This window comes from Carettochelys insculpta, chromosome 3, assembly GCF_033958435.1.
Source record: "Carettochelys insculpta isolate YL-2023 chromosome 3, ASM3395843v1, whole genome shotgun sequence".
Taxonomy (NCBI): domain Eukaryota; kingdom Metazoa; phylum Chordata; order Testudines; family Carettochelyidae; genus Carettochelys; species Carettochelys insculpta.
This window is the reverse complement of record NC_134139.1, coordinates 97,480,101-97,722,197: the sequence shown is the minus strand read 5'-3', so window position 1 is coordinate 97,722,197 and position 242,097 is coordinate 97,480,101. Positions and strand designations below refer to the sequence as shown.

The 242,097-nt window shown below is 42.9% G+C and overlaps 1 protein-coding gene across 1 annotated transcript; it reads left to right on the top strand.

Moving 5' to 3' along the window:
* The first annotated feature begins 12,148 nt into the window (after positions 1 to 12,148).
* On the top strand, positions 12,149 to 236,512 carry ADGB (androglobin). The gene is given in 36 exon segments (XM_074988710.1): positions 12,149 to 12,225; positions 37,913 to 38,072; positions 40,262 to 40,354; positions 45,432 to 45,503; positions 49,530 to 49,739; positions 63,600 to 63,739; positions 69,557 to 69,643; positions 71,990 to 72,183; positions 76,707 to 76,835; positions 82,452 to 82,546; positions 89,768 to 89,942; positions 94,682 to 94,772; positions 107,501 to 107,645; positions 121,709 to 121,754; positions 139,542 to 139,710; positions 141,980 to 142,043; positions 144,282 to 144,384; positions 145,474 to 145,615; positions 149,099 to 149,213; positions 150,611 to 150,778; positions 151,481 to 151,619; positions 158,407 to 158,541; positions 160,411 to 160,417; positions 162,248 to 162,394; positions 165,943 to 166,077; positions 167,381 to 167,534; positions 178,746 to 178,933; positions 184,287 to 184,471; positions 190,627 to 190,811; positions 197,989 to 198,100; positions 218,864 to 219,051; positions 222,184 to 222,339; positions 225,297 to 225,405; positions 232,664 to 232,772; positions 234,272 to 234,455; positions 236,088 to 236,512. Coding segments are annotated over 36 exon segments (4,797 nt in total). The 3' UTR covers positions 236,277 to 236,512.
* The last annotated feature ends 5,585 nt before the right edge of the window (positions 236,513 to 242,097 follow it).

Here is a 242,097-nt window from a genome sequence, read left to right as displayed (position 1 = left end):
TGTTCCCTCGCAGCGCCTATTTCGATGTGGTGCTGCGCAACGTCGATGTTGAACGTCGACGTTGCCAGCCCTGGAGGACATGTAGACGTCATTCATCGAAATAGCCTACTTCGATGTTGGCTTCACATGTAGACGTAGCCTCAGAGAGCTGGCTTGGTTTAACCAGGCATTCTTAAATTATCTAAAAATCAAAAAGGATTGTATAAAAAGTGGAAATTAGGTCAAAGTTGAGCGGAGGAATGTCCACAAATAACAGGAATGTAGAGGCAAAATTAGAAAGGCGAAAGCACAAAATGAGCTCACTCTAGCTAGAGATATAAAGGGAAACAAGTAAACTTTCAAGTACATCAGATGCAAGAGGAAGACCAAGGACAGGGGAGGCCCATTGCTCAATGAAGAGGGAGGAACAATAAAGGAAAACACAGAAATGGCAGAGGTACTTCATGAGTTCTTTGTTTCAGATTTCACCAAAGTTGATGGAGACTGGATGCCTAACGTAGTGAGTGCTAATGGAAATTGGGTAGGTGAAGAAATTAATATAGGGAAACAAGTGAAAAACTACTTGGAAAAGTTAGACGCCTTCAGATCACTAGGGCCTGGTGAAATGCATCCTAGAATACTCAAAGAGCTGAAAAAGGAGGTACCTGAGTCACTAACTATCATCTTTGAAAACTCATGGAAGTCTGGAGAGATTCCAGAAGACTGGAAAAGGGCAAATATAGTGCCCATTTATAAAAAAAGAGCAACAAGGACAACACAGGAAATGAGACCAGTCAGCGTAACTTCAGTGCCAGGAAAGATAATGTAGCAAATAAGAAATCCGTCTGGAAGATAAGGTGATCAGTGTCAGCATGGGTTTGTCGGGAACTAATTATGTCAAACCAACCTGATAGCTTTTTGATAGGATAACAAGCCTTGTGGACAAAGGAGAAGCGGTGGCAGTGGTATACCTAGACTTCAGTAGAGCATTTGATATAGTTCCAGATGACCTTAACAGTAAACTAGAGAAATGCAACCTAGGAGGGGCTACTATTGGGTGGGTGTGTTATTGGTTGGATAACTGTTCAGAGTTGTTGTTCAGAGTTCACAGTCAGGCTGGAAGTGAATAACAAGTGGGGTTCCACAGAGGTCAGTTTGGGGGCCAGTTTTGTTCAATATCTTCATAAATGATTTAGATAATAGCATATGCTTATCAAGTTTGCAGATGATACCAAGGTGGGCAGGGTTGCAAGTGATTTGGAGGATAGGGTCAGAATTAAAAAAATCTGGGCAAACTGGGGGAATGATTTGAGGCAAATAGGATGAAGTTCAATGAGGACAAATGCAAAGTACTGCACTTAAGGAGGAACTATCCATTTCATACATATACAAAATGGGAAGGAACTCCCTAGGACATAGTACTGCAGAAAGGGATCTAGGTGTCATACTGGACCACAAACTGAACATAAGTCAACAGTGTGAAGCTGTTCAATTAAAAATAAAAGATGCTTCTGGGATACCTTAAGAAGAGTGTTGAGCAATTTTTATTTCTCTTCACTGTTTAGGCCTCAACTGGAATAGTGTGTCCACTTCTGGGCCCTGCATTTTAGGAAAGATGTGGAGAAAGTGGAAAGAGTCCAGAGAAGAGTTAACAGTGTGCCCTTGTAGCCAAGAAAGCCAATGGCACATAGGGATGTTTTAGAAAGAGAGCATTTCCAGCAGATCTAGAGAAGTTGTTATTCCCCTCTATTGGACACTGGTCAGGCCACATCTGGGGTATTGCATCCAGTTCTGGGCCTCCTCGTACAGAAAGGATGTGGATGTATTGGAGCAGGCTCAATGGAGGGCAACAAAAATGATTAGGAGGCTGAAGCACATGACCTACAAGGAGAGGCTGAGGGATTTGGGCTTATCTAGTTGCAGAAGAGGGCCAATTTTTTTGCAGCCTTCCCTTTCCTGAAAGAGGGATCCAAAGGAGATGGGGAGAGAGACTGTCCTGCCATCTGTCACCACTGAAAACAAGGAGCAATGGTCTGAAGTTAAAGGAGGAGGTATAGGTTGGATATTAAGAAAAACTATTTCACGAGGACAGTGGTAAAGCACTGGAATGTGTTACCTAGAGAGGTGGTGGAATCTCCATCCTTCGAGATTTTAAAGTCCTGGCTGGGACGATTTAGTCAGGGTTGGTCTTGCTTTAGGAAGGGGGCTGGATTCGATGGCCTCCTGACATTCCTTTTAGCCCTAGGATTCTATGATTCTAAGAGCAACTAAAACAATTAAAGGTCTAGAAAATATGACCTATGAGAAAAGATTAAAAAAACTGGGTTTGCTTAGTTTGGAAAAGAGAAGGCTAAGAAGGGGACAAGATACTACTTTTCAACTACCTAAAAGGGTATTACAAGTAGGAGGGAGAAAACTATTCTCAATGGCCTCTGAAAATAGGACAAGAAGCAATGGGCTTAAATTGCAGCAAGGGAGGTTTAGATTGGACACTAGGAAAAATTTCCTGTCAGGGAGGTTAAAGCCTGGAATAAATTGACTTGCGTGGTTATAGAATCTCCCGCACTAGAGCTATTTAAGAACAGGTTAGATAAATATCTAACAGGGATGCAATAGATGGTACTTGTTCCTGCCATGAAGGCGGGGATCTGGACTTGATGACCTCTTGAGATCCCTTCTAGTTCAAGTTATCTATGATTCTAATACTCTGGGTGTTTCACTTGTTTCATTTGTTCTGGGGCAGCATCAGGGCTGAGATGCTTTTACACCGGCTGACCAGGAGAAACTTAAGTGCCAATGAGGATAGGCTGGAGCTGAATAGGAATTTTGAGAATATCACAGCTCCTAAATCCTGGGTCAGGCAGAGAGGTTGGGAACCATGGCCCCCACTATCCCTCCCTGAGGCAGTCCCTGGTAACCACCACACACACCTCCCAGACCCATGCCCTGAGCCCTCTGTCCCCTAACCCCACCATGAGCTCCATCACATACCCAACCCTGTACCCTCCACCCCACCTTCTGCCCCACACCTCCTGCTCTTAGTCCTGCATTCTACACCCCCCAAAACCCCTCAACTCTCCCAACCTCTGCCTTCACTTCTGCAGTCCCCACACACACCAACTCCCTTATAACCAATCTCCTGCACCCGATTCCCTGTCCATACCCCACCTACCCACGGCCCAGACTCCTGCACCTTCCACTCCTTGCTCTGAGCTGCCCCCACCCTGCCTCCTCCACTCCTCACTCCCTTGCCTGAGCTCTTCTATTTAAAAAAGCATGAGGCCACTGGTTAAGTAAGCATGCACATTTTCCTTTTAATTTCTTAAAATTTTATTTAAGGACCTGAACAAGGTTGGGTACATCTGCTAGTTTTTTAAATAAATGGTAGATGACTCGTAAAGGATGACAATGCTTGGCAATTTTTGGGCTGTTTCTGAAGCTCTTTGATTATTTTATTTGTTTAATAACCATTTTTATTAGTAGCTGAAACACAAAAGACAATGAAAGGATGTTTTGATAGCTCTAGTCATAAACATTTACAGCTACTCCTATAATATTTTAACCACGTAACTAGACTTTGAAACAGATGTGAAATAAACAAACTAAATTTTGTTGTATTAATAATCCACATTAACTGAAGTTGTTTTTCACTATCAGTTTTTTATAAATCACCTTTTATATAGCTTAATTTAATAATTTTTACTTGCAGCACATATATACACACACACACACCACCCAGTATAGAAGGACTTGAGTGATAGGGTTCTTAGGAGATTTGTTTTTGCTGCTGTTAGATTATCTCTGTGGTGTACCATCTACACTGGAAAGAAGTATTTATTGGTCAAATTTAGAAATCAGCAGAGGGATGTTACCTTTCTAAGGTGTCGTCTATCACTTTTTTGTTTATCATTAAGGAACTCAACTATAAGATGGCAGTCATGTGGAACTTCACACACACACACCCCCAACATCTCAGAAATGGTGCATTTTTCAAATTTTATGCAGAAAAGACAATGGAACTGCTCAAATCTAACATCTGTTTTCCACTGCTGTCCAGCCCAGTTCAGTGCTCCGGTCCATTCCTCACATAGTGTCTGCTCGTCATCCCGTTGAAGCCCTTGTCTATATAGGAAGCAGGGTCAGGCCCACAGGCTCCAAATCAGCAAACTATTTTATGCCTAACTCTAATCACACAAGTAAACACATTGAAGGTAATGGGAAAATTGTGTTTAATTGCTGGTTATTTTGCTGAATCAGGGCTGTAACCTCATGAATATTTGTGGGTGAGAAGCATAGTTATTTAATGGGATTGGCATCAAAACTGGTTCTAGCAAGGGCTGAATGCATAGGCTAGGGAAGTCAGAAGTGCTGAAACACCCCCAGGTTTTCAACCCAGCTTCCCTGTGCCCTCTGTTCCTGTTATGGGAAGATCATTTATAGGTCTTTTCTATGCATGTCTTAACGAGTTTGTTCTTTTAGCTTAGCACTAGTAGCTAAAGTAGCTGAAGCCTTAGGCCCAAGGTCAAGCTGGCCTGAGAAAAATGCTGAAAACAGCAGCTGCAGAACCAGTGAAAACTGGCTGGTATTGTACTAATTGGGAGTTTGCAAAGTAAAGATAAAAGAAGAACATAGGGAGTCGAGATAACCGCCTCCTAAAGAAGATCAAACACCCAGCAACAGACTGTCCTCTTAGCAACAGAATCATCCAATGAGGAGTAGTAAAGACCCCTACTCACATTAGGGGATTGGACTTTGGACTGGGGTATGGGCGGTGTTATGAACTGTAAAGAGTATAATTGTCAGTGAATTTTGGGAGGCGGGGTCCCTCTCCGGAGGCACCCAGCTCGAGCTGTAATTCTGTACCTTAATAAAGGTTACTTGTGGATTGGATTTTGAACTTGGAACTCTGTGGGATCCTAGAGTCAAACCTGACACCTGCAAGGGTGAGGGGGAGAGCTACATCTTTTCCTTAACAGTTCCAGCCTGTAAGTGGCCTCTTCTGGGTCCCTCTGTCCACATGTCCTGCCTCTGGGTGATCCCTCTGGGGCCCCACTGACCCTAGCACTCCATGCAATCCTGCCACCCGCTGTCATCCACGGTGTCCGGGTCACTGGCCCTGGAGACTGTGCTGCCAAGCTGGGTCCATTATATTTTTTTCCTCTTTCTTGACCCTATCCTGAAATGTCCTGACCACATAACCAGCTTCAGGGCAGATCATCCTCTTGCACATTCTCCTGCAGTTGCCCCATCTATGTCACCCTCATACACTCAAGTAGGTTCCACTGCTACTTAAGCTAGAATTCAACTGCCTTCACATTTGGATTTTATAAGCCTTTCAGTGGATAAAGAAGGCAGAAATGTGGTATTGTGTAACAGCCAGGTTTATAACAAATTTCATGTTCACGCACACTTGCTTATCATGGCACATGTGCATCACCAGCATGGTTGATTTGCACTTGCTTTCAATCACACTCATTCTTACTGCATCATGCAGTAGGTGGTAGTGGACCAACATTGGACTATTCCCTGATATTGCAGCTGGACCTTTCCCATTAATTCCCTCAAAATAGTCCCACTACAGTTGTACTTGGGACATCTGTAGGGACTTCTGTTAAATGTGCAGCATTTTCTGTTATATTTTCTGTCTAAAAAGATGCAATGACCATTAGGTGAGGATTATTTTAGTTTTAAAAACAATATTTTAATGAAAGGTAACAAAAATAAAGGAGTTGCTACAGTTCTTCCTAAAACAAAAATAAACTGCAATAAAGCAATGGTGATTGCTTAAGCTCATCGTAAAAATTGTTAAACATAACTTTAAAGTTTTTCATTGCCTCTTTAGAGAGCTTGTTACAGGAAAAATCAATTTGCTGGAATGAAAAAATTAGCACTATCAATTAGTACTTCATTTTTATATTTATTGCTGCAGAATTTTAAAACCTTATCAGGCCTGCTACTTTTATGTTGCAAATATTTGATGGCATAATCCTCTAGAAGAGACCAGCTGCTCAGTTCATAAAAAAATGTTTGCAGAGCTCTTAAATGAGACCTGTCCCAAGGTACATTATTTAAACACAATGACATCAGACCTGATATATGAAGAAAATGCCAAGATGCTGAAGAATTTTCCACTTTGAACCCTTGCAATATTTCCCTAGCCTTCTGTCATCTTGATATAAACCAAGATCTGATATATGTAAAACAAAGCCTCCAGATTTTGCAGCTTCTGGGTAAGAATGAATATTCTTCCTTCATCTGATGATCTACATGTGTATTTTAAGACATGTCAAAATAATTTCCATTGATTTCCAAGTTTTCAAAGGATATAATGTGAATGAGACAGTCATCTAACATTAAGTGAATATGTATGTTTATTTCATCAGAGCTTCTGCAGTAAGTACTGAAAATTTGGAAAATCACATAGGCTAAGTAATTCAGAATACAGGACATGGTGGCAAAAATGACTGACAGAAGTAATGTCAAATATTCATATTTTTTCATGGTCACTGAAATCAGAAGTACCTAATTTACCTGACCTTGGGGCCACTCTGTTCACTTAACTAAGTACTGATTTCACTGGAGTTATATCTGGGAAATGATTGGACAAATTAATTCCTATGAGAAAAGACAAGTATGCAAAAATTACATATGTTGACTTTCACCATTCCTTGAAAACCAAGTAACTGATTCTCTATTCTTTTCTGCCTTAATAATTTGCTCTAGTGCAAAGTGGATATTAAATACAGCACTACAATTTTAACGTAGTGATATTTTACATTCACTTTATACAGTTACAAATGGATACAGAATGTGAAAGATAGTAAAGAATCTAGCCATCTGACAGGTCTGATAGAAACTGCCTGTTACAGTTATACACTTTTTTTTCCATTTGCTCTCTTGCTTTGTGGAAATTGGCATTTTACAAAGACATTTGAATTTGGTGAAATTCAGAAAATGTTTTTCACCATATTTAATATTAGAAATATCAGATTATTCTTGAGCCAATGACAACAGACATTCTGCTAGAATTGTTTACCTGATTCCACACTGACTTAATGCAGTAAACCCTATCAGATCCTTTTAAGGTATTTTCCTGAATGAAAATAGAAAAATTAGTGCAATAAGGTTGCATAACAAAACGCTGACGTTTTAAAATGAGACTGTTTTTTGAATAACTTTTCCTCCCATAGTTAGGAGACTGAGGTAACATCCTGGCCCCATTGAGGTCAGTGGTTAAATTGCCACTTATTTTGATAAGGGCAGGATCTAAATTCTTTCTTTCCCACTTAGAAAATATCTTTCAAAGCTAGGCCCTGATTCTACAATGAGTGCCACACAGATAAGCCTTTTGTTCCTATGCAGAGCTCAGTGGGCCCATGTCTACACCGGCAAAGTCTTTTGGAAAATCAGGCCCTTTTTCTAAAGAAAACATGGAGCGTCCACACAAAATGTGCTCTTTCAATCTGAAATCAAAAGAACACAGCTCTACTTCAGGAAGCCCTCTTTTGCTCCCAGCTCAGGAAGAGCACCTCCTTTCCAAAAAAGAAAAAAAAAAAGCATGTATAGATGCTCTTTGAGCCCTTTTTTCTGAGAGAGTGGTCCTCATGGTGCTTTTCCCAATTCCTGGCCTGCTCTTTCAAAAGACGGGGGGGCTGTGTGGACGCACTCTATCAAAAGAGTGGATTGATCTTTCAATCAGTTTTTTTGTATGTGGAAGCACTCTTTCAAAAGATGATCTTCCAGAACATCTTGCAGAAGATCACTGTAGTGTAGACATGACCTAGAAGTGAATATAGAGTTCCTCCTCTTTAAAACCTTAGGCCATAGTTTGTATGGGTTGTGTTTTTTTTTTTTTGGCAACTCTCTCATGAAGCATTTGTAATAATATCAAAATGTCAGCTATTAACATTAATATATATGTAAAATAAGCACATTTCTGGTACGGTACTTATTAAAGAAACACCATCAACTGAAAAATCCTATGTTGTAAACATTTCTTTTTTTGATGTTACTAATAGCATCTCAGATTAAAAGTAATTTAAATTGTAGTTTAAAAATATTTGGTCACTTATATCTTGTTGAGCTTTTTTTTTTTTTCAAGTGCTCCTGAAGTCAATTTCACTTTTGTTTATAGTAAACTGCACTACCACATTTCAGAGAGGTAGGCTGTGTTTACACTACAAAAAACTTCAAAGTTGCTTACTTCGAAGTTGAGCGTCTACACACAGCCTACTTTGAAGTTAACTTCAAAGTAGGGCACTACTTCATTCCCAGGAATGGAGTAAGGATTTTGAAGTTGGACTCTCTCTCGAAATTAACGTCGAAGTAAGAGAAAAATGTGTGTAGACTCTCTTTTGGCTACTTCGATGTAGTGCCTAACTTCAAAGTTAGTTCCTAGTATAGATGCACCCATACTGTATGAGTTATAGACTATGCAGTGAAACCTTTTTTTACTCGTTGATAAATACAAAAAAAAAAAAAACATGGAAGTTCAATAGTTTCCTTTGGAGGCCTTAGTTTTTGTCATAAATGGTATACAACTTTTAAATGTAAATATTGACACAGCTTTGAAAAGACAATATCATTCTAACTGGTCATCTTAATGGAGAGAACAAGGATCAAACATGTAACTAAATGAGTTATTGCTATGTTAGAGTCCAGGTTAGTGTTCAGGTGTGTGGGCAGGGCAGTATGAAGAAGCTTGAAAAACATACACTTCTATTTCTGTACTAGAGTGAAGGAAGACTGTAAGGGCAGAAGACATAGCTTTTTATTTCCTGGCCCCTGTTAAATGGCATGGATTGAGAGTACAAAACATTATATCCTGGTCATGTGGAAAGGTTCTGGACATACAGTAACATCGTGTACCTCAGATTACACCCTGTATCCCATGTTCACAATTTTTATATGGTTATATTTGATATAAAGTATGCCTGTGTATTATCATGTGAAAAAAGAAAAACTACTGAACATTATGCTGTTGAAATATGCATAGCAACACTTCATGGAGTTGTAAGATTCTGCTGTGTCACTGCTACTGAAATACTTCCTAGTTCTGGGGGGAAACATAGATCAGCTTTTAGGTGTTCACAAAGGACTGCTCTGAGGTGTTAGAAGGCAATTAGCTGCTGAAGCAACCATAAACCTTGGGAAGGGGGAGGGGAAGCAAAAAGATTTGCATGTGATGACGAAAGAGTTCTCACACTTCACATACTCAGAATATATGAACAAGAAATTTACACTTCAACTTTAAAGGTTCTTTGAATGTCACGAACATAGGGGGGAGATTTTTCTTCATGCCAGCTGAGTGGTAATGGTGGTCCTCAAATAGAAGACAAGGGTATGAAAGTAAGAGACAGAAACCTCCATATTGCTGCTCCTTACCCACTTCTACTCAGGGCAGCAAGATCATTTAAAAGAGAAAGCACCATCATTCAATTGTGTGGAGTGGTCCTAACTGAGAGACCTTCCAGTTACGATGGACCACTACTGAAAGTTTTGGGTAAGAGAAATCCTTTTTCTTTCAAATCTTATTTGGCTTGATAATGTAAGAAATAGTGTGCATGTTTACCTTCTATAATCAAATCTGATTTTTTTTTGCCTTTTCTGTTTATAAGCACTTAAAATCTAGCATTGTCTAATTACTAAACATGGTTTTTATATAATAGTATGTTTTGATTGAAGCATTTGGGGAAGCTGAGTGAACAAAGGCTAGTGTGAAACCATGCTACATACTGGGCTAGAGCCTGAAAGGGAAACAGCAAGGCAACAGTCCAGGTTGTACCCTGGGGAATGTTGCCTGTACTGACTTCAACAAGTACTGTTACATAAATGGCTTGACTTTCAAATGTTGCCAGTGCAAGACCTTTCCCCAATACTAAATGTACTATTTTAAAAAACTGCAAATAAGTAGTATTGTGTCTTCAGCTGGACTTTTTTTTTTTGGTTAAAACAAAACCAAAAATCCTAACTGCATCAGGAAAACCAATGATTGACAAGTATAAATGAATACTCAAAAAAGCTTTATAAAATGTTGACTCTTCAGTAGAAGTGCTAGGGAAACTACTATTCCACAATTTCACATTGCATATTTTATTTCTTGTGGGCAAAACTTGTAATCAGGGGCTGTGATAGCATATATCTGCAAATGGACAATTTTGCTTATTGTGTACGTGAGTTGTTTAAATATGCAGCTCTCCATGCTTTAGGATTCTATCCTCTTCACTGCTGCTAAAATCAAAAGGCCTTTTAAAAACAAATATAGAATAATGTGGCAAACCAAAAAGCACACACTATAAAATAATATTAAGAAAAGACAAGTAGCTGTCATTATAGGAGTATTTCTTAAAGGTCACTCTTTGCTTCCTGTTACTTTTAATTGGCCGGAGAGAGTGAGCCCACATTTATCCTTCTCAACACGCACTAGCAACTTAAGCATGGCAGTTATTTTCTCTGCCATGCACCCTAACCCTTACTCAACACAGCCTGGGTCATGTATGTAAGCTGGATAGCTAAACACTTGTGTATGCTGTGTACAGCCATACTTGAACTTATACAACCCTCTTGCATTGAACTCACCAGTTCTATGCCCTTTCCCCCCAACATGATGTACAGTCGCACATCATGCTTCTCCTCCTATCCACTACACCTATCCATAGTTTGCACACACCTCGCATGTGAGCCCTTACCCTGAGCAGCACACATGCCCATTCCTTCCTGTCAATGCCTAACCATACCTTCCCAGCTATACCCTCCTCGAGGAGTCTTAGGTCTGCTTCTACAGATTTCAGGCTTGTGAATGAGGCCATACGAACCACAGCCACTGTTCTATGGTTTTATACACTATGACACCTTGATTTACACAAAGGCCAAGTGTGCAAGCTCTCTTGCATAACTTGAGGTTCGCGTAAACCAGCAGCTGTATTGCTGGGGAAGCAGCAGGAGCACCTGGTGCTCCTTTGGAAAGGTAAGTACTGGAGTTGGGGGGAGCAGGGGAGCAGGGGAGTGGCACTTGGGGAGGGTTAACACTGGCAGTGGGTTGGAGCCCTGGGAGGAGGTTAAACCTGGGCTACAGGGGGAGTGAAAGGTGGAGTTCAGCCAGGGCCACACATGGTGGTGGGGTGGGCTTGAGCCAGGAGCCATGCCTGGGGGGGGGTGAGTGGGTTGAAGTGGGGTGGGGCAGGGCTTGAGCCAGAGTTGTGTGTGATGGTGTGGGGAGGGTGAGCTGGCAGTGCATGGGGAGGGCTGAACTAGGGCCAGGAGGGTTGAAGAGGGGTGGGATTTTGAGCTGCACTTGACTCATGTTAATGCAAGTTAAGAACCTCAACAATCAGGCATTTGGAGGGTTTGCTCTACTGCAAGGATGAAAGGGACCATGGTCCCTGGCCAAAACATCTGTAGACGCCATTACTCTTGAGTTCTACAACCTCTTCCACCCCTTCCTCCCCCATGACCACCCAACTGGCTCAATAACCCACATATATTACCGAATGATTCTGACAAGCTGTTAGGTTCCAGTCCCACAAAGGCTGAACTCCTCCTATCAGTGGGACTACAGCCACTGTGCAAACCTAGGTACAGCTCCCTTTGCTGGGTTGAGGTCTTACACGGGAGGACCAAGAGAGTCATCTTGGTTGTCCTAATTCTACTTGTTTCTCAGTTGTAGAAGTCGTCGGGGTGGGGTGGGTGGCGGGGCACAGAGCAGCTGAGAGCGGACTTTGTACGGGGAGGCAGCAGTTGAGTAAAGGGAGCGAAGACCTGACCTGTACTTCATTATTGAACCATAACAAGTAAAAGGTGAGACTCCCCCCCCCCATTACCCCCCGCCCCTTTGTGGGTCACCTGTAACGATCCGGGGCAACGGTGGGGAACGGGGTGCGAGCAAACCTGTGCGTTGCAAAGCTCGCTGCCCGCTCCCCCTGCTGTGACGCCTAAGAACGCCGGGGCTGGGCTCTCCCTGGGGAGGGGGCTGCCGGGAGAAGGCTGCTTTGCGCACACACCACTCGCTCCCCCCGGGCGCACAGCAGGGGGAGCTGCTTTGCTCAAACTCTCCCCGTCCCCCCGCGTCCCAGTGGTTTGGCCCCCGCGTCTCGCACTCGCCCCGTTGGTGCCCAGCCCCGCTCTTCGGCGCCACGTCGCTTAGCAACGCCGGGCGGACGCGGACGGCGCCATGGCCTCCAAGCAGGGCAAAAAGAAGGAGCTGCCCCCCCGCAACAACACCGCGTACGCCAGCGCCCCCGCCAAAGAGTAAGAGCGGCCGCGCGCATGTCTGCCCCCCCTTCCCCGGCGCGCCGAGTGTGGGGCAGCGTGGCGCTGCTGTGGGCCAGGTCTTGCGGGGGGCTGGGGGGGGGGTCACTTAGGAGGCAAAGCAGCTCCGGGATGGCTCTAGGGGAGCTGCCCCCTCGCAAGGCGCAAGCGGTGTCTGCGGGACTGGGGACGCGCCTGCCCCTACCCAGGGGAGATCTCCGCTCCCCTGGCCCATCTGTTGGGCTCCAGCCCACCCACGTCACCACTTACCGCAGAAATCGCCCCAGTTCCCCGCCAGAGGTCTGTACCCTGTCCCCAGCTTCTCTCCGCTGTGGCGAGGCAGTAAGGGGAACTGCTGGGGGTGTATTGCAGCGGCGCTCAGGCTGTAGGATGGGACCCCCGCTCTATAGCGGGTGGCAGCGCGAGTTCCCTCTTAGTGGAACCCACACTCCTTAGCAGAGAGCCAGCTGGCTTTTAGCTCAAGCCTTAGAGCAGGGGTCAGCAACCTTTCCAAGGTGGGGTGCTGAAATTTGACCTTTTGACTTCTATGTGCAATCCAAGAGCCCTTGATACTTTTGAAGTCCTTAAGAGTCCTACTTAAAACAGCTTCATTAATAAATAAATGAAGATGCTGAGCTTTACCATTTAGGTGGTGGTTGCATTCCCTTTTGCTAAACCACAGGCAGCATGACTTTGAAGGAGCTCCCAGCTGCATGGGGGAGGTGGGTGGAGCTAAACTCCCCCCTGGCCTGCCATTGAAAATCAGTTTGCATGCCACTTGTAGCACACATGCTGGGGTTGCTGACCCTTGCTGTAGAAGCTCATGCGCTAAGCTCTAGAGGTCCCAGGTTGAAGTTCACCTATCTGCATTTACCTAAGTACTCAGGAGATATTCAAATGACACCAGGCTGATTAGTAGAGTGCCCAAAACCAGGTATTTTGTTTCTGCTGGTGGTGCACATTCTTGAAGTAATGCAGGGCTCTGACCAACCCCACTGGCTGGGGCTGGACCAGGGCACCTCACTTCCTGCTGCTATGGTGAAGAGGAGAGCAGCAAGCTGTGAGCTAATGGCAGGGTGGGCAAGAGCAGAGCAGGCTGCTGGGTCAATCCGGCTCCCACTGTTGCAGTGAGTGCAGCGTAAGGGATGTTAATGGTTAACTGATTAACCAGTAAGCTTCACCCTAAATGGATGAGGCTTACCAGTTACAGTTAACGATTGGGGGCCTGAAGTAACACCACTGCTCACTTTTGGCAGTGGGCTGCTCTAGCCTGGCCAAACAGCCCCTCTCTGTAGAGGGCCACGGATACACCACAGGCTGGATGATTTTGTCCCACCTGAGCTGGAACTGCCCTTCCCTTCCCCTTTAACCATTTAACTGATTAAAGGGAATGTTACACCCCTAGTGCAGGGGTATTGAAGTCTGCTGATGCTCTGCACCAGGCTGCCCTGGTAATCTCACAGTAGCTTGGAGGGAAGGGACAGGAGGGGCAGAACTAGGGTGTGAAGAGGCAGGGTGTGTGGTGGAGCAGAATGAGCACAGGCCTGGGGTGGCGGGGTTGCCCTATGCCCTGCACCTGGAGCAGGAGGGGGCTTGCCCTGGGTCCTATGTTCCCCACCAGGGACCATCTCTGCCCCATCTTGGAGTTATGTAGTACCTTTGTTTTCAGGATGGTGTCATGTTTCAGTGAAGTTTGAGAATTCCTGATATATTGGAAACAGGAATTGGAAGCTTCCTTCTGCACTTCACTGAGTGCTCTTTGATTGTTCCTGTGGATCATTCTAGCTGCAGGCTATTTTGCACTTGGGCTTCATTTGTGAATATTGTTCTCCTCATAGCTGTTAGAACTGGTTTGAAAAAACAAAGCTCAAAATGTAAACAACATTTGAAAGTGTTGATTTTGTTCAATTTTTTCTGTGATAGTTTGAGTTCTCTTAGTTTGATTGGTATTTTTGTTTGTTTTCAAAATTTAGAAATTTTGAAAATGAATATATCTCACTAAGCTGTCCAACTAAAATTAGTATTATTAAAAAATTGAAAACCAAACCCCACTGAAAATTTTGCACAGACAGCTGGGAATATATTTAATTTCAAGTTTTTTATTGTAGAGTGTCCAAAATAGAAACAAATTTAAGTTTTTGGCAATAAAAAACTTTTTTTTTTTAAAATAGCTTGATTCAAACATTGTCTTAACTATGATTATGTCATCTAGAAACTATCAAAACAAAAAAGCAGTCAAGTAGCACTTTAAAGACTAATAAAATAATTTATTAGGTGAGTTTTAGTGGGATAGACCCACTTCTTCAGACCATAGCCATACCAGAAAAGATTCAATATTTAAGGCATAGAGAACCAAAAATAGTAATCAAGGTTGACAAATCAGAAAAAAAAGGATCAAGGTGAGCAAATCAGAGAGCCGGGGGGAGGGGGGGAGTCACAAATTAGATTAAGCCAAGTATGCAAAAGAGCCCCTATAGTGTCCCAGAAAAATTGCATCCCGGATCAAACCACGTGTTAATGTGTCGAATTTGAATATAAAAGAGAGTTCAGCAGTCTCTCTTTCCAAAGCAGAGTGAAAATTCTTCATAATCTAATTCTTGACACCCCCACCCCACCCCGCTTCTACCCCTCTACTCTCTGATTTGCTCACATTGATCATTTTTTTTCCTGATTTGTTCTCCTTGATTACTGTTTTTGGTTTTCTGTGCCTTAAATATTGAGTCTGTTCTGGTATGGCTATGGTGTGAAGAAGTGGGTCTGTCCCACGAAAGCTCACCTAATAAATTATTTTGTTAATCTTTAAAGTGCTACTTGACTGCTTTTTCGTCTTATTGAAGAAGAATTTTCACACTGCTTTGGAAAGAGAGACTGCTGAACTCTCTTTCATATTCAAATTTGACACATTAACACATGGTTTGAACCGGGATGCAAGCTTTCTGGGACACTATAGGGGCTGTTTTGCATACTTGGCTTAATCTAATTCTTGACGCTCCCCCCCCCGCCCCCCCCCCCGCTCTCTGATTTGCTCACCTTGATCATTTTTTTTTCTGATTTGTCAACCTTGATTACTGTTTTTGGTTATCTATGCCTTAAATATTGAGCCTGTTCTGGGAAGGCTATGGTCTAAAGAAGTGGATCTGTCCCACGAAAGCTCACCTAATAAATTATTTTGTTAGTCTTTAAAGTGCTACTTGACTGCTTTTTTGTCTTGATAGTAAATAGACTAGCACAGCTCCCTTGCTGTTACTAGTCATCTAGAAACTGTCTGGTCTTCTCTCTCTCACCTACGCGCATATGGCTCCCATCACAATAGTACCTGGGTACCTCCCAAGTATTTAAAAATGCAAACCTGTCTTACCTTCTCTTTTCAACCCTATGCTTCAAAGAAATATGTATGTTTGTAGGGGTTAGCTTTGTTAGCTTTTGTTAATTGACTACATGAATACTGAACGTAATTGGAAAAAGTGTGTTCCAAAATATATTCTTTTTCTCTTGCATGATTGAGTTCTATATTTTAGGTCAGCTAGTATGAAAGTTCTGCTTCTTCCATCAGGATCATCCTCTTCTGGTTGACATTTTATTTGTAGCTGTTGAGGAAGGTCATGATGATTACAGAGGAAGACAGGATCTCTCCATTAGCTCCATGGGGAGCTTTGAATATCAGCTTTGAACTGTATTCAGAGACAGAAGGCAGAGCACTGGGACGATATGTTCATGATGCCCTGTGTTGCTACATTGACAGATGGCTTCAGTTGGAGCTTTTTTCAAGATCTGTGTCTTGATTCCTAGATATGAGTATCAATATGTTCCAAATATGTGGATTATTATGGCCAGTTCTTTTTCTAATGGTACAGTACACAGACTTTTGGCCAGTTGCGAACAGAAAAGGGATTTGCTGCCATAGTTGTTGCACCTAGGTGGAGAATTGGGAACTGAGTTTCAAGGCTTCTCCTACACCAGATTAACTGTTGTGGGGGCCCCGGGTGGGACCAAAAATAGAGGGCTGAGGATTCAGTGTGTGGGAGGGGGCTGCTGGGGAGCAGTTGTGGGGTTTGGGCAAAAGGACGGGTGCAGGAATGGGCAGTGGAAAGAGGAGCTTGGCTGGAGTGGTCTGAATGGGGTGCGTGCGCTTACTTGGCTCGTCTCGGCTCCACCACCACTCTGAGACACTGCTCTCCTGCTGTTCTGATTGGTTGCAGTTCTGGTTAGTCAGAGTTTGGAGGGAAAACTCTTGCCAGGTAACTTTGCACTGCAGTTTCCCCAACTGGGGGAGAGGAAGGGAAGTGGCAGTGGCACATGGGGCTGCCTCCTGCCCCTGACAAGCAGAGCCCGGGGCCAGATCTGGCTCCAGGTGTCCTGACTCCAGCCTGCGGGACTCAGGGCTCCATTTCCTTCACCCCACCCAGGCCAGATGGTGGGGTGGGAAGCCTGAAGACTTGAGGACCAAATTCAGGCATGCTGTGGGTGAACGCCTCTGCTCTCTGATTTGCTCACCTTGATAATATTTTTCTGATTTGTCAACCTTGATTACTATTTTTGGTTCTCTGTGCCTTAAATATTCAGTTCTTTCTGGTATGGCTATGATCTGAAGAAGTGGGTCTGTCCCATGAAAGCTCATCACCTAATGAATTATTTTGTTAGTCTTTAAAGTCCTACTGGACTGCTTTACTGTTAGAAGGTTATCCTAGTTAAATTTTCTGGTCTAAGGTGTGAGGAAGTTTAGGTGTAGCTTCTGTTGAATCATAGATAGTGGATTTAAATCAAGGGAAAGCAATTGCAGCTTGTTCTAATCTATTAAAAATAATATTTTTATTTTGAAACAAACATTCTACTAGGAAACCTATTTTCCTCCTTAGAAAACAGAATGCAGTTTCTTGTTACTCCTTCAGTGGCTTGTGTTTCTGACTCTGCACATGTGATGCTGATTACTATTAATGAGTTATAGATGTATATCATCACAGTAGAACATATCTAGTTTCTGCAATAATAATGCTAGAAGCAAGGCTATATAATGGTGCTGAAAGTTTTAAGAGAACACAAGGATATGTAGGGTGACCACCCAACTCGTTTTTGCCAGGACAATCAGGTGTCATAATGGAAGACGTCCTGACTTACTTTAACAAAAGGATTAATTGTCCCATATTCACATTCCCCCCAGGTCAGTGCTGCTGCAGGTACAAGGTGCTGGCCAGAGAGCACATGCAGCATGCGCTGACTGTTCAGATGTGTAGGCAGCATCAAGAGAGGGAGCTTGGGGCCCAGCCATACGGTAAGGCAGAGTATGTTGGGGGGTGATAGTATGTGTATCCCCCACTTGCTTCTTGTTTAAGATTTTAAGGGGATTTGGTGCACCTCTTTGGGGCAGCTGCCACTCCAGCCAGGGAGAGAGCCCTGTGGAGAGGTGGCCCCATCCTCGCTGCTCTACAGGGCAGCTGCTTTCTGCTGCCAGGGAGCCCCCCCCCTTGCAGGGCAGGGTGGCAGCCCCATTCCCTGTACCCCATGGCATGGGGTGGCCAGGAGATGCACCGCAGGGCTGCAGCCCCATTCCCCGCACCCTACGGCTTGTAGCAGCTGGGATCCCCACCCATGGGGCTGCAGTCCCGTTCCTGGCCCCCCCACAATGTACATGGTTACAGTTGGTAAATGTTGACTTTGTAATGTTATAAACACTTCATTGCAAGACTAGAAGAAAGCTTTTGTGTTAGAAACCATGAACATGCAGCATTCTCCATTATATACTTCTGGCTAACTTTAGTTCAGTTAAAATACGTAGTTTAAATTTTTTTACCTATTAGTTATAAAACTGTAGTATGTCCTTTTTAATGAGTGCTCAATAAACAACGGTATTTTGAATGTTTGCACTGCATAGTTCTGATTGATTTCCATTGAACTTGCTGGCTTCTGAACAATTTATTGTATTTACGAGCAAATGTCCTGTGTTTGGCATAGGAAATATGGTCACCCCACGGATATATTATCTTACTAGTTTTAAAAATAACCACATCAGTTTACTCTTTAGGAAATTTTTTTTTGTTTAGAAAATAGGTAATTTATAACATTTAGTAATATGGGTTTATTGTTGAATACTGTTGATAAAATAGCAATTAAATCAAGTGTTTTCAGCATTCTATTTTATATTGAGTAATTCTTTGTTAGAATTGATAAAGACTAAATTAGAAAACTGAAAAGGAAAAGTGAATTTGGCATTTACTAAACGGAGAAATCATAGAGAGGTTAATGTCATTTTTCATGGACAATATAAGTAAACTATTGACGATGTGCCGACCTACTCCGGGTCCCGTGGGTGCACGTGGGGTGTGATACAGCGGGGGGAGTCGGGTGGCCCAGGACCAACCACCCCACCTTTATAGCAGCCTGATATAGTGTAGCAGCAATATGTGATTCAGTGTATTCACTTTAAAACCTAGGTTTCCACAGTATTATGAGTACCAGGAACAATAACACTTCGATTGTGAACACCACAATGCCCTGTGGTTGTTCTAAGTCCCAATAATTCTCTATACAGACCCAGCTAGACCAGCTAGTGGTATTTACCAATAGTGATTTATTCATTTATTCGTAACTACAATTACTTAACACTTGTTATATATATATATAGATAGATATTTATTTGGCATAGGCTAAATACTAGGTTACATATAACTATATATAATTACATGTGACTTACCAATAACATCCAATGCTCCCACATCTCACCAATAACTACGTTACAGCGGCCCTTCAAGTCAGAGATACGGCTTGGTTGGGACCTTTCGTGGTGGTGACGTCCGGGTGATCAGGCCGGGGTCTGCTGTCTGGACTGGAAGTCGCTAGCCTCCGCCTTGTGTCCAGGAGCCCACCCCTTTATTCCTGCTAAATCACCTTCTATACTGTTTCTTACTTGGGGGTTCGATACCTGGCCAATTAAAGTGTTTGTTACCTAATTTGGGCTTTCTGTTCTCCCGGCCTGTTAGAACATGTTACAAGATTTCCTCTGTCCTTGGTCTTTTTCTGAACCTCCCCTGGGACCCTCTGATGTTGTACAACCAAGATGTTCTCTTTGGGGGGCTTCCAGCTACTAGCCCCAGCTGTTCTCTTTGGGGGCTTACTATCTGCTTGTCAGGATGTTCTCTTTGGGGACTCTCCAACTACTTGTCAACTTTCTGATTTCTTTCTCCTGGCCTGACTTCAGACCTTCCCGCCGTTGTATGATAGCGTTCCAAGATGGAGTGTATGGTCATTCTGCCTTGCGAGTGAGGCCCGGCCACCAGGTGCTCGTGCTCCCACAACTATAATAGTAGTGGTCTTTCTAGGCTGATTACCACATCCAGTAGACCTCAACAGGGTCTTCACTGTATTGAGCACACGTTATGTCTTCTGTCATTAAAGACCTGGAATGGAATCTTGATGGTTTTTGAAGTTGGTTGGAGTTTCACCATTGATTTCAAAGAGACCAGCACTTGACTTCTGAGGTGATAAGTGCCTTCCGTGAGATGCTGAGTGGACTTAACTTCCCTTGGAGTGAGAGCTGGTAGCACTGCACACCATATTTAGATGGGTCCTAAATTCCACTCCCCACCCCAGATATCCAAGATGTTCCAATGTTGGATACTAGAAGATATCAATCTATAAGCTTAGTGGTTTTCAGTAATTGCAAGACAGGTTATTTCTGATAGCATCATTTTTCTAATGAGTATCTTTGTGGCTACAGTAAAAAAATTTATTTTATATTTGTTTTCCTACAGTTAAGTAGTATTTGTTGCTATATAATACATATGTGAAAGTTTGTGACTTATCAGAGGAATACTAATAGTATAAAAAGGAACAATGGCTAATAGACTTTAAAGTTATTTATAGAAAGGAAGAAACCCTGAAAATTGTGAATTACTTCTACAAATATATAATATGAATGACCTGGCAATTTAAAGTTTTAGAAGGGTAATGCATAGAAAGCCATTAAATTTAATTTGGTCCCCCTAAAATTACTTGCTAGATTGTCTGAGAGGTTGGACTTTTCTATCTGTCACAACATATTTGAGTCCAGATAAGGCTATATATGGTACCTTTATAGCAGACATTGGAGATGTTTGTACTGATGCTGTTAGTTGAGGTTACCACCTAATGATTATCTCCCATTTGTTAAAACAGGTGGCCAAACAAATATGGATGAAGAGCCACAGATAGAGTGCAAAGATCCATGTATTATGTATTTATTTTTATTTATCTGTGTATCTAGATACACATAATATATAGCTATAGACAGATAGATAAAAATAAATATATAATACTCAATCCCCTTCCCCAGAGATGGGAACTGCCAGCCCCCCACTGTAACCTAATTCCCCTACCCTACTCCAGAATGAGGCACCCCCAACTCCCAGCTATAAACCAATGCTCTCACTCTCTCTCCCCAGAGTCAGGCACCTCCAACCCCACCTCCTGGTCTTACTTGATGCTGGTGACTCACCACAGCCGCTGCCACCAGCTTGTGTAGAGAGTGGTGGACAGCACTCCCAATGCGTGGCTCTGAGGAGGAGCCACATTTAATGGCTCAAAGAGCTGCATGCAGCGCGAGAGCTGCGGGTTGGCCACCCCATGTTAAAAGATTGAAGCTATATATTGCTGTGTGATAAAGAAAAGAGGTGGAGCAGCAGGATGATCTGAGAAAGACCACCAGTTTGTAAACTACATATTCTTTATAGAAGTTGACAACTTCAGGTTCTTTCTTTGTAGTTAAGTAAAGATTTATTAACTAAAAAAAATTAGTTATTTACAAAGTTCAATCAGGTAAACAGACAAATGAGTTAAAATCTTTCGTTCAAAAGGTGGCAATGGAATTTATAGTATGAGTAGACCACTGGAGGCATCTGTCATCACTGCTGTAATTCCTACTCTCTGAGGGTGAGAAGTCTTTCAGGCAGTGAGTTCCGTCTTGTCTTGTACTAGGAACACAACGAAGATGGTATCTTTCATTAGAGATTTAAAAAGAAGTATTTTCAAACTTGTTGCACTTCTGTTGCTGCTGAAGTTTGCCCTTTGCTTGCAATGATCAGTAGAGATTTTTAAGGATTATGTTTTCAAAGACAGGAAAGAATATCACATGTCTTAGAGTGCCACTTGGTTGTAAACAAAGTATGTTGCAGATGGTGGGAATGCCGTTTATAGCTATATCGCTGTGTGAAGCTGACTGAATTTCCTTGGTGCAAGATGGAAACTTTACTCATATACATTTAGGCTAAAGCTACACTGAGCTTTCCATTTTGGGATACATTTCGAACATAGCTATTCTGAGCACAATATTTCATTCTTGCTACCCCTTATGAGAGGGATAGTGGGAAGTTTGAAATAGGCACTTATTTTGAACTTTAGTGTAGCCAACAGTGAGTTCAAAATAAGTTACCTCGGAATAACTTATTCAAATTGCGTAAATTATTTTGAGATTGGAGCTACACTGTAGCCCCACTCTTAAAGTCTTTTCATTTTAGAAATGTTATTTTACAGAGATGAATATAGTGAACGTTTCACTACTAAATATTAATCTCTTACTTTCAATCTCTTATTTTTCTACAGTAGTTAATGCACGTGTGGCATTTTATATTTCTTCTATAGCACAGAGACAGAATCCAATTCTTCAAGGTAGCATTCAGTAATGAGGTTACCCTTTCCTCTCTAAAGGGAAGAGGTATTGCCTTACATATGAAAGACTGAGCTTAAAATGGGGATACAAGACAGACTTATTGAAAGTCTCTGGGTAAGAATAAAAGGGGTAGAAAGCCAAGGGTGATGTCATGGTAGGGATCCATTAGAGACCAGCTAACCAGGAAAAAGAGGTGGATGAGCCTCTTTTTTTCAAACAACTAACAAAGTCATCCAAACCGTAGGACTGTGTTTCTCAGACTGTGGATCCTGATGCCCAGTGGGGTCATGAGCAAATTACTGGGGGGTCACAGCTGGATTTGGTTTTTCTCTTGCAAAAATTTGTCTCCAGCATCTCAACTGACAATCCATTGACGCTGATCACGTGATTACTGATAGTTGGACTCGGCTTCCCTCTCAAATATCCTCATGTCTCTGATGTCTCCACTGACAGTCTAAACGCCGATCCCCTGATCTCAGACGATTGGGTTCGACTTCTTTCGCAAATATTTGTGTGTCTCTTGTGTCTCTGCCGACACAGTATAGTGTTTACTAATGCAGTGTCTTTAGTAGTCCCTGATGTGTATATGAAGTTCCATTCTTTTATCAATTATTATACATTTAGAAAAACTTTTTTCTTTTATTTTAAGTTTTTAGCCTTACAACATGGAAAGGTTTTTGTTGGGTGGTAAACGGAAAGCTGATGACAGATCTACCGATTATTGCTGATAAAAATAGGCCTAAATCAAGAAAGTATGATGAAAGTTGCATATCTTTTGGTTTCACGAGTGTTTTTGTTACTGGAATAGAACAGCCTCAATGTGTTATTTGTCAGAAAATGCTATCCATTGAAAGTATGATGCCAAGCAAACTAAAACAACATCTGGAAACAAGTCACGCAGACTTAATTAACAAACCTCAAGATTTTTTTCACTTGGAAAAAGATTAAATGAAACAACAAAATGTGAGTCTGGTTAAATATATAAGCAACCCTTTAAAATCACTTTTAGCTTCTTATCAAGTTGCATACAGAATTGCTCAGTGCAAAAAGCCCCATACGATTGGAAAAAATTTAATACTTCCATCAGCTCTTGATATGGTTACGACTGTGTTGGAGGAATCTAGTGTTAACCAGCTTTTAAGCATCCCTTTGTCTAATGCCACTGTTTGCCACTGAATTGCAGATATGGCAGAAGATCTTAATGAGCAACTAATCGAAAAAATAAGAAGCAAATCATTTGCCATTCGGATAGATGAGGCAATGGATAACGCAAAGGATGCTCATTTAATATGTATGTGACATATGTTAGCTTCATTGATGATGGTAAAATAAATGAAGATTTACTCTTCTGTAAAGAAATTACAGGGATGAGTAAAGCTGAGGATCTTTTCAATATAATTGATAGCTTTATGAAGTCAAATCTTACAGTGGTCAAACTGCATGGGCATATGCACTGACAGACCATGCTTTGTGTCAGGCTGTCACACAAGACTTCAAGCATTAATACACCAACAATCTCTTGGTGCTGTTTGGACACGCTGTATGATTCATAGGCAAGCTCTCGCTTTGAAAGATTTGAGCCCAGCATAGGCGAATGTTCTACAAGCAACCGTAAATGTTGTAAACTCTATAAAAAAAGAGGCCTGTAAAGGCAAGGATGTTTGCAAGGTGTTGTGGCGAGATGGGCGCTGAACACAATTCCTGGTTGTTTTACTGTGAGTCAAGATGGCTGTCTCGGGAACACATTTTGTTGTGTTTTTGAAATAAGGAATGAAGGCCACCAGTATTTAATTGAAGAAAGGCATAGTAGTGCATGTTTGTCAACTGTGATTTCAATATGCAGTTAGCATATGTAAGTGACATATTCAATAAGCTGAATGCTTTTAATACCTCAGTGCAAGGTGGTAATAGTTATATTCTTGAACTCTATGATATATTGAAAGCGTTTATTAGGAAAGTTGAACTGTGGCAGTGCAAAGTGGAAAATTCAAATTTAGACATGTTTCCTACTTTAAAGCAATTTGTTGAAAGCAATAGCACACATATTAGTGAAGATGTGAAATTTTGTATTTTAAATCACTTCCTTTAAAATTTCACTTTAAGAACTATTTCTCAGATATGGATACTGAAAATTTGACTGGATAAGAAACACATTCAACGCTAAACTAAGAGCTGGTACACTCATTACTACCAAGAAGGAGCAAATCATTGATATCTCTTCTGACACTGCTTTAAAAAGAAAATTCTCAACAATGTCTATCTCTAAATTTTGAATCAGTTTGCAAAATCCGTACAAAGAATGAAACAAGAAGGCTATGAGCATACTGATCCCATTTGCAACATCTTCTTTGTGCGAGCCAGGGTTTCTGCAGTTGCTGCTGTAAAAAGCAAATACTGATCAGAAGAAAACGTGGAAGGAGAAATGAGAGTGGCTATCTCGACAATGAAACCCAGATTTCAAAAATTATGCAACAATAAACAAGTTCATCCTTCGCATGAAACAATGTGATTCCAAATTAGATATGTTTGTCTATTTCCAATAAAAATTTAGTTATCAAAAATTATTGGCATATTTATTTCTTGTCCAATCTTAATCCCAATAAAATACTTAGCTTTACTCATGGACCAGTGAGGGTGAGGTCACCTGAATTCATTCAGTATTTTAGGGTGTTGCGGTGTCACAAAGTTTGAGACCCCCTGCCATAGGACATGGTGAGGGGGGAGGACTTCACCTACTCTCAAACATATAAAATAATATAGCAAGGCATAAATTATCCAACAAGATTTTGGATTGTATTGGACACAGTATTTTATTTCAGAAGGTGGAGAGGCTGTTCTAGATTTGATTTTGACAGATATGGAGGAAATGATTGAGAATTTGAAAGTGGGAGGCTGCTTGGGTGAAAGTGATCATGAAATGATGAGCTCATGATTCTAATGAATGGTAGGTGGGAAAACAGCAAAATAGAGGTAATGGATTTCAAGAAGGCAGATTTTACCAGCAAAATATCATTGGGGGAAAAAACCCACACACACGCAGAGTATAGACGTTACCTGAGACTTGCTGATGAGTGCCATGAAAGGCTTTGGAGAAGTAAGTGCTTTTGTAGCTACAGACTATTTGCTAGTTATCCTCAAGCTTGATACCTTCTGCTAATTGCCCCCACCAAGTCCCTGTCCCAGTTCTGCTTTTTCTCCTGTCCCTGGCTTCTTCCCCTAGTCTCCATTCCTCAGGTTTCTCATTCCAGTCTCTGTGTCCTTCCCCAACCAGTCACAGCTACCTTCTTGCTTTTCGTCACAAGATCTGTCTCTCCCACTCACCTCTGTCTCACCAAGTTCCTACTCCCAATCTCCTTCTCTTCTCCCTGCGCTCCAATCAGCTCTTATGCCTCCTGTATTTGACTCGGGTGGATTTGCCATCTTCAGTTTTTGGGTGCCATCTGGGAATTCATTGAGAGCCCAGGCTATATGAAATCCCTGCTCTCATTTCTGGTGTCTGGCTCTGACGCTTCCCTGAAGCACTCAGGGCTGTGAGGTGCCAAGCTAATGCCTGGTCTTACTGTGAGAAAGCTTGTCTGTGAGAAGCCTTGCTTAGGTTTAGTTCCCCAAATCCCCTGTCCACAGCAACACAAGCTCTCCCTTCTTGGCCTGCGTAGGCCCTGCTGTTACTCCACAGGTTAGTAATAGTCCTACTCCATACTCCCTCCAAGACATTCCCTGGACAATCTCAATATTCACAGATGTGTTGTTTCCAAAGGAGCAGTACAACCCAGTTTATAAATTCCAGCTCAAATCATCACTGCACTAAACACACAGCATTGAGATCTCTTTATAGTAAAATCAAGTATAAGTTCATTTTGAAAAACAGAGAGTCAAGTAATCTTAAGTAAATGCAGTGCTTTTTTGTGCTGGTACTTGCTAGTACTGAATACCTGCACCTCGGCATCCCCAGGCATATGATTGGCTGAGGGGAGGGGGTGGGGAGCCAGATGAGTACCAGCACCTCTTTACAAAAAAGGGCACTGAGTAGATGTATTGGAAACATGGCTATATATAGAACAAAATTATAACGTGCATTCTGTAATATTGACTTAATTAACTAAATACTCTTCTGTCTTGCAAAGTAATTCTCACCTAAAATCCTTGCAATGTTTTACAGCCGGATATGGCTTTGATTCACCTCTCATGAGGCACAGTGGTAACTTATCTCATAGGTGAAGGAATCTGTATGTTTGTATGCCTCCCATGTTTTGTCTTGATTCATAAGCAGAAGGTGATCAGGAGAAGGGAATGCTGTGTATAGCTGGTTATTTTCACTGTAACTGACCAGTTGAGCTTTCCCATCTGCTCTCCTTCGTGCTGCGAAGCAGCAACAGACAGTCTTTTTCCAATCAGCAGGTGCTTTCTCCTGTTTTTATTTCTACTTTTTTGAAGGTATTGCTCATGATGGCCTACTAAAAAATGAAGGGGATTAGACAGGCACCCCAAACTCCAAAACAGTGCATACACACTGTTTGAATACCTGGACTAGACTTCTACTTACAAGCATCTTTGTATAAAAACTGTGGTTTCAATTCACTGATTACATGGTAGGGAGTGCGAATCTAAATCTTATGTGTATATGCAACTGTGGAATCACTGAGACCACTACACTCTGACTGTCCCACATCAGTGGTCTCAGTGCCTCTGGGGTTACATACTTCCGTCAGCTGAGGAAGCATGTCCCGAGCTTCTGAGACCTTCCAGAAGTTCATCCCAGATGAGCCCCACTTGTAAGGCCTGGGTCTGTCAGCCTTACATATGTGCTACTTTTAAATTCAACTGACTTTTGAAAATGATCATCTTAGACTTATGTATAAATTTGGATAAGGTAATGGTTGGAATTTTGTTGAAAAAGAAGAGAGCATATCTGGTAATTTTACATGATTTGACTACTTGATATTAAAAAACATGTTTTCCCCAAAGTGTTTCATAGCTCTAGTGAAATGAATCTGTGTTGACAGCTGGAGATGGATGACACAAAGTGATTCTATGACTTCTGTAAAACAGCTAGTGAATGAACAAATAAAATGCATTTTTGCTTCAGACTTTTTTAAAGTTGAGCAGTAAAAAATATTTCCTCTCATTATCCTTCTGCTCTGTTATTTTATTCTTTATAAATTGGACCTTTGTTATAATGCAAAATGTGTTATTTTCTTCACTCTTCAAGATCTGGAAACACAGAGTTCTTAATGACCGTCACTTTGTTTCTAGGCCATTACATTTCTACCCTTGTTCTCACTGCAGTCATGTCTAGTTCTTTAGGTTTAGGGAGTGAGGAGTGCTGAGGATCAGGGCTTCAGCTCACAAAGGATATTGGTGAATTGAACAGGGTTCAAAAAAGAACCACAGGAATGCTCGAAGATTGCAAAACATGCCTGATAATGACAAATTCAAGAAAGTCAAACTCTTTCATTTAAGACAGTGAAGATTAAGGGGTGATTTAATCAGTCTTTTAAGTACTTGCATGAGGAACAGAAATTTGCTTATTGGACCTTCAGTCTTAGAGCTGGCCTACACTACAGGGGAAGGTTGAATTAAGGTATTCAACTTCAGCTACATTAATTACGTTTAAAATTAAAATTGCCAATGACAGAGGATGCACCAGAACCCTTGGTAATTTGTTGCAATGGCTCACGTGTCTCATGTTAAGTTTTGTCTCTTTTCCCTTGTGAATCTGTCTAGCTTCAGCACCCAGCAGCTGGATCTTGTTATATCTAAGTGTGCATCTAAACTACATAGCAGATCGACTCTGCTGTAGTCCATCTTCCAGAGTTTGATTTAGCGCGCCTAGTGGAAACATGTTAAATCAAATTTACATGGTGCCCCCTGTCAACCATGGGGGCAGGGGGGACACTGTGTAAATTTGATTTAACATGTCTCCACTAGGTGCGCTAAATCAAACTCTGAAAGATGGACTGCAGCAGGGTCAATCCTCTATGTAGTTTAGATGTACACTTAGGTATATCAAGATCCAACTGCTGGGTGTTGAAGCTAGACAGATTCACAATGGAAAAGAGACAAAACTTAACACGAGACACATGAGCTATTGCAACAAATTACCAAGGGCTGTAGTGCATCCTCTATCACTGGCAATTTTAAAATATGGTGTATTTCAAACAAGAAATAATTCACAGGAGTTCTGTGGCCTGTTCTATGCAGGAAGAAGATATTTTCATGATCCCATCCGGACTTCTGATTTATGAAGGAGGTTAGCTGGTGAGGGTGTCTCATATCTGTGCCTGGTACTTGAACCTGTTTCTGTCAGTGAAATCCTCTGCATTAGCACTCTTTATTATTATGGGAACAGCTGTACTATGTCAGACCAGTTATCCATCTAACCCAACATTCTGTTGTCTGACAGTGCCTAAAGCCAGGTACTTCTGAGGGAATAAATAGAACCACCTATCACTGAGTGATGATGTCATCATTCACACCCAGCTTCTTACAGTTACAGGCTAGGAACACTCAGGGATCCCTGGTTATCTTGGCTACGTCTACACGAGAAGCCTCTGTTGACAGAAGTGACTGTCAGAGAGGATTTCCCAGCAAAACTTCTGTTGCCTGACAGATTACGTCTACACACAAAAGTTGCTTGAAAAAGCAAGCCACTCTGTTGACAGAGAGCAGCCAGACTGCCCTGCCCTCTCTCAACAGAACTGCTGACCAGAAGTTCTGCAAACAGGGATGCCCGGTGGACTAGAAGCCCTGTGAGTCAACAAAAGGGCCCCGATTGTCTAAATGGCTGTTTTGTCGACAGGAGACTGTCGAGAAGGGCATTATACCTAAATGTGGAGAGGTATTACACTGCCAGCAGATGTGCTGAGTTTTGTTGACAGACTATCAACAAAGCACATTTTGCGTGTAGACATGCTGTGGGTTTTTTCAACAAAAGCCCAGTTTTGCCAGGAAAAGCCTCTTGTATAAATATAGCCCTTGACTAATAGGTATTGGTGGACCTGTCCTCCATGAGCTTACCTAGTTCTTTTTTTGAATCCCATTATAATTTTGGACTTCATAACATCCCCTGGCAATGAGTTCACAGGTTGATTATGGTGTGGGAGTGGTAGATCTGTTAAGAGTAAGGTTGCAGTTTAAGACAACTATTCTAAATGTTCTGAAATCAATATGCTTATTTGGATTCTCTTCAGAGTTGCAATGCCTCATGATTGGGCAGGATCAATTTAGTAAGGGATTTTTGAGATATAGCCACCTAGAAATAGTGTGTACAAAATCCTGTTTCTTATATACAGTAAACTCTTTCATATCTAGCAGCCCTGGGACCGGGAGGTTGGTGGATAATAGAAAGCTATACCTAGCAATGCATAACACTAAAGAAAAACAAGATTAGATATTAAGTTACAAACACAAAAATGTATTGTGTCAGGGCCAGGGTATAGGGTCCCCTCAGAGGGTGCCCAAACAAGCAGAAGGGCCTGCAGAGCACCAGGAGGGCAATCTCAGGCAACTGGGCCGGAGGTGGAGTCAGCTGGCCCCAATTAGGCTGAGCCAAGTCTTGTCTAGTAGGAGGCTTGTGAAAGCCTTTCACAGTTGGAAGCATGGGGAGAGAGTGTGAGAGGCGAGTGGAGAGAGGTGGTGAGATGAGAGGAGTGAGAGAAAGCAGGTTTGAGAGGAGCAGAAGAAAGGAACAGGAACACCAGAAACCACAGAGGGAGAGTGAGGAGTTGCAGCAGATTGAGAGGGGGACTCCTTACAGCTGCAGCCTCAAGAAGGTACCAGGGGGAATTTTCTGGGGAAGTGGCCCAGGGAGAAGAGCTGCTGCACCAAGGCCTCAGGGAGTTAGCCCTTCCCACTAATAGTCACATAGGGTCCCTGGGCTGGAACGTGGCACAAGTGGGCAGGGGCTGGGTCCCCCCCAGACCATCCCTCACCCCAACGAGGGTAAGTGGGCCTATAAGTGGGACCAGTGGACTGAATAGAGGCCAGAAGCCCAGGAACAGGACTGACTTTGTCATAGTATGCAGAGTACTTTATTTACCAACAACAGTAGTATTGTACACTGTAAACTTACACTATATTTGCTGTATGTATTTGTGTTTAGTCTCACAGTACTGTATTTATAGAAAAGATAACTGAAATGTACTTATGGTTAAAATGCCAGTTATTTGAGTATAGATAATAGAATGATGGATATGAAAAAGTTTAGTGTACTTTTTTTGCTCACACGTGGGCACCACTCTCACTCTGATCTTGCTCAGACTAAAGTCCCCTACTTGGCATTAATCTCAGCTACTGCATGGCAAACTGTGCCTTTGGGTAAGCAATACTGAAATAATTGATTAAGGGTGAAGCTTCTGACTCTGACATGGGCTACACTAAGCTGATGAATCAAAAAGGAATGAAATTGCTAGGCTAGAGATCCGTTGCAGGCCAGAGATTTTGTAGGCAGCATGTTGTCACAGTAATTGAATGTCTCACAGTGATTTCCTCTGGCTGTTAAACCAAAGTGACATGTGGGTAATGTGAGTCTGAGCTCTACACTTGACAGGTTCAGAAGCATGTGCGTTTGGGATGTTTTGCACTCCATGGAGGCCTTTTTTTTTAAAAAAAGTTTTATCCCAAAGGCAATATGCACAGTTCAAATGCTCCAAAATCCTTTCAGTGGCTGATTTTACTTTAGGCGTGTTTTCAAGGAGATTGGCATTAATTAAATAGAGGGAAGGTGAGAAAAAGACACTAATAATCATTACTTACACTCCGATCTCCTTTTATGAGCGTGGGGATTGAGTATGATTTTAAAAGAAGCAAGTAATTAAGTCAAGAGGTTAAATGATATATGGCCTTTCTAATAATTTTTCATATACTTCTGAGTTTCTTAACTTTTTGAGGGGCAAAGCTAAGGACGGAGGTGAGAGTGCTGGAGCGATGCAGGAGGTAGGGTTGAGAAGGTGCACAACAGAGGCTCTTGCCCCTTTACCCATGGGTTGTGTTCTGCCACAGCTACTGAAGGGGCAGCATGACCTAATCAGTGACCTTTATCAACGTAAAGGATCATTCAGGCACTAAGCATTTGAACACTAAGTTTAGTGACTAGAGCTTGGATGAAGAACTGGGTTTCTGAACAGGTAGATTCTCTGGGATCACTTCAGGAATAAAGGATCACCATCAAAGGGACCTTTGTTGCCCAGGAGATCAGAAGCACTGGCAGAGCATAAACAAAGGGGATGGAGGTTGGGCAAGTTCACTTGAAATGACATGCTTTGAGGGGAAGGGAAATGGAGCACCCACTTCCCCTGCCGACATCCACCACCCCACAGCAATATCTCCCCTAGTTGCTCAAATAGAAGGGAGTTCAAGGCACTTTTCCCCCTTCGTTGCTTCCCTGAACAAAGGAAAGAACCCAGAGCTCCTGTCTCCACCAGTGAGGAAGAAGCTTGCCCTTCCCCTCAATTCTGTTGCTTCTAGAGGGGATAGGATAAGTTAGACCAATGCAGAAAAGTGTGGGGAGAAGAAGAAATCACCAGAGCAATGTAGTCAGAGGAGGATACAACTGTTCTCCCCATACTCTTTCAGATCCGTGCTTCTCATTTCTGTCTCCCATCAAAACACTCCCTCACTGATTCCACATCAGTCCTTTTACTGTTTCTGCATTAAGTCCTCTGCTCCTTTTACTGCAGATGCCTAACTGGTGACAACCCTTCTGTGGGGAAGAGTACTGGCCTTTGCTAGACAGTTACATAGACAGGAGATGAGCCAGGGTCAATAAAAGGTCTAACGTGCAGCCAATGCAGTCTGTTGCCAGTTAATCATTTTCAGGGAGCCAGAGGCAATATAGATAGGGGGAAGGTTCTTGGGGGTGCTGAGAAGTTACTTTGTAAAAAAAAATGCACAAAAATCAAGGAAATTAGCTGAACCCAATTTTATTGTGTGCAGAGAAAAGGTCTAAGGGTGGCCAGTTATCTTCCACTTCAAGGAGTTGAGCTACATTCAAATAACTGAAATAAGGAAATACAGGGTTTGGCTGTGTCTACACGTGCTGCTTATTCTGGAAGCGGCATGGTAATGAGTTGTGCAGAAGATGCTAATGAGATGTGGATGTAAATTTTCCATGCCTCATTAGCATCTGGGCATGTGATCTGGAGTCCGGAAGAAGCTCTTCCGGACTCCAAAATACACATGCAGACACATGGCCCAGATGCACTTCCTCTTTTGAGGAAGAAAGGACTTCCATAAGGAGGGTTTCCGTCTGAAAGAGCCCCATGGGCCGCGCATCTGCACATGTATTATGGAGTCTGGAAGAGCTTCTTCTGGACTTCAAATCACATGCCCACATGCTAATGAGGCATGGAAAATTTACATCTGTGCCTCATTAGCATCTTCCGGACGGCTCATTACCATGCTGCTTCTGGAAGAAGCAGCACATGTAGACACAGCCTTAGTCTTTGCGTTCCCTGCAAGCTGCACAAGTATGTGCAGCTACTCAGGAGAGATTCAAATATTACCCTGCTTATTAGCTGAATGCCCCCAGCTAGGCTTTTTGTTTCTACTGGTGGTGCACATTCACACATTCCTCCGTGTACATAAAAGAATTTATTCTGTGCATGGATGGAAGAGATAAAAGGAAACATTGGTTAGGGTAGACATCAATCCCACAATGCAACCTTAACTCTGCCATCTTTGAGCTGTGTGCCAACACACTAGTAACAGACCTAGTAGCGCTTTACCCTTACAGACCCATTTCTTCAGATGGTCTGAAGAAGTGGCTTTATCTATCTGAAGAAATGGGTCTGTTCAAAGAAAGCTCATCACCTAATAAATTATATTGTTAGTCTTTAAAGTGCTACTGGACTGCTTTTTTGTTTTAAACAAAAAGATGTTTGACCTACTGTGCTTGTGTGCTCTGTTTTGATAATATGTAGACTTAGACTAGATAATATTTTGTTTTGAAAATATATAGACTAGCATGGCTATCTCTCTGTTACCTTTTTGTTTGTTTGTTTGTTTGCCAATGTAAAACTTGGGTTTAGGTGAGGCATAGTTAGCAAGAACGACCTACACCTGGCTTACACTCAAACACTGAGCCTGCTCCATACAAATCACCACAGACTTGATAGATTATATCATTCCTTCACCATTGCCTTGAGGATTCTGTCCAGGATGTTGCCTTCACTTGCCTCTTGCTGTACTCCAGAAACCATTGTCATACATGACACCAGCCTGCTGGCAATCCTTATGGCAAGAAGCCCTATGAATTGCTGTTGATGCAACCTACAGCATTTAGCCCTGAAATGAGGCATAATTGATCTCCAACATATGCGTGTACTTTTTCTAACATCAGAATGGCAGCTGTCCCAACCTGCCCAAATTAATCATTTTACCATTCAGAAGAGCTAACACCTAACAGCAGAAGTGTAACAAATAAAATCTGTACAAATAGCACATTCTCTTACTCAATCTTTGTGTCTACTTGATGCACTGCCTCTCACTGAATGGTTCTCAGTGGCTCATGACAGCTCTAGGGAAACATTTAAAACTGCATAATGGCTGTGGTCTGTACCTTAACAATGTATTTACTTGTTTTCAGAGGTTCAATTGTAGCTGAACCTGATCTTCTGGATGATCACAAGGCACCACCTGGCAATTTTAACCCTTTTGTTAACAAAGTTTAGGAGAATTAAATTAGGAGAATGCTCAGACTGGAAATACTCCCAGAAAACAAATGGGAGAAGCTGCTAATATACCTTATATTTTAGCTTTCTTTGGGATTGAGCAGTTGAAGAGTATGTGTGTGTGTGTTTTCTCACATTTGTCATATAAAACAGATAAAGGATTTAAACAAATGCACAAAAGGTGTATGTTGGTGGAGCCAGGTGTCAGCAATGGCAGTTACTTATGTCTACACTATGCTGGGGATCAACCTGGCAGGTTTTGATCCACAGTATATCAGTTTATCACATCACTGAAGATGCAATAAATCAGTCTCTTGAGCTCGGTCCGATTGATGCCGGTACTCCAACAAAATGGGAAGAGTAGCTGGTGTTGACAGGAAAGCGGCCCCTATCAACGTTAACACATAGAAGACACAATTTATGTCGACTTCAGCCATGCAATTTGTGTAGGTGAAGTAGACCAGTAAAGTGAAGTATACACCAGGCTTAAGTGGGTGAAGAAGGTAAGCAAAGGCTGATGCATCATGTCACATGGGAGCATGAAGTGAACTCCAGACTCTTGTTTCTGTAATAGTAATAAAGATACCCAAGTCAAGTCAAGATGATTGGCTTATTTAAACTTCAGGGATCTGGTCCCAGAGGTTGGGCTTTGCACTGCTCAACTCTATTAGGCTCCTTTCCGTTGTTTTACATGGATGAGATCATGGTATCATAAGGCAAGCATGAAATCACTCGTACCATTTAGTTACCATAGATGATCTAAAGAAAGTCTTGAATTTAGAAACTAAAGCCAGAAAATGATTGGTTACGTAACAGGTTAAAATGATGCAGCATTAAGCAGAGAAGCTGGAAAACTAAACAGTTAAGACACTTTGCAACCTGTGTGTTAAGGAATGACAGGGAATTGGGGAAGAGAGTAAACAGGGTGGGAAGATATTTGTAGAAACTGACCTATCTTGAGAAACAATATAGAAGAAGAAATGGATCTATTGGAATTTATGGGATTCCCTGGGAAGATTTTGTTTCAAGTGTGGATGAGGAAGAGGCTCTTGTATACACTGAAATCTCTAACAGGATCCCTGTGTGAAGCACAAAGACAGTTAGGGAGATATTGTAAGCCTCACTAATGTATTATTAACTTGTTTGTCCTTTTTGTTATGTTAGAAGTAGCCAAGAATAAAGACGACCTGTTTTACAGCGGGGAAAAAGCTGTGTGTCCTTTTTCAGATTTAGCTCCCTAAACAAAAAGCTCAAGAAAGCAAATGGACCAAATAAAAATGTTTGAAAGGGAGGGAATTAACCCAGACCTCACTCCCACCAAAACAGAAGGGGCAAGGGTCTACACCCGTCTTTAATTTTATGGCTTATAAGACTACATACTAAACCATGGTATGGATGAAAAATGACTTAGAAATGACAAAGTAAAAATGAAGGGGACATAATTACATTTTTAAAAAGAAGAGAAGGTGGGGAAAGAGAGCCAAGGCTCCAGCTGTCTCCTTTATCCCTGCCTCCTGGCTGTGTTGGACTCTTTCGCATGAGCCCCACCGATGTGGGGCTGATAGAGCTCTTAAAATAGCACACAGCTTGCACCTCCCTTGAGAAACTTCTGTGCGTCCCTTAGGAGTCCTAACTTGTAGTTTGAGAACAGCAGATATATAGTTAATTCACCTCGCTGAGAGATGGCAACTAGGTCAACAGAAAAATTCTTCAGTCAACTATGTCTGATTAGGGGTGTTAGATAGAGTTACCTATAGAACACAGAGTTGGCTATCTTTCATAGGCCTCAGCATCCTAACTAGGTCATTGTCATTTTTAGGTGTAAAACTAACCTAGATCAATTTTGAAAGGAGCAAAAATAATGAACGTTATGAATACTGAAGCCTTCAATAGAGCTGGCATACTGATGTTCTTCACTTTTGTGCATATATGCATGTCCAGCAGTGAAAAAACTGAAAGTTGTGTATCTATCTGAAAATCCACTAAACTTCTGCAAAATATCTGTCCGTTGATGCTTGCACTCTAAGTATTATAAAATATAGAATGGAATATCTTTTGACATTCTGTAACAAGATGTGCTAGGGAAAATGATCCTGTTAATGAAAGATCAAATATCCTAGAGGAGATGCCTAAGGCTTTTTATGCTTGACAGACATAGACGAGAAAAGTTCAGTTTCACTCTGGAGAATACATCTGCCTTCCAGTTTGTGAAGGTGGCTTGAGCAGTACCTTATATACAGAATGGAATACACTGGCAGATGGTACTGAATTTTTATAACTTAACTCCCAGAAAGAGTTTCTAGCAGTGTGTATAGTATAAGATTAAACAGGGAAGAATTATTAGTTTTAACCATCACTTTGTTCTTGTTGCTAATAAGAAGGTGAAAGCTAAGAGTTTAAAAGTAAAGGGATGTCACTTGCTAATACTCCATTGTGCAGTCAATATGTGGTTCGAGTTGGGACATAATTAATTTGATATTCACTATACTGAAAATTCAGGCAATAATATTTGTCATAGAATTAAAACAATTGAACAAAACTAAATTATGAGGATATGATCAGATTATCTAAAATGCCACATCTGGTGAATGATCATAGAGATACAATGCATCACAGAGCAAATCTTAAGCGGTTTGCAAGTCCTCAGAACCCAGGAAGAAATTATTTTTCTGAAAAACAGAGTTTATAGACTACAAGTTAAACCTCTCTAGCCTGGCACTCTCTTGTCCAGCAACATCTGTGATCCATCGTGATTTTAGTTAGCCAAACAACCATTTATAATGGGTGTGGCCATGTTTCCTGTGGTTGCCTAAGTTTGTTAGCTGTAATTTACCCCAAGTGTCTTCAGGGGCCTCAGTAAGGAGTGGAAGTGTTGGTAATGTTGCTAGACAATAATAGTCTCCCGTGGTCCAGCAAATTCTCTCCTTCAGCACCACGCAGGTGCAAGGTTGCCAGACTAGAGAGGTTCAACCTGTATTATTAATTACTTGCACATCGGTATAAACTCACACACGCTATATAACGTATGAGACCCATGGCAGGATTTTAAAAGTCCACTCACCCATAGCAACTGGAAAGCTTTTTCTTGAAAATGTGTGAGTCTCTGGAATTTTTAATTTCTGTTGAATTTAAGCTTTCATCTTTAAAAAAAAATTATAAAACCTAGTCACAATGATGGATATGACGATAGATTTTGAAGAGCAAACAAATGCTGTTTTAAGGTCTTAAGTCTGGAGAGCTACAACTCTAGGTCTTCTGCTGCTGCTCATAGGAGATAGCAGAATGCGTTGTTGGGAAAGGGCACAGTCAATTTTTTTTAAACACACATGATGAGAATTAAAAAACTGTGGAGGAATTTTGTATTAAAAACTCTTTTTTGAATTAAAAATACTATTTAAAGAAGATATGTTTTATCTGAAAGCTTCTTGAATCATAAAATCCTTCCCTGAGATCTTGATTCTGCTACTGGGCAGTTAGTTCTTAGGGCTCTGCTGAGCAAATAGAGCCCTGTCTTGAGCACTTGACATGTCACATGATCTAAAGCATGCCTATGTGCAGGAGAGGAACCCCCATAGAGATGCAGTGAACTCATCACAGGGAAGTATACGGCTCTCCAATGCAAGGAGGAGAAGCCATCTCAGATCATCTTGCTGGCTAAAACAGGCTGCAAGGTGCCTCTTTTTCAGCAAAGTTCTATGTTTTGGACCATTGTGCTCAATGTTTAAGCCAGGGTACTTGTGGTTCAGTTGCTGGTTTCTTCAGGTCATTGCCTCGTCCCAGTCTGCACTGACAACTTCAGTGCTTGCAACCAGTCAGCTTAAAGGAATTTGTGGCGGTCCTCTTTCCCATGCACCCTTTCACTTCTGGATCACACATCCATAGGAGAGGAAATGCCATGCCCTGATTTCAGCCATTGTCATGTCCTTTTTATTCTCTTTGTACTCCTGTGGAGCTACATGCCTATGAATTAGTTCTGCTACCTGGCAACCAGATTCATGTACCTGTCTATATCAGGCAAGACTAGGAATCCACACAGCAGGGCCTCTGCACTGTGTTCAGCCCAGTTATGAATCCCATTTATCTTATACCGCAATATATTGTGCCACTGGCAGGTTTCACTTCATATTCTATTTAGTAATGGCACTACTAATGTGCTTAAATCTGGCATGTGCTTAAATACTTCATTGGATTACAATCTACATTGTACCTAGTAATTGTAAAGGCCTTTTAATGTTACTTTTTCTGATTTCAGAATGGAAAGGTATTATAATTAGTAGCACTAAACTTTTTAGTGTAAATAAGTGAAACTAAAAGAATCAGATACGAAAATGTATTACCCTGTGAAAATCTATTGTAAAATTAGCTGTTGATTGTTTTGCAGGCCAGCAGCTGTGTTACCCAATGTGAGTGCTGCCAGTGAATCAAAAAAAGGGAAATTTCCCATTTGGCCAGAATGGAATGAAGCAGATATCAATGCAGAAAAGTGGGATGCAGGAAAAGTTGGAAAAGAGAAAGATAAGTCTGGAAAAAGTCCTGTTTTAGTAAGTTAAATGTGACACTTTTTTGTTTCAACTTAATTTGTCTAAATCAGCGATTCTTAAACTTTAGCAACCTGAGGACTGCTGTTTTGATTTAAAATTTTTCATGGGCTCCCAAACCCTGCTGGATCAGCCCCAGGCTCTTCCCTGACTCAACCACTTCCCCCAAGGCCACAATCTGCCTCACTTCTTACCACCCCTACTCCACCCTTGCCCCAGGAAGCATTTGAAGGGAGGGGAAGAAGTTGATCAGTGCAATGGGGCTGGCAGATCCCCTGAGGTACCCCTCATAGACTTTTTAGGTTCTGCAGAAAAGCACTGAGAAATGCTGGTCTACATCTACTTCATAAAATATGCATTGCTCTAACTTCAGAATAATTTGTTTCTGATAAACATGTTAATTTCTCCAGCACATCTTTCAAATTTTTGCCCAAGTTTAAGTGGCTTCCCACTAGACCAAGCCCTGTCTTAAGCTAAACATTTTGCCTCTCTCATTCAGTCATCCAAAGGAAGACATTAATTTTGCTATGTAGTTTGTGCAACAGTTGTCAAAGTCAATAAAGCATAAATGCTTCAGACCATAATTGAAATTGACACCTCTTATGGGAGAAAACACTCTGCATTTACATTTTCAGACAATCTGTATGGCCTTTGGTAATAGTATAAATAATACTGGGAAAATACTTATTAACTATGCTTGTGTAAAACAGAAAAATTTGCTTTCCTGGGGGCTCATGATTCCCTGAGTTTACCGTGAATCTTATAGTCTTAAATATTTATTAATTGTTGTACTTATGTTAACAATTACTTGTTGTCTCCACTCCCCTTACCTATGAACACTGTTGCATAAATTATTAGATTTAATATTTCTCTTTGGCTGCCCAGCACTGTCCCTTATATGGATTGTGGGATGGGGAAGAAGGAGTTTCCCTTCATATACTATGCCTTTGTCTCGACTAGACAGAAGTCAACCACCGATACACAATTTTAGCTACACCAATTACATGGCTAAACTTGACTTATTGCCAGTCGACTTCCATGTTTGTCTGCACAGAGGAAGGTTGATGGGAACATTCTCCTATCGACTTTCTTATTCCTAACCTCTTGTGAGGAGTTCTGGGATTGACTTTGACCCTGGAAAGCATCATTTTGCAGGTGTGCAAAATGAAACCTTAGAAGATCGACCCTGAGCAAGTTGATCTTTTGCAGTAGTGTGGCTATACTGTTTGGATCTCTACTTTCTCTTCTCTGGGCCAATTACAACTTGCCCTACATCTGAATTAGTGCTGTGGGGAGAAAGGGTCAGGATGTGCAAAGTGGAACTAATAGAACTAGTAGAACATAGATCTAATTTGCAAGAACTATGCATCTGTCACAGCATAGTTTCTGAGATTCCAGCTCTAAACTGGTCTTGACTGAGCTCTGGTGGATATGCCTGCTGTGGAGCCACATTAACATGTTATGAGAAGTTTGACTGGTTTTATTCTTGGGTGGTGATTGTTCATTAGATAACTACAGAAATGTAAAACTTTTGGCCTTGAACCCCTGCATCTTTATCCAGGCACCTGATTTGGCAGCCTACAGCTGAGCTGCTGAGCATTCATAGGCCCCATTGACTGCAGTGAGAGTTGTAGATGCCAGTCCCCAGTGTAATTTTCTGCCTAAATATGGATTTAGAAAACTTTGGGTTCAATGCTTTTGGAGTAGTTTTTAATCTTAGTGTGGACAGTCAGATAAGTCAAATTCAGATATGTCTATTCTAATTAGGCAGTTGCTGGAGCTAGAATTGTGTATCTGAAATTGGCTTACTAGCCTAGTGTAGATCATGCCTCAGTGTCTGTGATCTTTATTCCTGGAGTAAGTAGCCTGAGTGAAGTCCTTCAGACAGCTTTCCTGGAAGACTGAAAAGCCTAGGAAATCAAAATAATATGGCTGAAGAGGAAGCAATAAAAGACCCAAAAGTCTTTGGCTCCGGGAAGAAAAAGGAGTTGTATGCATGTTTTACTCTGGCAGTAAAAACAACACTAGTTGAGCACCCTGTTGAGTTGACTGTTCTTTCACTTCACTGTACCATAATGTATGATTTTCTTCTAAGGGAATAATGATTGAAAATGAAGCAGTTTAAATTTTAAAGATCTAGTGGTATAGTAAATACAAAGTATTCAATTTTTGTACATGTATATTTTACATAGCATGTCTTTGAGGACCCTGAAGGGAAGATTGAATTACCTCCTTCCTTAAAAGTAAATTCCTGGAAACGTCCACATGAATTTTTAACTAATAAGGTAAGAAGCGTCTGTGTGAATCTTAAAGAAGAGTAGATACAAGATCTTACAGCAATATAGAGTTTAGGTTCAAAAATGGTTTCCTGTTTTTTTTGGCTGGCAAAGCACATTTCGTGTGGCAAAAACTCCACAAGTTTAATTGATTATTGCAATTGCAGTGTTTGTAGCAGCTACAATTGTTATAACTGCAGAGTGGTAGAATTCAAACTTGCCATAAATTGGCTAATAGATCTCAAGTCCTTGGAATGTTCTTGCAATAGAAGAGACACTACTACTAAAAGACATATGCTACCTTCCCCTAATTAAATGAGCAAGAAATTTACAGTGAAGGAACTGCAAGCTACCTCCTTCTAGAAATGATTTTTCTTCTAGAGTTGTCAGCTGCAAACATTCCAGAGACACTTACAGGTTGAACCTCTTAAATCTGATGATCTCTCATCCAGCAGCATCCATTTTCTGTTGGGAAGTGGCCAGCAGCCTGGGTTGAGCCAGAGCTGGAGCTCCTGCTGGCCCTGCTGCAGCATGGGCGATGGGAGACAGAACCCCCACTAGAACACAGGACTGGACCCAGAGTCCCCGCTGCAGCTTGAGCCTGGGGCCAGAGCCCCCTCCTACCAGAGCCTCGTGGCAGCTCTGGGAAGCCTGAAATCTCCAGGAAGCAGGAGGCTGGGGCTGCCTGGGGCAGAAGTCCTGGACTTCCCCTGGTCTGGCAAATTGTGTCGATGCCGGACCATGAAGATGCAACCTATACCTCAAAGTGTGCCTCCTCCAAACAAAAGAGAGAGAGCATGCCTTATGAGACAGATGAAACAAGTTAGAACATCTGGTATTTCATGTTCCCACCTCTATGTTTACAAACTACCTGATAACAGGACAGTGATGCTTCGTTATTTAACAAGTCAGAGGATCCCAAGACAGAACATTGCACCCATGTGACCCTAGACCAGTGTTTCCCAATTTTATTTGGCCACAGAACCCTTTTAAACTTGAAAGAATTTTGCAGAACCCCATTCTCAGGCTCTATGCCCCTTGGTCCCAAACCCGCCCCCATCTTCAGGCTTCACCCCACTCAGCCTTCAGCCCCCAAATCTGGCCTCCTATCCTCAAACTTTACCCTCCATCCCACAAACCTGCCTTGACATTCCCAGGCTTAACCTCTCCCAGCCCCAAACCTACCTGCCTATCCACATGATTAACCCATTTCAGCCAATGAGTTCCTATAGCTGTATGCAGGGTGGCTCCTCGCCCTTCTTGTGAAAGGTCTCATACAGCTTGAACTTCAGATTCTCGTTGTACCGGTGTGTGTGCTTGCACTCAGCCAGCAAGAAGCAGTACTGCTTGGTCAGCTCTGCATGCTGCTGCTGCTTCTCCATGGCCACCATCTTCTCCCTGCCCCCTCTTTGTCTTCTTCCTTCTCAGCAGGGCCGTGTGGCTGCAGCAGGGGCATACTCAGCTGCCCCTCCCCCCATCTCTCCTGCAAGCTTAGCACTCTCCCCCCCACCCCCCGTGGTCTCAGCCTCACCCTCCATGTATCTGGCAATGGCTCCCATCTCTGCTTTGGGGCTTGTTCTCTCAGCAGCTGGAAAAGGAGGCTCCACCTCTCTCACCATGGCCTCCTCCACTGCCAGCTTCTCACAGGATTGTTCCCAGCCTCCTACAGCTTCTCCTCTCCAGTCGCCTGCTCCTCTGCAAAGGACCCCAAACCCTCTTCCTCCACAAGGAACTCCCTGGGGGTGCTCAGGGGCCTCGACCTCCTCCCCCTCCCCCAACTCCTCCATCCCACAGCTGGCTCATCTCCATGTCAACAAGGAAGACAGTAAACAATGAAGCAAGCAGGACTGAGAGTGAGGTGAGTGATGGGCTCTCTGTGGCTCCATGACCTGCCACTACTGAAATAATGGAATTAAATGCAGTTGGTTTAACAGCCGGATCTCTCCTTCAGGATGTTAAACCAATCAAATTTAGTTCTACTACTTCAAATCTGGCACATTTCAGTAGCGTCACAGCAAGGAGCCACAAAGGAGTCAGTGACAGCAGCCTCTGGAGCTGCAAATGACTCCTTAAAGAGCAACATACGGCTCTGAAGCCTCAATGGAATTTTCTCACTGAACCCTTATTTTCATTTCGTGGAACCCTGCGGTTTCACAGAACACCATATGGGAAACACTGCTCTAGACAAGAGGAAATGCAGTGTGTGAGTCTGGCAAATTTTCAGGACAAAGAATTGTTTTGCAGGGGCAAAGTCAGAAAGAGAGGAACCTCCCTGTTTCAGTTACTGTTTATCCAGATGTGTCACTGGTGAGCAGAAAAGATTAAATGCATAAGTGGAACTACTTGCCTGCTCTTGTAAATTCATAAAACCACTTTTTTTCCCTAGGTACCCATTTGTGAAATTTGCTGAGAGATATGCCTTTTTAATTCTCTTGAGAGGTCATAATTTCTGTACTGTTCTCTCCCTTTTAAAAATACCAAAAAATATTGGGGTCAGAAGGTCTGATCCTGATCCTCCCACATAAACCGCACAGACTATGGTTTTACTTGAGCCGAACACTGAAATATAAATATTTGTGTTCCCGCTTCTGTGAATGGCCTATATAATTTGTCTGTATCTTTGATAGTATTTGTCTGGCAAATATCTAGTATTTTATTTATTTGTGCACAATTTCTTTATTTACTTTTCAATCAGCTGCTTTAAAATTGAAACCACAGCCAGAAATGAGTAATCTGCTTCCCAGATTACAGGTGAAGCACTCCTCAAGTCTGAAAACCTGTTGCTCCTGTTTAAATGTAACTGTCCTCTTCCCTTGTTGTTCCATTTGAAATCTGAAGGTTCTTAAAGCACTTTGCCTGCTCCTCTAGCATTTCAGTCTTGTCAGTTTTACTTCTGTCAGCTAGTCAGTTTCATCTTTTATTGAATATTCAGTATGTGTGTTTCAAGTTTAAATTTTTAATGGGTGGCTGGGGCTGAAGAGAAATTCACAAGAGCAAAAGATTTCATGATAAACACTGCCAAAATACAAAAAGTGAGTTGTGATGACTAAAGAACTGAAAAATTTGACAGCCAGAAACAAATATATAAAAATATAAACCCCTTCAAATTAACCATAACTTCTAACTTTACTGCTCAATGAATAGAACATTTTATTTGTTTAGTATTTTATAAAATCTTTTTTATTTTGGTTTTAATCACCTGAATTTAGTGTCAAGTTGCTAAAATTATTATAAACACTATAAACTATTATATCGTAAACACCAAGTGATGAAAAATAGTTAAAATAATGTAGTAAGTGTTACATGTGTCAGAAACAGAAAAGAGTATGGTGAACAAGTTTTTTATCAGAATTTTCCAGATCTGAAGAAGCGGGTCTGTCCCATGAGAGCTCATCACCTAATAAATTATTTTGTGAGTCTTTAAAGTACTACAGAACTGCCCTTTTTGTTATGGTGAAGAAGTACAGGTAAAGTAGTAAGCAAAGGTTCAAGCAACTAAAAAAGAAGTAAAAAGTTTTGTTTATTTCCATTGCAGTCCTCCTATCTGCTATTGCCAAATTGCCATAAAATAAGCAAACAAAGGGTGATAGCTAAACAAACAAACAAAAAAGGCATCTTCCCTTGTAGTATCCAGGTGAAATCTTCATTCATATCAGGTGGGTTTTTTTAAAGGCTAGATTGCATGTGTTTCATTAAAGATTGAGGTCAGAATGAGTTACTGATTATTTTTTTAAATAATATATTTTGTTTTGGCTTGAGCTCTTGTGAAGACATCTGACACACACTGTTTAAATAAAGCTCACTAGTGAACAGACGCTCTTTGGAAAAAAATAGTAACCAACTTAGTGATGCTTGGATACGCTTAGATATGTAGTCTCCCTCTTGCCCATGAATCTACAAGAAACGAAACTATTTTTCCCTTAAAATTTCTCAGAGGAGACACTGCTTCTTGGTTAATTCTTATTAAAATTGTATTCACCACATATTGGGCAGAGGCTGTACAAAACTGGTATTTTTCATTAATTGCAGTGTTAAGTTTTGAGCTATTCCATCAGTATCTGAAGTCAATTAGATGTTGAGTCATCTTGTGGATGTTAGTATTGTTACAGAAAACAAAAAATGTAATCATTTGTAAATCATCTTGCTCAGAGAGGATATTTTGACAATGCATAAATTATAAAATGAATAGAGATCAAAATGATAGTCTGTTTGCTAAGCAGATCATCAGCGTGTATTATACTTTAATGGTGACTCAGATCCAGATGTCTGTATCTTTGTGAACAACTGTGTTACATTTATACAAATAAATGTCCATTGAATACTGTGGCAAAACTCAGTGACTTTATTGGAAAAAGGAGTGGTCCTGAAGATTTGATGGGGTAGAGGGTTAAACAAAATTACAGAAAAACAAATACCTTACAGCCAAATGATTCAAAATGATTTTTAGTATGTTGAATGGAAAATAACTGTTTTACCATTTTTAAATAGAATATCTTGAAGGACTCTAATAATCATAAAAATAAGAAACATGCTGGAGCCAAGTGTGATCTAAACAGTCTTCCTCTTGGAGGCCTGCCAGTGCATCTCATGCCTATTTTTCAGCATCTGTAGGGTATTATATTATACTGTATTTAATTTTCACATGTGCTGAATGAAGCAATTTATTTCATGACATGGCTATGTCATGAAAGAGCTAAAAACCATTATGCCCTAAACTGATCACCTAAAATTAATTTTTCAGTTGTCCTTTAAGTCATATGTGAATGTTGGACAGTGAAAGGAGCAAATCAATTAATGTTTGTCCATTTGACACACATATTTTGCCATTATAATTTGTTAATTAAATTCCCAATGCAACTTAACAATGAGTAATTTGAATTCTGAGTAACTTTTGTGTTTTGAAGATACTTTTTTCTGTGAAGAAATATTGAAGCAGTCAAGGAATTTGCAAGTCTGCCTGCCTCTTAGCTGATAACTGACATTGCTAGTATTTACACAATATTGCCCTTTCATACTCTTTGTGGACCTTTTATTCTTTTCAATGAGTATAGCCATAGGCTTTCAACTAAAACTTCTTTTCTTTCAGATTCCTGTAATAGTGAAAAATGAAAACTGGTTTGACCTTTTTTCAGCAAATGAACACTTACTTGGTAGTGAGGTATGTAGTAAATAAGATAACTCATGTCATATTAAACACTTATCCCGCAGCATTAATAGCATAAATAGATCATAGCAGGAGAAATTAAGCATAGTAAATCCTGAGAGATAGAGAGAGAGAGAGGGAGAAAGTGTGTAGAGGGTGACAGACGCTCTCATTTCAGAATCAAACAGCTATAATAATGAAGTATTACTATTCATAGAAATGAAATAAATATGGAGTGAGTGAAAGGCTGACCAATGCAAATGGGGGCTCTTTTAAAGTAAGCGTGCAGGTTATGAGTAAGATTTGTTAATACTTGTATGAAAATTAATATATTTTAATGCTAAAAAGAAACTAGTATGTACAGAAGGAAGTAAAGATGCTTAACTTTAGGGTAAGTACACTCACCAAAAGAAGTATGGAAATCAAAAGTGATGAAAAATATTTGATCATTTTAGTTTAAAACAGTCATTGTATAGAAAGAAGGCCAAGCGTGGAAATGCAGTTAGGTACCAGCTAATATGAACCTTCCAAATCTGTGTGTCAGAAAGGCTAGATACAAATGTAAGTAAAATACATGCTCTTTAAAGACCAGAGTATGGCAACATGATTATTTTGGAAAATATTTAGATGTTTAACATAAGTAAGTTATTTTTCACATTGTAGTAAAGAGAAGCAATATTCATTTTAATATTATTTTTCATATCTTATAACTAACATTTTGAGCAGGAGGTAAGGAGAATGGGAATAAAACTCTTATAATTTATTTTGAAATAATACTTTAATGTAATTAATTTTTTCTTTAGTGAAACAGGTAAAAATACAATGTTTAGGCTTGCAAACAGAAGAAGCTCTGCGGCTTAATGACTGTTATGTCAGGGCCTGTTTGAAGCACAATTTGAAATAAGTATATGAAATGAATTGGTGATTTCAGCTTCTAGCAAGCAGTTACTCATGTAACGAAATTGCCATGTATTATCTGGAATGCTTCAATTCCTTAAAAAGAGCAAATGTGAATCAGCAGGGAAAACTGCCAAATCATCTTTTCTAGTATAAAGGGGTGATAGCATTATAATTCTATTTTCAGAGAAGAGCTGAGAAGTTTGGATTTTGATTGCAGATGGGCCTGAGCTGTAGCCTGAGATCCACACACTCCTGAACTTGCAGCTTTGAAATTTGGGTCCAAATGTTAACTTTTTCAGAGTTAGAGTGGTTGATTTTTATAAGATAACTCTTGAGCTGTAAAGTTGGATGTGGAACTAGAGCATGGAATTTTGTTTGAGTCTATCTCTAATTGGGATTAGGCAAGTAGAACATCAAACCTAAAGCTACTACTGTAACTTTAAATTTGGCTAACACGGGAATTGAAATATTAATAAAATGGAAATTTATACATTAAATAATGTTACATATTTCATGTATCGTTATGCACATTGATGAACATCTTTCTAGGGCAAGGAAGATGTCTTATAAAAGAGCCAACTTTAATATATTTATTTTGAACTGTTTATTTTGTATTTAAATAACATAAATGAAAAAGAGAGTGTAGCTTGGTAAATCAGTTAATCTTTAAATACATAACAAGAGACTTGTCTTTCATAATAAGGAAGACTTTCCTTACCATTAAAGGTGAAGTGTAGACTTATGATCCTTAGTGAACTCTAATCCATTACCTGCTCATCGGTCAGCATACAGATGTCCAAAAAAAGTTTGAAGTCTTACTTCTCCTGTGATTAGTATCAGTTCTTGTATCTCTCATTATATTCTCTCATGACTGGTTAGTGAAGTGGCTATTTCATATCTTGAGAAAATATCTGATTATAGGAATGTTCTTTTCTTAAAAAACAAACAAACTGCAGCAACCCCTCCACCCTCCGGAATGCACCATAATTAGTGCACCATAATTAATGTATCCTACTATGTACAAAGTAAGGCTAGTTTCTTGTTTGCAGTCTTATCATAATATCATGCTGGTTTCATTTTGCAGGTTCCCACCCATGCCATTATTGAAACAACACAATCACGGCTTGAGATATGCTGTTGATTGCATGCCTTAATTAATATGATGTCTACTGGCAGTTCCCTTTTTCATAAAGCTTTGTGGATCCGTGTATATATACATATGAGCTTTCGTGAGCAAAGACTCACTTCATCAGATGCTGGTCATGGATATGTGCAGGGCCAGGTATAAATAAGCCAGAGCAAGGCTGGGGATAACAAGGATAGGTCAGTCAGGAAGGATGAGGCTTACTACCAGCAGTTGATCTGGAGGTGTGAACACCAAGGGAGGGGAAGCTGCTTTTGTATTCAGCCAGCCATTCACAGTCTTTGTTTAATCATGAGCTGAGGGTGTCGAATTTGCAGATGAATTGTAGCTCAGCAATTTCTCTTTGGAGTCTGGTCTTGAAATTTTTTTGCTGTAGGATAGCTACTTTTAAGTCTGCTACTGTGTGGCCTGGGAGAGTGAGGTGCTCTCCTACAGGTTTTTGTATATTGCCATTTCTGATATCTGATTTGTGTGCGTTTATTCTTTTACATAGAGACTGTCCAGTTTGTCCGATGTATATAGCAGATGGGGCATTGCTGGCACATGATGGCATAAATTATATTGGTAGATGTGCAGCTGAATGAACCCACGATGGCGTGGCTGATCTGGTTAGGTCCTGTAATGGTGTTGCTGGTGTAGATATGTGGGCAGAGCTAGCAACGAGGTTTGTTGCATGGATGGGTCCCTGAGTTAGAGTGACTGTGGTCCGGTGTATAGTTGCTGGTTAGGATTTGCTTCAGGTTGACAGGTTGTCTGTGGGCAAGGACTGGTCTGCCTCCCAAGGCCTGTGAAAGTGGGGGATCATTGTCCAGGATGGGTTGTAAATCCCTGATGATGCACTGTAGAGGTTTTAGCTGAGGACTGTAGGTGATGGCTAGTGGCGTTCTGTTGGCACAGCTATGGGTACCCGCATGGCCCCTCAATATGCCAATATTTTCATGGCTGACCTGGAACAGCGCTTCCTTAGCTCTCATCCACTAACACCCTGTCTCTGTTTACGCTACATTGATGACATCTTCATCATCTGGACCCATGGGAAGGAGACTCTGGAGGAATTTCACCAGGACTTCAACAACTTTCACCCCAACATCAACCTCAGCCTGGAACCGTCTACACAGGAGATCCACTTCCTGGACACCATGGTGCTAATACGCAATGGTCACATCAATACCGCCCTGTACCGTAAACCCACTGACTGCTACGCCTACCTTCATGCCTCCAGCTTCCATCCCAGACACACCACACGGTCCATTGTCTACAGCATGGGTGTCCAACCTTTTGGCTTGCCTGGGCCGCATTGAGTGAAGAGGAATTGTCTTGGGCCACATATAAAATATATAATATAGTTAATGTATATAAATCACATAATAATGTTAAAAGTTTATGATCTTGTGGGGCCGCATTACTAGCTGTCCAGGGCCGCGGGTTGGACATGCCTGGTCAACAGCCAAGCACTAAGATATATAACTGCATTTGCTCCAACCCCTCCGACAGAGACAAACACCTACAGGATCTCTACCAAGCATTCTTGAAACTGCAATACCCACCTGAGGAAGTGAAAAAACAGATCAACAGAGCCAGACGTGTGCCACAAAGCCTCTTACTACAGGACAAGCCCAAGAGAGAAACCAAATACAGAAGCAGCTTCCCCTCCCTTGGTGTTCACACCTCCAGATCAACAGCCGGTAGTAAGCCTCATCCTTCCTGACTGAGCTAACCTTGTTATCCCCAGCCTTGCTCTGGCTTATTTATACCTGGCCCTGCAGATTTCCATGACCAGCATCTGATGAAGTGAGTCTTTGCTCACAAAAGCTCATGCTCAAAACTTTTCTATTAGTCTATAAGGTGCCACAGGACTCTTCGTTGCCATTTCTTGAGATGTGCTTTTCAGTTAACACTTGAAATTGGTTTGCATTGTCTAATATAATTTAACTTCATTTGATTTTTTTCTTAAAATGTTCAATATAAAAAGATAACTCAAAAATATGTGTTTTCAGATGATGAGATGGATAATAAGTGAAATTTGTGCAGTCTGGAGGATATATAATGTGAATGTTTCAACAAACGAGGGTAAAACCAACACAAATGAAATACCTGTACTCTCATGGAAGCCATGGGAGCACATATATGCCTTATGCAAGGCTATTAAAGGACACATGCCACTGTACAATAGCTATGGAAAATATGTGGTGAAGCTTTACTGGATGGTAAGTGACTGCTTTCAGTTACATAAAATATATATAAAATGTTATTTCTTTGTATATTTATGCCATTTATCTTTAATTGTCAGGATGAATATTTCACTTGGTTGGCAGATATTTAGTAGTTGTAAAATTTGTAAACTATCAATAAGATGAAAAATTAAAATTTATTTTTTCATATATTTTTACAATTTAAGAGTTATGGAATTATAGGTCATTACCAGTAATCCATTAGAAACTCACTCTGTGGAATATATTATTACTTATCTAGATACTACTGAAAAGTGAATATTATCTGCTGGTTGTGTATACAATGGAGAAGAAGTGTGTAGCTACTGTTGTATCTGCTTAAAAGGCTTTTCATGTCCTTTTTGCTTTCAGACTGAAACTTTCATTTTTACTCAAACTTCAGGAGGAATTTGAGGAAAAGTGATTGTCATTCACTGCTACAAGAAGAGTGATTAAAATGGTGTGGGGTGTTTTAATAAAGTAAAAAAAAAAGAGAGAGATCCATTTTGAACATTGCTATACCTCAACAGTTTAGAGTAGAAACATGAAATTGAAAAAGGCTACTTCAAAAACGTTTTAATTTCTGTGGTGCAGCTGTGCCATTTGATGGTGTGGGTGAAATGTTATTTTAATTTTGCCGAGTTAATGGAGTTTCTTTTTCAAAATTGATGTAACACACTACACTTTTTTATCTGAGCACAGTTCAGAGATCCAGTGTTAATTAAAAAAAAAAACACCCCACCCCCACCCTAACATCTTACCATCACACATGGGCAGCTGAGTGGAAATTTTCATTCAGCACAAAAAGTAAGCTGGAATTTTAAAGGAAGTAATTAAATCTATGAGACACCATGCTAATATTTTCTGCTCTTATGGTTTGAATGGTTTTATATTGAAATTCAATGCAAATTTGCAATAAATTTAGACTAAACTAGACCAAACTTCCTGTGTATTATGATTAAGTGCAAGGATTTTGTCTAAGTTCACTTTATTATTTTTAAACAGCTGTTTGGACTCATTTACATTTAAAAAAGTAATAACTACTTCAGACTTTACTAGGGCTGAATGAAGGTTAAAATCCCAACTTTACATGTTAGATTTCAATAGATATTTCACTAAAATTGAAGATACAGCGAAACTGTGTTGTCTGGAATTTGAATAAATAGTACATTCAATTAATCAGCATCTGCTCCCATCCAGCCAGGGCCAGCAGAGTTGGACTGGTTGCCACAGAGCCAGGGCAGCTGGCTGTCTTGGCTGGAGCCATGGGAGCAGGGCTGGTGGCCATGTGGCTGCAAAGCCCCCAGTACCTTAACCACTGATGGAGACTTCCTCTCGGTGGCAGCAAAGCCCCCAGTATCTCAACTGCTGGGGGAGACTTCCCCACACCAGCAGCAAAGCCCCTTTCCCTTGCGGCTGGCAGCATTGTCAGCACCGAACGGCAGGCACATCCTTTTATTGGATTGGACTGGGGGCTACCCACGTGATGTGGCTGAGCGCAGGAAAGACCCAGACTGTGTGGTGCCTGTGGGAAAGGAAAGGGGGCTCACACACAAATGTAAACCACTGAGAATAAGTTTCTCGGCATGTTGTGCAAGCACTACCCCCAGTACAGCCTTGTTGACATATGGCACTGTGGGGCATGGTCTGGCGCCAGGCAGTGCAGAAAAAAATAGCAAGTGTACAGACAGAGCTGCAAACTCCCTGCAGGGATTATTTGAATGGGTAGATGCACGCATACCACTAACAGTGTAGAAAGAAAGAAGCCATTTCTCAGACTCTCATATTAACATGAGAAAACAGCTAATGGCTCGCTGCTCCTGCTTGGAAATTCAGGCTCTGCCTGTTACTGGAGAGCAGCGGTCAGAGTGGAGCACCAAGGGGGACGTTATGAATTACATACAGGACACCTCTGGAGGCTAATAAATTCGCTTTTAAGACATGGCACTTCCACACTTGCCTTTAATTGAACTTCTGAATTTAAGCTTAATGGTTACCCATCAGGTAACTGCGATTTTGTAATCTCAAGATTAGTGCGCCCAAAATCAAGCTAATGATCTTTACAGTGAAGACAGTTCTGTGGTAAATTCGAGCTAACTGAATTAAATTCAATTCTGTCTCGTAGGCTACGTCTACATGTGAAGCCTACTTCGAAGTAGCTTATTTCGATGTAGCGACATCGAAATAGCCTATTTCGATGAATACCGTCTACACGTCCTCCAGGGCTGGCAACATCGATGCTCAACTTCGACGTTGCGCAGCACCACATCGAAATAGGCGCAGCAACGGAACGTCTACACGCCAAAGTAGCACACATCGAAATAAGGGTGCCAGGCACAGCTGCAGACAGGGTCACAGGGTGGACTCAACAGCGAGCCACTCCCTTAAAGGGCCCCTCCCAGACACAGTTGCACTAAACAACACAAGATCCACAGAGCCGACAACTGGTTGCAGACCCTGTGCATGCAGCATGGATCCCCAGCTGCGGCAGCAGCAGCCAGAAGCCCTGGGCTAAGGGCTGCTGCACACGATGACCATAGAGCCCCACAGGGGCTGGAGAGAGAGCGTCTCTCAACCCCTCAGCTGATGGCCGCCATGGCGGACCCCGCAATTTCGATGTTGCGGGACGTGCAATGACTACACGGTCCCTACTTAGACGTTGAACGTCGAAGTAGGGCGCTATTCCTATCCCCTCATGGGGTTAGCGGCTTTGATGTCTCGCCGCCTAACGTCGATGTTAACTTCGAAATAGCGCCCGACACGTGTAGCTGTGACGGGCGCTATTTCGAAGTTAGTGCCGCTACTTCGAAGTAGCGTGCACGTGTAGACATGGCTGTAGTGTAGGTGCAGCCTTAGATTTGGCAAGGAACAGAATACTAGTAACTCTTGCAAGAAGAGTTTTACTATAGTATATAGGGCTGAGAAAGATCAAGGTGGGAGCTGAAAGAAGTAAAGGCCCAGGGAATAGACCACTCAATAAGCTTAAAGGTAAAAGGGAGGATGGAAGCGAGATAGTGTGATGTAGTGAGGGATGTGTGAGAGTGACAGGCTGAGCAGCTCACACAGGCTGGGGATGGCCCCCTGCTGTCTGTAATGTAAGCTAGCAAGTAGTACCTCTGTCCCTGAACAACAGCCGTTTCTACACATGTCACCGTCTCCAAAAGTAGCATGCTAATAAACAGCCCAAAATATGCTAATGAGGTGTGGATGTAAACTCCTGGTGCCTCATTAGCATAAGGTCACATGATTTAGAGTCCGGAAGACGCTCTTCCGGACTCCAAAACAGCGTGTAGAAATGTGGCCCTGGGGGAATCTTCCAGAAGGAAGTCCTCCTTCCGGAGGCCTCTTCTTCCTGAAAATTTTCTACCTGCTAAGTGAGAATCACTTCTGGCTGAGGATGGGGTGCAGTGTTTGGGGATGCCTGAATCCCATTATAGAGAGGGACAGGGGAAACAGCGAGAAATATGCCCAAGTGAATGTTCCTTTCAGATGCATGAAATAACAGTACTGAAGCAGTGAATACAGAGAATAGAGGTAAAGGGAGTAGAGCAATTAATAAATAGAGAGGGAAAGAGGGGAGGACAAAGCAGGTTAGGATCCAAGAGAGGATGGGATTGGATTGGCTTCATGCCAAACAAAAATGGTTCTTTTGTTTGTTATGATTATAAATGCTTCTCTGCTGGAGGACAGAAATAAACCTCCATCTAAATAACAGTTGCTTGTTAGGCCCTTCCATATACAGTCATTTCTTTATGTTGTTAATAGCTCTGGATTGGGAAATGTTTTGCTGTTAAAGTTTCAACTTGGAAAAGAACCCTGTTTTAATAATATAAGCTCCCAACTTCCAAGTTAGTTTACTCTTTAATGCCTCTTCTGCCTTCCCTCACTGGCCCCATTACAGTAGCTCTCCAACCTGCAGAGATTTGCACACTACTGCTCATAACGTTTCTCATTTTGGCCATGTCTACACTTACAAAAAACTTTGAAATGGCCATGCTAATGGCCAAATCAAAGAATACTAATGAGGTGCTGAAATGAATATTCAGTGCCTCATTAGCATGCTGCTGGCCACAGCACTTCGAAAGTGCTGCAGTTCACTTGCCCACAGCTTGTCTACTTGGGGGTCCTTTTTGAAAGGCCTCTGCCAACATCGAAATCCCCTTATTCTTATCAGCTAACGTTGGCAGGGGCCTTTCAAAAAGGACTTTTGTGTAGGCGAACCGCGGGCGAGTAAACCGCAGCACTTTTGAAGTGCCACAGCCAGCGGCATGCTAATAAGGCTCTGAATATTCATTTCAGTGCCTCATTAATATTCTTCAGTTTGACCATTAGCATGGCCGTTTTGAAGTTTTTCGTAAGTGTAGACTTTATTGGATAAAGTATCTGACTATTTGAGCTTGGGACATCATTCAGCTAGCATGTTATGCTACAAGGCTTCTATTGCTTTTTGCAAATTCTTTAACGTATTAGGCCACTGTTTTTTTTTCTGTACCCCAGCAGACCCACCAGTACTACATAATCAGAGTTCGCACCATCTTCTTCCCAGTGAGAGAGGAGGGGAACTGAGGTGGACTAAATAGAAGATTTGTGTGGGCTACACTATACAACTTGTGGGTGCACATTTTTAACAGTATGCACTTAAACATGCACATTTATCTGTTATCCTCAAAAAGGTGATAAAAATATATATAGGCATTGATTTTAAACTTCATCTATGGTAGGTCACTGGTGCAACATTTATTAACAGAAAATCAATGGGAAAAAACCATAAGCCAAAAAATAAACGAATAATAATATTAACAATAAAAACGCAAATTTCTGGGAAAATACTGGTTAAATAATACTAATAGCTAATTTCTTTAAATCAGAGAATGTACTGCATTATATTTCAGAATAAGCCACTTATAAATTCAAAGGGAATGAAACAACACTATTCTACTACTTCTAAAAAAGAGGGTGTGTGGTGAGTTCTCCTGTTCTGGGGGAGTCCAACATATCAGGCAGGGAGGAAGATCCAGCCCTGCAGCCAGTGTTTGCATGCGGCCAGCTTTGCGGGGCATGAGGAAGATGGATTTGCATTAGGTTGTGAGTTCTAACTGTAATTTGGTAAAATTACTACAAAAAGTAGCAAGATGGCAGCAAACCCTACAGAACAAGGTTTTCAGAATAAAAATAAGGTTGCAGTCTTGGCAGAACAAGACAAGGAGAAGAGAAAGCTACTTATGCAAAACCAGTCTTCCACAAATCACCCCAAAGCCAGCATGGCACTTGGAAGATTTTCCTGTCGCAAGGATTTCCATGATCATGCTGAGCCTCAGCACAACAGCATGCACATGTGCATTCTTAAGGATATTTCATAACCCAAGACTCTGCATTTGGAAATCATATTCTTCTGTCCTTCCTTGGCTGGAGTTGGAATGAAGGCTGTTGCTTCTCACAGTGAAGGAGAGGAATATTTTGTCCATAGTTGAAGCTACCATCTTCCAGAAATACTTTGATTCTGGGAACAGATGAGGCTGTGAACAATTTAAAAACTGAGTGGTTGGTTTTTGGTTAATATTTGTCAGTGTTATTTTAAAAGGCTGTTTCATATGCTTGTCTTCCATGGTCGAGTCTGGCTTCACCTGAAAAAAGTGCAGTAAGTTGTTATCAAACTGGCCATATTCTTAATTTCTTCTTGTCAGCTCAGAGTCAGACTAGGACTCTAGATGCCTGACCTATCAGTCTTAGACTTTATTTTTCTGACTGCCCTTCTTTTCTTCAGTTGGAAGGAAGGATGTCCCACCCAGAATTTGAGATGCTTGTTCTAATCAGCATTTCTCCAGTATTTCTCATTGGCTACATCTACAGTAGCCCAAATCTTTGAAATGGCCATGCAAATACATATTCAGCACCTCATTAGCCAAAATTGGCCAAAATTTCAAAAGGGCCATGCTAATGGCCAAATTGGAGAATACTAATGTCAGCTGATAGGAATAAGGGAATTTTGACATTTGCAGGGTCCTTTCAAAAAGGGCCTCGTGTAGACGAGCCGTGCGCGATCTGAACATGGAACTTTTGAAGTGCTGTGGCTGGCAGCATACTAGTGCGGCACTGGATATTCATTTCAGCACCTCATTAGTATGCTCTGATTTGGCCATTAGCATGGCCCTTTCGAAATTTTTGCCAGGTGTAGACACAGCCAAAGAGATATGTTAATGCATGTGTTTCAGAGTCTGAAAGACTTGCCAGTGATGAGAACTTCAAACCAAAGAAACTGGGATTCTGTGGCTACCAAATCAGACATCTGGATGAGGATAGCAGCTGGTATGCACCTTAGCAAGAGAGAATTGACTGGGATTTATGGCTGAACATAAATGGTTGAACAAACCTTGCAATGTACATTATTTGTTACTTAGCAACTACATGACCCAGGGTTCTTTCAAAAATCTGTAGAAATAGAAACAATTAAAATTACACAAATATATTCCATAACCCTTGCAAAATCACTCATCAGAGCTCAATGTTATACTCTTGCCTTAATTGTCGTGTTGTCTAAATTTCCAGTACAGAAAAGTAAAAAAGAAAGTTTGTATTCTCTTTTCTTTCATCCTATCAAAATGTTTATAGTCCCTTCTGATTCTTGAAATGAAGATGAATACAAACAAAGATGAAGGGAGCTTTTTACTGCAGCATTGTGATTTGGTGCACTTTTTTTTTTAAGCAATGGAAAACAAAACCTTATGCCTGTTCATTTTATTTTAAAGTATCCCCAACTTTGTTAGTTTAATATTTGGAAATTCTAGTTAGGAAAAGCACACATTTTTCCATTCAGTAGAAGCCCCTGGTGAACTTTTAAATTGGAGTTCTGTTCAAGTTGGATTAACTCAGAAATAAGTTTGTAGATTTTTAGGAATCTTTCTAAAGAGATTTGCTTGAAGGATCAGTCTGAACATAAGATTACCTTTTGTGAGGCTATTTCAAAAGAAATGTATGGGAAACTAAAATAAGGCTAAACAATGAAAGTGTCAGTTCATTCACAATCGTAGTTGCTATGCTGACAAAATATAATATAGTGCTGAATAGTATCTTCATGATATTTTCGTTGTGTCAGAGATGGTGGACAGCTGAACATCCCAAGATGTAGCTGTGGGAACAAATTGTAACTTTTGTTTTTTCTGAGAGTCACGTTTTATGCCCTAGTTGTCTCCTTGCTCCATTGGGATAGTAGTCTGCCACTGATAGTGCCATTTACCAGGTTGTTTGGGGCTGTGAGCGGGGAAAGAGGTGATCCAAGTCTCATCTCCATCCACTTGCCTGGGAGGTGAATTAGCAGGTTTGTGCAGGCAGCCCCTTTCCCATTCACTGACTTGTAAAGCTAATAACCCATGCAAGGGAGCCAGGAGTTGCTTTCTACCTCTTATGTTAGTTGCAGGAGACCAGGGAGCATGATTTTACTTGTATAATCTGGAAGTGAGAGTGCTGTCTGTTGTGGATAAATGATGCGAGGCCTCTGTGGGGAAAAGTAGTGTGTAGTAAATGACTGTATTGTAACACTTCTGCACAGTTAAAGTTGCATAGGCTACTTTAACTGTCATTTCCTGAGTTGTGTGTGTTTTAATCACTTACTTATATTCTGTCACTGAAGTTCCCTTTTCCTTGCATCCTCTTCTGTCTTTGCAGAGTCTTCCACTACTTCAGGAAAAGTGGGGACCTCTCGGGAGGGAGATTGAAGAGGACATGCAGAGGGGAAATGTGGGAGAGAGCAGTCGGGAAGATTGGAGTGGGGAAAGTAGAAAGAGATGTGAGGAGAAAGAGGGGCTGGCATTTACTGTAGGCTATTTCAGTGAGACATCATATTGTCTCTAGGGCTGTGTCTACACTTGCATTCCTTTTTTGAAAGAGGCATGCAAGTGAGCAAAATAAAAATTCAAATGAGGTGCAGATTTACATATCTGGCACCTCATTTGCATATTCTTTCAAAAGAAGAGGAGCAGTGTAGACGTGGCCCTTTTGAAAGTAAATCCCATCTTTGAAAGAACATTTTGTCCCTTTATGCAAATGAGGCATCAGATATGCAAATCTGCACCTAATTTGCATTTTCAATTTCCCTCATTTGCATTCCTCTTTCGAAAGCGGAATGCAAGTGTAGACACAGCCTAGGAGATTGGCATCTCTCTTTGTTCTACTTAGTATATCACAACTAAGTCTATTCAGCAATAACTATAATAACCAATAAACAAACAGTTCTGCAGCATCTCAAAGAGTAACAAATGTATTTATTAAATAATAATAACAAATAAATAAATAAATAAATTTGTTAGTCTTTAAGGTGCTGTAGGACCACTTGTTTTTTGTGAAGCTGCAGACTAACATGACTACTCCTCTGAGACTGTAATAATCAATCAAATTCTGACACCTCCATGCCTGGACCCAGGGCAGTACTGCTTATGGGCCTCCACACATGTGCAAGTTGTGCCCATGTGGATGTGGCCCACCTGACGTTTGGGCACTGCTGCATCTGCACTGGCTGGTACCCAGGGAGCTGCTGGCTGCACTGCTGGCTGTGCTTGTGTGGCATGGGCAGGGCTGATGTGTGCCTGCCCAGTAGGGTTGCAAACTGTTAAATTGCACAAACCAAAAGACCCTTGAACTACCCCTTCCCCAAGGCCATACCCCTGTGCCACCCTTTTCCAAGGCCCCCCTCCCTATGTTGTTTGCTATCCACCATCCTCACTCACTTTCATCGGGATAGGGCAGGGGATTATGGTATGGGAGAGGGTGCTGGGGTCAGCATTTACCTCAGGTGGCTCCCAAAAGTAACCAGCACATCCCTCTGGCAGCAGCTCCTGGGTGATGGGTCCAAGGGGTCTTCACGTGCCATTGCTCACTACTGGCTGCAGTTTGTAACTAATGGGAGTTGTGGATTTGGTGCTCATGGCAATGGCAGTACACCGAGACCCACTCCTAGGGGTCCCAGGGACATGCTGCTCACCACTTCCAGTAGCAGCACAGAGCAAGGGTAGTCAGGAAACCTGCCTTTAGTCCTGCTGCATTGCTGGGGGCCCCTGGAACCTTTTAAATCTCCCAGGCCCCTGGGCAATTGCCCTTCCCCCTCATCCACTGTCCCATTGGCAAGCCTGCTTCACCCTGTGTTGTTGCAGTAGAACTCCTGTCCCTGTTTTGTGGTTCTGGATCCAGTTCTCTGCAATCAGAAGTTGTACTCGTCAGGGAAAGTTTAGGTAGGAATTCTGTGGCAGGAGGAGTGTGTCTCTCATACTGAGAAGCAACCAGTGTGAAGATTGCAGGGATAGCACTGGCCAAGTGCCCCTGCTCCAGCCATGCTCCACCCCTACCCTGCCTATACCCCTCCACCCACACCCCACTCTCTCTCTCCGCCCCTGCTTACCTCTTCCTGTGGAAGCACCACACTGGTTCCAGTGAGTGTGGGCCAGTCTCCCCTCCCTTGCAGCAGCATGGCCTGGGAATAGCGCTTTTGGGTTGTGCCACTGTAAGGGAGAGGCAGGACTGCCCCTGTACTCATTGGAAGAGGCACAGTGCTCACAGTGAGTGTGAGGGAGTGACACTAGGGGTGCCTGTGGTGCCCTCTGCACCCCCACGCAGCACCTATGCTCATATTCATTTCTCACAGGGCATCCTCTTAAATTTTAAGAGCTGATATAGAATGTACTCATTCAACATAACTGCAAAATAGTAGCACCATTGAGCTTATTTCTGACAATAATGTCCTTCTCCCTTCTCTAGCAAATAAAATTCTGACCCCAAGAAGACTGTTGTGTTACCCTGAACTGAACTTGCTGGTTCATTTCCGTTCTCTGTCTCATAAGGATTTCTGTTTCTGAATTTGAATTCATACTCCTTTGGAGTTACTTGCCCTTTGTCTCCAGTTCCCCACTCCTCCCACAATGTACATTTTTAAATAATATACAACTAGGCTTAAAAAAGGCTGTTGTCAATGCAGAATAATTACAATATGGATTTGGAGGTTTACTAACTATATGAAAGCAAAAATCAGTCAAGGGGGAAAAAATCAAATGACATCTGAAAGGAAAAGAAAAATCAAACTGCAGTTACGTTGTTTTAACTATTAAAGGTATGCTTGGTGAGTGTTTTGGTCTGAAGAATTACTTACAGAGGTACTGCGTCCTTAAACTGTGGAGAAGAATAAGTAGACAAACATGCCTTTTTATTTGCTCATTAGCTTGTACTGCTTGCTTTATGAAATATTTGGCTTAACTGCTTCTTGAGAAAGGAAACTAATTTACATCTTATTGTTTGAACAAGTAACGATCTGCCATTCAGTAAGTTCTTTGGTTTTCAGAAATGAACTTGAGAAACTTAAAAATCAGTTATGGCCATCATCAGATATTCTTTGTGTATTATAGCTGCTTGATTTACATATCATTTGTTTAAACTCTTTTCTTAGAGCCTGTCTTCTAAAATCTTAAGAAATGGTGGGAGCCCCAGTTATATAGCAAAGGGCACCATCATACTGAATTCACATTTAACAAATCTATCAAACTAAACTAAAGCATATAAATTATATCCAATCTAAAAAAAATACAAAAAACATTGTTAATTCATTTAACAGTGCCACCTCTTAATAATGTAGTCTTGCTACAAGTGATTTTTAACTAAAAATTAGTTTAACTAAGAACACACTTGTCTTGTCTTGATGTGGTGAATTTGTTTCCATCATTATAAAGGGCAGAGCTTTCTGCAGCTTCTGCCCAGTGGGTTCAAAGATCTTGAGAATGAATTCACATTCGAAGTGATTTTGAGCCTCTGCTTTTGGGGCAGGCTCATTTCTTCCATGGAAACATTGTAAGAAGCTCTTACCCTGAGGAGACACATTGGTGCCCATCAGTGGCTGTCTTCTGCACCTTCTCTCCAGCCAGTTATACAGGTGTATAGAGGCTCTTCTTTGTGGAAATAAGCCAGCAAGAGCTCTGCAAACATCAGTGATCTGTGAACTTTAGTATGGGAATCACTGCAGTTTTATCATATGGGTCCTTGAAATCTTATTCTTTCACATAAACATTTTCTGGGCTCTGTCTATAATCTCCCATTTTCTCAGGCTATGTCTAGATTTGAGAGACCTGTCAGGAAAAGATACACAAATTGTACAAAGCATTTGCATACATTTCCTGATGATGGTTCTGTTGGGAGAGGTTTTCCCAACATTTGACCCATTCATACAGGGACAAATGTTGGGAAAACCTGCTCTGCCAACACCTCCCTCACATATTTTATAAAATGGTAGTGGTAGAATTTTGCATGCCCCATGTGCAGTTTTGCTACATTATGGCTACATCTACACGTGCCCCAAACTTCGAAATGGTCACGCAAATGGCCATTTTGAAGTTTACTAATGAAGTGCTCAAATGCATATTCAGCACTTCATTAGAATGCGGGCGGCTGCGGCGCTTCGAAATTGACGCGGCTTGCAGCCGCGCGTCTCGTCCAGACAGGGCTCCTTTTCGAAAGGACCCCACCTACTTCGAAGTCCCCTTATTCCCATGAGCTCATAGGAATAAGGGGACTTCGAAGTAGCCAGAGTCCTTTCGAAAAGGAGCCCCGTCTGGACGAGGCGCGCGGTGGCGAGCCGCGTCAATTTCGAAGCGCCGCGGCCACCCGTATGCTAATGAAGCGCTGAATATGCATTTCAGCGCTTCATTAGTAAACTTCGAAATGGCCATTTGCGTGGCCATTTCGAAGTTTGGGGCACGTGTAGACACGGCCTCTGCTGATTTTGGGAGAGGGAAGTGTTACATGCTCTTGTATATGTTTTTGCAATGGGGAGGTTAGTGTGTTTTCATTTTTGCCATCTTAACATTGAAGTTGTAAATTCTGAAGTTCACATTATAAGCCTGTGAACTGGAAAAGATTATGAAAAAGGGAGATAATAATTGCTATTTTAGTTGGCAACAAGTGAGTGTTTGAAACTGAAAAATGCCTTTTTTGAGTAGTTCTGATTACAAAACCATGAAGAGTTTTTAAATGTTCATTCATAACAAATTTAAAACTGATATATTGTAAATAATTCAGATACCATAGTAGGTACCTTGTAAAGGTCAATAGAACGTCACCATCATTTCTCCTCTCTGTACCTTAAGTGATTTAGGTCTGAGCCTATATACTTTAATTTTAGGCATATCAGTGGTCCCATTTTAAGACAATGGGGTTATTCATCTGCAGTTATTTTGTTATGTGAAGTGAAATAGTTATGCACTAAATGGTGGTAATGTAGAATATCTGAAAACAGATTCCATGAATCTCACATTTTCTGAACAAGTCTTTTTGCATATAGTAGAATAACAATATTTCAAAATCAATCAGGGTGGCTGGGTCTACACTTGCCCCCAACTTAGAAGGAGACATGTTAATCAGGATGACGGGAGATTACTAATGAAGTGCTGTGGTGAATATGCAATACTTCATTAGGCTAATTCTGTTGTACTGAAAAGTACTGCATGGGATCTTTTCAGGGGAAAAGGCAAAATGCTGCATTTATTGTCAATACACATATAGCAGTCAACACTTATCATATGCATATGATACATCCCATTCCCATTCATACATACACACGCACGCACGCACGCATGCACACTCCTATCTTGTTGCTGTTACCAATAGTTGCTCCCCATAACTGCACTGGCCAGGTGAGTTAGATGGGGGAGAGGTGGAGCCAGGCTTCTGCCAATTCAGATCGGTGCTCCAGTGATGACAAGACAAAACCCAGGGTGCTTGTGCAAGATGCCTTAATTTATGCAGTCCTCTCTTTCAGGCAGGTTGCCACAAGTTAGCCATCTCATGCATATGTGTCATCTGGGAAAGCAGTCCTAAGAATATGCATTTAGCACCTTCTTTTGGGTGGTGCTTCCAAAGGCAGCACTTGCTGGTGACTCCCAAGGTGTCCATGTGTCCAGTCCTCCTTCAATGGGCCCACTTCACAGGTTCCATTGTTCTTCTCACTGGTCTTGTATCTACCTTCTCCATACCTGGAGGTGTTGGTCTCCCACGCCTTTCCATTCACACTTCGCTCGCTCAACAGGGCAATCAATTAAGCAATCCAAAAAGAAAGGGTACAGAGAGTTTTGTCTTTACCTTACCTACTTCTAGGAACTGTTCTACAAAATATAAATACATTTCTATATAACAGATCTTAATATGACATACATGAAATGACTTGACAATATTTAAAAACTCCAATGAGAAGACAGTTAAAACAGAGAAGTATCTACAATTCTTCCCCGCGGCAACTGCGAAGCATCAAACTTCAAAGTGCCTGCATGCAAGTTTGACGTGTCGAAGTTGCTGTGGGGGAGAATTAGCTTAATGAAGTGCTGCATATTCACTGCAGCACTTCCTTAGTAATCGCCCATGGCCCCGATTAATATGCCCCCTTCAAAGTTGGGGAAAAGTGTCAACAAGCTCAGTGTGTGCTAAATGTTAAAATGTAAACATAGGCATATATGTACTTATAGTTAAAATCTTGCCTGCTTTTTTCATGTTTTTCAGGTGAATACAGTGTGCCAAATTACAGCCTTATCCAAATCATTAGGAATAACTAGGAGGCTAAGATTTAACATGGCATTATATTAGACATTTGTGTGAATAACAGAATTGGAAATAAGCGTTAACAAATTAGCAAGGATCTTCAGTATCTGTGGTGCTTTGTGTACCTGTTAGGGTTTCAAATTGCAATCTGTGTTACTTTCTCTACTCATTAAAGTCATCAGTAGTATAAATCCAGCTACAGTGGGAGTATTTTTGGAGGACACAGATTTCCTGCACTGGCTCTATTTCTTATTTCCATTGCACAGTCTTAATGTTTCTTTTCTTTCTCATTTGTAGGGGTGCTGGAGAAAGATCATTGTGGATGATACTATGCCTTTCAGTGAGGAGAATAATTTGTTGCTCCCAGCTACAACTTGTGAAACTGAACTTTGGCCACTCTTGCTGGCCAAAGCAATCATTAAACTTGTGAACACTGAGTATGTTTTGTGAGAACTCCATCAGTTTGTTCTGTAAAATCAGATGGAATTGATAAGCAACAAAATCATGATATAATGGTCAATGTTTGTAATGGTCAATGTTTGCTTTTGGAACTCCAGTGTGGAAGCTGACACAGTAGATCTGTTTAGGCAATTTTCTCCGTGTCTGCAGCAGATAGCTGTGTGTGTGTGTGCGCGTGCGCGCGCGCGCATATACGCTCTCAGAAAGTTTCATAAAGATATGAATCTAAGAAAAAAATTGACATTCAGAGCAGAAATATGCCACCAGTTTTAATCCGTTTGAAGAATGGAGGTATTTAGTTGACCAAACCAGGGTAACTTATGTGCGGTATTGTCATAGTGCATTGTGGTTCCTGCTTTCAACTTCAGTAGTTTGTTCAAGTAAGAACATAAAAACAGCCATACTGGGTCAGACCATCTAGCCCAGTATGCTGTCTTCTGACAGTGGCCAATTCTGGGTGTCCCAGAGGGAGTGGGCAAAGCAGGTAATCACGTGATCCCTGTCCTGTCATTCATTTCCAGCTTCTGACAAACAGAAGCTAGAGATACCATTCCTACCCATCCTACCTAATAAGTATTGATGGACCTAAACTCTATGGTCATGTCTATGCATGCCACTTGTTCCGGAAGCGGCACTCTAATGAATGAACTGGAAAATGCTAATGATGCCTGAATGTAAATTTCTGGCGCTGAATTAGCATATGGTCATTTTTGGAGTTTGGAAGAAGCTCTTCCGGACTTCAAAATAGCTGTGTAGAAGTGTGGCCCCTGGGGCTTTCCCAGAAGGAAGTCCTCCTGCTGGAAGCCCCGTCTCTTTTTGGTTTTTTTTGGGTGGAAAGCTCACAGGGAATCTTCCCAGTTGGGCTTGGTGGCTCACTGCAGCAAATGTGCTCCTACTTAGAGTACACAAGAGTTATTGGGTCTGTCAGGTGTGTGGGGAGAGGAGGCTGTGAAGTTGCAGCTCTGCTCCACTTGTAGAAACTTTGATGTCTATGAGCAGATTCGTGATGGCATGGAGCTGAAAGTGTATGCAAGCGTCACGCATCAGTGCCATGTCAAAATCAGGGAGCAGAGGCTGGCATACCAGAAGGCAAGTGAGACCAATCATTGGTCCAGTGTGTCATCAAAGGTGAGCTGCTTCTACAAGGGGCTGCATGTCAGTGGCCAGTAGACCAAACCCCGAGGATGAAGTGGAGGACAAGGAAGTGGAGTTGGTGGATAGGTGACAAGACCATCCAGTGGTATGGTGAGCCAGAATCCATTTTTAACTGCAGAGGCTCTAGCCAGTCTCTGAAGTCCAGTTTTGGTGCACCTGGTCCAGGAGTGGGGAGCTCTAGTAGTACTCAGTGTGCTTTGATACTGCAGGGAGAAATGGGGTAGAGCTGTTTGTTTTGGTTTTTTTCCCCCAGGATAGAAGAGAGATAGAAATGAACAACATTATCACGGAGTGCGTGTGCCTCTCATTCTCCTGTGTTGCTTGACAGAGGTCTTCTGGAAAAGTTGGTGCACATTGGAAACTCATAAGAATCCTCTGTGCTGATGGCTAGGAGACTTTCATGGAGATACTCTGCAATCATTTGCTGAAGATTACGTGGGAGAGCTGCTTTGTTCCTTCCCCTTGCAGAAAGAAACTTTGCCACACCAATCAGCATGTCTGCAAGCACCAGAGTAACACATGGACCTGGTCTGCAGCCAGATGCCTGCAGAAGCTGCACCCTAGCATCCTCTGTTACCCTCAGGAGTGAGATACCAGCTTCTGTCACTCCCCACCTATGGAAATAAGTGCCCGTATGCAGAATAGCATCACTAGGAGCTTGTAGCGATCTCCCTCCACAGCCCTCAATCTCTGTCTCATCTGACTTCCTCTGCCTTGTTTCCAATTCATCATGATTAGGGTTCTCTACATGCTGTGTACTTGCCAAGGGAAAGTGAAAAGGTAATGTATGTAACTTGTTTGACTCAAGGCTATGAGTGCACCTACAATGCTGTCCCTGTCTATTGTTTCTTTGGCTTCAAGAGATGCTGCCTTAAGAGTCTTCTCCTGTGCACCAACTCAGTGGCTCTGTCTGATAAAGAGATGAGCCATGAGGAGTGAGGAAAACATGTTGAGGGAGTTGCAGCAATCGTCTGATGCTGCTCATAGCGAGTAGGGAGTTCTGAGAAAGGCTAACAATGGAAAACTCAGAATGTACAAGGAGAGGAAATAGGGACAGAAGTGGATGATACAGCTGCTCAGAGAAGAAACAGACATTCTGAGGTCCCAGATTCTACTGCAGTGTAACAGTGATGCTCACCTCCTCCGGCAGCCTATTCAGAAACAGCCTTCTGTGCCATCCCCAGACTCCCACTCCACAGTGCTTGCAAGGTCCTAGGCCAAAACTCCAGGAAGATGGCTATTTTATATCTAAAAGTTCTTCACTCACTGCTTTTCATCTCCTACCTGTATCACAATATGATCCCATCACTGTGCTTATTTGCCAAGCCCAGTGCACATGCAGTTGCTCCATGAATGTCAGCATCAATCTTGAATTCTTTCTTTCCACGTCACACAGCTGGATGGATGCTAGAGTGCCATTATCAGATGAAATGAAATACTGAAAAATCAGCTGAAATGCTGCAAGATCAGCAGTATCATGAAATATGAAAGATAAAGTATCATGAAATATCATGAAAGATCATGCAAGTTCATGAAATACTGCAAGATCAGCTGCATTGTGATCATACCACTGATCACAAGACTCAGATCAGTGCAGAATCTATGCTTTCAGGCAGAGCTGGAGGACACACAATTTGCAGGGGCTGTTGAAAAGCAGTACAAAACATCATAGGAAACCCCTGGAAGGATGGGACAAAGAAAACTGATTGATGGGATGCTGAGCCTCGTATCTCTTCCCAGAGCAGCCAGCAGCATATGGTGGCAAGTTATATGGTGGGATATGTACCCAAAGGTGACCTGAACTGTTTATCAATACAAGAGCACAACCTGTGGACATGCTGTCTCATCACAAGGAGCATTGTGTGGACACGCACCGGCAGTTTAATTGGAATGGTGGAGGATTTTGAACATAACTTGAATCATCTTAACACTGTAGTATAGACATAGTCTATTGCTAAAATGGAGGAGTACAAATAGAATCAAGGGTGGATTTTCATTCGTAACACTATAAACGAATATACATGTTCACTTTAAAAGGAGAGGTTATGTTCAGCGATCAGTTGTAAATTTTTAAATTTGACTCTGAGAATTTTCAGTGTATTTTTTAGGTCAGTGTTTTTAGGAATGGCCTTTGGAAAAGATTACTACTTTTGATTAGTAAAAAGAAACAAATGTATTGGAGCTGGAGAGTTAATCCTGTAGAAGCAAAGTTTAAATTGGAGTCTATTACTGTTGCAGTGTGATGGCTATATTTTGGTATATTTGACACGGAGGATCAATAACATCCTCTGTATTTCAGACAGAAGGCTTGCCTACAGTACTTAAATTATCAGTTAAAAAGATTTTCATAGTTCATGAATTATATACTGAATATTCCTTGACTCCATGTTGGAGCCTTTTCTTTTAGGCTGGGTCTACACATGCCCCTTCCTTTCGAAAGGGGCATGTTAATGAGCAGGTTCAAAATATGCTAATGAGGCGCTGCAATGAATATGCAGCACCTGATTAGCATAATGGCAGCCGCGGCAATTCGAAAGTGCGGCTTTTCAAATCGTGCGCTGCCCATGGAGACGGGACCTTCCAAAAGGATCCCCCCAGTTTTCGAAAGCCCTTCTTCCAATCACCAGATAGGAAGAAGGGCTTTCAAAAACTGGGGGGGTCCTTTCGGAAGGTCTCATCTCCACGTGCGGCGCGCGATTCAAAAAGCCACACTTTCGAATCGCCGCAGCCGCCATTATGCTAATGAGGTGCTGCATATTCACTGCAGCACCTCATTAGCATATTTCGAACCTGCTCATTAACATGCCCCTTTTGAAAGGAAGGGGCACGTGTAGACCCAGCCTTAATGTTCAACTTTTGAAACAATTACCAGTATGCATTCTTGTCAAGGATTCAGACTACAGTAAACTCTGTCTTAACTGGCATTCTATCATCCGGAATTCTCAAATAACTGGCATTTTAACCATAAATAAATTTTAGTTATGTTTTCCATAAGTACAGTATACTGAAAGTAAATGCAAATACAGTATAAGTTTACAGTGTACAATACTGTGATTGTTGGCAAATAAAGTACTCTGCATACATTTTTATTTGCTTCTTCATATTTAATCTTGTTTTTCTTTAGTGTTGTGCATTGCTATGTATACATCTCTGTTATCCAGAATTTTTGAATATCTGGCAACATCCTGGTCCTGGGGCTGCCAGATATGTTAAGAGTTTACTGTATGTCAAATATTTAAAAAAAATCATAGAGGGAACTAAGTATGAAAACACATAGAATACATTATTGCTAACATTTATCAAAAAGTATAATTTAGAGGTACTTGGCATAAAAATAAAATGTACAAACATGCAGCATAGAAAAACAGAGCATTACAAACTATTGATAATTATAGCTTATTCATGATTTAGTCACATATACTAAGCAGCATGGGGTAGCACTGGCCTAGGACTGACTTTGGAAACAGCCTGTGACTGTCAGTCACAGCTTGCTTCCCAGTGCCCTGCACTATAATCTGCCTCTCAGCAAGCAATGATGTGTCAAGAATTTCAGCCTATGACTCATGATTTTCACCTACAGACAAGTCAGTTCTGTTTTCTAGTATACGACAATGTTATCAGAGTTTTTAAAAAAATCTAGGCTGAAATTTTCAAAAGCTCACTTGTGACTTAGAAACCTAACTTCTGTTTTCAAAACTGCCTTTTTGCTTATGAGCATGTCTACACAATAGCCTTATTCTGAAATAAGATATTACAGAATAACTTATTGCAAAATAACACTGCTATACACAGAAAGGCATTTCAAAATAGCGCTTAGCATCATCTAAATACTTAGGCTGTGTCTACACTTGCATTCCTCTTTCAAAGGACTAGTGCAAATGAGGGAAATAAAAAATGCAAATGAGGCACAGGTTTACATATCTTGTGCTTCATTTGCATAATCTCTTTTCAGAAGAGATTCTTTTAAAAGAAAAAGAGCAGTGTAGATGGGGCTCTGTCGAAAATAAACCCCATCTTGGAAAGAACCCTTCTTCCTGAAACAATATAAGAAGGATTCTTTCAAAGATGGGGATTACTTTCAAAAGAGTTGTGTCTCTGCTGCTTTTCTTCTTTCGAAAGAAGAACGTGCAAATGAGATGGCAGATATGTAAATCTGCCCCTCATTTACATTTTCAATTTCCTTTATTTGCATGCCCCTTTTGAAAGAGGAATGTTAGTGTAGACACAGCCCATGAAATGAGGTCTACCAATTTTGATATCAGTCAAACAGTATTTCAAATTTATTTCAAAATAGTGGTTGCACTGTGTAGACGCTAGGTTAGTTATTTTGAATTAATAGCTCTTATTTTGAAATTACTGTGCTGTATAGATCTACCCTTGGATACTTTTAAACATTTTACCTTATATTAAGGAAATATAAGTTAAGTAGAAATATGACCTGAGGTCTGAGAATCCAGCAAAGAGACATGGATATGAAAGTTAATTTGTGTGATATTTATAAGTTGGTAAAGATAGTGAGTAAACAGGAATTTTATTGGATAACAAACTTCATAAATTTTGGTTTCCAGTTTTTTTTTTCATTATCCTGTTACAGTTACGTGACATTGCAAAAACAAACATAATATTTACATTTCTTTCAGTATACATGAATCTGGAAAACGAGAGTTGGAAGAATTCACAGTTCTCCATGCACTTACTGGATGGATACCAGAAGTTATCCCTCTTGCGTGAGTTCTCCTGTTAAACAATTAAATACAACTTTTCAGGAAGCCTGGATGAACTGAGATGAGGATCTTAAATTTAATTGTGACAGGTCACGTTTTTAATTCTAGTAAGTGGAGAGACATGGGTATAAAGCTGGAAGCTTACAGTCCTGGGAGGATTTTGCAATGTTTTCTGACACCTGTGAAGCTACAGGTTGAACCTCTCTTGTCCGTCACCCTCGGGACCTGGCCAGTACAGGACAAGGTAATTTCCTGGGCAATGGGAGGTCAATACTTTCTAGCACATTACCGACACTTCCACTATTTCCTGGTCTCTTTGAAGTCAGTAGGGGTAAATTACAGCTAAATAACTGCACAGAACACTGAGAGCCAGGACTGGTAGCTGGAAACAAACTTTATGGGACCACAGGAAACTTGGCCCCACCCATAAGTGGTGGTAAGTGGTCATTCAGCTAACTAAAATCATGCTGGATTACAGAGTTTGGTGGGCAAGAGAGTTCTGGATTAGAGAGATTCAACCTGTATTACCAGGGTTAGAGCTGCTGTTACTTCTTTTTTACATACTTACACATTTTAACTGATTTTGAACCTAGAAGTGAAAACAGTTCTATTTGCTAGGTCTGTCTAATTTTATTTTGACATATGACTTTAAAATGGCAGGCAGAGATGGCTTTAATATGTAGCATCATATCTGTATATAAGAATTTAGTGTAGAAAATACAGGCATGCCTATGTGTAAATCGGAACAGAAGCTGAATTTAGTTGCCTGCTTTTGTCATGTTTCCGAGCTGATGCAACTTATTTACTTTTATTTCAAGCTGAATAATCATATTAAACTTGATCTCATAACACTCTTGCTTACATTCTCCCAGCCCCCACTCCCTGATAGCATATATTCAAGTTATTTCTGAAAAACCAATGCTACAGATGGTTGGTCTAACATTCTCCTTTTTATCACGGTTGATGGGAAAGTAGGGTGTAGACAGTTCTCTTTGTAAAAGAAATAGTACTTTTACATGTGCTTTTTGGTGAATGTATTTTAAAAGAAGTAGTTTAACACTAACTCGATAATATGTTGATATTAAATAATACAAAATGAGCCAAAATTTCAGGTTGGCCTTATTTGGGGTTCTGGCTTGTGCATGCAGTTTAGGTTACTTAGAAGTCTAAAGCCCAAAATGTGCCTGCAGATCAGGAATTTAGACATCCCTATGACCTAAATTACAGGCATCATATTTCATCTGCAATTTACAACTGCAGCAATGAAACCAATGTCTGCAAATCTGTCTCTAATTATTAATTTTAGGTGTTTTTTGTAAATAGGAATAAAGTGAGTACTACACTGTTGCTGAGTGTAGTAATAGAGTTGCCCGAACAACTGTTGAGGCTTATGGTTTTAAGTTTTTCATGCAGTTATTGTGGGGTATAGTTAGGTTCCCGCTGCCTACCCACACGCCAATTGATCAGATTTTATTTATGTCTGACTGAAAGGGTTCCTCTGTAGGGAACAAGCACAGTAGCAGCCATCATAACAAGAGGGGAGAAGCTGTTGTAGCTGGTTATTTTGAAGTGAATAGGAGAATCTAGAACAGGAGTGGGCAATAAGGAGCCTGCGGACTGGACACAGTTCTTCAAGGTTAAGGTCTGGCAGACCCCTGGATGTTTTATTTATGTGCATGGCCACTCACAGTTTCCATTGGCTGCTGTTGGCTGTTCTCAGCCAATGGGAGCTGTGGGAAGTGGTGTCTTGGTCTGTGCTGCTTCCCACCACTGCCATTAGCTGGGAAATGGTGATCTGTGGCCAATAGGAGCTGCAAGCGGCTGTACGTGCTCACGTGCAGGTAAATAAAGCATCCAGCAGTCTGCCAGCGGCTAACCCTGGTGAACTACATCCAGGCTGCTTATGGCCCACCCCTGTTCTAGAAGGGCCTTTGGAGAGAGGTATTTTAATTTTTTAAGATGTTTACTCACTGACTCAGTTTAAAATCCTCCATTACTACTATAGAGTTGTAGAATGATAAATCTAAGATTTCCCCATTAGTTGTAAAGTATCTGGTCTTCCACAACAGTGTCTCCTAATAAGCCTGAGCAAAGGATGTCTCGTCATTGCTTGATGAGTCTGCAAACGAGTCTATCTATAATGCCAAACACAAACCTCCCTTCTTGCTAACTCTCTCCAACAATTACATAGGAAAACATATAGATACAGCAGTGTTCTTCCATTATTTCAGTTAATATTTAGTTTTCAAATAGTCAGATTGAGTCAGCCTGCAAAATAGCCTTCTCTGTATGACGAGCTGAAAGCTTTATTCTGTAGCAAATATAAGTAATGTTGTTTGTATTTTAAAGGCCTGGATATTTGGATAAAGTTTGGAGCTTTTTAAAAGACACAGTGCCAGAATTTAAGCTACCAAATGAGACTACACCTGAATTGAAAAATCCTCCATCAGATATGAAATCTAAAGAGACCAAAGGGCCTGAATTAAAAAATGAAATTCCAAGTGCCAGTAAGCAAACGGAGAAGGCTGAGAAAATTGGCAAAGGTAGGAAACTGGAGACACAAAATATTTTTCAAGTCGAAGTTGGGCAAAGTGGACATAATTCTCGGTTTTCAAACACATCCTATTTAGTTGCACTGTATGGTTACACTGTATGGTACTCTATGGCTACGTCTACACGTGCGCCCAACTTCGAAATAGCTTATTTCGATGTTGCGACATCGAAATAGGCTATTTCGATGAATAACGTCTACACGTCCTCCAGGGCTGGCAACGTCGATGTTCAACTTCGACGTTGCTCAGCCCAACATCGAAATAGGCACAGCGAGGGAACGTCTACACGGCAAAGTAGCACACATCGAAATAAGGGAGCCAGGCACAGCTGCAGACAGGGTCACGGGGCGGACTCAACAGCAAGTCGCTCCCTTAAAGGGCCCCTCCCAGACACACTTTCATTAAACAGTGCAAGATACACAGAGCCAACAACTAGTTGCAGACCCTGTATATGCAGCACGGACCCCCAGCTGCAGCAGCAGCAGCCAGAAGCCCTGGGCTAAGGGCTGCTGCCCACGGTGACCACAGAGCCCCGCAAGGGCTGGAGAGAGAGTATCTCTCAACCCCCCAGCTGATGGCCGCCATGGAGGACCCCGCTATTTCGATGTTGCGGGACGCGGATCGTCTACACGTCCCTACTTCGATGTTGAACGTCGAAGTAGGGCGCTATTCCCATCCCCTCATGGGGTTAGCGACTTCGACGTCTCGCCGCCTAACGTCGATTTCAACTTCGAAATAGCGCCCGACGCGTGTAGACGTGACGGGCGCTATTTCGAAGTTAGTGCCGCTACTTCGAAGTAACGTGCACGTGTAGACGCAGCTTATATGTCCAGTCTTGCTCCTGTTGAAATCACTGGTCCAGATTCTTCTGTTAGTGACACTATTGTACGTTCAGATTAAGTTCAGTTTTAACTGTTGACAATAGTGGGACCAGGGTCTGAGGCTATTTTTTGGAAATATCTCCTCCCTTTGATTCCTCTGTGGCAGAACACTGTGTTCCACTGTTTGGCATGTGGGCATTTCTCTAGAAAGGTGTTCCTTGTTTTTAAAGAAAAAACAAATATATAGGTTATAATTTGCCCTGAGGTGCTTAACTCAGCATAATTCTTACCAAAAATAGCTTGGCAGCAGTGTCTGTTTCATAGTGGACGTTACAAGGTGTTAGTTACTTGTGAAGTGCTCAGAAACTTAAAATTCACATGAACGTGAAACTTCAGAAGTGTCTTTATCTTTTTAAAGCAGGAAAGGATGATGCACATAAAACGCTGCTAGCTTTGTGAACGTGTGTATATGAACAACTGTTCATTCAGGTTTAAATCAAATTCAGCTATAACTTGCCTATTTATGGTGTTGATGAGTTAATGTATTTAGCATTTCTAGAACACGGTGTTGCTTAAAATCCAGTTTGACTTTAAATGGAAAGGTAATGTTCAAGTTTATTAACACACGTATTCTACTGTGCCATTCTGACATGTTTATATCTCACACTCATTTGTTAACTTCAGTTTTCATAATAAAACATATGTAATTCTGCAACAATTTTGTATGTTTATAAGAAAGGACAAGCTATCAATTGAATCCTGTGTTCACTACCTAACCTAACCTAAACTGAAAAATACTGTGTGAGATACCAAGATAGCTGCTCTGTTGTCCCTCAGCATTGAGCAAAACTGTCAGAATGAGGTAAAGGCATCAGGAACTGGAAAAGCCCTGGATCCAGCCACGGGAGAATTTCTATTGTACAGGAACTGTGAAAAATGGCCCAAGGAGCCTTCTGAGGACCCTGTCTCCGGCCTTGACATAAGATACTTCACAGTTGCTTCAGAGGCAGGATTGAAGGCATAATGTTGCAGAGATCTTGTGCAGCACTGTCGGCTGTACTGCAGCCCAGGGAGGCAGCTGTAATTTAGTCCCTATATAAGGATTCATCTATGCTTACTGGAAGATTGATGAGCTGGTGGTCAATGTCCCAGGGTTCAATTTAGTGCACCCAGTGGGGCTGCGCTAAATGGAAGGATCGGGGTGCTGCCGTCAACCCTGATACTCCTTGCAGTCACAAGGAGTAAGGGAAGTCAACGGGAGAGTTTCTCCCATTGACCTCCCACTGAGGGGATGGCAACAAAAATTGGCATAAGAAACGTCGACACCAGCTACGCAATTCTCATAGCTGGAATCGTGTATCTTAAATTGATTTTTTTCTCCTAGTATAGACCTGGCCTCAATTTTGACAGGAGCCACTCCAGTCCTTAGAACAGCTGATAATTAATAGGACTCAGCATTAGCTTAAAGACACCTTAGTCCTGCCACCTCTGGGCTGTGAGTTCTGTGCTGTGCTCTTAGAAGTACAGCAGGGAATGTCACCCTTTAAATCTATTACTTATTTTTAAATTGTTTGCTTTTGAAAATTCAAGGTGCAGCATTTTCTGGAGTCACAACTTTGTATCAGTGATAGAAATAGGGTATTAATCCCTGATACTAGCTTTCCCATGTGATATTACTATAGGTGTGGTTGATAGCATCATCTATAATTAAGGTTGATTTGGTAACTCCCATTATAATCACCATGTTTTCAGTTGTTTACATTTTTGGCAAACTTTAGTTGGGATAAAATTTTTACTGCTGTCTGTCTGCCTCATGCTGAATTGTCTTGCAACATTCTGGACAAAACAGTTGAATGATTTCTAGAATGAGTCTAGATTTAAAATGCATCATCTTGCCCTTGTTAGAAAATTCTGGCCAACTTTTCTTTGGAAAGCATCAGTACCTCCATGTTTTGGAGTAAGGATTTCAAATTTGCCAAAGGGGCCTTAGTGTCAGTGATGTGCTCTTTGCCATTGTTAGGAAAACCCACCTATATATGGCAAAGTTATGAGCATGTGTGAGTTACAATTTTAGTAGTGCATTCTTAGACATTGGGAACTCAGTTCCCTGAAGGTTCTGTGGAATATTTCATCATGGGGCTGAAAAGGACTTTCCCTACAATTGCAGCTTTGGGCTGTTGGTGGTTGTGCCTGTCTGGATGCTTAAACTTAGGGTAGGGAGCCTGTGCTGGAAGCTAGGCAAAGAGAATGGGAATTGAAGTAGGGTCTGGAATTAGACAGAGGCTTGGAGACAGTAGCCAGAGGAAACAGATGTAATGAGAACCCTGGGTGGGAATGGAAAGCTAACTGACTGGGCAAAGAGGGGAGCTGAGGATGATAGAATTTGGGAAAGAGTGAGACTGGATTTTGGAGTGTGGCAAGTGAGATTAGAACTGGGGTCCTGTAGGGGCAGGGATCAAAGGCAGAGCAGTAGGGTGACCAGAAGCCACAGTTGAGGTGGAAGAGAAAGTGTGTGTGTTGTGCAGAGTCGGGGCATCTGGGATGGAGAGGGGAGTGGGACTGGTTGAGTGGTGAGACTGAGAATGGCATGAAAAACCTGAAGTGGAGACTTGGAGTGGCTAGGTGTGGAAAATGTGACCACAAAAGCACACTCTTTAAAAATCTGAACTAGAATAAATTCCTGAGTCTCGTTATTCTTCTGTGTCAACAACCCTGCTGTTTAGTGTCCCATTTGCCTTACTGCTGGTCCACACAGAGTATAACAGCCTCCCACTGCTATCAGTTGCTTTTTTAATCAAGTTGCACGAGTCTGTGCTGCAGATTGAAGGCTGCGTCTATACTACCTCCTTACTTTGAAGGGAGGATGCTAATTAGGGTGTTGGGAGTTTATTAATGAAGTACTGTGGTGCATATGCAGCACTTCATTAAGCAGACTCCCCCCCCGCGGCAACTCCGAAGTGTTAAACTTTGAAGTGACAGCTAACGTGTAGCCGTGGCTCACCCATCAGTGCTTCGAAGTGTCAGGGCAACTTCGAAGTCCCTTTACTCCTCAAAATTTTGAGGAGTAAAGGGACTTTGAAGTACCCTGGGAACTTCAAAGTACCAGCAGGTGAGCCGCAGCTAGACACAAGCTGGCACTTCAAAGTTTAACACTTCAGAGTTGCTGCGGGGGGGTGGGGGGGAATTTGCTTAAAGAAATGCTGCTTATGCACTGCAGCACTTCATTAATAAACTCCCAACACCTTACTTGCCATCCTCCCTTCGAAGGAGGGAGGTAGTGTAGACAAGCCCTAAATGTTTCATCCTTGCTGATGACCCGGCATGTAGTCCCTTGTGATGGAATTTCAAGGTTGGATTTTTTTTTTTCAGTTTGCCTTTCCAAAAACCCGGGAATGAATGTAAACATATACAAAACTATGTTCAAATAACTTTTTTAAGGAAAGAAAGTCAAGCACTCAAGAATTAAATGCCAGAGTTAAGGCAGCCCATTTCCCCCGATCAGGTCCATTCATGTAAGAAAAATACAGTGCCTTTTATCCACTAGGGCTTGTACGTTGAAGTTTCTGTCTAGATATAAAAAAACAAACCTTTTTCTGCGATGAAGACATGGCTTTTATTTTTACTATGCTTTCTTGATCTAGTCTACTAATTTAACTGAGCAAGAAAAATATTTATCTTCATTCTATGTGGTAGATAAGCCAGAACAAAGAGAAATTGGAAAGAAGAAAAGTAGAGATGGTGAAAAAGAAAAAAACAAGTCAGCACCCCATTCTGCACGAATCACTGCAGACATTCAAAGTTCCTTACAGTCCTTTATTGAGAGTAAGTTATATATGCTTATAGAATTTAATCTGTTGTTGTTTTTTTAATACATCTAGGAAGGTGTTATGCATAGTTGCTTGTCATCAATTGATCAGCAAGAAGCTTGTTTGTTTGGCATCCTTATTTGTTTACCATTAGTGGAGTAAAAGAATTACAAACTTTACTATATATTTGAAAAAAAATGTATAAAAAAGCAGCTATGTAGCACTTTAAAGACTAATGAAATAATTTATTAAGTGATGAGCTTTTGTGGGGCAGACCCACTTCTTCAGATCTGGAAGTAGTGCTGAAAATGAACTGGCAAGGTGAACATATAACAGAAAACAAAAAAAAAAAGATGAAATGAAAACTGACAAATCAGTAAGGAGGTGGAGGGAGAGCAAAAGGGTGGGGAAGAGGGGAAGAAAATTGCTGATTCCAAGTGTCTATTAAGTTAAGTAACTTGCCTGAGATCACTACGAATATCAAAGATGGGGCAGCTGTCTTTGTAATGAGTGAGGTGTCAAATTTGACACTAAATTCCAGTTCAGATGCCTCCCTTTGTAATCTGGTGTTAAAGTCTCTTTATTGTAAGACACAAATTCTCAGGTCTTTAATACTATGGCCTACTCCATTGAAATGCTCACTGACGGTTTTATGTGTATTCAGATTCCTAATGTCTGATTTGTATCCATATATTCTTTGAAGTGGATGTCCAATTTGTTCAATATTCATAGCAGAGGAGCAATGCTGGCACGTGACATGTATCATATTGGTGAGGAATAGGGGTCCCTGATCGTGTAACTGATGTGGTTAGGTCCACTGATGGTGTCTCTAGTGTAAATATGTGGACAGAGTTGGCAACAGGCTTTGTTGCCGGGAAAAGTTCCACGATTAGTATTTCTTTGGTATGTCATGTAGTTGCAAGTGAGAATCTTCCTGAGGTTAGGTGATTGTCTGTAGGACAGCACAGGAAAAATGAGCTTGCTAAAAATGTAGAGTTCTTGATATCTTGTAAATACAGAGATCTAAAATTGTGCACCTGCCGAGATCTCAAATCTTTAGCATTTGATTGAACAGTTCGTAAATCTTCAATGACAGGTCTAAATGATAGACATTGCTGAGTATAAACATTTTCGTAATGCTGTAGGTTGTAACACTTCTCATCTAGTTATCAGTTTTAACCAGATTCTGAGACATAACTTTCATGCTACTCTATACAAGAATAAACTTCCCCTTAGTTTTTGTATGGTGAAGAAAATCAAATATCTCATTTTAAAAAGCAATCAGTATAACACTGATTTTTCATATTCTAGTAATGTTATAGCAATTGGGTAATGATTTACATGCTCTAGTAATCTGCTCAGTGCCCGATATACATGTTGTTTCACAGCCCATCTGGACTTGATTTTACAACTTTCGGCTCCACCGGGTATTTGATGAAGTACTGGTTATTTGACTAAAATGTTTTCTCACATTCGCTGAAATTGGTCTGGCTTGTGGCTTACTGTTCTCTAGTGTTGTACATTGGAACTGATAGTGTTGCTTTTGTAGCAAGTCCAACATAACTGCAGGGGATCAAGTCCAAATGACATCATTGCGATTAAACAAATGACATCCACAGCTAACAGAACAGCTGTGGCCAACATGGGAGTCACAAGCATGCGGAGAGAGATATTAATGACCAACTGGTATGTTCTATAGAGTAGTTCTAACTCACCAACCATTCACATTTTGCAGAAATGTTGAATTTCAAGGGACATTCAAAAATCAGAAGAAAAGCACTGAAAGCTTTTCCATACCTTCTAGAATGATGGATTTTAAAAAGTATAAAAAAGCTGCACTTTCTGTCCACTTACATAGATTTTCTTGCATTTATTTATTTATGTATTGTAATAAATATAAACTGGAATGTTTGATCTGTGTTGCAAACATTATTTCTCTGCCTGTTCCTAGTGCACCTCTAGCTAAAGGCTCAGTAGAACTAGGAAAGTAAAGTATTTCCTCAGTCTTGCAAACTGAGGTATCACTTCAGGCATTCCAGGGTACAGTCCAGACCTGTGAATAGCTGTCACCCCTTCTCTGTAACTTAGGTTGCTCTTTACAATACCTTGCTGCTGCAAATTCTCCAACTTGTGTAAGTCACTCCCACTGTGACTGAGTAAGTGCTGCAGCCAGTGGCCTCACCTTGGTTCTTACTAACCTAACAGAGTACCCCAGGGTGACCCCAACATATTTGGAGACCCAAAATTTCCTCCAGAAACTGATGTTCTGTACTGATCAGCCCTCTCCTAGACAATACAAATATATCATGCCTTTATGGGAATAGTGTGCACACAACTTATCACAAATGGGGTCACCAAGACACTTAAACTTGCTTTATTGCTTTCTTTAATCTAATTTTGTGTGTTTAAGTTGATTTGCTATGAAGAGATTTTAGGTACATACAAGTAACGAGGCTACAAGAAAAATAAAGATAATGCTTACAGGTCCCTAACTTTAACTAGATTCAAAGCAAAGTTTTCTCACTGCATGCTTTCAGCAGTCATATTGACTGAACTGATTAGGTGAGGACCCCTTCCCAGAGTCCAAAGTCTGTTTTCGTAAGCCATTTGTGATAGCGCATTATTGACAATCTACAGCCTATACCAGAACATGATCACTTACACTCACAGGCTTTGGGTGACAGGCCTGTTTTCTCCTACAAACAGCCACCCAACCTCAAGGAGAAATACTCACCTTCAGCCACGCACAATACCACAGAAACACTAACCCAGGAACCTACCTCTGCAAAAAACCCTGTTGCCAGTTCTGTCCACATATATATACTAGAGACACTGTCACTGGACCTAACCACATCAGCTACACCATCTGGAGCTCTGGAGTGAGATACAGTACCCACCCCCACACCCACTTGGAGGCAGAGGGAGCCTCGCAGAGGCCTTGGTGGGTGGGCCCAGAGCACCCGTGCCCCACTCCACAGTGAGTGGCACCTGCCAAAGGAAGCACCAGAGGCGGGGCTTGGTCCTCAGTAAAGGGGTGGCTGCCGAGCTGACCAGAAGCAGCTGGCTGGGCTCCTGTAAATGGGAGCCAAAGAGCCTGCAACAGACTGCCAGACCAGCCAGCCAGCCACCCTGACCAAACCGTGCAGCCACAGCCGAGCCTGCCTCTGGCCTGGTACCTGGAGTTCCCAGATCTACTGGGACCTTCTGGCTCACTGCGAGCCGTGAACGCAGAGTACCAGTGTCTGCCCAGACCTGTGAGCCTACCAGCTGCCAGGTATCCCAAAGGCCCAGACCTGCCCGAGCTGGTGACCCTGCCAACTGCCTGCTACCCAGAGGCCCAGAATCTGCCCGAGCCTACGGTCCTGCCCCCTGGCCACTACCCTGATGACGTGGAAATGTCTGACTGGCTGGACCTGCCCATGGGTACCCAGAGGACGTCAACCTACCCGGTCTCCTGGAGGATCCAGTGTAAGACAATGGAGGTAGATATGGGAAGCAGCCTGGGGAAAGCTCCACCAGAGCCCATGTCAATGTGTTTCAGCCTGGATCCTTACTGACCAGATTCTGGCCAGAGCTATTTTTGGGCTGTCAGCCTGGGGTGCAGTGGAGTGGGTGGGCCTGCCCCCCCCACATCACCTCTCACCTTGGAGAGGTATTTCTTCACCTCTCCCAACCCATACTGCCTTGGTGGTGTGCTTGCCACTATAAACTGCTCCAGTTCTGAGCGTACTATTTGGACTGCTCAGCCCTGCTAAAAGGGGCTGGGCCTCATTAACTCCTGCCCTGCCTTGCCCTAGGGTTGGGGCTTAGAAACTGCATCCCTCAGCCCTGCTGGAAAGCACTGAGCTCATTAACTGCTGCTGCCCTGCCCTGCCCCAGAGCCAGGGCTTACAGACTGCATTAGCTCAGCCCTGAGGGGAGGGCACTGGGTTTACCGTCAGACTTTAGCAGGGTGCCATAATCATTCTTGCCCAGAGACGACGGACCCCAGCCACTGACAGCTACAGGCTTATTACATCTGCACATCCGCTACTGTGATATATGCCATCATGAGCCAGCAATGCCCCTCTGCCATGTATGTTGGACAAACTGTACAGTCTCTGTGCCAAAGTATGAATGGGCATAAATCAGACATGAAGAATTAGAATACACATAAACCTACAGGGGAACACTTTAATCTCACTGGACATTCAATAAAGGGTTGGAAAGTAGACATTCCTCTGCAAAAGGATTTTACCACAAGATTACAGAAGGAGACATCTGAATTGGAATTCATTTGCAACTTTGACACAGTTAAAGGCTTAACAGAGATCTCAATTATTTTTCGCATTACAAGGGCAATTTCCCCACTTTGGTATTTGCAGGAATGGCACACATCCCACTTAATTTACTTCTTCCACGGGTCCTATTAGCAACAGGTGACCCCCCACTTTTTCCCCTCCTTCCCTCCTTTCCCGTGCTATAGAACCCCTGGATTCTTATTGTCTATTTAAAACCTGAAAATCCAAGAAGTGGGTCTGACCCACCAAAGCTCATTACCTAATAAACAAATTATTTAGTCTTTAAGATGCTACGGGACTGCTTGATTTTTGTGACAAGCAGTTTGTATGGAAGGAAATTCCGTGATGTTTCTTTGTTAAGATGAAGCAGGGGTTGCCTCTCCTTAGCCTTCCCCTCCCCACACTCATCACATAGGCAGCACAATCAGCAGTGTGCTGCCACTCACACCTCCCGTGAGGTGAGTGTAAGGGAGGTTAGGGGGAGGTGACCCCCACTGCTACTGCCAACTCTCTCAGGTAATCCCTAGCCTATTTGGTTGGGGAGATGGTAAGGAGGTGGGAACAGCCCACCCTGCACAGACAGTTAAATCGAAGCAACAGTTCTCGGTCAGGAAGTACACACTGGCACAAGAAGCATATTATAGACATGCACAAATGAATTAATGACTAAAGTGGTTGTGAATCAACACAACTTAGGTCAGCATAATTTTGTAGTGGAGATTTACTGTCTTGTACCTGTCTCAGCATTTATATGGTATGCTGTGGCACTTTGATGGGGTACGGGGACATAAAAGAAGTATCTCCTGTGGCCCAATCACCAGAGTTACTTTCTGACGAGGAGCCTGTCTGTTGTATATTCTGTGTAATGCAACCAAAATGTTTAAATATTGCTAATACACTAAATTGCATTGTACCAAAGGAATGGGACTTCTCCAACAATGGTCCCTTTTCAATGGGGATCTTATCAAGCACTTCTTCTCAATTAAATAGTCCAATCATATTCTAATTATAGAACAGCAACGAAGGGTCCTGTGGCACCTTATAGACTAACAGAAAAGTTTTGAGCATGAGCTTTCGTGAGCACAGACTCACTTCATGAGATGCTCATCTGAAGAATCTGATGAAGTGAGTCTGTGCTCATGAAAGCTCATGCTCAAAACTTTTCTGTTAGTCTATAAGGTGCCACAGGACCCTTCGTTGCTGTTACAGATCCAGACTAACACGGCTACCCCTCCGATAATTATAGAACAGTATTCCATGGAAATTAGAACCATTTGTTGTTACACACGTCAAACTTTGTTTTGTTTTGGTATTGTTGTAAGCAGTTCTAATGACAAAGATCTCTCTCTTAGGCTCTCCATTACCAACATTGCCACAAATGGTGGTGTATGCCAGCTATGTTCCTCTCCATTTGTCTGAAGAGAATATCTTTGTATTGGGGCAAATGGTAAGGTTTGTTCTCTCAGGAAAACCAAATAACTGTTAAAAAATTAAGATATTTATTTTGGAACAATTTCTTTTAAAAATGCTCAGGAAATGACTATTCAGTTCAGTCCATAATTTTCAGTGGTGAATATATCTCTCTCAATATTTAAACCTTAATTTCCCTTCTGGAGCTTTAACAATCCCTTAGCTTTACCTCACTTTTCACTTCCCACTCTCCAGTCCCTGTGTTGGTCACGAAGGACAAGATGGAATATTAATGAAAAAAGTCAGGCTTAATTGCTGTAAGTGCTCTTTAAAAATTGAATTTGGGGTTTTTTAGCACAATTATACAATACAATGCAATTAGATATACAATTTCCAATAAACTAAAATAAAACACAGAAAATAGCCAATATATGATTATTTAAGCTGTGATTGTTCTTGTGACAAGTGAAAGTAAGTGGGTAGTAGATGTTGCATTTCATATTTCTGCAGAATAAAAGGGAGTTGTAACTTGCTAATATGTTTACAATTGGCCAGTCATCCAGCAGGAAGCTATTTATAATGATGGAGAAGAAAGGATTTTTTGAAACATTAGCTTTAGATGTAAGGAATTTTCTATTCAGTGTGATTCCTATTACTAATAATTTGGTCTTTGGTCACTCGACTCTGACCCCAGGACAACAGAGGAGTTCGACAGCATCCCAGGCGACTGAGCAGGCCTTTTTAGGAACAGCACTGCTCACCTTCAAAATGAGGGAGGGGACTAGAAAAGGTGTCCCAGAAATTGCTTGTCCCACCCAAAATGGCCAGCATGCTGCAACTGGCAGTTTCACCCTCACAGCGGTCGAAAAGCAGTGAAAAGAAATATGATATTTGCAGCGTTGAACGTTCGCACCCTCTTGGACAGGGAGAATTCTATGAGGCCTGAGAGAAGAATGGCTCTCATAGCAAGACAAACTGGCACATTATGACATTGACATAGCCGCCCTGAGCGAGACCAGACTGGCAGAGGAAGGATCCATCTGCGAACCAAAAGGACATTACACTTTCTTCTGGAAAGGCAGGTCAGAAAATGAAGGCAGAATCCACGGAGTGGGACTTACCATCAAGACATCACTTCTGCACCAGCTTCCTGACCTACCAACTTGCATCAGTGAGCATCTGACCAAGCTCTGCTTCCCCCTCAACACCTCTCACCACGTTACAGTCATCAGCACTTATGCCCCCACCCTGACTTACGCCCCCCATACTGACTAACAGCGACAAAGCAAAAGAAAGTTTCTATGAGGACCTTGACCATCTTGTGAAAGCAACTTCTCCTTGTGACAAGCTTCTCCTGTTGGGTGACTTCAACGCCAGGGTTGGCAGGACTGTAGGACCTGGAAAGGGGTGCTAGGGCATCTTCGTGTTGGTAACATGAATGCCAATGGCCACCTTCTGCTGAGCTTCTGTGCAGAAAATGACCTGATGATTACCAACACTCTCTTCAGGCAAGCCAATAAATACAAGACCACATGAATGCACCCGAGACCAAAATAGTGGCACCTGATTGACTGTGTCATCAGTTGCAGGGGGGACATTTGAGATCACCAGGGCCATGTGGAGAGCTGAATGCTGGACTGATCATAGACTTGTCAGATCAGTCCTTATGCTGTACATCACACCACTGCACTGCAAGAAACTCAAGGTTGTCAGCTGTCCTTCAACATCAGGAAGCTGCAACATACTGGTCACCATGAGAAATTCGCAGCCTGCCTTGACTGACTGCTGACATCCCATGGACCTCTGGCTGGAGACCCAACACAAAAGTGGAACCAGTTCAAAACACTGGTGATGGAGTCAGCCAAGTCAACACTAGGACTGAAAAAGAGAGTTCACCAAGACTGGTTTGATGAAAATGACAAGGCCATCGTGGAGATCTTAAAGGAAAAACAGAATGCATTTCTGCTATGGCAAAATGATCAGTCCTCAATCTCCAAATGCGATCATTTCAAACACCTTCAGAGCCAGGCGCAAGTGGCACTTTGCAAAATGCAAGATGAGTGGTGGGAGAGTAAAGCTGATGAAGTCCAATACTACGCTGACACCAAGAACTCCAAAATGTTCTTCAGTGCTATCAAAGCTATATATGGACCTTGAAAGCCAAGTACTACACCTCTCCTGTATGCAAATGGCATGACCCTTCTGAGGGAGAAGAACAGCATCAACAATAGGTGGAGAGAGCACTTCAGCAACCTTCGCAACAGACCCTCCATTGTTAGCCCTGTGGCTCTAGACCAGATCCCTCAGAAACCCACAATAGACAGTCTTGACCTGCCCCCTACAATGGATGAGGTCAAAAAGGCAATTAGCCAAACCAGCTCTGGCAAAGCCCCTGGGATGGATGGTATCTCTGCTGAAATTTTCAAAGTAGCAGGACCGGTGTCTCTTGAAGCCCTTCACAACATCTTGATCACCATCCAGGAAGAAGAAGACATGCCCAAAGACTGTAAGGATGCCACAATCATCTTGCTCTTCAAGAACAAGGGCAACAAAGCTGACTGTGGAAATTACCAGGGCATCTCCCTTCTCTGTGATGCTGGGAAGATCTTGGCTCGAGTCATTCTCATCCGTCTGATCACCAGCATCTCAGAGAAGAACTACCAGAAACACAGTGTGGTTTTTGCCCAGGCCAGAGCACCATTGACATGATCTTTGCTGTTCGTTGGGTCCAGGACAAGTGCATAGAGCAGAACTTGGATCTGTACACTGCCTTTATAGACCTGACCAAGATGTTTGACACTATCAACAGAGAAGCCCTGTGGATTATCCTGTCAAAACTTGGCTGCCTGAGAAGATTCATTAACCTTATATGCCTGTTACATGATGACATGATTGGCTTTGTTCTTTCAAATGGTGAGTCCTCAGATCCATTTGAGATATCCAATGGTGTGAAGCAAGGGTGCGTGCTGGCCCTAGTGTTATTCAATCTCTTTTTCACATGCATCTTCAGCCACACGGTTAGGGACCTGGACCATGTAGTCTACATAAAATACATACTTGATGAGTCAATTTTTGACCTTCGTTGTCTGAATTCTAAAACGCTTGAGAGGCTTATCCTTGAAGCCCTTTTTGCTGACAACTGTGTACTTATGGCACACAAGGAATCTGATCTTCAGTTCATCATCAAGGTTGCCGATGCCACTCGCCTCTTTGGTTTGACCATCTGCCTAGGAAAGACCGAGGTACTGTTCCAACCTGCTCCAGGACCTGATGTTCTCCTCACTTGAATCTTTATTGAAGGAAGAGAGTTAAAAACAGTAGAGGAGTTCAAGTACCTTGGCAGTGTGATAGCCAATGATGGCTCCCTTGACAAAGAAATCAATGCCAGAATCTGCCAGGCCAGCCGGGCACTAGTACTTCTGAGGGCACGAGTGTTGAATCAGCACAATATCCGACAGTCCACTAAACTGAAAGCATACAAGGCTGTAGTCCTGACCAGACTCCTGTATGGCTGGGAAACCTGGACCTTGTACAGAAAACATATAAAAGCTGCTGGAGTGCTTCTACACATGCAGCCTGAGGTCAATACTACTCATTCGATGGCAGGACAGTTACAAACCTAGAAGTCCTGCACACAGCAGGAACCACAAGCATTGAAGCCATGATTCTGAAAGCCCAGCTTTACTGGACAGGGCATGTCATACGAATGGAGGAGTCAAGAATCCCTAAGCAACTCCTCTGCGGTGAACTCTCCCAGGGCAAAAGGAATCGAGGTAAGTCTCACAAGAGGTATAACGACTGCGTGAAGGCCAACATTGCTCATGCTGGTTTAAAACCAGATCAGCTAGAGCCGCATGCAAAAGACGAAACGGGCTGGCATGCTCTCATGCGAAATGTGTATAACAACTTTGAAGAGCAGCGATGCGTACGCCTCATTGATGCTCATGAGAGGAAGAAAGCAACATCAGTAGCTGCACCAACAGAACCAGGACAATTCCCTTGCCCCCACTGTGAACGCCCATGCCGTTCAAATCTTGGACTCCTCAGCCGCATGCGAGTCCACAACTGACGAGCCTGTGGAAGCTCAAGATGTCATCGTCAGACATGATGGACTACCTACATACACTAATAAGTAGAACACTTAAAGATTATTAGTCTTCACAGAATAAAAAAATGTGTGGCAGCACTTTTTATGAGGCTGTTTTGAATTAATTGTATTTAATATCAGTTGGACCCAGATTGTGTTTTTTGTTTAAATTGTATTGTGTTACTGAGGTACACTCTAATTTTATCCTGTATAATTTAAGTGTTTAGCAAAGTTTCTCTATACTACTGGCAGTTTACAGGAATCTTAAATCAGTTTGGAAGCTGTGGTTAAGCAGTTGTGTTCTTTTTCTCCATATGGGAGTCAAGTCTGATTCCCTGGATTTTCCCTTAATCCCTAATGAGGCAGAATTTAGATGTGAGACCCCGTATCAGGTAAAGCATATTAGGTAAGAGATGTCATCTGGACATTTGTCCAAGATGGTCATTTAGTAGACTCATGGATGAATGGTCATTGAGGGCGCATAAATATAGAAATACCCTATTTCTTTTTGACACCTTTTAGGTAAATCTTGTTAAGACCTTATTTGGAGGCCAGAAGCCCACCATCAAAAATAATCATATTTTGGAAGATTATCTTAATTAGTTGCGTGAGATCCTCACTCCACTAAAATAAGTGGGAACTTTATTATTCACTTCAGTTGGACCATGAGTTTTGCATTTTTCTCCTTTGGCATACTTCACGGGTTTGCTCTCCCAATGCTTGTGTAGCTGGGTTTTGGCTGTCTACAGAAGGAATGCAGCTACTCAAGTAAAAGGGAGAATAGTAGTAGGTATTGTATCACTGAAGTGTGTATCTTGGTCAACAGTCATGTGCCAAGATGTACAGTAAATCAGCTAAATTGGTTTGATGCAAAATCATTTCTAAACAATAGGTGGCTTAGCTTCTTGTATATTAAGTGCTGTCTGTTTAAACGTGTGGTTCACTGGTCACCCTGCCTGCATGTTCTATATCCAGGAGGAAGTGCCACTTAAAACTGATGAGGTTGCTTATGGATCTTTTTCGCATTTCTTTATATTCAGTCTCACTGACAATCAGAGTAAATTGTTGCAGAACGAGAGGAGTCCCTGGGATGCTAGGCAATGAATGGTGGCAATGGGAATGCTTTTTTTTTTTTTATTGGAATGCAATCTAAAGATGAGTAATTTGTGTGGCTTGTTTAGTGAGCAACAGAAGACACATAGCTCAAAAATAAAAACGAAGGAAGAAGTGCAAATATTAACAGTGAACATCAAGTAGTGAAAGAACATATTTCAGTATTAGAAGATAACTGTTTAAATGGGAAGAACACCATGCATTGTTAATATCTAATATTGCTGTTATGTCGTGGTTATGCAGGCTAGTTGTGGTATAGTTATATACAGCCAAATGTACTAAAATAGGCGGTGAAATTAAGAGGCTAATTCTGTTGAGAAATATTGTTGCTGAGAAACTTTACATTATATAGATGTTTTCCAAATATGCCAGTTGCTTAGTAGAACTTTGCCACCTTGTAGATCTCAGTATGAAGCTTTGACTAACACCTCAGAAAAACATTTTTTAATGTAAAATATTGTCAGCCTTCCTTCTTTTTTTTTCATTCTAATGCTATGACACAGTCGTTTTCAACAAGTGGTGTGTACCTTTGGGGGTATACCATGGTCTTTCTGGGGCACTTCAATCATCTAGATATTAGCCTAGTTTTACAACACTCTACGTAAAAACCACTAGTGAAGTCAGTACAACCTAAAAGTTCATTCAGAGAATGACTTGTTTCTACTGCTTCATATGCCTTAGACTGAAATGTAAGTATAATATTTCTAGTCCAATTCATTTATTTGATAATAAGATGGTAGAAAGTCAGCAAGTTTTCAGCAGCAGTCTTCCATGAGGAAGTGAAATAACAGATCAGCAGAGCCAGACGTGTGCCACGAAGCCTCTTACTACAGGACAAGCCCAAGAGAGTAACCAACAGAACACCACTAGCCATCACCTACAGTCCTCAGCTAAAACCTCTACAGCACATCATCAGGGATTTACAACCCATCCTGGACAATGATCCCCCACTTTCACAGGCCTTGGGAGGCAGACCAGTTCTTGCCCACAGACAACCTGTCAACCTGAAGCAAATCCTAACCAGCAACTATACACCGGACCACAGTCACTCTAACTCAGGGACCCATCCATGCAACAAACCTCGTTGCTAGCTCTGCCCACATATCTACACCAGCAACACCATTACAGGACCTAACCAGATCAGCCACGCCATCGTGGGTTCATTCAGCTGCACATCTACCAATGTAATTTATGCCATCATGTGCCAGCAATGCCCCATCTGCTATATACATCGGACAAACTGGACAGTCTCTATGTAAAAGAATAAACGCACACAAATCAGACATCAGAAATGGCAATATACAAAAACCCATAGGAGAGCACTTCAATCTCCCGGGCCACACAGTAGCAGACTTAAAAGTAGCTATCCTACAGCAAAAAAATTTCAAGACCAGACTCCAAAGAGAAATTTCTGAGCTACAATTCATCTGCAAATTCGATGCCCTCAGCACTGGCTTAAACAAAGACTGCGAATGGCTGGCTAAATACAGAAGCAGCTTCCCCTCCCTTGGTGTTCGCACCTCCAGATCAACTGCTGGTAGTAAGCCTCACCCTTGCTGACTGAGCTAACCTTGTTATCCCCAGCCTTGCTCTGGCTTATTTATACCTGGCCCTGCAGATTTCCAAGACCAGCATCTGATGAAGTGAGTCTGTGCTCACGAAAGCTCATGCTCAAAACTTTTCTGTTAGTCTATAAGGTACCACAGGACCCTTTGTTGCTGTTACAGATCCAGACTAACATGGCTACCCCTCCGATACTTGACTACTATGCCACAGTATCACTCTTTGTATTTAGCTCCAGAAACAAAAAATGCTTGGTTGTGGCTGAAACTGCTTTTGTGTGATAAATCCATTGTAAAAGATAAAATATATTTAAATCAAAAATATAACATTAAACTTTGTCTGTTGATCAGTCATCTTTTGCAAGACGTGTTTGGAACAAAGATGTGACTGAACGTTATGGGTTAAATGTAATATTCTGTGAGCTTTATTATTTAGCTCTTTTAGCATGGGAAAGGAGAACTGCCCTCACTAAGCTTACCCGTTTGGCTTTTGCAGGTGGATTCCTCTGAGAAGTTGAGGCAGTATGGACTTTCCCATATATATAGTCATCCTGTGCTGGTAACTAGGACTAGGTCCTGTCCTCTGGTAGCTCCACCAAAGCCACCACCAATTCCTCAATGGAAACTTATCCGCCCAAAACAAGAGACAGTCGTGACAGATGAAGCTCAAGGTTTGTATACTCAGACTTACTAAATACATTTAATTTACTGTGAATCACAGTTGAAATTTGTAGTGTTTCACTTGTGAAATGATGTAGTGGAAAGTCTTGACATGTAATGTCATGTATAATGACAGATACATGGCTGAATTTCGTTCCTTTTTTTTCCACTTTTCTGCTCTTTCGTAAATGAGTATTTGGAGAGTCAAGACACATCACACCTGGAAAAAATCCACAAAACTAAATTAAATATTTAGAGAAAATCAGTGATGGACATAACCATTTTTAACAACACAAAAATGGACTGCTTTGAGAAATTATTTATAGTGCTCTAGGGACATGATCTTGACAGCACTGGCCTTGAACTTTAAGCATGTGAATGGTGCTGCTGACTTTATTGGTGATACTCACACATAAGAACATAACAACAGCCATACTGGGTCAGACCAAAAGTCCGTCTTGCCCAGTATTACTTCGCATTTATCAACATTAAATTTCATTTCCCATTTTGTTGCCCAATCAGCTAGTTTTGTGAGATCCTTCTGAAGCTCTTCACAGTCTGCTTTGAACTTAACTATCTTGAGCAGTTTTATATCAGATGCAAATTATGCCATTTCACTGTTTTCCCCTTTCTCCAGATCATTTATGAATAGGTTGAATAGGACTAGTCCCCCTACAGACCCTTTGGTACACCACTACAGTAAACCCTCAAACTACATGGCTTCAGGTTGCACATAACTCACTTTAATGCAAGTTAAGCACAACTTGAAGCTGCTCTGTGGCTAACAGACCCATGTCTGGGGGAAGGCAAGGGGACGGGGCTCTTAGATTGCCTATGTGCTCCCAGCTGTGGGCAGCTAGGCAAGCTAGAAGCCTTCTCCCTGCCTTTCTCCCAGTGGCACAGCTGTCAGGCTGACAGCCGCACTGCTGGAGGAAGGCAAGGAGAAGCAGCCAGGAAACTGAGCAGCCCTGATGGACTGGTCAGTTTCCCAGTCCCACAAGTGGAGGGGAGCTGGGAAGCAAGCGTCAGCCTGGTACCCAGCTGCCCTGTACTGATGGAACTGGGAAACTAACCATCCATGACTTGGTCATTTTCCTAAGTCCCACAAGCAGCGGGGAGATGGGAACTAGGCTACCTCCTGGTTCCCAGCTCCCCACCACTCTAGGAGCCAGGAGTCTGACCAGCCCTGGTGGGCTGCAAGCCTAGGAGAGCCGGGAACCAGGCTGCAGCCTGGTGCCTTCTCCCCACTGACTTGCATGAAAATACGAGTTACTTGGGGGTTGCAAGAATGCAACCCCTGTATAACTTGAAGGTTTACTGTAGTTATGTTTTCCCATTCTGAAAATTGACGGTTTATTCCTACCCTTTATTTCACATCTTTTGATCAGTTATCAATCTATGAGAAGATCTTCCTTTATATTCTGTGACAGGTTACTAAGGAGCCTGTGGTGAGGAACCTTGTCAAAATCTTTCTAGAGATCTAAGTACACTATACCCACTGGATCCCCCTTGTCCACATGCTTGTTGATCCCTTCAAAGAATTCTAGTACATTGGTGAGGCATCAGTTCCCTTTTGAAAAACATATTGAATTTTCCCCAACAAACTGGTAATCTGTATGTTTGATAATTCTGTTCTTTTCTATAGTTACAGCCAGTTCACCCATTACTGAAGTTAAACATTACATCTACATTGCACCTTGGCACAATGTAGAGTTGAGCTAACATGCTAGAAATTGCAGTATGGCTGTTGCAGCTCTGCCATCAGCTTGGATTCTCAGGACTGCTGCCCTCCTGTTTGAGCTTGTGTGGCTAGCCTGAATCTCAGTCAAAGCTGCAACATCCATTCTGCTATTTGTAGTATGCTAGCTCATGCCCTGCTTGTGTGAGTCTGTCTACCCTGGCTAGGACGCTCAGAGCTGAAATGTAGGTCTACCCTTACTAACTCAGGCTCAGAATAATCAGCACATTGCAAGATATGATCTCTCTGTGTACATTGCTAAATTTAAAGGCACTGTTGACCTTTCCCTTTTCATTCTTGCAATAACTGCAGGAGTGTCAGAACAGGGAACTGAAGCTTACCTTCCTAAATCATGCTGTCTTTTGGGTTTAAGTTTCCTCAATAGCAATTTCATGATTGTGTAAGAGGGTTCTCATAGACTTTCTTCTCAAGTCTTTTTAGAGACTCTTGCAGATCAGATATTAACAGTGAAAATTACCTAACTGTATTTCACTAAGAATTCGTGCAGTTTCCTTTAATAACTGGTTAGACATTTCATGATCCATTGTTATTCACCGCTATTCTTTTTGTGTGTGTATGTTTTTTGCATATTTGGTCCTCAGATGTTTTTATTCACAGCTATTCTGCTTATATGCATGCACTCTTAAAATTGTGGCCCTCAAGAGTTTTTTTTCCTCAAAATACTCTTAAGTAGAAATATTACCAATTTTCACATTTAATAGTAACATAGTGGAAAGTCTCTAATTTACAGATAATTCATGCACATAGATCTTGGTATGAACTGAGATAGGTTTTTTCCAGCATCTTAGATGTTATATTTATTTATTTGAAATTAACTAAGTGCTTAATTGCTTGCTTTGGAAAACTTGTATTGACTTCAGCAGAGTTGCTTGGGATGGGCTAATAACTGAACTAGGTGGTCATGATTCAGCCTATTATGGCTTGGTTGCTTGCAAATATCTAAGGGATAATTTAAGTGCAACCATGTTAAAATGAGGAGAAGCGTAGCACCTTAAAGACCAATACATTTATTTGGGCATAAGCTTTCATGGACTGAAGCCAATTTCATCATAATTTCAAGGAGAAGCAGTAGATGTGGTATACCTAGACTTTAGTAAAACATTTGTTACGGTCTCGCATGATATTCTTATAAAAAAATAGGCAAATACAATTTAGATGAGGCTACTATAAGGTGGGTGCGTAACTGGCTGGGTAACCATACCCAGAGAGTAGTTCTTAATGGTTCTCAGTTCTGCTGGAAAAGTATAACAAGTGGGGTTCCTCAGGGGTCAGTGTTAGGACCAGTTCTGTTCAATATCTTTATCAATGATTTAGATATTGGCATAGAAAGTACGTTTATTAAGTTTGCAGATGATACCAAGCTGGGAGGGGTTGCAACTGCTTTGGAGGATAGGGTCAAAATTCAAAATGATCTGGATAAATTGGAGAAATGGTTTGAGGTAAACAGAATGAAGTTTAAGAAGGACAAATGCAAAGTACTCCACTTGGGAAGGAACAATCAGTTTCACACGTACAGAATGGGGAGAGACCATCTAGGAATGAGTACAGCAGAAAGGGATCTAGGGGTTATAGTGGACCACCAGCTAACCATGAGTCAACAGTGTGATGCTGCTGCAAAAAAAGCTAACATGATTCTGGGATGAATTAATAGGTGTGTTGTGAACAAGACATGAGAAGGCATTCTTCTGCTCTACTCTGTGCTGGTTAGGCCTCAGCTGCAGTATTGTGTCCAGTTCTGGGCACCGCAGTTCAAGAAAGATGTGGAGAAATTAGAGAGGGTCTGGAAAAGAGCGGCAAGAGTGATTAAAGGTCTAGAGAATGTGACCTATGAAGAAAGGCTGAAAGATTTGGGTTTGTTTAGTTTGGAAAAGAGAAGATTAAGGGGAGACATGATAGCAGTTTTCAGGTATCTAAAAGGGTGTCATAAGGAGGAGGGAGAAAACTTGTTCTTCTTGGCTTCTAAGGATAGAACAAGAGGCAACGGGCTTAAACTGCAGCAAGGGAGGTTTAGATTGGACATTAGGAAAAAGTTCCTAACGGTCAGGGTGGTCAAACCGTGGAATAAATTGCCAAGGGAGGTTGTGGAATCTCCATCGCTGGAGATATTTAAGAACAGGTTAGATAGATGTCTATCAGGGATGGTTTAGACAGTACTTGGTCCTGCCATTGGGGCACGGGGCTGGACTCGATGGCCTCTCAAGGTCCCTTCCAGTCCTAGTGTTCTATAATTCCATATGCATGAAGTGGAAACTTCAGTTTGGTAGGGATATATACGTATACAAATATGTGACTATTTATTTATATTTATATTTATATTAAATTAATATAAGATGGACCAATGCTAAGGAGACCAATTCAGTCAGGGTGGAGGTGGCCCACTCCAAACGGTTGATGAGAAGGTGAGAATACCAAAAGATGGAGAATTACTTTTTGTAGTAAGCTAGCTACTCCCAGTTTTTATTCAGGCCTAGGTAGATAGGGTTCATTCAAAAGGAAACCCCTCTTTCAAAAGCACCCTTCTTCCTTTTGAATGAATCCCATTTACACAGCTGTTTTGGCTTTTGAAATCAGCTGTTCCATAATCAAGATCCTGCATGAGTGTGCAAAGGAGACATGAGATATTTAAATCTGCACCTCATTTGCATTTCCAATTAGCTGCATTTGCATGCCCTTCCGAAAGGGAGTAGTAGCATAGCCAAAGCATTAACATCACGTTTCAGATGCAAATTCAAGTGATAGAAGTGTCTACTTCATATTTTAGAAGGCCTGCTGCATTAAAATCCTTGAAAGCTGTGTTTTACAAAAGTAGAATTAATTGGAACTTCAAATTCTCAGTACTTATGACTGTCCTTGTAATGTCAGATTTCACCTTGAATTGTACCAGAAATAGTCAAATTCTTAACCCTCATTGTGATTTTTTTTTAATTTTGAACAATATCACAGGTTTCAGTGCTTTTAAAACTCATAATAATCGTTTTTAATTTTTTTCAGAACCTATAATAAAGAAACCTGAACAGTATATAGAGATTGCTAGCCCATTTCTGAATTATAGAGTCACTCCTATTGCAATACCCACAAATGTGTAAGTAAATTAAACTTTTTCTGTATGATAAGGGAATTCATTTAATTGTTCCAATATAGTGTTACAGTTTCTGTTAAATGTTCATCATGTAATCAACATAAAAACAAAATATTATGTTTACCTATAACATGCAAACAAGTTGTTTACTTTCATTTCTTGCTGAAGTGTCTGTTGCTTTATTCTGAGTTGTAGTTGCATAGACATTATATCTTTTTAAATTAAAAATGTGTTTAGGCAATTGAAATCAAGAATTTTCAGTGCACATGTTTCCCATTCCCAGAATATTTTGAATTGTGTGCCAGACAATTCTGTCCCCCTCTCAACCACTGCTAGACACACCATGGACCATTTGGTCCAAAAGTGGGCTTTTTCTTGCTTCACGTGTTCATGGACTTCCTCAAAGGCCATTTAAATGACCGGAATCTTTCTATTTACTTCATTAAGGCTTCGGTCAGACCTTTTAATATTTTCTGGTAGTAGGTTTTGATTGTTTTGCTTTTCTGATTGTATTGAAATGTGGAATTTGCTTTAAAGATGCTCAGTGTTCCTCTTAAGAGCAACGAAGGGTCCTGTGGCACCTTATAGACTAACAGAAAAGTTTTGAGCATGAGCTTTCGTGAGCACAGACTCACTTCTTCAGATGCACAGTGTTCCTCTTATGTCTAAGGAATCTTTTCCCTCATTTATAAGTGATATTTGATTTTTGCCTGAATGTAAAAATTGGTCTTGGGAATTAATTTAATTGGTCATCTCCAAATTACTTTAAAAGAAAAGGTGGAAAGTTAGTTGATTGGCCAAAAAGGTAATGCATCAAGGATCACAAAGGTGATGGTAGTCTTAAAAAGAACCTATAATTCAATGTTTTCAGGACCATTTGCCTCAGAGATTTCACCATACCCTTAAGACATTCTGCACTTGTTTTGAGTCAATGGGCCAAAGAATGATGTTTCTAAGAATCATGGAATCCTAGGCCTGGAAGGGACCTCAGCAGGTCATTGAGTCCAGCCCTCTGCCCAAAGCAGCATCAACCCTAAATAAATCATCCCAGCCAGGACTTTGTCAAGCTGGGACTTAAAAACATCTAGGGCTGGCAATTGCACCACCTCTCTAGGTAATGCATTCCAGTGTTTCACCACCCTCACTGTGAAATAGTTTTTCCCTAATATCCAACCTGTGCCTCCTGCTCTGTCACGTGAGACCATTGATCTGTGTTCTGCCATCACTGAGAACAGCCTCTCTCCATCTTCCTTAGAGCCTCCCTTCAGAAAGTTATGTGGCTATATACCTATCTCATAGAGCTGGAAGGGATCTTGAGAGGTTATCAAGTCCAGTCCCCTGCACTCACATCAGGACCTATCACCATCCCTGACAGATTTTTTTAAATCTATTTGTCCTAGATCCCTAAATGGCCCTCTCAAGGATTGAATTTACAACCCTGGGTTTAGCCAGCCACTGTTCAAGCCACTGAGCTATCCCTCCCCACAAGTTGAAGGCTGCTATCAAATTGCCCCTCAGTCTTCTCTTCTGCAAATTAAATAAGCCGAAATCCCTCAGCCTCTCCTTGCAGGTCATGTGCTCCAGCCCCCTAATCATTTTGATTGCCCTCCATTGAACCCTCTCCAGCGCAGCCACATAGTTTCTATACTGGGAGCCCCAGAATTGGATGCAGTACTCCAGATGTGACTTCACCGGTGCCAAATCGATGGGAATAACAACTTCTCTGGATCTGCTGGAAATGCTCCTCCTAATGCACCCCAATATGCCATTAGCCTTCTTGGCTACAAAGGGCCACTGTTGACTCATCCACCATAATCCCCAGGCCATTTTCTGCTGCACTGCTACCCAACCAGTTGGTCCCCAGCCTGTAACAATATCTGGGACTCTTTTGTCCCAAGTGCATGACTCTGCACATATCCTTGTTGAACAGCATCATATTTGTTTTCATACAATCCTCCAATTTCTCCAGGTCACTCTGGACCCTATCCCTACTCTCCAACATATCTACTTGTCCCACTAGTTTAGTGTCTCTGCAAATTCCTTCATCCAGGTCATTAATAATACCACAATACCAGCCCTAGAGTTGATCCTTAGGGCACTCCACTTGAAACAAACTGCCAATCAGGCATAGTGCTGGTGATCACTACTCATTAGGCCAGACCATCTAGCCAGCTTTCTATCCACCTTACAGTCCATTTATCCAATCCCTACTTCCTTAATTTGCAGGCAAGAATATTGTGAGAGTCTGTATCAAAAGCTTTGCTAAAGTCAAGGTATATCACACCCACTACCTTCCCCATATCCACAGAGCCAGTTACCTCATCACAGAAGCTAATCAGATTGGCCAGGCATGACTTGCCCTTGGTCAATCCATTTTGACTATTCCCAATCAGTTTCCCCTCTTCCAAGTGCTTTACAGTGGATTCTTTGAGATTTGAAAAATACCCTCCATGATTTTTCCAGGGACTGAGGTAAGGCTGACCAGTCTATGGTTCCTTCAGTTGTCCTTTGCTTGTTTTTAAATATGGGTACTATATTTGCATTTTCCAATCATCTGGGACCTCTCTCAATCACCACAAGTTTTTAAAGATAGCAGCCAAAGGCTCTGCAATGACTCTTGCCAATTCCCTCATTACACTTGGGTGCATTAAATCCAGACCCATGGATTTGTGTATATCTTGCTTTTCTAAATAGCTCTTAACATGTTCTTTCCCAGCTGAGGGCTGTCCATGTCCTTCCCATTCTGCATTGCCTCATGCAGTAGTCTGGGAGCTGACCTCGTCCATGAAGACAGAGGCAAAAAAAAAGAATTGAGTACTTCAGCTTCTCCCACATCATCTGCCACAAGGTCACCTCTCTCATCCAGTAATGGCCCCCCACGCTCACTGATCACTGCCTTATTGTTAACGTGCCTATGGAAACCTTTCTTATTAACCTTCACATTCCTCATTAGTTGCAGTTCTAGTTGTGCTTTTGCCTTCCTGATTAGTCCTCTGAATTCTCAAGCAATATATTTAAACTCCTCCTTAATCACCTTTCAAAGTTTCTACTTCTCACGTGCATCCTTTTTGAGTTTAAGTTTGCCAAGGATTTCCCTAGTAAGCAAAAGTGGTTGCCTTCCATATTCGCTTTTCTTACCGCACATCAGGGTGGTTTGTTCCTGTGCCTTCAAGAAGACTTGCTTAAAATATTGCCAGTTCTCCTGGACTCTTTTCCCCTTCATATTAGCTTACCAGGGGATCCTGCTTATCAGTTCAAAGTCTGCTCTTCTGAAATCCAGGGTCTGCATTTTACTAATCACCTTTCTTCCTTTTGTCAGGATGCTGAAATCTACCATCTCATGAGCATTGTAGCCCAGATTGCCACTCACTTCTACTTCTCTTCATTTCTCCCTGTTTGTGAAAAGAGGTCAAGCTGTGCATGACCCCTGGTTGGTTCCTTCAGCACTTGTACCAGGAAGTTATTCCCAACATTCTCCAGACATTTCCTGGATTGTCTGTGTGCTGCTATATTGGACTCCCAACAGATGGGAGGGTGGTTAAAGTACCACATGAAAACCAGGGCCTATGATCTGAAAGCTTCTCTTAGTTGTCTGAAGAAAACCTCGTCTACTTCATCCATCTGATCTAGTGGTCTATAGCAGACACCAACTACAACATCACCTCTGTTGCTTCCACCTGTAAGCTTAGCCCAAATACTTTTAATAGGATTTTGTCCCACTATATACTGGAGCTCTGAGTAATCATATTGCTCTCTTACATACACAACAACTCCTCCCGCTTTTCTCCACTGCCTGTCCTTCCTGAACAGTTTATATCCTTCCATGGCCGTGTCCTAGTTGTTTGAGTCATCCCACTAAGTTTCTGTAATTCCGATCACCTCATACTTTATTGACTGTGCCAGGGCTTCTTATTCTTCTGTTTGTTTCCCAGGCTTCTTGCATTCATGTACAAACACCTTAGATAATTTGCCAATTGTCTACCTTCTCTTTTTGAATCAGGGGTCTTCCTTTGCTGTTTCTTCCTAGTCCTCCACTTCCCCACTTACCTCAAGGCTTATGTCACCGTCCCCCGACAAACCTAATGTAAAACCTTATTCACTAGGTTTGTAAGAGGTCCGTTTCATTTTGACATAAGTTACAGAGTTCATAGAATCCATGTTATACTCCAGATTTGTGACAGTATTTTCTGGGAAGAAAGGTTTCAGAGTTCTCTGAATTAGTCTTCTACTCCAGAATATCCTCAGATAGCTTTCAGAACTCAGTTCTGTAGGGCTTGAAGGCCTCTTGCACGTACATCATTCCTTTAGCCAGACTCCAAAGGAGACAATTGCCAGGCTGGCTCAGAAATATTTATTGGCTACATTTAGATAACGTGAGGCATGTCTCCCATAGGCATGTTTTCAGAAGCACAGTGGATAATACCTGAACATATTTGCATAGGTGTCTTTTTCAACCTTCTGCAGTCGGGGTAACAAATATTTCAACACAGTTAAAAAGCTGAGCTGTTTCAGCTTGCAGACATTTTGTTCACTCAAGTATAAAAACATCTTTATATAAATGTGCTAGAACTGAGAGCAGCCAGTGTGATAATGATGCTTTTTTTCCCTCCTTTTTGCACTTTCATGAAGAATTCTGCCATGAGATATTTTATTACATTGAAACCCCCATGTTAAAAACTTTAAAGTTGGAAAGTTAAGCATTCACAGGTTAAAGCTATCTGTACAACATTAATCCAGTGCCCTTGAGTGTATGCATTATGATACAGTCTTTACTTAGTGGCTCACATACTATTTTTTCAAGGGGATCCTTGGCTTATTCATGATGCACACTTGCTCTCAAATCAGGTTTGTAGAGAGCTGCGTATGGTACCTGAAGGAGGGGTCAGACACGTAGGACACTCTATTCTGTTTGCCTAAGCCATGCCACACTGTATAAATTGCTGTTTATACTCACACTAACTGAGAATGCAGTATCTGCACTGTTCATGCTGGAAGTGTAGACCTATCCTGATGCAAGGTTTTCAGGAAGAAAAAGGATGGTCTCATGGTTAAGTCAGCTAAACGAAATTTTGAATTCTGTCTCTACCTCTGTCACAGAATGCTGATGTGATGCTGGGCAAGTCACATAAACCAGCATTTCCACAGGTGTCCATTTTCATATTTGTCATTTTCAAGGTGCTCTGCCGGAGACATTTGTGGTCTAATTTGCAGATGTTTGAAGCACTTGCAACCACCACTGAGACAACTGAAAGCTTTGCTCTGGATATATTACATGTTATAAATGTTACGTATTCTGAAAATTCAGTTCCTAGACCTTTCAAATTGAATACCCAAAATTAGTGAACACTTGATAATTTTGCTTTTAATCTCTGTTCTCAGTGTGTAACATAGGAACAATACTATCACTTTGCCTCACGTCGTTATAAAAATGAATTGGTTAAAATTTTTAAGAACTAAGATACTATGATGAGAATACCACAGAAGCCCATGAGAAAAATAATAGTAATGCAGTCATGGCAGGGTTGGGATTGTGGTTAGTAAATAATGCATAGGAGTAAAATAATGAATGAAGATAAAAAAGACCAGCTCCTCAGGCAGTCAGCACCATTCATTCTGGGAAAAAAATAGTATGTGATCATGTAATTAGAGCCTTGATGCTTGTCTTGATGCTTACTAGCAAGAAGGTTGTCTGTGCAATCTTACATCAACCCTAATACTGTCATTTCCTAGCTTCTGAGTTGCTTTAATTTGCAACTTTAACATTCTTTTTTTTTTTTTAATGTATAATTCTTCCATTGTTGGATATCCAGTCAGGAGATTTTGTTCCCTTAAGAGTGAGGATGTGGCAGTTTGAAGTGATGTCATCTTTGTGATGAAAGAATTGTTTGAATCAGAGTCAGAAAAAGAATTCTTTTAATTCTTCACAGGTTAATATGGCATCAGGTCCTGTGGTTGGACAAAATAATTGAAAGGCTGGTATTGCACTAGAGCTGACACACATATTCCGTAAGATACACTCCTTCATACTGGGGGCAAGGAAGTAACAAAATCACAGTTCACTGTGCTTCCAGAGGACATCACAGTGGCATAGCTATGAAACACAGAAAGCAAAAAATTAAATTTATTTTCAAAAAAATTACTTCAGTTAAAGAGCATGGCTGAGAGCACATCTGCTAGTTATAAATAAAATGCTGTAACATGTTCAGATTAGCAGAATTTTCTAGTATGTTTTTATATTTTTTATAAACTACTTCCTGTTCATTTTAGCCTATTTTGTCAAGGGTAAGATACTTTCTGTTAGGTTTCTCTGACAACCATCAAATACAATCTCCTGTGGTTTAATTAATAGGTGGTTATCAAAAATATATAGTGAAAAATAACATTTTAATTAAGGTAATAGTGTTTTTAAATGATGTATGATTTAGGCTCATAATTGGGATTTCAGCAATTTTAATCTGTAAATGTAATCCTCATCAAAGATACAAATATTAAGGAATTCTTTAAGACAAGACAGTTCTGCCAGTGTTATTGCTAAAGAATTAAATCTATTATCCCTTTTTAAGACAGTACTAGATGAAGTATGTTTACCTTTGTTGTATGTTATGGCCATAATTCCACAAATAAACATTTAAATCAAGTTGCTATTTGTGTGACATTGCTCTGATGGGATATATCTACACAGCAGCATTATTCCAAAGTAAACTATTCCGAAAAGCTACGTCTCTACTACATTCCCATTTAGGAAGAGGAATGCAAATGAGGGAAATTGAAAATGCAAATGAAGTGTCGATTTCACAAATCTCATGCCTCATTTGCATAATCTCACATGATCACATTTCTGGAAGATACTTTTTCAAAAAAAAAAAAAAAAAAAAAGCAGAGTCAGCCAGGTTCTTTAAAAATAAAAACATGTTTGAAAAACTCTTCTTCCTGAAACAAAGTAGGAAGAAGGGTTCTTTTGAAGACGGCTTTTTTTTTTCTGAAAGAACCCCATCTCTACACTGCTGTGTTTTGGGTTTTTTTTTTTTAAAGTTTCTTCTGGAAATGCAGTCATGTGAAATTATGCAAATTTGACATGAGATTTTTAAGTCAGTGCTTCATTTGCATGTTCAATTCCCTTTATTTGCATTCCTCCTTCAAAAGGGAATGTGGTGTAGACATAGTGGAAGAGATATTCTGGACTAGATAATTTTGAAAAAATGCTACACACAAAATGCATTTTGAAATAGCACTTAACTATTTTGAAATACAATGTCTACACACAACAGAGCCTATTTCAAAATAAAGCCATTGGACATCCTGGCTACGTCTACACATGAAGCCTACATCGAAGTAGCCTATTTCGATGTTGCGACATCGAAATAGCCTATTTTGATGAATAGCGTCTACACGTCCTCCAGGGCCGGCAACGTCGATGTTCATCTTCGACGTTGCTCAGCCCAACATCGAAATAGGCGCAGCGAGGGAACGTCTACACGCCCAAGTAGCACACATCAAAATAGGGATGCCAGGCACAGCTGCAGACAGGGTCAACGGGCGGACTAGCGCTTCCGGGGCAACAGCTAGCCGCTCCCTTAAAAGGCCCCTCCCAGACACCCTCAGCCTGCACAGCACGCGGTCTGAGGAGCCATAGGCACACAGACCCCGGGCGCCACAGTCATGGACCCCCAGCAGCAGCAGCAGCAGCAGCAGCAGCTAGAGGTCCACCCAGCCCTCCTGGCAGGAGCAGGGCTTGCCCTGACCCATGCCATGTGGGAGGCAGCTGAGCACCTCCTTGCCCCAGGGGAGGAGATGCCTCCAGGGCAGCAGGGCTCAACCCCTACCCCTGCAGCACCCCGCTCCACCCCCCGCCTCACACGCCGGCGGCTGTGGAGCTACCCCACCAGCATCGACTGGTGGGAGCGGCTGGTGCTTGGGGAGTGGGACGACGACCACTGGCTCAGGAACTTCAGGATGAGCCGACAGACATTCCTGGAGCTGTGCCAGTGGCTCACCCCCGCACTCAGGCACCAGGACACTGCCATGCGGCGTGCCCTCACGGTGCAGAAACGGGTCGGCATCGCTGTCTGGAAGCTGGCCACTCCGGACAGCTACCGATCTGTGGGACAGCAGTTTGGTGTCGGAAAGGCCACCGTCGGGGCTGTCTTCATGGAGGTAAGAGAACCCACAGGGGGAGGCCAGGGCAGGGCAGGGGGGCCAGAGCAGGGCAGGGCAGGGCAGGGCAAGGGCAGGGCAGGGCCAGAGCAGGGCAGGGCAGGGCCAGAGTAGGGCAGGGGGGCCAGAGCAGGGGGGCCAGAGCAGGGCAGGCCAGGGGGGCCAGAGCAGGGGGGCCAGGGCAGGACAGGGCCACGCACACCCTGCTCACCCCTCATTGGGGCTGTCCCATGTGCTTTCTCTGCAGGTTGTGCGTGCCATCAACGCCATGCTCCTGCACAGGCTCGTGAGGCTGGGGGACCCAGATGCCACCGTCGCCGCCTTTGCCACCCTGGTCTTCCCCAACTGCTTCGGGGCTCTGGATGGGACTCACATCCCCATCCGTGCCCCGCATCACAGTGGCGGACGATACCTCAATCGCAAGGGCTACCATTCTGTCGTCCTGCACGCCTTGGTGGACAGCCGGGGACGTTTCCAGGACATTTACGTGGGCTGGCCTGGCAGCACCCACGATGCCCGGGTTTTCCGGAACTCGGGCCTGTGCCGCCGGCTGGAGGCGGGGACCTACATCGCCCAGCAGGAGATCCCTCTGGGGGACACCACCATGCCCTTCTGCGTCATTGCAGATGCGGCATACCCCCTCCGGCCTTGGCTCATGCACCCCTATACGGGCCATCTCTCCGCTAGCCAGGAGCGCTTCAACGAGCGCCTGAACCACGCGCGCCAGGTGGTGGAGCGCTCATTTGGCCGCCTGAAGGGACGCTGGAGATGTCTCCTGACTCGCCTGGATGCGGGCCCCAACAACATCCCCCAGACTGTGGGTGCCTGCTGCGCCCTGCACAATTTGGTCGAGAGCAAGGGGGAGACCTTTTTCCAGGGCTGGGCTGCGGAGGCCGGCAGGGCACATGTCCAGCCACCTGCTGCCCCCAGGCGGCAGGTGGACCCCGAGGGGACCCGGGTCCGGGAGGCCCTGCGGGCCCACTTCGACCAACAGGCCGCGGGGTGAACTCTGCCCAGGCCCCCTACTGCCCGCCCCTTCCTCCCCCACACTCCTGCCCCAACGCCCACACCATGGAGCACCCCACCGCCCCCCCCTCCCACTTGTCCTGGACAAATGACAGCACGAACTTGTGGCTGAACGTAAATTTTTTTTTTTCTGGCCGAACCGTTTTTTTTGGGTGTAAATAAATATGTGAACCACAAACAGAAAACTAAGTACAAACGTTCAACCAAAGCAATATGTACAAAAATAAAACAATCCAAAGAAACAACTGTGTGCCATACATAATAAAAAGAAAACCAGGGAGGAGAAAGGGGAGAACTATTTACATGGGGGGGACGGGGCAAACGGGGGGACCAAAAAAACAGGGTCCAACTATATACAAGGGGGGGGCCACGTCCCGGGCTCCTCGCCCCTATAGCCCGGCACTGGGCGTGCCCAGCCGGGAGCCCCGCCGCGCTCGCAGCCTGGTCCGCGGCTGGGTGGGAGCGGGCTGGACCCGAAGGTATGGGGGCCGGCGAGTTTCAGGTGGCTCCAGGGGTCTCTCGGCGCTCTGGCCCTCGCGGGTGGGTGGTGGGGCGACGGCGGACGGGCCGGCGACGGGCGGAGCAGCTGGTGGTGGGGCTGCAGGAGCGGGCAAGGCGGGTGATGGGTCGGCCGGCGCGGCATGGGGGGCCAGGTAGTCCACCAGGCGGTTAAATGTCTGCATATAGGCCCCCCATGCCTCCTGGCGTCAGGCCAGCGCCCGCCCCTGCAGCTGGAGGTGCTGCTCCGATACCTCCAGCTGCCGGCGGAGGATGGCCAGCAGCTGGGGGTCCGTCGCCATCGACAGTTGTAGGCGCGGGGTCCACCGTCTAGCCTGCCGCAGGGCCGGTCGTTCCTCGGCCGAGGGGCTGCCCTGGAGCGATGGTCCCGGAGGGCTCTCCGGGACAACTGAGGCCTCGCCGGCGCTCTCTTCCGGTCCTTCTGATGGTGCAGGTGCAGGACACAGGAAAGGAGGGGGGAAAGAAGAATGGAGACAGGCGTTAGTGTGGGCCCCAAGCCGTGGCCTCTGTCCCCCCCGCCCTGTGCTGCAGGTTCCCCATCCCCGTCCCCGGGAGATGCTGCTGTGATGGATGGGGTTCAGGGGTCCCCCTGCCCTGCAGCCCGTCCCCTGGTGGGAGCGACTCTCACTTCACCCCGCAGGGTCTGAGAGCAGGAGAGGTTTCTTAGGCCACAGATGCCCAGTTTCTGCCAGGAGTGACAGCACCAGCTGTCGGAAGAGACAGTCCTTCCAACCCGTCGTGGGGAGAAGACCCCAAGGGGGGCCCCTCTGGGATGCAGCTTTCCCCCTCCTCAGGCTGGCTGCCTTCCAGCTCTCCCTTCCCCTTGCCTCTACCTGTGGCCCCCGCCCTCGCCCCCCAATTCCAAGCCAGCTCGGCTCCTCCCTCGTGTTTGTTCAGGGCAGAGGTGTCACCTGCCAGCTGTAGCGCCAGGATCCTCCTTTGGCCCTGGGAGCTCTTCGGCTCTTGTGGCTCATATGTAGCCTGAGTCTCCCTTTGGCACTCCCCCCACTCCATCACATGCTGCTGCTGCGGGGTGTCCCACCCCCTCCGCCCGGGGGCCCCTCGAGGTTCCGCTCCCCCCTGGCCCGGGGATGGGGCATGGCACTGTCATGCGGGGTGTGGGGGGGCAGGGGCTGATGGCTGCAGTGCTGTGAGGGCCATGGCCCTGGTGTCCTTGGGGCCATGGCCATGTGAGCATGTGGGGGGCCCTGGATACATCTCTGTTACCCCCCGCCCCTCAAGCCCAGGGGTGTCCACCAGAGAGGGGTACCTACCTGTCGGTCCGCTCCCATGGTCCGGAGATCCCCGGGGGTCGGAGGCCCTGCTGCTGCTCTGGGATGGCAGGAGGAGGATCTGCAGGCTGGATTCTGCGGAGGAGGAGCCCCCCTCCTCCTCCTCCTCCTCCTCCTCCTGCCGCGATGTCCCGGGGATGGCCTCCGGGGGGGGGCCCCCGGGGTGCGGGGCTTGCCTCCGGGGCGGACTCCGGCTGCAGGGCCTGCTCGGGCTCGTCAGCCGAGGTGTCAAGGGTGGCCGGAGGGGAGGAGGTGTGCCGGGAGCCCAGGATGTCCCTGAGCTCCCTGTAAAAGGGGCAAGTGACGGGGGCGGCCCCAGATCGGCTGGCCGCATCCCGGGCCCGGGCGTAACCCTGCCGCAGCTCCTTCACCTTACTCCTCACATGATCAGGAGTGTGGGCAGGGTGACCCCGGGCAGCCAGGCCATCGGCCAGCCGAGCGAACGCATCCGCGTTCCGCCTCTTGCTCCCCATTACCTGGAGCACCTCCTCCTTGCTTCAGAGCCCCAGCAGGTCCCGCAGCTCGGCCTCCGTCCAGGAGGGGCCCCGCTGCCGCTTCCCAGCCTGGCTGGCCCCTGGCTGGGCTGGCTGCCCTGGCTCCCCTTGGGGGGGGTCCCCTGGGGGCGCTGGGGGGGCTGCCGGCTAGCCATCACCGCTCTCAGGAGCTGAGGGTGCTGCAAGCTGCCCGCGTGTGCAGGCTGCAGCCTGCACGTTGCCTCAGCTTCCTGCAGAGGCAGGGAGGGGGAGGGGACCTTTAAGGGGCCGCTCCACGCGGCCACCAGTGATCTGAGGGGCTGGAGAGAGCGTCTCTCAACCCCCCAGCTGATGGTCGCCATGGAGGACCCGCCAATTTCGACGTTGCGGGATGCGGATCGTCTACACTGTCCCTACTTCGACGTTGAACGTTGAAGTAGGGCGCTATTCCTATCCCCTCATGGGGTTAGCGACTTCGACGTCTCGCCGCCTCACGTCGAAGTTAACTTCGAAATAGCGCCCGACGCGTGTAGCCACGACGGGCGCTATTTCGAAGTTAGTGCCGCTACTTCGAAGTAGCGTGCACGTGTAGACACCGCTCCTATGGCTTATTTCAGAATAGGCTCTATTTCCTGCCTAAAGGGCCCCTATTTTGAAATAGGCATTCCTTATGCGAAATAAAATAACCACTGTTTTGAAATTATTTTGAAATAGTGGTTGCACTGTGTAGACACTAGCAAGTTATTCAAAGTAACTTTGCTCTGTAGACATACCCACATAGTCCCCACAGCTCATATACCCAAGCAGTCAGTTAAGACAAGCTTCTAGGCAAAACTCTGATTTACTTCCATGAGAGTAGGATTGGGCCTGACATAGATTTTCATTTTTTTTCTGTTTTGTATCCATGGAGACCAATTTTGAAGAAGGAAAAAATGCAAAACTTTATCCCACAGGCAAAAAAGGCCACTTTTCTCAGCCTGCACTGGTGTCAGTCTTCTGGATATTTTCTCTTCAGTAGCTACAGGTGGTCAAACATTAATAATGATGTTTTATAACATTGCTGTGCCGGTTGATGGTGATGGTTTCCTCTAAAAATTAGATGGGAAAATGGGGTTGGGGCGGTCAGCCACTAATGATATTTAAAATTAAACCAAGGACATAAAAATGTAGTTTGTTCTGAAAATCAAACCCTTGGTTTTCAAATAAGATAGTTATGAAGATAACTATTATGTATGTTAATGCATTTGAGTTTTTCTTTGTTATACAGCTGTTTTCCACCATCTATCATCAAAAGGGGACGTATTCCTGCCTCCACCCTCCCCTCTGTTATTGAAAGTGATGAAAATATAAATGACATATATTTGGATGTGAATCAAAATACAAGATTTTTGAGTGCAGAAGATAATTACCAGGTAAGAAAGTTACATTTGAAAAAAAAAGTATCCCAGTTTTGTGCTGTAAATGACAATGGAAGATCAAACATAAATTTCTTATTATCTGTAAATGTAGTTTTTCAAAAGCAACTTGTTACTACAGAACATTTTTTTCTTTTTGCGTTAAAAATAATCTGCTTCTTATTCTTTTGTAGTTATATTGGTGTCTATTGGGTAAAAAGTGTACATCGTTTCAGTTACATCTACACTAGAGCGTTTTGTAGACAAAATTGGGGTTTTGTCGACAAAACTTGCAGAGCATCTACACACAAAATGCATTTTGTCAACAGAAACTGTTGACAAAAAGGTTGCATAGATGCTCCTCAGGGCCCTTTTGTTGACAGAGTGGATCAAAAGATCAATCCACTTTTATGTATAGATGAGATCTGTTGATAGAATTTTTCTCATAACATCTCTTCCAACAGTAACCTCTACAAACAGATGCTTCTAGTGTACCCGTAGCCTTCCATTTGAACTTTTGTTTTTTCAAGTGCGTAGCTGATCTATTAAATTTACTAATCCTATTTTTGTCTATAAAAAGGAAAAGTAGCTGTGTAAAGAAAAAACCATGGATGTATCTCCCTCTCTCTTCTCCAAAGGAATGTTAGTCTATGGCTATGTCTACACTTACGGTGGTGTGTAGGGTAGAGAAACAGCATGCTGCCCTAATACAGGTGTAAGTAAATATCAGTGTAGATGGTGGGGTACTGCTTAGGCAAGTAAAGAAAAAATGCTCCAGAACCTTAGGGTATGTACCCTACACAGCTATCTAAATACCCAAGCAGTGCTTTCTACATTTATCCTGCTATTTTTAACAGTGTAATGTCCCACTTCCAGAGCCTTTTCCCACTGCAGTAAAAGACAGCAAGGCACTAGGAGCAGGGAGATGCCAGGGCCTTTCCCTGCTGCTTCCCCCTGCCAGAGGCTTTCCCTGACACTTGTAGCTATGCACTGCCCTTTATCACTACACCTACCTGCCTTTTATAGCCGCACTCACCCTGTGTGCTGCTGCAGATGTGGACAAGGCCTGTGTCAGAAGCCTAGAATGCTGGAGACAGTGAAAAGGGACAGAAGCTGTTACAAGCATAACTGAGGTATTGGTTGCTTAGTGTATCGCCTGGATCAGCATCACTGGGCTTTGCAGTTTATTACTCTCCAACCTTTCAATTCTCACCCATTTTTAATAATTACACAAACACAACAGCACAAGCTTGAAGCTGCGTGTGTGTGTGTGTGTGTGTGTGTATGTGTGTGTTTTCTGTATTTCAGTTACAGTGCAGAGGTTATTTGGAAACACAGCTACTTGAGGGAAAAAAACTTCCAAAACTAGACATGTAGGCCAATATTTCTAAGAATATCTTAAGTTAGTTTCTATCCATATTTAGGCACCTAAACAAGTCTCTTGTTTTTCAAAAACATTCTGTACCCTTCTGCTCCAGTGTGCTTCAGAGCCTAGCTTTAGACACCCTAACTTTAGACATTTTTCAAAAAATGATATTCCTAATATGATGAACAGAGAGGAAGAAACTTTCGAGCAAACAAATTGCAGGTAGAACGTAAGCCATCGGACGTTAACCATATTAGTGGAAGTAGAAAATAGCAGTGTAAAGTGTCTTTGAGGGTCACATTGTCTATTGAGAATTCCATTAACTTAAATAGCAGAGTAATAAATACTTTGCACTTATATAGTGTGCATACATCTTGAGTTTTCAAATAGTGACACGTGTTGTCAGTTACACTTATACAAATCAGGAGCAAATGACAACAAGATTTCGCCTCTGACAACTTTCAAAACATGAGAAAAGGATTGGAGTTCATGACAGTCACATTATCTATCCAACATAAACAAAACTTTTTAGGAAGTAGAGCCTCATTTAAAAGTTTGACAATGATTAGCTTACTGGTTACCAGAACAAGGAGCAATGGTCTGAAGTTACAGAGATGTAGGTTGGCTATTAGGAAAAAGTATTTCACCAGGAGGATGGTGAAGCACTGGAGTACATTACCAAGAAAGGTGGTAGAATCTCCATCCCTAGAGGTTTTTAAATACCAGTTTGATATAATCATGGCTGGGGTGATTTAGTGGGGCTTGATCCTGCTTTAGGCAGGGGGCTGGACTAGATGACCTACTGAGGTCCCATGCAGCCCTAAAATTCTATGATTCTGTTATGCTGAGATTGCTGCATATTGTGCTGACCAATATTGTTTCCTTGTACTCTCCTGTCCATCTGTCTATATCCAAATGTTGTCTCTTGTTCTGTACTTAGATTGTAAGTAGGCCTTGGCAGAATTAGATTTTTGTATTTTTTTATCAGTAGGTCATATTGGTTTTTAACTATTTGTTTTAATTTTTACCAGATTTACAACTTAAATGTTCATAGGTATAGAAATAGATGCCCACTGAGTAAAAAGTCTCTACTAATTACTGTGTAGAAAGTCTTCTGATTCTTAATTACTCCTGGGGAAGTTCCATACCCCTGTGCATGTGCGGAATTCGTGTCCCCATGGATTTCTTTGCTTCTCCTCTGCAGAAGAATGACTTTCTGAAGGGGAAGCCATGGGAAGTGATAAGAGTGGTCACTCGCCCCCCCTGCAATGTGAGCGCATTGTTTTGGGTACCTGGAACAGCTGGTAGAGATATAAATCTTGGGTATGGGGGGCGCGGGATGTGGGGCTGGGGATGCCTCAGCTTGTGGCTCGTACCCTGTGCCAGGCTCAGCAGGAATTCCCAGCTGGGTTTTGGTGAACAGCACTTATCTTCCTCTGAAAAGAGTGGCATGGGCCAGGTCACATCCACCCTAGAAACTTACCCTGACTGTATGAAAATCTGCACCTCTTCTCCTGGTCCTCTAGCCTCTGTTTGCCAGAAACTGGGAATGGGCAACAGTGGATGGATCACTTGATGATTAGTTGTTCTGTTCATTCCTTCCAGGACACCTGCCTTGGCCACTGTTGAAAGACAGGATACTGGCCTAGATGGACCTTTGGTCTGAACCAGTATAAAGGTTATTATGTTCATCCTGGACTTAAGTCATGGGTGCTCAGACCGTTATTTAATGACTTTGAAATTCAGTAGTCAAACTTTGACCATTAAACCACAAATTACCAACACCATATGTCAAAATATACAAACTAAATACCATTGACTCAATTTCTCATGAGTTCACAAGAAACATTTTTCTTACTTTGTCTGTGTGTAAATTTTTATTATCATCAATGGAAATACTTTTCCTCTGTTTGCATTTGGATTTTGATGTATACCAGCGTTTACTGATAAAATTACAGTTGAATTATAAGATCCTTTGGACAGGAGCTATGTGTTTGTTCTGTGTTGGTATAGTACCTAACACAGTTGGGCAGTGGTGTCTAGTTAGGGCTCCTAGGCACTATAGTAATACAGAGAAATAATATGACTTCTGTTGTATTAGGTGCACTACAGAGCACAAGAAATCCTAAATCCAGCTCTTAAACATTTACCACAGTTCTCCCATGAATATGGACTATGAAATAAGGATAAAGAGTGAACTTTCTTTTCTCCCATATCTTTGTGTGTAGTGTAATTAGAGTATGGAAAAGGATGAGAAAGAAATCCATTACCATGGAATTTAGTCTCACATAGTTGGTGCTGACCTCAAAGGGAAAAAAGCAGCAGCCTCCTTAATAGCTGAACTCAGTCACAAAGATATGACAAAGATGACACTATGCAAGCAGGGTTATAAATCCTATTATAAGCAATCAGAAAATACCTTTCATTAAGATACACCGTGTTCCATAGCCAAATAGCAACTCAATTAGTGTTTAATTAATTAAAATAAAAATATTTCCCTTTGTAGAGATCCTTGATTATGCTTGTTTGTTACATTTTAAAAGGGAATTTCATGTATGTAGGACCAGATCTTCAGCCGCTGTAAACTGGCATAATTTTGTCAAAATTACCCCAGACTTGTTGGTGGAATGATGCCTTGAAAATAAAATATGTTTCTTATGTAGTACGTGTATTTTATATAAATTAAGATATTTAATGTCTTAGTATGACAAGCTTTATATTAGCAAGAGGTGCATGGAAATCTGAAAACATGAGTGTAGAAACAAGTTGTAAATAGCATCCTAGTGAAAAAAAAGGGAGGAACCGGTACTCAGCCAGCTCCCTGCCCCAACTCCAGCCAGTCCCAAAGCTGGGGCTGCCAAGGTGCTAGTACTCAGTAGGAGGAAGTATTGACACAAAAAAAAAATACTAAAGTGGAACAATGTGTTGAAACTCTGTATTTCTACAAATACAGGTAGTTAACTAGAAAGTAAAAGACGTGTGCTAGAAGCATAAATGTTGTTTGGACTGCTGCTTTAATTTTCTCCTATGATTCCTGGCATAGAAACCATTCTAATTGTGAATTCTGGTCTGTCACAAAAAGGGCAAAGAAGCCGAGAGAGTCAGGGACAAGTAGGAGAGTACATGAGACAGATATTGAGAAAAATGGAATGGTAGGAAACAGACGTAGGAGTCAGTCTGAGGGCAGTCTGGTTCATAAATGAAATGTAAAATGTCATAAGCAGCTAAATGACCTGTGCTTGAACCATTCTTTTCTCTTGGCTGAAATCTCAGGTGAAAAATGTGATGCCTATTAATAGGGAATGCAAACCGGATCGAAAGATAAAAGGTGGGGGTTATATGCATGTGTGGGAGAGTGGGTGGGAGAGAGAGAGAGACAGAGAGTACTTTTTTATAGATATCTGTATTGATTGCCATGAAAGACAAAACGGTGATGATAAATTGCTGAAGAATCCTCTTTATTTCACATACATGTTAGCATCTTCAGAAGTATATTGCTACAGGTGGTCATTTTTTTCCACCATGGGACACGTTTTGTCTCTTTGCTTTAAAGAAATACTGGATTTAATTTGAATAGGCATGCAATACTCATTTGATGAAAGCAACCAAAAAGAATGCTGGAAGTCAATCTTTGATATTCCCTGATCCAGTAGATTATTACCAATCTGTGGTTTTTAATATCATAATTTACGAAGTCTAGATAACTTTTTTCCCATTTTTAAGCCATGTATCTAGCTCGATGGAAATTTGCGTTTAAAACATTCAAGAGGTAAACTGGAGAAATATTGTTCTATACCAGTATTTCCCAAACCTCTTTGGTTACCTTTTGGGCTTGGAATATATTGAAAGAACACATACATTCTGGTGGGGGGTGGGAGGGAAGGGGAGGACTTCATACCAAAAAATAGCTGCACGTAATGCTCAAAAGTTCATTTAAAATAGTTTATTTTTAGGATGTCTTTTATTTTACAAAGAATGAAAAATAACAAGGAAATCATCTGAATGAACAACTAAAGTCTTTCAGATAGGTGGCTGGTTAGCAACCCTATAATGAAGTATGAAAATTAAAAATTAAGTACAAACCCAAAGCAGAATATCAATATAACATCCAACAGCAGGATAGTTAGTGTCATTCTTTTGTATAAAAATAGCACAATGTCCTTCTTAAAGATTAAAAAACATTTTTGTGAAAAAGAAACACAAAACAAATTAGTTATAGAAAACATTTTAAATTTTGTGTTATAAATTTATTTTTACAGAAAGCTACTAGAAAATAAAAATAAGGTTGGACAGTTTTTAATGAGAAGAGTGTTTTTGCATGTTTTGATCACAAATCCACTTAATATTAGGAACAGTGCTGGAGAGTTGGTTCTTCATATCTGGTGCAGCATCATGTGATTTTTCTGAACCCATCCCATGCCAAAAAAACTGAATTGACTCTCATTATTTTGGCACAAGTCACATAATAACAACTATACTATTATGAATGCATTATAAATATTAATATACCTACAATCTAAACACTATTAAAATACCTTAGTATTTTTATATACGCATAATTTTATATTTAATATTTTAGAAGGCAAAATATCACTAGCATCAAATTTTTTTCACAGAACACCTATTCACATTGTACAGAGCACAGTTTGGGAAATGCCATTCTATACCACATCAATTTAAGATCCTCCAATTTACAGCTAAGGTTCTCAAACCATTTTACAAAGAATATATCCTTATTTCACCATCAAAGAATAGTATTTAAAAGTTCAAAATCAAGGAACTGGTTAATTTGATAAGACTCCTCTGGTAACAAGGTCTTGGGTTTATTCTTTTGCAATAAAAGTAGTCTAATAATTCTTTTAGTGATTTTGATGTTTATCAGCGTTTACTGATAAAATTACATTTCTAAGTACAGTCATACCCCGAGATACACCCATTCGGGTTATGAGAATTCAGGTTTACAAGGAGTTTGATTTAAAACCCCTAGCTCATCTTACAAGGCATTTCCTCGAATTTACAAGGACTGATTTCCATTGTGTGCGTCTCAGCGGGACGCGGACACCTTGCTGTGGGAGAAAGGCTGCAGCTCCTGGCAACGGCTGCCCGCAGCTGCATCCCATCTGGTGCATCTCTCCGCAGCGCCCGACAGCTGTTTCCCAGAGCCCCCAGCCCAGCCTTTACCTGTGGCTGGTCTGGGTCTCTGCCTGAGCTCTGCAGCTGCGGCGCGCCCCAGCCTAGCTGGTGGCCGCAGGCTCCCAGGTGCTTCTGCGAAACGTGGCTGCTGGGTGCGCAGCCCATCCCAACTCTGCCCCTGCTGCTTGCTCTCCGGGCAGCTAGGGGGCTGCCGCTGCCCACCCTCCGCAGCTGTGCCTTGGGCACCACTTGCCGCCTGTGGTGTTCCTTTGCATTTAGCTCCTTGGCCGCTGGTGGCAGGGCTTCTCTGCTGCACAGCCCTGCACGAGTGAGGCATCGCCCCTTGCCAGTTGGGGGCCTCCTGTGCCTGCCTAACTCCCCGCACAGCTAGCCCCTGACGCTGCCCCCTCCCCACTTAACCTGAGCTGTGCTCAGGCCGGGCTGCCTCCCTGTGCCTCCCCGTGCCCTGCTCTGCCCTGCTCGCCCCCTTGCACCAGCCTCATTTCTGCAGCCACGGGCAGCTACCCGGCTTTGCACCCCCCTCCCAGACGCCCTTCGATTTCTGTTCCCCTGTCTCTGCGGGTAAACAGACATATTGTAGAGTAATTAATGAAGGGAAAATGCCTTGTTAGGTTGTGTTATGATAACTAATGTTAACTATTGAAGTAACTGTGTTCATTTTAATGGGATTTGTTTTTGTTTTTGTGTAAATGGATGTAAAATTTGGGGCTCAGGAAAGCGTAAAGTTTTTTCCCATTGAAATTAATGGTAATTACATTTTCGACTTAGAATTTGCCCTAAGAGGAATTTTTCAGGAACGAATTACCCTCGTAAGGCAGGGGAAGACTGTACTTTCTTGGCCTTCTTTTGATTACATGATTTTTTCATGGGGGAAAAAACAGTTTTCTGAACAAAGTAGAGTTCAGAATTTGATAAGTCATCCATTTTTATGTGTATGCCCTTTTAGGTAAGGAAAAGACAAAAGTCTTGATTATATCTTTGTCATTTGTTCAAACCATAGTTCTACCGAATTGTTTTCAGAAGATGATGATCCTGAGTTGGTATTTCTTTGTAGCTTTGCCAACTAAAAATCACAATTAATTTATTTTACTCATATGTTAACCTGTGACACCGCACTTCTGGTTTTGTCTCTGTACTGGATGGAGGGCAAAACTTAGAAAAAGCAGTACTGTCCAGCTTTAAACTGAATGACTGGCCTGCTTAGGCACTAGGTTGCCTCTGGAGCCTTTCCTTGGTGCTTTCCTCTCTCCCCACCAAACCCACTCGGATTGATGAGAAGAGAATTTTTCTCATCCAGATTGCAAAGATGTTTAACCACTGAGTATTAAATGTATTTATAGGCCTTTTTTACTACAGTATCCATAAATCATGTGACTACCGTTTTTTGACCATCTTCCTTCTCAGCTACTTCAGGTTTAGCCTCTCTAATAGTGCTCTTTTCTTACCCATCTAGAATAATGCTGCTGAAAGTTATCATCTGACTTTGTCTATTGATTCAGCCACATCCACACCCTTCTCAACATATTTCTATTTATTCCAGTTTTGCCATACTAAGGACTTATTGACCTTGCCATTAAGACCCCACATAATTCCACCTTCACCCAACTATTCAAATTTAGCTATGTCTATGCTACCATTGTTTCAAATTTAGGGGGCACTACGGCTGATATTCTTACTCCAATAACCTGAGTAGGATTAGCAGGATGTTCAAATGTAAGTGTTCTATTTCAATAGTTTCTGTTTAAAACAGTCTTATTGGCCTCCAGAGGAGTCCCACATGTATCCCACAATGCCTGTAGTGGGCGGAATGGCTGTCCACGGACTTGGAGGGGGAGGAACCCCTCCAGAAGCCGTTTTGGACTGAGCCTGACCCTTCCCAGTCACCTGACTGGAAGTCAGGAGGTGGGGACAGGACTGTAAAAGCCCAACCTTAGAGGAACTGGTGGGGCTGCTCTGGGCTCCCTGCCTGGGAGACTGACTGCCAGCAGAAGGCCACCAACTGGATGAGACCACCAGGACCTCTGCTGGTCCTGGCACCCCTGGCACCCCCTCGGAACTGGCCTGATCCAGAAGACCAGCCTGACTCCAAGGCCTAAATGGAGCTCCAGCCTCGGGCTGCACCCCAAGCTGGGCTGAGGCAGCAGGACCTACTGGCCGCAGAGGCCTGGATTGGGCCACCCGGACCCCAGCTGGACCTGGAACCCTGTGAGGTCCCGAGAGCCCAACCAGACACCCAGGTATGCACAGAGGGGGAGAATGGAAGTAGCCCAGGTTGTAGAGAGGACCATGACAGGACCTTGGGCAGTGTGTTGCAGTCTGGATCCCCGCTGACCCCCACAGCAGACCACTTTACTGCACAGGACCCTGGGCTTGGACACAGTGGAGTTGGGGGGCCCACATCCCCCCTGCCACACACCTACCAGGTGGCAGTCTTCCCCTCCCCACTAACTCAGGCCAGCTGCTTGCATCCCTTCTGACCCAGGAGACAGATTGTTGATGGGCTCTGTTGTGGAACTGTGGTGTTTGCTACCCTGCCCTGAGCTAGGGCCTGGGCCTTCTATGAACTGTGGTGTTTGCTGCTGCGCCCTGAGCTAGGGCCTGGACTCTCTTTTGTGAGACCTAAGCTAATTTCCCACAGCGCCTGCCTCAGGCAAGGCCAGCCTATTGACTGTCGCCTCTCACCCACCTGAGGCAAGGTGGGAAGCCCAGAACTATTGACTTGGGAGTTGTCATCGTACCCTGGCAGTGGGGCAGAATGGCTGCTCGCTGACCTGGAGTGGGAGGAACCACTCCAGGAGCTCCAAACTGGCTACATGCCCCACCGTTGTCTATTCTGGCCAGTTGCATCTCCGATGCTCTCCAGGTGCACAGGAAGTAAGGTAACAAGAGGCCTGTGAATTTAAGATTTCGGGGGCTGGCTGTCACTGGGGGGTAAGTCTCCTGAAAAAAGGGCCATTTGCTTTCCATGGGAGGGGAGCGAGGGCAATGTAATGTGGGAAGAGGACATCACATACCCACAACCACTTGCAGGGCATTTTTTTTCCCATACTGCACCAGCAAAAAAAACTCAGAATGCTAGGGGGCTGAGGGAACCATGAAATAGGTTCCCACAATGCACTGCTGTAAGAGTCGATGTTTGACGATTTAGTATGGCAGCGCTAACTCGACTTTACTGGGACTTTGTGAGGAAGTGAGGATACTCAAATTCGAATTTATGAAACCCAGGATTACAAAATCGATTTTAATAAAATCGAAGTTATCTCATAGTGTAGACGTAGCCTTAGTCTCCTCACGGCCTGCTCGTTGCAAAGATGACGCAGCCTTCATGATCAACTTACTTCCCATATGTGGGGGGGGGTTTGTTTGTTTGTTTGTCCGTTTGTTTGTTTGTTTGTCCGTCCGTTTGTTTGTTTGTCCATATACACAGAATGCCCTCCCAATTATTGGCTAACACTATTCTATCCCCTCCTCATTTAGCTACTTCTCTAAGATCTACTTATTACACCTTTACTTCAAAAAGTGAGTGAAAAATAGATATTTAAAGAACTTGCCCATCATTACATGCATATCCCTCAACTATATAATCATACCATCTTTCTACTGTACCAGTGTCCTTCCTCCAAATCCACTGTTATATCTTACTGACACTTATCATATCACATCTAAAACCAGACCCTAATCCTGCAATCCTGCTATTAGTTCAATGGGGACTGTTCATGGTGCATAAATATGTACCCAGATGAACTAAAACCTTAGATTATAAGCACTTCAGGCTGCTTCCCAATTTTCTAGGCATTTTCTTTAAATGCCTAGGAAAAGACAAGGGTGGAGGAGGGTAGGGGGATTTGATAGCAGCCTTAATTACCTAAGGGGATTTCCAAAGAGGAAGGAGAGAGCCTGTTCTCAGTGGTGAGTGATGACAGAGCAAGGAGCAATGGTCTCAAGTTGCAATGGGGGAGGTCTAGGTTGGATGTTAGGAAGAATTTCACTAGGGTGGTGAAGCACTGGAATGGGTTACCTAAGGAGGTGATGGAATCTCCATCCCTAGAGGTCTTTAAGTCTTTAAGTTCAACCTTGACAAAGTCCTGACTGGGATGATTTAGCTGGGATTGGTCCTGTTTTCAGCTGGGGATTGGACTCGATAACCTCCAGTGGCCTCTTCCAACTCTATGAGTCTACAATTCTAAGAGGAGTCGAAGTAGTGGGCTTACCACTTTCCAGTGCACCACCAGGCACCTGAGACTTAGGAGAAATAGTGAAAATGTATGAGTAAAGCATAGCAGAATTGCGCTTAGCATGCCCTGATTGAGGGGGTCCCCCTAACTTAAACCTACCTTGTTAAACAGGTTGAAGGTGAAGCCAAGCCCTAACCTACTGAAGATGAGATAAGGTAGTGGTAGGACTTCCTGCCTGATGGGATGAACTCCTATGGCTTTTCTACACTTTCAGCACTGCATTAGTACAGCTGCACTGCAGTGGTTCAGCTGTGTGTCATAGCACTTAGTGAAGATGCTACCTGTACCTACAAGAAAGCGTCCCCATCAGTGCAGGTGCTCCACTTCCCCACAAGGTGGTAGATACATTGATGGGAGAAAACCTCCCATTAACACAATGTTGTCTACACTGGGTTTTAGGTCTTGTAACTACATCATTCAGGGATGCCTTGTCCCAGGGCTATATGGTTATACTGACATAAGTTGCCAGTGTAGACCAAGCCTTAGACACCATTTTACCCTCCTCTCTCCAAAAAGCAAAACTAGTTGTATTCAGTTGGGTGTTCTTGTTTCTGTGCAATGGTTACTAGACCTGAAATCATTGGTAAGCAGGTCAAGAGCCTATGCCTTTGACTTGATGTGGGGAGAGTGTTGCAGTGAAAGACAATAAAGAGGAAGCAGCATAGAGGTTTGCTGCTACCTAGTAAGATCACTAAGTGCTTGGCAGAACTTCAGAATGCAGTATGCAGCAGCAGCAAAAGGGCAGATGAGCAGCCCCAGAGGTGGTAGTGATCGGCCCTTCAGTGCCAGAGGGAGTAACAGCAGTGAGCCAATCGCAGCATTGGAGACTTTGCTTGGTGTCTCTGCTCCTTTTGCAGGAGTGGGTGATGTGTCCATGTGAATGCAACTCAGAACTTTGTCTTCACTCACTAAGGCCAGCCAACAGTGGATGGGGTGCAGTGTAAGGAAAGGGGAGTGGTGTGGTGAATGGACATTTGTTCATCAGACTTTCACCCCAGAAGGCGTGGCATTAAGGCAAAGGACACTGCCTAAGTTACTGTGGGGTGGGTGATTGCTTATGGCTCCAGGCTCCAGATACAGGATTGTGGTGTTCTCCCAAATTAATTCAGGGTTCCTTTCCTCTTTTAACAAAAGCTTTCTTTTGTTATAGCCAACGATGTTGTGGGAGGGGAATTATCACCTCCTTAGAGGTGCCTGGGGTGGAGTTTAGTTTACTGGGTGGGGCCTCAAAATGATTCTGTCTTTTGTATAGAGGAAGCCTACATATTGGACCTGGCACCTCTTGCTGCTGACTCCACCTTACACTACTAAGCTGCCTTCTCTTTTGACTTAAGGCCACATCAGCTGTTCAACAGTGGAGGCATCTTAGGTTAAAGTAGCCGCTTGGGAGTGAGCTTGCAGAAACAGCAAACCGGGCAGCATGCTTGTTACAACCTCAAATTGCTCTGGGGTTTTCCCATCAGTCAAGGGACCTGTGACCATGTGTTTTGTGAACTAAAAGGCCAGCTTTGAGGTGACTGCTACAGGGATGGAGAATCAGTTATGATCTTTAGGAAAACTCAGTGACAGATTCCTAACCCTAATGATATTTTCTTTTATCTCCCCGCTCCTTCCCCCAAGGAAGAGGCTGGAGATGTACTCAGGTTTTAAAATGAAGATAGATTAGCTCTGACATTTCACATTGGCTGATTCTGGAGATATCTTGCAAAACATTTGTACTCCAACGTGCACTTCAGAATATGCAAGCGTACTGCCTATGCTGGCAACTGCAGGTTTTTTATTAAAACTTTGGAGGACACAAAATCTGTAAACAGCAGTTATCAAGGTAGTGAAGACTATATAGTCTTATTTGTGGTTACCAATAAAACTCATTGTACTAAAAACATAATAGCATTGTGTCATATACAACTTCCCATCTATATATGTATTGTGACTTACATATGATGAAAAGTGGCATGAAAGTTTTATTGGCATGGATTTGCTATGTTTGTTTGACTCATAAGTGGCTTTACCACAAGTGAAATATGTAAATTATACCATCCTATTGCCAATAAAAACCTTTATGTCACTCAGTATATCATAAATATACATCAGACATTTTCAGAACAAATATTTTGGATATGTATGTTGTAGTGGTTTCAAAGGAAATGAAAATTTTGGAATTGTTAATCTTTGATGAGACTTGAGCAATGCTCCTGCCATCCTGATGCCTACAGGAGGAGAGAGAGAGAGAGAGAGGGATATATAAAATATATACATGCTGCTTGGGAGCTGGAAGTAGCTTAGAACTTTTTAATGTTAGAAGTAATCTTGATGGAAGTAAGATACTGGGTAAAGTGTAAATGAAATAGTAAAGTACATAGAGAAAACAGTTTATTTCGTGGTTCCCCATTGTATGCCATTATCGCAAAAACAAGGAGAAGTCCTGTGGCCCCTTATAGACTAACAGTTATTTTGGAACATAAGCTTTTGTGGGCAGAGACTTGCTTTGTCAGATGCAATGCTCCAAAATATGTTAGTCTATAAGGTGCCACAGGACTTCTCCTTGTTTTTACGGATACAAATTAACACGGCTACCTCTCTGATGATTGCAAAAATAATTCTATTTCATAATTTGTGTGTATGAGTGTGTATATACAACAGTAACAGCATATTTTTCAGCTTTTTTTCCAAATAATTTGGCTTTTTCTTCTGTCTGTGTTTTATATGGTAACATTAAAAGTTTAACGTACATTATGACATCTTTATTATTTTTCAGCTTCACTGTAGCATTGCTTTTATTTCATTTTTGCTGTTTCTTGTTTTCTTCATTATTAAATTAGACTGCTGACATTTAAGTGAGCCTCAAGTCATACCCTCAATATTTGTTGTGTTATTTATTGCTGGTGTAAATTACAAGATCACTGCAAGTAGGGATACCATTTAAAAAGTCTTTGTAATATTAAATACATTAGTTTTCCAGATTTTGTGATAAACCAAGATGCCTGTCTGTTCTGAAGCTGTTGTAAAACTATACATAAATAAATATTAAAAAGACAAAGTTTAATCAGTAATAATGAAATCTTAGCATCCCTAATGAGGCACAAGTCCCTTTGGACTCTGGAATTTTTTGCCTGAGAGAGGGCATGTTTGAATTATGGTAGTTTGTATATTTGATGTATTACATAGATGTAACATAACTGCTTGATAGCCTAACTTAATCATAAGTGATTATTTCATTGTGTATTAAGTTTATTTAATTTTAAATTTACTTCTCAGTAACATGTATGTAGCTAAGCCTACATGTATAAGATTGTCATCAGCAGATTTTATTTTTTCCCATATAGGAGAATTCCTTCATTCAACAGCATAACACAGAAAGCTCCACAAAAGGTAAATCTATTTGTGAGTAATATAGACCATGTTCATTTTTCACTAGTTTCATATGACTTTGAGGCTCAATCTTATTCTTAATGAAACTGGAAGCAAAAATTTTACTGACATCATTGGGAACAGGACATAGTGAGAGCCTTCAAAGAACTGGAAATACAATGTAAAGCTTTTGTGCATTGCAGTCTTACGAATGGTTTTAATTAATTTAACATAAATATTTAAAAAAATAAATACTTCTGAAACATTATCCCCTGATCATTATGAATGCTATTTTAATTTAGAAAAAAGAGAAAGGCAAGAATAGAGCTTTCGTTGTGAGAAATGTTACAATTTGAATGTGTGTGGAAGAGATAGTTTTGAACAACAACTGGACACAATGTCCAGTCATATTTCAAAATCCATACTTAGAGCAGAATATAGATTTGTTTTAATTCAGATGTTTGTTGGGTCTTAACAGAAGAAGGAAGTGAAAATATTGTAGCACTGTAGGCTGACAGACCCCATCCAATATTCTTAGGTACTGGAGGCTTGGAAATTTGTGGATCAGTGTAAAGGGCTCTGTTCAGTAGAAAGTATCAATAGCCTTCTGAACCATCTAGGCTTACAAAGTGACAATATGTGCATGATACTAGACAGGACGCTGACCTATACAGCCTTACTGCATAGGACTTGTAATTAGCAAAAGCTTTTCCCATCTACCAGAAATGTGGATTTGTTTCACAGTCAAGAGGAGTAAATGTAAAAGTGATTCCAGCTTTACACGCCACAACTTCCTATTCTTCATCTGTCCCTCATCTCACTCCTAGCTGTAGCCTTACAGCCTCTAGTAGTTTCAGCCTTAGGGCTGAAATAACTTAAATGTAGCTCTAGTATGTGGAGAAAACACAGAATTTGACTTAAAAATATTGCTATTGTTTTCATTAAAACATGTGATCCACTATTTCAAACATCCAGAAACAGAATTAATTGACTATGCAGTAGAGTAACCACTATTGTAAATAAGAGCAATGAAACAAGAGACATGTTCACATTACACAAGTTTTCTCTTATCAAGAGGTTCTTGCCTAGGGAGCTGGAAGACTGCCTGGGATCTGCTGTTTACAGTAAGGTAGCATAGGATGAGTGAGTGGCACCACCAGCCATTGTGTTGGGTTAAAACAGAGCCTGTGTGAGATTGTCTGTGTCCCAAACCCAGTTGTTTGTGTTAGAGAGGCACAGCAGTTCCCACATCTCCCACACTGTTCCCCAGAGGTGACAACCTGTCACAAATGTAATTTCTTACTGATTCATAATTTATGAGCTAAACAATTTTTAAAAATATGTAATTTAAAAAAAAAAACTGTTGTCAATGTTTTGCATTGTGTCATATTGTATTATATCATGTGCCTCAGTCAGCCCATGTTGTGTCAAAATAATGTACTTTGACACTTTTAATGTCATAGAACATGTCATGGCATGAATCACAAACCAAAACATGGGAGGATGGTATCTGCTTTGAAGAAATGCTTTATTTAAGAGCAACATTCCGAAATGTTCATTTTTCTAAGTTTAAACAGGGCAGAATATTTGGACTGGTACGTTTTATAACTTTATCTCTTATTAGTTTATTTTCAAGTCAATGGCTAGTCAAATACATGAGCTATCTGAGGTCTGTCAGGAGCCTTGTGCTCGCTTGCAGTAGTATTAGACTCTCCAGTAAGTGGTTTTGGGGTAGCTGATGAGGGTGGGCTATGGCTGCTCTGTGACAACAGAAGTCTCTCTCTTTTAGGCTGCTGCTGCTACCCCACCTTTATTTGTTTGCAAGTCTCCTCTTCTTCAGCCTCCTTCTCCTCACTCTCTGTGGAATTGAGGAGTGCTCTGAGCCTTGCCTGTCCTTCTGCATTGTTCTGTGGGAACTGTATATTTGCGGGAGGGAGGGGGTTGGGACAGTATGACAGGAGTACTTGGGTAGGGAGTTTTGTGGCAGAGTGGTGTGGGGAGCCTGCTCTGTCTTACCTTCTGGATGAGGGCTGTCTTGTTAAGTGGAGGAATGTCTTTAGAGAGGATTTAATTGTTTTCTAGTGGGCAGCTGGCACCCTTGTATCCAGTTGGATGATCATGTAGTGATGAGGCTCACCAGTTTCAACTCCTGTGATATGAGACTGCTCCTCTCCTTTTGTCAATGAGTTTGACATAAACCCAGGATGCCTTTTCAACCATGAGTTGCAGGGCATTTTTATATGCACTGGGATGAGACTAAGGATGATTTCTGGGAGGACGTGCCTGGGTTGGGGTCTGACACGTAGCTGAGACTGTAGAAAGCATATATGTGTGTATCAGACATGGCACATCATGGAGATCTGCTCCCCATTCACCTCTCTTCCCCTTTGGTGCTCCACCTACTCCCTGTGTATGGGATTACAAGTCCTTCAACTGATTTGAACTCGCTTCCATCTATGCTGTCTCTTACCTGTCCCGAGTGTTGGATGTGTGCTGTCTTGTGGAGATCTTGAGAGATGAGTGACATGGTGGATTTCTTGATGAGTGGGCGTCCTTTGAGCCTGTGACCTTGCAATCCATTTCTGACAGTACGTTTTAGGCAGTAAGGCTGTGTCTACACATCCGATCTTCCGGAAGCCATCTTCAGGAAGATCATCTTCTGGAAGAGAGCATCTACACACAAAGTGGCATCTGAAAGAGCTACCGGGTCTTCCAGAAGAGCATCCATGCATTCACGGATGCTCTTCTGGAAGAAGAAGGCAGGAAATGCCTCAGATGGGGGTCACAAAGCCAGAGAGCCCTTCTGAGGCAGCAACCACGCAGCCTGTTAAAGGCCTCCCCACCAGCAGCTCCTCCCTGCACTAGCTGCTGAGGCCCGTTATGCTGCTCCCAGCACAGCTCGCCGTCACTGCTCTCACAATAGCCCACGTGCCAGCCATGGACCCCAAGTTCCCACAGCAGCACAGGATCGCCCTGACAAGGGTGCTGGGGAGCCTCCTGACCACTCTCCCCAGCCTGCTGCATGAACATTGCATGAGCACCAAGGGCCCTGACCCACCCCTGGCCCTGCCGGGCCCTTGGCAGCCCATCCCCTACGTCTGGACCCACCCCTCCAGCAGCGACTGGTGGGGCCGGGCGGTCATGGCAAAGTTGGACAATGAGCGGTGGCAGTGGAACCTGCACACGGTGAAGGGCACATTCTGTGAGAGTTGTGCCTTGCTGCCCCCACCCCCTGAGTCGTTTGCCACTAGGACGCCGGGATGCAGCCAGCCCTCCCGGTGAAGAAGTGCCATTGCTATTTGGAAGTTGGCCACCCTGGATCGCTACCGCTCCGTGGGGCAGCAATTCTGGGTGAGCAAGTCCACTGTCGGGGCCATCTTACTGGAGTCAAGCCACATGCCAGGCCCCAGCCCAGTGTGGGGAGTGGGGTATTGGACAACAGGGACCCTGGGGAGGTGGGAGGGGGGCAGCCATGGGGACCAAATACCCCACCCATACACAAGCCCACTCCCAGAGAGGCACTCTGGTGGGGTAGCCATATGGAGGGAGAAGCAGAGGGAGGGAAGGGGCAGCCAGGGACTGGCCCAGAATACTCCTGGGCACACCCACAAGCATGCACGCTCTCTGTCCCCTGTAGGTTGTGAGAGCTATCAGTGATGTGCTCATGCGGCAGGTTGTGTGCCTTGGGGACCTTGATGCGCTGTGGTGGGGTTCGCTGAGCTCAGCTTCCTCCAGTGCTTCAGGACATTGAATGGCACCACATCCTCCTCAGGGCCCCAGCCCACTGTGCCGGCCAATACGCCAGCCACAAAGGGTATCATTCGATCATGCTCCAGGTAGCGTTGGATGCTTGGGGCCAGTTCATCAATGTCTATGTCAGCTGGCCCGGCCAGGCACACAATGCCTGCATCTTTTGGAATGTCTCCCTGTGCCACCAGATGGAGGCGGGCACATACATCGCCCAATGGGAACTCGTCATCAGCGATGTCGCCATCCCGCTATGCCTGGTAACCACCCAGTGTACCCCCTGCAGCTATGGAGGGGCAGTGGGGGCAGCAGGTGGGGCAGTGGGGAGTTCCATGAGAGCTCTGCATGTGTGGTGGAGCATCCCCACCACCTCCCCCTACGTGTCCCTGCACCACTGGAGGTCCTCCGCTTCCCGGGCCAGGTGTCTCTCCACCACATCATTTTGGTGGCGGAGGGCAGCTGGATATGCCGCTGCCTCCTCCACTAGGCTCTAGCAGTGGACCTTCCATGCCTTCCAGGCTGCAGCTGCATGCAAGGGTTGTGCCCCACTTGGACGACTGCCTGCATCTCTGGCCTGGATGCTGCAGCTGGCCCCGGGCTCCTCTGGCACCTCTCCTGTCCCTGGGATGAAGCTGGTGTAAGACAAGGGGGTGGGAAGGGAGGATAAGGCAGCAGCCAAGCCCTGTGTGGCAGTCCTCTGTCCCCACTGGGCACCTCTCCCTGGGCCAGACCTGGGACACCCTTGTAGTGCAGGCTCATGACCCTGGCTTGGTGGCCTGGGCATCCCCTCATCTTGGGGATGCTGCCACCTGTGAAGGTCACTGCCCAGAAACAGGGCATCGGGTGAGAGGGAGTGGGCTGGGCGTGGCTGTGCACCCTGGGTTCCCCCCTATGCGGACCTTACGTGTAGGGGTTCCTGGGGGGTCATGCAGGGTGCCCTGCAGCTTGGCTGCGGCCCCAGAGTGCACTCTAGTGTGGCGCATATGGGGGGTGTGGCGGGGGGGACTGTGTGTTACCCCACTGTGGGATGCCCTGTGTCATGCACTTACCTCGTGTAACCTCATATAGGTCTGGGGATGCCCAGCTGGATGTGGCCCAGCTACTTGGCCCTGAGGCCGTGGCTATCACCAGGGACCCCTTAGGGCAGGAGTCGTCTGAGGGTCCCTGGGGCTGGCTGGTGGACTCGCCCTCCTTCCCAGCCTCTTCGGAGGATCCGCTGTCCTTCCCCTCTGGTGTGGCAGGGGGGCCCATGACTGCTGTATTCACAAGGGGCAAGGTGTCATCATGCCAGAGCACGAGGAAGTCTCCCAGCTCTGTCTCTGTCCAGGAACAGGCTCTCTTCTTACAGGGCCGCTCCCCCTTCAGGTTGCCATCATCCGACTTCCCAGAGCTGCCCTGGGGAGGAGCCGGGGGGCTGGCTGCTGGCCATGGATTCTGGCATGGCAGTAGGCTGGGTGCTGCAGCCCAGCACATGCTGCCAGCATCACAGCCCCTGCTTTCTGCTCTGGGGTTTGTTAGGTCCTTGCAGCTTTAACTGCTCCTGCAAGCAGGCACCACAGAGCCCCCAGGGGCTTACTAGACTGTCTCCCTGCTACGGGGAGCAGCCATGGTGGATTGCTTCTTCCGGAAGAAGCAGTCTGCACGCATCCAGGTATACTTTCTTCCGGAAGAAGGCATTATTCCCCTTACGGAACCAGCATTAGGGATCCGGGAAAAGTGGTGTGTTCTTCCGGATTCCTTCCAGACTAGTGCCTTACATGTGTGGACACACCCCCAATCTTCCGGAAGAAGCTTGTGTTGTTCTGGAAGATCTGACACACGTAGACACAGCCTAAGTGTGTATGTGCTTGTGAGTTCAACATGAAAAACTATTGGAGCTGACTTTCCTTGAGCCTTTGTTTCTACTTGACCACCCAAATGGGGTATTTGGATGGGCTGGAGGCAGGAATCGGATGTGGGCCTTGCTGAGCCTCCAGGCTGGAATGCACACACATGCTTGAGATGCTCCCAGCTTATCTGGGTTACCTTTTGAGCATTGTTTCTTAAGACATCTAACTCCTCTGTCCCCCATCTGTTTTACAGGAAGCCTACATACATACCATCATGCTGTAAACATGCCAGTGTTATTTGTGTGAATTTCTTGGTGCCTAACTGCTTTTGTGCATCCTCCTCCCATTTTTCTTCCATTTTCATAATAAATGTAAATAAGATTCCAGTTCTTTGGGAAGTGAATTCTGTTTCCAACCTAGTGAATACTTATTACAAAAGTATTTTGTGCTGTCATTTCATTTTAGACTCAAAGTTACCTCCTTCTCAAACTGATATGGAGCTATCTGTTCATGTTAGTGTCCATTTTTTATATTAGAAATGCCGATTGATAAAACTGAGATATAGGAATTATTTCACCATTTTAATAATTTATTAGTCTTCATTTCATTATTTTATTTCTTCCATGCATTTTGTCCCCTACTGGACCCTGAAAAGTTCTGTTTAATGTGATTTCATTTTTCTTTACCTTGAATTTTCAGATGATGCTTACGACATAGCTCTCTCTAGCTTATCCCCTATAGCCAGTGAGAAGTTTTTGTCATGGGAAAATGAAAAAGGGCCCATTCTTGCTTCTGTTAAAATCAATGGCAAAACTGCCACAGACTTTAATAGAAACAAAATCAGGCCCATTATTACCACACAGAAGGCACTAACATTCTAAATGAAACTATGATTGCTTTAGTGGAGTCCAGAATTTTCCCAGATAGCTAAACTCATAAAGTCACCCCTCAGATCCAGTATGCTCTCATCCGGCTGTCAGACCTCAGGTGTTCCAGGACAAGAGAGTACCAGGCTGGGAGTGGAGCGCTCCCACCCTGTGGCAGTGGATGGTCCAGAGCCTCTGCCTGCTCCACAGCAGCAGGGTCAGGAGCCAGAGCTCCTGCCAGCCTGGTGCCAGCACAAGGGTGGGAGCCAGAGCCCCTAGCTGCTCCCTGGCAGCCAGGGAGGAGGAAGAGCCCCCCACCTTCCCCATGGGGCCAGGGGACAGAACTACTTATATACTTATGTAATATAGTAAGTATATTCTTGGATATACTTATGATTTAAAATATTTATTTTTGCCATGCAATCTAATAGGCTGAGAAATCTTTGAAAGATGTAAAAAAGTGTCTAGAGCTGAAAATAAATTGTTCTAGGGAATAATGTATTCATATTTTCTTTGTTTGCAAGTATGCAGTTTTCTGGCGTTTTGCATAGTTGGATCATGCATTTTTCTCACTTTCTATATCTAATAGCATTAAGGTATATTTATTTTCTGGTTGCTTTGCATTGTCATTATATTTCTGAGGTGCTTCTGTTTTCTTAGCAAGTATTTTGTGTTGCTGCTGATAGCTATGTTAAGATTACTGTTATAAACTTGCATGTCAGGACATATCAATAATATATACCGTTTTATTCTAAATTTATCTTCTTGCAAAACGATGAGCATGATACTTCAACAATTTTAATGTACTTTTTATAGTGCAGTTATGTCTTTTTTGCATGTACAGTAGGGTCGCAACATTCGCGAGGGTTCAATTTTGAGAACCCTCGCTAAAGTTCAATTTCGTGAATATCATTTTATCCCATTTTACCCTGGCTGGGGGAGCAGAACTCAGCAGGCTCCTGGGCAGCTCTGGGCAGCACCGGTGGGAGGAGGAGCCTGGCAGCAGGGCCATGGGGAGTCAGCTGGTAGCCATGCTGTGCCCTTGGCTGGAGACAGAATCGGGTGCCCCTCTCTATATAGGCTGGGTCAGGGCCAGCAGCTGCTGCTGTGGTGTGGAGTGTGTTGGTGCCACTGGAGCTGCCACAGCTGCTGGAGCGGGACCCCCACCTCAAGAGACGGCCAGCAGGGGGCTTCAGCAGACCCACAACAGAGGGGCCAGGTGAGACACCTTCCTCTGCCTGTACCACACAGAGGAGTCTGGTATCTGCAAATTGAATTTGCGAATGTTAAACTTGCGAATGTTGTGACCTTGCTGTACTAGGACAGCACCAAGCATCTTCATATTATTGGGAGGGAATTAAACCATTTTACATACCTTGCTCAGTCTTCAGTTTGGTCTATACTAGGAGATTAGGTCAAATTTAGGTGGCTTAGGTAGAATTTCTAAGGAATCAGTCCACACTACAAGGTCCATTCTGTCAACTTTAAGGGCTCCTAAGGTTGATTTTTGTACTTTTGCTTCTAATGAGGAGTGATGCCAAATTCAACCTTACATAATTGACCTCAGGGTAGTGGAGATGAAACACTGTGAAATTCAACATTCTTGGCCTCCTGAAGGTGTCTTACAGTGCCACCACTTTTAGCTCCGCTGCTCATCAGGTATGCAGGAAGCAGCCTGGGAAGATTTGAATTTCATGTCCTCTTTGGCCAGCATGGCAAGCTGAACAGGCAGCACACCTCAGCAGAACACCTGGCTGTGAATTCCCAGGGTCACAGACAATCTTCAACATGGAGCATGCAGAAGATCCAGGACCTCATTAGTATGCCAGAGGTGTGGGGGCATGAGGATGAATCTGTTCTGGGAAAACTAAGTAGCAGCAAAAGGAATGCGGCCTTGTATGCCAAGATCTCACAAGGCATGGAGGAAAAAGGATACACCAGAGACGTCCTGCAGTGACGCGTGAAAATAAAGGAGCTCAGGCAGGCATGCCATAAAACAAAGGAAGCAAAAGGACATTCAGGGTTATCGCTGCAAATATGATGCTTCTAGGAGCAGCTGCATGAGATTCTAGGGAGTGACTCAATCACTGTCCACAAATAGTCTGTGGATACCTCCGAAGAGATTCCTCAGGAAGCCTCTAGAAACAGCAAGGAGGACATGATGGATGAGGAAGAGGATTACTGTGATCAGCAGACAAATGGAGCAGGTGATCTTGCTGACTGCCAGGAACTTTTTGTAATGCTGAATCTTATCCCCTCCACCCAGGACATTTTGTAGCCCGGCCCTGATGGCAAGGAGGCCAGCCATGATGAGTTCTCCTTTTTAATGATGCTACAAGTGGGCTAAGACAATTGGGTGTAATCTGTGGTAGCCACTGTACCGAGACAGCCTGGAGCCCCCAGAACAACTTGTTAATGTGTCTGTGGCCCAAGTGCCGATCCCCCCCTGCACACGTCTGTAAAGTTCTCAGACATACTCTTTAATCCTCATGAGGTTTTTGGGGAGTCCTGCCATATTCTGACCTCCTTGATAGGTCACCTTTATTTGCCAACTCACTAGTAAGTAATCTGACATCATGGCACCAGAGAACAGTGCAGTGTAATGACCATCCTTGTGCCAACATTCAGTCAGCATTCATTCCTTATTAATGTTTTGAGAACAAGAAGTCCTGTGGTACCTTATAGACTAACAGATATTTTGGAGCATAAGCTTCCGTGGGTGAAGATCTTCTTCATCAGATGCAGAACTGTCACCCTTAAATCTGCCACTTAGTGTCTAGGGAGACTGAAGTGTTCCCCCACAGGCTTCTGTGCATTACCATTCCTGATGTCTGATTTATGTTCATTTATTCTTTTACAGAGAGACTGTCCAGTTTGGCCAATGTAAATTGCAGTGGGGCATCGCTGGCACATGATGGCATACATTATATTAGTAGATGTGCAGGTAAAGGAGCCCCTGATGGTATGATTGATGTTAGGTCCTGTGATGATGTCACTGGTGTAGATATGTGAGCAGAGTTGCCAGTGACGACTGTTGCAGGGGCTGGTTCCAGGCCTAGAGTCACTGATTTGTGATTTGTAGTGGCTGGTGAGGATTTGTTTAAGGTTGGCGTCTGTTGGCCAGGACAGGCCTGTCTCCCAAGGTCTGTGAGAGCGAAAGATCATTGTTCAGCATGGGTTGCAGATCACTGATGAAGCATTGGAGAGGTCTTTTGATAAGTACTATTGATACTGGGCCATTTCCACCTTGCTGAATAGACCTTGTCAGCTCTGGTCCTCCCTTTTACTGGGACCACACTCTTTGAATACCCCTCTGAAACCACACCCCCCCACTCATGCATCTGATGAAGCAGGTCTTTGCCCACGAAAGCTTATGCTCCAAAATATCAGTTAACCTACAAGGTGCCACAAGACTTCTTGTTGTTCTCAAAGCTACAGACTAACATGGCTACCTCTCTGATACTTAGTAATGTTTGTTAGTCAAGGAGACTAATGTCTTTTTTTGCAACTTAGAGGAAGCCGGGGAAGGCACATTATAGGACAGCACAAGCTGCTCCGCCATGCCTGGGCCATTCATATATATCTGTGCTCTCTGCAGAGTCTTCATCACTCTCATGGTTGCTTAGGCTCTGCACATAAAGCAGCACAATAGGTGAGGTGCTCAGAATACTTGCCACAGGAGTTGAAGTTTGATGGGCTCCCTGCTAGCCTTGCAATGGTGTCTTCACAGAAATAAAAAAGGGCACAAAAACACGTTTTCCAATTGCTTTCCAAATGGAGGGGAAGGAAAACAGTGCAGTATGAGATGATAATACGAACCCACAACAACCTGGCACATTTTTGTCCCATCAAGACAGTGGAACAGAAATCCACAATGCAATGAGACAGCAGGAACTATGAGGTAGATACCCACAATACATTGCTGGCTAAGCCGAAGCTGGCAGCACTAACGAGGATACACTGTTGACTTTGTGTGCCAATATGGGTGTGCACCTTCAGCTTTGAAAAATCATGTGCTAGAAAATCAGTCTTAACAAATTCAACCTAATTTCTTAGTGTAGATATGCTTGTCCTCGCTATATAGTTAAGGTGCTATAAAGCAACATAGATTAACCTAATTATGTGAGGGTTGATCTATACTTACGCAAAGATTGATGTGGGAAGATGGATCTTCTGGCGTTCAGTTTTGCCACATTTGTTAAGACCTCTCTGGCCTCGGCTGTTGACCCCTGTACTCCATACTATTGTGTGGAGTAAGGAACATCGATGCGAGACTTTCGAGCCTGGACTACACTAGGGAAGAAAGTGGATTCTGATACATCAATTCTAGCTATGTTAATGGTGTAGCTAGAATTGCCTATATGAAATTGACTTTGTCCCCTTGTGTGGGTGTACCCTGAGTGTACATATTATAGCCTTGTCCTCTGGAAGTCAGTTCCATTCACACTGATGCAATAATTCTATCTCCCCAAGATCCATAGCACTTATGTTGGTATAGTTCAGCAACACAGTAGCCGTGCCTACACGTGCACGCTACTTCGAAGTAGCGGCACTAACTTCGAAATAGCGCCCGTCACAGCTACACGCATCGGGTGCTATTTCGAAGTTAACTTCGACGTTAGGCGGCGAGACATCGAAGTCGCTATCCTCATCAGGAGATGGGGATAGCGCCCTACTTTGACGTTCAACGTCGAAGTAGGGACCGTGTAGTCGTTGCGCGTCCCGCAATGTCGAAATTGCGGGGTCCTCCATGGTGGCCATCAGCTGAGAGGTTGAGAGACGCTCTCTCCAGTCCCTCAGCTCAATGGTGGCCACGTGGAGTGGCCCCTTAAAGGTCCCCTCCCCCTCCCTTCCTGTGCAGGAAGGTGAGGGAACGTGCAGGCGGCAGCCTAGACACGCGGCCAGCCTGCACGTCCCTCAGCCACCCAGAACAGGGCCAGCACCTGCCATGGCTGCCCGGCAGCCCCCCCAGCGCCCCCAGGGGAGCCAGAGCAGCCAGGCCAGCCAGCCCAGCAGCCAGGCTGGAAAGCGGCAGCGGGGCCCCTCCTGGACGGAGGCTGAGCTGTGGGACCTGCTGGGGCTCTGGAGCGAGGAGGAGGTGCTCCAGGTAATGGGGAGCAAGAGGCGGAACGCAGATGCGTTCGCTCGGCTGTCCGCGGGCCTGGCCGCCCGGGGTCACCCTGCCCGCACTCTTGACCATGTCAGGAGTAAGGTTAAGGAGCTGCGGCAGGGTTTACACACGGGCCTGGGATGTGGCCAGCCGATCTGGGGCCGCCCCCGTCACTTGCCCCTTTTACAGGGAGCTCAGGGATATCCTGGGCCCCCAGCACACCTCCTCCCCTCCGGCCACCCTTGATACCTCAGCCGACGAGCCCCAGCAGGACCTGCAGCCGGAGTCCGTCCCGGAGGTAAGCCCCGCACCCTGGGGGCCCCCCCTGGAGCCCACCCCCAGGCCATCGCGGCAGGAGGAGGAGGAGGGGGGCTCCTCCTCTGCAGAGTCCGGGCTGCAGATCCTCCTCCCGCCCTCCCGGAGCAGCAGCCGGGCGTCCGCCCCCCGGGGATCTCCGGACCGTGGGAGTGGACCGACAGGTATGTATCCCCCTCTGGTGTACACCCCCAGGGTTGAGGGGCGGGGGTAATAGATATATGCCCAGGGCCCCCCACATGGCCATGGCCCCAAGGACAGCAGGGCCATGTCCCTCACAGCAGTGCATGAGCCCCTGCCCCCCCCCCGCACAACAGTGCCATGGCCCATCCCCGGGGCAGGGGGGAGCGGAAACTCGAGGTTCCCCCGGGAGGAGGGGGTGGGACACCCCGCAGCAGCAGCAGCAGCAGCATGTGATGGAGTGGGGGGAGTGCAAAAGGGAGACTCAGGCTAGATATGAGCAACAAGTTGAATAGCTCCCAGGGGCAAAGGATGATCCTGGGGCTACAGCTGGCAGGTGACATCTCTGCCCTGAACAAAGAGGAGGGAGGAGCTGAGCTGGCTTTGAATCAGGGCGGGGGCCTCAGGTGGAGGCTAGGGGAAGGGAGAGCTGGAACGCAGCCAGCCTGAGGAGGGGGAAAGCCACCCCCCAGAGGGGCACCCCTTGGGGTCTTCTCCCCAGGACGGGTTGGAGGGACTGTCTCTGACTGCTGTGCAGTCACTCCCTAGAGAAACCGGGCATCTGTGGCCTAAGAAACCTCTCCTGTCAGACCCTGCTGAGTGAAGTGAGAGTCACTCCCGCCAGGGGACAGGGTGCAGTGCAGGGGGACCCCTGAACCCCATCCATCCCAGTAACGTCTCCCGGGGACGGGGATGGGGAACCTGCAGCACAGGGGTGGGGAGACAAGGATCACGGCTCGGGGCCCACACTAACGCCTGTCTCCACTCTTCTTCCCCCCCTCCTCCTGTGTTCCACAGCTGCACCATCGGAAGGACCGGAAGAGAGCACCGGCGAGGCATCAGTGGTCCCGGAATCCCCTCTGGGGCCATCGCTCCAGGCAAGCCCCTCGGCGGAGGACCGACCGGCCCCATGGTGGGCTAGATGGCGGACCCCGCAACAGCACCCGACAGCGACGGACCCCCAGCTGCTGGCCATCCATCGTCGGCAGCTGGAGGTCGTGGAGCAGTGCCTGCGGGTGGACCAACGCCGCCTGGACCTGCAGGAGCGGGCGCTGGCCTGGCGCCAAGAGGCATGGGGGGCCTACATGGAGACATTCAACCGTCCGGTGGACTACCTGGCCCCCCATGCCGCGCCGGCCGCCGCAACGCCTGCCCTGCCTGCTCCACCCGCCGCACCACCTGCTGCTCCGCACGTCGCCGTCCCGTCCACCGTCACCCCACCACCGAGGGCCAGACCGCCGAGGGACGCCTGGGGCCAGCTGAGACTCGCCGGTCATATCTTCCGGTCCGCCCAGCCCCCAGCCAGCCCCGGACAGGGCTGCGGCCGAGGCGGGGCTCCCGGCCGCCCATCCCCAGTGCCGGACTGTAGGGGCGTGGGGCCCAGGACGTGGCCCCCCGCCCCTTGTATATAGTTACATATGTCCGAGAAGAGGATTGTTTTATTGACCCATTTCATTTATATTTGTGCCCCCCCTTTGCCCCGTACCCCCCCATGTAAATAGTTCTCCCCTTCCTTATAACCCCTGGGTTTTTTTTTAATTGAAGAACATATCCATTCTATGCAATCTTTTTTATTATTGTTTTATTTGTACAGAATACTTTTGTTAGAAGAGGTCTTGTATATAGTTTGTTCTTGTTTTAATTATAGTTAAAAAAAAAAAGTTCTAAAAGAAAAACCAGTTTAAGTTCAGCCACATGTGCGTGCTGTCATTTGTCCAGGAAAAGTGTGGGGGGTGTGCGGTTGGGTGCTCCGTGGTGTGGGCGTAGGGGCAGGGAGTGTTGTGGAGGAAGGGGTGGGCAGTGGGGGGCCTGGCAGAGTTCACCCCGCGGCCTCATCATCGAAATGGGCCCGCAGGGCCTCCCGGACCCGGGTCCCGTCGGGGTCCACCTGGCGACTGGGGGCAGCGGGTGGCTGCAGGTCAGCCCTGCCGGCCTCCACAGCCCAGCCCTGATAAAAGGTCTCCCCCTTGCTCTCCACCAAATTGTGCAGGGCGCAGCAGGCACCCACAATCTGGGGGATGTTGTTGGGGCCCGCATCCAGGCGGGTGAGGAGACATCTCCAGCGTCCTTTCAGGCGGCCAAATGAGTGCTCCACCACCTGGCGCGCGTGGTTCAGGTGCTGGTTGAAGTGCTCGTGGCTGGCGGAGAGATGGCCCTGTACGGGTGCATGAGCCAGGGCCGGAGTGGGTACGCCGCATCTGTGATGACGCAGAGGGGCATGGTGGTGTCCCCCACAGGAATCTCCCGCTGGGGGATGTAGGTCCCCGCCTCCAGCCGGCGGCACAGGCGTGAGTTCCGGAAAACCCGGGCGTCGTGGGTGCTGCCAGGCCAGCCCACATAAATGTCCTGGAAATGGCCCCGGCTGTCCACCAAGGCCTGGAGGACCACAGAATGGTAGCCCTTGCGATTGATGTAGCGTCCTCCACTGTGATGCGGGGCGTGGATGGGGATGTGAGTCCCATCCAGAGCCCCGAAGCAATTGGGGAAGCCCAGCATGGCAAAAGCCGCGATGGTGGCATCTGGGTCCCCCAGCCTCACGAGCCTGTGCAGGAGTATGGCGTTGATGGCACGCACAACCTGCAGGGAAAGCACATGGGAGAGCACCAATGGGGGGTGAGCAGGGTGTTCGTGGCCCTGCCCTGCCCTGCCCTCCTCTGCCTGGGCCCCCCTCCCCTGCCCTGCCCTCCCCCCGTGGGTCCTCTTACCTCCATGAGGACAGCCCCGACGGTGGCCTTGCCGACACCAAACTGCTGTCCCACGGATCGGTAGCTGTCTGGAGTGGCCAGCTTCCAGACAGTGATGCCGACCCGTTTCTCCACAGGGAGGGCACACCGCATGGCAGTGTCCTGGTGCCTGAGTGCGGGGGTGAGCCACTGGCACAGCTCCATAAATGTCTGCTAGCTCATCCTGAAGTTCCTGAGCCAGTGGTCGTTGTCCCACTCCTCAAGCACCAGCCGCTCCCACCAGTCAGTGCTGGTGGGGTAGCTCCACAGGCGGCGGCGTGTGAAGCGGGGGGGGGCGGGGTGCTGCAGAGTTGGGGGTTGAGCCCTGCTGCCCTGGGGGCAGCTCCTCCTCCGGTGTAGCAAGGAGGTGTTCAGCTGCCTCCCGCATGGCATGGATCAGGGCGAGCCCTGCTCCTGCCGGGAGGGCTGCGTGGACCTCTGGCGGCTGCTGCTGCTGCTGCTGCTGGGGGTCCATGCCTGCGTCACCCGGGGTCTGTGTGCCTATGGCTCCTCAGACCACATGCTGTGCAGGCTGAGTGTGTCTGGGAGGGGCCCTTTAAGGGAGCGGCTAGCTGTTGCCCCGGAAGCGCTAGTCCGCCCTGTGACCCTGTCTGCAGCTGTGCCTGGCATCCCTATTTTGATGTGTGCTACTTTGGTGTGTAGACGTTCCCTCGCAGCGCCTATTTCGATGTGGTGCTGCGCAACGTCGAAGTTGAACGTCGAGGTTGCCAGCCCTGGAGGACGTGTAGACGTTATTCATCGAAATAGCCTATTTCGATGCCTCCAAATCGAAATAAGCTACTTCGATGTAGGCTTCACGTGTAGACGTAGCTAGTATCTGTGTAGACTCGTCATTACTTTGATTGGGTGTTGTCTGTGTTGTCAATTTCACAGCTGCAGCTAAAACCACAACATTGACAGCAAAGCTGGGAGATAAAGCATGGCTGCTCCAGCCTCCGTACTCCCAGCTGGGCAAGAAGTCCAACTTCATCTTCAGAGAGGCAAGAAAACTGGGTGGTTGAGCCTGCTCCTGGCTGAGAGTGGGGAGCTGAGGGCCCTGGGAAGCAGATGGACTCCCACACTGTCCCTTGTCAGTTGATTGAAGTTCTCCTAGTAATGACACAGAAGACCAACAGAAGGATAGTGTGGACATCAGTCATTCTAGAAATTATTGCAGTGGCTGTAAGTTGACCTAACATAGGTAAACTTAGGGCTGTAGTGTAGACATGATCTGAGTTTCTTTGAAAGGACCTGAGATGACATATAGCCATCAAAGGCTACCGTCTAGTTTTAGTCAGATTTTCAAAAGATTTCAGCTCTCCATTTAGACATGTACACGAAGTAGCCAAATTTTCAAAGGTTCTAAGTCGAAAGAAGTGGGAGTTGTTAAAACCTGAACTCTTGAAAATTTGACTCTGTTTCCTTTTTACTCTTTTTCCAGCTCCTGTAGTAATGTCACAGAGTCTGAATATGTCTTCCCACATGAGCAGTGTCTTGTAATAAGGACAGATAACATTTATTCATCAGTCTTTTTTTCCTTTTTTACCTGGATTTTCTTCTGCTTTGCTCTATGACTTGATCTGTTTTCCTCATCTAATTTAGTTCTTTGCTTATAATTTGTGTTTTATTTTTGCTTCTAAGTTTGAGTGGATGAGGCAAAGAAAAAATCAGTAGTCTGCTCATATCTGAATTAACCTGTCTGTTTTACAGTATTTCACAGCAGTGGTGCAGCAAAGAAGTCTGTCTGCAGACCAGACTAAACAGCTCAAGCTTTAATTTATATAACTCTTAGGCTGCATATACACTTGCATTCCTCTTTCAAAAGAGACATGCAAATGAGGGAAATTGAAAATGCAAAAGAGGTGCATATTTACATATCTGGCACCTCATTTGCATATTCTTTCAAAAGAAGACAGGTAGTGTAGATGCTGCTCTTTCAAAAGTAAACCCCCTCTTTGAAAGAACCCTTCTTCCCTTTTTTTAAGTGAAGAAGAATTCTTTTGAACATGGTGTTTGCTTTCAAAAGAGCAGCATCTACAATGCTTTTTTTCTTTTGAAAGAAGCTTTCTAAGGAATATGCAAATGAGGTGCCAGATATGGAAATTTGTACCTCATTTGCATTTTATTTACCTCATTTGCATACCTATTTCGAAAGAGGAATACAAGTGTAGACACAGCCTTATAGAATAGGGTGTACAAAATGTGACCTCTGAGCATATCTTCTGTTAAAATAGCTTATTAGTGTCATTATGAAAGGTTCCAGTTTGCCATCCATGGGATTAGTAAATTCCTCTATCTAGAAATCAGTCATGGAATAGAAAGCATGCTATTAGCTTCTTCAGGCTGCTCTTGCAATGCATAAATTGACCCACTTTCTGTGATTTAGGTTAAAGTAAAGACTAATTTTTTGTTGCAGTATACCATATAAGGTGTACGTTACTCACTCTGTCATATACTTTTTCTTCTGATGGCTAACCTGAAGAAAATTTCCATGTCCATATTTGGCCTAAGTCAGATTGTGGTAGTCCAACTGTCCTAAAGCAGTGTTCATATAACAGTATTAGGCCCTGTTCCTTCAAATTAATAAAGTACTACAGGATGTGTGTTATAATGTCTTCCACACTTCAGTGGATGGATGCTTTTGCCCTTCATTTTATCAAAAATCTCATGTCATTTATGCTTTTCTTTCCTCTACTGTGTAGCTGGCTTTGGGATCACTGTTGCACGCACAGAAATATGGAATGTCTAACAGAAGTGCCAGAGTCACAGGTTCTGGCGTGGTGTGCAGTTTCAAATGTAGAAATGAGTGGGGGTGGAAAAGTGAAATAATTCCAATTACAACCAACTAAGAGTTTTTAACATTTGTTTTTGCTATTCTGAGTTGTTTTTCATTTTAGTTGATTTTATTGTATTTTCATTTTCAAAATATGTGGAAGAAAAATCTTTAACTTTTAGGAGTTCCCAGTGCAAAACCAACATTTCTTTAATGTGCACATTGTTAGCATGCCGAAATCTCTGTGTACTTCTTATTTATGTAGATGAATTAATTGAAAATATAAGCTTTGATGTGATTCAGACATCAGAAAACATTGACATCGGTGCTTGCAGTCAGACAATGGATAAATCACCAGAAGAAACTGAATCAGAACGGAGTCTTGTTTCCCGGGAAACATGGTTTGATTTTGAAGACTTCTGTACCTGTTTTCAGTAAGGAGCAGAGGTTTTGTTTTATATTTCTTAAAATTTTGATCAAAGTGAAAAAGGGCTTTGTAAAAAGAGCATCGTAACAGATCTACTCCTTGTGTTTTATATAGTCATGCTGGCTTAATTTTAAGAACAAAAATAAATTGTTGGCATCTTTTATAGTCTTCTTAGTACTGTAGAGTCAACACAGCTCCGCAAAGGCAAGCCAAGTTCTATATTGTTCCTTGTTTATGTTCATTATAATTCACAATTACTTACACCTTTGCAAACCAAGTACAGGTACTGGAATTGTGCAGCTGTCAATGGAGGTCTAATATGTAGAAGCTTTATTATGGATAAGAAGACAAGAACTCAGCTGAATAACTCATTTATACTGTGCAATATGGATATAATTTAACCTGCTTTAATCAGTTAAGAGTATGTAATAATGCTTGTAATTTAAAAAAAACACATCAGATTGATTTCATTTCGCAAGTAGAACTGATATAATTTAGACCAGGCTGTAGATGCTATGCTGTGTTTCTAAGGCTGGAAATTAAAATAATTGTGCTTGAATTTGTAAATTTAGCACACATTATTCTGAAATTGTTGACCAACCAAAACTATGCAATCAAATATGCCTTTTATAGTGACTTTTCAGAGTTGAACTATACGTGTAAATAGAGCTCATCATTTATTTTATTTATATTAGTGCAAAGGGCTAGCTCACTGCCTATTCACCATTCGTGTCCTACTTTAGCAATATTAAACAGACTTCACTATCTCAGGGTGTGTCTGCGCTAGAGCCAGAGATGTAGTTTCAAGTTCACATAACCATATAAGCTCTGCTAATTATAACTGTGTAGCCATAACTGCTTAGTCAGCATACAATCACATCCAAGACTCTGGGAGGCTCCAGTGCAACCATATCTTCAGTCTTCTGTATCCAAAGTAGAGAAAACCATCTTTTTCAATTGTAAACTTTTTATATCTTGAAAGAAATTCTCCAAGTGACTCCCCTTATGCTTCTCATTCCAGTTGAGTGCCAGAGTTGACGAGCACATGATCAGCATTCAATTTATCGTGTCTTTACTAGACATGTTAAATTGACTCCTGGGAGATCAATCCTTGCAGCACTGATCTTCCCCTACATGTAGATAAGAGTTTATGGAGCACCAGAACAGGAGCAAGAATCCTCTATAATGATATCTTTATTGAAGCACAGTCATGAGACAAGTTATTTCTTCCTTTCCATTCTGTATGCCTGTTTCCTATTTGTACAGGGTGTAGTTTACTTAGAGCTCCAATAAAGTCAGTAGTGAAATAAGAACACGTATAAAAGCTGTTAGTGGAACATAAAGTAAATTACTGTCAGCCTTTTGAAGACCACTGTAACAAATTTATATGCCATACTTGTCAGTTCCTTTTTCTCATTTCTAAAAAGGATGAGAAAGAGTGCTACCTATTTTTAGAACTTAATATTTTTTAACAATGACCCATCAGTATATCCCTGCTGATTCTTACAGACTTTTCTTACACAGAAAGTATAGCTGCCAGGCTAAGATTTTTATCCTGACAGCTAGTGATGTTGACTGTCTTTCTTTGTATAATATGAACATAGGTCAAATATGAGAACTTGAAATGGATGTTAAAAGTTGGATTCAATTTTGGGGAAGGAGGAGAAGATCAGCAACTGTAGAATTGGTTTATATCTAGAATGTATCATAGCCTCAGTAGGGACTTTGAATAATCTGAACTCTTCTTTTGTATTAAACCCTGAATTCTGGTTCAAAGTCTGTCCTCAATTAAAGTTAAAGTTAAATTCAGTTGGGTTAATTTGGTAAAACTGAGGTCACTGTTTGGTTCTGTTTCTTAGTTATTTTCTGATAAGGTGTGGAACAGCTGCAAATTTCATGGAAGTGTTAACAAATTGCAAAAAAGGAATCATCCCCCATAGTGATGCCTCTGCTTTCTATATATTACATTGATTTTAGGTGTCAAAATTTTTATTTGGTTTGCTATCATTTACAAATCCAAAGAACTAGTTTGCAGACGTGTAAGAAATAGGTAGACCTGAAACAAAGGTACTAATCAACATCAACAGCTTTCACTGGAGAAAAATTGTACGTGTTCATCTTTTGAGGCTCCAGTTGTTGAAACACTTCTAATAAATAGCTTTGAGTCTGTTTCATAAGGATAGAATGGGAGGCGGTAGCACCTTATGGGACGACAGAGAAAATTTACTAAAATTAGCAAAGTTGAATTAATTTCCCATCATTTTTTTTCCTTCTAGGAACCTGCATATTTTCCACAAACCAAGTACGTATGCTTATAGTTATCAGAAAGCAGATTTTAAGGTAAATGCATGCACCACATTATTCATTTCACCTTTTTTATTGAGAAAGCCTACATCTTCATATATGTGTGCTAACCCATGAAGAACTACTATTACAAACAAAATAATAATGCACAAATAATATACATGTAAATATTTAAGGCTACAGTGGTCATCATTAAAATCAACTATGCAATCACTTATACTGCAGTATTACCTTCCTTTGATATCAACAGTGACAGCAGTATTGCAGATTATTGTTTGGCAATGACTGATTCTTGGAGTTAGTAAAATGATTTCAGGTTGCACTTTAGAATATTGTGGACCAGAACATCGGCTCCAGTTAAGTAAGACAGAGGTGACTTAAATGTACCTTGAGGCAGCGGCTGAGATGCCTCTCAAGTTCCTCCCAGACTGATGCAGTCTTTGAGATCCCCAAGAGTAGGAGGGCAGAAATATAGTCTCCCCATCCATGGACTCTTTAGATGTGCTAAGTGCTGGTCTGGTACACTTGAGAATCTATTCCAGTGCCTGGAATTACATTTTAACCTATATTGCAATTATAGTGTAAAAGCACTGTAGTGACATTTCAGTACCTGTAGTTTAACTAATTAATTCATGTGACTTGAAGTTAAACATGTCTGAATAATGTGTCGCTCCATTACGTTCATATTTATTATATCAACAACATGTAACTGCTGTGCGATTAAACTTTGTCTTGAACAGACCTCGTACAAAATCATGTGCCCAGAAATTATCTGTATGGGTTATATTCCATAACTGCAGCATATCTTTTGGTGTCATTAGGCTCACTTTTAAAAAGAGTAACCAGGTCATAGATCAGTTTTCCTGACCAATGTATGCTTTGGATTTGCAACTGCGTGCCACCGAAAACATGCTCTATTTGCTAAAATGTAGTCAACAAAATACTAGCAGTGCACTTGGATGACAAAATATATTCTTTAGAACCTTATACTCTGTCACAATAATATTTTATTAGAGACAAGTAAATAAAATAGTCATACCATCTGCGAAATTACTGCCATGTGGGATAACACTTTTACACTGTAGTTTCATAGATTCATAAATTTGTTACGGTGAGAAGGAACCATTATATCATCTAGTCTGATGTCCTATTTATCATAAGCTAGAGATGGGCAACCTAGGCTCATGAGTGGGTCGCATGAATGGCCATTCCTCATCTTAGTGGGCTGCGAAATTGTCTCCATGGGTAGAATAGATTTGCTAACTGTCTTTATGTACCTAGTATTTGTGTGAGGTGCCCACTGAACTGTAGCATTGCTTTGATTGGATGCAGAGGGAGTGCACAGCTTTTACGGTCAATGTTGTGAGCAATCAGCATGCACCTTACTTCACGTGTCCTTGCTTAACATGCGTGTCACTTTTTTGCTGGTAGGAAAAAATCCACATGAACAGTAATCAGTGGAGACTGCTATCTCTGCCCATTGGCAGTGGTAAACAAAAAGTTTCACAGGCCACAGGTTGAACCCCAGTGGGCCTGCATAGGTTCCACAGGCTGCAAGTTGCCCACCACTGTCATAGATCATTAAATTTCACCCAGTTGCCCTTATGTTGATGCCAATAACTTCTGTTTTAGTAAAGCATATCTTCCTGAAGTGCACCTAGCCTCGATCTGCAAACATTCTGATACTGCTAATATCTCAGTATTCAGTTGCTCATATTTAGAGTTAGGATGTGAGAAACAGTCCAATTTAAGAAGAAATGAAAGAGACAGTAAAGTGATGTTTAAATGGGAGTATTTTATAGGAATGGGGAAGTACATGTTACTGTCTGCATTAAAGTTGTTAATAAACAAAGTGCTGTGCTATTTTGATTTTTTTCCAAAGTAGGAATCATACTATTTACTGTGTTATAAATTATGAATATGTATGACACTATATATCATCTTTCATGTTTGTTAGAATTTAATTAGAGTTGAAAAATTGTAGAACAGTATTCCTGGTAAGCAGGGTTTAGTTAAATTGATGTTTCACAAGGAAGATGTGCATGAGATATAGGTACATTTTCCATTAAAGAAACTATTTTTCTTCTACTCTATCTAAAGAAAGGTTAATATTCATAGGTAAATGAAACTTGAAGTCCTGTCAGAAGCACCACTAACAACTAATTGCCTGTTTTACGTATTGTGCATTGAATCATGAAGTCTGAACTTTAAATTAAAAATTGTAAAAGACTAATTCAACAAAAATCAAACATGAATGCCCTTTTCCATCTGCAGTTTACAGATGATCCAGTCATCTATTATTTATTTGTGGATAGTTTGAAACCTATTGAAATTCTGGTTGGTTTTTCTGCTTTAGTACGCTGGGGAGATTCTGGAGGTAAGATCAATACAGAAAAGTGTGTTACTGTAGATTGTTGTCTTGTTATCAACTTCTAAAGACTTTTTTTTTATCTCAGCTGTCTTCCTTTGAAACTTTTTTGTTTGTTTTTTGTTTTTAGTGTTTTTTGTTTTTTGTTTTCTGTTTTGATGTTGTATGGAGCAGGTGACACTCAATGCCTGCATGGTTTAATGAGAACAATAATAATTCCCTTTGGGTATTTTAGAGTTATTTTTCCTGCATTACTGACACTTGCTATGTCCACAGCATTATGAGACTTTTCTGTTAGCCACTGAGGCTACAGTGAATTACGAGTCACAACAGATCTATTTTGCAAGATGTGTTCACCTTTGTAGTAATTTCACAGGCATTAAACAGAGAAAGTTGATTCCAGAAAATTATCTGGCAAAACACTTGGCTATGCCACATTCATGTTTTTATATTGTTTATATGTGTTTGTATTGTTTCCACACTAGTTGAAAACAGTTTTTTTCCCACATTTCCTTTTTATGAATAATACCTATTAAGGAGCTGTTTACAGTGTTTAATCATTCGTTATTCACTTTTTGTCTATACGTCTCTATTATCAATTTCCTTTAGTTTTCTGTGTTATTTCTGTCTGGCTTTCTCTTCTTCCAAATTATTCTGTCTTTGGGCTGGTCTACATGCAGTAATTGCACTGATTTAACTAAAGCTGGTTTTTAAAGCGATTCAGTTCATCATCTGCAAATCCCTGTGCGGACACTCTTGAATCTGTTTTGTTCTGACTCATCTTGAGTACTGTAAAGTCTGTGTAGGGTAAATCACAAATGTTTCTAGACTATGTAGAACATCATTTTAAAAGGTTTTAGTTAGTTAATTGGCAGTCAGCTTGAGTTAAATAGGGCTTAATCTGGACATACCTTGAGCACATGTAAGAGCCAAAAGAAGGTATAATTACATCTACATGTTAGATCCTCTTACACAGGATAAAGGAAGTCCTCATAGTTTCGTGTGCTTTGGGGACCAAAATGTGATCCTGAGTTCTGCTTCATGATATTTGTATTGATTGCCCTGCTAACTTTATTTTCTAATTGTTTTTTTTTACAGCTACCCAAAAAGAAGGTTCTGTTATACCACAGGGCATGCTTACAATTGAAAGTTTTTCTTGGAAAAGTGTAGCTACAGGCCAAATTATGCAAAGGATCCGTACATATGCAACCAAAGCTGCTATGCTAAGCCTTCCCCCAGGGTATGTACTAGTTCTTTTTCCCTTCCAGCCCTTAAAGACCTGCTGTTGCCTTAAAGATAGAATTTACATAACTGAATTTGGAAGGGTTAGTTATTTACAAATAATTGGGTGTTAAATTTCCATATTATTTTTTAGGATTTTCCAAGTTTTGGTAAGATTGCAATGCTTCTATGGATTTAAGAATCATTACTAATGTTTTTCAACTTGTCTGTCAATCAATCTGTGCATCCCTTACTCTCTCTTTGCTGGGCAGTTATTCATATCAGCAGTCACACCAGTTTTTCTACAAAAACAATGGAAAATACATTCTGTGTAGGCATGTTGTTTCCAAATAAAAGGCTTTAGAAATGTGGCTGAGGTATTTGCAGTTTTCTCCAAGATTCATTTTAATTAAAAACTTTTGTTGAAGCGAGATATTGTAGCCAGTATGGTAAATCTTCTTGAAATGGAATTTATGAAACATGAAATACTAATCCACCTACCCCTTGTATAGTTTTTCAAAATTCCAGTTTAAAGCTATAAGGAAACAATGATACCAATGCTCTGTGAATTTCACTTCTCCTGGGATATAGCGCTAGATTTCATGTATAAAACAGTTCCTTGGCAGTGCAAATAAAGACAACCCCATCCTACCCTCTTCATCCTTTGATATATGCTAGTCTCTTTAAATGTTTGGGATGAAAGAAACAATACCTGGTGTATTGCCACAAGGACTGAATTGCTGGATAATTCAAAGCTTTTAGTTCTCAAAAAGTAAAGAATTGCCAGTTTAATTTAAAAAAGACTATATGAAAATGAACAAAGAAAGACTGCTACTGAGAACTTTTAGCTTCTTTTTTACTTGTGTAGATTTTGTTTAAAAGTTCATTCAAAAACTTACAATATTACAAAAAGTACCTATACAATTTGAACAGAATAATATATATTTGTCATGTCCTGTAATGTCCGTGCCAACAAAATGGATATCAAAGAGATTTCAAAGCAACAGAAAGGTAAACACAAATAACTGTTAATATATTATTACGTCAGCGAAGTTTAACAGAGCTCTCTTTTTTCTCTAAATTGATATAAAATGTTAATATGGATTTAATTCATTGCAAATGGCAGTAAAACATCAGTAGGAAAAAGATATATCTCAGGAATTCTGATTGAACTGGTTTATGGACAGGTTAATCAGCATTTTATTCTTCTGAGCTGTGCAGTTTTTGAATGTTGGAAATCGAAGTTTTGTGGAAGATTGCACTACAGCCCACCCTTTTTGGCCCTGCAATTTGTTGGGCCTTCCCCAACCTTGGGAGGACCATAGAAAGGGATTGGGGGGCACTCAGCAGGGAGGAGCAGGAAGGCTCTCAAGGTGCCCTGAAAGGGGAGGGGTGCTTGGGGGAGGATGCCAGGAGGGTACCTTTTAAATCTAGGAACTTGCTAGTTGTCCTGCTGTTTGATTGAGGGACTCTGCACATACTGATTGACCCAGCAGGGGGCGGGGGGCTTGGTAATGCAGCAGCTGCATGGGAGAAATCAGACGGCTGGGGAGACAGCAGAAGCTCCAGGGGGTGGGGGAGCAGGGAGCTGATCACGCTGTGCCCCCCTTACAAAATGTTATGCCCCCCGCACTTTGCTCACCCCTGCTGTGGAGGACTGCGTTGCTGGAAATAGCTGCAGAAAAGTTAGCCTCATGCAGGAGTCTAAATCAAAGACATTACTGCAACTTTGAGTTTCAGAGTGGCCTGAGCAGGAATCTGTTACAGGTAAGCTCCTCGCCCATAGTATTGTACCTCTGATTCCCCATTATTTACAATTTACAATCAAACTGCAAGGAATAATTAATTACATATAATTTACAATAGGTCAGTCTCAGGTGTGAAAGTAGAAGTGGGCTGAGGGTCCACTCTGTGGAGTAGTTTCCAAATTACTTGGGAATCTAAGGGGAAGCTTGCCTTCCAGTGTCCATTCAGATGCTAGGAAGTGCTGTAGTCTTCTTCTCCAACTCGTTGCAATTTTTAAAAAATTAAATGTTTGGATCACATGGCTCCTCCATTATTCTTCTTGTCGGACCATTGTTATACACCTATTAAACTCCAAAACGTTCTCACACCATCATTCACAAGAGAGAGGAAGAATATGGTGCTAAGTGCCTAATCCTGTCCTGTGTGAACATGAAAAAGCTTCTTCATTTCAAAATTGGAATCAGCAGTGGTTTGCAAGGGGTGCACACGGAAATTATGTAGGTCATCAGCTGATGAGGCTATCCTTGAATGGATAGGGTCTAGAATTATTGCATACAAATGTCACAGCTTTAAAATTATGGCATACTAATCTCAGGTTGTATTTAAATTATTCTTGCCCTTATTTTTTATATCAGAGAGGTAGCTGAGTTAGTTTGTATCTTCAAAAACAACAAGAAGTCCTGTGGCACCTTGTAGGCTAACAGATATTTTGGAGCATAAGCTTTTCTGGGCAAAGACCCACTTCGTCAGATGCATGAGTCGGGGGTCTTATTCTTTATAGTGATTTTGTTTAAGGTTACATATAACCTGACACTTGACTCTTACTTTGGATTTTCCAAACCAGATTTATAAACTTAAATGAAGCCAGTTGTGGTCTTTGCTTTCAAATTCTTCATTTCATATTTGTTCCAGTCAGTGTCTGGGAAACAGCACACAAACACAAAGGAAGCAGGGTCCCTGGCCTTAAGAGTTTATACTCTATCCTTATGAAATACTACAGTAATATGTCTCTCTAAGGCCGTGTCTACACTCTCCCCAAACTTCGAAATGGCCATGCAAATGGCCATTTCGAAGTTTACTAATGAAGCGATGAAATACATATTCAGCGCTTCATTAGCATGCGGGCGGCCGCGGAACTTCGAAATTGACACGCCTCGCCGCCATGCAGCTCATCCTGACGGGGCTCCTTTTCAAAAGGACCCCGCCTACTTCGAAGTCCCCTTATTCCTATGAGCTCATATCTACTCATAGGAATAAGGGGACTTCGAAGTAGGAGGGGTCCTTTCGAAGAGGAGCCCCGTTGGGACGAGCCGCACGGCGGCGAGGCTCATCAATTTCGAAGTTCTGCTGCCTCCCACATGCTAATGAAGCTCTGAATATGTATTTCAGCGCTTCATTAGTAAACTTCGAAATGGCCATTTGCATGGCCATTTCGAAGTTTGGGGCTAGTGCAGACATGGCCTAAAATATAAAAACCTCACGTGATCCAAACAAAGAAGGAAATAAATTAAAACTGTAGCATCTCAAGCTATAACCCCAAATTATAACCTCACCAGTAGTTCTATGGACATTTTTTCATATTCTGTTCAATTGCTTATTTGGGAGCCAAATAGTTAACAATTAAGGGTTGAAAGGAGACGTAGGCCAGTAAAGAATTTCACTGTCCTGAAGCTGGCCCTCTGAATGAAAATGTTGAAGAATCACAGTTGTAAAAGAGAATACTTCTATTTCTTGTGATATTTCATTTTTTATGTAGGCGACATGTGTTAATCTTCACTGCAAGTTCCCCCATAGGGCACCATATCCATCTGTGTAGCATGGTTCCATGTGTGTTTGGTGAAGAGGATACTGTTATGCCAAATCTTGACAAGGTACATGTTACCATAACAACTTGTGAAATATTATTGCAAGTCATTCACTGTTGTCTACTTCAGACTGATCTAATTTTTCTCTTAAATTTTGAGTTTGGAGGATATGCAAGAAAAATTCTGTGAGGTGTACAGAAGGAAATGAGCTACAAGAAGTTCTTTTGAAATTGTTTTTCTTAGTTTAGTCACAAAAAGAACTGTAAATCTTAATGTAAAAAGCATCACATCTTTATTTATAGTTGATTTTACTGAATTATGTAATATAAATTCCAATATATATGGAAGCAAGGAAAACTGTCCTGAGTATTGGAGGTGTGCAGGAGAGAGACACATATGAAAATGGGCATAGTTAAAGCTACCTGATGTAAATATGTAAGCAGGCATTGGATGCTGTTGGGTTTCACATAAATTGGTAGTGTATGTTTTTCCCTTTTGCAACATGCAGCTCTGATAGTCATAAAGTGAATGTAAAGATAGGTTCAGAAATGCCTACTTAGTAATGCAAACTGTAGGTCAGATAAATATATTTTCCCCCATATGGTTGCAAAATAACCCGTAAGCTTCATAATTGCTTTTTTTCTTAAAATAAAGTATCGAGTCAAAGGGCTTTGTGATTAGAAACCCTGGGAGCAGATAATGTTTTCTTAGAGTTGTTATTTTACATTGTTTCTTCATTAGTTACACTTAGTCCATATTTCTTTTGCAAATGTTTGGAATGGAGATTTTTTTGAGGGGCGGGGGAGTTAGACAGTGTAGATTCCCAAGAAGAATTGTGCCACACATTTTTAAAAGGGAAATTTTGCAGCTCTTTCCACTGTTCTATTATTGCAGGTCTCTGTTATTATGATATTAAAGTAGCTTATGTGAAGTAGGATAGATATTTTGGAAGGAATTTGGTATGTTAAGGACCTAAAAAGAGAAATATTTTCCACTTGCCCCCACCCCCTTTACAAAAGGAATCGGTTGGTGGAATTTTTGAGGCCATCAAAAGAGTGTAAAACTGTCTCTGCAGTTACTTCCTGTGGTCTTTCCACAGATTTTTGCAAGAGGGGCAGCCAGTCTAGAGTGCCACTCCCAGCTGAGTCTCTAGAAAGTCATATAAAAGTTTAGGTGAAGGTTGATATTGCTACATGCAGCACTCACTTTGACATGTATTCAACCAAGTATAAATACACTTCTAAGAGTAAGTGGATGGTATTAACCAATATTGTGTCACAATGTATATTTTAGATAGTAAAAATCTTCATTTATTCTTATTACAGCATAAGCCTTCATCTTAATTTTGACTATATACAATGCTTGTTACAAAAGAAAAATAATCAATGAGTATTTATATTCTTCATCATCTGATAAACTGATAGGATTTTCCTTCCAGTATTTTGAATGTTCTCTCTCCCCAGGAGAGCTACCGTTTTATAGAACAGGCTACGGTTATCCTGAAAGCTATTGGAAAAGTGATTAATAACTTCAGCAGTGAGCCTAAACTTTCCAGGGCCTTGAAAGAGCTGGAAGTAACTCACTTCCCTCAGAGCCTTCACGGTACAGGGATAGCTAGAGAACACTTCAAGGTAACAGTGCTTAGAAACTGCTCTTTCTAAATAAATGCACAGTGTAAGACTGTATATGGTCTAAGATGGAGGTCTCAGGAAAAAACGAGATTTTGCTTTTTGTTATTGATGATAATAGTCACATTTTTTTCATAGTCACATTTCCCCATTTTTTTATTATTTACACTTTTTCCTTAAGTGTTGTATGCGTGTACTTAATTATGCTTGGTTTTTATTTAGAACATTTAATAATTATTCTTTCAACAGAACTTCCAAATGTAATAGTCAACACTAAAAATAACGAAGTGGTTATAACTGAAACCTTTGATAACTGACTATAATCGGTATTTAGCTACCCATTCTAAAAAATAATTTCCCCGAAATGCTTACAGTATTAGAATAACTCTATCCTGATTTATTTTTTGTACAATGCAATACTTTGTGCATTGATTTCAACTTGTGTGACTTGTATCAGGTACAGAACAGCAGATGCAAGTGATGATGCATATTTAATCGCTTAGATTACTCAGAAGTTCGTATTTAATTTTTTTATAATTACTGATACAAAACAAAAAGAAGAGCTCAAAGGCATAGGTTTTTAAATGGAAAGAAAACAAATATTTTAGAGTATTCTTACAAGAATACTAATAATCAAATACATGTAAATCAGTTTTCTAGAAAAAACAAATATTTGTCTAATTTTTTCCCTCTTTTTAATTTTAGGTTTTCAATAATGCATTTTGGCATTTGATCCAACAAGTATTAGGTAATAAGGTCCCTCCCAATTTTGAATTCGCTTTCAGGTCCTTCACTTTGGATTTTAAAGCCAATGATGCTCCCATGGAAGACAATGTATCTTCAGGTATAGTGCTGATATTTTTAATCATTTTGTTCAGATTTGTCTGTCCATTTGTATTCCAGGGGAAGCTGGTTGCATACAATATCTATATTTAGATTGCCTAACACTTGCCATTACAGAAACCCTCAGACCCAATCCCTGTTTCACTTAGTAAGTAAGCAGGACGTATGAGGGCATAAAATAAAGTTTCCACAGGCAGCTGTAATTCTGGCATATCCTAACCTTTGGGGTGGTTCATTTTGCAACCTCAATAACTTTTTGGTGTGACTTTTTTGTGCATATAGTTTATATTGTCACATTTTAAGCCAGACATAGTGAGAAACTGAAAAGCTATCAAGAAGATAGTTTTTTCTGTAGCCCTCTCTTCCCTCAAGTGAGCCATTTGCTGGCTTGTATAATCATTTACTCCCTCCCCAGCTGGGTCTGATAAATGAAAAAGACTGGCTGTCCCCAGGCCTCCAGCTATTAAAGGAGAAGCCTCCTATTTACAGGGGCTGATGGACACATATGCAAAATGACAGGGTGTAGTCTGCCTAGCCTGAAAACTTACAAACTCGTAGACTCACAGAAGGAATAAGATGAGACTGGGGATGAAGGGAGAATTTCTGGACATATCTAGTTATTTTGCAAAGATGTGTAGCACTGTAGTACTTTTTAAAAAATAAAGTGATCATGATGAAGAACTTGTTTTGCTAATCCCATGTACCTTGGTGTCTTGTTAAAGTGCTCACAGATTGAAGATGCCAGATTGTAACACCATGTAGATGGACAGTGAGGCTGTGCCTAAACTAGGGGGTTTTGTTGACAAAATGGCCATTTAGCTGAAAAAAAAAAAAAACAGGGAGTGTCCAGATTACCAAGCATGTTCTGTCAGCAGTAAGTTGACAGAATGCAGCGCTCTTGTGAACAGCTGTACCCCCCTCCCCATGAGGAAAAATGCCTCTGTTGACAAAACGTGGGTCTGGATGTTTCGGGGGGGGCTTCTGTCAACAGCAAAGGCCTCTGGGATGCTGCACAGCTGTCCAGATGGACACCCTGTCCACAACAAGCAGTGCTTTATGGTTCCTGCCTCCAGCCCTTCTTAAAGCCACAGAAAGCCTGCGAAACCCTGTGACAGGAAGCTATGAGTGTGCAAAAGGCACAGCAACACACAACGGTGTCCCATGCCCTCAAAGCCACTTCTGAGCAGCCAGCATTCCCTATGGCTGAGCAGCAGGCAACCCATGACTTGCCCTGGGCCCTCAAGGGACCAGCCTCAGGGGTTCCAGGAGCCACACTGGGGCAGCAAGAGGTGGGACCCTCCTGGACGAGGTACGAGATCTAGGCCTTTTGGACCTGTGGGGGGGAGGAGGAGACCCTCCAAGTCCCTAAAGCAAAGAACCACAACAGCCCCAACTACACCTGGATGGCCACCATCCTCGTGAAGTGGGGCCACCCTCTTCACCTCCCACCATAGAGCAGATCAAGGAGAAGGTAAAAGAGCTTCACCAGGGTTATGTCAGGGCCTGGCATGCTGCCCAACACTCTACAGCAGGGCCCATCACCTGGCCCTATTACATGGAGCTGCGTGGCATCCTGGAGGTGGGAACACATCCCTGCTGCACGGCAGAGTGCACACAGCAGTCGAAAGTCCCACACCCCACTGTTAGCCCCTGGAGGCCTCTGAGCTCCAACCTCCACCGGAGCTGGAACCAGATATGAGGTCAGAGGTCTGCAGTAGCCTCTTAATCATCCTGGAGCCAGTCCCTGCTAGCCAGGCCACCTCCTGGGCATCTTCAGGGCTGGGCAAGGGTCTGTCCAGTGAGTACCTTGGGGCAACACACACCCCAGGGCATGGGTGGTGTGTGCAGATGGGGTGAGCCGCAAGCATCGCATGGCTGGCTCTGGTGGGAGCTCGTGCTGTGGTCCCAGCGTGTGCAACCATGTGTAAGGTAGCGTGCACCACCCAGACTCAACAGAGATCCCCCATGCCTGGGAGCCAGCCTGCTGCCAGCCTCACAGGAGGCCGGACAAGCCCCAGGCCTGGGGAGGGGGCCTGCCAGCACCTGCCATGTCAGGAAGCGAGTGGGCCACAAGGATACTGGCGTGACCCCAGCTACACCGAGGAGAGTGGCTACTGGCACACAAACATGCCTGCAGGCACAAGGCAACACCCACTCCCATGGACAGCACTGCAAGCCACAGGTATGTGTGGAATCCCCAGGGAGAGCCAGGCTGCTCCTGGCTCACCTGCCACCCATGAGGGAATCCCTCTAGGGCCAGACACCCCCTTTGGCCTGTAGCCCATCAAATGTGGTGTTAGGGGGCTGCTGCAGTCAGCCTGGTCCCACAGGCACCACCGAGCCTCCATTCACCAGGGCCTGTTGTGCAGGCCACACACATGCTTTACTTCTGGGACATTCCCATCTCTTGGCCCAGGGAGTGTTGGTCGAGGCTTATGGAGAGGGGTAGGGCCCTAGGGGCTATGTTGAATGAATGACTCACTGTCTCTCCTCTTTGTCTTCCTTACAGCTGCACCTACACTCTCTTAGGGCTGGGCCTGCCACACCTCACCACCAGGACGGGGGGGCCGTCAACATATCCAGGACCACAATGCCGCACTCTGGAGGATGACCCGGATTATGGAGTGGCAGCTGACATGGAGTGGCGATTGCAGGCCTGGGACCAACTCATGTCCGACTTTGATGTTGCCACCAGTATCTAGCATGGACATGATGTCCCAGCCGTCCATGGCTGCCACCAGCATCACCCCACCCCCACCGGCCATCCTGCAGGGTGTCCTGGACCTGCTCCAGTGGCTGAGTGCCATGCCTGCCTCCCCTGGTCCCCAGCCCCCCCGCTGTCCTGTCCACACTGACCCCATCTCAGCCCCACCTCCTCTGTACCTCCCCCTGGTCTCAACCCCAACCCAGCCCCAATGGGGGCCTCCGAACCTGCATCAGGAGGGGATCCTAAGGCTGACACCACTCAGGGTCTGCTCCCCCTCGGGTTAACGGCCCTCCACCCCCTCCATGTTTTGAGGCCCCTTCATCCACTGTCCCAAGCCTCCCCTGCTACATAATTCAAACATTTTTACGCTTTGCTTTATTGTAAATAGTTTGTTATTACACTGGTTCTTTTTGACATGTTTTTCTTTGGTTAAGTAAAATAGTTATTTCTTCACCACACCTGCATCCCTCTTTATAGAGCAGGGGTTGGGGAGGAGTGAGGGGTGAAAGGTAGGTAGTGGTGGGGATGGGGTAAGGCTGTGGGCCCAAGGCCATCTCTGGGGGTACCCTAGGGAGGGTTCCTGGGGGGCTGTGGGAGAAGATCTCCCTGAAGCCCTCACAGATCCACACCCGACCCTGGGAGGAAGGTCTCGCCTTTCCTCTCCTCCGTGTAGTGCAGGGCAAAACATGCTGTCACAACTTGAGGGACGTTGTGCTCCCCGCCATCCAGGCACATGAACAGGCACCTAGAGCATGTCTTGAGGTAGCCAAAGGTGCACTCAGCCTGTGCCCTGGCCCAGCTGATGTAGGCATTGGAGAGTTCCTGGCTGGGGTCCAGCTGGCTGGTGTAAGGCTTCATAAGCCACAGCATGAGGGGGTAGGCTGCATCCCCCACGATGCAGAGTGGCACCTGCCCATCCCCGACCACCAGCTCACAGCTGGGGACAGATGTGCCCATCTCCATCCTCTGGCACAGGCTAGAGTTGTGGAAGACACAGGCATCATGTGCCTGGCCCAGCCACCCAACGTAAATGTCCATGAACTGTCCACAGTGGTTGCAGTTGATCTATTTGGCTGCCCTATGTTCTGGGGCATGGATCAGGATGTGGGTCCCATTGATGACCATGATGCAGTTTGGGAACCCCAGGGCAGCCATGACAGTGTCCACGTCTCCCATATGGATCACTATCCACAGCAGGATGGTGTTGATGGCCATCACAACCTGCAGAGGGAGGGGCTGAACACATGTCACAGACAGAGGGAGAGAATCCCTGGGGCCTGGGGCGGGACCCATCCCCCTCCGAGCTCTCTGGGAGCCACCCCTGTGAGTCTGCCCATCCCCTGGCAACAGGGCTGTGGGAGGGTGGGACAGCACAGTCACCGAGGGACAGGGCTTCAACCCCCAAACCCCACCTCTTGCACGCCTAACTCTGTGTCCCGAGGGACTGTAGCCCAATAGTGCCTTACCATCATGAAGAGGGCCCTGATGGTGGACTTTACCTGTGCCAAACTGGTTGCCCACTGAGCAGCTGCTGTTGGGGGTGGCAAGTTTCCTGAGGATGGCTGTGACCTGCTTCTCCAAGGGGAAGGAAGGCCGCGGCCAGGTGTCCTGTCTCTCAGGCCGGGGGTGAGCCATGCACAGAGCTCCAGGAAAGTGTTCTTCCACATTCAGAAGTTCTGGAGACACTGCCGGTAATCCCATTGCCCCACGAGCAGCCGGACCCACCAGTTGGAACTGGTCTGGTGCCTCAGGAACCCCCTGTGCACCTGGGGAGGCGGGCACAGGTGTGACCATCCAGCAGCCATGGCGAGGTCCTTGCAGGTGGTATCAAGCTCTCGCTCCATGAGGAAGAGGAGAATCGCCATCAGGAGGTGCAGCAGGTGCTGGAGCACATCTGTGTGGGGACAGTGCAAGCCAAGGGGCTGCTCTGGCACCATGGCTCCCTGGTATGAGCTGTGTCCCCAGAAAGAGTCAAAGCCCTGCTCTGGCTGTGCTGTCCCTTGAGGAGGCAGGCACACCTCAGCATGGGCAGGGAATGGGTGTCTGGGGGCGGAGGGGGTCCCTTTAAGGGGTGTCTTGGTGGGACTCCTGGAAAACAGTGGTGACCTGTGACCCTGTCTGCTGTGGTTTCAGATGGCCATTTTGCTGGCAGAGCACACAGGCAGTCTGGCCAATCTCTATTGACAGAGCAGATTGTTCTTTCAGTCCACTTTACTGTCTGGATGCAATCTGTCAACGAAAGTTTTGTCACATAATGTGTTCCGACAAAAACTTCGGTCAACAAATAGCTCTAATCTAGACATAGCCTGAGACAGGAAAAACAGTTGAGTAAGAACCCTAGTTAACTTCGCTGTTAAATCTATCCTAAATGTTAGTTTCTGGCAATAAATAAATAAATAAATGAATAAATAAATAACTAAATAAAAAGTGGAAAAAAGTGTCACAATGATGATATTTAAACCATCAACCCTAGGATTCAGTACAAGATTCCTTAGCGATAAATGGGGCAGTTCACGTATAGTTTTTTGTTTTAGACTATCTGCAGATGGCTATGTCTACATGGAGCTCTGCCCAGTGCCGCTGCCAGCAGAGCTATGCAAAGGGAGCTTCTTGGGATTGCAAATAGCTGCCCATTTGCATACTCCCAAAGCTCATTACCATAGCCACGCAAGAGTTCGATGCCAGCAGAAAGGGTGCCGGCACTGTAGAGGCTGCGTAGATGTGCCTCTGCTGGCTAAACCCCCGTCTGTCACCAGTCCCTTATGTCTCAAACGTTTGTTGACACCCAACATTTCACAGCAGTATTGCAATTTGACCTTTGGCTGTGGGAGGTGAATGTGGTCTAATAGTAGTACTTGCGGACAGCATAAACAAGCACATAGCTGTGGCATATTCCTATTGAAAGGCAGTGTACCTGGAGTGGATAAGACAAGGTTCTGTCATATAGATATCCCTCTGAAGTGTCCTTATACAATATTTGTTAGAGAGGTCTGCTTCCTCTCTAGAAACATAAGGCCTTGGACAGCAATAACGGTTGTGAAATATTAAATGTATTCAGTAGAAGAGGGGAGACCCTAAACAAAAAGTATTTTTCAGGGGAGTCTCATTCACTCTAGTTATGCCTCAGATTTTACCTGACCAGCAGGTAGGTGCAACTGGACTCCAAAGTATGGGAATGAAACACAAGCCTCAGATCAGTACCAGAATTCTTTGTGGAGGAATTGTTTTGTTATTATGGAGGTAACAATCATGATTCCATAAGTCAGGCTGAGTTGAGTTTTTTGCATTTACTGCTGATGTGTAAATTGTTAGACTCCAGAGTTAACAATATCATTCAAATTAATAGAGGCACTTCATTACTTTTTGGGGCACTACTTTAGGCTGTCTGTAGACTCAGACATCACTCCACCAGTTTACTTTTGGTTAATATTTTGCAGGTTATTTTCTACCTAAAACAAGGAACTTAAATTTTGTGACACAATATGGCTTCCACTAAGAAGAAATACCAGCTTACCAAACCACTGTGAGCTGGACAAATTTGACCCATGACATTAGCACAGTAGTTTCATGACAACAATATGTAATTACACAGTAAATAGATGTCCCCACTTGGTTATATTGTGATAACAATAGTTTAACGTACACTGATTCGTAGGCTGGGTCTACACTAGACCTTACAGTTCACTGCAGATATGCAATTCTAGCTATGGCAATTGCATTGCTAGAATCGACGTATCTGCAGTTGACTGTAAGGTCTGTCCTCACTGAGGGAGGTCAAAGGTAGCGTCTCTCCCTTCGTCCTCCCTTACTCCTTGTGAGAGCAGAAGTACAGGGGGTCAACTGCAGACCCAAGATAGATTTTGCACATCTTTACAAGACCTGCAAAATTGAACTCTGGAAGATCAGCCCATTAAGTGTAGACATATCCATACTAAAATTTTAGCAGGATTATGGTACAGCATAAGTGGAAGCTTTATGAGCAAATGAAGGCATTTCTGGAATAAAGTCAAGCAGTTGTAGTGCTTGTAGTCTTCCCATCACACCCCATTTGTGCTATTTTTTATTGTTTTCATACTTTCAGAGGTGACAGAGCTGAATTTTCCTGTTGCTTGGCAGAACAGAATTCCAACTTCTGAAGAAGAAGCTGCAGTACTTAAACTGCAAAGGAGTTGGAGAGGGACCTATATTAGACAACTGATAAATGGCAGAAAACCAGGTAAGCTTTTTAAATCTTGTTTAATTTTTCCTTATATTAATATATCAGTGCTACCCTCTTACAAGTTATCTGAAAAGCTGATTAAAATTCTTCCAGGAGTGCAGTGAAGTATTATTGATGAAATGAAGATGGCTGATTAAATTGAACATACTGCTTGGCACACAGTCTTAGTGTGATTCTCAGGGTATGTCTACTGGCTAGATTATAGCTAGCACAGGTATACCTATGGGCGTTGCAGCCACACCTCTGACTGTTGTGTAGACATACCTTTAGTCATGTCAACGATGCTAGAAATTCACCATGTCCCTGACCTAAAGTCCATTAAGTCAGTTAAAAGACTGCTACTCATTTCAGAAAGCTTCAAATCAAGCTTCAGTGTTCCCTGTAAGCTGCATTCTTGGGCAACCACCGAGAAGAAGTTCAAATGCCTCGTAGCTGATTAGCAGTACACCACAGCTGCATAGTCAGCAGCGTGTGTGTTCTGGCGGTGCACATCTGCCCACACCTTTGTGCACATAACATGTATGCTGAACGTAGAGGATAAAACTAGAGAGAACATTGATTAACTCATGATATTATGACAATTTTTGGTTGTGCTAAGTGGAATATAATTAATTTATTACGTATATCAGTTTCCTCAGAATAAAATTATATTAAGCAATAAATTATAACTCTGTTAACTGAAAAATAATACCATTCCTTTGAACATTAATGCGTCTCTGAGAAACATTCCCACACATCTCTACAAATAAATCAAAAGCTCAACTTAGTCAACAGTTTATTGCCATTCATATATAAAGGTTTATGTATGTTTTACTAAAAATATTTGACTATTTTGATGCCCACTTGTGTTGAAACATACAGTAGCACTTTCAAGAGAATATGTATGAACAGCTGGCATGGGTGAATCATAAAAAGATTAGGAAAGTAGGAGAGATGTCTTTTTAGGTTTTGCCAAATTACATATTGTATATTCACAATTTGGTGTGTGCATTTTAAATATTGATAGTCAAGAAGATTTTAACAGTGAGGTTAGGTCAGTAGTGAATCTAAATGTCATTGGCAAAAGATTTCATGAATGTTAGTCTGGCTGGGAAAGAGACTTTGATAAAAAATAGTATGACCAGATTTTTTGTGGGGGAGTGTGAGCAGGAAAGATCTTGAATAAATCACTGTTGAATAAATCACTGAGAAGTATGTGGACAACTAAAATACAAAAATTAATAAGTGTATGACAAAACAAGGATTTTCACCATTTATACTTTAAAAATTGTTCTTAATCTTGGACTGATCTACATCAGAGACTTGGCAGGGGAGGTCAGCAGAAAGTCTAAGAATAGTTTTAAAACTCAGTTTTATTGAATCTTCTTAATCTTTTCATAATATATTGAATTTGACAGAGGCATATATTTATGAATACTGTCCCCATATAGATTTCTTATTTACATTCCTGCAAAGTAAGTAAAACTGTGCAAGTCCAGCATGACATAGAGCAATTTACTCTTATGAATATTACCTAGCTGATGATTTCCTGTGGTGACCCATTCGTATAAACAATTTTTGAGCTATTATTGGGTGACCTCAGAGGATGCTGTCTGCCACTGTATTCTATCTGTTCTGCTATCTGTACAAAACAAAAAAGCAGTAAAATAGCACTTTAAAGACTAAAAAAATAATTTATTAGGTGAGCTTTCGTGGGACAGACCCACTTCTTCAGACCATAACCATACCAGAACAGACTCAATATTTAAGGCATAGAGAACCAAAAATAGTAATCAAGGTTGACAAATCAGAAAAAAAATTATCAAGGTGAGCAAATCAGAGAGTCTTAAGTCATTAACAGAATGGCCCACTCCATTAAAATGTCAGCTGACCGGTTTGTGGATCAGGAGTATTTTTATGTCTGTTTTGTGCCCATTAACTCTCTTTTTAGACAAAGAGTTTGTGTCTTACTGAAGAGGAATTTTCACACTACTTTGGAAAGAGAGGCTGCTGAACTCTCTTTTATATTCAGATTCGACACATTAACACATAGTTTGAACCGGGATGCGAATTTTCTGGGTCATTATAGGGGCTCTTTTGCATACTTGACTTAATCTAATTCTTGACACCCTCTCCCCATCCCTCTACTCTCTAATTTGCTCGCCTTGATTTTTTTTTTCTGATTTGTCAACCTTGATTACTATTTTTGGTTCTCTGTGCCTTAAATATTGAGTCTGTTCTGGTTTAGCTATGGTCTGAAGAAGTGGGTCTGTCCCACAAAAGCTCACCTAATAAATTATTTTGTTAGTCTTTAAAGTACTACTTTACTGCTTTTGTGTTTTGATAGTATATAGACTAGCACGACTTTCTCTCTGTTCCTATCGTACACTTTACATGATTAAATCAACCATGATGCTTTTTCCAGCCAGCACAGGCAAAGGGATGTACTGACTGTGTCTACGCTACAAAAACAACTTTGAAGTAAGCAGCTTCAAAGTTGAGTGTCTACACACACCCTACTTCGAAGTTAAACTTAGAAGTAGGGCACCACTTCATTCCCAGGAATGGAGTAAGGACTTCGAAGTCGGGCTCCCTACTTCAAAGTTAACTTGAAAGTAAGGCAAAATGTGTGTAGACTGCTGGCGACTTGGAAGTAGTACTTAACTTCAAAATTAACTTCAAAGTTAGTTCCTAGTGTAGACACACCCACTGGGTGTCAAGGCAACAGTTATCACCTGGTTACGCTGTTCCGACAGCTCGTGAGTGCTTTTGGCACAGAAAACTGCTCTGTGAGAGACATGAGCAATAGATGCCACCTCCTTCAGTAATACGCCATCCCTCTCAGTTGGACTCTTCCCTTTGAACAATTGCCAGTGTCTCCCTTATACAGGCTTTTTCTATCCAGGCCTTGTGCATTCTATACCAGGGTCAGCCTTGTCTTCTTTGTCCAGGCACCCACTTCCTATTTCAAAGCTCTCCTTTAAAATCCACCTCTTCAAGCAATCCCTCCAGCATCCTTTTCTTCTTCCATAATCCCAGCATGCTTCCTCTCCTGAACTGCTATCCCTAGTCTTCTCATAGTTAAGGTCTTTGTTCTAAATTATTTAATTCCTCTCTTATGTATGTTTGGCAAGCACCCTAGCAATCTCTCAGTTGCCAGGTGCATTTTTCCTAACTCTTCTTTTGCCTCTACTTCTTCTTTCTCTGTTATTACTTCTCATCATTATTTTCCATGTCTTTTACCATCGCATTTTTTTCTTTTCTCTCTTTCCATTTTCCCCGTGTACATACCCTATTTTCTCCCCTACTCTTCCATACATCATTCGTTTTTTTCCTCAAGCCTTTCTTTAGAAATTTCTCTATTTTTTTTCCAGTTCCTTGCCTGTTGGTTATGGTATTCACTACAAGGAAAAGTCAGCACACAGTTAAGTGTGCTGCTCAGTGCCTCTGCTGATCGTTGAAGTGACCTCGCCTTGCAGCAGGACATTATATTTATATGAGGATGTGTATTTCAATAGAAGCGAATGATCACATCTTTCTTCGCTTTGGCAGGAGGGCTAATCAGCATGTGCCCCAGGAGAATGCTGAAATGGGAAATTCACTGCCTCAAAGAAGAAATTTGTTTCCAAAGGTGCATGAGTACTGTAAAATGTAAAATAAGAATATAACTTCATTTAGAACATGACTGACTTGCCCCAACAATTTTTATAAGGTATTTTTAAAGCTCAATTAAAAGTTAGATATTTTGTGATTTTTTTAACGTTTTGTTATTTTCAGGTACTAAAGAAAATGCTAATGTCAAAGAAACTCTGCAAAAACTGTGGACTTTGATTGAGTCAAATATTGAACAGTGCGGTGTAACTCTACTGAGGTATTATACAATAAATGAAAATTTTATATTTAAACCTGTTCCACAGAACTCTTTTTATAACTGTACAGTTAGGGCTTTACTACACTTGCCCCCAACTTCGAAGGGGGGGCATGGTAATTAAAGTGATGGGAGATGACTAAGGACGTGCTGCAGTGAATACGCAGCAGTTCATTAGGCTAATTCTCCCCCGCAGCAACTTCAAAGTGTCAAACTTCGAAGTGCCGGCATACGTGTAGCCAGGGGCACTTCAAAGTTCTGTACTCCTCAAAATTTTGAGCAGTAAAGGCACTTTGAAGTAGCGCGGGCACTTCGAAGGGCCCACAGCTGCACGCATGCCAGCACTTCGAAGTTTGACACTTTGAAGTTGCCGTGGAGGAGAATTAGCCTAATGAAGTGCTGCATATTCATCGCAGCACTTCATTAGTAATCTCCCATCACCCTGATTACCATGCCCCCTTCGAAGTTGGGGGCAAGTGTAGACAAGCCCTTCATTTTTTATCAGAATAAATATGATGAATGAACAGCCTGTTTTGAAATTTTGAAAACGTTGTTAAACATACAAAACATTTCATATTTTCAAAGACTGTATAATATACAGGCTTTATTCTGCTTACCATATGCACCTCAAACAGCTAGCAAATCTACTAGTTGAGCTGGAGTACGGCCTGCTATCTTCTTTGTTATGTTTGTCGTATGGGTTTTTTACTGTAAATTTTACTGATGTAAATATGACATTGATCTTTTGGTAATTGTCCAGTAAGTTGCTTTAAAGAAAAAGTACTCAGTCATGTAACACTTTTCTTTAGGGGAGACTTTGTCTTCAGTAGAAAGCTAGCAATAGCTAAACCAGTTAGTTTTACCAGCAAACCTTCCTAATGGAGATGCAGCTTACACTGCAGTATAGCTTACGCCCAGACAAAAACGAGTTGTACCACCAAAAGCACCTTTTTACTGACATAATTGTCTCCATACTTGGACTTTTGCTATGCTAAAAAAACTTTTAAACACAGACCAAGCTGTGGCCTTCTTGGGAACAGTACAAAGGAGGCCATCTAAGAGCTCACTTTCCCACCGATTCCACCAGTCCTGGATTCGTTGTTAGGAACTGAGGAGGGAAATGTTGTAAGGATTCTCCTAGAGTTTTAGGATTTAATTGGCTTGGTTTTGCTGACATAAACTCTCCTTTACAAATTAGGAAATCATCACAAATAAACACAAGAACAAAAATGCCTAAATGACTTTAAAGAACAGTGACAAAGCATTGAGCCAAGGAACCCTTGAAAAACTGCATTAAGTTAAATCAGATTTTGGATTATGTTGCTTTAAGTTAATGATGACAAAGTTTGGCTCAATGGTGTGACTTTGATTTTTTGTTCACATGAAACGTGCATATTATCATCCATAAAAAAGTCATTGTGAGGCTAGTTTGTATAGTTCCTAACAACCATCTATGAGAGGAGAAAACATCAAAGGAACATACAAGAGGTTTACAATGTGTAGAACAATTCAAATATTCACATTTCACAGATAGAGATGAAAAGCACCAAACGTCATGAGATATGCTTTGCCTATTTCTTTTTCATAACCTCATGATCTAAATATTAAATAAACAAGAGTACTGAAAAACTGTCAGTATATTTTAGTTTATTCATATTATTTTTATGTCCATATATAGAATGGTGGGCATATAGCCAGGCAGCAGTGAATCTCCTTAGAAACATCTCTTCAAATCTGTCATCTGATTTGTACACTGTCATCCTAGAAAATAACTCTGTTAACTTCAAGGTCTCTGTCCATATCTGCAAAGCTCACAGTGAGCTGGGCTCAGGACACTTAATATCAGGACCAGTCAAAGAGTCTATGGGTTTGTTATAATGTTATTTTCATAACAAAAAGGTCAGTCAATTATTTACAGCTGAAAATAGTTATTCAAGGAAAGCAAAGCACCATTTAGAGACAGATCTTCCCATTTGCTCCGTTTAAAAAAAAAAACCTCCTATTGTGTAATGTTAAACTTCTCATAGCACTGGCATATACAATGACAGCAGGCCATATACGCCTGCACCAGTGCTCCATCCATCTAGAAGGGACTATTGGAGAGGCCATAGTTAGAGTCCTTCACACAGGCAGCTCAGTGGAGAGAATGTGTTTATATCTGCTTCTCCTGTGAGCTCCTTGTAGAGGAGAGGTCTGCACGGAGTGATCTTCTGTTTTAGGTCAGCTACAGCTGTGCTTAGCCCTAAGGACTAGACAGAGCCTGCACCTTTCGCCACCTAATTTAACTTATGTCTTGCCTTTGCTAAGCAAGACCCAAAGAGGTTTTGTTGTTGCTGGTGGTGATGGTGGTGGTTTTTTCCTACAGAGGTGATTTTCACTTTCACCCCTGGATTTCCTCTTTTTTCCTCTGTTCAGTTTTCCACTCCACTTTGCTTTCCCCATTCACTTTTATGTGTTATACCTTTATGCCTCAAGCTATGTTTCAAGTGACATTTTAGACACTGTTTTTACTACTGGAGGTTATTGGTAAAAATACACTGAACCAATTAAGTGATCAAATTGGTTATGTCCTACACTGAAAATAATAACTCAGGTGGGAAATTACTTATCTCATTTACAGCTTTGCAGTTATGATCTTGGAGTCTTCTTGTGAGAATGGGGTCCCTCTGGATGCATTTGAAATGTAGGATCTTTGGTTTTGCTTAAAAATGCTTCTTGTTCAAAGAAGTGTTTAAAGGTAAAATGAAGCTGTTAATCTTCAAATAGGGCCTCAGATGAAAAAGCACAAAATGACAGTGTGAGGAGGCAACACTGGATGATTTAAAATTATAAAAAAAACTTTTGTAAAAACAGGACAATTTTGGCATGCTAAATGCTGTTGAGATTTGGCCTCATGCCACCCTGGAGACATGTCATAATCACAATATGAATGCAGGTGTGACCACACCTGCTAATGGGGGGAGGTCAAAGGGGGCAGTTGTTCCGTGGTCCAGAGATTCATGTGGGCTCAGTGCTTCTAGCCCCTACCACAGCTCTTGTAGGAGCTGTGGCACATGGAGACCTGGCCCCTTTAAATCGCTGCTGGAGCACTGTGTGGTGTGCTCTGGGCAGCTCTCAGGTCTGGCTGGAGGATGGAGAGGCCAGTGTAGCATGCTCCTGGTGCCACTGGGAGCTGGCTGCCCCAAGACCCTCCGCCGCCTTTCTGGGATCACAGAGCCACCACTCCACCTTGCCCAGGGGCCCAGCAACTCTGTCAGCTCCCCCTAAGTGTGACAACTGTCCGCTGTTTGTCATTAGAAGAAGCTGTACCAAGGACTTATAGCTCCCAAGCAATGGACTTTCCCACTTGAGCTCAAGGAGTATCATCATTAATTGTTAGCAGTCACAGATTGTTATCCTTTCATATGGAAGAGCCAGTAGAGGAGGACATGTAAGACACACTGTACCAATGGATCACGTATACATATATACTGGTGTTCTTTCTTACATGTAGAAGTTGAAGTCAACACCTAGGTCTTGTCCTTATCCTGTTTTTGTTCCTTGTTTTTCAGAGAAATGTTTAAAAGTAACTGTAAGTCTCTCAGAAAATATCCCTGCTATGAGGATGAATGGGCTAAAACAACTTTTGCTGATTATGCTGTGACATATTTTGATCAGCCACCAAATTTTTGGTTTGTGGTTTTTAGGTAAGTCTCAAATCTTCTTATGTGAAAATAATATATTACGGAGAAGCAATAGCCTCTACACATTCAAAGTTGCAACTAACGTTCAATATTTAACCTCATGTAAAACTCCATCGTAGGAAATTGGATGGTCATGAAATTGCCAACGTGAGTCTGAAGGCAGATGTCTCTGCAAGCAATTCATATTAACTGATTTGTAATGACAAGTAAAGAAGTACTCAGGCTCTGGTGCCTCAGTTTTCAGATGGCATCAAACTAGAGGTGCCATAAAGGAGCCATATTTTCAGATGAGAAGTGGTCAGCAATTTTGAAAAAAAAAAGTCACATATTTTGTGGTGTCAGAAGTTCAGGTATCCAAAATCACTAATCAGTTATCTGAATTTTGGCCACATTGTTAAATGAATTCAGATTTTTAAGATAAAATGATAACGTTGATAATAGAAGTAAAGTTATTTTAATACTTCTGTGAAAGTACAAACAGTGGAGAGGAACGATTAATCAACTCTGACTTTGGGGTTTAAAAATAACCTTTTAAAAGTTAAGTCCAAAATTAGAAACAACAACAAAAAAAGACCCATATCACATCATTTTTGCCTTTCCGTGTCCACTGCTATCTGGGCTCAGGTCACCAGATCAGTTTTTACAGTGTTGTTGGGCCAACATTTACTCCATATCTATCCTCCCATTAACAGCACATTCACCATTTTCTTGGCTATTGTCTTGATTTTTGCCCACACGTGGCAAATGCCTTGCTAACAGGATTACCTTCATACATAGTTCATACATGCTGCCGACAGTGGAGCTGACAGCCTCTATGGGACCCTGAACAAAGTGTATGGGGCAGCTGGCTCTGTGCTCCTGGAAGGGAAGGGACCAGCATGCTTTTATTACAAGACCAATAAGAAGCATATAATAATTCGCATGCTTTGCACCACACTATGATAAGTAAGCTACAATGCATGTGTATCTTTATTAGTTACTCACACACTTGAGTGTCCAGTTCTTTAATTTCACAAAATGAAAATATGTTTGTAACCCTGTAGAATGTTTGTAACCCTACAAAATTAGTTTATACTCAGATTTTTAAAAATTGCAATACCTGTAGCTGGCTGTCATTGAGGATTTTGTTTGGTGTAGGTGGGTAGGACAAAACTATACAACATCTGGCATTTCTAATTGTGAGCGGCTGGAATCTGCACACCTACACAAACATTGTTATTATATTGCAACATCTACTTTATTAGTGAGAAGCAGTTTGAAGTTGAAAACATATTTGAAAAGAAATGTTACCTCTCTTTTATTGTAGGGAAACATTTCATGTGACAGAAGATATGCTTGTAGTGCCAAAGATGTACACAGCCATCCCTACCTGTATGCTCCATGTTGTTGATAATGACACACTGGAAGAAGTGCCACGCATCTTTCTCAAAGTCGCCCCTCATGTTTATACAAAGAATAAGGTAATTCCAAACATCAGTGGCATACAACGTCATTATAGAAATAAAAATGGTTGTTATAAAGATAAAAGCCAATCTCCTCTGACTTCACAGGACTTGCACATATCTCAAAAGTATGCAGAATTTTAATTGATCAGGTTAGTCCAGAAAAGAGGCTGCCACAGCCACAGTTAGACTCCAAGCCTCTTCCATTGGGGAAATTACTTTTGCCTTTTCTTGAGGTTACCTTTCATTTCCAAAAAAGGATCAGTCTCCCAGTTGCCCTAGTTAAAATATTGCTTTATTTTCCATGCACCATAGTGACTGCTGATCCTGTTGGATCTAGCTGGGAAGAGAAGGAACAAATCTGTGAATCTAATGTAAACAGTATTTCAAAGTTATGCCATGCATTTACAATGATGCTCACAATGACGAGGCTGATATCAAGGCATGAGCAATTTTCAAATGTAGCATTGGGTTACCATGACCCCGCGGTCTGACTGATAGATACTGTTTTAGTTGTGGTCCCACAAAAGTGCCTGCATTGCTTGACAGAAATATTCATGTATTTGGGTTACCATATTTGAACCTTCAGAAAAGAGAACACCACTTGCAGGGAGTGTCTCTGTGTCAACCAACTCATGTTGTATTTATGTATTATATATATACTATATCACATTAATACTATATGAGTTGACAGATACCAATACAGAGACACTCCCTCTCAGGAATGTCCTCTTTCTTGAAAGGTCAAATATGGTAACGCTAAATGTATAAAAATTAAATTCCTAAAATTAGCTTTTAAGGATAAATTTTCAAAAACTGAAACCTAACAGATATTTGCAAAACTTACACATATACCCAAGCACACAATTTGAATAATTTTATGTGCAAACTGTTGATTGTGCAGACAATGGGTAAGAAGATAGCAAGCTGAACTACCTTTTTTTTAAAGTAGCTCATTCAACAGTAAGTTGTCGTCTTCTTCTATATTCCACCCTTTAATATGTTACTTCCATTTAATTACATAAAATGGCTTACACAATGAATGTATTTGCATTTATTTGTGTAGCAGCTAGCACAGTGGGATCCGATCCTTTCTGAGCCTCTAGGCACAGATGCAATAAAAATATTAATATTTTTTGTTTGCTGGCTTAGCTTTCAGGAACAATACACCCTCTGCTGTTTGAAAATCTAACCTTTAATCTGAGTCACTGTTGATTAATGTTTTGATTCTGAGAAATGTAAACTTTGAGACTTGACTCAATCCTCAGCATCAAAATAGCAATGATGTGTATGTGTTGAGAAATATACATGATAAATTGTTCTTTTAAGAATTACAACTTGATTATAATCAAGTGTTTGTAGAAATGCACACTGTCAGATGAATTTTACAATATTGTAATACTTAAACATGTAACTTAAATTAGTAAATTGAGTTTTTGGGAGGGAGTCGGGGCAGGTGTTCTTTTTGAAGTACTGACTAAAATCACATAAAATAAATCCAAATAGTTCTAGAAATCAGTGTTTTACAATACTTTGAGTGGTGTTCTTATATGCCTTTGGAGGTTTCTCATGATAGTGTGTTTTTGATCCATCCATGCTTGTTGCTTCATACCATTGCTACCAGGTACTGTATGGGCTTACCATCCTCACTACTTCTGCACCACCATGGCATGAGATGGAGCCTTAACTAGCTTTCTGAGTGCAGTTTTCTACCTCAGCTGTGCTCTCTTCCTTTTTTTGTGGTAAGGGTATATGGCAGTTATTTGGTAATATGTATATTCATTTCCTTTTACCGAAATATTTTTAAAATTAAGTAAATTGTATATAATATATGTATGTCCGGAAGGTTGCTGGTTTTTCAGGTACTGAGAGCTCTGTCAAGCTTAGACACGCTAACGTATTGGGCTATGGGAAGCCATCAGTATCAACAAGAGATTGCGGTGGCAAGAACAGCTCTCCTGTGCTACTGAACCTCCATTAGGTTTCTCCACAAAGTGTTCAAAACTTGTGGTACAGTCCACTCTTTTGGCAATCAATACTTTACCTCAAGCCATGGACATAGTACCAACAATACCTTTGGTGCTACAAGATTTCTGTTTGCCCCAAGACCTCACAGTGTCAGAGACTCCTGATTCACCATTGCTTGGTTCTGACTTCTGCTCGGTACCAAGAATCTCCAGGTCTCCAGATGCCCAGCTACTACCAGTGACGCTACCTCACATTTTCCTCTATACAGAGACCATCCAAATCCTCAGACATAAGTCTGGGATCAATGTTGATACCTCAAGTTTCTTCTGCTGCCCCACCCTAAGCAAGTGGCTCAGAAGAAGAGTATTAAGATGAAGATTTTGCCTCTGCCTCCCACATATCAGTGCAAGATTCTCCATTCTGCCCCAATGAAGGTTTCTTTCTTCTAACCTCTATGAGCTAACTCATCATACATGTCCACAACTCGCTGGAGCGGGCCCCTGTGAACATATACACCACTTTGGGATCCCAAGATGGTTTATCACCATCAGTTCTCTAGGGCCTCAAACTCTGCCCTTCACAATGACAGACAACCCTTCTCACCCTCCCTTTCCAGGTCCTGGAGCCTCAGGAAGAGATTTTGAGGAGCGGGAGATCAGGGCTGATGAGAGCTCTCTAGCTCCAAACATCTCTTCTTCATTCCTAAGTGAAGCTGTCATGCCACTTCCAGCATCCCTGGCTGACAGTTTTAAGCAATTCCAAGAGCTTATGAAGAGGGTCACAGATTTTTTACAGAACCCCCTTGAGGAGGAAAAAGAACTACCTCATGTACTGTTCAACATCCTTCATACTGCTTCCTTTGTCAGCATTGCCCTGTCAGTCAATGAAACACTTCTGGACCCTGCAAAGGTCATGTAGCATACTCCAGCCTCAATTTGCCCCTCATGCAAAAGGGCAAATAAAAAATATTACACGCCATCTAAGGAGTCACCCATCTCCTGACTCCTTTGTGGTTGAAGCAGTTAATGAGCATGGAAAACAGCACCACACTACAGCTACGCCCTATGATACACATTTTAATTGTCTTACTGCTTTAGAAAAGGAGCTGACGGAAGAGACAGGGTGAACCTCAAATGAGAGCCCCCCCATCTCCCTGCTTTCCCAGACTTCCCAGGTTACACCTGGGTACAGTTTGGTAGAAAAGAGAAACAGGAGGGAGAGAGAGAGAAATAGGACGCAGGGGCCTCAGGGAGACTCCCTCTCTGCCCCTCCTCCCTCCTAAACCTATCTCTCCCATTTCCTGATGCACCCAGGTGACAACTTGGAGAGGGCGGCATACTCCCTCCAGTGCCCTGGGGTGACACCAAGGAACAAGTGTGAGAGCCAGGGCAGGTGTGACCCCTTGAGCCTCCCTTCTACAACCTCTTTTTCCCCACGATAGGCCTTTCTGAGGCAATGTGGTAATGCAGTATGGCGGGAGAGGGTGCAGACGCCTTGCAGGCAGCCTGCTTGAGGAGATGACAGCAACCCAGACTGGGAGGGCAGCAGTGAGGTACTGGTGCTCCAGTGAGAGGGTGGTACAAGGGTCCCTCTGAACAGGGAAGGTGGCCACGCCACTGCCCCTCATGGCCCATGCTGCTTAGAAGAAAATCTGATTAGTCTACAGTTCAGAATCACCAGTGATCAGGCCTTAATGGCTAAGTATAACCACGGAGAAGTTTAGCTTAGTACAGTTTATTGAACATCTATCACTAGAACACAGAGAACAGTTCCAGCATCTGTTGCAGAAGCTCCTACCTCCTTGTTAGGAAACCTCTCTAGGCTTCCCTTGGCACTTACCAGTATTACCACTCAGTTTATGCATCAGTAGTTATGAGGAAGGCCACCTGGCTTTAGCTGTGTGGATTCCCCAAGAAGGCCCAGACTACAGTATATCTTCCTTTTGATAGTACTCAGTAGTCTGTTGGCCACAGAGATGAATCTCTTCACACATTAAAATATATCAGTGTCACTGTATTTTCTGTTGGGATCTACATATCTGCCCAGAAAAGAAAATTCAGTGGGACCCAGACAGCAGAGACTGCATGCTCCCTAGTTCCCAAGCTCAAAGCTATATGAACTTCACTGTAAGAGGCAGAGTGTCTGAGTGCCCAGAGGAGGAAATCACCTGTCCCACCAGCCTTCAACTTCTCAAACTTTCTGCTGATAAAATGAATTTTAACAGGCTACTTGAGGTCTTGAGCTTCTCACTCCACTCCAGTGACAGGACAGGACGGCCTCTGCTGCTGTTCTTCAGAGAGTGCTTGGACAGTGACTGACCTGTTTGTATTACTCACTCCATACATTCTACTGAAAGGCTTGAATGACAGTTGTTTTGCTTGCTGTTGTCAGAGCTCTGCAGAGTACATACCACATCACATCATTTTTGCTAGTGTATCCAATCTCATGATCAATAGTTGCCTCACTACTGCTTTTCCTCACCAATTTTAGTGCTATATGACCAGACAACCTTCAGCTAATTGTGGAATAATACTCCTGCATGTTGGAAATAGGGGTTTGGGGGCCCCACCCATTTGAAGTGATTTCCATTCTATACAGGGTCTCCAGTTTGCTTAATCATTTCTCAGCATTCCCACTTTAACATATATTCCAGCACCCCTGATAATACGTTCATCATGTACTTGCTTAATACAAAATGGAGTCCCTCCAGATTCCTCTATCACATCCATCCCACAAACAGTTTACAGAATTTACTGTAGGCCAGGACCATTTCCAGTACAGGATGCTTCCTTGTGCCCTATCATCTGCCCCAAGGATCTTTTCAAAAATCATGTCAGTAGCAACAGCACACTGCCACAAAAATGTAGTTTTGCTGTTCCCTTTCCAAGATGATTGCCTTCTTAAAAGCAAATGCACAGGCAACATACTCTTCCTCAGTTTGGGCCTATGAATGAACATTCAGAAGTCCACCTTGACCCCTGTGCAAAATTTGGGGTTCACAGGGGGTTCAACTCAGCTTAATGGTAGTTCAGTGGTTCGCGTATTGGCCTGCTAAACCCAGGGGTGTGAGCTCAATCCTTGAAGAGGCCATTTAGGGGTTTGGGTCAAATAGATTTAAAAAAATCTGTCAGGGATGGTGTTTGGCCCTGACAAGAGGGCAGGAGCCTGGACTTGATGACCTCCCAAGGTCCCTTCCAGTTCTATGAGATGTGATGTGTGTATTTCCATATTCCTCCCAGTGCACTGAATTACATCCCTATTAGTCAAATAGAATTCAGATTAGCCCCCAGGCCCCAGCCAGGAACTGTTTCCAGCTACTGGAGAATATGGTGGCTGACACTGTTGTTGTAGATCACACATTACTGCACATGCAGTGTCCTCAAAGATGGCTCAAGACAATATATTCACTGAGCAGACAGTCTGAACATGCTGCTTTCCATACCACTTCTGTAAAGCAGTCTCTCAATTAATGGATAGACCCTCACAAAGTTTGTCCAGAAGTCTCCTGTACCTGTCCTCCCTCAAATCCAATGCTTCATTGCTGAAATGGGTGCAGGTGGATGCCTCAAGAAACTACTCTGCACATCAACCTCCTGCAACTCAGAGAAGTCAGATATTCCTGTCCTCTTTCTCATGCTAATTAGAGACAAACACATAAACACCATAACAGACAACATCATGCATGGTTGGGGGTGCAAGATACGTCTCCCTCTGTGCCGAGACTAAATCTTTGGAATTGCAGAAGATACAATCAGATTATCACAGCATCGTACATTCAAGGAGTTCACAATCTGTCTGTGGATGGACACAGCAGGCTGCAAAACCACAAATAGATCAATTCCACCAAACTGCACCACATATTCCAACAATGGGGCATTCCCCATTTAGACCTTTTTCCTGATAGCAACAAACAGAAAATGCTCCCAATTTTGTTCTGACGCTGCGCTGGGTCACCAGTCACTGGGGATTGGGGGGGGGCTTTCAACTGCAGTGGTCACTGTCTTCTGTATGTGTTCCCCCAGCTCCTCTGATGTCCAAAGTCCAACTTAAAATATGAAAGGACAAAACCCAGAGTTATAGTGATTGTTTTAACAAACCTCTTACAAACATGGTTTCTTTGTCTGATAAAGCTGGTCACATTCTCTCTAATGACTCTCCACACTACTCCTTGTCTCCTCTTTCACGAGTGTGAAGATCCTTCACCCCAGTTTCAGAATCCTTCACTATAAGCATTGCTGATTGGTGGTTCATGGGCATAGAGACCTGTTCACAATAAGCAAAAAAGGTTTTACTACACAGTAGAAAACAGTCTACCTGCTGAACTGACTTACAACAATGGACCAGATTTGACCACTGGTGCAATCTCACAAACATTTCACAAACACTCTCATCACTGCAAGGTATTAAAGCCTATATTCTAGAACTACAGACACTAGGGATATTGCTGATCTCCATTAGAGTTCATCTGGAAGTCATCATGGCCTTCCATTCTTCAATGGAGAGTTATACTGCATTTGCCCACTTAGCAAAAATACAGGGGCAAACTTCTTCCACTAGTTAAATGCTTTACCCCTCAGGCATAGGAGGCCACTCAGCAAGATCTATGCCAATAAAAATGTTCTTGTCATTGATACATGTGAAGCTGCAACTTGGGCTTCTATGCATACACTTGCTGAACACTATGCAATCATTTATGGTTCTGCTTTCACTGTTGTATTAAGCTCAGCTGTATTTTCTTCCACACTGGACCAGACCCCTAAGCCCCCTCCACCTTAAATGGAAATTACTCAATATCACCTAGAGTGAAGGTCCCACAGAGACACTAGTTGAGGAAAAAGAAATGGTTACCTACCTTGTGCAGTAACTGCAGTCCTTCAAGATATGTGTCCCTGCGGGCATACCATTACTTTCATTCCTTCCCCTCTGCTTTGGAGTTTCCTGCCATGGGGCTTTGTGGTAGGGAAGGAATTAAGGACAGTTAGCCTGTGCGGTACTATATAGCAATGGTACAAAGCATAAGGCAGAGTAACACACATGCAGGCCAACTGTACACAGCTATGAGAAATTGGCAGTTGAAGGCTCAGAGGAGCAAGCATACCCTAAAGGAAGCACCCCCAAGAACACTATGCACAGAGGAACTGCAGTTTACTGCACAGGATGAGTAATGATTCATTCCTTATTTCAGTTTTAGTAACAGCTAATTATTCTTGGCATGCCGTTACTCTGTATTTTACTAAACTCTCACATAGTATTAAAACAATTGTGGCCTGTTTAAGGTTATTTTGAGACTGCCCTTTAAATCTAACTGATTTTTTCTTCTGTTTGTGAAAACGTACTTAGTGTAAGTAAGAAATGTTGTGTTTTATCAATGCTAATAATCTGGTTTCTTGAATGAAAAATTTTTAATTTAAACTTATTTTATTAGCATAGGTGAACAAAACACTAAGGTTAGGACCTTTAATATTATTCCAGAATTGTATATTAGGAGAATATATTTTATTCACTTGAACTTAACTTTCATATAATGAGACTGTCAATAAATAGCTTTAAATCAGACAGCTGGCTGTATTTTAATTGCCTTCATAATCATATATGACTTACTTGACTTAAAACCTTGTACTTCAAGTGAAGTCTCCTCCACTTCACGCTATCTCAAGACAAAACTTCTAGCTGACTCCAGGAGTACCCCTGTTGTTGTCCTTCAATCTCAGTAGATCTTCTCCATGTTGTCCGAGGTCTTCCTCTTTGGCATTTTCCTTGCAGGTTCCATGTGAGTACTTGACAGACGATGCAGCATGATGGGTTTCTGAGAGCGTGGCTTAGCCATCACCGCTTTCTTCTCTTGATTTGAGCATCAAGTGGTTCTTGCCCTGCTCTGCTCCAAAGCTTCTCATTTGTGACAAAGTCTTGCCATTTGATGTGAAGGATGTCCCTCAGACATCTGTTTATGAATGTCTGTAGCTTGTGATTTGAAGACTTTTTAGTATGCCAGGTCTCACATCCATACAAGAATGTACTCTTCATATTTATGTTGAAGATCCATAGTTTTTGGATCATCTTTCCCCAAGGTAAAAGGGGCTGACTTAGGGTTAACAACCCTATCTGTGAAAAAAACAAAAGTTACAGAAACATCTATAAAGAAACCTACAACTATACAAGTCTTGGGAGGAGTTGGCAATCCACACAGATTGAGTATGAAGCATAGTAGGGAAAGCCTAAAGGTAACTGCCCCTCAGGTGACCCTCCTCTCACCCAGGACAACCATGCAGTTTGGTATGTGGAACACTCAGACCATGTGTCAAACGGGGAAGACAGCACAGATTGCAGCGGAGGTGAAACAGTACAGGCTTGCAGTTTTGGGCTTGTGTAAGACAAGATGGACAAAACCAGGGCAGCTATGCCTGGCTACAGATGAAACTCAGGACATGAAGAAGAGGGCTCACCACACACAGAAGGTGTGGGCTTGATGTTATCAAGAGAGGTATCTGGTGCTTTGATGGAGTGGACAGCAGTATCATCACGCATCATCACAATCAGATTCTACACCAAAGTGCGGAAAGTATTGATCGTGCAATGTTGTGCACCAACCAATGAAGCAACTGAGGAATGTAAAACAGACATCTATGAGAAACTACAAAGTGTTGTGAACCAGAAAGCAACGAAGGATATCTTGATTTTGATAGGCGACTTCAATGCGAAAATAGGAAGCATAAGTACGGGCAGAGAAGAAGAGACCGTGGGAAAAGAAGGCCTCGGTAATATGAATGAAAATGGAGAGCGCTTCAGTGACTTTTGTTCCTTCAATGGATTGGTGATAGGTGGAAGTGTTTTTCCACACAAAAGGATCCATAAGTTCACTTGGGTTTTACTGGACCACCACTCAAAAAACCAGGTTGATCACATCTGTATCAGCAGTTCTTTCAGAAGATCGATGGAGGATGTCCATGCCAGAAGAGGAGCAGATATAGGTCAAGACCACCACCTAGTCATGATAAAACTCAGGTTCAAGCTCAAGAGGTACACCACCAAAGTGACCAAGCCAGGATGGAGATTCAACACGGAGTAGCCGAAGGATTTGGAGACAAGAGGTGGTTTCCAAGTGGAGCTGTCCAATAGGTATGCACTTCGAACAAACCTTATCCCAGAAGATGCTACCATGAAACAAATTTGGGAACACAGGAAAACAGCCTGGAAAGAGATCTGCAATAAAACATTGGGAAAGAGGACAAGACATCAGAGAAAAAGAAAGCTGAAAGCTGAATCGTGTGTAGATCATTAAAATTCGAGAGGACCAGCAAACAATATAAAAAAGCCACAGTAGCACTGATGTGACATCATGCTATTATTTTAACATAAATATAGTATAGAGTGCTATTATTAAGTTAACTGACTTTGAATGAGAACAGAACACTACACCTCCTTATTAATAGCATGTTATAAAAACATTAAAATGTAACACAGCACGTAATATCTAAATTCCTAAATGTCAGTATTAATGCTAAATAGATTCTTTTCTTGGTATAACCCTACCGTTTAAGTTTTATGCTTCAAAAGCTCTGAATCAGCAACTTCCAACTAAAGTTACAAACTGTATCAGCAGGTATTATTCTACTGCAAAGTCAGTTCTGGGAAAAATTAAAGTTAATTTCAAAATGATTGACAATGATGATAAAATCTGCAGAATAGCAAGAGTGTCTGCCTCTCTTCTGCAGACTTGACAGTGTAGATAAATATTTTAGTTATATCCTTCTCTGTATTTGGAAGTGTAACATGTTAATCTCAATTCTTTTTCTGTATAATCTTATCTTCCACTACCAAAAATGTATAACGTTATTTATTTATAATTCTACAAAAGATTTTTATGAGTGGATGAGATAATGAGATATTGGAGAAAGGAATAAAATACTGCTGAATCATCACCTGAAGTCCAAAGATTCTATTTGTAATCATTTGTGTGTGTTCTAATATTGTTGGCACAATAATATCAAGCAAATGATTTTTGACCATCTTACTTTACATTTTCTGCATTATTTGTTATCTACAAAGGCTTTCAGATCTGATGTTAAATACATAAGTATGCTAATACCTTTAATCATTTAGGCTCTGAGTCAGTGTAATACCTAAGCACGTGCTTAAATCTATTCATGCTGAGCAAAGCTCTGAAATGTATTCTTAAATCCTTTTAAGGTCAGTGGGTCTGAAGCTTGTATTTAAGTGCTTACCTAAACAGTGATGTTTGCCTGAATCATGGCATGGAGTAATCTGCATTGTCCAATATTATTACAAGGGAGTTTACTCATATGTATGACTTTGCAGAATGGAATCATTGTACTATAAATGCTTTTTGAGTTCTCATTGTAACATTTAGTAATCCTGATAATAAAATATAAGACTGAAATAAATAAATCTGAAGCCAACAAACAAGCCATTTGGAGCTATGCTGTATTTGTTATTTAAAACTGGGTTTACTGATTTATTTTAATCTCCACTTCTGGAGTAATAAAATTTGAAAAGTACACACCTTGTTCAATTTTTCAAAGCAGTGAAATTTGAACAACTTCAATTCATCCTTCAGTGTAGCTACTGTGAGGTGGAGAGAGAGAACAAAGATATTTTAGGAAAGTAAAAGAGAGGTGGCTCTGTTAGTCTGAAATCTAACAAAATAAAACAGCAGTAATGTAGCACTTTAAAGGCTAACAAAATGATTTCATCACCAAATAAATCATTGTATTATTCTTTAAAGCATTATATTACTGTTGTTTTGTTTTGTTGTATTTTGGGAAAGAAAATTAACTGTATGTGCAAACATTGCTGTTGCTATTGAATGAATATGAATTACACTCAGATACTGCACCAGTATAAAACTCTAGTATAAAGAAATGAGATGCATGAAGCAGCTCATCACACATGAGTATAATGCACAATAGAACAAAATCAGAGTAAACATTAGTCATGTTAATCATGGGGAGAATTATCAGAAGAATTATGGAAATGCTGCCACAGTGTTTCAGTTTTGATCAACATTTTTAATTGGATTTTACGCAATGACTTGCCATTTAAAAATTTTACCAAATACAAATGATGTTACCAATGGATTCTCTATGGATTGCTTAATCTGTGTTAGTATCAAAAGAGAGCCTTAGCCACCTCAGCAACAGTATTGAGAAGTGTTTTCCATCTCTGGGAATATAGTGTTGATTGTAAAGTTATCATTTTAGTGATGCCCATTCCTAATGTAAAATGACGTTTTCTGTTTTTCAGAAAGGATACACATTCATGGCTGAAGCACATACTGGTGACTTACCTGTAGCAGCTGGAAAATGGAGACTACGTCTCATTGGTTCCCATAATCCACTCCCTGTTCTCTCTCGTGATGCTGTAAACAATTCTTATTCCACTAAGGAAATTAAAGACTATTATATACCCAATGACAAGCACATTATGTTCAGGTAAATTTTGGAATGCAAACAATTTAAATATCACTTTTATATGAACACTGCTCATGGAAGATTATATTCTCTTCAGAAGAAAAATGCTTTCAAGCAAATAGGATAGAGATACTTGAATTTTACAGACAATTATGTTTATTTAATATGAAAGTCAGACATGAACATTCTCTCACAGTAGGATTTAATTTTTAAAATAGAATCATTAGCATTGATTTGGGGTGTGGTGCCCTGGCAAAAGAACATTACTTTTCAATCCATTATCTTGAAATCACTTCAGTATGATGGATCTCAGAAAATTATATAATCTGTAAACATTAAACTTCATAATATCCTATGAGATAGGGTAGCATTGTAATATACATCTTGTAAATTAGGAAACTAGGGCACAAAATTGTTTGGCTCTAGTTGGTGACAAAGATGGGAATAGAATCAGGAGTCCTTACACCTTGATCTAACTTCTAGAAAATTCCCATTCTATAATATTGGCAGGCAAGTTTTATTTAATTGCAAATTATACAAATTTGATTATAGCATGCCTATTCTTTTAGGACATCATATTGTATATCAACCTGAGCATGGCTTTGTAATTTTTTTCAATGGACTAAAATGATTTGGGGGGAGATCTAGAGCTGCTATAAATCATAATCATAGAATTCTAGAACAGGATGGTTTCATCTACACGTGTCAAATCTTCTGGAAGTACACAGGCTTCTTCAGGAAGGTCGGGGGAGCGTCGAAACACGTAAGACACTCTTCCAGAAGGAATCCGGAAGAAATCACCACTTCTTCTGGATACCTAACGCCCATCTAGCAAGGGGAATAATGCCTTCTTCCAGATGACTGTTCCAGAACAAAGCACGTATAGACAATCATGGACCGCTTCTTTGGGAAGAAGCGGTCTGCCATGGTGGCACCCAGCCCCCAGAGCCAGGAGACACTCTAGCAAGCTCCTGGGGGCTCTATGGTGCCTACTTCCTGCAGCACTTAAAGCTGCAAGAACCTAGAAACTCCAGTGCAGGAAGCAGGGATTGTGAGCCTGGCAGCACGTGCTGGACTGCAGTGCCCAGCTCCCTGTGGCCACACAGCTGACAGCCAGCAGCTGCATGGCCAGCAGCCAGACGTCCCGTGCCCCGCCGGGCAGCCTCAGGGTGTTGGGACAGCAGCCCAGGGGAGAAGCAGTGCCGCTGAAGTAGGGCTCCTGACTGGACAGGGCCAGAGCTTAGCAACTTCCTCACACTCTGGCGAGATGAAGACATCTTCAGGGACATGTCTGGGCACTGGCGGAATGTCGCAGCCTGCACCCAACTGGCCACAGCCCTGGCCACCCGTGCACATCCTGCCCGGACCACAGTGTAAGATCAGGGAGCTGCGCCAGGTATATACAAGGGCCAGGGACAGCAGTCATTGGTCCGGGGCCAGCCCAGCCAAGTGTCCCTACTATAGGGAACAGAGTGACATCCTGGCAGACAACACCACCTCGCCACTGTGCCACATGGATGCAGCAGCCACGGACCCCACTGCTGCACTGGAGGGAGAGGACAGCACCTCCTCTGAAGAGCCCGGGGAGGAGGGCGAGACCCCCAGCCAGCACCAGGGACCCTCGGATGACTCTTCCCCCGAGGGGTCCCTGGTGATTGCTGTGGCCTTGGAGCTGAACAGCTGGATCACATCTAGCTGGGCATCCCTGGACCTTTACAAGGTCACACCAGGTAAGCGTGCGGCATGGGGCATTCCCCGGTGGGGGCACATGCAGACCCCCCTCTCACAGCCCCCCGATGCCGCACACTAGAGTGTGCCCTGGGGCCGCAGGTGAGCTGCAGGGCACCACAATGCCCCCCCAACCCCAGGAGCCCCTGGACATGCAGGTCTGTGCAAGGGGGAACCCTGGGTGCACAGCTGCACCCAGCCTACCTGTGTCCTGGGCACGAACCGCCCTGTGCCCGACTGCATCCCTCCCACTCAGTGCCCTGTTCCCGCATGGGGCCCCTCACAGATGGCAACATCCCTAAGGCAAGTGGCTGGCCAGGCCACTGTGCCAGGCCAACGGCTTGCAATACAGGGGCCTCCTGGGTCCAGCCAAGGGTGGGGTACGCGGGGGGGCCAGGGGACAGCCTCAGGGGGCTTGGCTGTGGCCCTAATTCTCCCTCCTTCCCCCCCACCTTGTCTTACAGCAGCTCCATCCCAGGGACAGGTGAGGCAGTGGAGGAGTCCGAGCCCAGGCCCAGCTGGGAGCGCACAAGCCAGAGGTGCTGGCAGTCCTTCAGCCAGTATCAGACCCACATGCACAGCCGCAGCCCAGCAGATGTGGAGGGCCCGCCACCGGAGCCTTGCACAGGAGGCAGCAGCATATTCAGATGCCCTCCACCATCAAACCAAGGTGGCAGAGAGGTGGCTAGCCCTGGAGGCGGAGGACCTCCAGTGGCACTGGGAAACTTGGAGGGAGGTGGTGGAGATGCTCTGGCAGGTGTGCAGGGCCCTTGTGGCACTCCTCACTGCTCCCCCTGCCAACCCCCCACTGCCGCATCCCCTCAGTCCCCCTTGCCACCCCAGAGCCCCAAGCCCTCCCCACCCTGAGGCCCTAGCTGCCCTCCTTCTCTGGGGTCTTCCCATGGAGGCCCTTTGGGCCCTTGGGGCCTGGCTCCTTGCCATGATGGGCCCCATGGTGGGCCCCCCTGCCCTGGGAATTGCCCCACCCACCCCCCACTAGGAACATGCCACCAACCACCCCCCACCTCTCCCCCGTGCTCCCTGCCCCATCAGGGCCCCAACTAGGACCATGCACCAGGGGCAGGAGAGGGAGCCATGGGGGCTGGGGCTCATGGCCCTCCACCCCATTCCTCAAGTAGGGGCCCCTCCCCTCCTCCTCCACACCCAGTTAGTATGCCCCTGCTGCCCAGATGCCCTGCCCTTGTAAATAGTTGACCCTACTCCCTTGTGTTACGTGAAAGCAGTTTTTTATTGTTTATATATACACTTACTATAGTTGGTTACTGAAATAATACAGTTTTGGTTGGTACCCCTGTGTCACTCTTCATTCGGGGGGTGGGGGGGACCTGTGCTGGGGACCCAGCTCAGAGGTCCCCGCAGGTGAAGGACTCTTGGAGAGCCTCTCAGATGCGGACCCCGTCCCAGTGGAGCTGCCGGTTGGGGGCCGTGGGTGGCTGCTTGTACTCCTTCGGTGGTGGGGCCAGGCCACCCTGGTGCTGTGTCCCCTCATGCACCTCGATTAGGTGGAGAGTGCAGCAGGCAGCCACGAGCTGTGGGACGTTCTTCATCCCCGCATCAAGGGATGTGAGGGGGCACCTGAACTGTGCCTTTAAGCATCCGGAGGCACACTCCATGGGGTTCTGTGCGCATCCCTGCTGGGCATTGAAAACTTCCAGTGATGGAGTCAGGTGCGCCATGTAGGGTCGCTGCAGCCATGACTGCAGGGAGTACATCGGGTCAGCTAACAAGCAGAGTGGCACGCTGTTGTCACCAATGATGACTTCGTGTTGGGTGACATATGTGCCTGCCTCCATCCAGTGGCATAGGGAGGAATTCCTGAAAGATGTGGGCATCGTGTGCTTGGCTGGGCCAGGTGACATATACATTGGTGAACCGTCCCGAAGCATCCACCACCGCCTGGAGCATGATGGAGTGGTACCCCTTGCGGTTAACATATTGGCTGGTGTGGCAGGACAGGGCCCTGATGGGGATATGAGTCCTATCCAGTGCCCTGAAGCGCTGCGGGAAGCTGAGCTCCGTGAAGCCTGCCACAGCTGCATCGAGGTCGCCGAGGTGCATGAGCCGCCGCATGAGCATGTCGTTGATAGCCCTCACTACCTGCAGCAGACAGAGAGCGGAGATGCTCGTCGGTGTGCCATGGGGTACCCTGGGCTGATGCTTGGCCCAGCCCCTCCCTTCTTCTGGCCCTCCCTCCCTATGGCCCCTTCGGGAGTGGGCTTGTGTATGGGTGGGGTATCGGTGTTCCCTGTGACAGGCCCCTGGCCTCTGTGTCCAGGTCCCCCCCCTGCCCCAGTCCCAAGAGTCGCTGTTGCCCAACACCCCCCTCTCTGCTCCCTGGGCCAGGCTGGCACCCAGTGTGTGGCTTACCTCCAGTACAATGTCCCTGACAGTGGACTTGCCCATCCTGAATTGCTGCCCCACAAAGCAGTAGCTATCCGGAATGGCTAACTTACAGAGGGCAATGGCTTCTCTACCGGGAGGGCTGGCCGCATCCCTGTGTCCTGGCAGTGAAGCAGGGGGGACAGCCAGGCACAGAACTCACAGAACGTGCCCACCTGCATATGCATGTTCCTTTGCCACTGTTCGTCATCCCACAGTGCCATAACCTCCTGGTCGCTGCTGGAGGCGTGGGTCCAGATGTGGTGGACGGGCTGTTGGGAGGCAGGCTGAGCCAGGGGTGGGTCAGGGCCCCCAGTGCTCAGGCTGCATTCATGCAGCAGGCTGAGGAAGGTGGCCAGAAGGCTCCCCAGCACCCTTGTCAGGGCAAGCCTGTGCTGATGAAGGACCTCAGGGTCCATGGCCAGCAAGGGAGCTGTTGCAGGAGCAGCAATACGGTGAGCTGTGCAGGGAGCAGCACAAGGGGCCTTGGTAGCTAGTGCAGGGAGAGGCTGTTGGGGAGGCCTTTAACAGGCTGTGTGGCTGGTGCCCTGGAAGTTCTCTCCAGCCTTGCAACCCGTTTGAGGTGTTTCTTATCCTGTTCTTCTGGAAGGGTGTCCGCACATGTGGGGACACGATCTTCCAGAAGACCAGGCAGCTCTTTTGGGTGCTACTTCGTGTGTGGATGCTCTCTTTCAGAAGATGATCTGAAAGTTGTGATATAACTCTAGCTAATTAATGTTGACTTAAAAAACATCCAAAAATCTTGTTTTAATTACATCTGGGCTACGTCTACACTAGCCCCAAACTTCGAAATGGCCACGCAAATGGCCATTTTGAAGTTTACTAATGAAGCGCTGAAATACATATTCAGCGCTTCATTAGCATGCGGGTGGCCGCGGCGCTTCGAAATTGACGCGGCTTGCCTCCGCACATCTCGTCCAGACGGGGCTCCTTTTCGAAAGGACCCCGCCTACTTCGAAGTCCCCTTATTCCCATGAGCTGATGGCCATTTTTGTAGCCATTTCGAAGTTTGGGGCTAGTGTAGACACGGCCCTGGTGACTTTCAAGTTAAGTCTTGGAGTCTTAGCCTCCTACTCGATGAACAATTTAAGCCCATCCCAATTCATTTATAAATGTGGTTTAATCTTTTTTTTAATTTAGAAGCTTTCCTTAATTGAGTTTTAGACGTTCTAACAATGAACCGTCTGGTGTCGTTGCTTATGTTGTTGAATTTTTTCCACTTTAGGTATGCAGTAAAACTCACAGCACCACACATTGCCACAGTGCAGGTACAAACCTCTAAATCAGATGTGTTCATTAAACTACAAGTACTGGATAATGAGGAGGAAATTGTGAACACTGTTGGAAAGGGCCACGCTGTCATTCCTGCATTTAATTTCCTGTGTACTGAAAGGCCTTTAAGTTCTCAGTGTAAGTGTTCTGGGGTTTTTTTTTTGTTTTTTTTTTTTTCTCATTTTAAGAGGAATATGCACTGCAATAATGGCTTTAAGTAAGGACTAACGATATATAATTTTTCCCAGTATTCTGTCATTTCTCTCATTTCATTTTGAATTTCAGCCTTCTTTTACATCTGACATGCAGGGTCAAAAATGCAAGATCATGCTTGATTGCCTCAGGGAGAGTTGGAGGTGAAGTTGGTTGCATAGGTGCCTGGCATTACTATTTGCCTGTGACTTTTGCCTTTAATTTTGGGACTCTGCTATAATCCATGCAGATCCTTCTAAGATTCTTTCTGGTTCTAAGGTTCTACGATTTTTATGTGGCTATGTTTCTCTTGTTAGTGGTAACTGAGACATATTCTCTTCTCACCTCTTGTTCTTATTGTTTGATCTTCAGAGGTTAAAACACAGGCATTTGTGGTTCGTTTGTCTAGAAAATACCTCTTGATAAGCATTATTTTGTTTCCTTAATTCTTCCTTCCCCAGCTCCCCTATAACCTTCTTCATGGAAATAGAGGCTTCTGAAGGAACTGCTACTAGAACTAGATTTATAGAGGGCATAAATAGCTATAAAAATATTGACAGCTCACTATAATGCCAGCAGAAGTACTGGGGAAAAAGAGTTATTTCAGAGGTAGGGTGACCAATATGGGACGGTCCCATATTTGGGACACCAAAAAGACTTACTTTTTAAAGGGGACCAATTGTCCCCTATTTAGGCCCTTGGGGACTGGTGGGGGTGGGAGCGCCCACAACTGCCGATTCCTGGGGCTTCAGGGCCAGGAGTGCCCGTGGCCACTGCTTTTCTGCATCTCAGGGCCCAGAGTGCCCGTGGCCGCCACTTCCCCAGAGATCCGGGACCAGGCGCACCCGCAGCCACCACTTTCCTGGGGCTTGGGGCCCGGAACATCCATGTCTGCTGCTTCCCAGGGCTCAGGGCCCAGAGCGCCCGCAGCCACCACTCTTCTGGAGCCAGGAGTGCCCATGTCCACCGCTTCCCCAGGGCTTGTGGCCCGGAGAGCCCACCTCCACCCCTTCCACGGGGCTCCAGGGCTGGGAGTGCCCGTGGCTGCCACCTCCTCGGAGCTTGGTGTAGCCAGGAGGAGCAGCCCCCCCATATCTCCCTGTCCCGTATTTGGGACAGGGAGCTATGGTCACCCTATTCAGAGGGCCCATTCCAATTGACACTGAATGAGAAGACTATCCAGCATTGCTTGAGTCCTTCAGGGGAGGGGACTGGCAGTGTGGGAGGTATAAGATTCTGGGCAGGAGCTTGGGGATGTGGGGAGCTCAGGGCAGGAGGATAGGGGCATGTGGGGAGGGAGTCAGGGTTTGGGGGGATGAGGAGGGGCTCAGGGAAGGGGGTGGGAATGCAGGGAGCAGATCAAGGGGTGGGGGTGATTGCCAGCTTTTTCCCAGGATGGGTTGGGCGTGGAGCTACACTTTATTTTCCATCTTGTCTCTGGGGTTGGTTTGGAGGCCCAAGGTTCTCCTTCCTAAGGGCATGGGAGGCCGCACAGGCCAAGCAGAGGGTTCCTAAGGACAGTGCCAGAACAGCAGGGGGCCACACTCAATAAGCAGAGACTTTCTGGGGTGGCAGGGGGCTGCACTGACTGGGCAGAGGCACCCCAGAGCTGGCGAAGGCAATGAGTGCTGCTGGGTAAGGTGGCTGGCAATAGCCAGAGTCCTGCCCCTAGCTGGCCACTCCAGCTGCCTCAATGTGGTCATTTGACAGAATGAGTGTTCCCACTACCAGACCCCTCCCTTTCCAGTTTATTAGAAACAATGTAATTCCAGGCTCTTACCATTGTCCTGGCACAACCAAACCCTGACATTGCTTTAAGTTATGATAAAAGGAAGCTGTATACCAAATTTGGTGGTCCTAGTTCTTGTAGTTTAGGAGGAATTCTTGAACAAATGGACTCCCAGATGGATGCACAGGCAGATGGATACATGTTTCTAAAATATATAGATAGACAGATTTAGTTTCAGACTAAACTTAATTGTCAGTTATTACACATACACTCTCTCATGTTTTATATGAATAATTTTGTCTCAGACTAAGAAGCTTATTTGTTTAGATCGTTTTCTTTCCTATTAATTTTATTAACTTTAGTCATATCTAGAGCTTAGTAGGCTTTTTAGTCATATCTAGAGCTTAGTAGGCTTTTTCATTTTTTCCATAACAGGTTTGCATATTTGAAGTGAAAAAATGAACCTAGATTTGTGTCAGTTCTAGCAAACATGGTGTTTAAGTTTCTTCCTGAACTAGTAGATTGATGTTTGTTTAATTATATTGTGATGGAGCAATTATTATGGTTAAAATCATTTCAGGTATGCATTTCTTAGGCATATTTCTGACTCTGTCACTATTGTGCTCATGTAATTCCAATTCAGATGAAAAATATCCTACTTATTACATTGTTAATACTTGTAACAATGTATAAAGTTTTATATCAATGTACTTTCCTATCCCACTACTGGTTGTTTAATCTTCATTTGTTTTCCTGTTATCCATGCGTATTCTAGCCATGATGTTTGCAATTTGCTTAAAAGATCTAGATATAGCACTAAAGTTTACTGAAGTGCCCACAGAGATTTCTGTGTAATGTCATTCTGTAAAGGGTTTACTCTTCTGCATGTTTTTTTTCAATTATATGTAATAATATAGCTGTGATTAAGTGAAAGCAAACAGCTAACTCGACTAGTACATTTACACATAGAACTATGCATCAGTGTTGAAATTTTAACAAAAGTAAAGTAAAGTGAACCTTCATAGTAGGATCTAATACAATAATCCTCTTGAAATGAATCAATTTCTACTGCTTTGTCAGCATATGAGCATCTTGAGGCAAAGGCAAATCATTCAGCTACTGTTATTTTTTCTGTAAGATTATTGCTTTGGTCATGATCAAACTGGTGCATATCACATGTCTCTTGGGCAGAGACGTGTTTCTTAATCCCCACAAGGGCATTTCCAAGTTGCACAGGTCCCTGCCTACCCTGTAAATTCCCCAGCCTGTCACACTTTGCCTTCCTTCCTCTCAGGCTAGAGACAGTATAATTGTCAACAATTAAGTTACCACTGAAAGCATTACACAGAAAACATATTTAAAAAATAAAAGAATCTACACACATGCTAATCCCCTAACCAGAAATCACCCAACTACAAGGAAGGCTGTGGCTGATGAACAGACTTTCAGACCCCCCCAGTGGGTTTCTCTGTGTTGACAAATCCATAACAGTTGATAGCTCTTAACAAGCATGCTCATGAAAAATTTAGTCCCTTCTTTTTTCTGCAGCCATGTCTTTGATCTGGGAACAAGCAATTCTTCGAATGACTGCACATGCCCATTTCCTTCTAGGGCTATGTCTACACTACATGGATCTTTCAAAAGAAGCTCTTCCAGAAGATCTCTTCCAAAAGAACTTCTTTTAAGAGTGTGTCCACACACAAACAAGGTGGCTCAAAAGAGTGATCTGCTCTTTCGCAAAAGCGTGTCCACACAGCCCCCGCTCTTTCGAAAGAATGGGCTAGAGATCAAAGAATCAGGTGCCGTGAGGACTGCTCTTTTGAAAGAAGGGCCCTGAGGAGCACCTACACATCTTCTTTTGAAAGAAGCTTCCAAAAGGGGGCGCTCTTCCTGAAATGGGAGTGGAAGAGCACTTTCAAAAGGAGCACTACATTCTTCCGATTTACTTTCGAAAGAACGCTGTGTGTGTGTAGACGCTCTGTGGGATCTTTCGAAAGAGCCCCCTTCTTTCGACAAATCTTTTGATAGAACTTGCTAGTGTAAATGCAGCCAAGGTTTTTCTGCACATTACTGCACAGCTGTCAGGCACACCCTCAGCTGTTTTGGACACATTGCTCAGGTATAAAGTGCCGAGCTGCTTCAAGCTTCACTCAGTTCCTTTCTACTGACCATGACGGATGTTGGAGCTCCCTGCAAAGTGTCAGGGTATATATTTTCATACCATCTAACTTTTGTCGCAAGGCTGTGCATGATAGTGACTGTCACCCCAACTGCCACAGGTGCTTGGGGAAGGCTCCCATGAGCAACTAGTGCAGCATTTGTAAGGGCTTTAAGCTCTGTTCAGGAAAAAAACGGGGCAGCCTGATTAAAATATCTTCAGAAGGAACTCGTCCTGCAGCCTCCATTTGAGCCCTCTGCCTCGCAAGTACCTCTGTGTCAGTCAGTATCACACCTCCAATACTTCCAGCCTTCTTTTTGTGTATGCACAACACGCTTTACACAAAACATGACCTGGTTTGCTAGCTAGATCATTAGCTTCCCCCTCCCAGGCCAGATACTGAAGAGGAGTGTGAAGTGAACATATCAAGATGCAGATCAGTATCACTAGTATCAAAGAAGCAGTGGAAATTGGACTTAACACTGGGGTCTTCAAAAGACTCTGAGGATGAGCACTTCCACAAGCCCAAGAAAACATTTAGAGAGGAAGTGCTTCCCAGCGTACAGCTCTAAACAGGGGAGCTTGCTGATTTCAGAGCCTATTCAAAAAGGCTCCATTCACAAAATGCCAGCCACAGGAAAACCTATTCTTCTCTCCTCCTCTCATGCCCAGATTGTCCTGTGTGGCTCTGATAATCTTACCCCCAGAGTCCTTTTTAAACTCATGCTTTCCTGCCTCTGTCGTTTGTGCTTTTCAGGACTTTTCTGCTCTCCACTCTCTCCTGTCTGCAACAAGTATAGTAGCTGTCTATAGGCTTCAGCCCCCCAATTCTCCCAACAGGCAGCTATTTAGTTCTAACTGCAGCAGGGCAACTGTGGCAGGGCTTCTGTCATGCCCTCTGGGTCCCACGCTTCCTGGCTTGCCTCAGAGGCTCATGCCGACCCTTCCACTGCCTCAGGTCTCTCCAGAGGCAAGGGGTCTCTGTTTACCAAGTCACTCTCATCATAGGCAAGTCACTAGTATGGGGCAAGACCCCTCAAAAGGTCCTAGCACCCAATCCTCCTCCTGGGGCAGCTCTACAGGGGAAGGGTGTGTGAGCTCCGGCCCAGGAACCCTAAATCGTAACAGCTAATGGGGGGCTTTTCCTCTACCCAATTACAGCAGCCTTTCCCTTGACCACTTCTCCCGTTGCTTCCCTCCAGTACCTTTATCTGAGGGGACCCTTTTAAAGGTGACCCTGTCTGTCTTAACTGACTGCAAGTGCCTAGTTAGCCTACTGCTGCAGGCCAACTCTTAATAAGCCTCCAGGGCTTTTTTTATACAGGGAGCAGAAACCCACTCCCGGTATATCTGCCTTTTTTAGGGCCCCTACAGCCCATTGCTTTCAATCTGCCACACAACTTACCTTTGTATCTTGTCTAGCAGAGACCCACTGACAGTCGGCAGCAGTGAATTACACATTCTACTCACGCTAGTCTACACTAGGAGGTAAAATCAATTTTAGATATATAAATCCAGCTATAAGAATTGTGCAGCTAGAGTCAACTTATTTAAAATCAATTTTTGCCACTGTCCACACAGCAGGAGGTTCACAGGAGAAACTCTCCCACTGGTTTCCCTCACAATTGCCAGGAGTACTGGGGATCAATGGTGACACCATGATAGTTTGATTTAGCATGTACCCCCCTAGGTGCGCAAAATCAAACTCTGGAAAATTGACCTTCTGTGCATCAGCCTTCCCATAACTGTAAACCTAGCCTCAGAGACATTTCATGGTACAACAGTTTCTTAACTTTGCATTATCTACCAGAATTCATAGATTGTATAAATACCCCAAGTCGTCATACAGAGCAATAGTCATTTTGGGCCACAGAGTGACATTCTGCAAGAATATACGGGAAAGTAGATCAGCTTGTATAGAAAAAATGTACTATAGAACAAGTGACTCTGCAATGCCTTGTACAACAAATGATGTTTTGGTTGTAAACAAAAGTAAGTGCTTTCAAGAGATATGCTATGTCCAGAAGGAAACTGAATTAGGGGGGATTTTTAACACAGCCATATAATTAATGAGAAACTTATGAGCAAAATTAACTGAGTGAAAAGTGACCAAAGTCATTTTCTTTACAATATGCACCTACGTCTGTTAAGCTGATTCTACTAAATTTGTAGAACTCCAGGAACTGAAAGTTGACATTTTTATCTCTCTGCCAGCAAGCAAAGGTCAGATTAGCCAAAGCAGTACAAAGAAGGACCCAGAACCTGGAGGGACCAAAAGAAAAGGTGCTTTTGCTGCTCAGAAGGGCATCAAAAGTTCTCATAGGCCAGGAGGTATACCAGAAGGTCAGGCTGTGACAGAGGAAGAGACTGTCATCCTCCCAGCTGGAGATCCACAAACAGTAAGAGATTTTAAATCCAACTTCTACAAAATGTTTGGAAAAGCACAATAGAAAAGTGGTCCTGATCATTCTTTTATTAAGTGTGAAAACCTGACATCCTGACATTGCATAACCCTTATATTCTCAGAGAATGTTATTATTTATTTTGTTTGTGCTCTGCTCTGCTGTGAGGGTTTAAAAATCTAAGGCAAAATAATACAAGTATGCAGAAGCCCACTGACTTAGCAGTGGAGCTTTGATTACTCCCCACCTCAGCCCTTTTGCTCCACCCAAGATTCTAAATTAACCAGTCCTGTTGTATCTTCAGTAATCATATTTTTATACGCATACCCATGCCAGTGCTTTCCTTGGTAACTCAATCTGCCAGACCTTCCATCCTTTTCTCTTCAGACTTTTTGTTCAACACAAGCTTTTCTGATGAGGCCTGTTCTTCATACTCATATTTTTAGTATCTGCATTTGCGTATTCATGCACATGAGGCCCAGGAGGAAAAAGGAGGGTTATAGAACTACCCACGTACATGATCATTGTCCAGTAAATGAAGGTACAAATGCTTTCCACCCTTGGCATTTAGCCATACAACTAAAACAGTTGTGTGCCTTAGTTTCCCCTTCCATACCACGCAAAAGGTTTGGAATGTTCCTTCTCATGTGACAGGTTGCAAGACTAGTTACAGGGAATAATGGTGATATTTCAGAGTTACAAACTCCTTCAACATATAATTCATGCTTGTACATCAATGTCAACATGTTACAAGGTTCTTTCCAAACACTGTACAATTCTACAGCTTTTGGTAGCAGCACCCCCTTGGTTGCAGCAGTCAGTGTGAGTAGCAAGAACAAACCCATTGCAATTGTACATTTACATTGTTCTTTGGTGTACCACAACCTTTGTGTAACATCCTTGAGAATCTGGCATTTTGGGGCTAAATGGCTGAGGCCTTCCTTTGCACCATCAAGTTCTAATCTTCTCCCTTGCCCTGGGGAGTGGAAATCTGATCTCTCTGGGTATGCCATCCCCTCTAGCAAGGGCTAGGCCATTGCTGATTCTCAGGATGACTTCCATCTCCCAGCCAGTCTAGAAAATTTACATACCAAACTGCTTTCTGAAAATTGCTTTGTGAGTCCCAGACGCAGAATCCACATGAAGGAATACCTATTACCCCTTACAGGCCCACCACTTCAAGATGCATTCATCAGAATTTTCACTACCACATTGTCTGATTACTATAACCATCTCCTTCTGTCATAACATAGATTTAAATGCCAGAAAGAGACTGATTATCATCTATTCTGACTTCCTCCATAACATAGGCCATATATTTTCACCCAGTATTCTCAGACCAACCACATATCTTGTGGCTGAGCTCAAATATATTTTAGAAAAACATATTTAAAGCATGAGCCTCCACCACCTGAACTGAAGATCTAGAAGGAAAATCCTGTCCCCATTGAAGTCACTGGGAAAACTCACGTTCCCTTCAAGAGAGAAAGGACTTCACCCTAAATCTCTAAATGTAACTCGCCTCAGCTTAGACCTGCTGGGAAAACCCACCTGAGAAATCACCAACAGAGTCACCACAATCTGAGAGACTGGAGACATTTTCTCTCCCTGTGTGTCTCTAGACCAGGAGGCACTTGCAAGAGGTTGGGTGCACCTCATTACTGGAACCCATTATGAACTCAAGGCTGCATGCTTATGTGACAGCCTGGCATCAGATATCTTCAGTAGTGGGTGGTATGATAGTCCCATGGACAGTAAACCCTCAAAATGCACGATTTTGAGGTGTGCATAACTCATATTAATGTGAGTTAAGCACAGCTAAAAATCCTGCTCCCCGCCAGCCCTGGCTCACCCCCCCACCGGGCCCATGCAACTGTAGTTCAACCGAGCCCTGCTCACCACCTGCATGCTGCTCCAGCTCACCTCCTACCCCTGCACCCGTCTCTGGCTCACTCTCACCACCCCTCATGCGTGGCTTCGGATCAGCACGGCCAGCTCACCTCCTGCTCACAGCTCTGGCTCAACCTCCCACCCGAGCCCCAGTTCAACCCCCTGCTGGCTCACCACCCACACGCGGCCATGGCTTAACTCCTCCCTGCCCTCCCTGCTACCCTAACCCACCCCAGGCTTTGCCTCTCTGCCTCCCACAGCTTCAACCTACTGCTAGGCTTAACCCTCCCCAACTGCCCCCCAACCCCAGGACTGATCTTTCAAAAGAAGCTTCAGGTGCTCCTGCTGCTTCTCCACCTGCAGAACATGCGTTCCGCTGTGGGAAAAGCCACCACCCTACTTACGCGAAATTCAGGTTATGGGAGGGTGCGTGGGAATGAAACCCACACGTAAATGGAGGGTCTACTGTACGCACAAATGCCTATGGTGGCATTAAAAGGGGAGGCTTAGTTTACATTGACCCCTCATGGGAAAAGTGTGTTTTGAAGCTAAATGTGAAGAGAGAAAAGATGGAAGCATGGTTAGGAAAGAGGGTTCTAGTTAGGAAAAGGAGTTACATAGAGGATGATGGCTGAGGTCCAAAATCAGGAGAGCATCTTGGGTGGAGCAAAGGGAGAGAACAGGTAATAAAAGCATATGATAGCAAAGAAGTAATATGAGATTGTTGTTGTGGTGAGCTTTGAATACGAGAACATGAAGCTTGACTTTGAAAAGCCCAGTCTCACAGGATTTAATTAGGATTACTGAGAAAGGCAGAAAACATAGACAAGTTTAGCAACTGCACTCTAGATGGACTGGAAAGGTAAGAGTGTATGTTATGGAAAAAAAGACTGCAGAAGCTGAGAGATGTGATTAGTAGGTGTAGCTGAGGGTTTTGACAGTGGCGTTAGAGAAGTAAGGATGGATTTTGGAGAATGTGTGAAAGAAACAACAGCCAGCGTTGACAATGCAGAGAGACTGAATGTTCCCTCAAGAATACAAATTTGTTTCTGATCATCAATTTCTTCATCTGCAAAGTAGTTCAGTAATATTTATATATGTCAAACGAGTGTTGTGAGATTTATAAAGCACTTAAACGATGAAAGGCACTAGTGCTAAGAATTATTTTGAGTCCTTCACATTGATTCCATTGAATAGTCTATATATACACCGAGGTCTGTTATAATGAAGTGAGTTTTACATAAAAACAAGCTGGTTCATTACAATTAGAATATTAATTGAGTGCTGCAATAATAAGAAAAAAATATGGGACTTTCAGGCCTTCACTGTAGAGATTTTCACTCTTTGAGCGCACTACAAATGTGTTCCACTGTCATAGATTTGAAAGTGTATTTTTACTTTTTCTCCATGTGAATTGCTGCTGTTGGTTCACAGATTTGCCAGCACAGTAAAACAAAAATCTCAAGGGCAGAAGAAAACATAGGCCCGGCACTCAGAAGCTTTTCCATTTCTCTTTTTCCTGACAATACTGTAAATATCACACCCTCTGTTGACTGCAGCAGATGACACCAGACTTAGACATTTCTGTGCCTGCAGTTTTCATGTGGGATTTATTCCCAAACTTTTATGTTATTACATCTGACAGGCTTGCATGAAGCTGCAGCTGTTACAAAAGGATTGTCTGTTCCATTCTTATTGTTAACAGACTTTTCAACATTTCAGTTTGATTTACAAGTAGAAAGGGGATATATATTCTCGGGAGTTTCTTATTTTAACAAGATACAGTAATATCTAGTTATGTTCTAAGGTTATTAGGCACAGTTCCCAATAGGAAGTGATGCAAAACGGCACCAGAACTGTTCCTTCGGAGAATGTAGTATGCATTCTTCTGTGATATGACAGGGTCTGCATATCTGTTTTGGGTAGTTTGCATTGCTAGGGATTGCTAACACACAGCAGTCCACGTGCTGAGCAGAGAAGAAGAAAAGCATTTTTGTGGTTGCCAAAATGGGGATTGCAGGTGAAAAGGAGGAAGGCTTACACACCTATGCAAGTGGCTGAGTACAATCTGGTCCTAGCTGAGTGTTAGGTTTCCTAGAGAGAAACTACTTCTCTCTCTTTAGGATTTTTCTTCTCCAAGGTCTATTGGACTTCAGCAGATCTAGTTCTTAGTTTCCATCTTACAACTAAATGCCTCATATCAGAGAAACAGAGCTTCATATCAGAAATTAAACTCCTGAACTCAATTTTTTAAAAAGTGGACTGTGATATTTCCCACCAAAAGAAATCCCAGTAAGTCTGCTTATTCTAAGTGTAAATAGCGTTTGTCTAACATGAAATCAAGAGTTCAACAGGCAGTTTCTCAAGTCTTCCATTCTCCAAGGATCCCAGAAAGTGAGCATGGAATCATTAGGAGCACATCACTGGAGTATTGCTCTTCTCCTACCCTGGACCACAAAGAGGCCTGTCAGGAATTGTAAGAATAAGTGGAACTATGATTTGCAAAGCTAGACCTGTAGGATCACAAAGCACTAGTATTGATGGCCCTTCACTAGCTTTCTCAAGACATTCTAGAATTGTGAGAAAATGAACATAAAGGAATTGGGAATTCATCAAGGTACTCAGAATATATGTCTTCCAATTGTACTTCTATGTTCAAGCTTAGTGAGGCTTCTGAAAAGTCATATAACTCAGTTATTCTTTAATACCCAAAAGAGGCTCCCCATCCTATCTTGAATTGATCTGTTCCAGAATTCTGGAGTGCACACATTTAGAAAAGTATGAGGCTCCAATGACATTTAAGTTCTTTTTTCAATAATAATGATGATGATGATGATGATAAACAACCATCTAGGTTCTCATATAATGTTTTTCATCGGTAATTCTCAGATCACTAATTCCAGCCAAGCAGAATGTCAGAAGTGAACTGGTGCTTCTTATTTGCCAAATTTGTAGTCATTCTTGAATCCAATAAAAATCACTAGATGTTCTTAGAGTAGAGCAGAAGTAAAGAAAGAAGCAAAGCCACTTCCTCTGAAAAACATACTTGTGTTCTCTGACAGACACAACAGAGAAGTCCTGGCACATATTTATTATGGATTCTGTCTTGAACAAGAGTATAGAAAGGGGTTAAAATATTTTTCTATGTTTAAAAAAAAAACCCCAGTGTCTATTACAGCTGCATCAAGGCCAAGATACTGTTTTCAGAAGTCTTCTAACCCAGTGAAATAGAAAATGTCTAGGTATATAAGCATTTTCAGTCCTGCAGACCTTAAACTGATCAACTAGTGGTGACATAAGAATGGCCATATTGTGTCAGACCAATGGTCCAACTAGACCAGTAATCTGTCTTCCAACAGTGGCCAATACCAGGTGCTTCAAAGGGAGTGAACAGAACAGGTAATCATTTAGACTGCATGTATGCTAGCAAGTTCTTTCGAAAGATTTTTTTGAAGGAAGGGGGCTCTTTCAAAAGAGCCCATGGAGTGTCTGCACGCAAAAACATTCTTTCAAATGTAAATTGAAAGAATCTGGCGTGTCTTTCAAAATCACTCTTCCTTTCCCATTTCAGCAAGAGTGCCCCCTTTCAAAAGCAAACATATAGACGCTCCACAGGGCCCTTCTTTTGAAAGAACAGTCTTCATTTTCGATCCCTGGCCCATGTTTTCAAAAGAGTGGGGGCTGTGTGGACACTCTTTCAAAAGAGCAGATCAGTCTTTCAAACCGCTTTTTTGTGTTTGTGGATGTGCTCTTTCAAAAGAAGTTCTTCTGGAAGACCGTCTTTAGAAAGATCTCTGTAGAGTCAACGTAGCCATAGTGATTCCACCCACTTTTACCATGCCCAGCTTCTGGCAATCAGAGGCTTAGACACATCAGCGCTGTGTGCACTTGTCACTTCCTCCCGAAGCAGTATGGTAATGAGCCATCCTGAAGTTGCTAATGAGGCATGGATGTAAATTTCCTGTGTCTCATTAGCATATGGGCATGTGGTTTGGAGTCTGGAAGAGCTTCTTCTGGACTCCAAAATACATGTGCAGACACATGGCCCGCAGGGATCTTCCAGAAGAAAACCCTCTGTCCAAAAGTCCCCTCTTCCCCAAAATTTTGTCCACTAACCTTCAGTGCTGAACTTTAATTGCTTGCTTTTGTAACTATAATTCACAATTAACCTGGTGAATACAAATCAAAAATATAATTTGCAACCCATACACTGGGATCTTGGGGCTCAAATCAGGTAATTAACCAGGTAAGTAGGATAAGAGTGACGCCAACTATAGTCCTGAACACTTCTCAGGTTTATAGAAGATTGTGTCTTCACTGTACAAGTAAACAATTTCAAACAAAAAAAAATCTGGGGGGAAGAAGGAGCTTCTGGAAGGATAGTTTCCTTCTGGACAATTCCCACAGGCCATGTGTCTGCACATGTATTTTGGAGTCTGGAAGAACTTCTTTTGGACTCTGAACTGTGTGCCCATATGCTAATGAGGCATGGGAAATTTAAACCCGTGCCTCATTAGCATCTTCCGGATGGTTCGTTACCATGCCATTTCCAGAAGAAGTGGTACCCATAGACACAGCCATCCAGAGCATGAGATTGCATGCCTGATCAGCTCAGCCAATAACCATTGATTAACTTATTCTCCATGAACGTATCAAATTCTTTTTTGAACCTCATTATAGTTGTAGGCTTTGCAACATCTCTTGGCAATGAATTCCACAGGATCACTATGCATCATGTGAAGCAGCACTTCCTTGAGCTTGTTTTAAACCTGCTGCCTATTAATTTCTTTGGATTACCACTGGATCTTGTGTTAGCTGAAGGAATAAATAACACTTCGTTGTCCCCTTCCTTCAGACTATTTACAGTTCTATAGACCTGTGCCATGTCCCTCTTAGTCATGTCTTTTCCAGACTGAAAAGTCTAATTCTTTAATCTCTCCTTACTTGGAAGATGTTCCCTACCCTTAACACTAGTCATGGCTTTTCTCTACTTTTTCAAATTCCAGTATATTTTTTTTGAGATGGTTGACCAGAACGGCATACAGCATTTAAGGCATGGGGATGCCATCAGTTTTATAGTAGCACTATGATATTATCAGTCTTCTTTGCTGTCCCTTTCCTAGTGATTCATATATAAGTTTGTGAATTCATTTATGGTTTCACTTACTGTAGTTAGGGCAAAGTGTGTTTAATGTCTAACAGTTAGTTGAAGTACTTCGGGATGCTCACTGTAGATGCATATTAATGCCATCAGCTTATTAACATATTGCCTTTGACTTCTCAGACTCACAAATACATTATACAAGCAATGGTGTTGTATAACAGTTGGCCACTTACCGAAAGTCAGTTGGCATTTGTTCAGGCACTGAAAGAAATGGAGAAAAATGAAATCAGAGGTATGTCATTTAAAATATATCTGCTAGATGGTGCAGTACAATTTGGTTTTCTAAAGGTGTTGTATTGGTGTATCACTTATTTCTGTTCAGGAAACACAAAGCTATTTACATAACTTGTATTATTGTCTTTAGGTAATAACATTGCACTTCTGTCAATCTAAATAGCAAGGAAAAGGGGCTATTACATAACATGGTTGAACTGAAATTTGTGATGTATTTCTTTCTATAGACAAAATATGATCCATTTTACCACAGTACAAGGAAAGATGAGATGTTAGAAGCGGGCATATTAATCACATCCTGTAGAATACATTCTTAGCCCTAATCCACTATGTGGAAAACAAAATGAATAACTTTCCTGTAGCAAAGCCTAAACCGCAATCTAGGAGTCTGTCTCTTTATTGGTATTCATCCCCTTTACAGGATATTTAACTGAGAAAAATATCAGCATTAGGAACAATGGGGTAGCTCAGACCACAGAACAATATCAGTATATTTTTCTTAGGTGCATTGATTAATTCTAAGCATTAAATAATCAAAAACATTTTGCCCACTAACCTTGAGTGCTGAGCTTTAATTACTTGCTTTTGCAATCATAATTCACAGCTAATCTGTCAAATACAAATAAAAATTATAATCTGCAACCCATACACTGGGATCTTGGGGCTCAAATCAGGTAATTAATCAGGTAAGTAGGATGAGAGTGACTCCAACTATAATCTTGAACGCTTCTCAGATTTATAGAAGATTGTGTCTTCTCTGTACAAGTAAACAATTTCAGACCAAAAATAAATAAATAAAAGGTTTTGCAGACAGAGAATTCTGAAATACATTTGTACATAACATGAGGAAATATAACACTGAGAAAAAGACAAAGGTTGTGTCTACACTAGCTCCCAACTTCGAAGGGAGCATGGTAAGTAGGGTGTCGGGAGATTATTAATGAACTGTTCAAGTGTTAAACTTCGAAGTGCTGGCTTGCGTGTAGCTGCGGCTAAGCTGTGGGTACTTCAAAGTTCTCAGGCTACTTCAAAATCCCTTTACTCCTCAAAAGACAGAGTCTACAGAGCTCCCACTCTTTCTAATGAACGGGCCAGGGATCAAAAAATCAGGCACCATGAGGACTGTTCTTTCAAAAAAAAAAAATGGGTCTTTGGAGCATCTACACACATTTTATTTCTAACGAAGCTTTCGAAAAAAGGCGCTGTTCCTGAAATGGGAGTGGAAGAGCGCTTTTGAAAGGAGTGCTGCATTCTTTCAATTTAATTTCAAAAGAATGCCTCTTGTGTGTAGACATTCCGCTGGATATTTTAAAAGAGCCCCTTATTTCAAAAGAACTTGCTAGTGTAGACACAGCCTAGATATGTGCATGCCCCAGCAACAGTAGCTGGAAGTTTTTTCCCTCAGTCCTACTGTTAGAGTGATTTGAATGTGCTCTGCTGCTGCACCTATGACACCAGAATAAAGTGTCCAGTCAACCGCAGGCTCCCTCAGTTCTTTTTCACCTCCCATGAAGTTTGCTGGCACTTCTGTGCTTGGTTTGGATGACTCTGTCAGAGGTCTTCTCTTTTGTATACTTATATATAGTTAGCTGGTTGTAAATAGTTTTAGTCAAGTTTAGTGTAAGTCAGTAACTGAGTTAGTGACATTTTCATCTGTTACCTGGTGCCAAACCATTTCTCAGTTACCAGGCTTCATGTCCTGTGTCTCCTGCAAGAAGGCTGTGCTCTTGAAGTGACCTGCATTCAAGCTGCTGGAAGTGCCTGGGTGAAAGCTCCTGTGGGGGACCACTGCCAGATCTGCACAGACTTTAAGCCTCACATGAAGGACCACAAAGCTAGGCTGAAATTTTTGCTCATGGGGGCACCACTGAGACCTCCATCTGAGCCAGGCTAGTCTAACTAGGTATACGGTGCCTCAGCATCAATAAAGAACCTAACAAAGTCCTGGCACCACTCACCTTCCCCTCTGCCTATGGAAAGGTAGAAAAAAGCTGTCAGCTGAAAGGGGACTGTCCCCAGTACTGAAGACAGCCAGGCTTGGGGATTAGAGTGTGACCTAAGTTAGGGTAATCTTCTGTCTCAGTACCTCAGAAGTTGGCACTTTTGTCTCTGACACTTCCTCTGGTACAGGACCAGATGGCCCATCTACATGTGTGACGCAGCACGGTACCAACATTATCTCAGTGCCAAATATGCCAGTTGTATTTGCCATTGCCAGAAACCTGTCACTGTCAGTACTGGTATTGCCAGGCATATGACAGGAAAGAACCCATTGGCATTCCATTCATTTGTTTGGTAACAGGTCCTTGGGTACTGTGAAAGGTTTCATGCTTATCAGATATCTTCACCACAGCACCAGTCTCTGACAGTGATAGGAACCACACCTCCAGCGACATTGGATAGAGACTTGTCATTTTGGGAGTTGGAGGTCAAGTTGTGAACCTCTCATTCCAGTAATCAGCTCTGCTACTGCCCCAGACATTCCTGCTCTTCCATGGCCCTTGTGGAATACATGAGGTGTCCCCAAGTTTCTGGAGGTTATTCTATGCACTCCTATTTGTTGGCCTCTGAACAAAGGTAACAACATCCTATCAGGCTGAAACCAGCCCAGAACCTGGTACCAAGCCCAACATAGACACCTCAATGAGATCCTGTCAAGGCAGAAAGGGAGGAGCGCCAACTTTCTCCTTCTCTTCGTCCTCTCCTGGCAAAGCTATTTCACCTCCCTCAAATGACTATAAAGCTCACTAAGAGTTCTTTGAAATGGTGGCCTTACATCTGGGTATAAAGGTGGAGGTGGTGAAAGAGCCATTCCATAGCCTAGCTGACATTTAAGTTACAGCAAGCCTGTCAAAAATGGCCCTCTCTGTCTATGAGGCCATTTTGGACCCTTTGAAAGCCTTGTGGCAGACTCCCACATGTCTCCCTCCACATCCAAAAGGGCTGGGGGAAAGTTCTTTTTCTTCCTGCTCAGGGTTATAAATTCCTGTAAACTCATCTCTCAGCATCCTCGCCTGGATCCCTGGGAAGTATCTGCTGCCAAATAGAGAGAGAGATGCTGGGTCATCAGGGTACAACTCCAAAAGCAAAAGCCTCCAAGAAATTGGATTTATTTGGTAGGGAACTATATTCTACTGGGGCAGGAGGTTACAACTCAAGATTACAAACCAGCAGGTAATGTTCAACAGATGATTTCAGCATGTTGGACTCCATGCAGATTTTCACGTCCACAAAAGGCCAGCACCAATCACTGTTGGATGAGGGAAAAAAATCTACCCCATGCCTTCCTTGACAACCTTCTTATTGCTAGCATGCTTGTAGATACCTTTCTTGTTGCCTTTCACATCCCTTGCTAGTTGCAACTCCTATTGTGCTTTGGCTTTCCTGATAGCACCCCTGGATGTTTGAGCCATATATTTATACTCTCCCCTAGTCATTTGTCCAAGCTTCCACTTCTTGTAAGCTTCTTTTTTTGTGTTTAAGCTCACCAAAGTTTTCTCTGTTAAGCCAAGTCGGTCACCTACTGTATTTGCTTTTGTTACTAAATATCGGGATGGTGTGTTCCTGTGCCTTCTGTAGGGCTTCTTTAAAATACAGCCAGCTCTGCTGAACTCCTATCCCCCTCATGTTAATGTCCCAGGGGGTTCTGTCCATCATTTTCCTGGGGGGAGTCAAAATCTGCTTTTCTGAAGTCTAGAGTCTGTATTCTACTGCTTTCCTTTGGTCAGAATCCTGAACTTGACCACATCATGATCATTGGTGCCTAGGCTGGCATTCACATTTACTTCCCCCACCAATTCCTCCCTATTTGTGAACAGCAGGTGAAGCAGACGCCAGCCCCTGGTTGTTTCCTTCAGCACTTGCATTAAGAAGTTGTCCCCAACATTCTCCAAAAACTTCCTGAATTGTCTATGTACTGCTGTAGTGGTCTCCCAGCAGATGTCCAGGTGACTGAAGTCCCCAGTGAAAACCAGAGCCTGTGATCTGGCAGCTTCTATTAATTGTCCAAAGAAAACCTCATCTACCTCATCCACCTGATTAGTGATCTATAGTAGACACCCACCACAACATCACCCTTGTTACTTAAACCTCTAAACTTAACCCAAAGACTCTCAACACGCTTTTGTCCTGTTGTATACAGAAGTGCTGAACAATCATATTGCTTTCTAATATACAGTGCAACTCCTCTACCGGTCCAACCTTGCTTGCCCTTCCTGAGCAGTTTATAACCTTCCATGACAGTGACACTCATATATTCCATGACACTCATATGAGTTGTCCCATCAAGTCTCCATTATTCTAATCACATCATGGGTCCTTGACTGTGCCAGGACTTCCAGTTCTTCCTGCTTGTTTCCTAGGCTTCTTGCATTTGTGTACAGTCACCTAAGAGAACTACCTGATTGCCTTGCTTTCTCACTACAATTCAGGAGTTCTCCACTGTTGCATTTTCCATGTTGTTTCTTCCTGGTATCCCACTGCCCCACTTACCTCAGAGCTTAGGTCACTGTCCTCCAGCGAACCTTGTTTAAAGCCCTTCTCATTAGGTTTGCAAACCTGTAATAATTTGGACAGGAAGAGAAGGAATGCTGGAAGGCCTGGATTGCTGTGGCTGGCTATCAGTCCTAGTTGTTTGACAGCAGCATGAACCAAGGTAACAATTCAAAACCCTTAGCATAGCAACTGTCTCCTTTTGACATTTCCTCCTTTCTTACTTTCAAAAATGTCAAGTTTCTCAATCAACTACAGTATTGGGCCTTGTCAATAAGTCAGCTCAGCAGCGTCCAGACGCACACACACATATGTTATTTCACAAGTATTTAATGGAAGCCCACTCAGCCACTACTCAGTGCCCATTCTAACTGGCTCTTATGTGGGCGTGCATTAGGGAAATGAAGGAGCATAGCCTCACAGCCTGTAAAAGGGCCAAGCAGAACTGCAGTCGCGGCGTTCAAAGAGGTTGCAGGATCAACCCCAGTTTCCTAGTGGAGCATGGAAGTGTCAAAGAGCCAAAAGGAGAGGAAGTTGGGCAATGACCTTGTCAGCCTCCAGCAATCCACCCTATAGAGCTGGCGTGCAAGAGGGAGCAGTCTTCTCTGCCTAATGGGTTCCAATGGTGGGCATTCTTCCCCTTGGCAACTGGGAGTTCAGTAACATAGCTTGCGTGTCTGTATCTGTCCTCCTATGACAATACAGTTCTACATCACCCTGTATGCTGAGCTGTACCTAACAAGCACAATCAAGTCCTCTGCAACCTGGCATAATTTACCGAAATACTTTTAAGAATATTCATTCCTCCACACCAGAGGTGGAAAAGTTCCCAAAAAGTTTCTTGAATAGAAAGTTTCTGTTTTGTAGGGAATGTATGTAAGTGCAAGTCACTGGTGTCCCTCTGGAAAACAACTTGCATAAAAGTACACACAAGCACACACATCACATAAAGATGGTACTCAAGTAGCAAGAAGTGAAAGCAGCTACGTTTTTACTCAAGTACTTTTGGGGGCTTTTTCCACCTCTGCTCCACACACAGTTATTAATTGTGTTAAAATCAGTCTGTAAAGGCTTTTGGCTATGTTTCATAAAGAGTTTTGTTTACTATTGAAATGCGGTAGATCAATTACTTCATATTTTTGAGAACATTGACTAGCAAACTAAACTAGCTAGTTATTAGCTGTGTTAGGTAGATACATGTCATGTACTTCTTGGAGGGCCCTAAAGAAAATTAGTTATTTTGATTTTTAGGTAGCTTGCTCACAAGAGGTTCTAAATAAAAACAAATTGCTATTGTAAATAGTATTTTCTGTCTGTGTCCACATTTCTACTGCATCTGTGTCCATAATACAATGACTAGGTGGTAATATAGCGAGGTGTAGTTTCCATCTGTCTGTCACACAGAGTGACTCTGACTCAGGCTGCATTTACACGACAAGATAAAATCAATTTCTTAGCACTGGGTTTTATCTATACAATTTTGAGCATCCTCACTTTCCCATATGCTCCCCTCAAAATCGATTTACTGCTGCCACACACAATTAGCTTAAACTGAGTGCTGCTGCAGTGTGTTGTGGGAACCTGTCCCACAGTTCCCTGAGCCCCTTTACATTCTAGCCCCACATGTAGATGTGGGTATATGACACCATCTTCCCACATTTCATTCCTCTCTTTTCCCTGCCATGTTAAGTATGTTTAAGTAGACATGGTTGTTACACTGAAACGCAAATGAGTCATCAGTAATGGGCTAGGGTGGCTAAAAGGTGGTACACAGTGGACAGCCACAAAAATCGTGACCACCCACGGAGGCCCTTTCTGGAACTTGAATCTGGATTCAGGCCACCTTCCAAAAAAGAGCCTTATGTCCAAGTAGATATGGTTGTTAGACTGAAACTCAAATGATTCATCAGGCTAAAAGACCCCAGACTTCAGCCAGGTTTGCACATGGAAAAGAAGAAGAACATGAATATTCCTCACTGCAAGCCTTACTTCGACAACTGTGGTAATTGTGTAGCTAATACATTGCCTTCATTGAGACATGTATGGCTTGGGGTGGCTACAAGACCCCTGGCCACAGCCAGCCCCCGAAAATCGTGACCACTGAGGGGGACATCCCCCAGGTGGCTAAGAGTCCCAGCTATAGCCAGCCCCTGTAAATTGTAACTGCCGAGGGAGACATCCCCTGGGTGGCTACAAGAGCCCCAGCTTCAGCCAGACCCTGAAAATTGTGACTGCAGAGGGAGACGTCCCTGGGCGGCTACAAGACCTCTGGCTACATCCAGCCTCAAAAGAGTGACACTCACCATGCGCAATCTGCCTGGCACCTTGTGCAGCACATCCTTTTATTGGTTCAGGGTCACGTGTGATGCAGCTGGGCGTGGGAATGTTCCAGACTGTGTGGTGCCTCCAGAGGGAGAGAAGAGAGGGGATGTAGGGGTCAGGACAACAGGTAAATGGCTGAAAAGAAGTTTCTCATACTACCAGACAAGCATGACCCCGACCCACAGCCTAGCTGATACATGGTATGGAAGGCAGCCAACAAAAAAAAAAAGGCAGCTAGTAGGGGTATACACAGACGCACAGGCCCCACAGCTGCACTCCTAGCAAAGGAAGAGAGAAGATTTTTCAGCCTCTCATGACCCCACAGCCATGGGCTTGCAGGTGCTGAATTGTAATGGTTCTGCTGCCTAATTCCTCCTCACTTGAGAGCAGTGGAGATGTAAGAGGCCAGAGCAGAGAACTCTGGTGCATTGTGGGGCACTTACAGGACATCTGTGGAGGCTAATGAATTTGATTTAAAGACATGCCACATCCTCACTACCCTTCGTTTGGATTTTTAAATTTGAATTGAATGCTACACCTGTTTCTATGATTTTAGGATTTCGATATCATGTTGATTTTAGTGGTCCAAAATTGAGCTAATGGAATTTACAGTGAGGACAGGCACTGGGAAAAATCAGCTAACTGACTTAAAATCCACTTTATCTTATAGTGTAGACGCAGCCTCTGTGTACTTAGAAACTCAATCAGCTCTAGATTAAACATTTTATACGATTGGGACAAGTAATCCCTTTTACAGCTCATCAATAGTCACTTTCTATCACTTTCAACCAAATCACATCTAGAACTAAATATTAAATTTAGAAAGAGGTTTTAAAATATAAATAACATTTATTAGGTTGAAACAAAAAAGCAGTCCAGTAGCACTTTAAAGACTAACAAAATAATTGATTAGATGATGAGCTTTCATGGGACAGATCCACTTCTTCAGATCATGGCCTTACCAGAACAGACTGTGGCTATGTGTGGCTATGATCTGAAGAAGTGGGTCTGTCCCACAAAAGCTCATCACCTCATAAATTATTTTGTTAGTCTTTAAAGTGCTACTGGACTGCTTTTTTGTTTTGATAGTGTATAGACCAGCACGGCTCCCTCTCTGTTACTATTTATTAGATTGGTTAAATATATACAGAGAGGAGTGAAATTCACGGAGCTCTTAGTCAGTGGGACTGGGCCAGGCCATCTGTTCATAATTGTGACACTGGTAAATGAAGTACAAGGATCAAGATTTTACTACAAAGAGGTTCCAAAATACCAAAAGTGACACATGGAAATTAATAATAATGGGGTTCAGCAATATTACCTTAGTGGCTATAGAGAATTAATTCAGGCTTCCTGTTTATATTTTTAAATTCAGCTGGAAATAAATCTCTTGAGGGAAACACCACAATAAAATATTTCTTGCACATACACCTCAGCTGACTACATGTGATGTTTATCTATGTGAATGGAAGAATCTGAAATACTAAAGTAGTTCTTTTAGAAACTGTCCATTAACTGTGTAGCTTTTTCTCCTAAAAAGTGTCTTTAAAACTTGGATTTGGATAAAACAGAACAAGTTCGGCTATTATTTTAGAATGGCAAGGGAAGAGGAGCTTGTGTGGTTTATTGGCTCCATTGTTGTTTTTCCAGAACCCTGAAGCCTTAAAAAAACTATCTGATATTATTTCCATCAGTGTTGTCATCCTCAGTTGCCAGTTTGTCATTTTCTTGCACAAATATCTGTCATTCTCTTCCATGCTGCTCCATATTCATGGAGCCCCAAGCATTGAACTAATACACAAGTCTTCTACCCCTTCCTCAAGATCCAGTTAAGTCTTATAGACTATGACAGACATAAGAAATTAGCAGGTTAATCCACTTCATTAATATCTTTGTTGTACTGAGTTTCCAGAGCTGAGAGCAATGCAATCAAACCACAACCTTGAATACCATAAATGAAGAAACCTGTCACTTGCTTCATCTATTTCTAATGGTAACTTCAAAAAACCTGTACATACAGTAAACACTTTCATATCCAGAAGCCCTGGGACGGGGAGGTTGCTAGGTATTCAAATATTCTGAATAATAAAGAGGTATCCCTAGCAATGCATAACGCTAAAAAAAACAAGATTAGGTATTTAAAAACAAGCAAAAACTTATGTACTTTATTTACCAACAACTGTAGTATTATACACTGTAAACGTATACTGTATGGCCACGTCTACACTAGTCCATTCCTTTCGGAAGGGGCATGGTAATGAGCAAGTTGGAAAGATGCTAATGAAGTGCTGCCATGAATATGCAGCACCTCATTAGGTTAATGGCAGCTGCACGTGATTTGAATGTGCCGCTTTTGAATCACGCGCTGCCCATGTAGATGGGGGCCTTTTGAAAGGACCACCCAGATTTCAAAAGCTTCTTCCTAAAGCCAAATAGGAAGAAGGGGCTTTCGAAATCCAGAGGGTCCTTTCAAAAGGCCCCTGTCGACACCGGTGGCGTGTGATTCAAGAACAGCGTTTTCGAATTGTGCATGGCTGCCATTATGTTAATGAGGTGCTGCATATTCATGGCAGCACTTTATTAGCATCTTCCCAACTCACTCATTACCATGCCCCTTCCAAAAGGAAAGGGCTAGTGTAGATGTAGCCTATTTGCTGTATTCATTTGTTTACTGTCACTGTACTGTACTTATGGAGAACATAACTAAAATTTACTTATGGTTAAAATGCCAGTTATTTGAGAGCTCCAGATGATAGACTGCTGGATATGAAAGAGTTTATTCTATTTAATTATCTCTTTCCCACAATTGACTTTCTGTGTTATTTCTCTGCTTAGATTGCGAGTTCTTTAGACCGGGACTGTGTCTTTGTATATGGTTGTACAGTACCTACCAAAGCCAGGCATTAATCCTGATTTGGGTTTCTAACAGCTATTACAATATAAATGTTAAAAAGAAGAAAAAAAGTGAATGTATAAGTATGAAAGGTTTTATTCATTTGTTAATAGGACAAGAATGGCTTTAGAATGGCTTTTACTTGAAAGGAGTCTAACTCATAGAATTACATTAGACATGTGCAAAAAAAACTTTTAGGCCACCTATTCTATCCTCACTTCAATGCAGATTGATTTCTTATAGTATATTTTCTAGTGCTTTGTCTAATGTAGTTTTACCTGTTCCAGCCTAATGATCTTCCTGTATTTCCCTTGGGACACCTTTACCACCCCAAAGTTTCTTCTTCCTTCTTCTTGTAATGGTCACACTTTTCATATATTTATAGACTGATGTCAAGATTCCCTCTTAATCATCTTTTAACCAAGCTAATCATATATGTATTTTTCCCTATTTCTTTATAAATGAGTCCCACCAGCCTCAAATTTATTTTTGTGTCTTTAATCTGATTTTTTCACCTTATGAACATCTTTGTGCTCTTGAAAGATTTTTCATCTGCAGCCATACTACTGCCCTGAAGTAAAGATTATCCTCTTCCTGTTCTGTGTAATGCCTCTGTACATGCAATTCAGAACTGCAATGGTGTGTTTTGCTGCCATATCCCCATGCATACTCCCATCTATTTTACTGGCCACTCCCAAATCTAAGCCTCTTTCAGCATTACTGCTTTCTAGTTTCCATCTATTGGATAGCAGTGTTTCAGGTTACTTTCCTCCACACGGATATAAGACAGGTGACATACAGTCTAAACTAGCGAGAGGCTGTGTCAGCCGTGCCCTGCAACCTTGGGTGCCTCACAATGCTGTGCTGTTTTAGCTCCCACCTGGGTTGCTCACAAACAGTCTGCCAGAACACAGGTCACACATTGATTGATGTGTATGGCTACACATCCCCGGTCCAGTAGCTCTGATCCTAGCTCTCTTTCAGCAAACACCAACCACACTTTGACTTTCACTTTGTTTCCACATGAATAATGACCCCAATGCACTCCCTGTCCTGGATTTTCCCCAAAAATCTGTATTCTGCACTGTCCAACCCTTTCCTGGACAGTCCAGAGATATTAGATCTGTTTTTTCCATATGTGGTCAATATGCAACAATTTCCTGCTCTAATTGAATTACCCATACCATTCACAACAGTGGATTAATTCTAAGTAACGTATAAAACCAGTTTATTGAACTACAAAGAGGGAGATTTTAAGTGAGTACCGCGTGTAATGAGACATTCAAGTCAGAAATGGTTACAAGGAAAATGAAGTTGAAATGCTTTCTACACTTAACAGATTAGACTTGGTTGAAGGTTACCAAGTTCTCAAACTGGGATCTGCTCTCATCCAATGGCTATTTCTTTTGTCGTCTTACGTAAGAAGAGAGAGATGGGTAGGGAGAGAGAACTTGAGGTGTTTTAATGCCTGACCTTTATAGTTGTCACCATTTGATATCTGTTTTCCTGACAGTGACTCCTAACTAAAGTTCTTTCAAGCCCAGAGCAAAGAGATATGGCCTCATGCGGGAAGAAGAGTAATGTTTTCTTTTTCACTAAAACGTAGATTGTCTCTATCTTCTTTCTCCCCACGCTTTCTGTCTGAGGACTCTGTTTGCAGTTTATATTGTAAACGCACATTCTTTTGTTTAATACCGGTCTGCCTGACCAGCTCTTCCTAGCTGGGTCTACCTGAGCATGTGTGTTTAACATCATACAGGGGGATTCTGTAACTTTACATATAAAGTTGCTGCATACTTTTCTCTATGACATTATTAATCAGTGAATTATTAGTTTTCAAATGAGACCTCACGGGGCATACTTTGTACAAGGATTACTGGAATAGCATGTAGGGTGTGAATACAGGGCTGCATTTGGTCACTTCATGAGCTTCCATTCTCTCAAAATGAATCTCACTTTTTGTAGTCTTTGTTGCTGTTGTTTGGATTTCAGCAATGCTCAGGTGCCTGGTCAGGATCACAGCCCCATTGCACTAGGTCTTGTACAAACACAGAAGTAAAAATATTCTTTATTCCAAAAAAGTTACAATCTGTGATGAGGAGCAACATGCAAAGGGTGGTGGTAGGTGGGAATTGATAACCAAATAAGCCATCAGATAACCATATGATAATAGACCCATATGCACATACGCACAGAATATTTTGCAGTTAGATCATGAAATATGTACATTCCCCATCTGTTTCTCATAGCTACAGAAAACTTGGCCAATTATTTTCCATCATTGCAGCAGAGATGGTCTTTGAGAAGGGATTTGGAGGATGAGATAGTAGAGTGGATGAGATTAGTTGTGCAAAATGATAGAAAAAAAGCAGCTAAATAGGTAAGGCAGAACTTTGAAGGGCTTTGAAAGGTTGGAACAAGAAGTTTGCATTTACATGTGAAAAGAGGGGCACAAGGCAGGAGTGCAGATAATGAGGTGATGTAGCACTAGGCAAGGAAAATAAAACCTTTACCAAAGCACATTATATGCCTTGGAAATGGGTGATCTGAATATTCAGGAGGTCACAGAGCAGGAGGTTGCTGTGACCAAAATGACAGAAAGAAAGAGGCTTGAGTAGAGATTTTTGGCTGTCTAGACAGATGGCTTTATCTTATAAAATTTTTGGAGGAAGAAGTGGCAAGATTTGGATGCAGGTCTGAGTACGTGAGGAAAGCGCCAAAACTGACACGCAGGTTACTCACTTCATTGACAGGAAATGTGACATTCCCAACAGTGACAAAGAATGGGGGAAGTAGAAAAGGTGCTGGAGGAAAGATGATGAGTTCCATTTTAGCCATATTAAATTTTAGTTGTCAGCCAGAAAGGGTATGTTAGGGAACTAGATCACAAGTGGTAAAGAAGCCTTGTGAGTATAAAAAATGGTAACTGAAGCTTTGTTCATGGATGACAACACATAGAGCAGGATGTAAAGAGAGGAAAGAAAGTCCTGTTAGACTTTCAGAGAGGGAGAAGATGCTAAAGGAATGATCTGAAAAGCAGCAGGAGAATCACGGAGGACAGTAACAAACCCAAGGAAAGGCTATACAAGGAAAGAGTAACTGACTAAGGTCTCAAAAGGTCAAAGAGGATGAAGACCCATGCTGTGAGATGAGTCAAGAAAGGGTCAAAATTGAGCTTGGTTTTCGACAGAAGATAAGCATTTGAGCAAAAGTGATAGGGAAAATAGTTGAAAAGGGAGTTCTTCCAATGTTTCTAATCTCTTTGGCTCCCTCTGGCAACATAGTGTTGTCTGTAAATTTCATTAACATACTCCCTCTTCCAACTTGTCAGTGATGTTAAATTAAATAAAATAAGACACCACTGATCTCTGCAGTACCTCACAAGATTTTCCCCCAACTGAGTAAATTATCTTGTGTGTATCATGAGTGCTACAGTTTTACCAGTTTTCAATCCATAGTCATAGAGAGGTTTTGTGAAATGCTTTTCTGAAATGTAAGCATATCTATGGCATTGTGATCATCTACCATGTGTTTATATACACACACAATTAAGTTTGCAAGATTTGGTCTTTACCGAGTCATACTGTTTACTGTCCATTACTATATTATCTTCTGGATTTGTCATTTATTATTGGTTTTCACTATTTTATTGGGGACTTGTTAGATTTATCATATGCTAATTGATGGCATCCCTCTTTTTGAAGATTAGTCCACTATTCATTTTTTTCAGTCTTCTTGTATGTTTTCTGATTCTCTCGGACTATTCCAAAATAACTTGGTTCTATACAGTTTTTAGGCAACTGGGTTAATATTTGAGCATATAAATGATTCATATATATTCTGATTTTCTGAATTTCCCCTTAGCCATTCTCGACCAATAATTATATTATAAACTAGGCTTTATTCCTTCATCCAAAAATTATTTCTCTTTTAAAGACATTCTTTTAAAAAAAGATTTTAAATTCATCACTCATTTCTTTAAAAAAGTCATATATTTATTAAATTCAGGGGTAGTGGTACCATAAACTTCTGGGACAGCAAGAATAAGCCTATGAGGAAGAGATAAGAGAGCCTTGGAGCAGGGATTTTTTTTATTAACAAAGGGCCTCCTGTCACACTTTTGTTGACAAAAGCCTTCCTCACAAGATAGTGCTTGCCAGATTGGGCTCCATACAAACATTTTAGAAAGGTGAGTGATACCAGAGATACACATCTCATAGAGCTGGAAGGGACCTCGGGAGGTCATCAAGTCCAGTCCCTTGCCCTCTTGGCAGGACCAAGGACCATCTCACCCACTTTTTTAAAAAAATATATCTATTTGCCCCAGATTCCTAAATGACACCCTCAAGGATTGAGCTCAGAACCCTAATGCTCAAACCATTGAGCTAGAGTATACTTGTACAAGGATTCACTTTAAGGGATAAGAGAGATTACTCTGTCCCCTAATGCTGTCTGTCTTCTACCATAACACAATTGCATTGCACCTCCTGACTTCTGAAATAAGGTGTATTTTGAAGTACTACAAAATTAAATTAATACTGATATTTAATAGATGAACCAATGTTACCACTAATAGTAATATTTTTTGTGAACAGTTTTGCATAGATAGTATTAAAATGCTTAAAATACAGTAAGCCTTTGGGGAACAAAACAACACAATATTCTAAACCTTCTTCTAAATGTGTGCCATTATTAAAGTAGTTTGGAAACTTGGCTCTATCATCCTAGGCTCCCCTGTGGTGGTGTAACAAATTATGTCATTTTTCAGAGAGCTGTATAGTGCCAAGAGGAGTCATAACAAATTTTAAAGTGAATGTTGATTTTCAAACATGATTCATAGATACTGCAATATTGGTGTATAACAAAAAAGGACTCGCACCATGGGAATGTTAAGAAAGCTGCATTGAGCAGATGGAAAATTCCTGTTAGAAACCTTCATGGTGTCTATTGGTGCTTTTTAATATTAGACAACAGTGCCATCTGCAGTATATGTTTGTATTGGAATTAACTTGTTGAAATATGAACTTAACATGTTTTTTTTGTTTGTTTGTTTTAAATCAACATTTGCATATGTCTGGGGCTTTTTTTTTTTAAGAAGTAATATGAAGACCAGTAGTTCTCATGTGATCTATGAATTGTTTCATAAATATTTAGGTGAAAGTCAGTTCTTTGTACACAGTTGTCATTTGTGTTTTGTAAATTGCCACATAAATTCCTAGTGCTGCTATAGATAATAGTTACTAATAATTGTAATATCCAACAGATGTGCCTTAGCTACTAACATATTTATCTGCTCTACAGCTCCCTTAAAATTCAAAGGTGTTTGGATTCAGGGTTTTGATTCAGCCCAGGATCTATGTAAGACAGGAGATTCTAGTACAAAATTTTGAATCTGAATCCAGGATGCAGGTGACAACCAACAGCTTGCCCAAAATTTTGAATTCCATGGATTAATTTGTGCTGTTTGGTTTTTGTTTTTGTTTTTGTTCTTCCTTTCATTAAGTTCCTTAGCACTGCTGTTTGGCAGGTTTGTTTTTTTTTGAGGGGGGGGGGCGGGGGGGGGTATTGAAGAGGACTGGGAGCAAATAGCAAATACTGTCTCAGATATAATAATAAGTTGGTTATTATACATGTTATATCGAGAAATGTCTATTGTACAGGAGATTTTGATGTATAGTATAAAAACAGAACTTCAGTAAAACACCCAGGCGCAATGACAGCAATTCTGGGGCCCAGGGCAGATCAATCAATGGGGTCCCCTGTTCTTCTCTCTCAGCTGGGGCCGCCAGCCTTTCCACCCACTCCCACAAGAAAAGCCTCAGGCCGGTCAAAACCCCGTCCCCACCTGCCCTCTAAATTCTGTTAGTGGCTGTTTTGGCCATGCCGCTCCATCCTAACCTGTTCTGGGGGAAAGACACAGCATCTCTTGATTCAAAGACACTTTTAAGACGCCGCCAGCCGGTTCCAGGGTGGCTGAGACAGCAACATTTATTACACCGGAGCCTCCATGTGGCATATCAAACCTTTTTTGAATCAAGAGACACTATCCTCCACTGCAGGTAGAGCACCAGTGGCTACCTTGCCCTGGGCCCTTGGGCAATTGTCCCCTTTACCTCCTCTCCATTGGTGCACATGGCCATCAGGATGAGGGGGACCCTTCCCCAGAACTCACTGCTGCTGAGCAGGAGAAGGCTGGGGGGAGTCCTTCTCTGGCCCCATCCTTGGGGTAGTCTGTCTGCACCCCAGATGCCGTATCCACAGCTTCACCTTAGAGCCCCCAGCCCTAGCCAGAGCTTTCACTCCCTTTACCCAAGCCCTCTGCTCCAACCCTGAGCCCCTGTCACCCCTGACCCCTCATTCCCAGCTACAGCTAGCACTCTTATCCCCCGCTACAACCTCTGCCCTGGTTCTGAGCCCTCTCCTGCACTGCAAACCCCTTATCCATGGCCCCTCCCCAGACCCTCACTCTGCCCCCACATAGTGCAATATAAGGAAACAGTTAAATGCTTATTGTTTCCAGTCCATTTTACATTATATATATATATAATCAGCTAACAAGGTTGGGGCAGAGGAACTTAGGCCTGTTCTTGCCACCAACAAAAATTACACAAACATGCATGCTGTCACCAGAGTAAAAGAAACAATCCACATTTCTACTGCAATTGTGAACAAAGAGTAAGCAAACTCCATGTATCTTGACTGTGGGTGATGTAGTCAGGGAACTGACTTCGACTTGGTGTTCCTTTCAGTTCTGAAGTGTCTTGGTAATACACTCAAGTGATTACATTCCACAAAAGAGTAGTCCCAAGATGAAATAACAAAGGGGAACATTTTATAGAACCCAATATTTCATGATTGCACTGCTGTCACTGTAAATGATGTCATAACAATTTTCACAAGTGGTGCAGATCAATACTAGTAAGAAGATCACACTGACAATTGTGCGAGATGAGGCTATCTGTCTCTGCACTGGATCTGGCTGGATTCATGTATAAGAGAGGGAGAGAGAGTGGCAATGTCATGAACCTTCTAGGAATTTGATTCACACAAGTATTCAAAAGTTCCAATGCTCTTCAGACATGTAGCTGTGTCTATGTATATTTGGTAGTATTCAGCCTGGGCTAATCCACAGCCTCATTCCTTCACCCCAATCAATATCACCCCAATCAATAGAGGCCAGAAGGGTCAACCTATAATACAGCAAGAATTTAAGACACCTATTTCAGGAATGAAGGGAGCAATCTGTTTAGTTTTTCAATGGTGGTTCTGCATTCAAACTGAGGGATGAACTCCAAATGCTTTAGATTGTCAGGTGATGTAAATTGGTAACTTTTCATCCAACTCAAATTGAGCTAGATCAATTTGAACCAAATTAGCTTAGCCTGTCGTGTTTGGCAGCAATTCTGACAACAGGGAAGAATTCTTAGTTCATATCTTGCCCCACTTCCCAACTTCATTCTGATCATGCCAGCATTTGTAAGTGACTACATGTGATTCTTCTCCTAGAAATAGGTCGGTAACACCTTTACCAATATCCTCCTTAATCTTTGTAATGTCTCCCACTTGGCTTCCCTCAGTTTCAAGCTCAGAATGCTGCCTACTGCCTCCTAACCTGCACAAAAAAAGTTCACCTGCATCAGCCCCACTTAAAAGCAACTTCTTAGGCTCTGTCCCTTAAGGACCCACTTCATTTCTCCTTTCAGTTTCCAAAGCCCTCTACTGTCTTGCTGCAGCCAGCCTCATGGATTTGATCAGTCTGTCTCTTCCTGCTTCTCACTCCCTGTTTTTTCTAGTGTTTTCCTTTATCCTCTACTGCCGCCACGCTTACCACTGTCAGTACAAGAACCCTCATTTCTGCAGCTACTGACACCTTGACCGGTCTTCCTGCATTTTTTTGCCTCAATAACTCTCTGCCTTATTTAGAAACTCAGCTGAAAAAATATTGTTTCCCCCTTTGCAACATTTCTTTCTCCTGCACCCTTACATTATTTAGCTCTGTAACTGCACCATTTATGGAAATTCTAAAGTATTTTGGGGGACACATTCTATAAAATACTGTGCACTTAATTTTCAGAGGTGTTGAGCACTTGAGTCTAAATGAAGGCAGTTGAAATTTAGCATCTTCAAATGAGAGCCAGTATAAAACTGGCATGAATTATTGAGTTTTTAAAAAGTCATTTTAAAAACAAACTATGACATTAAGTGTATAGTTCCCTCCGCCCCCAGAGCCGCTGACAGAATTGCTTGGCTTCTTGGCAAGATCTGGGGGGATGGTTCTAGGGCTTCAGATGGAGGCGGGGGGCAGGAGCTAGGCTAGCTTCCCCCAGTCAGCCTTTTATCACTGCCTAGCTTGCACTACTTAGGGCTCTGGGGTGATTTAAAGGGGCTGGAAAAGCTGCCTTTTCCCTTCCCTCCCCCACAGTTGTCAGCCCTGGGTTCCCCAGGCTGCTGCTGGCCCAGCCAACAATTTAAATTGTTGTGATTTAAAAACAGCAGGGAGCCCCAGGCGATGCTGACCTGGTAGCAGCACTTTGTGGTGCTGCCCACGGCTCCTCCGCTCATCCGCTGCGTACAGTGCTGATTCCATGATTTAAAAGTGTAAGGGTGGCAGTCCTGGGAGCCCTAGACCCTAAGCTGTGAAAGTGCTGGGAGGGAGTGAGGGAGGAAGCTTAAGAAATGTGAGACTCTAGTGCCCTGGTGCACAAGAGGTTCCTGGGGGAGGGTCCGGCCGTATGTGGTCTGAGGGCCTCAGGTGCTTTAAACCAAGAGTTTGAGAGGCAGGAATTGCCGTAGAGCTGCTTTTACCAGCCCTGTGCCACCAAGGGAGTCCTTCTCACAGGGAAATAGTTAGACCAGATTTATGGTCTCTCTCCACCTCGGCAACTATGCAAAGAAACTAGCTGGGCCAAGACTCTGGTTCAGTGTGATCAGGGTTAGTTTTTAGCTAGGTAGAGATGCTTATTTAAAAATATAGAAAAATCATATATCAGATTCTACAAAGCATTCCCAGTCTCCATCTCTTGGCTGCCCACCATGGATGTGAGCACACTCAAATTCAGAATCCTTCAAGGGCTTTAAAGAAATCAGCAAAAGCTTGCAGCATTCCAGAATGCATATGACTGTATCAAGCATCATTTAGCTAATGGCACTGTCTGTCTCTAATGTATTCTTATAAATGCAAACTTTTTATGTATAAATATTTTATCTTCAAAATGTTAATAATTCACAGAATAGTGCACATATCCCAGCTTGATTTACAGTGGCAATATTCTATGGTAATAGGAAATTAAATAGAAAGTCATTAGTGTAATGATATTGTAACTTCAAGTTATATCATCATCAATATTTATTTCATGCTAGCATTTCCTCTAGAGCTTTTATTACTTTCAATATTTACAGTGACTGCTTTAATTTTTTCTGTCATTTGTTAAAATACGCTTCAGTGATTGTGAGTCAATTTAAGCATAACACGGCAGCACCATCATATATTATTTAAATCTACTAGGAGAAGATATTTGCCTATATAATAAAAATATTTCAGAGTGTATGCATTTCTCTGTTGTTTACATATCTTTTTAACATTCCCATAGAACCCAAAGAATGAGATCACTCCAATCTTCCCACTGATTTCAGTGGGCTTGAAATCAAACCGCATGGCAGGATGGGGTGCAGTCAGTGAAAGGGGTGTAGGAGCACAGGCTTGTTAATGTGTGGAATAATGCACACAGTGTGAGGAATGTGATTTCCCAAGTGCACTAAGGTGTTGTGCGTTACGTGATCTATGTAGATCTTTCCAGTGCACCCTGAGAGACACTGGTGCACTTTAATATGCAGGTTAAATCTCTCTCATCCAGAACTAGCTCATCCAGTAATTTCCGTAATCCAGATTGATTTTAGTTAGCTGGACACCACTTACCATGGGTGTGACCAAGTTTCCCTTGGTCCCATGAAGTTTGTTTCCAGCCACCAGTCCTGGCTCTCAGTGTTCTGTGCTGTTATTTAGCTGTAATTTATCTCTAAATGTTGTGTAAGAGCCCAGTAAGCAGTGAAAGTGTTGGTAATATGCTAGACAGTATTGACCTCCTGTCATCTGACAGATTTGTCCAGGGTGCTGGATGAGAGAGGTTAAGCCTGTAGTTTTGTTGGAAGCAGTACTATTTAAAGCACATTGGGAAGTCTTGAGAAAGCACCAGCAGGGTCTACACTGACCAACTGACGAGCAACAGGCTTGTATACGTCAGGAATCGCATCCCTGTAGTGTGTATACTCTTCTGTGCGGACAGTCCCTATGAAAGGGGGCTTTGTAACAAAAAGATTTCAAGAAATATTGACTGACAGTTTCCCAACAACATACAACACATAAATGTTATGGTTTATGCAGTAATACAAAATATGCCAGGATTGACGTCAGATCCTTGACAGAATTTCCTGATTTTCGTGTACGTGAAATTCTTTAAAATGTTTTTTAATCATTGCAATATTTTGCTTTCCCTCTCCCTTCTATTTCCCATTGCACACTCTGTGCGTGGAGCTTTAATCTACCCAACCACGCTTACTGAGCACTGTGGTTAGCACAAAGGTGCTGGTGCATCAGATGATGTATGCTTCACCAAGTATTGAGCTGGCCTAGGTGGCATTTTGTCTTGTAACATGGTCAGAAACCACGAGGCAGACTGTGGCTTCTTGAATCACAGTTTGATTTCTGGCCTGCTGCTTGGTCAGTGAAGCAACCCAGGGCCTGGTACACTGGGCTCATGGCAATGCCACACTTGAACCCTAAGTAAGGAGCTACTTAAGGCAAAAATATCAGAATATGACCATTTCTAAGCCAGGTATAAATGTTTCTCTTTCCCTAAGATTTTTTTTTTTCTTTTTCAGCTAAAGAGTAGTAGTTCGGTGCTCTAAAATCACAAAATCACTAACTGGTTTCTCCTTTTCTCTGTGTATTGTTGAATGGCTTTTCTGTTCCATGCTGGCTATAACGTGGGGACATTTGTTTGCTGTTGGCATTGGTGTTATATAATTCATACAACCTTCCCAACGATCTATGGATAGCACATGGTGAGAAACATGAAGAGCCCCTTGTGGCAATAAACCAGGATACTTATGGCAATTTTGAAGGGCAAAAATCTGCAAGCACTCCTAAAACAACCAGAAAAACAAAAGATAAAGCATCTGAGAAAGGAGAAAAAGAGAAGTCCAGTAAAGATAAAACAGCATCTACATCTAGACCTGAATCTCAGGTAAGATTAAATTCTGGAAGCCTGTAGATGAGGTAAATGTGCAACCCCAATATTTCATAGATGTTCTTTGGCACAAAATTATACTAGTGTACCCTCACTTGATTGTTATATATTTGCAGGTGAACTGTGTTCTTATACAGGGTGTAAAAGTGCTCACAGGCAGCTAACATAGAATAACCAACAATATACACATTACTCTATGCCGTGCTTTGAATCCTTCCTAAATATATAGAAATGTTGCACTATATATGCAAAATATGATAATCTTGTGTTATATGATTGATGCATTTGTTTGGAAAGTCTTAACAATATTATCTTTAAGACAAATTATGTTTAGCGCCTTTTGGGGATTCAGGCTTACTGATGTGAAAGACACGAGAAGTAATTCTTCCGCTCTACTCTGCACTGATTAGGGCCATGTCTACACTAGCCCAAAACTTCGAAATGGCCATGCAAATGGCCATTTCGAAGTTTACTAATGAAGCGCTGAAATACATATCCAGCGCCTCATTAGCATGCGGGCGGCCGCGGCACTTCAAAATTGACATGGCTTGCTGCCGCGCAGCTTGTCCAGACGGGGCTCCTTTTCGAAATGACCCCGGCTACTTCGAAGTCCCCTTATTCCTATGAGCAGATGGGAATTTGCATGACCATTTTGAAGTTTTGGGCTAGTGTAGATGTAGCCACGGCCTCATTTGGAGTACTGTGTCCAGTTCTGGGCCCCACATTTTAGGAAAGATGTGGAGAAATTAGAAAGGGTCCAGAGAAGAGCAATGAAAATGATTGAAGATCAGAAAATATGACCTACGAGAGAAGATTAAAAGAATTGGGTTTGTTTCGTCTGGAAAAGAGAAGGCTGAGAGGGAACATGATAGCAGCTTTCAAGTACCTAAAAGGGTGTTACAAGGAGGAAGGAGAAAAATTATTCTCCTTAGCCTCTGATAACCAGGACAAGGAGCAATGGGTTTAAATTGCAGCAAGGAAGGTTTACGTTGGACATTAGGAAAATTTTCCTAACGGTCAGGGTAGTTAATTACCACAATAAATTGTCTAGGGTGGTTGTAGAATCTCCCTCATTGGAGAACAGGTTAGAAAATATATCACGGAGATGATAAAGATGATGCGTGGTCCTGCCGTGAGGGCCAGGAACTAGACTTCATGACCTTTTGAGGTCCCTTCCAGGTTTAGTATTCTACGTTTCTCTGACTCTATGACTTAAACGGCAGGGGAATCCTTGGCCCTAATACACAGCTTAAGCAGCTATTCAGTGTTCAGGATTTCCAGAGGCCCGAGGATGAAGAAAGGAATTTTTCCACACCCATCCATCTTAGATCTGCTAGTATTGCTCTGCCCACCAACTCCCTTCTTCTGGGGCAGTACAATCCAAGGGTTCTGTGTAACGTAGGCAGTGTTCGTCTCCTGCAGCGGCCACTTGCATCCTGCCTGCTCATGTGGATTTGATGAAACTACATTAATTCCATTTGGCCATGGGTGGATAGATAGGATTTGTTCCTGGTGCAAAAGAACAAAACACTAGTACATCAACTATCTAGCACAAGGCTGTGGTCAGCCTTTCAGACGTAGAGCATACTCTTGCTTTAAAGAGACCCCAGGTGTGGAGCTGAGAGAAGAATTTAGCCATTAGGGCACATTCTTTTATTGTGAAAATTCCGTGTTTTGATCACAGAGTGAACAGTGTTCTGATAAAGAAAGTGCTACTGTAAAATCCCCTCGTGAACACACACACTTAGGAGAACACGTGATTTGTGTCAAAGGCTGGGCTGTAGGAAGTCTTTCAAAACTTGCTTTAAATTGCTCCAAGTGCTAATTTCTTTTGTCTGTAAAACATTCAAAATATTTAAAATTCAAAAATAAGTGCAATAAAACATTTTAAATGACAATAAGATTTGTGTAAACTGAGAAAAGTCAGCTTGCACCCATGAGATTGTATTGACTTCACAGGTATAATTAAGATCAGAATCAGGCTGGCTAAATTCCAAATGAATAAGGAGCCAAATTTTTACAATGGAGTGACCACCAAAAGCAAATTTAAAAAAAAAATTAACATAAAATCTTTGCTAACTGGTCTAATTGACCTGTAAGGATTGCAAACAGACTGATTTCCTTCTTTGTGGATTCATGATCATTCATCCTTTAGTGGTTTCATTATCTTGATCATCGTTCTATGGGAAATCTGTGGGAGAGAGTTAAAGTGGAGGATGTTGTTAGGTTTTTATGCAGAATTTCTCTATAACTGTTCTGGGAGGGCTTTGCATGTGCCTGTAGCTTCCTTGTGATTCAAGGGGGAAGGCCAGTGATAACTATGGGATACGTCTTAAGCTGTGGTGGCTAGTCAGTGGTGAACTAGCCACATTATTCTGAAAGTATATTTATTGTTCAAGCCAATCAGCCATATTCAAGTGCCCAAATAGCCACAGTGGCTAGCGTGTTGGACAGTGTAGGTCATAAGTGTTGTCCCCTGATCCTTGGCTGTACAGCCACAATGAAGCCACACTGTCAGGGCTTCTGCAACTGGAGGTGTTATCCTCAGAGTGTTGATAGAACCTCTGACAGTGTTAAATTTCTACTATCAGCTGTGCTGAGAATGGGGTAAGGCACCTCCACCTCCTCACTGCACATATTCTGACTTTTCAGAGAGCTCTTTGTAGGATATAGACAAAAGGAGACATGCTGCCACAGAAATGGCTGACACATTTTCCATTCAAAAGAAACTCTGTCCCTGAACCCACAGTGCACACCTGGGTCTTGAGGCAGAATTTACCATCTTCTTCCAAAATGCTTATTTCATTGGTAAACTAATGTAAGTGAGATACATTTATTTTTAACATTGATATGCTTGAAAAGGAATAAGAACTTTTGTGATTTAATTCCAGCTGTCTGGTGTACAGCCCCACTCTACTGAGTGCAAGCACACCTGTGCACATCAGAGGAGGGCATTAATTAAAGAGGAGGCTTTCTTTGGCAATTACTCTTTACTAAGCAGTGGATATTAAAGGACGGAGAACTCAGTGGGAAATTATCAAAGAGCAGAAAAAACTGACTAGATCTGAAAAATAACTTTAGACTAACTAATAAGTCTAGTTCACTTGCTTTGCTCCATCTCACCTTCAGCAATCTGATCCGAACAAACCTTACTGGATCTTGCGTCTAGTCGTTGAACAGAGTGAGGCAGAGGTGCTGGAGCTGAAGAAAGACACAGAGCGAGCAGATGAGATCAAAGCCATGAAACAAGCATGGGAGTCTGCAGAACCAGGAAGAGCTGTCAAGGTAAACAGAGCTCAGCCTTTTATAGTTACAAGGTGTAAAAAGCCCCAAGGGTAGTTTGCATCGGGACAGTGTCCGTTCAGAGAGCCACTTCCACTCCTTAGGAAGAAATGGTATTGCACAAAGCTTAAAGAATGAGAAGTACTGATGGGAGTGGATTAAGGGATGTCCCCTGGGGACAAATCTATAAGCAAATGCTTCATATGCATTACTACAGGTCTGCAGACGGATGGCAGGGACCAAAGGGGGCAAGTGCCCCTGGGCTCAGCATTTCAGAGGGGCCCATAACTCCAGGCCCCTTTGAAATTCTGTGGAGCTCTGTGCGTCACTCCTCAGGCAGCTCAGAGGGAGTGTGCAGGAGGCAGGTCTGACTGCCCCAAGTTTTGCCCCTCCCACGCCAGAAAGCCAAGCCCTCCACATCTACCTTGTCCCCGGGACTGCGGTGCTCCTCAGCACTGCTGAGCCAGACCCTTGCACCTGTGAGCAGCCAACTGGAGAAGTACAGCCCAAATTTCACAGAGGCATATTTTGAAAATCTTATTGAGATTAATTATGTTTGAGGAAAAACTTGGGGATATTGTCCAGAGTAAAGAGTGGGTTTTTTAATTTATTGGTTTACTACTTTTTGTTGCTGCTACATCTAAATGAAACACAAAATCAATTTTTATAGATTTTTTTTTAAATTCTCCAAAAACGGCCCATGGTATTAAGAATACAGTCCAAACTGCCACAGAATCTATCATTGCCTCTTAATGAGTAGCACTTTAAATCCTGGTTTTTTTATAATTGTTCTGTTCTTTTATGGTTAACAAAAGGTTGTTTTTATGTGTAAATGTAATAAAATGTAAACAATACCCAATGATTGCAATGCCAATGATTACTAAATGATTGTGTAAAATGTAAATAATACCCAATGATTATAACAGCAAACTGTTTGTCTAAGGGGGAAAGCTATTCAAATATTTATTTTTATTGCTAATTTCTTATGCCAGTTCAAACACTGACACAATACTTATTATATGGTACCAGAAGGAAAGGCAACGTGCAAAATAGACTGTAACTTGTTATATTTGTAGGTAACCCAACACTAAATCTATGTGAAAATCTCAATTTTTGCACCTGTCTCAGGCACAGTTATAGACAACAGCCTACTGATGCATTACTTACAGATGAGCATTCGTATCATATACACTCATCCCTCGTTAAATGAGTACTTTACTTACAAGTACTCACTAAAACAAGGGACACATATCCCTACCTTTGTTCACTAGGAGACTGAACTCTCTCCACTAATATGAGCCTTACCCCGCACCTCACAGACCCAACCCACTTCAGCCTGAAACCCTGTCAGCCCCACAGACCCAACCCACCTCAGCCTGTATCCCTCACTTTCCCCACAGCTCCAACTGGCCTCTGCCTGAAACCCCACTGGCCTCGAAGACTTAACCTGCCTCAGCCTGACCCCTTGCCAGCCACGCAGTCCCAACCCACCATAGCCTGACCCCCTGCCAGCCCACAGACCCAACCTGCCGCAGCTTGACCCACCCCCCACCTGCTCCACGGCCCAAACCCACTCCAGCCTGAAACCCTGCAGGCCTCACAGACCCAATCTGCAGCAGCCTTAACTCCCACTACCTGCCCCATGGACCCAACCCACCACAGCCATAATGCCCCCCATCTGCCCCAGGGACCCAATCTGACACCAGGTTTTAACTCTCCCTCCTGCTCATGGACCCAAACTGCCCCCAAGCTTTAACTCTCTCCAACCCCAAGTTTCACTTACCTTTCAAAAGCAGCGCCACATGCTGCCACTCCTTTGCTCAATTAAGAGCACTTGGAGCGAATCAGAGACTTTTACATGTATTTTAATGGGAACCAATTGTGCTCATAGAGTGAGGGATGAGTATATGTGGTATATACAGTAAACCCTTGAAATGCATGATTTCAAGTTGCACTTAACTCGTATGAATGCGAGTTAAGCACAACTCAAAATCCCACTCCCCACCCACCTTAACCCTCCCTCCGCCCCCAGTCACCACCGACGCATAACTCCAGCTCACACCCACCCCCACTTCCACGGCAGTCCTAACCCCTCCCTCTGCTAGGGTGACCATATCTCCCTGTCTCAAATACAGGACAGGGAGATATGGGGGGACTCCTCTTGGCTGCACCAAGCCCGGGAAGCTTGCACACCCCGCTCCCTCCCCAGCCACTGGGAAGCAGCAGCCACAGGTACTCTCCACATGGAGTCCCGGGGAAGCAGCAGCAGATGCTCCCCATCCCCGCCCAGAGCCCTGGGGAGGCAGCAGCCATGGGCATTCCACAATATGCAAAATTCGGGGTACACCAGGTTGTGTGGGAACGCAATCTTTGCATAAATCAAGGGTCTACTGTACTGTATATATTCAATATTCAAAGACTGTAGTGGTAAGAAAATCAGTCACTTGAGTTTTAAGCTGTTATTAAAATAGTATCGCATATTCTTTTTTTACTAAACCACTGTCATGAAGACTTATTTAGGGGCTCCTACCCATTTACTTAAGGTGTATGTGACATAAATAGCAGTATCAATTTATTTCCCATGAGTATGGAATGTTAAAACTAAATAATAGATATTCTAAAAACATATATTGAAAAACTGAATGTCAGATATTGATTTAAGCAATCCAGTTCAGTGGCTCCCACGGTATATTTGGGACGAGTCACTCTCCCATATTTATCTTTTTTTCCTGTGGCTCACTAACCAGCTGTGAGAGATGAGTTTCTTTCTTATCAAAACAAAACTACCCACTCCTAATCATAAATCCTACATCCACCCTTACTAAGGGTTTACTAGAGCTAAAAGTTCCATTTAAAGTTTTATTATGTTGTTTATGTTTCACTTTCCTTTTTTTAGGGACATTCAAAGTAGTTTGCAGTACTTTTAAAATTATCTAGCTAAATCATGTTTTGTTTTTTAGGCTTTTCAGGAACGCATGCATTTTATTAATAAGCACATACAGAAGGGTTCCACAGAGCCAACAACTGAGCCTGGAAGTGTCAGTGTTGCACAGGGCCCAGGGGAAGGAGGTATGAGTATAACTTTGCTGAGGACAAACTGCCCTGCCTATAAGAATTCTAATTTGAATTTATTCAGAAGGAGAAATTACATAGCAGGCAGGAGGTTGCAGAAATGAAAATTCTGTGAATCACTGTAGTACAGAAGTTCCCATTATGCATCCTAAAATATGGCCCATGCATGGCCTAGTCTGTTTTTAAACCCAAACATGAGCTCCTAAGAGATCAGATATCCCATCACACATTGGTCTTTTAATCAAAACAACCTTTCTCATTAAATGGTGATGGCAAATGAATAACATAGCTCTCATTAAGATTGTTCAATGCACATAGGAGTTTCAAGTAGTAAACACTACTGTAGTTATTTATGTATGTTCATTGCAAAAACACATACCCAGTTGAGTTATGTTTTATGTTAGAGGTCATAACTGTAAAAATATTAAAAGTTAATTCAGAAGCTGAAATTGTCACTGATTCTAGGACAGTATTGTCTCTTGATGTTCATTTCCTGTTTAATGTAATGCTTATGAAAAGGACCAGCCTAACAGTTCCGGAAAATGTACACAGAGTGCATGCAGCACATACTGTAGCAGCACAAGTTTCTCCACAGACTCTACAAATGCTGTGCAACCTTTTAATAGGGCATATCTCTAGGGATAATCTGTTTTTTCCCTAGCAATCTCTGAACTCTGTAGGAATTCCAACCAGAATTCCAGGAATTCCAATTTGTCCTTGTGTTTGCTGTTGTTCCGGCACCATTCTGCTAAGAATAGTTATGTGATCAGCCTACCAAAGAGTAGACACTATCAAATACCAATCTGATGGCAACTACACTGGTCACTGCAAATATGGGTGGAATTCAAACTTCTGACTAATACATGCAAGAATCAAGAATATGCCCACACCCACTCATAAAACTGTGAACACTACTACATTACCAAATAGCTAAATAATTCTTAGCTGTATATTTCAGAATATAAAGTACAATAGATTATCACCTGTCCCACCATACGTTGTCTTTTATATGTTCTCTGTAATAGCTACTGTTTACATTTTAAATGGAGTTAAATCTGGATTTTTTATTTCCTTGTCTGGTAGTTTATAGAACAGAGTCCCTGCAATTTATAGTTATCCTGCAGCTGCTTTTAACGTGAGTTCTCCCCATCCAGAGAGAAAGACACTGAATGTGTAGACTTCTCCTATAATAAACACAAAATGTTGCTGTCTTACAGCTGGCCTATTAGATTTGTACAAAATTAGCAGTGGTTTTCAAACTGAGGTACGTGTACACTTAGGATTTTTTCAGGGGATATGTGAGAAAAATCCTGTAGTGCAAACTTATCCCTTCCTGACCTTTTATGCTGTTTCCATAGGTATATTAGAAGCCTATCTGAAGCTACATCTACACTAGGGTAGAAAGTCGATTCCGATACGCAGTTAGTGTAACTAGAATCGGTGCGTTAGAATTGACTTTCTTACTCTGCGTAGATCGGGTCTCTTCAGGCTCGCGCCAATGTCCCTTACTCCATGCAATAGTGTGGAATATCAGGGTCGACGGCCAAGCCCAGAGAGATTGATTTTGCCACATCTTAATACATGCAGCAAAATTTAACTCCGGACAATGAACTGTCACACAGCTGATCATCTGGTAAGTATAGATTCACAGTTAGAGGTATGCAGTAGACTACATTCTTTGTAAAGGGGTATGCGGTCTAAAACATTTGAAAACCACTGTGTTAAGGAATACCTAGTATTGAAAGTACTCTACGCAGCATTTCCAGCAGATTAACTTCTGAGTAAAACTGTATCATATTCAGTAAATCAGAAATGTTAATCATTTCATTTAATCTGAACCTGATCATTACCACCTTACTTGATACACATTTATTATTTTTAAAACCACAGTTGTATTTCTTACATCAAATACAGTTCAACTCTTTTGGGTCTGGAGTGCTCTGAATAGGAGCGCAAAATGATCATTTGATTACCATAGTCACCAACCATGTACCGAGTGCCAAAATTTTAACTAAATTTGGTATTTAGGTTCCAGTGCAAAGACACTGGAAGAAAATAAGAGACTGTCCATTGATTTTCATGTGCTTTTGATCAGTCCCTTAAAGAGTGACAGAGGGGTAGCCATGTTAGTCTGTTACATCAAAAACAGCAAGCAGTCAGTCCTATGGCACCTTGGAGGCTAACAAATTTATTAGATCATGGGCTTTCATTGGAATTGGGTGGAGAATGGGTTTTACCCACAAAAGCTCATGACCTAATAAATTTGTTAGTCTCTAAGGTGTCACAGAACTACTTGATGTCCTTTCGAGTGGTACTTGGAGAAAGAAGCCTATGAGCATTTTTGTGTGCAGTATCTTTGTGACTATTGTTTTCTTCTGAGGAATAATAGTCTGATGAATTGCCCCAAAGGCACTAGAGCTATTCCTTTGGCATCCTTGTTATACCACCAGGTAGAAGGCTCTTTCACTATCCAAATGCTGGTTGCTCAGCCCCGCTTGCATGATACCATAGGCCAGCTACCATAAGTAAGGTATTGTAGGCCACAGCTCGCTGATAATACTGGCAGAGTGGCTGTCCTGGTAAAGTCCATCTACCATGAAAGTTGTGTGAGAAAAGGAAAGGAAGGCAGTGTAGTTCTCATATACAATGCTAGATTAAGGCATAAGCACCTGAGGCCTGGGCCTAAGGCAACATGGCATGACATCAGGAATTCAGCTTTCGTGTGTTAAAAAGTCAGGTTTCTAACCCTCATATTTGCAAAGAAGAACTTGAAATGTGAACCAAGTGTGACTGATGTAGTGTCACTTGCCTGACTCTGCAGACGGCCTTGTAATAATTCTCTGAAACAAATGAAGTAGGACACAAGCTCTCTAAGGCTATATCTAACTTAGAGCATAAAATTGATTTTAAGGCACTTAGCTTGATTTTACAAGGTGACTGTCTTCACTACAAAAACCATTAGGTCAACTTTAAGGGGCACTAAGTTCAACTGTTCCGCCTCAACCCTCTGAGGTGACGTAATGCCAAGTTTGAATTTAAAAGATCAAATTATTGCTACCGTGGAAACAGTATTATTTTAAATTGATTTTATTGGCCTCCAGAGGTATCACACAATGCCCAGAATGTGTACCTTCTAGCCACTTTCACCTCTGCTGCTCTCCGGGTATGCTGCAAGTAGGGAACAGGAAGCCTGGCAATTTGAATTCATTTTCTTTCTGATCAGCATCACAGTCTCATCTACCCATGAAAAAGAGCCCCAGAATGTTGCCATCAGGAGAGCCAGGATCTCAGTTCAACTGGCCGTCCAGCCTCTGCCCCACCACGCCATGTGGCAGCTTGGCTGTGGGGACCAGACAGCAGCACAGAAAACAGTAGCATGTCCTGCCCTGCATGGGGTGAAGGCTTCTTCCCTGCACAGAATGTAACAGGAGAGGCTGGGAAAACTTATCTCCGCTCCGCATTTGTACGGGGCAGGTCCACCCCCCATCCGGCACCATGTGGTCAGCAGTCAAGACCTCACCAGACCACATGGTTAGCCCTCCCCCGACCCAGGTGCCATGCAGCTGGTGGGCCAGCCCCCACCTCCCATACCACACAGTGACTGCGCTGTGGGGATTGTGCCTGCAGACAGCGGCATGTCCTGCCCTACGTGGGTGGGGGGAGGTTTCCTCCCTGCACAGCATTTAGCAGGAGAGGCTGAGAATTTTCTTTTCTGCCCTTCACATTTGTATGGGGCAGCCCTCCCTTCCCTACAGGTGCCATGTGGCTGGCAGTCTAGACCCCACCCCACCATACTATGTGGCTACCTGCACACCACCATACCACATTCTGGCTGTGCACTGTGGAATACGTCCTGCCCTCAGCAGGGGGAAGGCTTCTCCATGTCACATTTTTCAGGGATCACCAAGTGGCTTGCCCTGGCAGCAAATATTTTGGGGCTGCGCCCCTTGCTGAGGCACACAGAGAGAACCATTTCAACAGGTTACTCTACTGAGCTGGCCAATGCCAGCTGAGTTTTTTGGGGGCTGGCTCCTGGGGGCAAATATTTTCAGGGCTCTCTCCTGCCCTTCCCCCACCCCGCCAGCACCTAGGCACACAACTGATTGAAAAACGTCTATAGGTTACTCAGGCCTGGCCCTTTCTAGGCAACATGTCCGGGGGCTGGGCCCCAGTGGCAAATATTTTCAGGGGTCTGGCCCCTCAGGGGCAGCGTGCTCCAGTACTCTGCCTCCCCAAAGCGTGTGGCTCGGGGAGCCCCAGCCCAGCAATAACCTGGTGTGTTTTCACCAGGGGGAAAAGTAGCTGAGCAACCTGTTGACATGCAACAGTCAACTGTGTGCTTCCCTTCTGAAGTCCACCACCCGTTTGGCTTTCTTTCCCCTGGGAGTCCCAACTTTACCTTCTTTCCTGCTTTGCTTGAGAATAATACAAAGTCTTTCCCAGGTGACACGGAGCCCGTTTTACGCTTTTTCTTGCTTGCTTGCTTTCTTTGTCAACAATATTAAGTCTTTCCCTAGTCACATGGCGCCAGTCTGTTCCACAGTTTGGTGTTTTTTTACCAGGGGGAAAACTAGTTGAGCAACCTGTTCATATGGTACAGTCAGCTGAGTGCTCACTGTGCTTCAGTCAGCTGGGTGCTCTCAGAGCTCTTTGCTAAGGGTGCTTTTACTGGAGTGACTTGTTGACATGGTACAGTCAGCCTAAAAGACTAGAACATCTTACTGGGTTTTTGAAGTGGTACCCAGTGCTCTCTAGGGCTGTCCCACACCGTACCCCAGCAGAGCATTGTGGGCTAGGAGGGGAAGAGAAACTCCTTTCTGCCATCCTTTGTTTCTTGCCTGTGCTGAGCTGGTGATGGAAGAGACCTCCTCCTACTATTGTAGTGGGTAGCAGCTGAGTCTTCCAGGACTAGTGATACAGAGAGGGGAGAGTCCCAGTTTGCCTGAAGAGAATTGGTAGTCTCCTCCCAACACTAACTCAGGCCAGGGCTCTTAAGTGTATGGGTTGGCCTTCCCTCTCAGGGAAGAGCCACAAGGAACATCTGATTCATTCAACATATGAACCCTCAACATGTTCACAATGGTGTCTTGGCAGAATCCTTCAGCATACTCTCAGGAGTGTGCTAAGGGTGCTTATTGCCACCTTTCCTGTTCTTGATCATAGTGGACTGGTTACGAGCAGGACAACAGATTGCCATCAATGGGGCATTCAGTGGACACTTTTCAAACCGCCAGAGCACATTGATTTTTCTGATGGTGTCTCCCTGCTTTCACACCAACGTGAAAGCATGGGGGAAAAAGCTCACAACACTAAACAAAACTGCCTCAGTGACTGGACTGAGCATTAACAAGGGAAAGACCAAGACAGTGAGGATCAGCCAGTCCAGCAAACACCACCCTCACATGGGGTGGGGATGATCTAGATGAGGAGCAGTTTGCCTGCTTGGGAAGTATTATGGACAGAGGCAGGGGAACAAGTTTGGCTTAATGGCCCTATTTGTACTTAATACAAGTTCAACAGATGAAAAAGACATCAGCAGTAAATGAAAATGTTGTGCTCTCCAGATGATATACACTGGAGAGTAAGAACAGTGAAGCTTTCTGAGTAAATTAAACTCTAACCAAACCAAAACAACCCTGTCACAGAATGACATAGTGTTATGTATAAGCTGTGTAACAAAAAAAAACCACAATTGATGTCACCCTGGAGTTGAAGAGAGACTAAGCATTGAACATGTATAGATTTTAAAATGCTGTTTAAAATCTTGAGTTTTATTGAAAGTTCTATATAAGCAGGTGTGTGAACTCCATTTCCCTGCACCCCTTAACAGGAGCTTTGAATCAAGTAATCAGAATGAAAAACAGGGAGTTTAGATATGTTGAATTTGTGATTAGGTTTAGATATGACAATTCAGTGATTAGGTTTCTGTAATCTGAATTTATTTGGGACTTCAGTTTAATTTAATTTTATTTCTTGCTATTAATTGAGTTTGTCATTATTCCTATCTACGCAATTTAGGAGGACTGTGTAGCTGAGGAGAGCAATTATTTTAACAGCAAAGAATGTGCACATAGCTTTTCATATGACACATTTCAAAGCTCTTTTTAAAAATTAACTTGAAACAGCTACAGACAATTATCTGAAAATACTGACACACATGCTTTCATCCTAGGAATTTTTTAATGCTCATCCTTCTTGTTGCTGGGGTGAAAATTCCAATAATATCTTTAAAAGCCTCCTGTTATTGCTGTATTAAATAAAGGAAGCAGAGACTTTGATAGTGAAAACCTATAGTGAGCACCATTACATCTAGAAATTTACCCCAGTAAATCTGTAGTCAAACAGAAATAAGCCGTAGTGCACCCAATGGCTCTATTTCAAACTAGGCTCTGTGTGTGTGGACAGCGTATTTCAAAATACCTCAGTGCTATTTTGAAATGTATTTTGTGTGTAGTTGTGTTATTTCAAAATAAGCTATTTCAGAATAGCTCATTTTGAGATCAGGCTGAAATGTAGACATACCCTAAATCTCTGACAAACTTCAGGGTGTATCGAAAGGCCTGTGGCTGACATTTTGTATTTCCAAATGCAGTGTTTTTAATTAGGTACCTTCTACGTGTCCAGTCTTCACAATCTGGCATGCAGTGGAAAACACTCCCTTTTATTTAGAAATAAATTATAGAAGACAATCATTTGCTACATTTGAGTTCTGGGATTTGGCTGGAAGGGGTGAGCAGAGACAAGGAGAAAAGAGAAGTTGGGTGTGAGGGAGGGGCATGGGCAGAGTGTGGGCAGGGGCTGGGTGGAACAGAGATGAAGTATGGGTGGGGCCACAGATTGAGGAGCTTGCCTCCCCAGGCGCCCTCTTCACCCACTGCTGACTCTCATAACTATCTCACACTTTTGCCTTTGGCGCTGATACTTTTCTTTCTGTCCCTTTGGGAGAGAGGAATAATCTGGAAATGGCTGAAATTGGCCAGAGATGTCTGTAAGCAGTATTGTCTTAACTAAGTTTACACACAAAATATAGATATTGTTGAGGTTTAAAGACACACCGTGGCAGACATACAGTACTGTCCATCTTTTATAATTCTGGAGTGGTAACACAAGAAATAGAAGTAAATATATCTTAGTTGTTCTGATGAGCAATCTGTAATAATGTGTGTTGCTGAGCCAGACAAGGGTAGAACTTTATTACAGAGAATATCATTTTCAAGGCAAAACAAAGTAACCACTTTAATCTATTTTACTGCAGATGCAGGTTCCCCTGTGCCTGAAATAACAGCATCGCCAGCAGCCATTGACACAAGCATGCAAAGTCAGCAAAAGGAATGGGAACTTCCAGATCTAACCCCCTACATTAGGTAAATTATAGCAAATGTAATTAAATGTGAAAAAAGTTAATGTAGTTTAAAAATTTATAAATAGAAGAGTTAGAAATGCATTATACTGGTTCCACAACCATAATTCATTTCTAGTTGTGTAGAGTATAGCCTACAGTACTTTGGATTCCTGAAAAGAATGCAAAATAAGGGTTCTTTTGAAAACAGGTTTTTTTTCCCCTAAAGGAACCACATCTACATGGCTGTTTTTGCTTCCGAAAGAGCGTCTTCCGGAAGTGTGATTGCACAAGAATATGCAAATGGGGGGTGAGATACATAAATCTGTAGTTCATTTGCATTTTTATCTTGCTCATTTGCATTCCCCTTCTGAAGTGGAGTGCTGTGTAGACGTGGCCTTACAGAAGTGTGAGTAATAGTGGAATCTGGCTCAGTACCTGACTTTTGGTGTTTAAAATCTAAGTCTCACTGTATCTAAGTGTGATTAATTTTCTTTCTATAAAAATAAAAAAAGGAACAACTGCACGATGTGTGACATCAGAATTAAATATATGGAATTCCAGACAATGCACATGCTGGCAATTTTATTGTAACATGTAGTTATTTGTTACCATGAATTGAAATAAACATAAGTCATGTACTTCCTGTATGTCAGTGTGTGCTGCTAGATCCAAGAAATAAATGTAATGCACATGTATGTGTAATGACATATTTACATTACTATATCTAATCACTGAAATAAAAACAGTTTACTGTGTGTGTTAATGTGCAGCTGTCTAGACAGAGACATAATTGGGCATGTGGAAATCTAGTTTACTGCACTTAGGCCCTACTTCACTGAAGCATGAGTTTTAAGTCCATTCCTATTCAGGCCAGCACATTAGCACATCATTAACTTCAATGGAACATAAAGTATGTGCTTAAAGGTAAGCATATATTTAAGTGCTGTCCTGAATATGGCTTAGTTCTTGAATCAGGGCTTTAGTTCAGAAGCAAACTGATACAAAACTAAAGAAAATGAAATTAAGACAGCAGAAAATGTAACTCAATAGTTCGTCACATGCCTGATTCTTTCTAGAATTTTATGTTAGGTCTTCAGTAGCTTATAGCTTGTGTACTTCTCAATCGATTTTCATCAATATTATCAAAACATTCACTGGTACTCACAAAGCACATGCAATTTAAAAATTACTTTGAGTTATTTAAATATGAAAAATATGAACATGTCCTCATTTCATGAGTAACACCTGAATTTTCATCCTGATAACTAAAATTGGAATGAGATCCATTTTTCCAAATTTCTAAATAAATGATGAAGCATGACAAATTTTGGCAAAAAAATAATTTTCTAAGTATGATTATTTGTAAATATTGGGTGAGAATAAAAGTGACTCCTTAACCATACCTAAAATCATGACTGTAACATTACCAGTTAGGTATATTGTATGCAAACATAAGTCATGTAAAAACTGTTCTGATCTGCCTTTGAAGAAAGACCTTCTTTTTTTTGGTATTTTCTACAGAAAAACAATGCCTGAGCCTGTGCTAAGAAATGACTTGATCATTCAAAAACAGGAGATGCGTAAAGCAGAAGAAATAAATCGTTTTAGGGAGTTTCGAGAGCTGGTCCTTGAACAAAGAGAAAAAGACCAAAATGCTCGCATGTTACTGAAGCAAAATATACTTGAAATGTATGAGAATCTACAAGTAAGTTTTCTCTACTTTCCATCACCTATGCACACAAACCCATCTGGACTTCTATAATAAGTACACTTGCATTAGAGTAAATGAGCCTGGAATCTCACTTGAGCCAAAATTGAAGCATAAGGTTCCCAGAAAAAATATTAGCATCACACAACATTGTATAGGTAATACTCTAGAATGCACTTCTTGAGGTACAGTATTTTAAGGGCACTACTTTGTAAATGCCACCATAGCACGAAGGTTCAAAGTGAGGGTCAGCTGAGTGTTTGGTACCTATCTGCAGGCCTGTACTAGATCGGACATTTCCAGGCTTCAGTAAGGAAAGGAAACACAGCAAATAGAAAATTGGACTGACAAATAATATTCACTACTGATGCTTTCAAGTGTAAGGCTCAAGAATACAACACTGGAGTGTTGCAATTATGTTGAAATCTGCCTAAGACTAGTGACAAAATAGAGTTAAACCTCGATGAAACATAGCTACAAATAGTACACTCAGCAAATGGTACAACTTTAGTGCAGTATGTCAAGGTTAGGATCCATTAAGTAGATGAAGTGGTTAAAGATAACACAACAAAGTTTATTTAAGGTTTGAGAGGCAATAACAACATGATTTTTGACAAGCAAGCCTCATCGATGCATTAATTATCATTAATCAAATGACCACATTCCTGATCTTTTAGAGCTGGGAGAGAGCCAGAGAAAGTATCCTTCAGCTAAGACTGATAGATGTATTGCAGTCAATTTAACTTTCACCTTCATAAAAGCACCCATATACCATACTGAATGATGCAGAATACATAAACAAGCATATAAGATAAACTAATTACAGTGCCACAGTGGGTGAAGTGAACTTGCAGGACTGGGTCCTTAATGAAGCACGTACAGTGACATTCAGAATTTACTATGGTTTTAGGTGCCTTAATTTTTAGCTGCCCAACTTGGAACATCTTAAAGGGGTCAAGTGTTGTTCAGCACTCTGAAAATTAAGCCTCTTTAAATGTTTTAAGTTGGGCACTCAAATCTGTAGTAATTTCTGAACATCTTGGCCATACTAGTCAGCAGTTACAGCATTTTCATGGCTAAGTACCATTATTCGTGTTTTCAGATGGGGAATCTGAAGCATGGAGAGATTAAGGAGAAAAAAATTCAAAAGGGGCCCAAGCCTCACTGAAGGTCAGAGGGACTTAGAGTGCTTAGTCACTTTTGTAAATGGGACTTAACATAATATTTTCACAATGCCTAACTCTGATTTTCAAAAGTGACAACAGCTCTTAGGAACTTGACTTACAGTGATACTTAGGCTCCAGAGACACTTCTGAAAATGGGACCACATCACTTTTGAAAAACTTTAACCTAAGTGTCTTTTCTAAGATCACACAAGAAGTCAGTGGCAGAATTACTGTTTCCTCGTCACAATTTAAAAGATCACCTGTTGGCAATCACTAAGCAACTCTATCATAGGCAGGATGGGACTATAGGCAAGGCATCCGCATTAACAAGTAAGGAAGAAAAGGGAAGTCTTCTATATATTCAAAATCAGAACAGGAGCCAGAAATATAATTGGCAGGGTATATGACCTTATTATACACATGCATGTTCATTTGTTTTTTTGGGGGTATTTTTTTTGGATAGGCATCCTTAGATGAAGCACGAGGCAGGGTTCTCAGTGATCGGGAAGCATACAGAAGTAAGCTACTAGAGGCTGAGCTTAAAAAACAAGAAGCACTAGCCGCTGAAGAAGCAGCCATTCGAGCAGAACAAGAGAAGAAAAGTCCAGATGCACAGAAAAAAAAGCAAGGAAAGAGTGCAGGGAAAAAGTAACTGCCTGAAAGGTTTCCTAAACTATAGGTAGCACTAAGAGAATTTATTTTTAGTGGTGAAAAGAATTATTCAGTATTTTTCGGAGGCAATATTTGTCACCCAGAATGTGCACTTTTTCTCTTTTCCAGGTATTATTCCAAAATCCATCTAGTATTTCTTTTTCATATAAAATGTTTGTGGTTTTCATGTGATAAATGGTAATCACTATCCTTATAGTTTCTGTTTTAAATGAAATAAAATTTTCACTAAAACATATTCTTATGGTATCGGACTTGTATTCCCAGTACCATGTGTGTCTCTATTTTTTGATTAAAACAGTAAAGAAGGCAGTAACATCTTTGAAAGTATTGGATCAAAAAGAAAATATCTGTTATTCGTAATAGGGAAGAGTTGTTTAGAGTGGAAATTTCTCTAACATTCAAAACTTTTTGCAGAAGTCCAGTTTCAAGTGTGTACTCAGCACCAGTTTCATCTACGGGCTTGTACTCTTGACTTCACTAGAGTCACACTAAGGAGAGAATTTGGGCTATTAAATTCTGAAGTCACTGGGGTTTGCACAAACATGACCTCCTTCAGTGGATGACGATTTGTGCTATGCATACTAATAAGTAGTACTATCCAATTCATATCCATTTCACAGGCAGAATTCAAAAGGTTTAGAAGAGAGTATCATACTGGACATTTCCAAACTATTTGGCTACTAAAAGTCTTTTTCTTCACAGCTAGTTCTACCCTTCCTAGTTCCCCAGCCTAAACCCTATCGTTCATAATCACACCATTTATAGTAGTAGGCATCCTTCAGTCTACGTAGACCATGGATCCCGCCCTTCATAGTTCCATTTGGGATCATCATTTGCAGCGTCGACTGTGACTGTGAAGGCCCACATGAGAGAAACAGTCCTTGCTGCATCTGTTGCATACGTAATGGGTGTCTGGCAGGTCCTTGCTGTGCTTTCTGTGGGCTCGCTTCTCCTTTGCTAGCTGTCTGATCCTCATCTCACCCTTCTGAAGGCCCTTGTGTAGTTCCTGCCTCCATCTGCTGCGATCATCCGCCAGCTCCTCCCAGCTGTCCAGCTCAATGTCTACCTCCCTGAGGTCCCTCTTGCAAACATCTTTGTAGCGCAAATGGGGGCGTCCGGGAGGTCTTCTGTCAGAGGCTAGCTCGCCATACAGGATGTCTTTTGGGATCCTTCCATCATTCATCCTGTGGACGTGGCCAAGCCAGTGGAGCCGCCACTGCCTGAGGAGGGTGTGCATGGTTGGGATTCCAGCTTGCTCAAGGATGGCAGTGTTGGACACTCTGTCCTTCCATGATATTCCAAGGATGTGCCTGAGGCAGCGCAAGTGGAAGACGTTCAGCCTCTTTTCCTGGCAGGCATACAGGGTCCAAGACTTGCTGCCGTAAAGGAGGGTGCTGAGGATGCAGGCTCTGTAGACTTGCATTTTGCTGTGAGTGTACAACTTCATGTTATTCCACACTCTGTCACTGAGTCTGGACAGAGTTGTGGCTGCTTTTCCAATCCTCCTGTTTAGCTTAGTCACACTATTAGAATCTAGGTTTATGGTTGTACACTTTAAAAACTGTGACTCACTGGACCACATTTTTTTTTTTACTTTTTTATCATCTTGTCCATTTCTCATTTCAGTTTTTATATCATATTTTAACTTGGGGTGTGGGGAGAGTTTTTTCTTTGGTGAGTTGAGTTATAGGATCATAGAACATTGGAACTGGAAGGGACCTTGAGAAGTCATTGGATCCAGTCGTCTGCACTCACAGCAGGACCAAGCACCACCTAGAAAAGGGCTGGGCAAAGTACAGCCAGTGGGCTGGATCCGGGTGATGGATACAGTAAGGAGCATCAGGCAGGCTCCCTGCCTGCTCCGCCCCATCACCCCCATGGCTGCTCAGAAGAGTGGCTGTGTGGTCCTGTTTGTCTTGCTGCAGTTGTGAGGCCATGGGGGCAGGGGCCGGAAGAAGGTTCACATGCCACCCCCACCCACAGCACAATGCCATTGGCTGGTTTCTGGCCAGATCCCTTTCTGCAGTACTCCTTCAGAGACAGTCACTGCACGTTTTGTACGTGTAAAACTGTTCTTTCCTAAGTGGAGTACTTTGGATTTGTCCTTATTGGACCTAATTCTATATATTTCAGACTATTTCTCCAGTTTGTCCACATCATTTTGAAATATAACCCTGTCCTCTAATGCACTTGCAAACTTTCCCAGTTTGGTATCATCATCACACTTTATAAGTGTACTCTCTATGCTATTAGCTAAATGTTTGATGAAGATATAGAACAGAACCAGTCCCAAAAGTAATCCCCGTAGAACCCCACTTCTTGTGCCCTGCCAGAATGACTGTGAACTGTTGCTCACTGGTTGGATAACCGTTCTCATAGAGTAGTTATGAACCCACCTTATAGTAGCCCAATCTATTTTTAATCTGGATGAGTGTCATGCGATATTGTATCAAATACTTTACTGAAGACTAAGTATACCACATCTACTCCTTCCCCATTATCCACAAGACTTTCCATCCTATTAAAAAAAAAAAAGCTGTCAGGTTGGTTTGACATGATTTGTTCTTGATAAATCCATGCTGACTGTTACTTATCTCCTTGTTATCTTCCAGATGTTTGCAGATGGATACCTTAATTTTTTACTTCATGATCTTTCCTGGCACAGAACTTAAGCTGACTGGTCTGTCATTTCCTGGGTTGTCCTGTTTCCCCTTTTTATAGATGGGCACGAGATATGCTCTTTTCCAGTCTTCTGGAATCCTTCCTGTCTTCCATGGTTTTTCAAAGATGATAGCTAATGGCTCAGATACCTCCTCATTCAGTTCCTTGGGTATTCCAGGATGCATTTCATCAGGCCCTGCTGACTTGAAGACTTCTAATTTTTCTAAGTAATTTTTAACTTGTTCTTTTCCTATTTTGACTTCTGAACCTAACTCCTTTTCTCCAGCATTCAGTATTGTAGGCACCCAATCACCACTCACCTTCGTGAAAACTGAAACAAAGAGGTCATTAAGTACCTCTGCCCTTCCTCATTTTCTGTTATTGTTCTTCCTTCTGCATTGAGTGGGGGACCTACCCAGTCCTTGATATTGATAGATATGTTCCCTGCTCAATGTCAATCATATCCACAGGTCCCTTGCTGGACTCTCCTTTAGTTCATTTCTAGACTAGAGAATTTGCAGTGACACAACTGTATCATTGCAGCTGCGTCACTGTAAGATCTCTTGTGTAGCTTCTCTGTGCTGACAGGAGAGAGCTCTCCAGTCAACATAATTACTCCACTCACAAAGAGAGGTAGTAACTATGGCAGTGGGAGCTCTCCTGCCAGGGCAAGTGCTGGTGTTGAGAGCACTAGGACAGTGTAATTTATGTTGCTCATGGTTGTCGAGTTTTTTTCCCCATACAACTGCATACCATACATTATGCCAACATAAGTGTTAGTGTAAACATAGCCTCAGAGTCTATGAAACCTTAATTGGAACTTATAACTATTCCCAGTAGATAGAACCATTGGGATGCAGTGACAGTTACCTGACCTTCTCCAGCAGCATGAAAGCACTCGTTAGAGCAGCTGTTTATATGGGTGTAGAAGGCCCTTCACTTTGGAGTAGATTTATCACACCTGAACATAGAGGTGTATAATATCCAGTTCTCGTAGAAGCAGAGCATTAGAGCTATAGCACATGACTTGAAAAATTCTGAGGTCACTCAGTCATGTTTAGATATTTGAGCAATCAGGTGCCGGCTGAGTATTATACACAAGGTGGCCAGATTCAGTCTGATACAAGGAGAATGACAGAATTGTTGAAATTCCTCTGTCGGACACAAATGACAGGAAGCATTATGTTTTCTGTTGTGGCCACTGGCTGTGGTGAATTGTTCCCCTTTTTTATGGTCCATTACAGAATAAATCATTCCTCCCCTGCCACTGAACACCAGCTATTCAGGTCACCATCACTTTGATCAACTTCTCGCTAGTTGGTTGGAATCCCTTTGTTACGTTGATTTAAGAGCAGAATCTTGGGAAAGACATCTTTCATTCCACACACCCCCCCCAGCACTGGCTGCATTGATGTCTAAGTCGTATTTTAAAATGATGTTCACTGTAAACACAGTTCTCAGCTCTAGCCCGATGGAATCCTAACAAAGTTTGGATGCCAACATGAAACACATCACATTAAAATTGTGGCTTTCAAGTCAGTAGTTCTTACAATAGATGATGCTAAAAGGGGGCACGTCTTGTGTATTCACTTTTCTCTTTTCTCCTCTTCCTCCTTCCAGTCTATGTTGTCACTCATCCCCTTGCTGTTTACTGTGCTTTCCAGCTTCCTTTTCATCTTGAGGCATAATAGCTCCCTTTTCCAATCATTCGGTGGTGTTCCTTTTCCATTCTGTGCATTCTTTCTCTCTCTCTCGCTCTTTCTCTCTGTCACACACACACACACACACCCATGTGAAGCCCAGTCTGACACTCCACTACCCCAAGCCTGTTTCAGTTAATTTTGTTGTGTATGGAAATAGGACTATGAAGCCAGAATCCTGCTCTAACACTGGCCAGCTCTATATCAAACACTAGGTGCCTAGTAATTTTTGGTTTCTTGCTGTAGATTTCAAATGAAAAAGCCTGTCAGTAGTCTTCAGGACTAGCTTGTTTTGTTCTCTGATTTTCCTATTATAATTATAGCATTACTGCTATATTCAAATAGTTTCCATGGTAATGGCACGTATTGGCCTTTTTCTTGTGAGATTCTGTGATAAGACTTCTGTAGAAGAGGAAAAGATTAAAGTTATCTTCTTGATGGCACTGCAAAAGCTATGCTGACATTGTGTTATGGAAACTGAACCACTTGCAAAAGCCACCAAAACAGAGAGAAAGTAAATTCATATAAAGTGTCAAGAATGGCACTAATAATCCCCATGATGACAATGAATAAGGGCACAGAATATGGTTACAAGTGAAGTCAAACTACTGGCATATGTACTCAGCTCTTCATTATGAAATGCTGTGCTGGAGACATGGACACAATTCTAATAGACATAATTTCTCATTCTGAGAAGTAATGTGGCACGTCTGATTTCATTCATGAAATGGTTCTGTCATTTTATTTGTCATTTTACCCAGGTAGATATTGGGGTGGAGTAAATTACTGTACACATTATATATGTTTAATTTACTGTAATTGGAAATATGGTACTGTGCTAGGAGAGCTATGTCAGTTTTACAAAATCTCCCCACAAACACCACTAATCAAAATACCCTCCTCACTGCAGATAGAGCTGGGAAAAAATCAGCCTAATTTGGAATGTAGTATTTTTGCAATGTATGAAAGATTCAGGTAACCACACTCCAGAAACAGAAGATTCCTGTAGTTTCTAGTGTAGAATAGTTTCATAGCCAATAAATCCATTCAGTCTTTCTCACCCATTCCATACACATCAGGAATGAGAAACAGAAAAATGAGACTCCTGAAATATACAGGAAGGTGGATTGGTTGAAGGGTTGCCACCTAACTAGGGTTGTCGTGGAGTCTCTAGGAATTAAAAAATTAATTTTTATCTAAAGATTATGTCATGTAGTGAAACCTCCAGGAGTATGGACAATCAGGTTGCAGAATCTTAAACTCTGAACACTTTGCAATGAGTATGATGAGCAAGTTAAAACAGGCCAAAATGTTTTAGTTTTCTGATTGCTACCTATAATAGTAAAAGAAACATAACAAAGGGTATGTTACATTTCCAACAGGATCAACCATATTTCCACTTTAGGTTTAGGGACAACTATCAGAATTTTATAGCACTTA